Source organism: the organism of the source record quoted next, unplaced genomic scaffold (assembly GCF_019419815.1).
Source record: "Pyrus x bretschneideri cultivar Hongxiangsu unplaced genomic scaffold, Pyrus_bretschneideri_v1 Contig24, whole genome shotgun sequence".
Lineage (NCBI taxonomy): Eukaryota > Viridiplantae > Streptophyta > Magnoliopsida > Rosales > Rosaceae > Pyrus > Pyrus x bretschneideri.
Genome location: NW_025999546.1, coordinates 4,705,929 through 4,963,721, shown reverse-complemented (window position 1 = coordinate 4,963,721; position 257,793 = coordinate 4,705,929). Strand labels below are relative to the sequence as shown.

General features: G+C 36.3%; 27 protein-coding genes and 2 long non-coding RNA genes across 66 annotated transcripts; 15 read left to right on the top strand and 14 right to left on the bottom strand.

The window, feature by feature from the left end:
• Positions 1 to 1,390: 1,390 nt before the first annotated feature.
• On the top strand, positions 1,391 to 5,514 carry LOC103957598 (agamous-like MADS-box protein AGL15). Its single transcript, XM_009369780.3, has 8 exons — positions 1,391 to 1,888; positions 3,165 to 3,240; positions 3,560 to 3,630; positions 3,715 to 3,814; positions 3,947 to 3,988; positions 4,497 to 4,538; positions 4,649 to 4,824; positions 5,107 to 5,514. Exons 1-8 carry the CDS (start codon positions 1,707 to 1,709, stop codon positions 5,189 to 5,191), a joined length of 774 nt encoding a protein of 257 aa, XP_009368055.1. The 5' UTR covers positions 1,391 to 1,706; the 3' UTR covers positions 5,192 to 5,514.
• Positions 5,515 to 6,040: 526 nt separating this feature from the next.
• Positions 6,041 to 6,958, bottom strand: LOC103957671 (protein BPS1, chloroplastic-like). Its single transcript, XM_009369864.2, has one exon. It carries the CDS (start codon positions 6,956 to 6,958, stop codon positions 6,041 to 6,043), a length of 918 nt encoding a protein of 305 aa, XP_009368139.2.
• Positions 6,959 to 11,498: 4,540 nt separating this feature from the next.
• LOC103957673 (protein BPS1, chloroplastic-like) lies at positions 11,499 to 12,461 on the bottom strand. The gene has a single exon (XM_009369865.2). The coding sequence runs from the start codon at positions 12,459 to 12,461 to the stop codon at positions 11,499 to 11,501; it is 963 nt and encodes a 320-aa protein (XP_009368140.2).
• Positions 12,462 to 16,231: 3,770 nt separating this feature from the next.
• LOC125478376 lies at positions 16,232 to 17,514 on the bottom strand. The gene is made up of 2 exons (XM_048586530.1): positions 16,581 to 17,514; positions 16,232 to 16,269 (listed from the first exon to the last, which is right to left on the bottom strand). Exons 1-2 carry the CDS (start codon positions 17,512 to 17,514, stop codon positions 16,232 to 16,234), a joined length of 972 nt encoding a protein of 323 aa, XP_048442487.1.
• A 1,910-nt stretch (positions 17,515 to 19,424) lies between these two features.
• Positions 19,425 to 23,040, bottom strand: LOC103957599 (probable hexosyltransferase MUCI70). The gene is made up of 6 exons (XM_009369781.3): positions 22,494 to 23,040; positions 21,851 to 22,068; positions 21,436 to 21,612; positions 21,205 to 21,360; positions 20,527 to 20,803; positions 19,425 to 19,913 (listed from the first exon to the last, which is right to left on the bottom strand). The coding sequence occupies exons 1-6, from the start codon at positions 22,870 to 22,872 to the stop codon at positions 19,681 to 19,683; spliced, it is 1,440 nt and encodes a 479-aa protein (XP_009368056.2). The 5' UTR covers positions 22,873 to 23,040; the 3' UTR covers positions 19,425 to 19,680.
• Positions 23,041 to 24,094: 1,054 nt separating this feature from the next.
• LOC103957674 (transcription termination factor MTEF18, mitochondrial) lies at positions 24,095 to 26,086 on the top strand. Of its 2 annotated transcripts, none has more exons than XM_048585968.1 (2): positions 24,095 to 25,476; positions 25,702 to 26,086. In XM_048585968.1, exon 1 carries the CDS (start codon positions 24,104 to 24,106, stop codon positions 25,376 to 25,378), a length of 1,275 nt encoding a protein of 424 aa, XP_048441925.1. In that variant the 5' UTR covers positions 24,095 to 24,103; the 3' UTR covers positions 25,379 to 25,476; positions 25,702 to 26,086. The 2 variants fall into 2 exon arrangements, with proteins under 2 accessions (XP_048441925.1, XP_018505459.2); XM_018649943.2 differs by lacking the exon at positions 25,702 to 26,086 and adding an exon at positions 25,566 to 25,701.
• Positions 26,087 to 42,847: 16,761 nt separating this feature from the next.
• Positions 42,848 to 47,465, top strand: LOC103957600 (serine carboxypeptidase-like 40). Its single transcript, XM_009369782.3, has 7 exons — positions 42,848 to 43,479; positions 44,715 to 44,822; positions 44,897 to 45,171; positions 46,238 to 46,501; positions 46,594 to 46,802; positions 46,946 to 47,051; positions 47,161 to 47,465. Exons 1-7 carry the CDS (start codon positions 43,092 to 43,094, stop codon positions 47,317 to 47,319), a joined length of 1,509 nt encoding a protein of 502 aa, XP_009368057.2. The 5' UTR covers positions 42,848 to 43,091; the 3' UTR covers positions 47,320 to 47,465.
• Positions 47,466 to 49,784: 2,319 nt separating this feature from the next.
• Positions 49,785 to 55,754, top strand: LOC103957611 (F-box/WD-40 repeat-containing protein At3g52030). Of its 2 annotated transcripts, none has more exons than XM_048586216.1 (9): positions 49,785 to 50,040; positions 50,131 to 50,337; positions 50,937 to 50,991; positions 51,969 to 52,067; positions 52,573 to 52,676; positions 53,106 to 53,195; positions 53,448 to 53,587; positions 54,133 to 54,217; positions 55,272 to 55,754. In XM_048586216.1, the coding sequence occupies exons 1-9, from the start codon at positions 49,898 to 49,900 to the stop codon at positions 55,627 to 55,629; spliced, it is 1,281 nt and encodes a 426-aa protein (XP_048442173.1). In that variant the 5' UTR covers positions 49,785 to 49,897; the 3' UTR covers positions 55,630 to 55,754. The 2 variants fall into 2 exon arrangements, with proteins under 2 accessions (XP_048442173.1, XP_009368066.2); XM_009369791.3 differs by having other exon boundaries at positions 49,787 to 50,054.
• Positions 55,755 to 56,264: 510 nt separating this feature from the next.
• Positions 56,265 to 67,483, top strand: LOC103957610 (N-terminal acetyltransferase A complex catalytic subunit NAA10). Of its 4 annotated transcripts, none has more exons than XR_007259073.1 (2): positions 56,265 to 57,027; positions 67,401 to 67,483. XR_007259073.1 is itself a non-coding variant. In XM_009369790.3 (2 exons), exon 1 carries the CDS (start codon positions 56,350 to 56,352, stop codon positions 56,956 to 56,958), a length of 609 nt encoding a protein of 202 aa, XP_009368065.2. In that variant the 5' UTR covers positions 56,265 to 56,349; the 3' UTR covers positions 56,959 to 56,967; positions 58,420 to 58,689. The 4 variants fall into 4 exon arrangements, 3 of the variants coding, with proteins under 3 accessions (XP_009368065.2, XP_009368064.2, XP_009368063.2); XM_009369790.3 differs by lacking the exon at positions 67,401 to 67,483 and adding an exon at positions 58,420 to 58,689 and having other exon boundaries at positions 56,265 to 56,967; XM_009369789.3 differs by lacking the exon at positions 67,401 to 67,483 and adding an exon at positions 58,255 to 58,689 and having other exon boundaries at positions 56,265 to 56,967.
• LOC103957609 lies at positions 64,353 to 67,655 on the top strand. 11 transcript variants are annotated; one of them, XM_048586229.1, is made up of 8 exons: positions 64,353 to 64,703; positions 64,799 to 64,906; positions 65,611 to 65,756; positions 66,306 to 66,410; positions 66,572 to 66,776; positions 66,863 to 66,922; positions 67,249 to 67,361; positions 67,481 to 67,655. In XM_048586229.1, exons 5-8 carry the CDS (start codon positions 66,663 to 66,665, stop codon positions 67,635 to 67,637), a joined length of 444 nt encoding a protein of 147 aa, XP_048442186.1. In that variant the 5' UTR covers positions 64,353 to 64,703; positions 64,799 to 64,906; positions 65,611 to 65,756; positions 66,306 to 66,410; positions 66,572 to 66,662; the 3' UTR covers positions 67,638 to 67,655. The 11 variants fall into 11 exon arrangements, with proteins under 11 accessions (XP_048442186.1, XP_048442185.1, XP_048442182.1 ...); XM_048586228.1 differs by having other exon boundaries at positions 64,354 to 64,703; positions 66,301 to 66,410; XM_048586222.1 differs by having other exon boundaries at positions 64,367 to 64,703; positions 65,555 to 66,410.
• LOC103957677 (disease resistance protein RGA2-like) lies at positions 67,598 to 166,907 on the bottom strand. 3 transcript variants are annotated; one of them, XM_048586214.1, is made up of 4 exons: positions 166,547 to 166,907; positions 163,008 to 164,853; positions 138,082 to 139,014; positions 67,598 to 67,827 (listed from the first exon to the last, which is right to left on the bottom strand). In XM_048586214.1, the coding sequence occupies exons 1-3, from the start codon at positions 166,838 to 166,840 to the stop codon at positions 138,083 to 138,085; spliced, it is 3,072 nt and encodes a 1,023-aa protein (XP_048442171.1). In that variant the 5' UTR covers positions 166,841 to 166,907; the 3' UTR covers positions 67,598 to 67,827; position 138,082. The 3 variants fall into 3 exon arrangements, 2 of the variants coding, with proteins under 2 accessions (XP_048442171.1, XP_048442170.1); XM_048586213.1 differs by having other exon boundaries at positions 138,082 to 139,000; positions 162,994 to 164,853; positions 166,547 to 166,906; XR_007259072.1 differs by lacking the exons at positions 138,082 to 139,014; positions 163,008 to 164,853; positions 166,547 to 166,907 and adding an exon at positions 68,056 to 68,917.
• On the bottom strand, positions 68,918 to 72,353 carry LOC103957608 (disease resistance protein RGA2; the record flags this gene model as incomplete). Its single annotated transcript, XM_048586529.1, has 2 exons — positions 71,938 to 72,353; positions 68,918 to 71,629 (listed from the first exon to the last, which is right to left on the bottom strand). Coding segments are annotated over exons 1-2 (3,015 nt in total), but the record flags the coding sequence as incomplete, so codon positions are not given.
• On the top strand, positions 84,055 to 86,162 carry LOC125478244. Its single transcript, XR_007259080.1, has 2 exons — positions 84,055 to 85,088; positions 85,922 to 86,162. It is a non-coding gene; the product is annotated as an uncharacterized LOC125478244 (long non-coding RNA).
• Positions 88,121 to 126,414, top strand: LOC125468295 (protein HIGH CHLOROPHYLL FLUORESCENCE PHENOTYPE 173, chloroplastic-like). Of its 14 annotated transcripts, none has more exons than XR_007259077.1 (4): positions 88,121 to 88,313; positions 88,860 to 88,915; positions 89,014 to 89,066; positions 89,156 to 89,593. XR_007259077.1 is itself a non-coding variant. In XM_048586237.1 (4 exons), the coding sequence occupies exons 1-4, from the start codon at positions 88,230 to 88,232 to the stop codon at positions 126,112 to 126,114; spliced, it is 321 nt and encodes a 106-aa protein (XP_048442194.1). In that variant the 5' UTR covers positions 88,129 to 88,229; the 3' UTR covers positions 126,115 to 126,414. The 14 variants fall into 14 exon arrangements, 8 of the variants coding, with proteins under 8 accessions (XP_048442200.1, XP_048442194.1, XP_048442197.1 ...); XR_007259075.1 differs by having other exon boundaries at positions 88,987 to 89,066; XM_048586237.1 differs by lacking the exons at positions 88,860 to 88,915; positions 89,014 to 89,066; positions 89,156 to 89,593 and adding exons at positions 110,210 to 110,314; positions 110,925 to 111,016; positions 126,075 to 126,414 and having other exon boundaries at positions 88,129 to 88,313.
• LOC103957607 (putative disease resistance protein RGA4) lies at positions 89,864 to 95,591 on the bottom strand. Its single transcript, XM_048586212.1, has 3 exons — positions 95,129 to 95,591; positions 90,591 to 93,387; positions 89,864 to 90,460 (listed from the first exon to the last, which is right to left on the bottom strand). The coding sequence occupies exons 1-2, from the start codon at positions 95,429 to 95,431 to the stop codon at positions 90,598 to 90,600; spliced, it is 3,093 nt and encodes a 1,030-aa protein (XP_048442169.1). The 5' UTR covers positions 95,432 to 95,591; the 3' UTR covers positions 89,864 to 90,460; positions 90,591 to 90,597.
• On the top strand, positions 103,695 to 162,671 carry LOC125468218. 5 transcript variants are annotated; one of them, XM_048586234.1, is made up of 6 exons: positions 103,695 to 103,919; positions 159,912 to 160,056; positions 160,607 to 160,711; positions 160,873 to 161,107; positions 161,508 to 161,647; positions 162,436 to 162,671. In XM_048586234.1, the coding sequence occupies exons 4-6, from the start codon at positions 160,964 to 160,966 to the stop codon at positions 162,575 to 162,577; spliced, it is 426 nt and encodes a 141-aa protein (XP_048442191.1). In that variant the 5' UTR covers positions 103,695 to 103,919; positions 159,912 to 160,056; positions 160,607 to 160,711; positions 160,873 to 160,963; the 3' UTR covers positions 162,578 to 162,671. The 5 variants fall into 5 exon arrangements, with proteins under 5 accessions (XP_048442191.1, XP_048442189.1, XP_048442190.1 ...); XM_048586232.1 differs by having other exon boundaries at positions 160,602 to 160,711; XM_048586233.1 differs by lacking the exon at positions 103,695 to 103,919 and adding an exon at positions 159,195 to 159,588 and having other exon boundaries at positions 159,909 to 160,056; positions 160,602 to 160,711.
• On the bottom strand, positions 111,410 to 115,477 carry LOC108867966 (putative disease resistance protein RGA1). The gene is made up of 3 exons (XM_048586215.1): positions 114,934 to 115,477; positions 111,863 to 114,628; positions 111,410 to 111,631 (listed from the first exon to the last, which is right to left on the bottom strand). Exons 1-2 carry the CDS (start codon positions 115,234 to 115,236, stop codon positions 111,980 to 111,982), a joined length of 2,952 nt encoding a protein of 983 aa, XP_048442172.1. The 5' UTR covers positions 115,237 to 115,477; the 3' UTR covers positions 111,410 to 111,631; positions 111,863 to 111,979.
• On the bottom strand, positions 126,915 to 131,698 carry LOC125478375 (disease resistance protein RGA2-like). The gene is made up of 3 exons (XM_048586528.1): positions 131,388 to 131,698; positions 127,073 to 129,731; positions 126,915 to 127,000 (listed from the first exon to the last, which is right to left on the bottom strand). The coding sequence occupies exons 1-3, from the start codon at positions 131,688 to 131,690 to the stop codon at positions 126,915 to 126,917; spliced, it is 3,048 nt and encodes a 1,015-aa protein (XP_048442485.1). The 5' UTR covers positions 131,691 to 131,698.
• Positions 136,670 to 138,012, top strand: LOC125478243. Its single transcript, XM_048586230.1, has 4 exons — positions 136,670 to 136,801; positions 136,873 to 136,932; positions 137,260 to 137,399; positions 137,519 to 138,012. The coding sequence occupies exons 1-4, from the start codon at positions 136,724 to 136,726 to the stop codon at positions 137,673 to 137,675; spliced, it is 435 nt and encodes a 144-aa protein (XP_048442187.1). The 5' UTR covers positions 136,670 to 136,723; the 3' UTR covers positions 137,676 to 138,012.
• Positions 140,288 to 141,715, bottom strand: LOC125478242 (disease resistance protein RGA2-like). The gene is made up of 2 exons (XM_048586217.1): positions 141,165 to 141,715; positions 140,288 to 140,859 (listed from the first exon to the last, which is right to left on the bottom strand). Exons 1-2 carry the CDS (start codon positions 141,465 to 141,467, stop codon positions 140,308 to 140,310), a joined length of 855 nt encoding a protein of 284 aa, XP_048442174.1. The 5' UTR covers positions 141,468 to 141,715; the 3' UTR covers positions 140,288 to 140,307.
• Positions 166,908 to 177,687: 10,780 nt separating the features above from the next.
• On the bottom strand, positions 177,688 to 181,409 carry LOC103957613 (protein PNS1). The gene is made up of 5 exons (XM_009369792.3): positions 181,240 to 181,409; positions 180,700 to 181,116; positions 179,068 to 179,982; positions 178,575 to 178,808; positions 177,688 to 178,424 (listed from the first exon to the last, which is right to left on the bottom strand). Exons 1-5 carry the CDS (start codon positions 181,255 to 181,257, stop codon positions 178,248 to 178,250), a joined length of 1,761 nt encoding a protein of 586 aa, XP_009368067.2. The 5' UTR covers positions 181,258 to 181,409; the 3' UTR covers positions 177,688 to 178,247.
• A 5,916-nt stretch (positions 181,410 to 187,325) lies between these two features.
• On the bottom strand, positions 187,326 to 189,549 carry LOC103957614. The gene is made up of 2 exons (XM_009369793.3): positions 189,341 to 189,549; positions 187,326 to 187,705 (listed from the first exon to the last, which is right to left on the bottom strand). Exons 1-2 carry the CDS (start codon positions 189,482 to 189,484, stop codon positions 187,580 to 187,582), a joined length of 270 nt encoding a protein of 89 aa, XP_009368068.2. The 5' UTR covers positions 189,485 to 189,549; the 3' UTR covers positions 187,326 to 187,579.
• A 4,648-nt stretch (positions 189,550 to 194,197) lies between these two features.
• LOC103957616 (glyoxylase I 4) lies at positions 194,198 to 195,792 on the top strand. Its single transcript, XM_009369794.3, has 2 exons — positions 194,198 to 195,005; positions 195,349 to 195,792. The coding sequence occupies exons 1-2, from the start codon at positions 194,637 to 194,639 to the stop codon at positions 195,622 to 195,624; spliced, it is 645 nt and encodes a 214-aa protein (XP_009368069.2). The 5' UTR covers positions 194,198 to 194,636; the 3' UTR covers positions 195,625 to 195,792.
• A 1,033-nt stretch (positions 195,793 to 196,825) lies between these two features.
• Positions 196,826 to 207,593, top strand: LOC103957619 (protein transport protein SEC31 homolog B). Its single transcript, XM_009369799.3, has 22 exons — positions 196,826 to 197,372; positions 198,120 to 198,174; positions 198,299 to 198,421; positions 199,021 to 199,117; positions 199,202 to 199,238; positions 199,341 to 199,446; positions 199,514 to 199,571; positions 200,584 to 200,681; positions 200,867 to 200,986; positions 201,132 to 201,174; positions 202,056 to 202,156; positions 202,233 to 202,360; positions 202,466 to 203,024; positions 203,181 to 203,273; positions 203,516 to 203,701; positions 203,813 to 204,026; positions 204,262 to 204,368; positions 204,481 to 204,654; positions 205,110 to 205,235; positions 205,332 to 205,599; positions 206,679 to 206,917; positions 207,037 to 207,593. The coding sequence occupies exons 1-22, from the start codon at positions 197,053 to 197,055 to the stop codon at positions 207,127 to 207,129; spliced, it is 3,345 nt and encodes a 1,114-aa protein (XP_009368074.2). The 5' UTR covers positions 196,826 to 197,052; the 3' UTR covers positions 207,130 to 207,593.
• A 3,525-nt stretch (positions 207,594 to 211,118) lies between these two features.
• On the bottom strand, positions 211,119 to 212,973 carry LOC103957618 (serine/threonine-protein kinase-like protein At3g51990). The gene has a single exon (XM_009369798.3). The coding sequence runs from the start codon at positions 212,794 to 212,796 to the stop codon at positions 211,294 to 211,296; it is 1,503 nt and encodes a 500-aa protein (XP_009368073.2). The 5' UTR covers positions 212,797 to 212,973; the 3' UTR covers positions 211,119 to 211,293.
• Positions 212,974 to 214,394: 1,421 nt separating this feature from the next.
• PPH (pheophytinase, chloroplastic) lies at positions 214,395 to 217,300 on the bottom strand. 2 transcript variants are annotated; one of them, XM_009369796.3, is made up of 6 exons: positions 217,082 to 217,300; positions 216,177 to 216,964; positions 215,684 to 215,910; positions 215,396 to 215,587; positions 215,137 to 215,293; positions 214,395 to 214,710 (listed from the first exon to the last, which is right to left on the bottom strand). In XM_009369796.3, exons 1-6 carry the CDS (start codon positions 217,104 to 217,106, stop codon positions 214,480 to 214,482), a joined length of 1,620 nt encoding a protein of 539 aa, XP_009368071.2. In that variant the 5' UTR covers positions 217,107 to 217,300; the 3' UTR covers positions 214,395 to 214,479. The 2 variants fall into 2 exon arrangements, with proteins under 2 accessions (XP_009368071.2, XP_009368070.2); XM_009369795.3 differs by having other exon boundaries at positions 216,177 to 216,945; positions 217,082 to 217,298.
• Positions 217,301 to 220,823: 3,523 nt separating this feature from the next.
• LOC103957621 (putative disease resistance RPP13-like protein 1) lies at positions 220,824 to 226,947 on the top strand. 3 transcript variants are annotated; one of them, XM_009369803.3, is made up of 4 exons: positions 220,824 to 221,108; positions 221,192 to 221,260; positions 222,124 to 226,508; positions 226,648 to 226,947. In XM_009369803.3, exon 3 carries the CDS (start codon positions 222,141 to 222,143, stop codon positions 225,774 to 225,776), a length of 3,636 nt encoding a protein of 1,211 aa, XP_009368078.2. In that variant the 5' UTR covers positions 220,824 to 221,108; positions 221,192 to 221,260; positions 222,124 to 222,140; the 3' UTR covers positions 225,777 to 226,508; positions 226,648 to 226,947. The 3 variants fall into 3 exon arrangements, with proteins under 3 accessions (XP_009368078.2, XP_009368075.2, XP_009368077.2); XM_009369800.3 differs by having other exon boundaries at positions 226,645 to 226,947; XM_009369802.3 differs by lacking the exon at positions 221,192 to 221,260 and having other exon boundaries at positions 226,645 to 226,947.
• Positions 226,948 to 233,502: 6,555 nt separating this feature from the next.
• LOC103957622 (basic leucine zipper 19-like) lies at positions 233,503 to 235,219 on the top strand. Its single transcript, XM_048586436.1, has 2 exons — positions 233,503 to 233,924; positions 234,015 to 235,219. The coding sequence occupies exon 2, from the start codon at positions 234,076 to 234,078 to the stop codon at positions 234,814 to 234,816; it is 741 nt and encodes a 246-aa protein (XP_048442393.1). The 5' UTR covers positions 233,503 to 233,924; positions 234,015 to 234,075; the 3' UTR covers positions 234,817 to 235,219.
• Positions 235,220 to 250,457: 15,238 nt separating this feature from the next.
• LOC125478198 lies at positions 250,458 to 254,043 on the top strand. The gene is made up of 2 exons (XR_007258945.1): positions 250,458 to 251,147; positions 251,237 to 254,043. It is a non-coding gene; the product is annotated as an uncharacterized LOC125478198 (long non-coding RNA).
• Positions 254,044 to 257,793: the final 3,750 nt, after the last annotated feature.

The window sequence follows — 257,793 nt, the reverse complement described above, 5'->3', positions numbered from 1 at the left end:
AGAAGCACTTATAAAACATTCAAGTTCTTCCTAAAAGAGCACTTGGTAGGGCTTTTTGAAGAAGCATTTGACAAATGTTTCTCCGGGTATAAACACTTTTAACACTTTCTGACAAACATAGTTAGAAACGTTTTTAACCGTCGGAAAACACTATCCTTTTTCTAGAAGCAATGCTAAACACACTCTACCTTAACCGTTATAAAGTTCATCTTAAGAGCATTTGCCCAATTACCCTCATACCAAAAGTTTTGTGTTTGATTCCTCTTTTAGAATTGCTTGATAATCCCCATCACAACTAATAAACCTAGGCTGAATAATCATTTCACCTCAACCAAACTTGTACACAAATATATTTTGTAGCAAAAAAATCATTTAATTCAGGGAAAATATCTTTTGCAAGCCAAATGAGTAATGAGACCCTTCCCAATTTAACAATTACAGCAAAGAAGAGAAGTGCTTTTACAAACAAACTAGGCAACTCCCAATTCTCTAAAAGTGGAAGTAATTCAAAAGTGCTTTTTCAAACAAACTAGCCAATTCCCATATGCTCCAAATTTGGAAGTGGCTTTACTAAATGTAACACTCGGATAGTTGCAATATGTAACCAAAAACTTCTTAATGTGGCAAATAGAGATTCCCAAAGTGGGCTCCACAATACAAATGTGGCAAATTGGATAGCAAAGGCATTAGAGGGCATACACTCTCCCTCCCAAAACAGAAAAAAGCACACAAAACAAAATGCCCCTCTCTCTCTTATTTTGGTAGAGGATTTACTATTTCTAGCACTAAATATTAAACTACCATGTTTATAGCACACAGATAGATAATACGATAATTTACACCAAATTATTAAAATTATAGTGAGAGAGGAGTTTGGACTGAAAACATAGTGTTAAAAAAATTAACTGCATCTGTCACGGCAGTTCACAACTTACATAATGAAGTTTTGAAAGGAAAGGGATCCTCGGATCCCTTCCACCTAAGTCAGCTAAGCAAAAAATCCAGATCCTTAAAATTTGATTTAACGGTTAAAATTATTATAACTTTTAATAGGACTTTCTGTTTATAACCGTTTGATCAAATTTCAAAGATTCAGATTTTTTGTTCATTTTGCTCAGGTGGAAGGGATCCGGAAACAATCTATTTCCGTTTTGAAACGGCCAAGTGGGACCCCTAAGCAAGACCGACTAAACAGTTTCCAACTCGAAATACAATAAATAATAGGTAAAAAATGGTTAGGAAGTAAAAGTGGGACCCAGAATGCCAAATGTGGGAAAACAGAGTCATGCAACCACTCTCTAAATAGTAAACAGAGCCATGCAAACTTGCCGTTTCCAAGCTTTCGCCATTTGGGGTATAAACGCTTTCTTTCTATTTCTCTCTCACACCAACACACGCCCCTTTATCTTCTCCCCAATCTAATTTTGGCAACGCCCCCTTCCCCCTTCAGCCCCACCCTCTCTCCCCCAAAGAACCAAACCCTCAGAACAACGCCTCCTAGAGAGAGAGAAAGAGAGAGAGAGAGAGAGAAAGAGGGGTAGAGCGGAACGGCGCACAACTCTTTTGGACTTTTAGTTTTAGAGAGAAAATTTTAAATGGTATTCAAGTTTTTCTGCTAAAGTTGGTGGCTTTTCTGGGTTTTTGAGCATTTGGGTTTTTTTAATATATTTTTTGTTGGAGGGGTTATTGAGAGTTTGAGAGAAATAATGGGAAGGGGGAAGATTGAGATCAAGAGGATTGAGAATGCAAATAGCAGACAAGTCACATTCTCAAAGAGACGTTCTGGGTTGCTCAAAAAAGCTCAGGAATTGGCTATTCTCTGTGATGCTGAGGTTGCTGTCATTATCTTCTCCAATACTGGAAAGCTTTTTGAATTTTCCAGTGCTGGGTATGTTTCTGAATTTTTACTTTTTACTTTTTAAATTCTGGGTACAAATTTTCAATTTTTTTTCATCTTCTTCTGAATTTTTTAGGTTCATGCATGTGTTTCTGATCATGTTTCTCTGATGGGTTTTACTCTTTTTGGATAAAGATTTTGTCTTTGAATATGAATTTATCTGGGGTTTTGGTTTTTCCATTTTTACTGTTGATTTGTTTTTCTTTCTTAAAATAGGGACTAGTGGATGATCCTGTTCCCCTTTTCCCTTTTTCTTATTTGGGTTTGTGTGAATGTCTGGGATGGTCATTTTACTTATGAAGTTGGGTTTTCTTTTCTTATATATTCTTCCTTACCCTGTTGCCTATAATCTTATAATTGTTGATTTGGGGCGATTTCTCCTTTGAATTGATCTTCTTATGAGCAAATTTTGAAGTGGTTGTGCAAATATTTGAATATAACTTGGTTAACATTGAGTTTACAAGTATTTTTTTGAGACTTTGAGTGAAGTCTGCTCCAACTTTTATATTGTTTGATCAATTGAATCTGCAATGGACCTTGGTAAGCTACTAGTACTGGTGATGATTCTGAACTATCAGAAAGGCTGATTTCAGCTAATAACTCTGGATAATTTAGTGCTAAATCCGATAGCAGAATCGAAACCACTTTCACTTCCTCTTGAACTTCTCAAAGTTGAAACTGCCATGTTTGGTTGTTGCTCCTTTGTGCATCTTCCAAAGTTAGGCAGTGGTTTATTTTTGGGATTTGAATATCCAGATGCTCTTTTCTCTTGTCCAAGCGAGCTACATTGTGCTAAAATGGGGTAAAAGTTTACTTTTAAAACTATTGCCTGGTTGAAATACCTGATGCAATGCTATTGTGAGAAACCCTTTAATTTTCCTCTAAAGATGCCCTACACTCTATGTTGAAGGTGTTTCCTTCCTCTATCAGGCCAATCGATCTGAAACGCTTCACTGGCAATAAGCCAGCATTCAATAACTCTTTAATTTAAACGTGAATTAAGGAATGAACCGACGTATTTGACTGATTATTTGTAATATGGGTGTTGGTTCGGATTTCCACGGAGCCATGTTTGTATTTCTGCTATATTTTTGTTTCCTGGAAATTTTGGGCAAACTCATTGTGGATGGTTGCATCTATCTTGTGTACCTTGTGAAACAATTTAGAAATGTTGCTGCAAATGAAGCGATAAAGAAAGTTGAAATTAACTGTGCTCTTCATGTATAAAAAGAACACGGCTGATGTTTATTTGTTCTTCTTTTTGTAGTATGATGCGAACTCTTTCAAGATACAACAAGTGTTTAGATTCTTCAGAAGATGCACCAGAAGAAGGCAAGGCAGAGGTATTGTTCTCACAAGTTTATGCACTTGCCACTAGTTGATCTTTTGCGTTGTAGCACTTGAAATTTTAACATGGACAAATTTTTTTTATCTGTTGTCCTATTTTGGTTCTTCCTGCGTTAGTTTGTATGTCCTCCAGTTGCATGTCAGTCTCTTATTCGTACGTTTGACAAAGTGAAAAATACTTTTGTGCCAATTTTTCCTATGTTCAAAATTTTTTTGTTTCTCCTATGTAAACTATGCTAACCTCCTTTGGAGCAAGAACCTCACATAACATTTTCACGAAGAATTGCAGCAACCATTGTTTTTTCGTGTTTGTAGATTCAGAAGCAAGACTGCAAGGAGCTGGATAATCTAAAGGATGAATATGCAAAGCTACAAAAGAAACAATTGTATGTATTTACTCAATTATTAGATCTAATAGCTTTATATTTTTGGAGTACTGCGTGTAAGATTATTATTTTCTGATTGTGTAGAAGGCTGTTGGGTAAGGAGTTGACTGATTTGAGCTTGAAAGAATTGCAGCAACTAGAACAGCAATTGAATGAAGGATTACTGACAGTGAAGGAGAGGAAGGTACAAATTATATTTTTCCCTTGTTTCGTTTTTTTTCTTTGAGGTACTCAGCAGGGATGTCAGATTATTGCAGATTAACATCTACTCATATCTGCAATCTGTAAGGCCTAAATACACGTTCTAATATTTCAGGAGCAACTACTGACGGAGCAACTAGAGCAATCAAGAGTACAGGTATGTGGAAGTACCAAAGTAGCACCGAGTCTTACTTGAAGTTTGAGATGTAAGCAGTAGCAGTAGCATTGAGTAGTAAGTTGAAGTATCAATTTTCTAAAGAACTAATATTCATTCCTGCAAAACATATCTGATACAGAATTTCAGTTTCAGTTTACCCAATATATTATTGTTCTAAATAAGCTAATTTTTCTTTGAATTTTGATCTAAGTATACAAACAATGATTTAAAGCAAAAGACAAATAGAAAGAGGGATAAAAATGAGACAAAACACAACGTTCTGCTAATTGAAAAGGTGACAGGAGAAGAAGAAAGTGACTAATCTTGACTGGAAAGTTTTCCATTTATCAATACTTATGTTGTGGTTTAGAAGTTTGGCTTCTTGGTAAAAGTTGCACTATGACCTTGAATCTTCATCCGTACGGATTGCAAATACTAGTTGATTCAATTAGTGTCATAAAAAGGGACAATTCTGGTTTTAACTTGTCATCTATTTTGTTTCCTCCAGGAACAACGTGCTGTACTTGAGAATGAAACGTTACGCAGACAGGCAAGTTACATTCATCTTGCTATATGTAAATTTTATCAGTTTCACGTTACCCGGCCTTTGAGTGATATCCTCTTACACAGTGTCTACTTTGGCATATCATTTCTATGTAGGTTGAGGAGCTTCGATGTTTGTTTCCACAAACTGACCGTGCAGTACAATCTTATTTGGAATATTATCCTGTGGAGAAAACTAAATCCCTTGTAAACCATGGTGTCACAAGTAGTCCTGATTTGGTCAGTAATTTTGCATTTGAGAACGGCGATTCTGACACCACCTTGCAGCTAGGGTACTCTTCATTCCTTAATATTCGTGCTTGATATTTCTTTCAAAGAGCAGAAGAGTCTATGATTAAAAGTCATAGGCTCAAGTTACATTCTAAACTAATAGGCTCAAACAAATATTGGGGACGGTTCGTTAGGATGAGCCAACCAAAATTTACCCTAGCCCTGTTAAGCAAAATATTAATTTAGTTCCTCGTACAGTGTTTCGTTTTACAAAATGATTTGTAAGAAGTCTCTCAAGTGAAAATAACATTGTTCTTTTACTCCATCGGTTTTAATTTTACCAGGCTGCCAAGTGATGCTTGTGGGAAGAGGAAAGCTCCAGAAAGAGAAGCCAACTCCAATGACTCAGGGAGCCAATTAGGTCTGTAATTGTTTATGAGGATCTCTTTTCTGTAGGATCAACAGATGCTAGAGAGAAGTTGATACAGTCGAGAGTGTAGTGTAGCAACCCTTCCTTGAAAGGTCAGTAACTTGTAAAAGAGTGTAGAATCGTTAGGACCCCCAAATCATCGATGTGGTGTCATAGAAGATCCTTTCTTGGGAAGGTTTGGCTGATGAAGAGGAAACTGTCCTAGTTAGTTTTTACTAGTTTGTTTTGTATCTTCTTTCAGGTCGGAGAAAAGAAACAAAGGAAAATGTTAACTGTTTTCGAAATTGCAAGTTTTAGCTCCTCTTTCATAGTCGGATCAAGACGTTTAGAGCACCTAGAGTACTTGTTGAAGTTTCTTAATCTCAGGCTCTCGGCCATTATTTGAAATTGAAAGGTTCAAGTTATGGACCCATGTTATGGAGAATACCAAGCCCTTTATTTCCATAAACAATGGCCTGTGTTTATGTGAAGTTGGAACTGACTGATGTTGAAGAATCGGCGGATGAGTTGTGGTTAAGGGTGAAATACCTCTTGAACTTGGAGCGAGCCGATTCTCCTCGAAATGTACCAAAAATTGAGATGACTCATAAATTTGGTCTACCTAGCATTGCTCGTAGTTTTAATTATTGCTCCGTGCTTACAAAATCTCTCTTATCGTCTCACAAAATTTTGGGCTAAACTTCATGTTCCGGGTTATATATTATTGAAAAGGAAATAAACATACTGGTTGGATCATTTGAAATCTGAATTTTTACTTCATTTTTACTATATACAAACTCTGATTTACAAGCTAAAATCAATAAAAACACAACATTGTTCTGTACAAAGTGAATTATACAATTGGTCTTCTATTTCTTTTGCTGTGGAAGGCCATTGAGCAATTGATTTCTCCCGGCCAAAACCTTGTCGAAGACGGAATCCACCTCCTTTCCCAAACCGTCCACAAACTTCTCAAAAACTTCTAATTTTCTTCTCAATTTCTCAGCTTCTGCTCCACAGTTTTTTCCAATTCCGATTGCCGCTGCAAGGCCAGTCACGGCATCATTAAGCTCCTTCACCTCCTTCAATCCACCATTTCTCTTCATTATTTCACTCACTCTCGAATTCAACCCCGAAAGCAACGAGTCAACAAACCTTTCACCAGAATTCCTCACCTCCGAGTATGGCTTGGGATTCCCAACTAATCCAGACATCAAAATCCCACCTAGCCAGAATACGATTCCCTGCATAACCTCCAAAGCTTGATGAACCACTGTTTCCTTGCTAATCAAGCAGCTTCCTTTCGCAACCTCTTCATTTCCTTGGCATCTGATTCCGTTGCTCAAACCCTTTGGTTGGAATTGGATTGCCTTCAGATGCTCCAAAGCCGAAGAAGGCGACGATTTCTCCACCAGGCTCAATCCATGAGCCAGCGAAACCCTAGCCTTCCCAAGATTAGACAGAGAAGAACTGGCAGAATTGCAAAGGTCCAACAAACTCAAACTGTATTTGAGGTACTCATCCACAGAAGCAGCTTCCCATCTGCTCATTGGAAAATCTGCTTCCACAACCAGCTTTGCAAAAGCACTTTGGACGATGGGTAGGAGCTCAAAGCACTGTTGAATCCATGGAAATGATGGAATCTCTGACCCTGCAGATTTTGTTGAACTGAGAGGCAACAACTTTTTCAAGGAGTTTGAAACATGGGTTTGGAAGGCATCCAGAGATGCCGATAAGGCGGGTTCCGACGGGTGGTGGTGGTTGTGGGGGTGGTGGTGATTCTCCATCTTGGAGTAGATTTGGTTAAACTTTTGCACCAAGAGAACCATTGCAAATTAATTAGGGTTTTGGTATGGAAATTTGGTTTGTGCTGTGTTATATAAGTTGTGGGGTTTGGGTTGAAAAAGTCCACATGGCGTGTTCGTTTTGGCTGAACACATGGACACAGAAAAGATTTGAAATCAGGTGCGTGCCATTAGGTCAATTACCAATTGAAAATTATAAAAAACCGAGGGACATTGGCGGCGGTCAAATGTTCTTATCTTGTTCGTTTGTACTAATCCTTGAAAGACACGATTTGGAGCAATGCAATTGGATCCACTTGTTGTTGCCTTCAAATGCAAGCTAACATATAGGAAGGATCGATGATGGAGATTGTCTATTATTTGTCTTGCAAAGTTGAGCATCTAAGTAAGTAATGTTCTTCAATCCCGAGCATGTTTCATATTAGTGATGTTACTCAGTTTAATACGTGAATAACACATATTAAATTATATATAAGCATATAATGTTGGAACGAAGTGATTGTTGCATTTCTCTTTTCACAACATGTGTTCTAATTTATTTCTAGTCTTAAGTTTTGAGAATTCAAGAAAATTAAAAGACAGAAACAAAAAACTAATGCAGGAGGAGAAAACGATAATGAAAGCTACTACTATTACTTGAGAGTAGGAACGATATCACATTAAGATGTTAGTATCCAACTCAAAACCAACTGTATCATGATATGCGATGTACCGGCTTGTGTTCAAGGTATACGAAAAAACTCTCCAGATGCAGCACATTGGTTTATATAGTCGGTAGCTTAAACCGTAACATTACTTGTATTGTTTCACGGCTTTACTATAATAAGATTACTTTCTCAATGTTTTTGCTTTGTTTGTAAAGGTCCTCTCTATTGCTTGCCATCAATTTTTTATTGCCAATTAACCGGTGACTATGAATGTTCATATCAAGCAAAAGTTTTAAACGTATGTGACAATTTACTCGTTTGCATGCTATTATTTACTTTTTTTTTTCTTTTTTGTTTAAAGTATGTTTTTAAATTTTGTTATTTAAAAAGTTAAAGAAATTAACAAAAAAAAAAAAATGGCCCACTACGAGTTTTGTTTTGGTTTATGTCACCGCAGTACTGCAAAACTTCCTTTTGTTAAGGACGATTGACTTAGACAAAACAAGAAAATTGACATTCATTTCTTCCTTTAAAATACTTTCAATACAATGAATATCATATTCAAGTCAATCCTCTCCAACAAACGAGTCCCAAGTGTTTTTTTTTTTGGAAGTTTACGTTTGGCTTAATCAGTGTTTAAATTTTTTTTATATATTGTTGATATTTTCATGATAAATCCAAAAAATCAAAGAAAGACATGAACATTGGGGGTGAAGTCTAAACTTCAGCTCATATCGAAGAAACTCTTAAGTTTATGACCTTTATGCTAAAATCGACAGATATTTTCGATATTTCTTACACATAATAATAGAAAATCTCTTATATTTCGTCCAAACTAATGTTTGACGATCTCTCAAACTTCATTTAAATTTCTATTATTTCAAACAAAAGCAAATATCGATATTCGATATATCTGTCAATATTTTTATAAATTTACATGTCGATATTTTCACCGATACAGATCTTTTAAACACTGAGCTCAATTGGATTGGTACTAATAGAAAATGTGGGAAACCGTCAAACTCAGAAACATGAGTCCTGGGAGAAGTAAAGGGTCATCAGAACTCCCAGATGTAGGGAAAGAAGGAGAGGAAAGACAAATTTTGTTCCATACAAAGTAAATACTAAATTCTAAGTCAACATACTGTGTGGAAACGTGCATTTACCACTTAAATAGCGTGTAAACGTGCTTCTTCCAGTTTTTTAATTGCAATTTGCTTCCTGTAGTTTACAGAAAAGTTAAATTATTTAAATTAAAAGTTCCCATTGTCCGATACACAAAAGAAAAGAAACAAAAAAAATATATAAAGCTTTTCAGTCAACGACATAACTTCTTAATTTGGTATTTCATTATGAAAATCAATTCATGTGGTCACTGTAAATTATTTTGGTTCTTCCGTGAAAAATTTATTCATGTTCTTGTTAAATTATCACATGAACGACCATGTAATAAACTTTTTAGGACTTTGTGAACCAACCCAGCTACATAACGAGGATATTGACAGATTTTCCACGGAATAAACAAAATCATTTACTCAAGGCCACTTCTATCAGTTTTCATTGTTAAAGACCAAAGTGAAGGGTTATGACGTTTTCATGAAACGTTTTGACTAAAAAACTGGAATACAGGAAACTGTTGCAGTCATATTTAGAATAGAAATGTGATTGTATAAATCCTAATATATCTAGGGGTATCTTGTAATATTTCCTTTAGTAGATATTATCTTATTAGAGTAGGATGTGGCTTTCTTCTACAAAATTCAAAGGCTTTTATTTGTTTTCTGTCAATCATGTACGCTTAAAATAAAGTAAAAGACATTTGAAACGCCCACGAAGCATGAAACATTCCCCACTATGCATGAACCCCTATATTTATATTTTCCTTCTGATATATATATATATATATTGTATATGATTTATATATTTGTCATTATATATATATCCGTTTCATGCATTACGCAATTATTATTTTGCTATGTGGAATTTGAGAGTCAAAGCATATAAATAAATTAGAAGCAATTTAGGATTTTTTGAACCCTAGAGATGTCAAGAAAAAATAAAATTGGGAAATATGCAGCATGGCTGGGGCTCACCACTGCGTTGCCGCTGGCACCACCGCCGACAACCACAGTTGGCCTGCATCCCAACCGCGTGGAGCACGCTGTCAAAAAGACGTCGTTGTGACGTCTAGACTATGGTATCAGCCTTTTGGGCTTTGTTGCGCCTACACAAACACCAGGCTCAGCCTGGTAAGGGTTACCATGGGCTTGCAGCCCCTCCAAGCCCAAAACTAGCAACTTTTGAGTTGTTGAGCTTTGTCCTAAGTCCCTGGCCCAAACCTGCAACAAGCTTGTAGCTTGCTAGGTTCACCCCGTGCACCAAGCTCGTCTGCAACAAGCCCGTATCGCTTGTTGGGTTTGCCTAAGTCTTGCTCGACTTGCCTGCAGCTTATGCTGTTGGGCTTGACTTGACCCAACCCAAAACCCCGGGAGCTAGCCTCGGCTGGGCCTTATGCACCAACCTGCAAACTAGCTTTAAGCTAGGCTTGCCTCGGGCCTTGTTTTGGCCTAAACCAGTAGCTTTTGTTGTTGGGCTCACCCATACCACATGGCCCTAAGCCCTACAGCCTTTCCATGGCCCAATGGCCTGCAGCTGTGCTACAGGGCTCGTACCCACATCGCAGCTAGCCTACTTTATGCTGGGCCGCGTTATCTTTTTCGACCCAATGCTAATTTTTGGCATTCCCACGTTATAAATCATACCCAACTTTGGTTTACAATAATTAATTCTAATTTAATTATCACTTGGTTTATCGCCAACCGAAGCTAATATGATCCGTTTGTCATTATTTTGCTTCCACGATTGACCCCGTTTGGTCCAATCTATTGAATTAATTAAAAGTGGCCAGCAATCCATTAATCTAATAATTAATCCGAAATTATTGACCTGAAAATCACTTTTGGACATTAACAATTCAATAATTTATTTTTATACTTTGAACCGTTGACATCTTTTTGTTGTCCCAAAACTCTCACACTTGAGTTCCCGAAGAAACTCAAATCCAATACACTTAAATCAGCATATTGCATTATTTGTTCTTGCTGGAACCTCTCCTTTATGAACTAAGCGTTCATAAAACTAAATTGAACCTGTAGTTTCATATTTAGTGCCTTTGAAACCTGAAGTTTCATTCAAAACTTACCACATGAAACCTGTAGCTTTCATGCTTAAATTAAACCAATACATATCTATAGAACCCAAATGTTCTATGATGTATGTCTATGGCTTTCCATATGACTAACCACGTTTTTGTACCCGCTGTTTTAGGGACATGTCGAACTTGAACAAGCTTGGTTTCACCGCTCTAAAAGTATCCAAGATGTGAAGCTCCATCTCATTGCAAAGGGTATTAAAGCCACCATTGAGGAACCTATCGACGATGAACCCGTCGATGAAGATGAGAAGCTATGATCATCATCCGAAGACACATCTATGATGCACTGCAGACCGAGTACCTCGTTAAGGAGGATCCACGCACCCTTTGGCTTGCTCTGGCCAATTGTTTCGATAACTAGAAAGACATTTACTTGCTTGAAGCAAGATATGGCTAGCAGCATTTACGCTTCCAAGTCTTTAAGTCCATGAATGAATACAACTCTGAAGTTTGTAGAATCCGATCACTGTTTAAGTTCTATAAAGTGAACTTAAAAGACGAGGATCTACATTTTCGAAAATGAAATAAACATTGGTTTGATCATTTGAAATGTGAATTTTTACTTCATTTTTTTCTATATACATACAAACTCTGATTTTCAAACTAAAATCAATAAATATACAACAATGTTCTGTACACAGTGAATTATACAATTGATCTTCTATTTCTTTTGCTGTGGAAGGCCATTGAGCAATTGATTTCTCCCAGCCAAAACCTTGTCGAAGACGGAATCCACCTCCTTTCCCAAACCGTCCACAGACTTCTCAAACACCTCTATTTTTCTTCTCAATTCCTCGGCTTCTGCTCCGCTGTTCTTTCCAATTTCGATTGCTGCTGCAAGGCCCGTCACTGCATCGTTAAGCTCCTTCACCTCCTTCAATCCACCATTTCTCTCCATTATTTCACTCACTCTTGAATTCAACCCCGAAAGCAATGAGTCAACAAACCTTCCACCAGAATTCTTCACCTCCAAGTATGACTTGCGATTCCCAGCTAATCCAGACATCAAAATCCCACCTAGCCAGAATACCATTCCCTGCATAACCCCCAAAGCTTGTTGAATCACTGTTTCCTTGCCAATCAAGCAACTTCCTTTCCCAACTTCTTCATTTCCTTGAAATCTGATTCCCTTGCTCAAACCCTTTGGTAGGAATTGGATTGCCTTCAGATGCTCCAAAGCCGAAGAAGGCGACGATTTCTCCACCAGGTTCAAACCATGAGCCAGCGAAACCCTAGCCTTCCCAAGATTAGACAGAGAAGAACTGACAGAATTGCAAAGCTCCAACAAACTCAAACTGTATTTGAGATATTCATCCACAGAAGCAGCTTCCCATCTGCTCATGGGAAAATCTACTTCCACAACCAGCTTTGCAAAAGCACTTTGGACGATGGGTAGGAGCTCAAAGCACTGTTGAATCCATGGAAATGATGGAATCTCTGACCCTGCAGATTCTAATGAACTCAGAGGCAACAACTTTTTCAAGGAGTTTGAAACATGGGTTTGGAAGGCATCCAGAGATGCCGATAAGGCGGATTCTGACAGTTGGTGGTGGTTGTGGTGGTGGTGGTGGTGATTCTCCAGTTTGGAGTAGATTTGGTTAAACTTTTGCACCAAGAGAACCATTGCAAAGTAATGAGGGTTTTCGTTTGGAAATTTGGTTTGTGCCTTGTGGTTGAGTTTTTGGAAAATGTGGGTTTGTGTGTTATATAAGCTGTGGGGTTTGCGTTGAAAAAGTCCACATGGCGTGTTCGTTTTGGCCGAACAGATGGACACAGAAAAGAGTTGAAACCAGGTGCGTACCATTAGGCCAATTACCAATTGAAAATTATAAAAACTGAGGAGGGACATTGGCGGCGGTCAAATGTTCTTATCTTGTTTGTTTGTACTAATCCTTGAAAGACACAATTTGGAGCAATGCAATTGGATCCACTTGTTGTTGCCTTCAAATCCAAGCTAACATATAGGAAGGATCGAGTGGAGATTGTCTATTATTTGTTTTGCAAAGTTAGCATCTGATTAAGTGATATGCTCTTTAATTCTGAACATGTTCTTATAAGTGATGTTACTTACTTTGGTACATGAATAACACATATTAAATGACTTTTTTTTTTGGTAAAACATATTAAATGACCTAAAAGTACATATTGTTGGACAAAACATGCGTATTTTAATTTATTTCTAGTCTTAAATTTTGAGAATTTAAGGAAATTAAAAGACCAAAACAATAGAACTTGTAGAAGAAAACGATAATGAAAGCTACTACTATTAGTTGAGAGTAAGAATGATTTCACAATAGGATGTTAGCGTCCAACTCAAAACCATCTCTATCATAACACGTGGTATACCGACTTGTGTTTTATGTACGCGAATGCAGCACATTGGTTCCCTTGTATATGTTTTTATTGGTCGCAGTTGCTGCAGTAGCGCATTGTTTGTTAGTCGGTAGCTTAAACCATAATGTTACTTGAATTGTTTCACGGCTTTACTATAAGAATATTACTTTATCAATGTTTTTGCTTTGTTTGTACAGCTCTTCTCTGTTGGTTGCCATCAGTTTTTTAAGAAAGTTTTAACGAAAAACTGGCAGTACTGTTCACTTTAACGAAAAACCATCATGTTACACTAAAAAGTCAAACATGATACTATTGACTTAACCCTTTATTTTGTCATTATCGTTAAAACTCAAAGTTTTCAAGCATTTTTCATTAGTTTTCCTATTTTTTAATGCCAATTAACAGGCAAACTATGAATGTCCATATAATCTAAAGGTTTTAAACACGTGTGACAATTTACTCTTTTGCACGTTTTATTTATTTACTTCTTGTTTAAATTATGTTTTTATATTTTGTTATTTAAAAAGTTAAATAAATAAACAAAAACACTGCCCACTACGAGCTTTGTTTTGGTTTATGTCATCGTAGTAGTACTACAAGGCCTCCCTTGTTAAATGATTGGCTTGGACAAAACAAGAAAACTGACATTTATTTATTCTTTCAAAATTTATTTAATACAGTGAATATCATATTCAAGTCAATCTTCTCTAATAAACAAGTCCTGAGTGTATTTTTTTTTTTTTGAAAGTTCACATTTGGCCCAAACAGTGTTTGAAATCAACAGATATTGTCGATATTTCTTACACACATGTTAAATAACGGAAAAACATGTATATTTTGTCTAAACCAGTGTTTGACAATCCCTAAAATTTCATTTCAAATTTCCATAATTTTTATCAAAAGTAATCGATATTCATAAGAATCACGGAATGGGATTGTAATACTTGTATATTGAACAACTAGGTTTACAGCTTTTATACAACCATACGGGTAAAGGAAAACCTAAACTATAGCCTACAAGTAAGGCTTGTCCAGAAACTAAATAGGAAAGGAAATAACCACAATATCAATTTACAATATTGACTAAATAATAGAGATATTTTCCTTAACACTCCCCCTCAAGTTGGAGTGTATGTTAATAACACCCAACTTGCCAAGGAGAACTTCGAACTGTGTTGAACTCAACGGCTTAGTGAAAATATCAGCTGGTTGATCGTTGGTCCGTATGTAAGCCGTGCGTACCATTCCTTCTTGAATCTTTTCTCGTACTAGATGACAATCGATTTCTATGTGCTTCGTTCTTTCATGAAAAACAGGATTTGAAGCAATGTGTAATGCTGCTTGATTGTCACAAAACAACTTCACTGGCTGCGAATGGTTCACTCCTAGGTCCTTCAAAATATTCTTCAGCCATACAATTTCACAACATGTGGTGGCCATGGAACGGTATTCGGCCTCTGCACTCGAACGAGATACTGTCGTTTGTTTCTTAGTCTTCCAAGAAATAGGTGCGTGACCAAGCAAAATGCAGAACCCTGTTATCGACCTTCTGGTATCTCGACATCTAGCCCAATCAGCATCACAAAATGCTTGTAATTGCAATGAGCCTGTGGAAGGAAGAAAAATCCCTTGTCCAGGTGCTTGTTTAATGTACTTGAGGACCTTGTGTGCAGCATCAAGATGTGGTTGCCGAGGTTTCTCCATGAACTGACTTAGCATGTGAACAGCATAAGCCAAGTCAGGCCTTGTTATGGTCAAGTATATTAACCTGCCCACAAGTCGTCTATACGATGAAGGGTCATTCAGCTCCTTTCCTTCCATTTGTGTGAGTGACAAATTTTGGTGGGGCGTGTGCTACGGCGTGGTGGAGTGGGTAGAACAGGTTGAGTTGGGGAGGGGGAATAGAGAATGGTGGTGTCGGGGGATGGTGCAGGTGGGGGTGTAACAGGTGGGGAATGAGGAGAAGGAGGTGGGGAGGGTGAGGGCTCGGAGGATGGTTCAGTGGGTGTGTGGGAGGTGGATGGCTCAGTGGGTGTATATGTGGAGGGTAGTATGGGTCGTGGGACAGGAAAGGGATCGACAGCAATGGGTAATAAGGGATGTGGGGGTAGAGTGGACTGTGGTTGAGCAGCGGAAGTGGTAGAATGATAAGGGAAATGATTTTCAAAAAAAAGCACATCCCGAGAGACAAAAATTTTGTTAAGATGGGGGTCGAAAAGTCGATAACCCTTTTGGCCATATGGGTACCCAAGAAAGACACAACGACGGGAACGAGGATCAAATTTGGAAGGTTTATAGGCGTGAGTAGAGGCAAAGCACAAACAGCCAAACACACGTAAGTGCGAGTAACTGGGGGCTGTTTGAAACAACATTTCATAGGGTGTTTTCCCGTGGAGAAGGGGTGTGGGAGTGCGGTTAATGAGATAGGCAGCAGTGAGTATGGCGTCCCCCCAAAAACGTTGTGGCATGTTGGCTTGGAAGAGTAAAGCTCGGGCAATATTTAATAAATGGCGATGCTTACGTTCAGCAACACCATTTTGTTGTGGTGTGTGAACGCAGCTGGTTTGATGGACAATACCTTTCAGAGCATAAAAACTAGCAAGCTTAAACTCGGGGCCATTATCACTACGAATGATTTTGACTTTAGCATTAAATTGGGTTTCGACCAAATGAACAAATTGCACAAGAAGCTGCTGTGTATCAGATTTATATTTCATTAGGTAAATCCAGGTGCTCCTAGTGTAATCATCAACGATAGTTAAAAAATATTTTGCACTAGAAATAGAAGGAACGTGATAACCCCCCCAGATGTCAACATGCAGCAATTCAAAACAAAATTTAGTGGATATGGAACTCAGGGAAAATGGTGCTCTTGTTTGCTTGGCTAAGGGACAAATGTCACACTTATTTGAATCACAAAAACTTGGTTTAAAAGGAAATAACATAGAGGCAGTTTTGGATGGATGTCCGAGGCGTTGGTGCCAAAGATGTGGGTTGGTTGTGCTAATGGTGTTGCATGTTCCTTTCTTGGATGGGTCGAGATAGTAGAGGCCCTCCCGTTCAATTCCCGTCCCAATCATCTTCCCCGAGCGTAGGTCCTGTATGACACAAAACTGTTTGAGGAAGATGGTAATATAAAGGGAATCATATGCAAGTTTGCTAATGGATATCAGATTTAAGGTAAAGAATGGAACACACAGAACATTGTCAAGCACAAGTGTGGGAGAGAAGACCACTTGTCCAATGTGAGTGACCGTGGCAAGAGAGCCATTTGGAAGTTGGACAGTGTGATTTGTAACTGGCCTTGATGATGTGAGATAATGAGGGCTGCAAACAACGTGGTCCGTTGCACCACTATCCAAGATCCAAACATTTTTAATGCCATTATGCATGAGAGAAAATGCTTTACCTGAAAGTTCTTCATTAGTTGAAGAGTTACCCACGTGATTGGCAAATGAGGAACGGTTTTTGTTCAACATGGCAAGGATCTGCTTACAATCGTCTTGAGAAAAAGGAAAGCTTGGCATCCCATCTTCCTTGTCATGCACGGCAACTTGATTGCCCTTGAAAGGTGTCGAGCGGCTTTGTTCAGTCTCAGCGGCCGCTTTACGTTTGCGGCAATATTCGAAGGTATGACCCTTCCATCCACAGAAAGTGCATTTGAGATGGGCACGGCAATTTTTGGTGCTGTGGTTTGTCTTGCTACATCTACCACAGCGAGGACCACCATTCTCAGTTTCAAGCTCGCGGCCACCGGTCTTTACAGCAAATGCTGCTGCGTCAGGTTGAGAGGTATTTTTTCCACTTGAGACTTCCGCCTGCTTCTCATGGCGAAGAACAAGAGAGTAGGCTCTGTTCACTGTGGGTAAAGGCTCAAGAAGGAGGATATTGCTGCGGACAGTGGAAAAGGAATCACTTAAGCCCATGAGGAATTTCATTGTTTTCTGAGTCTCAACATATGAGATGATTTCCTTCTTTGTATCGCAGCTACATGCAGGGATAGAACACAACACATCGCGCTCATCCCATAAGCCTTTTAGTTTGGTAAAATATGAACTTACCGTCATGTTGCCTTGTACACAATCATGGATCTCGTTTTCTACATGAAACAATTGAACGATGTTTGCATGAGAAAACCGTTCTTGTAAATCAAGCCACATCTGCCTTGCATCCTTGCAGTTGATGACACTACTTGAGATTTCTTTTGACATGGATCCTAAGAGCCATGTTTTAACCAGATTATTGCATCGATTCCATTGCTGCAATTCTTCATGTTCATCTTCACTCGGCTTCTTGACAGTTCCATCAACAAGCCCTAGTTTGTTCTTGACCGTTAAGGCCATGGTCATGGATTGGATCCATGTATTGTAATTGTCTTCCACCAATGACTGCGGCACAAGTACTGCACCGGGTTGATCTGAATGATGGAGATAAAGTGGATGATTAGGACTCTCCCACTTTAGATGTGAAGTCATGCTCGAGAAAGTTGACTTCGACTTCGTGTCTGTGTTATCGCCCATGGCTAGGGTTTGCTAGGGTTGTTTATGTGTTTACTGTTTACTTTCCCAGATATCAATCACTCTGGTACCATCATAAGAATCACGGAATGGGATTGTAATACTTGTATATTGAACAACTAGGTTTACAGCTTTTATACAACCATACGGGTAAAGGAAAACCTAAACTATAGCCTACAAGTAAGGCTTGTCCAGAAACTAAATAGGAAAGGAAATAACCACAATATCAATTTACAATATTGACTAAATAATAGAGATATTTTCCTTAACAGATATCGATATTTGATATATCCATCGATATTTTCATAAATTTGCATGTTAATATTCTACCGATACTGCTATTTTAAACAATGGCTCAATTCGATTGGTACTAATAGTAAATGTGGGAAACAGTCAAACTCGTAAACAGAGTTATGAGAGGAGTAGAGGACCCTCAGAACTCCCAAACGTAGGGAAGGAAGGAAGAATCTGGAAGGAAGGAAAGGAAGGACAAATTTTGTTCCATAGAAAGAAAACACGTACAGGCTACAAGCTACGGCTGTACTGAAACTAAATACAAGAATCCCAAGTCAACGCACGTTTTTGTTTTCCGTGATGCACCTACTTGCACCCACTGCACACAAAACTGCGTGCGTGGAAACGCGCATTTACCACTTTTTTTTTTGGAAACAACGTGCATTTACCACTTTTTTTTTTTGGAAACAACGTGCATTTACCACTTAATTAGCGTGTAAACCGTAAACGTGCTTCTTTCAGTTTTTTAGGTTGCAATTTTGCTAACTGTATTTTATAGAAAAGTCAATTGCCTAAACTAAAAGAAAAGAAAAGAAAATATAAGGCTTTTTAACTAAAATGATTTTTGAAATTAAGATAACTCCTCATTTTGATTTTTTACAATGAAAATCTATATAAGTCGTCAATGAGTTTGTCTACCATAACCGTAAATAAATTTGGTTCTTCTATGAAAACTAGATCAATATCATCACTAAACGGTCATGTGAATGATTACGTGACCACCCTTTTATCGATATTCTTGTCAAACCAACTCATTTACTTAATAAGGATATTGACAGATTTTTCACATAAAGAACAAAGTGATTTACAGTGGATAAAGTTAATGACGCTTTTTATCGATTTTCATTGGTAGCGACCAAAGAGAATAGTTATGACAATTTTAGAGAACATTTTGGCTAAAATGATTTTTGAAATTAGGATAACTCCTGATTTTGATTTCTGACAATGAAAATTGACACAAGTTTTTGATGAGTTTGTCCACCATAAATTAATTTGGTTCTTCTGTGAAAACTATATCAATATCATTACTAAATTGTCACATGAAGGACTACGTGACCACCCATTTATGAGTATTCTTGTCAAACCAAACCCTCTACTTAATGAGGATATTAACAGATTTTTCACATAAAGAACAAAGTGAATTACAATGGATAAACTTAAGAACGCTTTTTATTGATTTTCATTGTTAGCAACCAAAGAGAATAGTTGTGACAATTTTAGAGAATATTTTGGCTATAAAGCCAAAATATTAAAGCATATTTTCATACTTAATTGGGAAACAAAAGTGAATTACCTGACGCTTTATAAAGATCAAGGAAAACTCTACCAGCAGCAGCACAAGACCACTCTTGCACTCCTGACAAAGCCTTCTCGGAGTTTATGAACGGGAATGTGCGGATCCTCAAATCATGTCCGTTCATCGTACATGGTATGGTCAGAAATAATTTTAAATACTTTTATTTAAAATTAAATATAAATAATACCTGACGAAAACAGGCTGCACGATGTACTACAACAAGTCTTGCACAGCAAATTCTAAAGCAAAAATCATTTTCTTTTCTCTTCCTGTAAAATGTTTATGAACAGAAATTAGAAAATGGAAGGAATCTACTACTGCCTAAGAACACACCAGACGAGCACCCCAGCGCGCCCCTGTTCAATAATTGAGAAATCGAAGCACTATCTGTTACCAAAGAGTCAACTTCTAAGGGGCTTAGCCTTGCGTATGTGACCCATACTATTAACAAGATCTTTCCGGGTACATACAGGGAATATATTTATCTTCTTGAGCACTTTCAACCGCCATAATACATATGGGAAACTAAGCTGATCGCGAGAAGTGAACCGAACCACCTCGTTGAACCAGAGGCACATAAACATATTAGTCAATGGTGTATGCTCCCTCACGATAACAGATGCTTCAGATAAAGCTGCACAGGTTAACGACGCAATGGTTCAGTATAGGAACAAAATGCAAGACAATGAGATCACCAGCTTTGTAGTTTTGGAGTTTTTCATATAGTATGGTTATTTCTTAATTCTCAAGTATCTAAATAAGCTTGGTAGCAGCAGACATGCGAGGAAGAGCTCATAACCCACTTTAAACACAAATTGGGAAAATATGAATCTGAAGTAGACTGATGAGGAGCGGACTGGCCTGCTGGAATCAGTGTATGAGTATATGATGCGCAGAGGAGCAAGTGAAAATATGCAGAATTGAGGCAATCAACAGATTGTTTCAAATTACGAACAGACTGATAAGAAAACATGAATAAACAGATTGATTTTATATTTCGACTATTCTTCTCAATGTCAAAATTTTAAGATATTTACATTCGGTAAAACCCAGGAGTAAGTCACCTTATATACAGAATTAAGGAAAGCAATAAGGCATGCAGTAGGCTTAACTGCTCCTACTTCAAAAAGATGTACTCAACAAAGAAGCAATGGAATTCAAGAATTGCTACAATCATGAAGCATCATAAATAGCAATATTTCATAAGAGAGATCAAGCCAGAACAAGTGAAAGAAAAAGAAGCATACCCTTCTTTCCGTTGAACCTCTTGTCATCTGGCAAGCCATCATGGCGGTATTGAGTCAATTGCACCTCAACTTCTTCTGGTTTGGCCTTGTTTTTTTTCACAACAGCCTTCGCTTCATCATAAACACTACTGCGAGCTCCATGTTCTGAGATTGCAAGTACAGAATTTGAACGCCAAAGTAGGGCTTCGAGCACACCTAAAGGGTCCCTCCTAAATTGGGACTTTGAATCTACCCAAATGGAATACTTTGCATGAGGAAAAAGACGATGGGGCAACATCTAACACCAGAAAAAATATACGAAGTCTCAGATAAATATCCACATACACCTATACATGATATTTGGCTAGCACTTGTAACAGAACTTTTTGGATATTTGACATTTAGCTTAAACCTATTATATCATGAAGAACAGATCCAGCGTCCCTTGATTAATATTGTTCTGCTTAAATTATTGTCCTTTACTTGACTTATTAATGTAATTACAGAAAATAGGTTCCATGTTGCAATAGCTTCATGTATCATGAAAACAAAAATGTTTGCAAAAATTAAAAAGTAAAGAAAATGACAGATGACAAGAGATAGCAACATGATCAGGATAAATTTTTTAAATTGAACTTAAACAAACTAAATGAAAATAGAGAAAAGATAATAATTTAACCTAACTCTGAAAGTTGTTACCTTTGGGATCTTTCCGTTTAACCTTTGGTCCGAAAAGGGAAGATCTTTAACAACCACAATGCGCCATTTCCCAATAAATCCATTCCCATCAATTCTATGTTCAGCCGCTTCCTGTGTACTTAGAGTAATTTCATCCCAAAAAGCGACATAGCAAACCTGCATCCATTCAGTACTCATAAGAATTTATAACTTTGAAGCGAATTAGTAATATTTGACTGAAAAGACAAAAACCTTTCGAAGTGTTGCCTCTGACATTCCAATAGGCTGATAAAGATCATCTCCACCACCAAATGCACATGTGGACACTACAACCTTGCAACTATCCATGTACCCCTTGTCTTCATTTGAGATTTTAAACCCTCCATTTTCACTGTAGAAACCACAGTTCATAGTAACAGTTTCATTTACCTGTGAGCAACAAATTTCTAACAATATGAACACCGCCTCACAGTACAAATTATTATTATTATTTCTGTTTAAAATCGGGCAAAAAGTAAAGACCTCAATGTGCTTCACAATAAAAATAACATCTACATCAAAACCTAAAGAAATTAGATGCATCTTAAAATTTGACCTTTAACATGACAAAGACCAGATAGAATACTAAACCAGTTCAAAGTTTCAAAACAAAGATGCAGCTTATAACCTTAAACGATTTCGCTCTCTGATCCAGAGTTTGACTTCCGGTAAATGAATTAAATCTTGGGGCCTGTGTGTGCTCCTGAGAAAGACTGTTGTTCCCTCCTGAAAACGGAGTGTCATTCTCTGATATGTATACCACTTTCTTAACAGGAGTATTGGAATCTTCGCGAATAGGAATTTCCAGATGCTCAAGTTCTTCAGGAGATAGGATGTCCAAACAACCTAACATTACCGCAAATTTTCGTCACATTTCAAAATGCTTCAATACTCCAATCCTAAATAAAATAAAATTTTCCAAATACAGTAAAATGCACAACCCAATTATCAGTAACACTAAAGAAACAACAAAGCAAGCTCGGCAATCACTCCGAATCGTTAACTAATGCGGGTGCCAAGTAATGCATGATAATCGGCATTCGGGCAGTCCCATTAATCTAACAGGCACAATTCTAGCTTACACTCATTGAAATTTACAACGTCATTAGAAAAGTAAGTAACTTACAACACTATGCAGATTGCAGAATCGTTTCCTTATACTCTTTAGAAAGAAAAATTAAAGATTTTGAACTCGTTCTTAACACAATTTCGATTACCCATTGTACAATTGCATCCGAAACGTATGGCAATTAAGCAAGAGTTGAACTTACGTTGTCTAACGCCTCCAACAACCCGAGTCGTATGATCGAGCCGATTCAAATTCCCCTCCAATTTCTTCTCCAAACTCGAGTTCTTCACCGTTTCCGCGCCAACCAAACTCGGCTTTTCCGGCGCACTGAGTTCCGATTTCACCACCAAACTCGGCTTCCTACCAATCCTCGAAATCTCGTATAAGAGCAACCCAAGGGCCGGGAGAAAAATGAGAAGTGCCCAGTACCTGACGAGCTTTCTAGCGACTCGGTAGAGGAACTCGTTCTTGAGTCGGTGGCCGAGTTTCTTGCGCTTTCTTCGAACTCGAACTCGCATCCGGCCGAGTTCGTCCGCTTCGTCGTCGGAGACTGAGATTGATATGCTGTTGTTGCTGAACATTGACGACGACGGCTTCGACCGCGGAAATTGAAATCAGTGACTTGGAAGTGGATTTGGGTAAATTACGGGCTTTGAGATCAAATTTTGCGAAGTATGAGCTCCTTTTTCCTGCTGTGAAGTTTCTCAGCGTAGGACGGTATGAGCCGGAATCGATTTCTTACAGTAATTTTTTTGGTAATTGCCACGATATAACTATTTTGTTTTCAATTTTTATTTTCTTTAATTTAAATTGAAATTTTGTTTGATAAGTATTTAGGAAAAAGAATTCTCTCCAGATCCTTTCACCAAATTCATCAAGATCATAAATTTGGATCCTTAAAATTTGATTCAACGGCTATAAATAATGGTTTACTTTAAAAGTTATAATAATTTTAACTGTTGAATCAAATTTCGAAGGCCAGAATTTGTGGCTTTGGTGGATTTGGTAGATTTAGGTTTATAGCCTCTGTAATTTATTTTTTTTATAAGAAAGTTCTTCTGATTTGGTCTCTAAATTAGAATTTGATTTAGGAAATCCCCTCCAGATCCATTATGTGGGGTCTTATGGATCCTCACATCTCAACCGTTTATCGTGTATCGTACGTTTAGTTTTGATCAGGTATTATTTATGTTTAATTTAAAATAATAAAAGTCAAATGATTCAAAGGTGATGAACATTTGATGTTTAATAGGGCTTAAAATTTGGGAGTTTTAACGAAAAGCCTACAGTACTGTTCACTTTAACGAAAAACCACATTTTTACGTTAAAAAGTTAATTCTGGTACTATTTATTTTACCATTTATTTTGTCTTTATCGTTAAAACTCAAAGTTTTCTAGCTATTTTCATTAGTTTTTCTTTAAAATTTCTTTAAGGGCTATCAGAGCTTGATCTCTAACAAAATAGGATCACTAAGAGCTCGTTTGGACGTACTTTTAAAATAAGTGAAAGTATTTTAGTAAAAATATTTTTGGAACTCATCTATAGTAAAAATGCAAATGAATTATGAAAAATCACTTAAATACTTCCTGGAATAAGCACATAACTGATGCTTCTTACAAAAAACACTTGAAGTGCTTTTACAACAGAAAAATATTTTCTCTAAAAATACTTTTAGTCATTCTAAAAGTATATCAACGAGTCATAATAATTTCTCATAGTGGGTGATTTTCGACTTTGATGTGAATTAAACGACACGTGTGTTTGTTAATTTTTCCTGAGGTTAATTTGTGGGTTTTTATTCACCCCTACTTATGGGTTCTAGAGACCTGAGAGCCACTCCAAGGGTTCTGGGGTTTGCCGTGAGAAATCGTTCGTCGCCGGCAGCATCTAACATGGTTCTACTCTGCAGCTCAAAGACCCCCAGGTTATACTCTTTAATATTTTCCTCTCCATTTGCTTCCAGAAACAAGAGATTAGTGATTGAAAATGTAAAACCCTCACTTTCTTCTCTTCAAAACCAGTTGCTTTACAGACCCATCACCTCAAAAATCCCAGAAAACCTACACAATTTCACCGTCGGTTACCTCATAAGGTCATGTGGGTTGTCCCCAGAAGCTGCAATTTCAGCGTCCAAAATGCTCGAATTGCAAAACCCAGAAAGGGCAGACTCTGTTTTGGCCCTTCTGAGAGACCACGGCTTCTCCGAAATCCAGATCTCAAAGCTCGTCAGGTCGTACCCGAGAGTTCTGTTGGCGTATCCGGAGAGAACCCTTTTGCCCAAGATCAAGTTTTTCAGCTCCCTCGGAGTTTCCAAGGAGGAGCTTGCCAAAACTCTGGCTTCTACTCCACATCTTTTATCCGTAAGCTTGGCGAACCGAATTGTACCCACTTATGAGTTCCTTAGGAGTCTGATTTCGGAGAAGAATGTTGTTTCGGTTTTCAAGTTTCGATCTCGAATTTTCTTGGAAGGTCACTGCAAGAATGTGGCTCCAAATATTGGGCTGTTGAGAGAATTGGGTGTTTCCCAATCATGCATTTCTCTGATGCTAGCTCAATGCACCCAAACTTTAATGCAAAAGCCTGAAAATTTTGGTAAAGTTGTGGATGAGGTGAGGGATAAGGGACTTGATCTTGAAAAAGCGACTTTTATGTTTGCGCTACGCTCATTGTCTAGTAAGAATAGTAAGTTGATATGGGATCGAAGTCGGGAAGTTTACAGGAGTTGGGGTTGGTCTGAGGATGATATTCTCTTTGCTTTCAGGAAAAACCCGCAGTGTATGAATCTATCTGAGAAAAAAATAACGCTAGCAATGGATTTTTTTGTCAACAAGATGGGATGGTCATCGGGACTACTCGCAAAGTGCCCAGCGGTTTTGTGCCTAAGTTTGGAGAATAGAATCATCCCAAGGTGTTCAGTTGTTAAGGTTTTGTTATTGAAAGGATTGATAAATGAAAATTTTAGCTTGAGTTATGTGTTATTGCAAGTGGAGAAGCTGTTCTTGGAGAGATTTGTGACCAGATACCTAGACCAAGTACCTCAACTGTTGAGTTTGTATCAAGGGAAAGTTGAAATTGAAGATTTGTGATGTCCATAATGTTAAACTGGATGACATTCTAACAGTTTTAGCCATTTGATTCTGCAACATTCACTTGTAGCAGCTAGCTTTCAGAGCTATATTGTAAGGTACGTCGTGTCCTGTATCTTACAAGCTTTTTTCTTAAGTGAGGTTTTGTTAATAAAGTCTGCTTTAATCATGTATACGTTCACATTAGGAAACCAGTTCATATGAGTTGGGGTTGCCCTGCTCTCCATGGTCATGGTGCCACCAATCTTTGCAGACTTGTAGTACAAGGTTCTTGACTTGGCTTGGTCTGCAAAATATGCTTACATCAATTTGGTTCATTGCAGGTGTCATTGGATCAATCTCAACATCCACGAGGCTATCACGAGTGGGAGTATTTGCCAGGAGTAAGTTGCAGGTGTCGTTGGATCAATCTCAACAGCTGAAAAAGAAAAGTCCCCTTACGTTACAACCAGAGTGGGGGGGGAGAGAGAGAGAGAGAGAGAGAGAGTGAGAGGGCAACTTGGAGGATATCAGCTAGGTCTATTTTGCGCATAATCTTTGGAGAGAGACCTGCACATTGTCTGGTTTGCTTGCTTTCTTTCCCTTTTTGTTTTTTCCCTTCGTATTCGAAGTGTACAAATAGAAACCGAAATAGACTCTCATTTTTCAGACTTGAGTTGGTTTTCTTGTACTTGTGGAGCTGAAATTTCATTCTTGGGTTTTCTTCTATTACTTGTCAATTAGCGAAACCCTAAAACCTGCTGCACAATGACATAGGTTTGATGGACAAGGAAGCCAAAACTGTACTTGGTTTTTATTTCTTTTCCCAGAAAAACTGATGCTCGAGGAGGACTTTAATTAATTTAGGGGTTTGATCCAGGACATTGGGTTGTTGAATGGGTAGTTAAAAAGATAGCAACTTGTCATCGGAAATATATATTTCTTTACTAATCAATTTAGCATGTTATATCATCCTTGAGATCGTTTCAATTTAATATGTTTTCTCTCAAATTTTATAAAAATCACAAATTGTGTTCTTAAGTGAGGTTTTGTTTATAGTTGACTGAAAGCCTGCTTGAAGTATGCATACCTTTTTTCTCATTAGAAAACCAGTTCATAGGAGTTGGGGTTGCCCTGCTCTCCGTGGTCGCGGTGCCGTCAATCTTTGCTGACTTGTGGTACATGGTTCTTGTGTAACGACCTGTCCCTGAATTATAGTATTTTAAATCCTTAGAGTGGGAGAATGACGAAAATACCCTTACTGAGTATATGTTGACTTTTGTTGACTTAGTCGTTGGGCACATGGTATATTTATTTAGTATAAAGCGGAACGAGATTTGTACTTCAAATGAAGTTTTTTGGGAACTCTGATTCGTTAGATGGGTTTTAGTGGGACCCACAAGGAATTGCCGGTGGACGAAGAGAACACTGCACCGTTGATTGGTGGGAGCGCCAGTGGACGAAGTGCGTGAATCCGTTTTGGATGGGAAGAAAATTTTAAACCTAGGAAAGGATTCGAATTCGTGCATGCAAAGCTCGAATTTTGGCAGAATGGAAAATGGTGTTGTGGCCCGTGGTTTTTAGCGAGAAGAATGGTGGCGGTGGTTTAGAATAAGCAAGTGTCACCGTCACACTTTCGATTGAGAAGTTTGACCGAGCTCTTGTGTCCGCTGCTCACCTCAAGAGCGAATCGTTGCTCATTCAGTTGAAGGTGTGCGAAACCAAGCACTTGGGTTCGGTGCGGAGCTTTGCCCCGCCTCCTTCTTTGGTTCTGATTCATGTCCTACTTCTCCGGCTTTGGAACTTTGTTCTTGCTGGTTACCGGGCAGTGGTTATAGCAATTGAGGTTTGGCTTCTCCGTTTGGTTTGTAGGTTTATTGGTGATAATTTTCAGTTTTGTTTTGGTTTTTATGATGCTGTTGTTATGTGATTTAGCATTGTTATTTATTTGGGACTTGTGAAGGTCTGTGTATGACCCCGATATAGGGGTGAATAATTGTTATTTTGTGGTGTGAATCTGGCGGTGTGGATTGTCGGCCGTTTATGGTTTTCAAGCAACTGCGGCGGGTGATCTCTCACCTAGGCTTGTAGAGTTTTCTCTGTGAGCCGCCTTTGGGCCTCCACTGTTTGAATCCTTGTGGAGGATTTGTATTTGGGTTGAAACCGTTTCATGTTTATTTCCTTTGTGTACTATTTGTAATTTGCTATAGGGAAGAATCTTGACTCATGCTTTGTTTGCATAAGTGACGTTTTTTTTTTTCTGTATGCTGATCTTTGATGTAATTTGTCTGTTTGAACTTTATTTTATAGAATTTCTCTACTTCTGACCAAAAAAAGAAAGTGTCACCGTCACACTTAACACAAATCAGCACCCTCAGTCAACAGGTGATTGAAGAAAAAAATTGTAAATTCACTGTGCTAAACAGAAAAAAGCCGAACTTGGGCAGAAAAAGAATTTTGTCAAATCACTATTATAAACAGTGTTTTTCAATTTCGTTTTAGTATAGAGTAATCTCAACTTCTCGTATTCGTGTCAGTTGCATGTATTTTTATTTTGACTACTTATCGCCCTACTTAAGTATCGGTTGACCAACATGGAAAATGATCATCTCCGGACCCATTTTTTGGGATTTTAAGGATTCTGACATCCTAATCATTCATCGTAAATCGTGCGGTCAGTTTTCGTCAGATACTATTTGTGTTTAATTTTAAATAATAAAAATCAAATGATTTCTGACTGTACGATACACGATAAATGATTAAGATGTGGAGATTCTCGGATGAGATCCAATTCCGACCAACATAAAACCTTGTTCAAGTATTTACGGATAAAGAAACGAGCCATAATAATGAACTACGTATTGAAGCATAAAATAAGTACAAGGCTATTCTTGAAATTTCATATACAACTTTAACCAATTTTGTACACAACGGTTAATGTTTATTTTTTATCGAAAAATTGTGTTGCGAAAAATATTAAAATATATGAGATTTCTATGTCCTTAGATGCTACATTCTTAAAAAAAATTGCACTTACCACAAAAGTTGGCACGCCCAAGCTACTATGTGCTACATTAAAAGAATCACAACTATCAAATTATTGGAGGAAAGTTAGTAGGTGAAATTTTTTTATGCTAATTGTATCAAATTCTTCCTTTTGCAAAATTACTTTTTATTTTTACATATAACCGATGACTGTCGAAGCAGTGTTTGGATTGGGGTGGAGTTGTATGTTGAACCATGTTTTAGTGTGTGTCCTTAAAAATAAAAAAAGTTGGCTATAATTTTTTTAGCAAAAGATAGTGTCATGAAAATATTTTTAGTTAAACTCTCTTAATTTATTTAGCAAATGGCTCAACTCAACAACAATTAACCCGTGAAATCTCGACAATGTGTAGTGTGCTCAACTCAACAACAATATAAGGCAAAAAGTATGTTGAAAAAGAAGAAGCAAAAAGGAAAAATAATATAAGGTACAAGAAAAAGAACACAAAAGACTTGAACTTCTTTCACTGTGAGGTTGAAGGAGATTTAGTAAAGAGTTGGTGAAATTTCCCTTCCTGCAACATGCATTCTCATCCTATTTGAAAAACACATATTTTTATTTTTGCCTCTTTTCCTTCTTTGTTATTTCGGTTTGGATATGTCAACCGAAGAACTATGGATGCTTCAATTAGAAAATGCGATTATGAGACAGATGCTCAAGGCAAAAGAGGTAAAGTAAGACCTAAGAACATTTGGAAAGAGACTCTAAGAAAATACATCGAGTACCTAGATCTAATGGAATACTTAGCGCAAAACCGAGTACAATGGTGTTTTAGGAATCACATGGCTGGTCTTACTTAGTAGAATAATGCTTTGTTGTTTGCTTGATTGTTTCCTTCAATGTTTTTTCAATAATTATCCATTAATTAATTTCCGTTTCTGTTTTTTGGTTACGGAAACCCTATATATAATTACCTTTTTTGGTTTTTGGATAAGTAAGCCCTAAAAATAATTTCCTTTTTTTGCTTGTTGGTGCATGCACAAATAAAGAAAAAGAATTAAAGATATTATTGCCCCCATATACCCAAGAACAATCATAGGGCAAACCTACAAGGGAAGGAATTCTGGACATATGCAACCTGTGCTATAAATACCTCTGTAGCCCTGACTCATATATCATACCAATCCTCTTCTCTATATTATCTTGGCTATAGGTATTGTCTTATTCCTAATACCCTAAGCCGTCATGGATTTCAGCATAGTCACCTCCAAGAACTCGTCCAAACAAACCCGAACCAATAATCTGTCCAAACAACGATTGCGGCGCAAACTAATGAGCCTGTCCAGAGACGTACGGGAGTTTAAGGAGGGAACCGGGAAAGAAGTCACATTTTATGTAGAGACTAAGGACAAAAAGCTGTTTTGTGTCACGGGGCAATACCGTGTCGAAGACATGCTAGCCCAGCATGCCGCTAAGGTGGAGGTTTCGGACGACCAGGAGTCATCAGAGAGCAAAACCCTAGGCCAAGTGGTGGACCATGACAAGTGTGGTCCGCAGTGGATTAAGCCGATTAAGACCATGGGAGAGGAGGAGCTTAAGCTGTACAAGATAAGCTTGTTGGAAGTGAAGAAAGGTATGGAGAAGGCTACCGAACAGAAGTCCACAGCTACTGGTGGTAGCAGTGGTTTGACTTCTGTTCGTGATGGCAGTGCTACTGCCACTGTCTCCCGTGAGCGTCGATGTGGATTAGGATAACGTCGCATGAGGCCTGGTTGTGAGTGAGGCAGAAGTTCAATAGATGTGTATGCTTTGGTAGCTATGGCTACTCCACAGTGTTTTTGTTTCTTTAAATTTGTTGCTTTCAAGAGAGGAGGGAGAGGGATATGTTTGGTTGATTTTGGTTTGGGGGTTTGTTAAGAGTTGTTTCTTGTTTTCCAGTTCGACCAAAAAAATAATAATGTTGAATTTTGTTTTTCATTTTCGAGAAGATTGGTTGCCCTGCTTGTGTTCTAATTAGAATAACTTGTATGTTATAGTAATATATAGATGTTGAATGTTTTGCTCTTTTTTATCAGTATTCCAATTGAAAATTCTTCAATAATCTTCTTGAAGTAAATATAATTAAAATTTTGGGTGATGTAAACTAGTATACAAAAGTAAAATCAGTGTTCTAGTTAATCACATTTTATAGTGTTACCTGAACGAATTTTGTAAATCGTCGTGTACAGAAATTCAAAAGATAGTCGGGGTAGGTTGGATAAGAAATGAAGTAGGTGAAATTATCATCAAAACCTTGAATTATCACATTAAGGGCATTTTGGGATTTCACATATATACACAACGTTCAACGAAAATGAGTTTTCTTACAAATAAAAGAAATTGGCATAGATATGGAAATTCCACGTTTGAGATTTTACGCTTCTTAAAAAACGCAAATACTGTCTTTTAGTGCTATAGTCAGTAGTATCATTTTTCACTTGTAAGTGAGAGGTCTTAAATCTGATTCTTGCCAAAGGCGAATTTGAACCACATTATTGCTAACTCATTGTGAGACTAAGCCCACCTACTCCCGTATAGATAATATCGTTTGTTTAAAAAAATGCACATACCAAAAAAAGTTGACGCGTGAAAATGATGAGATACCACTTTAACTGAATGTCCTAATTGAGAAAAACTACAAATTAAATTGGCGGTGCGTGCACCAACAGCTGGCAATATGTAGTATCATGCATGTCATGTGAAAATTAACTTAATTCACATGACCTATTAAGTGACACAACCTGGTTTGGAATGTCCACCTGGGCACCCCAATCGAGTTGTGTTGGCTGACACCTAGAAGGTGATGAAGCCAGCACAACTTGATTCGTATGCCTACATGGACATTCTGAATTCAGATGTGTCATTAAGCTAGCATATGGAAAATTCAAATACGAACATGACCCGCAAAAATATGTAATCATTTTAAAATAGATGTTTTCTTGATCATTCGGTGACAAAGAAATACATGATCACTAACATTAGATTTAAAATCAAAGATAGAAAAAATAAATAGATGCATTTTAATTAATGTTTTAATCTCAATCTTTAATACCAAAACTATTGGTGAGTGACAATGAACTCTAAAGATCAAGAGAAGGTGAATCTCATTTTAAATACTTGGTACATGCTCATCTTTATAGACTTAACAATGTTTCATTCACCAAAATGAAAGTGTTATTGTCATCATTTTGAAAAGGAGAATTGTGTAGAATTTAGAAGTACGACATGCTCTAAGCGTTTGTGACTCGCCATATGATGGCGGACTTCATCAATGGGAGCATTTTGAGTCATGCGTTTGCAATTGATGTAAACATTTCCATTCAAACTTAATGAAACTTTCTAAAATTCGGCAAAAAAAACGTTGCGATAAGTGTCTTAGACGGTGATGACCAAGAGTACGTAACTAATTAACATCCGTAACGAATTAAATTCTAAAGCGAATTTTGTTCATGCAAAATTCTAAAATAGTGAAATTAAAATGAATCTGGATGCAAGTGGATTTAACTTAGAGTCGGCCGGTATAACATGCATATGTAAGCCAAGTACTCGAAAATTACATTCACTTCTCAAACACTGCTCGATCAATGTGATTAGTAACTAGCTAAGTAGTAAGAACACGTCGTAGAAAGGATGTTGTCCGTATGTAAAATTACGACAGTGTGTAATGTCCATTTGGGAAGGGTAGGACTATCTGCCAAAAAATGTGTCACTAGAAAAAGAGTAATGTTATGCAGATTAATTTTTAAGACCATATTTACAAACTATACGATATGTCGTTAATATGAAATAAACATTTTAATTCATAATTAAATAATAATTCAATCATTAACAACCACGTCTTATTGTTTACAATTTATGATTTAAATAAATGGTCTCCCTAGCATTACCCTTATAAAAATTATGTTGAGAAAAAAGGTAAAATAGTAGGTAAAAGAAGAAGAAAAAAAACAGAAAAGACGGCTTGAGTTACAAGTTAATGTAAACTAGAATAAAATACCTAATTACCACCAATAAGGAATTAATTTCTAATATAAGGTTTGTTAATGCAACATGCATATTCTTATCTTATTTAAAACACATAGATTTTTGTTTTTATTTTTGCCTATTTTCGTTTTTTGTTTTTTTAGTATGTAGCCCTAATTTCCCCCTTTTTTTTTTGCGTAAATAACCCTATATATAATTTCCTTTTCAGCTTTTTGGTGCATGCACAAATATAGAAAAACAATACGAGACATTATGACCCCCATGTACCCAAGAACAATCATAAGGCAACATACAAGTTCTGGACATATGGAGCCTCTGCTACAATTACATTCTCTAGGCTTGGCTCATATATCATACTAGCTAGCCCTCCTCTATTCTCTTGGGTAGGTATTGTCTTATTCCTAATACCCTAACCCGCCATGGATTTCAACAGGGTCACTGCGAAGAACTCGCCCAGCCAAACCCAACTGACCAACCCAAACGTAACCAACCAACGGTTGCGCCGTAAGCCAATCAGTCTGTCCAGAGACGTCCGGGAGTCCAAGGAAACGACCACGGGAGTAGCCACCGTCTTTGTAGCTACCGAGGACAAGAAGCTCTATTGTGTCACAGGGCAAGATCGCGTCCGCTCCGTTCCTAGGGTGGACGTTGACCACCAAATAGGTGAGTCGTCAGAGACCGAAATTGAGAACATGGGATCGTTGGTAAAATCAGGATCAATCTCTAACGTTGTTAGACTATTGATTTACTATGAGTGTCAAGGGAGACATAGTCCACCAAAGGGAAGACGAGAATCCATTTCACGTTGGATGATCTGCCTAGAAGAATGAATTCTCCTTTTTAAATTAACTTTATCTTTTCAAGAGTTGTGAGACTTCTCTGAATGATCTTATCCTTTCATGATAAGACAAATCACTTATTGAAAGGTATAACCCTTATGATAAGTCATACCTCTTAATACAATCTTTGCTTAAGTGTATATCAATACAACAATCTTATGGTGCACCTCTACACATCAAATACACACATAGTAAAGCCAATATCATCATGATCATATTCCAACATTTCTCACTTGATCTTGATGATGTAAAATCCCATTGGCAAACGATCCTTTTGGTTCTCCTATTAAAATTCACATAGAACATCCATATAGACTTTTTTCAAATTATAAGCGGTAAAAATCAGTTTACATAAGTCAAATTTCATATAAAATAGGACATCCTCTTTTTATAAGACTTTTTGAATCACCAGCATAACAATCTTTTTCATCCTCATGTTCTTACAGACTAGACATGGATTGGGCTGTGATGTGCGTCCAAATGCTGAAGGGCGGCTGTTAGCTAGATGGAGACGTACACTAATATTTAGTGCTCGACCAAATTGCAAGTTAGGCCAAGATCCATAAAAACCAAGACATATTACATAATTTAAAACGTATAATGTAATGGAAAATAAATTTTGTATGCAATAAGCAATATCTTGTTCGTAAACTTTTTTTTTTCTATCGGCGTCGGTCACGGTTGAACAACCAAAGAAGTATTTTTCATTCCAGAATAGTTTTGAAATTTATAATTAATCAATTGGCAACAATATTAAGGGTTCGTTCAGAAGTGTTTTCAAAATGACTAAAAATATTTTTAGCAAAAATGTTTTTAGGTAATAAAAGCACTTGAAGTGCTTTCACTTGTATTTTTTAGTAAGAATTGGTTCTGAAAATATTTTCTCCAGAAAGGCTTTTAGCCATTATAATACCCCTCATATGTTTTCTTCTTATCTGTTTTGTTTTGTTTTCTAGATACAAATTGATCAATCAGTTCTTAATAATCATCACATCAAAGCGTTATGGACGAGCATAAGCGTCCAAGGGAAAAGTCAAAAGTATGATGCTTTCAATGAAGGAATCCCTAACCACACCCATCCTATACAATGTAAACCATATATCAGTTATTCACTATGATTGAGGAGGGGATGATAATACATTTTTTAGCTTTCTTTCTCATCTTGTAGTTTAGTTTTAGTGATTAGAACCGTCTACTCTATAGATCACCATTTAAAGATTAATTTTGTTAAAAAAAAAAAAAACCAAATTAGAAAGGATGACCTAGAAAATAGAGTAGACGATTTATTGGATAACCATTTAGCCTATAAACAGGTTTAGATTAGTTAATTTTTCAAGAGATGAACTTTAAAGGTGACCTAAAAGGTATCGGTTCAGAACATCGTGAAATATTACAAAATGAGAAGAATAATTGAAAAGACATATCAAAATGGTCTAAATGAGCATATTGCTAGCATTCTTCCAAAACAAAAAAAGGTTCCACATGCACATACTAGCACCTTGGCGCCTTAGGCCATCTTCAATGGAGAGGGCTAAAGGTCCAAATGCCAAAAAAGACCTGATTTGCCCAAAAATTCATCTCCAATTGATGACTGGCTATAATTCTATAGAGCCCACCAGGCCATTATTTGGCCAAAGGGGCATCAGGCTGGCCAAATGTAGCTCTCTCTTAGCGCTTTTTTTTTTAGCCCAGCTCATCAGTTGCAATAATTAATTCAAATTCAACAGTTAGATTTGAAAACATTCAAAGGTAGTATAATTAAATTAAATTATAAATTTAAAACTAATAAATTATTGAGGTGACTATATTTGGCCCCTTCGGTTGACAATGATATATAAGTATGACCTGAAATTGTTCGTTAAAAAATAATTTTTTTTTAAATAACTATAATTCTGAACATAACTATTTTTAACTCTTTTAATTGAACATGACCTTAGTTTTAATGATTGCATCACAGTCCAAAACCAGTTATCCTCTCACCTTTTGTTTTCATTCAATCTTTTGTTCTTTCTACTTCAAGAAAAGGAAAATAGATTGTATCATAAAAAATAAAAAATAAAACTAAAGAAAATGACTTCAAAACTTTGAGTTTTAATAATAATGATAAAATAAATGGTAAAATGAATAGTACCATAATTGATTTTTTAGCATAAAAATATGATTTTTCGTTAAAATGAACAATCCCGAAAACTTTTCGTTAAAATTATATAAAAAAAAATTGAAACATGACACACACACCCATCTTTTTTTCATCAGTTTCAGGTTTCAAGGGATCATAAGACACTCATATTAATTTATTGGTATTTGGAGCAAGGTCTAATTGTCTGTTATATTTATAGGACTGATGGCGTAGTTATTATTCTTACACTTTGAATGAAAAAGCTCTCTGCTGCTGAAGTTTCAGTGGCTGTTGAACAATTATTGTGCGATCCGATCTCTGCAGATATGATCTCTCCGTGTGTCATTCATTCATTCATGGGAACTTGCAGAAGTTTACGATTGCATCTCTAGTCAAGTCAGAATAACATGACATAATGATATCTCAATCGAGTCAATTTAATAATAATATTATTATTATTATATTAAATTTATTAATTGCATAGAAATTAGAAGTTGAGCATTTTGATAGAAATGTGTGTTTACTTAAATGAAAAGTTATAACTTTTGACTCTTCATGAATAGTCATATGTTTTTTAAAGAAGTATCTCACATTCTATAAATAGAGAAGCCCCCTATAATCACAAAATAACTTTTCATTGTTTTACATAATCAAACCTATAGTGCACTAAATAATAGAGAGTCTCATTGAGTCCATATGAGAAAATTTTCAACACAATAGTAATTCATGGAGCCTTGTGATTTGGAGTGCTACTATTACAAGGACGTGATCGTTGTATCTTGGGAGACATATGCCAATCAACCATGAGCATCATAGTGGGGCATAAACTTGCCTTAAAGACAAAGTGTCCAACGTTTGCCTCAACCATATTTTCTAGGTTTTTCTAATCCATTATGTCTTGTTCATTTAGCATTAGTTACTTATGTGCATGCATTACTTTGATATATAATTGCATGAATTATTTCTTGATTTTTCATATGATTTAATATAGCAATTAGACCTTATTTTTCCAAAATCTCAGGCCCTGGGGATTTTAGGGATCTCAGTGATCATTCATCATATATTATGCGTTCAGTTTTCGTTAGGTGTTATTTATCTTTAATTTTAATTTTTAAATTTTGAAATGATTTATGGCCGTAAGATCTACGATAAACGGTCATGATCGCGAGATCCTTAAGATCCCCAGAAAAAATGATTTGGTCCATGCATTGCACATAATTCAGCCTTCGACAAATAGGTAGCATAAACTTGTCATCTAACCTTTTCATTAAAAATAGTTAGAAAATAAGACATGTGAGCAAAAATAGAAACTCCCTTTCCCTTTTTTAATCATTGAATCCTAAATTATATATGCAGCCCTTTTAACAAGAGGGTGTCCCCTTTTTTTTTTTTTTTTTTGAAAAATGGGGATCCCTCTTGTTAAAGGATTCATATATATATACACCTCTCAATTTCTAGCCGTCGAATCGAATTAATTGAAGAAGATCAATTGACAAAATTTAATAAGAGTGTGCGAAAGGTAAAAAGGAGTGTGTGAGTAGCATTACCCTAAAAAACTTATGAAGAAAATAAAAATGGTTACACAATTTAATATTAAAAAAAAAATTGTTTAAAAGCATATTCAAATGAGATGTCAAAAGGTCCACATCAACAATAACAGTAAAAATAACACAAATATTTTCCAACTGAGATGTCAATTCATATGCAACATAACATGAATTAGCAGCAAGGCGGGTTGCTGTCAAATTTGACAGCAGCTTCAAATAATTTTTAATGAATTGTTAAATGCTTTTCATTAACTTTAATTTTGTTGGTTTAAACATTTATTATAAGTGATTGTTGGTTCACCGTCCTTTTTATTTGTTTAAAGCATTTATTATATAGGATTAAGTACCTAAAACCCCCAACCTTTTAATGTCATTTCAAATTGGTTTAAACATTTTTAGACATTCTAAATAAGTACCCAACCAATTGAAAATGTCACATTCGTTAAGCACTAGTTAAAAATTTGTTAAACTAACTAGGGCATACTTTGCCTCTAAAATCAATAGAAGGTTATGGAAAGCATATCATCCACCAACAAACGGTTACCACTAGCCCTATCATGCCATCACCTCCAAACCCAACACAAAACTACTAACTCACCTTACAACTCTAGTTGCCAACATCAAGTAGAAGGTCATGCAGGTTTCTGAAATGGTATAAACTGTCATGATCCGCCCACCACCATCTTCACTACCCACAAAGAAGATCTGGAAGCTTGACGAGCTGACAATTGACGTATGAGGAAATCACATGAGTAGAAACAAACTCCTTGAAATCTTATCTGAATTCTTAACCCTTTTCTTTGATAGGAGATTGCCCTCCTAATATAATTTCAATTTGGGTCCCGTTTCGATTCATTGAGTTTCATATTACATAATTTATGTTTAAAATTCAAATTCTGAGACAACTAATATTAATGTTGACCATGATATACCCAATTAATGGATTTTCAACATAATCTATGTTTACTTTTAACATTTTTTTTTCTGTCTCTCTAAAACCTTTTCTCCCCTCTACCTTCAAGAAAAAAGAAACCCTCCTAGCCACCGCTCCTTGCTTTGGCTTGGGGTCGACGGCAACCCAACTCCCGCCTCTTTCTAGCCATCCTTCCCTCTTTCTCGTCCTTCTCCACCTTCTGCATCTTCATTTCCCCCCCCTCCTTCCCACCTTTTTCTAACCCTTTTTCCCATCCATCTACACCCTCCACATCTTCCCTCTTCCCCCTTCTTTTCCTCATCATTCCTCTATCCTTCCACTCAAAAAGTTTTTAATTTCTAAACTTTTTCTCTTTTGGTCTTTGTTTTGGCTTCCCTTGAGCTTTGTTCTTTGAACTTTGTCTCAATTCCCATGAACTGGTCTCATATCTGGACCTTCATGGCCCTCTCCTGCTCCGATGCTACTTTACATCGTGCGTCCTCAACCACCGACCTCTGCTACTCGGCCTGTTAGGTGGCTATTTATCTTTAATTTGAAATTTGAAATTTTGAAATGATTTTTGACCGCAAGATGTACGATGAATGGTCACGATCACGAGATCCTTAAGATCCCCAAAAAAAAGATTTGGTCCATGCATATTGCACATAATTCAGCCTTTGACAAATAGGTAGCATAAACTTGTCATCTAACCTTCTCATTAAAAATAGTTAGAAAATAAGACATGTGAGCAAAAATAGAAACTCCCTTTTTTAATCATTGAATCCTAAATTATATATATATATATATGTATATGCATCCCCTTGAACAAGAGGGATCCCCGTTTTTATAAAAAAAATGGGAATACCCTCTTGACCGTTAGATTTGGCTTTAATGGAATTCTATGGTTGAGATTAAATCACATGCCATAGAATCTCAACCACATAATTTCATTAAAGCCAAATCTAACAGTCAAGAGGGTGTCCCTATTTTTTTTTTTTTAATGGGGATCCCTCTTGTTTAAGGATTCCTATATATATGTGTGTGTGTGTGTGTGTGTGTGTAAGGGGTGTTCAAATTAGGGCAAAAACAAAGATCGACTCATTAAACGGTGCTATTCATACACTTAATTTTACTTGTTACATATACCTTTCAATTTCTAGCCATCGAATAGAATTAATTGGGAAGATCAATGGACAAAATTTAATAAGGGTGTGTGAAAAGTAAAAAGGAGTGTGTGAGTAGCACTACCCTAAAAAACTTATGATGAAAATAAAAATGGTTACACAATTTAATATTAAAAAAAAAGATTGTTTAAAAGCATCTCCAAATGAGATGTCAAAAGGTCCAGATCAACAATAACAGTAAAAATAACACAAATATTTTCCAACCGATATGTAAATTCCTATGCAGCATGACATGAATTAGCAGCAAGGCGGGTTACTATCAAATTTGACAACAGCTTCAAATAAATTTTAATGAACTGTTAAATGCTTTTTATTAACTTTAATTGTAAGATCCCACATCACCCAGGGTTGAGAATCCTGTAAGCCTTATATGTATATTCCCATGTCTATCTAGCAAGAGGCCTTTTGGGAGCTCACTGGCTTCGAGTTCCATAGGAACTCTGATGTTAAGCGAGTTAGTGCGAGAGCAATTCTAGGATAGGTGACCCACCGGGAAGTTCTCGTGTGAGTTCCCATAAACAAAATTGTGAGGGTGTGGTCGGGGCCCAAAGTGAATAATATCGTGTTATGGCGGAGTCGAGCCTGGGATGTGGTGGGTGCCCGGGCTGTGATGTGACAATTTGGTATCAGAGCCAATCCTTGGCCGGAAGTGTGCCAACAAGGATGTCGGGCTCCTAAGGGGGGTGGATTGTTAGATCCCACATTGCCCAGGGGAGTGGATCATCCATGCCTTATATGTACATGCCCACCTTCATATAGCACGAGGCCTTTTGCCAACATCAAGAAGAAGGTCATGTAGGTTTCTGAAATGGTATGAACTGTCATGATCCGCCCACCACCATCTTCACTGCCTACAAAGAAGAACTGGAAGCTTGATGAGCTGACAATTGACGTATGAGGAAATCACATGAGTAGAAACAAGCTCCTTGAAATCTTATCTGAATTCTTAACCCTCTTCTTTGATAGGAGATTGCCCTCATAATATAATTTCAATTTGGGTTCATTTTTTATTCAATTTAATACTTGTTTGTTCATTGGGTTTCATATTACATAATTTATGTTTAAAATTCAAATTTTGAGACAACTAATATTAATATTGACCATGATATACCCAATTAATGGGTTTTCAACATAATCTATGTTTACTTTTAACACTTTTTTTCTCTCTCTCTCTCTCTCTCTCTCTCTCTCTCTCTCTCTCTAAAACCTTCTCCCCTAGACTTTCAAGAAAAAAGAAACCATCATAGCTGCCGCTCCTTACTCTGGCTTAGGGTCGGCGGTAGCCCAACTCTCACCTTTTTCTAGCCATCCTTCCCTCTTTCTCGTCCTTCTCCACCCTTAGCATCTTCCTTTTTCCCCCATCCTTCCCACCTTTTTTCTAGCACTCTTTCCCTTTTTCCCATCCATCTACACCCTCCACATCTTCCCTCTTCCCCCTTCATTTCCTCATCCTTCCCCCATCATTCCACTCAAAAAGTTTTTAATTTCTAAACTTTTTCTCTTTTGGTCTTTGTTTTGGCTTCCCTTAAGCTTTGTTCTTTGAACTTTGTCTCAATTCCCATGAGCTGGTCTTAGATTTGGACCTTCATGGCCCTCTCCTGCTCCGGTGCGACTTTAAATTGCGGGTCCTTAACCATTGGCCTCTACTACTCGGCCTGTGTGCTTCTCATCGGGTGTTGGGTGGGCTATTACAGTGTTTTTAATACTATCTGGTAGGATTATGGGAGTGCGCACTGCACGGTTGGCTCGCTTACCTCATTTTTTGTTGATCTAGTTGTTTCGTTGGTTCATTCTCTTAGTGGTGGTGGTGGCCTTGTGATACGATGGAGGCGTATCTGGTAGTTGCTGGTTTACATTCCAGTCTTAGGGTTTTTTTTTTTGTTATTGTTCAACTGGCCACTTTTGGGCTTATCTACTATATTTTCTTTTTTTGTTGTTGGGCTTGTATTTAGGTTGTAGGTTGCCTTTGGGCTCTCTTTTCCTTGTACTTGTCTTTTTATTTAATGGAAGTAATTTGACTAAAAAAAGAACATAATCTATGTTTGAAAAATTAACTAAGCTTAGCGGATATGACATTTTTAATAGGTTGGGTACTTGTTTTGAATGTTTAAAAGGGTTGAGATCATTTTGGAATGACACTAAAAAGTTGAGGGTTTTAGGTACTTGATCCTATAATTTAACATTTATGTTTAAAATTTGATATATCAAGTAGAGAGAAAAACTTTTTTTTTTTTTTTAACAAAAGGTAGAAAAGAGAGAAAAACTTTAAAATATGTCAAAGTGCGACATAGACTGTTAAATTTAAAATTGAATATCTCCTTTAGAGGTGGTCTAACACTTTAAAAAAGCCGCATGTACAACTCCAAATGCAAGACTGATGATATATTTTTAGAGTGATAATAGTAATTTCTAAACGTATAGCAATTATAGGTGTTGCAATTGGTGGAATGGAATTAATACCAGATGGAGAAGAAAGAAAGGGGACAAGATGCAACAGGAGAATGGGGAGAAGAAAAAATGGAGCGAGTGAGAAAGGGAGATTATTGAATTAGTATTAATAAGGAGAGAGAGAGATAACAAATCTTAAATAAGGATTTTGTTTTCAATGCATAATTATTTAGATAAAAAGCCATATAAAGAGCGGATCTGTGAAACCATGTTTTTCACACAAATTTTGACATAATTTTTTAACCCTTAGATTCAAACATGTTGGATGGTTTAAATTAATCTGACGATAATTACAACGTAGCCCATACAAAAACAGTCCCGAACCAAGCTCTTAGTGTCATTCTTAAAATTGCCAACAACTGTAAGAATATGTGTTATATTGTATCTTCGACAAAAAATTTACATATTATAGATTCTAATATAAAAGGGAATATTTTTGTTCACCATCCTATTTATTACCGTTAGATGAATTTAAGTTTCGAACTTTATATAGTGGATATACACAAATCTCAAAATTTAGACTCATAAAATAATAATAAGTTGGATACATAGTTAGCATTACCAATACTTGAAGATAGTGAGCAAAAATACACTTGTAGTATTAATGTTAGCATACGGTATTCATTACAATAATTTAATATGCGCAAAAAAAAAATGATAATGATGTATGAAAGTTAAAGGTTGTGTGCGTCCTACTAATTGAGTGCAAGTAATAAAATATGCATCTTTATCCATTATCTTAGGTGTAGCAGCTTCCTCGTGGAAACGGGAATGAGCGAAGAAAGATAGCTAAAAAGATGGGAGAGCAAGTGGTGCATTTCAAGTCCCACGCAAATTATAAGAATTAACTTCTTGGGGTCATCATCTTGGAATGGACAATTTTTTTTTTTTAGGTGGGCAGCTAATCATGACCAAGAACACTAATAATATAAAGTTTTCAAGGAAGTGAGTGGTTTGTAGGAGAGCAATTTCAACGGTACGAGCACACGATTATCACATAGTAGTTTAGTAGTTGGGGATGAATTTCAAACTCGTATCCCACACAACACGTTTTGAATTCGACTCCTAACGCTGGTGAGTGGTGGCAAGAGGAAGACTGAGATGCCTCTAGAAGTCTTTTGACCCCCGAAAAAATGGATTGCCTTGGTAAAACCACCCGTTGATCTTCCTTTGAAAAAAATAGTATGAATATACTATTATTGCGGCTTCATGTGATATAATGATACAACGTTAGTTGGAGATAAACTTACACTTATCCTTGTATTATTACCACAGAATGTATACTTTTTGTCTTGTAAGGCATTCTCAGTTTGTTGAGTCAAGTTTTTAATAAGCGACTATTAAGTCCGAGAATCTTGCTGAAGGTGGATTTTCCTTAGAAGTCGGCCCTTCACACACTTTTTTTTTCGTCAGGTTGGATTATTTCATTTATATAATTAACTGCATGTGTTCTTAAATGACCCCAATCACTCCCAAAACACTACTCACATGGCATAACATGATTGGTGACTAACTTTTGTCTTATAAAAATGAGTGAGCTCTCATAACCTTTCCTGGGAATATCATCGGAATTACCCAAACATTGAAAACAATCATTCTTTCTTTGGATCCAAAACCCAGAAGCCCTTTCATTCATTCTTTCTCTCTAAAAAGACACCAAAAATATACTAATACCATGAATACAATCAAAATGCAAATAATTAGGCCTTGTTTGGCAATTTTATCTCTTCTCATTCTTTCTTGCTTCGCAACTCAAATCCATGGAAGCAAGCAATCGCAAGCACTCTCACAGCTCCACAGGTCCAAATTGAAGAACGTCGCCCGCATCGACAAGAGCCCCTTCGTGGCGATTCTTCACGCAAACGCAACCAAAACTCATCCTCAGGAAGGATTGAAGGTGAAGGATAGGATCGTTAAATTGCCTGGACAACCCAACGTGAAGTTCTCTCAGTATGGCGGGTACGTTACGGTGGATAAAAAAGCCGGCCGTGCAATGTTTTACTATTTAGTTGAAGCTGAGCAAGCTAAGGATTCTTCACCTCTTCTTCTGTGGCTCAATGGAGGTAAATTACTATCCTACCTGCAAATTGTAATGTCAATACCACCTGTTCAACTGATGATGTTATAATTTGTCATTTGCTGCGAAAGTTATGGGTGGTTAATTGTGATCTCTTTGTCTAGGTATACATTTTTTTTCCTTTATTTTAATTATTGGTGATTGATAGAAGTGGAAATATATGAAGTATTCCACTAAAATCCCAACTAAATAGCTGGCTTAAGCTTAGCCAAAATAGCTAGAGCAATGTGCTCATTTTTCTGCAGTCAAATTCTAATTTCTAATCTCCTTTCTTAAAATTTTGATAAATTAATGTAAAATATCACTTGTTTAAAAAAAAATTCCAAAAAATGCTTCTTGTGTGGTACTAGCTACTCCAACCTATCTTTTCTTTCTGTATTTTCCCACTCTCTTTGTAGTGTTCCCACACCTTTGCATGATGGTTCCTAGTTTTTCTTCGGCCTGATATGATTATTAAAAGAATAATAATTTATAGCTAATCATGTCCCTCAATTATTGATGCCCTAAACAATAATTTTCATCACCCAAAAGGTTAATTGTAATCAATTGCTTGTCTTGTAAATTTACATCAATTAATATTTTTTCAATGATTTAGGCCTAACACCACATATTGTATTGCGATAGTCGCACCAAACACACACATGACTCTTTGTTAATCTTGACGTATGTGAAGCTTAATGAAAATTCCCCAGAAGGCTAATCCTGGCACCCCTCTTTAATTTTCGGAAGGGCTGGCCCCTTGTGGAGGATATCTCGGCGCTTATGCTGAATCTAATATGTCTCTCAGTTGGAAAATATACATAATATAAAATGGACGTTGAAAATGTTTGTGATTTGTATGTTGATCAATTATTTATCAGATAAGTACAAATAATTTAGTTGTCCGCATGACACATGATCATTTATTTACACAATTCGGTTACATCTTCTCCTTTCTACCAATATTTTGGCATAAGACTGTTGCGATACACTGGTTTATGGAGTGTACTGGTATTTAAACGGTTAGATTGCAATGGTAACAATTCAATCATACAAATTTAGTCATCCAATGCACCGATGCATCTCATACACCAGTATATATAGAATTATCTTAGAACATCATTCTAGTTTAGTCTTACTAACTTCCACTTGCATCCTGAGTAAATTGGATCCAGTGACATAAATTACTAACTACTACTTTGATGACATTTATAAGGTTGCCATTGCTTAATATTTTCACAGGACCTGGTTGTTCTTCTCTTGCCTATGGAGCAATGCTCGAGCTTGGACCGTTCCGAATCCACAGCGATGGAAAAACACTTTACAGAAACAGATTTTCATGGAATCATGGTATATATTTAAAACACAATTACCAGACCTTAATTTATAAATCTTCAAAGTTTAATCTCTCTTTTTTTCTTCAGCTGCTAATGTGTTGTTTCTTGAGTCTCCTGCTGGGGTGGGATTTTCATACTCAAATAGAACATCTGATTACGATGCGAGCGGGGATAGAAACACAGCAGCAGATAATTATGTATTTTTGGTGAATTGGTTGGAGAGGTTTCCTGAATACAAGGGCAGGGAGTTTTATATCTCTGGGGAAAGTTATGCAGGGCATTATGTACCTCAACTTGCACATACCATTCTATACCATAATAAGAGGGCTAACAAGACCATTATCAACCTCAAGGGCATAATAGTATGTTCCTCTCTCTCTCTCTCTCTCAAATTGGGAAGTCCCAACTCTATGACAAACAATTTTTTTTCGTTTTATATATAAGCGATATTGGAGGAGGGGGATTTCAATATGGAACTGTGATTGTAAGGAAGATTGCTCTTAATCAACTCAGCGAGTCCCTTACAAATCAATGGCAAATAATTAAGTTCTAGACTAATTGGGAAGCACAAATCTATAGCAAATAATTAGAATTTAGATTCCATGAGGTTCTATGTTCTTGGATTCTTGGTAGTTGGTGAGTTGTAAAAAGGTCATAGGAAAAATGCTTGCATTGGAGGTGATTGGTCGCTCCTGGCAAGGGTTGGCCAACTCCCACATTTGGTGGTATCATCATATAATCCCTTTTGCTCTTGGTTTTCCATAATTCTTGGTCTGGTCATCATTTTTGCTTTTTTAAGACTGATGTTGCACATTGCCTAATTTTAGTGGGTGGGTGCGAAATCTGCTTATTATATGCTTGACTATCACTTAATGAATTGGGTAAAAAAGGAAAAAAAACTGAGAATTTATTGTTTGAGAAAGTATTTCTGCTCTTCTTTATCATTACACATTCATGTTTATTTTTAATATTTTGCATTGGGGAAAAAAAATAAATAGATGTGTGCAACATAAAAGGGTTGCGAAAATCTTTCTCCTTTTTTTATATATGCGGCGCACTATACTGCCCACTTGTTGTAATAGATGCGAGATTTATTGTTTATGATACCATACATTTTATGTGAGACAACCAACCGGCACATAATGTTACTGATTCATTTATGTTATAGCACATGTATTTATTTACTTATTAGTACTATATCCTAGGTCCATCAAATATATATTTATTACCATATTGCATATTTGTATTACAATATGTATTTGGTAACACCACTCGACGGTGTGATCGTTAACATCCAAATTTTTTGTCTCGATGACATGTTAAAAGCATTGATGATAATGAAGCATATAAAGTTTATTAAAATTTTAGCAAATTGCAAATGCCCTATCTCTCTTCTTTACTCAAAGCTTTCCTTGTTACATGATGTAGATTGGGAATGCAGTGATCAATGATGAAACTGATACAAGGGGAATGTACGACTATCTTGCGAGCCATGCTATCATTTCAGATAAAACTGCAAACGTTATTAACAACTACTGTAATTTTGCACCTAATGTCAAGACTGATCAGCGTAAGGAGTGCAGTGACGCCACAGATGATGCTGCTAAAGATACCTATTACGTTGACATTTATAACATCTATGCCCCTTCATGTTTGTCTACCAACCTCACTGCAAAACCCAAAAGGACTTCGGTAAGTTAAAACAAAACCCTAAAAATTTCCCGCATATATGTAACACTGCTTATTGCAAAACATAATCTTGCGCTAATACATTCGTCGTGCAGATATTTAAATTTGATCCGTGCAGTGAGGACTATGTGTATGCTTATTTGAATCGGCCTGACGTTCAACAAGCTCTCCATGCCAATGTCACCAAACTCTCACACGATTGGGAACCATGTAGTGATGTTATCACATGGGGCGATAGTGCATCAACCGTACTACCTCTTTTACATGAGTTCCTGGAGAATGGACTTCGAGTGTGGATTTTCAGGTCAAGTTTCAGTCTTTTTCTTGTTCGTATGTTATATATTCTTATAAATGCTATGCAATTTCAATACTTGAGGAAAAGAAGGCCTTGCAGTTTCAGTGTTAGGGTTACAAACGATCTTATTTTTATGAAAATATTGAGTGCAGTGGCGACATTGATGGGAGGGTACCGGTCACTTCAACAAAGTATTCTCTTGACAAGATGAATCTTCCAGTAAAGACTGAGTGGCACGCTTGGTTCCTTAGTGGAGAGGTATTATATACAACATTTTTTATTTTTTTCTACTGTTGTTTGTTTCAGTAATCGAATTTTCAGAAGACCTTCAAAAGTCTTGATATGTTCTATATGTGTCGTTGAACAGGTTGCTGGGTACACACAAGAGTTCAAGGGAGGCCTAACATTTGCTACAGTGAGACAGGCAGGGCATCAAGTTCCAAGCTATCAGCCTGCAAGAGGACTTTCACTCATCAAGCACTTCCTTGATGGCACACCTCTTCCTGATACCAAAAGATATAACTAGCTAGCTAATTTCTTCAAATCTTTCTACCTATTCGACTGGCACTACCTTGTTATTAATTTTTTTGGTCCACACAAGGTTAATTAATTGATTTGTCAAACTTCAAGTTGTAATTTATTGTTATTGAAATTAATAAAATTTCACCGAAAATTTTCTTGTCCTTTTGCTAGACTAATATGACATATGACTTCTTAGATTAACATTTACTTGATATACAAGGAACAATAACTAAGGAGAAGAATCTGGAATTAAGGCCGCTATTCTAACACCTCAGGATTACATACCTTGATTTATTTCTAGGATTATATAACAAGTTGCATGAGTGGAGTGCAACCTAATACAATCAGTTAGGAATTCTACGAGAGGAGAAACTATATGAAAAAGATTATCTATAAAATCAATCATATAATTATATTTATAGCACAAGGGAAGGTATTTAACAAGGTGATCACGAATGATTATTTTTGAATATAGAAATTTGAGAGAGAAATTCTTAATTTTTGAATAAATAATATGATAAGATGAAAGCTATGAATTCCACTTGAATGTTATAAGCATTAGAAAGTCAGAATTGACGGGTCCACAATAAAAGCAATAATCCAAACTAATCCAGCTCATTCAATGTTACATAGCGGGGAAGAACTTTTCGAAAAGTACAATTAAATAAGTTAGCCAATATAGAAACCATAATAAACCTAATTTGTAGGAAACTCTAGAGCCACTTCCAGACTATTCTTTAACTATTTGTCCAACAAGAAAACAATCATAGGCCCAAACCAAAACCAAAAAGAAATTATTTAGAGGTTTTTAGCTAAAATGGTCCATGAGATTTGCAAAACTCTTCACTTTGGCCTTTGAAATTGGAATTAATAAAATTAATCCCTGAGTTTGTCCACCATTAATCATTTTGGTCATTCCATAAAAAATCTTCGTTAAATAAGAATAAAATGACCAAAATACCCTTAATTTTTGTCAAATCATTTTGGGCCATAGTTTATTAAATTGTGGGTGTCTTTGTCATTTTGATCCTTATTTAACATAATTTTGCACAGAATGACCAAAATGATTAATGGTAGATAATCTCAGGGACCACTTTTATTGATTTTAAATCTCAGGGACCACAGTGATATATTATGCAAATCTCATGGATCGTTTTGGCTAAAAAACCTTATTTAAAATACCAAACTTTCTTCAAAGCTCTTAAAACCTGGATTTTGTTTATTCTCCTGAATACGGAATGGGATCACTGCATCCCCACTACCACCATCACCATCACCACTACCACCACCACCACCACTATTCGCCCACCACCTCCACCATTTCCAACTCGATCACTCCCACTACCTCCTAATCACCATCCAACCACCACTCTTATCCAACATTGATACCACAACACCCTCCGCTACTATTGTTGCGGTTACCAGATAATCATAGATCACCATTGTTGCTGCCGCCACCACCACCATTCTCAGCTAACATCACCATCTACACCGCCACCGCCACCACTCCAACCACCATTGCCTCCTGCCACCTTGCTATTGCACCACACACATCCAACAACCATCGCTGTTGCTATTTAGTACTACGGTTTAATACTATTCCCTCTACACTTCCAAGGGAAAGGTCTTAGGTTTGAATCTCATGAATGACAAGTTCGATACCAATTTATTTTCCACTCCTTGCTACAAATACATCGTTGTATAAAAATAAATATTGTTACCATCTCAATTAGGAGTTTTGAGGAATTTTAGTGTATTAACAAATTCATAATTTTATAGTGCTTAATTGATTTCTAAAGATTATGTAAAAATTATTGAATTTAAGAAGAAAAAATCCCTTAAAATGTTTCTAAATATATGGACGTTGTATTCATGAAGTTTAGTTGAGTTCTATAGACTCCATGTGAACTTTAGATGAATTCAATAGAAATCTTGAAAAAAAGAATGAATTTGTAAAGTTTAAAAAACACGGATAAATCTTTCTAAATCCATTTAAATTCTTCATTTTTTAAAGTGCTTTAAAATAAAATCTTAATTGAATATACAATGAAATTTTATAAATTATTTTTAAATTAAAAACTAGCATATAGGCACACACAAAGTGTGTAAGGAAATTTTTTATTTTTGTTTTTGAAATAGAAGGAGAGAAGAAGACAGTGATAGAGAATGTGAGAGCGGGAAGTTTTTTTTTTTTTTTTTTTTTTAAATTAGAGATATGTTAGGATTACATGTAGGTGAGACTTTGAAAAAAAAAAAGCCAAAATTTGGTTGTGTGAAATTACAATTATACCTTATATTTCTTATTCACGTTCTGTTTTAATTACATGGTTAAATTGGTAATTTTATAATATTTTAATTGACAATGAATGTTTTATTAATTAGTAGAAATAAATACGATCACATTTCTATAAAATTTTACAAACTTTTTAAAATTTTAATTGAAGATTCGTGAAGTTTCATAATTTATTTAATTCTTGATTGAATTGGCATGATTTATTGAACTAGAAAAAACTCCTAATCGAAGACACCCTGTGTATAACGTTGCTAAACTCAATTTACCGACGGATTACGAGCAAAGATGGATGTCTCTTTCACCGGCGACAAGAAGAGGCGGAGCTGCAGCTCAAGAGCAAGATCTCCGACCACAATCCAGTCCCTCCAACACGAAATCCTTTGCACCATCTTCTCTTTCCTCGACTTCTTCGACCTCGCAAGTTGTTCCGCCGTATGCAAAACCTGGTACTCGATTTCAACTACCCTTCTTTCGGAATTTTGTAGGTAAATTTGAACTGGGTTTTTGTTACTTTTAATGCAGGAGCACGGTGATCAACAAGTCTAAGTTGCTCCGAGTGTTTTGCCGCAAGCAATGGCAGATGCGTCTTGCGGGTTCTAGCAATGGGTCTAGTGATGGTCCTGAGAAACCTTGGGAGGTTTTTTTGGAGGAGATGGCTGTGGAGCGTCATAAAGTGGCGTTACACAAAGGTCGAATTCGAGTCGATCACTTGAGGGGTCACTCTGTTGGGTATTGTCTTTATCCTTCTTAATGTTCAATTCACCTTTCTTCGTATACTTTTTGGTGTGATGTAACTTTTGTGAATCATAATATGAAGTTTTTGAATGTCTGCGTGTCTTTGCATTGTACAAGAAGCAGCCTATATAATGCATTGAAAGTTTTGATTGTGTCAATTGAGGGCTGAATCGCAGGCGTGAAACATTCTATAGAATTAATTAATTTAATCTAGAGTTTGCGTATAGATGAATTTGGAGAGGCCGTTGCTTGAGAAGGCATTTATTCAAGAAACCAGTTGTCTCGTTAACCAAGAGGGGCAAATGAATAGTTGAATACGAACGTTAATGCTTGTTAAACCTCACGAGATACTTCACGCCTCACATTTCAATTTTAATTACATTTAAGATTATACTTTCTGACTGTAGAATTATATGTACGGTATTATTAAATACTGAAGCTGGGGTGCCAAACAAATTCTGGTTTAGCTGGCTGTGTGTGTAAGTAGGCTCATAGCTTGATGAGGGAAGGGATCTGTGTTAGTTCTTATCTTATGCCTAGGCATACTGCTTTCTGCGGGGATGATATCATTTCCTAACCTTGCTTTGTCTTAGGGTTGGACAGTGTCGAAAAAAGATGGGGTTGCTTCTCACTGGCAGCGGTGATAAGGTAGTTTCCCTTGTAAACAACTTACAAAACTAGCATCTTTATGTATCATAAAATATATTGAATTTTTTTGACCGAAGGTCACGGGTTTGAGTCATGAAAACAGCCTTTTTGTAAGGCAAGGGTAAGGCTTTGTACGATAAACGTTCCCCCTGACCCTCGCAAAGTGGGGAGCCTTGTTGGCTTGTGGTCGCTCCTTTTTTTAACTGTTAATTATCTAAAAGCACAAATATTCCCGAGTCCTGAATCTCTTGATGTACTTCCAAACTGGGGTGGGGAGCTTGAATATTGTCCTTGAATCATATGTTCCTAGATCACGATTCCTCCCTATATTTTGCCCATTGTGATGTTTCAACTCTATACTATAATGTGACGACGTCTTGAGGCAAGAACTTAGTACCATACATGTTATTATTAGATTTTGGATATGCTTCAGAAGTATGGATGTGTTCTATAGGATGTAAATGTAATTTAAACGTATTCGTATCTGGCCTCCAAATGTGTCATTTGTACAAGCACCGCCCACTTGGCTTGCAAATCTGCTTGGAGGATCGTATTAACAATTGTCAAATTCAAACTAAATGATATTGGCTGTGGAATAAGTTTTATATTTGACGGAAATTGTATTTTTGAATGAATGGTCCATCTTTTCAGTTCTCATCAGCTCAACTTGCATGCATTTTGCCATTTCCCACATTATACCATCCTTCACCTATTTCCACCTAAGCCAAGGCATCGAGTGCTTTGTTAGCATTTGCACTTGGCCCTGTCGTATCTTTTAACTAAGTATACCACTCTTTGTGTCCACAACCTTGGACTTTCTTTGTTCAACAGGCCTTGTTCCGCAGGGCCTACCCTTTCTTCTCCTGATAGCTTGTAGTAATAAACTCGAGAACTTATTCAATTGTTGTTAATTACGTGGTCATAAGGTTTTCTCTTCAGTATAGTTCTTCTGACTTTTGACATGGCAATGATGCTAGGTTATGCGTCTTTGGTCATTGGAAAGCTATAAATGTGTGGGAGAATATCCCATTCCAGACAAGGTTCCTTTGGTTGACTTTGATTTTGATGAAAGCAAGGTAATTCAAACTTATTACTTTTTCATTCAAACGAGACTCAACTTAAATGCTATCATGTTACAGACCACATATTGATCTGAAGCTTAATCTGGATATATCATTGACTTACCGTTCAGATTGTGAAGCAAGACTGTGACTTCTGTTGTTTTCTGGACATCTTGATAAAGGATTGCAATGCCATGCACGCATCTTAGTTTAACAGATCAACCTAGGAGTGAAAATGTAGCATTAACATCAATTTATATGACAGAGCATACAAGGGCTTTTGAAATATGCTATTGAGCTTATTGCATTCTTCAAGCTTACTTGGAAATGTAAATAACATGAATGCTGTTCAACTCCTTTCATCCAGTTTAGAGACTGGTATGGATGATTCGTTGTGATAATATTGTTGGATCTTTAACCTTGAGTGTGAGTAGCTACCTTATTTAATAGTCCTTAGTCAAAGCATGTTGCTTTCAATAATTAACGGAATTTCAGACATGACTGACTTAGTTTTCTGTAGATTGTAGGTTTGGTTGGCACTCGTATATGCATATGGAGGAGGAATGCGATGAGAAGCATATTTCCCTCGCGTGAGGGCACCTTTCCGAAGGGTTTATGCATGCGGTATGCAGAGAAAATACTCTCATTATTTTTAGTTTTATTTTGTAAGTGCTAGAATGCACTACTTCATGAGCAGCAATATACATGGTAAAGACCAATAACATAAAATTGGAGATTTATTATTTGATTTCCTTCACCAATTGGTTGGGCGGGGGATTGTCTGAATATTTTACATTTTGAGCTTCTATCAATGGTTGTTCTGAAAGTTTCTTGTTTTGATTGATTATATCTTATTTATTTGTTTACTAATATTGCCGTTACTATTGCTTTTGGACTTTAAAAAACTCCTTTGTTGCTGAAGGCCCTTCAATTTTTTTTTTTTTTTTTTTTTTTTACGGTTGTCTTTACTTGATCATTTCTGTTTTGGAATAGAATGCTAGATATGTATGGAGGTTTACTTTTGGTGGATTTCACATTCTGTTCTGATTGTAGTTACTGCGATCCTGAGGCTGTGGTTGGATGCGAGGATGGGACAGCTCGTGTGTTTGACATGTATAGTAAACAATGTTCTCAAATCATTAGGTATGTACTACAAAGAATGTAGCTTCTAGATTGGTGTTTGTATTTGTTTTCATTTTTCTTCTGAAGAATACAGTGAATTTATACAGCTTAAGTAGATACCTTTTGACTTGTAGACGTAAAACGAAAAATAGGAAGTATGAGTTAGAATTTAGAATAATTTCCCCTCTGGCATAGAATGTTCAGTATTTGCTGTAATATGAATTTATATGCTGCTCAATGGTTTATGGATTTTCTTTTGATTCCTGATTGCAGAACGCATGCGGGGCCAGTAACATGCTTATGTTTGAGTGATGATCAGTTGATACTTAGTGGTTCATCTCTTGGTGGTATCACAATATCTGGACTTTCATCTGGCGAGCGGGTTGCGAAATTAAGTTCAAATGATTCCTCAGGTTACACGTTATGCGTGCTCTACCATTGTTATGAGGGACACCTACATTCCAGTTATAACTTCTGATACATAAAACTAAAATAAATCCGAAAGCTCATCAGGACACTAATTACATTCTTTTTTCCATCCTCCGCCACTCAGTCTAGCATATCTGATTCATTGTGTGCTGGACAACTCATTCCATCGAACATATCGACAGAGATACACTATACTTTGTTCATATAATTTTGAGTACCTCATCAAACTGCCAATGGGATCATGTAGAAGTCATAATTGCACTGTCTCATATTTATTTGTTGTGTCTTATAACTGCTGGGTGTACTCTTACTACTTATGCCCTTTTGTCCTTGTTGAATGAAATATATTCATGTGAAAGCAAATTGATAAGGATTTTGATTGCAGTTGTTTGGAAGTGTTGGCGCTTAACAGTACATCAATATTCTAAATAACATATTTATGGGTTTTGAGCAATCCTCTATCTTGGAGTGATAAGGACATTATGTTCATGACAGAGATCATAAATCTAGTATCAATTTTTCAATGCAGGCATAAAGACTTTGTGTTTCAACCCGGGCTCTCACTTAGTATTTGCTGGATCGGCTGCTGGATATGCAATGTGTTGGGACGTTAGGTATGAAATATGACTTAAAATGCTCTTTTAAGAATTTTAATTTGCCTGGATGTGCACTTTAGCTTGATGATAGTCTATGTTATAACCGTTTCTATTTTTTACCTTGTTACAATTCGAATACAAGGTTTGGATTAATTCAAATGTTCTGTAGATGATATCATTGGTAGATAGAAAGCTTGTATGCAACTAGTCAGTTACTTATCCTTTCTACAGAATGAGAGTTGCTTCAAGATGAAAACTTCAATAAAAGCGAGTATGAAAAAGTGTGTAGACCCCCAATTTTTTGCCCTCCGTCGTTCACCCAAATGTCCATGGTTATGAGACATTAGCCCTCCTCTCTAAAAGACAAGGGATTTTAATCGAAGATAGTGTCTGACGGCCCTTAGTGTGTTTTCATATGGAAGTGTCAATTTAACGACATATTCTGAGGTGATTTCTGTTAAAATGCCCATTTAACTGTACATTAATTATCATTAAAAGAAAACCCACAACTTTTAACCAAAAGAAAAAATCTTTAAACGTAACGAATTAAGGCAAAAAACTCGAGAAGCTAACCAGCCATGGATAGGGCAGCTGACAATGATATCAACAAGGCAAAATCCAAACACGTGAACGAATATCACATATACTTGTTCCAATTCTAGAAAATTTGTTTCTTAGAAGTTATATAATCTCGATTCTTTTGGTGCTGAATTTTGACCGTTTCTCTGAAACTAAGGGCTGAACACTAGTGTTGCTGAAATATTAAGCCTTAAGGTTTTGAGTGGTTTATCAATTCTCATTTCGGGGTCTACTCTTTATACTTTTGTGTGACTTGTATTTCTCTGGACAGATGCTAAAACTTTATATGGTTGTTTTGTCACCAACGGATTTCAGCATAAAAAATCTGTAGTTTTTATATGGTGGTTTTGTTATCGTAAAATTTGTATGCAAAACTTACCCTTTACGTCCTAGTTTTCTCTGTCTTCCGCCCTTTTATTTTACTGTCTCGATAGTAACAGTTGACGTAATACAGTAGTATGTTAATGTTCTTCTGTTATATTGTACGATTCAGGACAATGAAATGTTTATGGGAGACACGAGTGAGTCCAAATAGGGTATACACGTTGCAGCACATGAGAAATGATGCATCGACATTGGCGGTTGGCGGAATAGACGGCGTGCTGCGTCTTCTGAACCAGAACACAGGTGAAGTAATTTCAAGATGCGTCGTGGATGGATATTTATCATCAAGTTCTCGAAACACGATCGGGACTACCCAAAGAATGAGAGGAACAAGGCTTTCGGAAGATACCCCCGTTGAGAGCATTCTTAGTACCAGACGGCCTCCCATTACGTGCTTGACGGTTGGGATGAGGAAGGTTATCACCACGCACTACGATAAGTACATCAGAATCTGGAAATTTGAGTAAGACGACCACTCTTTTTTTTGCTTTGACATTATTCATGATAATGTGTATGTATAAAGTTTATTTATGGTTCGTGTACAAACTACAACAAATTCTTGATCTTGAAATACAAACCTGTTTTCCGTTGAGTCCTCCGAGAAAATAGTAGGTCGATTTTACTAACGGTTCCAGAATTGAACCGATTGACAAGAAACGTAGAATCGAACTGGAACTTGTCAGATGGAAGAATTTGATCTTGGAGGGTCGGTATTCATGTTTCTAGTTTTATTATTTCGCCAGTTTCCCTAATTCTGGCCAATTTCCCACGTGGACTATTATAAATGGTCAATTCCCGCATTACATCTAATTATCTGTCCATAAAACTCTCGTCAGTTACAAAATATTATTTGTTGTTATTTTCTCTTTCTTTAAACCAGACAGTTTTAATGAAAAGTTAGATCAATTACGGAGAAAGATGATGCTACATGGAAATAAAAGAACGAGAAAAATAAAAGTTCAGGAGGGAAATCGTTGAAATGTTTTATTTTGTATTTAATTTATTCGAAAGGTATGGACTTTAAGCCCATGTTTAAATTCATCAAGCCCATAACTCAACCCAAACCCAATCTCATTAAAAATCCCACTACACCCCCGTATTTCTTTTGACCTCACTCCCTTCTCTTCTTCCCCAGTCAAAATTCCCACACTAAAACCCTAACCCTAGAAACTCCAGGAGCTCCAAAAATGGTGTGCATACGCAAGGCCACAATCGACGACCTCCTGGCGATGCAAGCTTGCAACCTTTTCTGCCTCCCTGAGAATTACCAGATGAAGTACTACCTCTATCACATCCTCTCATGGCCGCAGCTCCTCTACGTCGCTGAAGACTACAACGGTCGCATCGTCGGCTACGTCCTGGCCAAGATGGAGGAGGAGAGTAACGAGTGCCACGGCCACATCACCTCCCTCGCCGTTCTCCGCACCCACCGCAAACTCGGGCTCGCCACCAAGCTCATGAGCGCCGCCCAGAACGCCATGGAACAGGTGTTTGCGGCGGAGTACGTGTCGCTTCATGTGAGGAAGAGCAATCGAGCAGCGTTCAATTTGTACACTGAGACTTTGGGATATAAGATTCATGATGTGGAGGCGAAGTACTATGCCGATGGGGAAGATGCGTATGATATGAGGAAGGAGCTCAAGGGGAAGAAGGTGCATGGACATAGTCATGGGCATGTGCATGGGCATCACCACCATCATCACCATCATGAAGGTGGGTGTTGCTCAGGGGAGGCGGCGAAACCAGATAAGGCAGAGGCGAAAAAGGTCGAGAGAGGGAATGCCAAGGCGGTATGAGAGTGAGAGGTAAATTGAGTTATTTGGGGAAAGTGCATTTTCTGTTGTTTTACTTTATCTATGGTTTTTGTGCTCCCAATAATGATTATACATTGATTAGGAATTTATGTTTTTGATTTGAGTTTGTTCCGTTTGATGATCTGTAGTGCTAAATCTTTCTTCATCACTAGTAATGAATCCTATTAGTAGCAGAACTTGCGAATAAGTTTGGAATAGAGTAGGAAAAATGGCTAGATTAGTAGTTGTTTTGCTTGGTTAAGTTGACAAACCCACACGCCCACAATGCACTAAACCCGCATCTCGCCCTTTAGCCTTGCCCGTTTGAGGGTACAGGTACTATTCTGCCCATGCTGGATTAAGAATTACCCTTTTCAGTAGTGTGTATACATGCATACATACAAGACTGGCGCTTTGGTATTGAAAGTGAAGCACATTAGCTTTTTCAAGAGTGAGATTGTATCTGAAGTTAGGCCTAGTTTGGTACTGAGGTGATTCTGAAAAAAACTGGTATCAAAAAAAGCTGGTAGCTGTTTTTGTGTTTGGTAAACATTCAGCTTCAGCTTTTTTTTCACAGTTTTTGGTGAAAAAAAGCCAAAAACAAGAAGCTGCAAAACCCAGCTTTGAAAAACCGGTTTTTTGTTCACATCTGTTTTACATAAAAGTTTACCAAACACTATAATACTGCTTTTTTTTTTCAAAAGCACTTTTACAAAAGAGTTTACCAAACACTCAGCTGCTTTATTTCATAGTTGCTTATTCTCACAGCACAGTAAAAGCAGCTTTTTTTCAAAGCACAGCAATACCAAACCAGCCCTTAATCCTGCTTTCTCTAGTTTTTCAGAAATTGGGGAGGAATAAAGTGTTTTCTATTTTGGGCAATTGTTCTCTGTTACAAGTTTCTCTCGTTCATCCTCCTAATCATTTTGTTTGGTTAATGCTTGGAGTTTTAAGTTGTTTTGAACTTGAGTTTCTCTTGAGAAATGTTTTGAATCGGGGCGGTCTGTATGTTCACTAGTTAATCACCCAAGCATGTTGGCATGATGGTGAATTTTTTTGGAATTTGTGAGGTGTCGAATGACTAAACAGGTCCAGTAAAGTATATATTTAAGAAATGACCAAATATAGAATCCAGTATTGATAGAAAATCACTAAGAATCCAGTAATGCAGTGGTCATAGAGATTGAATAGAAAATAGGATGTTTTCCAACTGACATTCTGAAATAAGCACCCAATTAAAGTTCCTAGTCCGTCGCTTGCATCAGGTAGGGTTCCGATGAAGTTTTCGTGGCCGTGCAGGATCAAGTTTTATTTCTGGAAATAGAGAAGAGTGCAGAAAACTTATTATGTTCTACTCTATCCTTTGTCATCACAAAATTTGCAACCTAAAATAGGAGCTTTTTTCGAACTGGCCTTCCGAAATGAGCAGCAAATAAGAAGTTTCTATTCAATTTCTTGCACCAGTTGGGTTTCTGAAGGAGTTTTTGTAGCCATGGTGAAATGTCAAGTTCCGCCTTGGCACTGATGCAAACTTGGGTTAACTTCACAAGGCTTTCTACACTCCCACTCACACTCCAGTTCAACATGATCGACGTAAACATGTTGAAGTTGATCGACATTTTAATTTATTTGAGTTCTGTAAAGTCTGAGCATCAACTCACGGATGTACTTATTTTTGTCCAATTAAATTTATCATAGCTCACTTGAAAAAGATGGGCATTGATTTGTGCACCACTTAGCTGAGGTTACTTAGGGCTTATTTGGAATCTTAATTGCATCTGATTTTTTGTTTAAATAAATGAAAATGTGGCTAAATTAATTAATATGCATTAGTTTCAAAACAATAAATTGGATCAAAAGTAATACCAAACATCCCCTTATGAATGATTATGTTTGAGTGAGAGATTTCCAAGTCTCAAGAGATTGATGCCAAATTAGTCAAAAATGGATTGCAAAATGTGAGATTGGAGAGATTAGACCATTACAAAAGCATGTAAGGGGGATTTGGATGCGGTGTAAGTATTCAGTTTTCCAACATATTGTTAGTAAAACTTAATGTATAAGTAAATACATCTTAATTGATTGGTAAGGAAAAATCTTGATTAAATCATGATCATAGGATCGTCATCAATCGTCAATATAAAATGTAGTTAACGGTACAATGTCACACGGTTTGAGCTAACTTTAATTTAACAAAAAATCACAAAGCAACTTTATTTTATGAAAATGTCATAAATTTTAATGAAAATGACAAAAACTAAAAAAAAACAAGCTTGAATAAAGGGCCCACAAGCTGGAAGTTAATCCAGCGTGCAAACAATTTTTATTTTTTCAATCCATGCCACGGAGGGAACGCCACTTCCATCAGCCAAACCGTTAAAATTTTGAATTTCAAACTATTTGCTTAATTTGTCAAAATGACACATTTGCAAAAGAAACCGAGAATTGATTCGCAAAACAAGCAGAGAATTTCTCAAAACAAAACCGTAAAATAATTCAACTATAATTTTTTGGTGCACGTTACGTCGCCATTCTACCAACTTAGGTGAACAAAATACCAATGCAGATACCAGAAAGTTTCAAGGCTGATACAAGATTTGTATGTACCATTGCCTTTTGAATAGGCCGCCCTCTTGCATCTTCCCTTGTGTCAATTGTAGAAGTCATGATTTCTGTATATATTGCATACAACAGCAAGTTAAAACATATGAGTAACAATTACCATAAAATGTTTAGTATTTGCTGTAATATGAAATACTTTTTATTCGTTAATTCTCTTTTGATCGGTTCAATTAAATGTCTATAAGGACGGAAATCACTTTCATTGTATAATATATGTTTAGAAACTACAAACGTCATGTCGTATAAGAATTAGGTTGGTTGTGCTGCTTTGTGTTTTCAATCTCTTGTTTGGCCCCTAGTGATACTTTTCAATCTTTTGACGTTGTATCAATTCTGTCATTCCTTTAAAAACGAATAAATCTTTTTAGGGGTGGGTTCAAAAAACCGAAAACCAAAACAAATGGGACCAAACACCGAACCAAAATTGAAAAACCAAAAACAAAAAAAACCGAACCGAAAAAGAAAAAACCGAACCGAACCTTATTGATTCGGTTTCGGTTTTGGGGGTTCGGAAAAACCGAATCCCTTTACACTTTACGAATGTATGCCCATGATGTTTCTTTTGTGAAACTTTGTTGTCAAGTTTGAAATTAGGCCTAGGGCTTTTTCAAGGAGCATATGCTTGGTTCAATTAGAGATGAAATTTCATTGGTTATGGAGGAAAGTTTTGAAAGAATTTATCTATTTGTTTACTTTTTGAATGGGTACGGTGATCATTTTTCTTTGCAATTGAGGTTGTTGATAAAATATAATTGGTTTATATGATCTTGTATATGTACAACTACCTTCTCACTTTCCCACTTTTCCTATTTTATTATTATTATTATTATTATTTGAACAATCAATATTGACACACCCCGACCCAGGAAGTCCACTTGGACCCTGAATCGAGCTGTGCTGGCCGACACCTGGAAGGTGACGAAGCCATAAAATGTGATAGTGTATAAAAAGTGAATGAATTTGATTCCAAAAGTGTATAAATACCAGAGTGCGCTACGAGTGGGAGCGAACCCATTTTCACGCGCGATGTCAGAGCATAAGTAAAGTACAGTAATGTGAGTAAGAATCATACCCTCAAAAATATCCATCAATACTAAGATTCGCCACAGATTCTTGTCGATATAAACTCAGCAGCTAAAACCTGGAGGGCACCAAACAGAAGGTATGAGTAAGCAATAAAACCAAGCTTCCCAAGTTACTACCTCTCTGAAAGTAATGCCCCTAAATGTAAAACCCGTATCGTTTTCCATAAAATAGTACAACATATATACATATATCCAAACCATACTAGGAAATGACCAAAACCACGGTTTGCCGTCAAATCCACCATACATTAATAAGTAGGCCAAATGAACTAAATCAAATACAAAGGGATATATCAGTCAGAGTCAGCTAAAATGACATGTACAACTTATCTGTATCTCATCAATCATGACTAGCATATAAGTCGGAATCACCTATAGTGACCTGTACGACTTATCCATATCTCATCAATCCTGGCTAGCATGTAAGTCGGAGTCACCTATAGTGACCTATACGACTTATCCATATCTCGTCAATCCTGGCTAGCATCTAAGTCGGAGTCACCTATAGTGACCTATACGACTTATCCATATCTCATCAATCCTGGTTAGCATGTAAGTCGGAGTCACCTATAGTGACCTATACGACTTATCCATATCTCATCAATCCTGGCTAGCCAATAGCTCAATAAGTATACCTGCACACGAGTCGGAACCACCTAAAGTGGTCTGTACGACAGGACTGGGTGTAAATAAATACGCTCAAGTGCTACGATCACGTGAAGACTGGGCGAATAATCGCGGGTCACCTACGAGTCGGAACCACCTAAGGTGGTCTGTACGACAGGACTGTGCACCTACCTTGGATCCAAGGTGAGCATAAGGTGCGGGAGGTGAACATCACGTGAAGGACTGTGCCCTGGCCACGGGCGGGAGCACTAACACCGAGGTGCAGGTTTATGAGCTCTCAATGCATCTCAATATAACATGTGCAACTCATGACAACCAGTACGACCGTATCGAAGTTGCCTAACTCATAACTGTAGTCATGCTATAACGCAATCGATTCAACTAGTACCATAAACTCACCTGAACTTACCTGGGTGTCCTGAGTTCACATTTGCACTTGAAAGCATTCCCAATAATTATATGCAAGTAATATACATTTAGATATATCATGATGCAATCTACTACAAAACCATGCCGTAGCATTTTCAATTATAAACAATATAGGATGAAGTGTACAATCAATAACGCCCTACTCCCAAACTACTTGTTTTCAAGGATAATTATTCATGACGACCCAATCAAATCTAATTTAACTAACTAATTCACAACAACTAAAACTTGTCTTTACCAATTTCCTTCGCATTACTCAATTTCCCAAGCAAGGCTTTTGTCTCAAATATTTTATGGCTGCATCTAACGTCTCGTTAGACTGCCTACGTACCCTAAATAGGGATCAAGCCATTCGTAGTTCATATAGGTACTTTAAGCATTCACAATAATTATATAAAGGTAATATACCTAATCAATTTAAAAGTGTCGATTGAACTCTCAATAATATGCACAATAAAAAGGAAAAGATCCACTCACCTGGAGTTCACGCTATGATTCTCTAGCGCACGCATCGAGGCGTCCTGAATGATTGGTCCCTGTGACCAATTATCAAATCACATCTCAGAACTCTTATCCGTAGAATATGTAATTCACATAAAACACAACCTCAACGACATTCTAAAATAGCTTGAGACCCATTGACCCGGAAGATCCGCACATCAGATTTCCAATCCGCAACTTCCAACGATCCACAATATGTTTCTAGAATAACATATTAAAATTTCATTACGATCCAACGGACAGATCTCCGCCAATTGCCTAAAACAAGTGGCCGTGAACATTTATTTTACTAACTTACAAATCCAATTCAGGAAGATCCGTAAGTCGGATTCCCGATCCGTAAATTCCTATGATCTTTAAATATTACGTATTATAATGTATCCAATTTTGGTGACGATCCAACGGTCGGATCATCGATTCACATTTTATCAAGTAACGTATTGTAACGAATTTAGGTTCCAACGATCAACCTACGTCATTCAAATGACAAAACTGAATTCAAGACATTTGACATAGCCTAAAAATAGCATTGGCGGCCCACTGGCCACGCGCCGCCGCACGCGCCGCCGCGGGTGGCGGTCGGCCGCCCCGACTCGCCGGAAAATCCAACTAATTCCAAAAATTATCAAACTTCACAGAAATGAAGATCTCAGTGAGTGGAGCAACTTTCATACCTGCCACGAAGTCCAAAAGTGGACGGAAGATGGTCAATTTTGCCCACGAAGCCGGCGGGTGCCTAAAACTTCCCGACGTCGATTCGTCGTCTACGGTGGTCCAACGGGGTCAAGGTTGGTTGGGTTTTGCTCCTGGGATGATGGGCTACAAAGCCCAAGTGGTGGCATCGGCCATCGCTTTGCCGATTTGCCGGAAAATGGAGAAGAGTGGCCGGAGCACCATTGATTTTCGTCAACTTTCGTGGCCTCAAACCTCTACATCCCGTGGTCAATCAAGGTGGTTCTTGGGTGGGTTTTGTAGAGGGGAATGAGAGCTTCAAAATGGTGGTGGTGGCATCGAAAAACTCCACCGGAGTTGGCCGGAATCGGCCTTGGAATATGGTCTCGCGGTGGTGCAGGTATGGGTGCACGGGAAGCCTTTTTCCCTTTTTTTTTTTTTTTTTTTTTTTTTTTTTTTTTCTTTTCCTTTCTTTTCTTCTTTCTTTCTGATTGGGCTTCCATTAATTTAAATAAACACTCACCTTGAATAACCAATTTCGAACGTCCGTAACTATACCGTTATAATCCGGACTCGCAAACGGCTTTCGCCTATATGTTCGTACCAATGAGTACTACGAGGATATGCTAAAAGAATAAGTCCCACATCTTTCAAGTCGATGGTCAACGGAAGTCAAAGTCCTTGCCTGTAGGGCAATTTCGTAAATTCACGCTTTTAAAATAAAATAAAAACGTAAAATTTGGAACGGGTTGTCACAAATATTATCATTTTTTTTAATAATCGATATTATATACACTAAGACCAACTCCAATGGTGGGCTAAAAGCTAAATTACCTCCCAAAATTTCCCCCCAAACCCACTCCAACCCAAGAGGAAAATTTGGGCTAAATGCTAAATGCTAAACCAATGCCAAATTCCCCCCAAAATTTAGCCCAGAAATCGGAGTGGACTCCACCCAATATTTATCGGAATTTAATTTTTTTTTAGATTAAAATGTTCATAAAATTAATTTACGATAGTCTACATATTTATTATTTTTTTTAAATTTAATTTAACAAAACCAATAGCCTAAGTTCATTCTTTAATAATTCTGGGCTAAAATTTTATGGTAGAACGGTTGGAGCAGAAAAACTATTTCTGGGCAAAAAGCTAAATTTTTCAGGCTAAAATATTTAATTTTTAGTTCAACCATTGGAGATGGTCTAAGGGGAATTAGTGGAATTAGTCTCACAATGAACTAGTAATAATGTGGTTCAACTTCGCCTTTGGCGAGAATCAAACCTAACACTTATCACTTACAAGTAAAGAGAAATATCACTAAATCGTAGTACCAAGTGACCTCATTTTCTTATTATTAATCTACCAATGCAAATTTTTTTTTTTTAAATTTCATATTAAAAAATATCAAATTGTATAAAATAAATAAAAAAAAAATAAAGCTGAACCGAACAAAACCAAATAAAAAAAACCAAACCCAAAAATCTTTAAGAAAATTAAACCGAACTGAACGGACCGAAGTTTTGGTTCAGTTTCGATTTTGGCAAAATGCCGAAACCGAACCACCCTAAATCTTTCGGGGATGCTTTCTCCGCTTCGACTACGCATCGCCTTCTGCTTCTTCACCGCTTCTTTCCCCACCCCTCCACGCCTAATCTGCTAAACGACGACCTTCTCGACGACATCCTCTTGCACCTACCCGCCTTATCATTCGCATCAGCGGCGTGCGTTAGCAAATCCTGGAACCCAATCTGCAGCCGAATCCTTGCTCGCCCGAAGCTCGCCTCTGCCCTCTCTCTCCACCCCTCTCCTAAGGTTTGGTTTAAAGTCTAGACCCCTGTTTGGTTTCCGAGAAAATTACAAGCTCAAATTTTCTCACACATTCTCAATTTTTGTGTTGGAATTGATAGGTTGCGGTGAAGGAGGTTATCGAGAAGGTTCTGACTGGGCCGATACGGCCTCATTTCGTTGTGGCTAATATTGGAAAAGGGTTTGGATTGTATGACATTTCCAAGTTTGTATGTGTTCTTGCTCATAAAAACCCCTTCATCTTAATTAGTATATCTGAGCACGGTGAGATTTTTGTATAATATTTTTTTTTAAGGGTTTGTGGGTTTTAGACATTTTTCTGTGAAAGCATTAATTTTTGTATGATTTTTTATTGTGGGTTTCGATAATTTGGTTATTAATTTGGGTATTTGAGCTGCTGGATGCTCGGAGCGGGAACCTTTTCTGCCCATTCCTCTAAGGCAGTCCGCCCTAGCCATATTCCAGTCGGGATCTTTTTCTGATGGAGTTTGTGATGTTTTGCGAATAGGGTTGAAATCCATTGGCTTGAACACAATGGCATCATCAACAGTATCCAGTAATTCCCGGGGATCAAAGTCTAATAGCAATAGGTGCACTAATTATCAAACCCTAATTTTAACTGTTAGGATCATTACGGATTTGGGTATTTTTATAAAATAAAAAAATAAAAAAAATTGCGTTGCTTCTACGTGCTGTATATTGGCTGATGTTCGGAGTATTTTTTGTATTGTTGACCACGTCGGCTTGGTTTTGTTTGCTACGATTGGTGAGGCTTATGTGACTGTTGATGGGTTTGGTTAACAGGGTTTTCATTCCTTTTCAGATTTGTTTCAACACACACTACTTGAAATTTGCAGGATGCTATGGTGATAGTTTCTATGATCTAATCAAATGAACTATTTAATGTCAGTAGTTTGAGGGCTCCGACTGCAACACACAGCAGCAGCGATGGGGGAGGAGAAGTGGCACCAGGTGATGTAGAACCTATTCGGTGATCAATCTGAAGAGGAAGAGGAAGAGGTGGATTCCGAGCATGAGTCCAATCCGCAGCCCAGTTTTGTATGATCCTCTAATTTCAAGTTTCCTTTCTATTCTGATTCCAAAAGCATGTTTGGGAATGAGTAGGCTTTCAATTTGTTCTGTAATCTTAGCCGAAGGAAGATATAGGTTGTGCTTTTGTTAATGGCGGTGGATGATTTGGATGAAAGGATGTATCTTGGGGATTTTTTTTTGCTTGCAGTTGTTTAGGCCTGGACTGAAGAAGTTTTGTGGAATGAGATTCTTATGAGTAGTCAATTTTAGTGGGATTGTTGTTTCAATCTGGATAATGAATGATGTCGTTTTCCTATTCGGTCTGTCCTTTGATGGTGTAGCAGATCTGGAATTTTGTGAAATGCTCTTTCTGATTAGAAATATAGAATTGGTTTTAAATTATTTTCTTAACTGTTTGGTTCTGATGTGCTTTACCGATAAATCAAGGGTTTGCAAGATATTTTTTTGTTGTTCTCTTTAAATGGTGGGTGTTATCATTTTCTCTCTTTTTTCATATCTGTCTTGCCATTGACTGGGGATGTGGGTGATACTGCTACCCTGTACGCCGCAGTACAGGGCTGTAACAAGATTATCTATTGTGCTACTGCACTTTCTACTATCAGCGGAGACCTCTACAGGGTTGATCAAAGAGGGGTCTTCAATCTTACTAAAGCATTTCAGGTGTGATCCTTATTGCCATAGCCTTGAAATACTCTTTTTTGACATTTAGTAATCTGTTTAGGTTTTGATGTCGTTTAAGTTCATGGGTTGGTTCAATGTTGGATTTAAATTTTACCGTTCGAGAGTTGCTTATGTGAAGCTTTTGACTGTTTGCATTGCAGGACTACAACAACAAAATGGCGCAATTACGAGCTGGAAAGAGTAGCAAGAGCAAACTTACAATTGTAAAGTTCAAGACTGCGGAGTCAGTGGATGGATGGGAAGTTTGTCATGGGACTTACTTTCAGGATGTGGTTGCTTCTATGTATGATGGAGGAACGGATGCCAAGTTCAAATGCATTTTCACCGGAGATGCTATTTCCTCCTGTAAGGGAAAGACTAAAGCGGGGTTTTGAGGTTCTAAATGGAAACCAACTATAATTCCTTTTACTCTATTTCTTGCTGCATTGTAGGATATGTTTTCACCAGGGGAGGGTATGTTGAACTGTCAGAAAAGTTTTCACCAGAGGAAGGTATGTTGCACAGCTTCCCAAAATGAAATTCATGGTATTTTTCTTATTATTAATTACAAGATTTGGGTAAATAAAATTCATGGTATCCTTCTTATTATTAATTACTTAGAATTTGAACACAAAATGAATTCATTTGATAGAAAATCATTGGCAACAGAAATTACCTGATGAATTTGCCGTGCAGCTGCAACATTCTATCAACATTTCGTGAATTTGAGAAGCAGCTGTGCAAGTTCAGTTGCGTTCTGTTTACTTAATTTTCTGTGTTTTTTCTTTTGCTGTTTGGATTTAGGAGCTAAAACATTTTTCTTTTGCAATATTTTTAGGTGGATGAGTGGAAAGCTGAGATGAGTGGAAAGAAGCTAATGCACTCATGGAACAACTTAAGCTCAACCCTCAGCTTCAGACGTTTCAAGCGTGGCTTTGGGATTCTGCAACTGTGAGTATACACTCTTTCCCGGGTTTAAGGACTATCAAGGTGCTTAGGGTTTGAGTTCGGTGTTTGAATTAAATAACTTTGGGTTAAACCATTCTCTAATATCAGTAGGTTTGTTTTAGGTATCTTATGGTTTTAGAATTGCCTGTGTACAAAGGATTATTATGGCAACGAGACCATGTCGCTCTGGGAAGCTCTTTTGATGGTCGCTGTTGTTGGAGTTATATTAAAAAGAAATATTTAAAGAGGGCTGGAACCCAGTCAAAGCTGGGGGGCTAGGCCCTCACGCCCATATTATATTACTGAAGAAAAAACATTACAACAGGGGGGACATAGTACCTAAACCCCGATGATCAAAAAAAAAAAAAAAAAAAAAAAAAAAAAAAACTTAAACAACCACTCCAAGCGGTCAACGTGGCCATCACATATTGAATCCAAAAGGTTGACGCCTCATTCGCTGCATATAAGACTATAATTGAAAAGAAGGGAATTAGAGAGAGATTTAAAAAAAAATTGAAGTTAAAAAGTATGGACGACGGAAACTTTGATCCACATGGTAATGACATTTGAAAAGAAAAAGTAAAATGCTGGTGATGATGAATGAAGAATAAAATTAAGAAATGAGATTGGCATTTGAATATTTCGTAGTTTGTATTGAATTAGGCTAGTGTGAATTGAAACATGTTAGAAAACGCACCTTAATAAATGTCAATGTGTGGGATGTGAGCAATCTTAGGCCAGTCCTCTCCACATTTGGATACAGAGGCATGGAAGTTAGATTAGGACACCCATCAATAGACAATATAGAAAGACGAGGAAAAGAAGGCAACAACAGATTTTCCGTTGATGAAGAAGAAGAAGCACTGTTATGAGTATGCGCCCTCCACCATCCCTTCAGAACAGGGCAATCTTCGATGCTGAGGTACTCCAGGGAGGGAAAGAATGAGATCCTCATCATCTCATCACTCATACTATTACTGCTCTCATTCTCTGATATGTACTCCAACTTCTCCAACGCAGTCAATGTAAGAGCCCCTTAAGGGAAGGCAAATGATCCCTTCTGGCAGTGATGACAAATTAGAGCAATTACTAATTTGAAGATGCTGCAGTGACGTGAGATTGTTTATTTCTTCTGGCAGTGATGCCAAATCCTCAATTCCCTCTAGTTTGAGATATGTTAATTTGGAGAGATGAGGCGAAGAAGAAGAGGCAGAAACATCAACACCAACATCATGTGTAATATCAGATGCTCCTCTAACAAACAAGGAATCAACCACCTTCCAGCTGCTCCACCCAAGTTCTATTATCTCCACATTTGGATACAGTGGCATGGAACTTAGATTAGGACAATTATAGATCTGCAATGTAGAAAGACGAGTAAAAGAAGGCAACGACAGATTTTCTGTTGATGAAGAAGAAGAAGCACTGTTATGAGTGTGGGCCCTCCACCATCCCTTCAGAACAGGGCAATCTGCTATATAAAGGTGCTCCAGGGAGGGAAAGGATGAGATCCTCATCATCTCATCACTCATACTATTACTGCTCTCATTCTCTGATATGTACTCCAACTTCTCTAACGCAGTCAAATTAAGAGACCTTAAGGGAAGGCAAATGATCCCTTCTGGCAGTGATGACAAATTAGAGCAATTAGTAATTCCAAGCCCCTGAAGTGATGTGAGATTGCTTATTTCTTCTGGAAGTGATGCCAAATCCTCAATTTCATCGAGTGACAGATGTGTTAATTTGGAGAGATGAGGGGAAGAAGAAGAGGCAGAAACATCAACACCAACATCATGTGTAATATCAGATGCTCCTCTAACAAACAAGGAATCAACAAGCTTCCAGCTGCTCCTTCTGAGATGTATGCTCTCCACATTTGGATACAGAGCCATGGAAGTTAGATTAGGACACTCATCAATAGACAATGTAGAAAGACGAGGAAAAGAAGGCAACGACAGATGTTCCGTTGATGAAGAAGAATCGTCACTGTTATGAGTGTGGGCCCTCCACCATCCCTTCAGAACAGGGCAACATTCTATGGAGAGCTCTTCCAGGGAGGGAAAGAATGAGATCCTCATCATCTCATCACTCATACTTTTACTGCTCTCATTCTCTGATATGTACTCCAACTTGTCGAACGCAACCAATGTAAGAGACTTAAGGGAAGGCAAATGATCCAAGGGCGGAAGACGTTGGCATCTCTCACACCAATACAATGCGAGATTAACAATATTTGTGAGAGAAGAAAACCAACTCGCAAACCTCACACCTCTATAGCCATACACGGACAACTGCTTTAGATTAGAATGGGGTTGCAATACTTCCATTGACTTTATAATATCCTCCTCATCAACTCCCCTTACATCTTCTTCATATTTCCACCTTAAAGTCAGAGAATGGAGATGCTGTTTGTCCTTGAGAGGTGTACCAACATTTGATTCTGACACCACATGCCTCAACTTATCAATTTCTAAATGTCCCCTTAATTCGTTAAGGGTCCCCAGCTCAGCAAGACCAGCACTACCGCCCCTCCCCAAACAATTGCTTTCGCTCAAAACAAATCTATTCAATGTACGAACACCATTCAATTCACCAATTCCACGTGGCATTCCACTCAATCGCCAGCAGTCTTCCAATATGAGATGCCTTAAGTTGATCATTTTTTTAATGTCTCTAGGCAATTCCACAAGCTCCCGACAATGAGAGAGATCTAGTGTTTCCAAATTCCAAAGTCCAACTATCCAATCTGGAAGTCTCTCCATGGGATTCCAACTAAGATCAAGATATCTCAAATGTTTCATTTTTTTAAGACATTTAGGTACTCTTTTAATTCTCATTTCATTGAGACTCAACATACGCAATAACTTAAAATTTGAAACAATTGTAGCATAAAATGCATTACGTGAGGAACTTTGGTGGTCACTCCAACTTTGTTGCCAAAGAAAAAGAAAAGTTCGTATCTTTTTTGCTTTTAGCAAGGATGTTGGCACTTCCCATTTCGACAAATCACTATCAAAATTGAAAGATACATGACGAAGCTTTTCATGAAAATTCTTTTGGTTCAAATCAACTACGACACTTCCGACCCCCGACACTAAGATTGCAAGTTCATTCATGAGATCGTGCATTTTACAACTTACTATCTTACCAAACTCATTTATTTTTTCTTCTTGAAAAAATGATCTCTGCAACAACTCCCTATAATATTCATAGGCAACATCCTCCAAACACTCATTTTCATCGGATGACTCAATGAACCCTTGCGCCACCCAAAATCTAATCAATCTCTGTACAGAGATCTCATAATCAGGTGGGAACAAACTACAATAAGCAAAACAATGCTTCAAATGTGATGGGAGCACATCATAACTCAATTTAAGTGTTGGTAAAATATCATTTTCTTCTTGATTTATTTTTGAAAGTTTCTTTTCTTTGAAATTCAACCAATATGTTTCGTCATCTTTGGCAAACGACATCCCACCTATCGTCTTTATAGCGAGTGGAACTCCCTGACATTTTCTAGTAACTTCCTTCCCAATTGCCTTAATTGTTGAATTCTCTGGCTCCTTTCCATCTTGATAAGCCATTGTCTTAAATAAAGACCAACTTTGCTCCTCATTCAAACCCTTTAAGGTGTATGGTTTAGCGAAGTCTGGTATCGTCGCAACTTTTTTACTACGAGTGGTTATTAGTATTCTGCTACCTTCTCCACCACCCATTAACAAGTTCTCCAAGTCAAGCCACTTCTTTTTATCCTCATTCCACACGTCATCCAACACAAGTAGGTACTTCTTCCCATCTACTTTTTTCCTAAGATCATTTTGCAACTGCTCTATCCCATTATGCTCGGATTGAAGGATTTTCTTAACAACTATATCCAACTCAAATACATTAGAGACACATGTCCATATTTTCAACTCAAAATGCTTTTGAATCATCTCCTCGTTGAATATGAGTTTGGCAAGTGCAGTTTTGCCCAATCCTCCAATTCCAACTATGGAAATGGTTGACACATTCTTAGTTGAGATGGAATCCAACAAAAGTTGGATAATTGCCGTTTTATCTTTTTCTCTCCCTATAATATTTTCCTTACGGACAAATGAGTGATTGACCCTCTCTCTGTTTACAAATGGTGTATCTTCATGATTTACTTCGAAGTGAAAGGTTTTATGATTTTCAACCGCACTGAGCTTTTTGTTAATATTTTTTATCTTATGACCCATCTTCAGCCCAAAAACAAGTTGATTTGAGCTAGAAAAAAAAAGGCCCACCTGTAAGAATTTGAATAGACATAATCATTAATATGAAAGAACTGTATTAATTAAGTTAATAGAGTTTTGTAACGTTAAGTTATATGAAACATTCCAAATAATAATAACGTAGAGAACTTATTGCAGTTAATTAAGTTATTGAGAGACTTATTGTATTCCTAATAGGTGGATATCTATAGGCTAATGTGACTATGAAAAGGTTCTATGAGATGCAACCTCACCAAACCTCTTGTTAATATCTTTTATCTTATGTCCCATCTTTTACCACAAAAACAAGTTGATTTGAGCTATAGACAGAAGAGGCGTACCTTTTTTAACAGCTTTGTATTTTCAGGCACCATTGTTCTCCGTTGATTTTTAGTATTAAACTCATCCAACACGTCATCGGCTTCATAAACTGCGTCTTCTACGCTTTGGAGCCATAGTTTGACTTCATCGTTGGCTTGCTTTTGCTCAGCGTCAAGAAGAATAGCTTGGAATCTGGCCACTGTCTCTTTGAGCTTCTGGAACTCGTCTTGGACACCCCAAATCAATCCAATCTCTCGGAAAGCTAGGGAGCCTAGCCTCTCAATGATCCCTCCTGCAACGTTGAAGAGAACTCCTTCCGCCATTTTTTAGATTCAGGACAAGAAAAAACACAAGTGAAATGAAGTAGAAACTTGTAAGTGAGAAAATGGTTTTGCGTAGCGAAAGATAGCTCCTTTATATGCAGCCACTCGCATATAATTCCATGCTTAAAATGAAAACGAGACCGGTCAATATGTTACAGCTGGTCTTCATAATTGTCTTCTACTTTAGTCTAGTGGCTTAATAAAGTATTGAATGATTACAATCAGACAAATTAGGAAACACAATCAATCATTCTACTTTAGTAAAGTATTAGCTAGTGCTCTTCATCAGTAAGAAGAAGCAGAATTCTCTTACCTCCTCTTCTTATCCCTTTTTAATCTCTTATTTTACATTCTTTTATTTTGTCTTTTTTTCTTATTCTAAAAAATTAATATAAAATGTTGATGTGGTTTAACCGTGAACGTTCAAATATAAGAGAAAGAAAGGGAAGAAAAAAAAAAAAAAAAGAGGGAAAGAATCCTCTCTCCAGTAAAAAACGCCAATTACAACAAATCACGGGACCCACACGCTACTCTATTCTTGCCATTTGTGCATTTGTACACCCAGCGCTGGCTGGTTCTACACCCAGCACTTCCAACTAGAAGCAATCATTTCAATTTTATTGGTATCTTCACTACTAATTTGTTCACGGATGCTCACATTTATTTTGTAATTAATAACAAATAATTATACATTGTATTTTGTTTATGTTTGAGCCGTTGTGAAAATTTGATCTACTCCAATTTCTGACGCTTTCTTTCAGTTGAGAGAAAAAGGACATCTGTTTATGTTTCCAATTTCTTACGCTTTCTTTTAACTTTTTTTTTTTTTTTCAGCTGAGAAAATTAGAGGGGATGATGACATATGATAGTGTTCATTTATGTTGATAATATAATCTACACTAGCAGCTGACAAGAATTAATGGATTAATTTAAATTGGTTTCCTGAATTTACTCTAAAAGTAAAAGGAATGTTGAGATTGGTTTCTAGAATTTCAGTTTATTTATTAGATGCTATGAAATTAGCCTGAGGGCCAATATCCAAATGGAAGCAAGTACTAAAGGGCTCTTCATTTTTAAGTGAGAGATTTTAGGTTCGAGTCTCGCCAAATGAGAATTTGAATCAAATTATTGTTAATTTATTGTGAGGCTAAGCTCACTCATCTCTACTTTAGTGTAGATAATTTCGTTTTTTTTAAATAAAAAAAAAATTCTCATGCCCCCTAAGTATTGAAATTCTTGATTTTCATGAGTATAATTACTGATTTTTAGTGGACTTCGTCTATTTTTTTCATTCCTAAAAACTTATTAAACGATTAAACTATAGAATCAATTTAGAAAGAATCCAATTCCCTTTTTTTCATTCCCAGTCCACTTTAATAAACATATAAATATACCCTTCCGAAGAAATCTCAAATTTATATTTTGATTCTCCAATTAATTAAACAAAATTATAACATTTTCAAAAGTTCTGAATGGTATTCATATTGTATCCCTTTTCCACAATATAAGGCCAAAACCCCTCAATTATGGGGACAAAGGAAGTCATAAATTGGGGTCCATTTGGGAATGAGGAAATTTCAAAGCTCAATCCAATATTGATTACAATCAGACAATGAGGATCGGAGGGGATCCTCATCCGTACTTTTTCAACCCGTTTGCAATTTTATTGGTATCTTCAGTTTTAAATTTACCCATCGATCCTCACAAATTATATTATTAAATTTAGTACACTATGAAATTTCTTTGATTAAATCCTGATCATTCTCTCGTCGCATAATAAACAAATGTTCTCTCTCCCGCTCCTTGGGCCCACACGCAACTATATATTGCATTGTGTTTATGTTTGAGCAGCTGAGAAAATTAGATCGACTCCAATTTCTAATTTCAAAACGATGGTTGAGATAAAAAAAATAATGCTAATACTACCCTTTTGCCAAGTGTCTTCATCTTATAAGACGTAAGATGAGAGGTTAAGATTACTTTGATGTAAGCTTAAATATTGTCAAAACTATGTAACCGTTAAAAGAGTTCTAGTGAAGCAACATTATACATATACTAAAACCCAACACAAAAACCATTGTTCATTAACAGTGAAAGGTCTGTATTATAGATTTGTTTTTCATATCAAATCTTAAATTATCGGTGTTAATAAAATTGATTTTGTTTTGCAGATTAGAATTTTTAAGCGACAAAATCAACCTGCAAATTCAGTTCAGGTATGAATGCTTCCGCTTATTTAGATTGTTGAATTGATCTTTAACTTTACTAGATTTTATTTTTCAATGTTGTTTGCTACATTATCGTGTTACTTTATTATTAATAATACTAATTTGGTTTTGTAGATTAAGATTTTTAAGCGAGAATCAAGTTCAAAATTCAATTGAGGTATGAATCCTTTTGCTTATTTGGGCTGTTGAATTGGTCCTTGCTTGTACTGCATTTTTTTTATACTGTTGTTTGGTGCATTCTGGTATTGATTTCATTGTAATTTGATGGATTTTAAGTGGTTTTTTGGATTGTGAGAAGGATCTGGTGGGTTTTCAAGATAATCAGATGAGTTTGGGATTTTTACCGTTTCTCTCTGCATGCTTCTAGCTGCTGTGTGTGTGTGTGTATTATTCAATTGTTTGCATTTATTTTTTCCTTTCGTTTTTACGCAATTTTTTTACTTTTTCTCCATGCGTTGCTTCATGTATGTTTCTCAATTGTTTGAATTTACTCTTTACTATCAGTTTTTACTGAATTTATTGACTTTTTGTGCATGAGTTAATCTATTTGTTATATGTCATGGTTAAAGGTTTGGTTTCTTTCTTTTTTTCTTTTTATCAATCCTCTCTCTATACGATTTAAGTTGAATTACCATGGGATGTACAACAAAGGAGGCTAAAAGGCAGTCTGGCCCCAGGAAAAGGCCATAAACAAAGCAAGGAAAAAGACCAGTGGTTAAAAAGGCTAAGTAGTCCGAAAGAGATTTATAACAAGACATAAAGCGCAACTTTTGTCCAAATCCTAGACATCCCACTAACTCAGAAAAATACAGAATGACAGCTAGCTACACCTTTGCTTCATTTTCCACGTTGGTGGGTTACCTGAGCCCCTCAAATAATTAACAAATTATTACCTTGAACCTCTCAATAATTAACAAATAAACCAGCATGCTTTCACAGTGCATCTACACTATTTGGTTCCAGGAAGTGATGAAACTGAAAGTTAAACAATGTTTTTACATCAGCTCCTACTACATCGTTAACTTTTAGCCCAAGTCTTAATTAAGTTTTTTTTTTTTTTTTCGGTTAAGTTTTGTCTGCATAAAAACAAAGTCACTGGCTCCCACTATATGATTAACTTTTGACACCTACAATTATTTTGAATTAATAGCACATAATAAAGCTACTTTAATTTTCTTCTTTGGGATTACTTTAATGATGCAGGCATACTTGGTATTTTCTTCTCTGGGATTTCTTTAATTATGCAGGCATCCTTGGTTGCATTGCCTTAAAAATGCATGCAATCTCGGACACACCGAGACATAACAAAGTTGCTCACTTTGATGAGCAATTTTCCCTAAAAAAAATTGAGTGCATCACAGTCACAGATCATGGCCATAAATTATAAAAATAGTTACGAAAAACTACAAAAGCAAGTGCCCCTTAGTTTACGTCTAAGATGTGTACAAAAGTTTAAAAGTGTGAACAAAAATATAAAATTATGTGGAAAAGTCTAAAAGTATGTAAAAAAAAGAGAGTATAAAGGTGTATATAAAAGTTTAAATGTATGTAAAAGTCTAAGTTGTGTAAAAGTAAAGGCTTTTGAACATCTATGTTTTAGAATTAGATGCTTCCTTTTAGCCTTTTGTAGATTAAACATTTATGCTTTTTAAGTTTTTGATTAAGCTTTTGAAACATTTGATTAAGATACTCAAACTTAAACTACTTCAGATTAATTGAAATTAATTTACATTTAAATATCTGATATATATTTTAAATAATTTCAACTATATTTAAGTCTAAAACTTTAAACTTTTCGAATCTAAATGTACACCCATGCCAAATGGAAACGTGCCAACATTAAATGAAAACGTACCAACGTCAAATGAAAATGTACCAACCCCGAATTAAAACGTACCCGATTATAAACTATATTAAAATGAATGTTCATCTATTTGGAATGTTTAAAAATATGTTTGATTCATACACAATGCGCTAGATAGTCTTATTTTTTGGTAGATGAGTCTCTGGAACAACTTTTAGTTGATCGGAGATAAATCCTTATTATTGTAGATAATGCTAAATAATAACGATAAATCATATAATTTTGAATTAATAAAAAGGCTATTGTTTGTTGATTAATGACTTTTCTATATAAAAAAAATTAATTAAAGTAATTCCTCATTATTAGGACAAAAAGTAATAAAACTTATGTTTTGAAAACAAACGTATCAAAAATTCAAATGTACAAAAAACTAAATGTACCAAAAATTCAAATGTACCAATAAGCCAAATGGACCAAAAATTCAAATGTACCATTATAATCAAACGTACCGATATAACCAAACGCACCTAACAACGAGTTTTGTTACATTCTATTTAATTTAGGGGTGTGATATCCACACACCCTATTTTACTTCTCACACACCTTTTGAATTTTCGGTCGTCGGATCGGATGAATTGAAGAAGATCAACAGACAGAAATTATCAAGGATGTGTGAGAAATAAAATGAGGTGTGTGGATAGCACACCCCTTAATTTACTAAAATAAATATTTTAATAAAAAAATAAAAAAATCTTAAATCATCATAATAAGAGAGGCATAAAAATAGGAGAAAAAAAGGGAATGCTAACGTGAATAGACTTCTAATTAAATAAAATTAAAGTACCAAAATTGTAGGGAAAATGTTTAATCAAATTTGCAAAATGAATAGATGTTTAGTCTATAACATTTAAAAATAAGGTGCCTATATCAAAACGTCCAAATTGGAAAATATAATCATTCAACTTTAGTCTAGTAAAGTATTAGCTAGTGTTCTAGTAAAGCTAGTGTTGTGTGGACCCGTAAGAAAATGCAATTACAACAATCACGGATTTGTTTGTGTCTTCCACTAATGACGGGATTTGATTTCCAGCACACGTTCTCTCTCCCATTTGCTGGACCCACACGCTACTATATACCCCGTCATTTGGGCATTTGTACACCCTGCACGTTTCTACACCCAACACTTCCAAATAGAAGCAATTAGTCCAATTTTAATGGTATCTTCACTACTAATTTATTCATCGATCCTCACATTTATTGCGTAAATAACTAATAATTATATATTGTATTGTTGTTTATTTTTGAGCAGCTGAGAAGATTAATCTACCCCAACTTCTAAAGCTTTCTTTTAGCTGAGTAAATTAGATCTACTCTAATTTCCAGTTTCAAAATGAGGACAAAAAATAAATAATAATAATGCTACTCTTTTGCCAAGTGTCTTCTTCTCATAAGGTGTAAGATAAAAGACTAAGATTGCTTTGATGTAAGCTTGAATACTGCCAAAACTATGTAACTATTAGAAGACTACCAATGAAACAACATTGTACACTAAAAATAAAGAGATGATGAGATATCGTAATGTTCATTTATGTTGATAATATAATCTACATTAGGAGTTGCCAAGAATTAATGAATGAATTTAAATTGGTTTCCAGAATCTACACTAAAAGTAGAAGGGATGATGAGATATTAGTAGTATTATTATTATTATAGATTGGTTTCTAGAATTTTAGATGCTACGAAATTAGCCTGAGGGCCATCATCCAAATGGAAGCAAGTACTATGAAGGCTCTCCATTTTTAATGTCCTTCTCAGAGGACAGAGGCTAAAAATAAAAGTTTTAGGACAAATTTCAAAAAACTCTAATAATCTTACACAATTCGAATACTTTTTTTCTCCATCTCGCAACTTTCTCTTGGAGTCAAAATCTCATGCCCTTTTAAGTATTGGAATTCTTGATTTTCATGAGTATAATTACTGATTTTGAGTGGACTTCGCCTATGTTTTTCATTCTTTAAAAATTATTAAATGATCAAACTGCATAATCAATTTAGAAAGAATCCAATTCCCCTTTTTTTTCCACTCCCATTCCACTTTAGTAAACATATAAATATACCATTCCGAAGAAATCTCAAATTTAAATTTTGGTTCTACAATTAATTAAACAAAATTATAACTGACTTTTTCATAAGTTTTGAACGGTTATAATCAGACAATGAGGAATGAGAAAATTTAAGGCTAAAACCATTTATTATGAGGACAAAGAAAGTCATAAATTGGGGTCCATTTGGAATGAGGAGATTTCAAACCTCTGTCCAATATTGATTACAATCAGACAATGAGGATCCGAGGGGAACCTCATCCGTACATTTTAAACCCATTTACAATTTTACTTTATGCATCGATCTTCACAAATTATATTATTAAATTTAGTATGCTATGAAATTTCTTTGATTGAATCCCAATCATTCTACTTTAGTCTAGTGGCATAATAAACTAAAACATAATTATTCTACTTTAGTCTACGGGATTTGATTTTCAACAAATGATCTCTCTCCCACTCCCTGGGCCCACACGTTACTATATATTATAAGAAAAACTAATGACAAGAATTTCAAAACTTTAAATTTTAATCAAAAGTTATTTAATAATTTTGTTTAATGATTAAGATAAAGCCCAACAATAAATCAGTTCAATTTAAATAGCCCAAATATTGAGTTTTCAACTTTACCCATGACTGCAAACTTTTATTTGTTTAATATATTTATTTTGTCTCCTTCCCACATTTCTTCCTGACATTCGAAACCTTTCATTTTTTTCTTTTTAATTTCACATCGCAGCTCCATCTTTGTCCCCATGCAAAATCCACAGATTAGATCCCCAAACTTCATTTTGAGCCATCACTATCTCGGTGGTGAGGCAATACGGAGTGATCAATATTGACTGTTGAGCCAACGGAAGTCGATATTCAGAGGACATTAGAGTTGGAGAAGGTTGTGCTGTCGAATTTTAATCCAGTCGAATCTAGGGCTCGTGGACATCTTCCACCACAAAATTCAAAAACCCGAGGAATTCGTTGACAAACACCTCAAACCAGACCTCGTTTGTGCTATTGCACAATGGCACCATTTCATAGACCCTCTCCCAACTACTTTATTGAAGCCATTTTCTGTGGTTTTCTTTGCCGACATTACCAAGCTCCAATTGCAGCAAATTGAATTGCTCATCAAATTAAATTGTATTATGTTTCCATTTTTTTTTTTTTTTTATATTTTTATTTTTGTGGAGTGATTCTTGTTTTGTAGAGACAAGGTGTTCGAGCAACACAAATTTTTGTATCCTTTTCTATTTTCCCTCTTTCGTTATGACTAATTAAATTTTACCCGCATGTGATTTTTTTTTTTTTATTCGACAATTGGGAAATGCAATCCCATTTGGTGATGTTTGGTTGTTGAAGGTGTTTTCTTGACTTTTATTTAAATTAAAGCTCGGATTTGTGGAAGAACATATAGAATTTGGAGAAAATAGTGTGACTAGTCTTAGGACTTTGGTTAATCTTGGCTTTGAAGTTCGTGTAAGAGTATAACTTGAATTCATTAAATCATTCAATGTTCTTGTTTTATGACCATGGTTGAAGAAGATGGGGTATATGGACCTGAAAGTTGTAGACTATGTAGTCCATTGATCTTGAAAAATTGTGGTTGTACACCCATGGATGTATTTCGTATGAATCAATTCTACTTCTATTGATAAGACTAAACATAATCTTGCTTTTTGTGACGACTCGTCCCTAATTTTCACTATAATTTCCTTTTCGTTTGTGTAATTTGACATTTTTACCCTTTTGGGGAAAAGTGTAATATGACATGGATGTTGTTTTCGACTGTTGTTTCTTTTCTTGGTTTCGTACTTAAATTGTACTCGTCGCTATGAACGCGTGTTAGACTTGAATCAGATCTGTAACGAAAAAATTACGCCCCATTAAAGTACGTTAACCATGAGTATTTTTGTACACGCACATACGAATTTACAGTGTCTAAAACACTGTAAGCAATCTGATTTGTACATTAAAGGTAGTACAAACTTTGAAGGTCAAACAATCCCACAAAAAGGGGATCCGTGTTCCCTCTCCCTCACGCAAACAACCAATCACTTGCCACAAATCACTCTCCATAATTCCTTTTCCCGGTTTCTCTCCTCACTACCCAATTAGATTCTTCTCTCCTCGCGTAGCATACCGTAATTTAAAAAATGCAGGCATGTGCATGAAGGCTAGTGAATCATAAACCAAACACAATAGTTTGGGATGTAGTTGAACGAGCGTGGGTGCTTGGTGAATCAAGAAACTTCATGGATCTAGGATACCCAACAGTCAACACACATACAATATAAGTTAGGAATGAAGACTGTTGTATCAGTTGGCTATACCAAAAGATTTTTTGGCATCCGGAGGATTATTCTTCCATAGAAATTTCAAAAGATGATAAAGTTGAACTAATCAAATTTCAACAAGTTTGAAAAATCAACTATTTATGATATGAAGATCCTGATTGATGTGTTTATGTTGATTTGAAGAATGGTCTTGAAGTTATGGAATGAGACAATGATTTAAAATTAACAAAAAAAAAAAATGTAATAATCAGAAATGGGTTGTCTAAATGGCGGGGTACTCATTGACACATGACCTAAAATAGAGGAAAAATCATACAATTTACTTTTTAAGCCTTTAAGGAACAAGAGTGGCAGGTTCCAAGTTGGAAATAATGCAATTTTCATCTTAAGAGGTTGTAATGCCGGTTATAAAAAAGGTCTTTCGTATGCGGATAATAATGTGATTAAAAAATGCAAGCGCGTGCATGAAGCCTAGTAAATCATAAACCAAACACAATAGTTTGGGATGTAGTTGGACGAGCGTGGGTGCTTGGTGAATCAAGAAACTTCATGGATCTAGGATACCCAATAGTCAACACGCATACAATATAAGTTAGAAATGAAGGCTGTTGTATCAGTTGGCTATACCAAAAGATTTTTTGGCATCCGGAAGATTATTCTTCCATAGAAATTTCAAAAGATGATAAAGTTGAACTAATCAAATTTCAACAAGTTTGAAAAATCAACTATTTATATATATGAGGATCCTGATTGATGTGTTATGTTGATTTGAAGAATGGTCTTGAAGTTATGGAATGAGACAATCATTTAAAATTAACAAAAAAAAAAAAAAGGTAATAATCAGAAATGGGTTGTCTAAATGGTGGGGTACTCATTGACACATGACCTAAAATAGAGGAAAAATCATACAATTTACTTTTTAAGTCTTGAAGGAACAAGAGTGGCAGGTTCCAAGTTGGAAATAATGCAATTTTCATCTTAAGAGGTTGTAATGCCGGTTATAAAAAAGGTCTTTCGTATGCGGATAATAATGTGATTAAAAAATGCAGGCGCGTGCATGAAGCCTAGTAAATCATAAACCAAACACAATAGTTTGGGGATGTAGTTGGACGAGCGTGGGTGCTTGGTGAATCAAGAAACTTCATGGATCTAGGATACCCAACAGTCAACACGCATACAATATAAGTTAGGAATGAAGATTGTCGTATCAGTTGGCTATACCAAAAGATTTTTTGGCATCTGGAGGATTATTCTTCCATAGAAATTTCAAAAGATGATAAAGTTGAACTAATCAAATATCAACAAGTTTGAAAAATCAACTATTTATATATATGAGGATCCTGATTGATGTGTTATGTTGATTTGAAGAACGGTCTTGAAGTTATGGAATGAGACAATCATTTAAAATTAACAAAAAAAAAAAAAAAGGTAATAATCAGAAATGGGTTGTCTAAATGGTGGGGTACTCATTGACACATGACCTAAAATAGAGGAAAAATCATACAATTTACTTTTTAAGTCTTGAAGGAACAAGAGTGGCAGGTTCCAAGTTGGAAATAATGCAATTTTCATCTTAAGAGGTTGTAATGCCGGTTATAAAAAAGGTCTTTCGTATGCGGATAATAATGTGATTAAAAAATGCAGGCGCGTGCATGAAGCCTAGTAAATCATAAACCAAACACAATAGTTTGGGGATGTAGTTGGACGAGCGTGGGTGCTTGGTGAATCAAGAAACTTCATGGATCTAGGATGCCCAACAGTCAACACGCATACAATATAAGTTAGGAATGAAGATTGTCGTATCAGTTGGCTATACCAAAAGATTTTTTGGCATCTGGAGGATTATTCTTCCATAGAAATTTCAAAAGATGATAAAGTTGAACTAATCAAATATCAACAAGTTTGAAAAATCAACTATTTATATATATGAGGATCCTGATTGATGTGTTATGTTGATTTGAAGAACGGTCTTGAAGTTATGGAATGAGACAATCATTTAAAATTAACAAAAAAAAAAAAAAGGTAATAATCAGAAATGGGTTGTCTAAATGGTGGGGTACTCATTGACACATGACCTAAAATAGAGGAAAAATCATATAGTTTACTTTTTAAGTCTTTAAGGAACAAGAGTGGTAGGTTCCAAGTTGGAAATAATGCAATTTTCATCTTAAGAGGTTGTAATGCCGGTTATAAAAAAAGGTCTTTCATACGCGGATAATAGTGTTATTAAAAAATGCAGGCGCGTGCATGAAGGCTAGTGAATCATAAACCAAACACAATAGTTTGGGATGTAGTTGGACGAGCGTGGGTGCTTGGTGAATCAAGAAACTTCATGGATCTAGGATACGCAACAGTCAACACGCATACAATGTAAGTTAGGAATGAAGACTGTCGTATCAGTTGGCTATACCAAAAGATTTTTTGGCATCTGGAGGATTATTCTTCCATAGAAATTTCAAAAGATGATAAAGTTGAACTAATCAAATTTCAACAAGTTTGAAAAATCAACTATTTATATATATATGAGGATCCTGATTGATGTGTTATGTTGATTTGAAGAACGGTCTTGAAGTTATGGAATGAGACAATCATTTAAAATTAAAAAAAAAATGTAATAATCAGAAATGGGTTGTCTAAATGGTGGGGTACTCATTGACACATGACCTAAAATAGAGGAAAAATCATACAGTTTACTGTTTAAGTCTTTAAGGAACAAGAGTAGTAGGTTCCAAGTTGGAAATATTGCAATTTTCATCTTAAGAGGCTGTAATGCCGATTATAAAAAAGGTCTTTCATACGCAGATAATAGTGTGATTAAAATATGCAGGCGCGTGCATGAAGGCTAGTGAATCATAAACCAAACACAATAGTTTGGGATGTAGTTGGACAAGCGTGGGTGCTTGGTGAATCAAGAAACTTCATGGATCTAGGATACCCAACAGTCAACGCGCATACAATATAAGTTAGGAATGAAGACTGTCGTATCAGTTGGCTATACCAAAAGATTTTTTGGCATCCGGAGGATTATTCTTCTATAGAAATTTCAAAAGATGATAAAGTTGAACTAATCAAATTTCAACAAGTTTGAAAAATCAACTATTTATATATATGAGGATCCTGATTGATGTGTCATGTTGATTTGAATAACAGTCTTGAAGTTATGAAATGAGACAATCATTTAAAATTAACAAAAAAAAAAAATGTAATAATCAGAAAATGGGTTGTCTAAATGGTGGGGTACTCATTGACACATGACCTAAAATAGAGGAAAAATCATATAGTTTACTTTTTAAGTCTTTAAGGAACAAGAGTGGTAGGTTCCAAGTTGGAAATAATGCAATTTTCATCTGAAGAGGCTGTAATGCCGGTTATAAAAAAGGTCTTTCATACGCGGATAATAGTGTGATTAAAAAATGCAGGCGCGTGCATGAAGGCTAGTGAATCATAAACCAAACACAATAGTTTGGGATGTAGTTGGACGAGCGTGGGTGCTTGGTGGATCAAGAAACTTCATGGATCTAGGATACGCAACAGTCAACACGCATACAATATAAGTTAGGAATGAAGACTGTCGTATCAGTTGGCTATACCAAAAGATTTTTTGGCATCTGGAGGATTATTTTTCCATAGAAATTTCAAAAGATGATAAAGTTGAACTAATCAAATTTCAACAAGTTTGAAAAATCAACTATTTATATATATGAGGATCCTGATTGATGTGTTATGTTGATTTGAAGAACGGTCTTGAAGTTATGGAATGAGACAATTATTTAAAATTAACAAAAAAAAATGTATTAATCAGAACTGGGTTGTCTAAATGGTGGGGTACTCATTGACACATGACCTAAAATAGAGGAAAAATCATACAGTTTACTTTTTAAGTCTTTACGGAACAAGAGTAGTAGGTTCCAAGTTGGAAATATTGCAATTTTCATCTTAAGAGGCTGTAATGCCGGTTATAAAAAAGGTCTTTCATACGCGGATAATAGTGTGATTAAAAAATGCAGGCGCGTGCATGAAGGCTAGTGAATCATAAACCAAACACAATAGTTTGGGATGTAGTTGGACGAGCGTGGGTGCTTGGTGGATCAAGAAACTTCATGGATCTAGGATACGCAACAGTCAACACGCATACAATATAAGTTAGGAATGAAGACTGTCGTATCAGTTGGCTATACCAAATTCTTAATTCCAAAACGGTAAAATTACTAGTATATCCCGATTGACACGTATGAGTTACATAGCGTTCGGTTCTTGAGCTGTCGTTATCTCCTTTGGACAGCACTCCCGAATTCTTAATTCCACCTCTCTCGATGAAAACACTACGACCAGAAAACCTCATCAAGTTGACCGAAAAGAAAAAATGTCTCTCCTCTCAACCTGTTATTCCATCTCTCTCGCAGCGGAAGTGATATTCGTTCAAGGTAATTCCAGTGCTGAAAGACAAATTTTTCAAATTTCTGGGTTTTTTTTTGCTTCTCCTCTGTTAAACTCATCCGGAAGTTATTTGTTCAAAGACCAAGTTTTGTTCTTCAATTAAAGATTTTTGGGTTTCTTTTTGCTTCATTTCTGTTAAATTACTCATCTTGAAGTTAATTTTGTTCAAAAACTGAAGTATTCTTCTTCAATTAATCTTACAAGAAAGCATATGAGAAGGTGGCACACTAGATGTTCGATGAAAGGTGTCAATATTTCAATTTCTAAGTTCTGTGTATATAATTTGTGGCGAAGCAGAACGAGTAAAGCCAGCAGCTGTGATTTGTAAAGTGGAAGATTGGATGTGTTGATGTGTGGCATGCTCTAATTAGGTACATTTTTGTGTAGTAAGAAAGCCATAGAGAGAGAGAGAGAGAGAGAGAGTCGCGTTTTTGTTTTTGTTTTTGTTTTTTTCGGGATTGGGTTAATGTTTCAGTCGTAAACTTGATTAAGCAATGAAAGTTGAGCACATACAAGTGACACATGTACTTGGGAATTTGTAAGTTACATGCAAAGCTCATGGAAAGTAAGCTTTTTGTAATGTGTCTACTCAACAACGATTGTCTTCGAACACTGTTGTCACATTTTGGGGGAGAAATTTCACAGTAAGGTGTTAATGTCTGACCTAAGATTATATTGAAATTTCGAAGTAAAACGTTTATTTCATTGTTTCTTTTTTTATATGGGAAAACATTTAATTGAAATTTTTCATGGTGCTTTGTTTTGTAAAAGATTCAGGTTGGCATCGTTTTTCAAGTTTTGTCTATGCTTTTGTTTGTAGGATCAAGTTGCAAAAGAACATGGCAGAGAACAAACATTGTCAATTTGTTTGTTGAAGTATTACGGTGGTGACGGAAAATTCACAATCGCAACTCAGTAACCAAAGCAAAATGAGGATCTTGTCTCACGGTTTACAACAGTTCAATTTTATCACTGTATCTTTGATCCCTGCAAAAACTATTGGCATGTAAACTCAACCTTCTGGATCACAAATCACAATTCATAGTCTTGTTTATTAGCAAGTTCAGTACACGAATTTCTTCATTTATCGTACAATTCAAAAGCTTAAGATCTTTGACTACTCAGCTTTATGCCTTTCGTGCCTGAAGAGACGATATATCAATGACAATATCCAGTGCCAAAAGATGATAAATCAATGACAACAGCCAGTGCCAAAGATCTGCTCTGGCTTTGCCTCGCCTAAATAGCGCTTTGACATTGTTTTCATCCTTTGCCAGCACCCGCGAGCATTCATTCATCCAATTACAGTTAACACAGTTGCACTGACAATTTAAGGGTATTCATGAAGAGGTAAATATCTGCCAACTCCAAGCGAAACAGAAAAATCAAATAATAGACGTTAGTTGCCTTGACAATGTATGGGTGTTCATGAAAAAGGTAAATATCAGCCGACTCCATACGACGCAGAAAAATCAAATATTAGACGTCAGCTGCATAAACAATTTGAAGTTAACAGCCATATAGTTTGAACTGCAGTATGAAGCATGGTTAGTAACATACCAAAGAGATCGTACAAGTACCATAGGACCTGTTGTATTCCTAATAGATGGAATAAACCCACATCTCGCTCCTTAGCATTGCCCTTACGAAGGAACAGGTGCTATTCTGCCAAAGGGTGACTTTCATGCTGGATTAAGAATTACTCTTTTCAGTAGTGTGTATGCATCATGCATACAAGAGTAGCATTTTGGTATTGAAAATGAAGAACCGTAGCTTTTTGAAGTGTGAGATTGTATCTCAAGTTAAATTGTTTGATGATTAGCTATCCCGCCTTCTCTGGCTTTTCAGAACTGGGGAGAATAAGAAGTGTTTTTCAGTTTTTGGAATTTTTCTTTGTCACATGTTTTCTCTTTCATCCTCCTAATCAGTGTGTTTGGTTAATGCTTGGAGTGTTATGTTGTTTTGAACATGAGTTTCTCTTCAGAAATGTTTGGCATATAGTGATCGAGGCGCTAATGTATTTGCTTTCATTTCTTTTCCTTGTTTCTACTTTATCTTTTGTCATCACAAAATTTGCAATCTAAAAAAGGTTTTTCGAACTGGCCTTCCGAAATGAGCAGCAAATAATAAGTTTATTCAATTTCTTGCACCAGTTCGGTTTCTGTAAGAGTTTTTGTAGCCATGGTAAAATGTCAAGTTCGGCCTTGGCACTGAAGCAAACTTGGGTTAACTTCACTAGGCTTTCTACAATCCCACTCACACTCCCGTTCAACATGATCAACGTAAACATGTTGAAGTTGATCAACATTTTAATTTATTTGACTTTTGTAAAGTCTAAGCATCAACTGGCAAACGTTCTTACTACAGTGTATCCATTTGAGTTTATCGTAGCTCATTAGAAAAAGATGGGCACTGATTTGTGCACCACTCAGCTGAGGTTACTTAGGGCCTACTTGGGATCTTCATTGCATCTAATTTTTTGTTTAAATAAATAATAAATGTAGCTAAATTACTTAATGCACATTAGTTTCAAAACAAAAAAATTGGATAAAAATATAATACCAAACATCCCCTTACATAAGAGTTAGTTTGAGCAAGATGTTTCTATGTCTCAAGAGATTGACACCAAATTAGTAAGAGATGGATTGCAAAATGTGGGATTGGAGAGATTAGACCATTACAAAAGCATGTAAGAGGGATTTGGATGTGTTGTAAGTATTCAGTTTTCCAACATATTGTTAGCAAAACTTAGTGTATAAGTAAATACATCTTAATTGCTTGGTAAGGAAAAGTCTAGATTAAATCATGATTATAGGATCGTCATCAATTGTCAATATTAAATATATGTTAACGGTACAATGTCAAACGGTTTGAACTAATTTTAATATAACCAAAAATCACATAACTTTATTCAAATGAAAAGGACATGAAAATTAATAAAAGAACAAAAGCTTAAGAGAATACAAGCTTAAATAAACGGCCCACAAACTGGAAGAAAGTCTGGCGTGTAAAACAATTTTTGTTTTTTCAATTCATGCCACTGACGGAACGCCACTTCCATCAGCCCAAACTCTTAAAATTTTGAATTTCAAACTATTTGCTTACTTTGTCAAAATGACACATCGGTGATGTTGAACTTATTCGGTGATCTATCTGAAGAGGAAGAGGACGAGGTCGATTCCGAGCACGAGTCCAATCCGCAGCCCAGTTTTGTATGATCCTCTAATTTCAAGTTTCCTTTCTATTCTGATTCCAAAAGCATGTTTGGGAATGAGTAGGGTTTCAATTTGTTCTGTAATCTTAGCCGAAGGAAGATATAGGTTGTGCTTTTGTTAATGGCGGTGGATGATTTGGATGAAAGTACGTATCTTGGGGATTTTTTTTTGCTTGCAGTTGTTTAGGCCTGGACTGAAGAAGTTTTGTGGAATGAGATTCTTATGAGTAGTCAATTTTAGTGGGATTGTTGTTTCAATCTGGATAAAGAATGATGTCGTTTTCCTATTCGGTCTGTCCTTTGATGGTGTAGCAGATCTGGAATTTTGTGAAATGCTCTTTCTGATTAGAAATATAGAATTGGTTTTAAATTATTTTCTTAACTGTTTGGTTCTGATGTGCTTTACCGATAAATCAAGGGTTTGCAAGATATTGCTACCCTGTACGCTGTTTCCTCCTGTAAGAGAAAGACTAAAGTGGGGTTTTGAGGTTCTAGATGGAAACCAACTATTATTCCTTTTACTCTATTTCTTGCTGCATTGTAGGATATGTTTTCACCAGAGGAGGGTATGTTGCACAGCTTCCCAAAATGAAATTCATGGTATTTTTCTTATTATTAATTAGAATTTGAACACAAAATGAATTCATTTGATAGAAAATCATTGGCAACAGAAATTACCTGATGAATTTGCCGCGCAGCTGCAACATTCTAGCAACATTTCGTGAATTTGAGAAGCAGCTGTGCAAGTTCAGTTGCGTTCTGTTTACTTAATTTTCTGTGTTTTTTCTTTTGCTGTTTGGATTTAGGAGCTAAAACATTTTTCTTTTGCAATATTTTTAGGTGGATGGTGCGATCTGGGCTGCTGAAAATGCCACATTGAAAGCTGAGATGAGTGGAAAGAAGCTAATGCACTCATGGAACAACTTAAGCTCAACCCTCAGCTTCAGACGTTTCAGGCGTGGCTTTGGGATTCTGCAACTGTGAGTATACACTCTTTCCCGGGTTTAAGGACTATCAAGGTGCTTAGGGTTTGCGTTCGGTGTTTGAATTAAATAACTTTGGGTTAAACCATTCTGTAATATCAGTAGGTTTGTTTTAGGTATCTTATGGTTTTAGAATTGCCTGTGTACAAAGGATTATTATGGCAACGAGATCATGTCGGTCTGGGAAGCTCTTTTGATGGTCGCTGTTGTTGGAGTAATATTAAAAAGAAATATTTAAAGAGGGCTGGAACCCAGTCAAAGCTGGGGGGCTAGGCCTTCACGCCCATATTATATTACTGAAGAAAAAACATTACAACAGGGAGGACATAGTACCTAAACCCCGATGATCAAAAAAAAAAAAAAAAAAAACACATAAACAACCACTCCAAGTTAACGTGGCCATCACGTATTGAATCCAAAAGGTTTGACGCCCCATCCGCTGCATATAAGACTATAATTGAAAAGAAGGAAATTAAAGAGAGATTAAAAAAAAAAATTGAAGTTAAAAAGTATGGACGACGGAAACTTTGATCCACATGGTAATGTCATTTGAAAAGAAAAAGTAAAATGCTGGTGATGATGAATGAAGAATAAAATTAAGAAATGAGATTGGCATTTGAATATTTCGTAGTTTATATTGAATTAGGCTAGTGTGAATTGAAACAAGTTAGAAAACGCACCTTAATAAATGTCAATGTGTGGGATGTGAGCAATCGTAGGCCCGTCCTCACCTATTTCTTTCTTGCATCTTTCTCTTAACATGGGGCACCCAGAAATTTGCAATGTATTTAAACAGGGGAGTCCACGAATCCCTTCTGGCAGTGAAGTTAGATTAGGACAATTAATGATATACAATGTAGAAAGACGAGTAAAAGAAGGCAACGACAGATTTTCCGTTGATGAAGAAGAAGAAGAAGCACTGTTATGAAAAAACATACAACGAGGGGACATAGTACTTAAAACCCTGACAATCAAAAGTAAAATCATATACAACCACTTTAAGCAATCAACATGACCCTTACATATTGAATCAAAAAGGTTGACACTGCATACAAGACTAGATAATTGAAAAGAAGGAAATTAAAGAGAAATTTTAAAAAAAAAATTGAATTTAGTGGTTAATGAATGCATACCGAAATCATTGATCCACATGTTATGCCATCTGGAAAGAAAAATAAAATGCTGGTGAAGATGTATGAAGAATAAAAATAAGAAACAAGGTTGGCGTTTTAATATTTCATAGCTTATACTGAATTAGGCAAGTGTAAATTTAAAGAAGTTAGAAAACGCACCTTAAGATTAAACAATTTCAATGGATTGGATGTGAGCAATCTTAAACCAGTCTTCACCTGTTTCTTTCTTGCATCTTTCGCTTAACATGGGGCACCACCGAATTTCCAATCTATTTAAACAGGGGAGTCCACGAATCCCTTCTGGCAGTGATGACAAATTAGAGCAATTACTAATTGCAAGCTCCTGAAGTGATGTGAGATTGTTTATTTCTTCTGGCAGTGATGCCAAATCCTCAATTCCATTGAGTGTCAGATGTGTTAATTTGGAGAGATGAGGGGAAGAAGAAGAGGCAGAAACGTCAACACCAACATCATGTGTAATATCAGATGCTCCTCTAACAAACAAGGAATCAACAACCTTCCAGCTGCTCCTCGTAAGTTTTATTCTCTCCACATTGGGATACAGAGGCATGGAAGTTAGATTAGGACACTCATAAATAGACAAGGTAGAAAGACGAGGAAAAGAAGGCAACGACAGATTTTCCGTTAATGAAGAAGAAGCAGCACTGTTATGAGTGTGGGCCCTCCACCATCCCTTCAGAACAGGGCAATATACTATCTTGAGTGTCTCCAGGGAGGGAAAGAATGAGATCCTCATCATCTCATCACTCATACTATTACTGCTCTCATTCTCTGATATGTACTCCAACTTCTCCAACCCAACCATTGTAAGAGACTTAAGGGAAGGCAAATGATGCAAGGGTGGAAGATGTTGGCATCTCTCACACCAATACAATCTGAGATTAACAATATTTATGAGAGAAGAAAACCAACTCGCAAACCTCACACCACCATAAAACGACACTTCCAACTGTTTTAGATTAGAATGGGGTTGCAATACTTCCATTGACTTTATAATATCCTCCTCATCAACCGCGCTTATATCTTCTCGAAGTATCCACCACAATTGCAACGAACAAAGATGCTGTTTGTCCTTGAGAGGTGTACCAACATTTGATTCTGACACCACATGCCTCAAATTGTCAATGAGTAACTCTCCCCTTAATTCCCTAAGGGTCCCCAGCTCAGCAAGACCAGCACTACCGCCCCTCCCCAAACAATTGCTTTCGCTCAAAACAAATCTATTCAATGTACGAACACCATTCAATTCACCAATTCCATGTGGCATTCCACTCAATCCATCACAGCCTTCCAAGATGAGATGCCTCAAGTTGATCATTTTTTTAATGTCTCTAGGCAATTCCACAAGCCACCCACATTCTGTGAGATCTAGTGTTTCCAAATTCGACAGTCCAACTATCCAATCTGGAAGTCTCTTGATGCTTGGATTACAACTAAGATTAAGATATCTCAAATGTTTCATTTTTTTAAGACAATTAGGTAATGTTGTAATTCCTAATTCATTGAGACTCAACATCCGTAATAACTTAAAATTTGAAACAATTGTAGCACAAAATGAATCACATAATGACCCTTCTCCTTTTCCGTAAGGCTTTTGGCAAGTAAAAAGAAAAGTTCGTATCTTGTTTGCTTTTAGCAAGGATGTTGGCACTTCCCATTGCGACAAATCAATATCAAAATTGAAAGATACGTGATGAAGCTTTTCATGAAAATTCTTTTGGTTCATATCAACTATGACGCTTCTGACCCCCGACACTGAGATTGCAAGTTCATTCATGAGATCGTGCATTTTACAACTTACTATCATACCAAACTCATTTGTTTTTTCTTCTTGAAAAAATGATCTCTGCAACAACTCCCTATAATATTCATACGCAACATCCTCCAAACACTCGTTTTCGTCAGATGACTTAATGAACCCTTGCGCCACCCAAAATCTAATCAATCTCTGTACAGAGATCTCATAATCAGGTGGGAACAAACTACAATAAGCAAAACAATGCTTCAAATGTGATGGGAGCACATCATAACTCAATCTAAGTGTTGGTAAAATATCATTTTGTTCTTGATTTAATTTTGAAAGTGTCTTTTCTTTGAAATTCAACCAATTTGTTTTGTCATCTTTGGCGAACAACATCCCACCTATCGTCCTTATAGCGAGTGGAACTCCTTGACATTTTCTTGCAACCTCCTCCCCAACTGCCTTAATTGTTGGATTCTCTGGCTCCTTTCCATCTTTATAAGCTATTTTCTTAAATAAAGACCAACTTTGCTCTTCATTCAAACCCTTTAAGGTGTATGGTTTAGCTGTGTCTGATATCGTCGCGACGGTTTTACTACGAGTGGTTATTAGTATTCTACTACCTTCTCCACCGCCCACTAACAAGTTCTTCAAGCTAAGCCACTTCTCTCGATCCTCATTCCACACGTCATCCAACACAAGTAGGTACTTCTTCCCATCTACTTTTTTTCTAAGATCATTTTGCAACTGCTCAATCTCATCATGATTTTTGGATTGAAGGATTTTCTTAACAACTATATCCAACTCAAATACATTAGAGACACATGTCCATATTTTCAATTCAAAATGCTTTTGAATCACCTCCTCGTTGAATATGAGTTGGGCAAGTGCAGTTTTTCCCAATCCTCCAATTCCAACTATGGAAATGGTTGACACATTCTCAGTTGAGATGGAATCCAACAAAAGTTGGATAATTGCCATTTTATCTTTATCTCTCCCCATAATATTTTCCTTACGAACAAATGAGTGAGTGACCCTCTCTCTCTTTACAAATTGTGTATCTTCACGATTTACTTCTAAGTGAAAGGTTCTACGATTTGCAACCTCACTCAGCCTCTTGTTAATATCTTTTATCTTATGACTCATCTTTAACCCAAAAGCAAGTTGATTTGAGCTAGAAAAAAAAAGGTGCACCTGTAAGAATTTGAATGAACATAATCATCAATGTGAAAGAACTGTATTAATTAAGTTAATAGAGTTTTGTAATGTTAAGTTATATGAAACATTCAAAATAATAATGTAGAGAACTTATTGCAGTTAATTGAGTTATTGAGAGACCTATTGTATTCCTAATAGGTGGATATCTATAGGCTAATGTGACTATGAAAAGGTTCTATGAGATGTAACCTCACCGAACCTCTTGTTAATATCATCTTACGACCCATCTTTTAGCCAAAAAAAAAAGTTGATTTGAGCTAGAGAAAAAAGAGACGTGCCTTTTTTGATACTAGGTAGATTATGGATACGGGTGTTTGGGGGAAGTGCAAGAAAGAGAGGTTGAGGTTTTACCGACAGATTGGGTGGATAGGTGGAGTAAAAAGGTGGCTTTTTTTTTTCTTTGAAAATTTCATTTTTCAATATTTTGTGAAGTTGACAATGTTTTTTTTTTTTTGGTTGAATATTTATTAGACGTTATTTTAGGAATAAAGTGAGTGGACCAATAATATTTTTATTTTTTTACTTTTTAAGGTGTGAGAGATTATAATATGGGTAGAAAAATAGAACAATAAAGAGGATCTAGCAGCAATTTAAACAATTGCAACTGTACCTATTACATTAATACGGAAGATGTAATTGTAGTAACTTGCTAAAAGAAAATACCCATACAATTGCCATATACAATGATGGTACAATTCCTACATCCTCCCAAAAGAAAATTGTTTAAATGTGTGTACCCCTAATCTTTTTATAAAAAAAAAAAAAAATGCACCCGTATAATTAGATGAGTACAAGTATACGTATTTATAAATTTCAAAAGAACGTATCCATCAAGATAAAAAATAAAAAAAATAAAAATAAAAATAAAAGTATCCATAAGCGTTATAGCAAATATAATGGACCCATGATTATGACAAAACATGGATTAAATTTAGTCAAACGAAAAATGAGATGAAGCTATTGGAACGTATAAATTTATATTTGAATTTCAAATTAAAAGGATGTTAGGAATATCTAGCTGCAATAAAATCCCTTAAATTATGTAAATAACCAATTATTCTAAACATAAATGACATAAAAGGAAATTAAATAATGATTGAAAATCTGACGTGAAATTTGATTAATTTTAAGAATTTGATATGGACAGAAGTGAAAGGACTTCAAACAAAAATTTAAAACCAATAATGTTTCAATCAAGAAATATTGGTGATTAGGGATCATACCTAATTATTCCTATTTTTTGTCTTATGACCCATCCTTAACCCAAAAATAAGTTGATTTGAGCTAGAAAAGAAAAGGCGCACATGTAAGAATTTAAGTAGAAATAACTTAATAGAGTATTGAGCTCATCTAGAACTTGAGCCATTTCTTGTATTCCTATTTCTTAATAAGTTAATAGAACTTGAGCCATTTCTTGTATTCCTGTTTCAATCAAGTCATCATGTTGATAGAATTGTATAAATAACTTAATAGAGTATTGGAATGTTAAGTTATATGAAACATTCAAAACAATAAAGTAGAGTACTTATGGCAGTTAATTATGAGTTACTGAGAGACCTGCTATATTCCTAATAAGTGGATATCAATAAGCTTATGTTATTATAAGAAGGTTCTATGAGATGCAACCTTACGAAATCTTTCATTAATATCTTTTTATCTAATGACCCATCTTTCGCTTAAAAGCAAGTTGATTTGAGCAAGAGAAGAAGAGGCGTACCTCCTTTGATAGCTTAGTATTGCCACGCATCACTTGTCGTCGCTGAACTTGAGTATTAAGCTCATCTAGAACGTCATCGGCTTCATAAACAGCATCTTCTACGCTTTGGAGCCACAGTTTGACTTCATTGTTGGCTTGCTTTTCCTCAGCATCAACAAGAACAGCTTGGAATCCTTCAACTGTCTTCTTGAGCTTCTTGAGCTCATCTTGAATACCCCAAATCAATCCAATTTGTTGGAGAGCAAGGGAGCCTAACCTCCCAATGATCCGTTCTGCAATGTTGATGAGAACTCTTTCCGCCATTTCTTGTATTCAGAACAAGAAAAAACCCAAGTAAAGTGAAGTGAAGTGAAGTGAAGTAAAAACTTGTAAGTGAGAATATGGTTTTGCCTGGTGAAAGATGACTCCTCCCGCTAGTCTTTGATCTCTATATGCCCTTCTCTAATCCAGCCACTCACATCAGTCCATGTATAAAATAAGACTGGTCAATATATTAAACCCATTTGCAATTTATAGCCGTTGGTTTGGTTCCCTCTCCTTTTCTTTCCCTCTACTTTTGTGTTCCCACGCCACCACGTGGCCACCCCTCAAATCCGGATCTCCCCACATGTTATCTTTCCCACTCTTCGGACCCACACTCTACTATATTAATCTACCGGCCATTTGAGCATTTGTACACCCGGCTATGCACGTTTACACCCAGCACTTCCAAACACTCACACATGATTCCATGTAAAAAATAAAAACAAAGACTGGTCAATATGTTACTGCTGATCTTAGTAATTCAAATTTTATTTTTAATGCCAGCTGGGTCTTTCACGTTTCTTAACCTTTCGGCAGGCCGCTGCACCTTCCTTAATTTTGGGCTGACCACTGGATTTTTTTGTTTTTTTAGCAGACCGCTGCACCTTTCTTTTTTATTTTAGGCAGACCCCTGAAATCCGGATCTCCCCACATGTTATCTTTCACACTCTATTATATTAATCTACCGGCCATTTGAGCATTTGTACACCCGGCTATGCACGTTTACGCCCAGCACTTCCAAACACTCACACATGATTCCATGTAAAAAATAAAAACAAAGACTGGTCAATATGTTACTGCTGATCTTAGTAATTCAAATTTTATTTTTAATGCCAGCTGGGTCCTTCACGTTTCTTGACCTTTCGGCAGGCCGCTGCACCTTCCTTATTTTTGGGCTGACCGCTGGATTTTTTTGTTTTTTTGAGCAGACCGCTGCACGTTTTTACTATTTCGTCAAGTGTCATCGGCTTATAAGGGGTAAGATTATAAGACGAAAGATTGAGATTGCTTTGATGGAAGTTTGAAGATTGCCAAAACTATGTAAACGTTAGAAGACTAGCAATGAAGCAACATTATACACTAAAAGTAAAAGGGATAATGAGACATCATAATGTCCTTTTATGATGATGCTATAATCTACACAGAGAGTTGCTAAGAATTAATGGATGGAAAATTTTATTTGGTTTCATTTAATCTTTTTTTACACTCAATTTATTATTTAAACCTCTAAATATTTTTTAATTAAGAACTAATATCTTTTTAAACCTAAATTTATTACCTAAACTATCATCTCCAACCCAATTCAAAATGTAAAATTATCTTTGCACCCATTTAAAAAAAAAAATCTCAAATTGAATAGTTTTGTTTTCAAAGAGACTTGAATGTCAAAAAGCATTATGGGTCCCTCCTCCCACCGTAAATTGAGTTATTTGGGGAAATTACATTTTCTGTTGTTTTACTTTATCTTCGGTGTTTATGCTTAAGTGTTTGTACTGTAATTGGAAAATGCATTTGAGGATTCGGAACTTTCATAGTTTTCAGCTTAAAGTCGATGACTGAATACTTACTCTGCTTTGAGTGGTTTACGTTGCAATTTTAAGTTTATTTTTCTGTTCATTTTATTTTTTGTCCAATTATTTTTCTGTTCATTGGCCTGGCTGTTTTGTTCATAATTTGGTTGAAGAATGCAGTGTTGAATCAAAATAATGATTATACATTGATAGAGATTTATGTTTTTGATTTGAGTTTGTTCCGATTGATGACGTGTACCACATGCTGTTAACATGAGACTGGAATAGAATAGAAAAAATGGTTAAAGTAACAAACCCACACTCCCACAAAGCACTAAACTCATATCTCGCTCTTTAGCCTTGCCCTTACGAGGGAACAGGCGCTATTCTGCCCAAAGGTGACATTCATGCTGGATTAAGAATTACTCTTTTGCATACATGCATACATACAAGAGTAACCCTAGGGTATTGAAAATGAAGAACAGTAGCTTTTTGTAGTGTGAGATTGTATCTGAAGTTAAATTGTTCGATGATTAGGTATCCGCATTCTCTGGCTTTTCAGAACTGGGGAGGAATATAAAGTGTTTTCTATTTCAGGCAATTGTTCTTTGTTACCAGTTTCTCTCTGTCATCCGCCTAATCATTTTGTTCGGTTAATGCTTGGAGTTTTAAGTTGTTTTGAACATGCGTTTCTCTTGAGAAATGTTTTAAATCGGGGCTGTCTTTATGTTCATTGGTTAATCACCCGAGCATGAACAGGTCCAGTAAAGTATAGATTTAAGAAATGACCATATATAGAACCTAGTTTTTGACTAAGAGCGCCGAAGATTTTTTTATCTATGCACAGAAGAAAACACACTAATATGTTGTAATGCAGTGGTCATAGAGATTCAATAGAAAGTAGGATGTTATCCAACTGACATTCAGAAATGAGCACCCAATTGGAGTTGCTAGTCCGTCACTTGCACCAGGTAGGGTTCCAGTGAAGTTTTCGTGGCCGTGACTGTATCAAGTTCTATTTCTGGAAATAGAAAGAGTGCAGAAAAACTTATTATGTGCCACTTTTATCTTTTGTCATCACAAAATTTGCAATCTAAAATAGGAGGTTTTTCGAACTGGCCTTCCGAAATGAGCAGCAAATAAAGAAGTTTATTTCTTGCACCAGTTGGGCTTCTGTAGGAATTTTTGAAAACAAGCTTGAATAAAGGGCCCACAAGCTGAAAATAAGTTCAACGGGCAAAACATGTTGGGAATCTTAATGAAACACTTTCGGTACTGTTGACTTTTAACGTTAAAGACATTTTTACCTTGAAAAGTTACTTCTGGTACTATTCACTTACAAATTTATTTTATCCTCTTGATTAAAAACTAAAGTTGTTTAGGACTTTTCGTTAGTTTTCCCAAACATATTTTTTTGTTTTCAATCCATGCAACTGACGGAACGCTACCTTCCATTAGCACAAACCGTTAAAATTTTGAATTTCAAACTATTTGCTTAATTTGTCAAAATGACACATTTGCAAAAGAAACCGAGAATTGATTCGCAGAACAAGCAGAGAATTTCTCAAAGCAAAACCGTAAAATAGTTCAACTATAATTTTTGGTGCACATTACGTCCCCATTCTGCCAACTTAGGTTACCATTGCCTTTTGAATTGGCCGCCCTCTTGCATCTTCCCTCGTGTCAATTGTAGAAGTCATGATTTCTGTATGTATTGCATACTTAAAACATATATGAGTAACAATTACCATAAAATGTTTAGTATTTGCTGTGACATGAAATACTTTTTATTCGTTAATTCTTTTTTGATCAGTTCAATTAAATGTCTATGAGAAGGACGGAAATTACTTTCCTCATATCTATACCAAGGAATAACTTGAAGCATATCAAAGTTAATAAGTTTTAAGAGGGGTGAAAAAAACTTAGCAAAGAAAGAACGTATTGAATGATCAATAATAAGAATTTGGTCACCTTATTTGATCAATGCCAATGATCCTGAAGTAAGCGTTAAGTGCATTAAAATTTGTATAGCACAGAGCTTGAGAAGCACACATCTGTGAATGATAAGAATAATGCTGGAATTTTTTTTTTCTACTAAATGGAATAGCGATAATTTAATTTAGTAATTAAAAAAATTTTGTAGTAAAAAAATTTAAGAGCGTAGAGAAAGCGTATAAAATTTATTGAAATACAATGTGAATTTGGAGTACTTACAAAAAATGTAATGACTGACAAAAGTATAAACATAATTAGAATTTCGGAAAGGAAATTATCAAACAGTAAATTTTTTAAAAGCTTTTGGATTAGTTTTTGAGTCACATTTGACAATTGATAAAAATGACAGCCTACAAAACTCAAAAATGGCTATTTTTTAACATACAGGGTTAATGAAAACTCAAAAATAAATAACAGAGAATGTTAAGTCATACAATATTAAGATAGTTTCTTTCTGTATTGTATGTACGTTGTAGTATTAGATGACTTAACTTTTGCTATGTGACGTCCTTGAACGACCAAGAAATAAAACTAATACAGATGCAAGTACAATTAGATGCTTTAAATAAATTACTTGTCTAGTCAATCTAAACCGTTCACATTTTCATTAAACAACCCGGAGTTGGTACTTCAAAAATATTAATTTAGCTACAAAGAAAACTACCTGAAGATTCCTGACTTGAAAAGGGCATCCAGCAGGGATAAAAACAGTTGCTCCAAATGTTGTTTAAAGGACCCTGGCTCAATTCTTGATAAAACAGGAAGAAAAACAAAAGAATAAAGTTCAGAATTTTCAAAACCTGAATGCTGAAAATCTAAAGATCATCAAATATTCAAGATCACAGTCACATGCACAACAAAAAGTAAAACGATGTACACTATCCTTAAGCCAAAGTAAACAGTTAGAAATGCAGGTCACGGTGTGTAAAGTAATTTTCGGAAAACGGGATTTACAAACGTCGCTCAAGCCAAAGTCAATTTGACTTCAATTGTAAAAGCCAAATTCAAAGAACAGAGGTTTCCATTTAAGAAACATGCAACTTCATCAATTATTCAGCTAGTATTGAATAATGGATTCACCATATTTATAACTGACGAAATGCAATCAACCATCAAAATTGTATTCATTAAATAGTTAACCCTATATATTTTGCTAATGAATATTCAAAGTATTTTCCATGAGAGCTAAACAGAGGTTAATGGTCCAGCTCAGCAGATCAGTTTAGAGATTGTTAATGTTTGTTAGTCTGTTAAGTATGTGCCATGAGAGCTAAGCAAGGTGATTAGTTGTTGTATAAATTGTTAACTATCTTTCTGTTGAATAGTTAATTCATTCATACAATTACAGAGCAACTATTATATCACTCTCTCTAAAATTCCTTTTCTCTTTTATTTACTCTGCATTTCTCAAATATTTCAACATAGTTTGGGAAGCTCAAGTGTACCGGTTGATACTCCACGGCCGAGAAGGGAGGCCAAATTTGGTAAGTCTAGATTCTTACCTTCTCTGGGTCTGGTACTCCGCATCAATTATCATGAGAGAGAGAGAGGGAGAAAGCGGGTATTCGATGAGAGCGTTTGAGTACTGTATATTGGTACAAAACCAATTAGATACTTGGAATTAGATAAACATCTTACAATCGTGCAAGCTGGAACTTGAACAAATCCAAAATAAAATGAAAATAATCATATGAATGCCATAGTTTCTCAAATGGCATAGTCCACCTGCTTATAAACATTTCCAAGTAAATTCATACCTCAATAAAAAGAGAACAGAATAAGCCATACTTTATACAATATCATGAATTAACTCAGAAAAATTTCTTTAACCCAGATTTTTAAAATTAAAATAAAAAAAATTTGAACAACGAAAAGAGAACCCAAGAACTAAACCCTAACAAAAAATGTCAGAGAACTCACCAGGAAACCCAAGCTTTTTGGGTTTAAAATTTCTTCAATAAAACCCAAAATTTCCCTTAATGGAATTCCAAAAAGCATTCTCCATCAGCATCAGGCATAACCCCACTTACATGCGTCCCTTGCGAAAACTTCCCATTTGAAGTTGTTTCCAATTGATTGTCCACCGTAAAATGTTTTAAATCATCACTGGCATGCTGCAAACAGAACGGGAGTGAACTTGGATTTTCCAAAAAATTCACCAAATCAAACCACAAAAAATTAATCGAAGTAAACAAAGTGCACAATTTGTCGAAAGCAATAGATCCAACATTCATACAAATGAAATTCGATCATGAATTGAATAAAAAAAGTGAGAGAGAGAGGAACCTCAAGCACCTGGAACCCTACAAATAAAAGCGGCAAAAAACGATGACCATTGCTTCCTCAAAATAAAATAAAAAACCAAATCATATACCCACACTAAAAATCCAAACACAAAAACAAAACCCCAAAAATTAATTATTATTATTATTATTATTATTATAAAATAGATCTGCAAACGAAATAAGACCCAAAAAAATTTAAACTTTTGTTCAAGAAAATTTTTTTGAGGAAAAACATAAATTATATACCTTAATCAGAAAGGGCTTGCAGGCTTCTATACAAAACCCTAAAATTCGATCAGCAACGTTTCTTGAAATAAAAAACGTTAATTCTGATTTTTTGTTTAAATAAATGAAAAATGTGGCTAAATTAATTAATATGCATTAGTTTCAAAACAATAAATTGGATCAAAAGTAATACCAAACATCCCCTTATGTATGATTATGTTTGAGTGAGAGATTTCCAAGTCTCAAAAGATTAACGCCAAATTAGTAAAAGATGGATTGCAAAATGTGAGATTGGAGAGATTAGACCATTACAAAAGCATGTAAGAGGGATTTGGATGCGGTGTAAGTATTCAATTTTCCAACATATTGTTAGCAAAACTTAATGTATAAGTAAATACATCTTAATTGATTGGTAAGGAAAAATCTGGATTAAATCATGATCATAGGATCGTCATCAATCGTCAATATAAAATGTAGTTAACGGTACAATATCACACGGTTTGAGCTAACTTTAATTTAACAAAAAATCACAAAGCAACTTTATTTTATGAAAATGACATGAATTTTAAGAAAATGACAAAAACTAAAAGAAAACAAGCTTAAATAAAGGGCCCACAAGCTGGAAGTTAATCCAGCGTGCAAACAATTTTTATTTTTTCAATCCATGCCACTGAGGGAACGCCACTTCCACCAGCCAAACCGTTAAAATTTTGAATTTCAAACCATTTGCTTAATTTGTCAAAATGACACATTTGCAAAAGAAACCGAGAATTGATTCGCAAAACAAGCAGAGAATTTCTCAAAGCAAAACCATAAAATAATTCAACTATAATTTTTTGGTGCACATTACGTCCCCATTCTGCCAACTTGGGTTAACAAAATACCAATGCAGATGCCAGAAAGTTTCAAGGCTGATACAAGATTTGTATGTACCATTGCCTTTTGAATAGGCCGCCCTCTTGCATCTTCCCTTGTGTCAATTGTAGAAGTCATGATTTCTGTATATATTGCATACAACAGCAAGTTAAAACATATAAGTAACAATTACCATAAAATGTTTAGTATTTTTTGTAATATGAAATACTTTTTCTTCGTTAATTTTCCTTTGATCGGTTCAATTAAATGTCTATAAGAAGGACGGAAATCACTTTCATTGTATAATATATGTTTAGAAACTACAAACGTCATGTCGTATAAGAATTAGGTTGGTTGTGCTGCTTTGTGTTTTCAATCTCTTGTTTGGCCCCTAGTGATACTTTTGAGTCTTTTGACGTTGTATCAATTCTGTCATGCCTTTAAAAACGAATAAATCTTTTTAGGGGTAGGTTCAAAAAACCGAAAACCAAAACAAATGGGACCAAACACCGAACCAAAATTGAAAAACTAAAAACAAAAAAAACCGAACCGAAAAAGAAAAAACCGAACTGAACCTTATTGATTCGGTTTCGGTTTTTGGGGTTCGAAAAAACCAAATCCCTTTACATTTTACGAATGTATGCCCATGATGTTTCTTTTGTGAAACTTTGTTGTCAAGCTTGAAATTAGGCCTAGGGCTTTTTCAAGGAGCATATGCTTGGTTCAATTAGAGATGATATTTCATTGGTCATGGAGGAAAGTTTTGAAAGAATTTATCTATTTGTTTGCTTTTTGAATGGGTATGGTGATCATTTTTCTTTGCAATTGAGGATGTTGATAAAATATAATTAGTTTATATGATCTTGTATATATACAACTACCTTCTCACTTTCCCACTTTTCCTATTTTATTATTATTATTATTATTATTATTATTATTATTATTATTATTATTTGAACAATCAATATTATCATTTTTTTTTAATAATCGATATTATATACACTAAGGGGAATTAGTAGAATTAGTCTCACAATGAACTAGTAATAATATGATTTAATTTTTCCTTTGACGAGAATTAAACCTAACACTTATCACTTACAAGTAAAGAGAAATATTACTAAATCGTAATACCAAGTGACCTCACTTTCTTATTATTAATCTACCAATGCAAATATCTTTTTTAAATTTCATATTAAAAAAATCAAATTTTATAAGATAAATAAAAAAGAATTGAAACTGAACCGAACAAAACCAAATAAAAAAAAAAAAACCAAACCCAAAAATCCGAAAGAAAATTAAACCGAACTGAACGGACCGAAGTTGTTTTGGTTCAGTTTCGATTTTGGCAAAATACCGAAACCGAACCAACCTAAATCTTTCGGGGATGCTTTCTCCGCTTCGACTACGCATCGCCTTCTGCTTCTTCACCGCTTCTTTCCCTCCCCCTCCACGCCTAATCTGCTAAACGACGACCTTCTCGACGACATCATCTCGCACCTACCCGCCTTATCATTCGCATCAATGGCGTGCGTTAGCAAATCCTGGAACCCAATCTGCAGCCGAATCCTTGCTCGCCCGAAGCTCGCCTCTGACCTCTCTCTCCACCCCTCTCCTAAGGTATGTGTTCTTGCTCATAAAAACCTCTTAATCTTAATTAGTATATCTGGGCACGGTGAGATTTTTGTATAATATTTTTTTTTTAGGGTTTGTGGGTTTCGATTATTTGGTTACTAATTTGGGTATTTGAGCTGCTGGATGCTCGGAGCGGGAACCTTTTCTGCCCATTCCTCTAAGGCAGTCCGCCCTAGCCATCTTCCAGTCGGGATCTTTTTCTGATGGAGTTTGTGATGTTTTGCGAATAGGGTTGAAATCCATTGGCTTGAACACAATGGCATCATCAACAACAGTATCCAGTAATTCCCGGGTATCAAAGTCTAATAGCAATAGGTGCACTAATTATCAAACCCTAATTTTAACTGTTAGGATCATTACGGATTTGGGTATTTTTATAAAATAAAAAAATTAAAAAAATTGCGTTGCTTCTACGTGCTGTATATTGGCTGGAGTATTTTTTGTATTGTTGACCACGTCGGATTGGTTTTGTTTGCTACGATTGGTGAGGCTTATGTTACTGTTGATGGGTTTGGTTAACAGGGTTTTCATTCCTTTTCAGATTTGTTTCAACACACACTTCTTGAAATTTGCAGGATGCTATGGTGATAGTTTCTATGATCTAATCAAATGAACTATTTAATGTCAGTAGTTTGAGTGTTAGACAAATAAGGAATATGGTTGGAGTCCTTGTGTAATTGTATATAATATTATTCACTAGCCGTCCTACAGCCGTCCTACCTTGTCCTACCTTGTCCTACCTATACACTAGCCGTCCTACAGCCGTCCTACCTACACACTTGTATCATGTATATATATCCTTGTAATCTTGTAGAGAAAGATAATGAGAAAAAAAAAAAGCATTCTCTTCCATTTGCATTCTCTTCCATTTTTTTCCACATTCACGTATCAATAACAAATATATTTTTTAGCCTACATACCTTTTTCTACATGGTATACAGAGCAGGTTTATAACCCTAGCCCTAATTTTTTTTTTCGGCAGCTTTCTCTGCCGTTCCCATGGCTGACTCTTCTTCTTCCGATGGTGTTTTTTCCCTTCATCATTTCGACCACCCGAATCTTGTCCTTGTATCCAAGAAGTTGAATGGTGATAACTACACATCCTGGGCCCGTGGCATGCAGCTTTCCTTGAGTGCCAAGAATAAACTTGGTTTCATCACTGGCGATATCCAAGAACCTTCTTCCTCCGACGACCCTGATGCTCACGCGGCTTGGCGTCGTTGTAATGACATGATTCTCTCTTGGCTTCTACATTCCTTGGAACCTGACCTTCAAGAATCTGTGCTTTTTTCCACCTCTGTCCAAGCTGTATGGGATGATCTTCGCGAACGCTTCTCTCAGAGTAATGCTCCACGCATCTTCCAACTCAACCGGGAACTTGCTACAATTTCTCAAGGTTCTTCTTCTATCTCCACCTATTTTACTCGCCTGAAAGCTCTCTGGGATGAGCTTGCTTCTTATAATGATGGCTGCATGTGCTCTTGCAACGCCAAGCATTACCGTCAACAACTCATGCAATTTTTAATGGGCCTCAACGAATCCTTTTCTGCTGTTCGTGACCAGATTCTTTTAATGAATCCCCTCCCCACTGTTCGTCAGGCCTGTTCCTCGGTGTCTCAAGCTGAAAAACAACGCTCCCTGGGCGTCCTCCGCTCTGTCGATCAACCTGCTGCCATGGTTGTTCGTGGCCCGTCCCGTCCCTCCTCTGCTCGTCCTCCCCTCCACTGCACCTACTGCAATTTTGATTATCATACCCGAGACACCTGCCATAAACTTCATGGCTATCCCGTTGGCCATCCCCTCCATGGCCAACCGTGGAGACCACCGCGCCGTGCCACTGCTTCCAGTTCTTCCCGCAGCCATGCACCTTCCAGTCCTCCCCGGCAGCCACGGTTTTCTGCTTCCCGGCCCCATAATTTCACCCAGGCCCATCACGTGCAAGGCACCCAGGCCCCCGCCTCCTCTTCTACTCCAGCAACCCACCAAGTGCACGGGGTCCAGCCCACTTTGCATGACTTGCAGCTTGCCATGCCTGACCTCTCTGCCGAGCAGCACTCCCATGTTCTAGCTGCTCTACGTGACACCACCACCCCTTCTCAGGCCAATGCCGTGCTCACTACTGATTTTGCCCAATGTTTGTTACCTGTCACCTCTCGTCATGGTCAATGGATTCTTGACAGTGGTGCTACGGATCATATTACTTCTTCCGCCTCATGTTTGGTTAATCGTTCTCCTTCACATTTGCCGCCTGTTTCTTTGCCTAGTGGTGCTTCCGCTCCCATTACTTTTACCGGCACTTTTCCTTTAAATTCATCAGTTACTTTGAAGGATGTTTTATGTGTCCCTAATTTCCGAGTGGACCTTTTATCGGTTGGTAAACTTACAGATGGATTATCGTGTTCCATAACCTTCTTTCCTTCTTGGTGTGTTTTGCAGGACTTGGTTTCAAAGGTGATGATTGGTGTGGGTAAGCGACGTGGCGATCTGTATTACCTTGTGGCCCTTACCTCTTCTCTCCCCACCCGTCAACCTCTCTGCAACATCATTACCATCCCGTCCTCCCTCTGGCATAAGCGTCTTGGTCACCCCTCCTCCACTCGTTTGCAAGCTTTAGCATCTAGCTCTCTTAATTGTCCTTTTGATTTTAGTCATATTTGTGATGTTTGTCCGTTGGCAAAACAAACTCGTCAACCTTTTCTTTTGAGTTCAATTTCATCAACTTTCCCTTTTACTTTAATTCATTGTGATATTTGGGGCCCGAATCGTCAATCTTCTCTTTCTGGTGCTCATTATTTCTTAACCATTGTGGATGATTTTTCTCGCTTTACGTGGGTCTTCCTCATGAAACATAAATCCGACACTCAACAATTAATTAAGGATTTTTTTGCTTATGTCACTACCCAATTCCGCACTACCATCTAATGCATTCGTACTGACAATGGTGGTGAATTTTTATCTCTTCGTAGTTTTTTCTCTGATCATGGGGTGCTTTTACAAACTTCTTGTGTTTATACCCCCCAACAAAATGGCGTTGTTGAAAGAAAACATCGTCATCTTCTTGAAACCGCTCGCGCCCTTCGTTTTCAATCCCATCTTCCTATCAAGTTTTGGGGGGAATGTGTTCTTACCGCTACTTATCTCATCAATCGTCTCCCTACCCATCTTCTCCATCATAAATCCCCATTTGAGGTTCTCTTTTCGCAAACCCCATCTTATGACCACTTCCGCGTCTTTGGTTGTCTGGCATATGCCACCTCTGTCACTCCCACCACCAAATTTTCCCCTCGGGCTCATCGTTGCATTTTTCTCGGTTATCCTCATGGACAAAAGCCTATACCCTTTACGATCTCGACAATCACCGCATTTTCACTAGTCGAGACGTCATCTTTCACGAAACTACTTTCCCTTATGCCGTTTCTCACCCTCTTATCCCATCCTCTTCGACTACCCTACCCATCCCACCCCCTCTGAACTTTACATATAACCCACCCCTTCCTGCCCCGACGCCTCACCCTCCTCCACCTTCCTCCCCTTCTACGCCTCCCACAGATTCCCTTGCTGCCCCATTACCCGTTCCTCCCCATGCCCCTTTACCCACGGACATCCCTACCCCCCCACTACCTACCAATCCTCCCCTTCCCCGCACCTCTTCCCGTGCCCATAAACCTCCATCCTATTTAAAAGACTACGTTTGCTCGCAGGTGATTCTGCCATCCCACCCATCTTCGACTTCGCAACCCGGTTCTACACAAGGTACGCGATATCCACTTTGTAATTTTCTCTCTTATCACTGTTACTCTCCCAGGCATTTTTCTTACATTAACTCTGTCAGTCGGACTGTGGAGCCTTCCTCCTTTGCCGAGGCTGCCACTGACCCCAATTGGCAACGTGCTATGACTGAGGAGCTTCAAGCTTTACATGCTAATGGTACTTGGACTTTAACTTCCTTGCCCCCTGGCAAAATTCCCATTGGTTGTAAGTGGGTGTACAAACTCAAGCACAATTCCGACGGCTCTATTGACCGCTACAAAGCTTGTTTGGTTGCTAAAGGCTTCACTCAGGCTGAAGGTATTGATTATCATGACACTTTTTCTCCTACTGCTAAGATGATTACGGTGCGTTGTCTTCTTGCTCTTGCTGCTAGTCAGTCTTGGTCTCTTCATCAGCTTGATGTTAATAATGCTTTCTTACATGGTGACTTACATGAAGAAATCTATATGTCTCCTCCTCCTGGTCTTCGGCGACAGAGGGAGAATCTTGTGTGTCGCCTTCACAAGTCACTTTATGGTCTTAAGCAGGCTTCTCGCCAATGGTTTGCCAAATTCACTAGTGCCATCATTTCTGCCGGTTTTCAACAATCCAAAGCTGACTATTCATTGTTCACTAAAAAGTCTGGTATTTCTTTCACAGCTTTGCTCATTTATGTGGATGATATTGTGATTACAGGCAATGATGCTAGTGCCATTAATTCTCTAAAGTCATTTCTCCGTGATCATTTTCGGATAAAAGACCTTGGTGATTTAAAATATTTTTTGGGTATTGAGGTTTCTCGTTCCAAACAAGGGATTTATATTTCTCAACGCAAGTATGCATTAGAGATTCTCAAGGACTATGGTTTTTTGGGAGCACGACCCATTGCTTTTCCTATGGATGACACAAAATTATCTGATAAAGGAGAAGTTCTCAAGGATCCTGAAAAGTATCGACGATTAGTAGGTCGGTTAATATATCTCACTATCACTCGGCCGGATATCACCTATTATGTGCATGTTCTAAGCCGTTTTATGCACGAGCCAAGGATATCTCATATGGATGCTGCGCTTCGTATTGTTAATTATTTGAAGGCTACTCCAGGTCCAGGTTTATTATTTCGTTCTGACAACCAGACCAAGTTAACTGCGTTTTGTGATTCTGATTGGGCAGGTTGCCCTATCACTCGCCGTTCGTGTATTCTTGGGCGGTTCTTTGATTTCTTGGCGGATGAAACGACAGAAAACCGTTTCGCTCTCTTCAGCAGAGGCGGAATATAGGGCCATGGCAGGTGCTTGTTGCGAGATAGTTTGGCTTCGTTTTTTGTTGAAGGATTTGAACATTCCTTTGGATGGTCCTTCCATTTTATTTTGTGATAATCAAGCAGCATTACATATAGCTGCCAATCCTGTTTTTCATGAACGAACTCGTCACATTGAGATGGATTGTCACTTTATACGAGATAAGATTGTAGATGGCACAATAGAGACCAAGCATGTGGGTACGGCACAACAGTTGGCAGACTTGTTTACCAAACCTCTTGGGAAAGAAAAGTTTTCGGGTATGTTACGCAAGTTGGGAGTTCTTGACATCCACTCTCCAACTTGAGGGGGAGTGTTAGACAAATAAGGAATATGGTTGGAGTCCTTGTGTAATTATATATAATATTATTCACTAGCCGTCCTACAGCCATCAAACCGTCCTACCTTGTCCTACCTACACACTAGGACGGCTACCTTGTCCTACCTACACACTTGTATCATGTATATATATCCTTGTAATCTTGTAGAGAAAGATAATGAGAAAAAAAAAAGCATTCTCTTCCATTTGCATTCTCTTCCATTTTTTTCCACATTCACGTATCAATAACAAATATATTTTTTAGCCTACATACCTTTTTCAACAAGGGCTCCGACTGCAACACACAGCAGCAGCGATGGGGGAGGAGAAGCGGCACCAGGTGATGTAGAACCTATTCGGTGATCAATCTGAAGAGGAAGAGGAAGAGGTCGATTCCGAGCATGAGTCCAATCCGCAGCCCAGTTTTGTATGATCCTCTAATTTCAAGTTTTCTTTCTATTCTGATTCCAAAAGCATGTTTGGGAATGAGTAGGGTTTCAATTTGTTTTGTAATCTTAGCCGAAGGAAGATATAGGTTGTGCTTTTGTTAATGGCGGTGGATGATTTGGATGAAAGTATGTATCTTGGGGATTTTTTTTTTGCTTGCAGTTGTTTAGGCCTGGACTGAAGAAGTTTTGTGGAATGAGATTCTTATGAGTAGTCAATTTTAGTGGGATTGTTGTTTCAATCTGGATAATGAATGATGTCGTTTTCCTATTCGGTCTGTCCTTTGATGGTGTAGCAGATCTGGAATTTTGTGAAATGCTCTTTCTGATTAGAAATATAGAATTGGTTTTAAATTATTTTCTTAACTGTTTAGTTCTGATGTGCTTTACCAATAAATCAAGGGTTTGGCATTGACTGGGGATGTGGGTGATACTGCTACCCTGTGCGCCGCAGTACAGGGCTGTAACAAGATTATCTATTGTGCTACTGCACTTTCTACTATCAGCGGAGACCTCTACAGGGTTGATCAAAGAGGGGTCTTCAATCTTACTAAAGCATTTCAGGTGTGATCCTTGTTGCCATATCCTTGAAATACTCCTTTTTGACATATAGTAATCTGTTTCAGTTTTGATGTCTTTTGAGTTCATGGGTTGGTTCAATGTTGGATTAGAATTTTACCCTTCGAGAGTTGCTTATGTGAAGCTTTTGACGGTTTGCATTGCAGGACTATAACAACAAAATGGTGCAATTATGAGCAGGAAAGAGTAGCAAGAGCAAACTTACAACTGTAAAGTTCAAGACTCCGGAGTCAGTGGATGGATGGGAAGTTCGTCGGGGGGCTTACTTTCAGGATTTGGTTGCTTCTAAGTATGATGGAGGAATGGATGCCAAGTTCGAATGCACTTTCACCGGAGATGCTGTTTCCTCCTGTAAGAGAAAGACTAAAGTGGGGTTTTGAGGTTCTAGATGGAAACCAACTATTATTCCCTTTACTCTATTTCTTGCTGCATTGTAGGATATGTTTTCACCAGAGGAGGGTATGTTGCACAGCTTCCCAAAATGAAATTCATGGTATTTTTCTTATTATTAATTACAAGATTTGGATAAAGAAAATTCATGGTAGCCTTCTTATTATTAATTAGAATTTGAACACAAAATGAATTCATTTGATAGAAAATCATTGGCAACAGAAATTACCTGATGAATTTGCCGCGCAGCTGCAACATTCTAGCAACATTTCGTGAATTTGAGAAGCAGCTGTGCAAATTCAGTTGCGTTCTGTTTACTTAATTTTCTGTGTTTTTTCTTTTGCTGTTTGGATTTAGGAGCTAAAACATTTTTCTTTTGCAATATTTTTAGGTGGATGATGCGATCTGGGCTGCTGAAAATGCCACATTGAAAGCCGAGATGAGTGGAAAGAAGCTAATGCACTCATGGAACAACTTAAGCTCAACCCTCAGCTTCAGACGTTTCAAGCGTGGCTTTGGGATTCTGCAACTGTGAGTATACACTCTTTCCCGGGTTTAAGGACTATCAAGGTGCTTAGGGTTTGCGTTCGGTGTTTGAATTAAATAACTTTGGGTTAAACCATTCTGTAATATCAGTAGGTTTGTTTTAGGTATCTTATGGTTTTAGAATTGCCTGTGTACAAAGAAATATTTAAAGAGGGCTGGAACCCAGTCAAAGCTGGGGGGCTAGGCCCTCACGCCCATATTATATTACTGAAGAAAAAACATTACAACAGGGGGGACATAGTACTTAAACCCCGATGATCAAAAAAAAAAAAAAAAAAAAAAAACATAAACAACCACTCCAAGCAGTCAACGTGGCCATCACATATTGAATCCAAAAGGTTGACGCCCCATTCGCTGCATGTAAGACTATAATTGAAAAGAAGGAAATTAGAGAGAGATTAAAAAACAAAAAATTGAAGTTAAAAAGTATGGACGACGGAAACTTTGATCCACATGGTAATGTCATTTGAAAAGAAAAAGTAAAATGCTGGTGATGATGAATGAAGAAGAAAATTAAGAAATGAGATTGGCATTTGAATATTTCGTAGTTTATATTAAATTAGGCTAGTGTGAATTGAAACAAGTTAGAAAACGCACCTTAATTAATGTCAATGTGTGGGATGTAAGCAATCTTAGGTCAGTCCTCACCTTTTTCTTTCTTGCATCTTTCGTTTAACATGGGGCAATTCTGAATTTTCAATCTATTTAGGGCAATCATCTCAGTGATGCCAAATTAGGGCAATCATCAATTGCAAGCTTCTGAAGTGATGTGAGATTGCTTATTTCTTCTGGCAAATCCTCAATTCCACGGAGTGTCAGATGTGTTAATTTGGAGAGATGAGGGGAAGAAGAAGAGGCGGAAACATCAACACCAACATCATGTGTAATATCAGATGCTCCTCTAACAAACAGGGAATCAACAAACTTCCAGCTGCTCTTCTCAAGATGTATTTTCTCCACATTTGGATACAGAGGCATGGAAGTTAGATTAGGACAATTAATGATATACAATGTAGAAAGACGAGGAAAAGAAGGCAACGACAGATTTTCCGTTGATGAAGAAGAAGAAGCACTGTTATGAGTGTGGGGCCTCCACCATCTCATCAGAACAGGGCAATGTCGTATGTCGAGTTCCTTCAGGGAGGGAAAGAATGAGATCCTCATCATCTCATCACTCATACTATTACTGCTCGCTTTCTCTGATATGTACTCCAACTTCTGCAACCCAACCATTGTAAGAGACTTAAGGGAAGGCAAATGATCCAAGGGTGGAAGATGTTGGCATCTCTTACATCCACAAAATCGGAGATTAACAATATTTATGAGAGAAGAAAACCAACTCGCAAATCTCACACCAATATAGAAACACACTGTCAACTGCTTTAGATTAGACTGCGGTTGCAATACTTCCATTGACTTTATAATATCCTCCTCATCAACTCCCCTTATATCTTCTTGCTGTTTCCACCTCAAATCCAACGAACAAAGATGCTGTTTGTCCTTGAGAGGTGTACCAACATTTGATTCTGACACCACATGCCTCAATTTCCTTATCTCTAAGCGACCCCTTAATTCCTTAAGGGTCCCCAGCTCAACAAGACCAGCACTACCGCCCCTCCCCAAACAATTGCTTTCGCTCAAAACAAATCTATTCAATGTACGAACACCATTCAATTCACCAATTCCACGTGGCATTCCACTCAATCCATAACAGCCTTCCAAGATGAGATGCCTTAAGTTGATCATTTTTTTAATGTCTCTAGGCAATTCCACAAGATCCCTACAGTATGAGAGATCTACTGTTTCCAAATTCGAAAGTTCAACTATCCAATCTGGAAGTCTCTTCATGTAACTATTACAACTAACATCAAGATATCTCAAATGTTTCATTTTTCTAAGACAATTAGGTAATATTGTAATTCCTAATTTATTGAGACTCAACATCCGTAATGACTTAAAATTTGAAACAATTGTAGCACAAAATGAATCACATAATGACCCATCTCTATCACTTAACTCCTTTTGGCAAAGAAAAAGAAAAGTTCGTATCTTTTTTGCTTTTGGCAACGAAGTTAGCACTTCCTTTTCCGACGGATCAATTTGAAAATTGAAAGATACATGACGAAGCTTTTCATGAAAATTCTTTTTGTATGGTTCAAATACAATGCTTCCAACCCCTGACACAAAGATTGCAAGTTCATTCATGAGATCGTGCATTTTACAACTTACTATCATACCAAACTCATTTGTTTTTTCTTCTTGAAAAAATGATCTCTGCAACAACTCCCTATAATATTCATAGGCAACATCCTCCAAACACTCATTTTCGTCGGATGACTCAATGAACCCTTGCGCCACCCAAAATCTAATCAATCTCTGTACAGAGATCTCATAATCAGGTGGGAACAAACTACAATAAGCAAAACAATGCTTCAAATGTGATGGGAGCACATCATAACTCAATTTAAGTATTGGTAAAATATCATTTTGTTCTTGATTTATTTTTGAAAGTGTCTTTTCTTTGAAATTCAACCAATCAATTTCGTCATCTTTGGTGAACAACATCCCACCTATCGTCCTTATAGCGAGTGGCACTCCCTGACATTTTCTTGCAACCTCCTCCCCAACTGCCTTAATTGTTGGATTCTCTGGCTCCTTTCCATCTTTATAAGCCATTTTCTTAAATAAAGACCAACTTTGCTCTTCATTCAAACCCTTTAAGGTGTATGATTTAGCTGAATCTGATATCGTTGCAACGGTTTTACTACGAGTGGTTATTAGTATTCTACTACCTTCTCCACCACCCATTAACAAGTTCTTCAAGCTAAGCCACTTCCTTTGATCCTTATTCCACACGCCATCCAACACAAGTAGGTACTTCTTCCCATCTACTTTATCCCTAAGATCATTTTGCAACTGCTCAATCTCGTCATGATTTTTGGATTGAAGGATTTTCTTAACAACTATATCCAACTCAAATGCAGCAGAGACACATGTCCATATTTTCAACTCAAAATGCTTTTGAATCACCTCCTCGTTGAATATGAGTTGGGCAAGTGCAGTTTTTCCCAATCCTCCAATTCCAACTATGGAAATGGTTGACACATTCTCAGTTGAGATGGAATCCAACAAAAGTTGGATAATTGCCATTTTATCTTTATCTCTCCCTATAATATTTTCCTTACGAACAAATGAGTGAGTGACCCTCTCTCTCTTTACAAATCGTGTATCTTCACGATTTACTTCTAAGTGAAAGATTCTACGATTTGCAACCTCACTCAGCCTTTTGTTAATATCTTTTATCTTATGACCCATCTTCAGCCCAAAAACAAGTTGATTTAAGTTAGAAAAAAAAAGGTCCACCTGTAAGAATTTGAATAGACATAATCATTAATATGAAAGAACTGTATTAATTAAGTTAATAGAATTTTGTAACGTTAAGTTATATGAAACATTCAAAATAATAACATAGAGAACTTACTACAGTTAATTGAGTTATTGAGAGACCTATTGTATTCCTAATAGGCGGATATCTATAGGCTAATGTGACTATGAAAAGGTTCTATGAGATGCAACCTCACCAAACCTCTTGTTAATATCTTTTATCTTATGTCCCATCTTTTAGCTCAAAAACAAGTTGATTTGAGCTAGAGAAAGAAGAGGCGTACCTTTTTTGACAGCTTTGTATTTTCAGGCACCATTTTTCTCTGTTGATTTTTAGTATTAAACTCATCCAACACGTCATCGGCTTCATAAACTGCGTCTTCTACGCTTTGGAGCCACAGTTTGACTTCATTGTTGGCTTGCTTTTGCTCAGCGTCAAGAAGAACAGCTTGGAATCTGGCCACTGTCTCTTTGAGCTTCTGGAACTCGTCTTGGACACCCCAAATCGATCCAATCTCTTGGAAAGCTAGGGAGCCTAGCCTCTCAATGATCCCTCCTGCAACGTTGAAGAGAACTCCTTCCGCCATTTCTTAGATTCAGGACAAGAAAAAACACAAGTGAAATGAAGTAGAAACTTGTAAGTGAGAAAATGGTTTTGCATAGCGAAAGATGGCTCCTCCCGCTTGTCTTTATATGCAGCCACTCACATATAATTCCATGCTTAAAATGAAAACGAGACCGGTCAATATGTTAGTGCTGGTCTTCATAATTGTCTTCTACTTTAGTCTAGTGGCTTAATAAAGTATTGAATGATTACAATCAGACAAATTAGAAAACACAATCAATCAATCTACCTTTTTTTTTTTTGTGGAGAGCATCAATCATTCTACTTTAGTAAAGTATTAGCTAGTGCTCTTCATCAGTAAGAAGAAACAGTATTCTTTCACATCCTCTTCTCATCCTTTTTTAATTTCTTATCTTACTTTCTTTTATTTTATTTTTTTTTTTGCTATAAAAAAATTAATGTAAGATATTGATGTAACTTAACCGTTACCATTCAAATATAAGAAAAAGAAAGGGAAGAAAAAAAAAAGAGAGGAGAAAATCCTATCCCTAATAAAAAACGCCAATTACAACAAATCATGGGACCCACATGCTACTCCTAGGATCCTCTCCTAATCTAAGGATGAGGAACCTCATGACCAAGGAATGTGGGCCGTTAGATGAAAATCCAACGGCTACAAACAGGAGGTCCTTTTAAAGTTATAATAATTATAACCGTTAGATTTTCATCTAACGGCCCACATCCCTTGATCATGAGGATCTTCATCCTTAGATTAGAAGAGAATCCTGATCCCATTCCCACTATTTGCGCATTTGTACACCCAGCGCTGGCCGGTTCTACACCCATCACTTCCAACTAGAAGCAATCATCTCAATTTTATTGGTATCTTCACTGCTAATTTGTTCGCCGATGCTCACATTTATTTTGTTTATGTTTGAGCCGTTGTGAAAATTTGATCTACTCAAATTTCTTGCGCTTTCTTTTAACTTTTTTTTTTTTTTCAGCTGAGAAAATTAGAGGGGATGATGACATATCATAGTGTTCATTTATGTTGATAATATACTCTACACTAGGAGCTGACAAGAATTAATGGATTAATTTAAATTGGTTTCCTGAATTTACTCTAAAAGTAAAAGGAATGTTGAGATATTATTATTATAGATTGGTTTCTAGAATTTCAGTTTATTTATCAGATGCTATGAAATTAGCCTGAGGGCCAATATCCAAATGGAAGCAAGTACTAAAAGACTTTTCATTTTTAAGTGAGAGATTTTAGGTTTGAGTCTCGCCAAATAAGAATTTGAATCACATTATTACTAATTTATTGTGAGGCTAAGCCCACCCATCTCTACTTTAGTGTAAATAATTTCATTTTTTTTTTAAATCTCATGCCCCCTAAGTATTGAAACTCTTGATTTTCATGAGTATAATTACTGATTTTTAGTGGAGTTCGCCTATTTTTTTCATTCCTAAAAACTTATTAAACAATTAAACCATAGAATCAATTTAGAAAGAATCCAATTCCCTTTTTTTTTCACTCCCATTCCACTTTAATAAACATATAAATATACTCTTCCGAAGAAATCTCAAATTTAAATTTTGATTCTCCAATTAATTAAACAAAATTATAACATTTTCACAAGTTTTGAATGGTATTCATATTGTATCTCTTTTCCACAATATAAGGCTAAATCCCTCAATTATGGGGACGAAGTCATAAATTGGGGTCCATTTAGGAATGAGGAAATTTCAAAGCTCAATCCAATATTGATTACAATCAGACAATGAGGATCGGAGGGGATCCTCATCCGTACTTTTTAAACCCATTTGCAATTTTATTGGTATCTTCAGTTTTAAATTTACCCATCAATCCTCACAAATTATATTATTAAATTTAGTACACTATGAAATTTCTTTGATTGAATTCCAATCATTCTGGAGTCTCATAATAAACTAAAATGTAATCATTCTACCTTAATCTACAGGATTTGATTTCCAACAAATGTCCTCTCTCCCCCTTCCTGGGCCCACACGCAACTATATATTGCATTGTGTTTGTGTTTGAGCAACTGAGAAAATTAGATCTACTCCAATTTACAGTTTCAAAACGATGGTTGAGATAAAAAACCATTGTTCATTAACAGTGAAAGGTCTGTATTATAGATTTGTTTTTAATAAAATTGATTTGGTTTTGCATATCAGAATTTTTAAGCAACAAAATCAACCTGCAAATTTAGTTTAGGTATGAATGATTCCGCTTATTTAGATTGTTGAATTGATCTTTACCTTTACTAGATTTTATTTTTCAATGTTGTTTGCTACATTATCGTGTTACTTTATTATTAATAATACTAATTTGGTTTTGTAGATTAAGATTTTTAAGCGAGAATCAAGTTCAAAATTCAATTGAGGTATGAATTTGTTTGGATCCAAAATTACACCATCGGTCCGAGTAATCAAGATCGTTGAATAAGTAGATTTTAGATCGTTTGATGATAAAGTGGTTGAAATGATTTTTAGTTATTATTAAGAAGTAATATTTTGATTTTAATCATAATATTAGCTCTTAATATTAACTAGGATAGTTAAAACCTAATTTTTGATATATCCAAATGGTTGTTTTGGAAAAAATGAACTGATCCGTCTTCAAAGGATTGCGCTGAGACATTCGAATTGGCTCATTATATCAGACTCTAAGTACATGCAGTCTCTTACGTGGCTAATTATGACCAAAACCTAAGTCCTATTTCTGATATAAAAGTAGGTGGTGCGGTACAAATGGACTTGGAATTCATGGATGAGATCGGTGCACCTGGTCTTATCTAGGATTTGGTGAAGGAGTCATGCATGCATGTGGTCTTCGGCAGAAGGTTTTGATTATGGATAAAGGTTATGATAATGATGGATAAGGGTTATTAGTCAAAGCAAGATTGCAACAGGTTGCAAGATGACAGCAAATTTTGATAAGATGTGAGCAATAAAGACTTAGAGTCACAGTACAATTAGGATTGGTTTTCGCGACTTAGGCTTGCATATCTCTATACATACCAAGCGGCAGACAACTAAAAGAAGACCTTCAATTCAACGTACAATTGCTTTACGCAAAACCCGTCAAACATCTTGAGATTTTTATTTTCTTTTTCTCGCCGACACATATTTAGTTTGGATAAACAGCACTGTGAAGGCAACCGGCGAACATCTTCAATTTGGATAAACAAAACTGTTGCCGTAGAATCAGCCGACCGAGGAGCACCTTCAGTTTGGATAAACAACACTGTGTCAAGGTCGACTGGTTATCTATCCAAGTCTCGGTTGAGAAGGGGTTCCGAATCCTTATTGGCAAAGGTCATCTTATTAGCCTTCTTGGCGAAGTAAGATGTTATGAGTTACGACATTTGGCGCATTGAACGCGCGAGTGATTTTATGATTGGATACTCACAAGTCAGTTTCAGAGTTCGGCATTTTGACGGCCGAACCACATTCACTATCAAGACATACATCACCTTTGAATACTTGTGTCCGTACAGTCTGGTGTTGATTCGATGTGCTTATACTCTCACGAATATAATCACTGTGACCGAATCCGACGCCGACGATCTGTGAACTTCGCAGAACTAGCAGCCTTGTCTTCAGGCTCGAGAATCCAAAGGCCGAGATTTGTTCCTTCCTCGGCCACAGTGGCAAAATAAAGAAGTCAGCAGCGCGCTCAACGCAACATCAACAAATTTTACTCCTCGACCAAGCTCGGCCGACGAGTTGGCACGCCCCGCATCCAACCGAAGGACGTAGTTAGCTTATTAGTTACTCGGTCTACGCGCCACGTAGGTTTTGTAATTTTTAGAATCAACAGAATCTTTTTGCTTATTTGGGCTGTTGAATTCATCCTTGCTTTTACTGCATTTTTTTTATACTGTTGTTTGGTGCATTCTAGTATTGATTTCATTGTAATTTTATGGATTTTCAGTGGTTATTTGGATTTTGGATTGTGAGAAGGATTTGGTTGGTTTTCAAGATAATCAAATAAGTTCGGGATTTTTACCGTTTCTCTCTGCATGCTTCTAGCTGTTGTGTGTGTGTGTGTGTGTACTATTCAATTGTTTGCATTCATTTTTTCCTTTCGTTTTTACTCAATTTTTTTACTTTTTCTCCATGTGTTGCTTCAGGTATGTTTCTCAATTGTTTGAATTTTTGCCTTCAGTTTTTACTCAATTTATTGACTTTTTGTGCATGAGATAATCTATTTGTTATATATCATGGTTAAAGGTTTGGTTTCTTTCTTTTTTCTTTTTATCAATCCTCTCTCTATACGATTTAAGTTGAATTACCATGGGATGTACAACAAAGGAGGCTAAAAGGCAGTCTGGCCCCAGGAAAAGGCCATAAACAAAGCAAGGAAAAAGACCAGTGGTTAAAAAGGCTAAGGGCTGGTTTGGTATTGCTGTACTTTGAAAAAAAACTGATTCTGCTGTGCTGTGATAATAAGCGGCTGTGAAATAAAGCAGCAGAGTGTTTGGTAAACTTTTTGTAAAAGCGCTTTTGAAAAAAAAAACAGTATTATAATGTTTGGTAAACTTTTATGTAAAACAGATGTGAAAAAAAACCGATTTTTCAAAGCTGAGTTTTGCAACTTCTTGTTTTTGGCTTTTTTTCACCCAAAAATGTGAAAAAAAAACTGAAGCTGAATATTTACCAAACACAAAAATAGCTCCTAACTTTTTTTGATACCAGCTTTTTTCAGAATCACCTCAGTACCAAATCAGTTTAAGTAGTCCGAAAGAGATTTATAACAAGATATAAAGCGCAACTTTTGTCCAAAATCCTAGACATCCCACTAACCCATAAAAATACAAAATGACAGCTAGCTACTCCAACGTGATCAACAACTTTGCTTCATTTTCCACGTCGGTGGTTACCCTGAACCTCTCAATAATTAACAAATAAACTAGCATGCTTTCACAGTGCATCAGCTCCCACTATATCGTTAACTTTTAGCCCTCAAGTCTTAATTAAGTTTTTTTTTTTTGTTAAGTATTTTCTTCTCTGGGATTACTTTAATTATGCAGGCATCCTTGGCTGCATTGCCTTAAAAATGCATGCAATCTCGGACACACGCACTAGCGGAGCCAATGCGGGGGCATTGGCATCCTTGGCCCCAATAACCTTGTCAAGATGTCCCTTAGAAAATTTTATGAACCCATATAGCTGCAGTGCTACTTTGTTAAGTTATCCCAATAACCTTTTACTTCTAAACTTATCCTTAAGAAAATAAAAAATAATTTTTAATTAATACTTTTTTAATTTAACAAAGCTACTGCGTTGAAAAGAATTAGTAGCCTTGCACAAAAGTTGATGGAGACAAAGAAGGATAGACAGAATCCCTTGGTGTACTTGTTTGTGAAATTAGCATTGATTTTACCTGTTGCAATTGCTTTAGTTGAAAGAGCTTTTCGGTGATAAAAATTGTGGAGAATCCACATCGTAATAGGATGGCTAGATCAATAGTTAAATGATAGTTTGGTTGTGTGCATTAAGAAAGATGTATTTGATTCTATTGATAATGGTGTTGTGAGATGACGTTTCCAAAATATGAGAACACATCAATCAATCTATTTGGCTAGCACCAAAGGAAAGGTAATGACTTGTATCCATCCTCTACGAATGCGACAGTACAATCAACCAAATAGGTCAAATTAGTGTTCGATAGGACATGATACAACGAGACCTGCAATTCGGGTGAGTTACCACACAAGACAATAGGTTCGAAATGCCAAATGCTTACGAGATTTTATATAAAAAAAAAAATTAAGGAAACTTTAATGAAAAACTTTCGATATTGTTCAATTTAACGAAAAATCACATTTTTACACTAAAAAATCAATCTTGGTACTATTCACTTTACCCTTTATTTTGTCTTTATCGTTAAAACTCAAAGTTTTCAAGCCATTTTCATTAGTTTTCCTAAAAATTAATCTTACAAAAGTAAAACTTCAAAACACTCCAACTAAACTACCACCTGGTCCAATCCCCTTGCATTAGAATTTCTCCTTGTCTAGGGTATATATTCTCTTTCTTTTTTTCTTTTTTTTTCTTTAAAAAAGAGGACAACTGGTGGCAAGCCACTATTATTCACCCCTTTTGGGGGCCGGAAAGACTCACAGAAGTATTTCAGTTTTTCCTGACCACAAATCTGACTTCCACACCAACAACGGGTTTCAAACCCCAGTGGGCATGCATCCAATCTTCAATTATAGACATCAAATGGCCTTATTCCATTCGTAACTACTTCTAACGAGCAAGTTAGTAGTATACCCCGGCGGAATGTTGGGACAAAGAGCAATAACTGTGCTTATCCTTCTAGTAAAGAAACTAAACCTTACCTAAGAAAGCGATTCACCCACTACTGCTACTATTAGTATCAAAGAAGATCTATTAATACGCACGGCTACCTATATAACAAGTTGCTTATGACCTCTGTCTCACGACTTCAAATAGAACTTGTAGGTTCATGCCCTGACCTAAACTGAACTACTACTGGCATAGCTGCCTAACTGCTAATAACTTAGCACCCGCCCTGCCAATATAGTAGAAAGATGACCTCCAGTTTTTAATTCTAAAAAAGGAAAACAGCACCTCAACTTTTTGAGATTAATGAAAATGTGGAGGAAGTAACTTTTTTACAGCACCTGGAGAATGCATACCTAAACCATGAGTTGATGATTCAGTAATAAATAACGAATTACGAAGTTTAGGATTGTTGATGTTGAGCGGACCCCGCCTATATTGTCATTCCTAAAAAATTATTAAACTATTAAATCACAAAATCAATTGAGAAAGAATTCAATTCCCCCTTTCCCACTCCCATTCCACTTTAGTAAGCATACTATTAATCTATGAGCATTTTTGTCCGTCTCAAATTTAAATTCTGGTTCTCCAATTAATAAAACAAAATTATGATCGATTTTTTTCACAAGTTCCGAATGGTTTAACGTATTTTATATATTTTCCACAATCTAAGGTTAAAAGCCTAAAACCCTCAATTATGAGAGCTGAGATCATCTTCAGATCTCTGTGCCCAAAGCAGCCGAATTCAAAAATTCAGACCACTCATTTTATATCATGCGGCTCCTATTAGCCCATCCTACTAGCTTAACTCACGGAAAAGAAGTATTTGAACAATCTGAATCTCTCTCTCTTGAACGGCCCAAACTTCCGGGTCTGGTTATTTCGGACACAAAAATCTATAGAGAATTTCTGGGGACAAGAAAAGTCATACATTAGGGTCCATTTGGAATGAGGAAATTTCAAACCTCGATCCAATATTTTTATGATTTCATATAATATGGCATGCTTATTTATACATAATAGGAACAAGAATCATTTCGATTCTTCAATTTCACACATTTACTAAAACAGGACATGCTGTATTTATAGAGAATAAGAATTAAAACATTTCAATGAGCTCACTACTAGTTTTATAGGTTTTCTTAATTAACTCAATAATATAGTAAAAATTCAAATCATTATGTTTTGAGCACTCCATCCACATGGACCCTTAAATTATACCTATAAACTGGGTTTAAAATCATTGTTCACTAACAGTGAAATGACTGTTTTGCACCTATTTTACTGTTCCTGTAATAGGATTATCTCTCTTCATATTACCTTCATCTTCTCTTCACTCATCTTACATTTTTCTTTTTTTTTCATATAAAAAATTAAATAAAAATGTTGACATAATTTAATCGTAATCGTCTAATAATATAAGAAAGAAAAAAAAAAAGATGAGAATGAAAGTGAATTTTACTCTTACAAATTTTCATCCGACACAGTAAAATTACTAGTATATCCCAATTGACACGTATGAGTTACATAGCGTTCGGTTCTTGAGCTGTCGTTATCTCCTTTGGACAGCACTCCCGAATTCTTTATTCCACCTCTCTCGATGAAAACGCTATGACCAGAAAACCGCATCAAGTTGACCGAAAAGAAATAAGGTCTCTCCTCTCAACCTGTTATTCCATCTCCCTCGCAGCGGAAGTGATATTCGTTCAAGGTAATTCCAGTTCTGAAAGACAAATTTTTCAAATTTCTGGGTTTTTTTTTGCTTCTCCTCTGTTAAACTCATCCGGAAGTTATTTGTTCAAAGACCAAGTTTTGTTGTTCAATTAAAGATTTTTGGGTTTCTTTTTGCTCCAGTTCTGTTAAATTACTCATCTTGAAGTTAATTTTGTTCAAAAACTGAAGTATTCTTCTTCAATTAATCTTACAAGAAAGCATATGAGAAGGTGGCACACTAGATGTTTGATGAAAAGTTTCAATTTCTAAGTGCTGTGTATATAATTTGTGGCGAAGCAGAACGAGTAAAGCCAGCAGCTGTGATTTGTAAATTGGAAGATCGGATGTGTTGATGTGTGGCATGCTCTAATTAGGTACATTTTTGTGTTGTAAGAAAGGCGTAGAGAGAGAGAGAGAGAGAGAGAGAGTCGCGTTTTTGTTTTTGTTTTTGTTTTTTTCGGGATTGGGTTAATGTTTCAGTCGTAAACTTGATTAAGCAATGAAAGTTGAGGACATACAAGTGACACATGTACTTGGGAATTTGTAAGTTACATGCAAAGCTCATGGAAAGTAAGCTTTTTGTAATGTGTCTAATGACATGGTCAAAGAGTTCAATTTTATCTTGTCTCACGGTTTAGAACAGTTCAATTTTATCACTGTATCTTTGATCCCGGCAAAAACTATTGGCACGTAAACTGAACCTTCTGGGTCACAAATCACAATTCATAGTCTTGTTTATTAGCAAGTTAAGTACACGAATTTCCTCATTTATCGTACAATTCAAGAGCTTAAGATCTTTGCTACTCAGCTTTATGCCTTTCGTGCCTGAAGAGACGATAAATCAATGACAATATCCAGTGCCAAAAGACGATAAATCAATGACAACAGCCAGTGCCAAAGATCTGCTCTGGCTTTGCCTCGCCTAAATAGCGCTTTGACATTGTTTTCATCCTCTGCCAGTACCTGCGAGCATTCATTCATCCAATTACAGTTAACACAGTTGCATTGACAATTTAAGGGTATTCATGAAGAGGTAAATATCTGCCAACTCCAAGCGAAACAGAAAAATCAAATGATAAACGTTAGTTGCCTTGACAATGTATGGGTGTTCATGAAAAAGGTAAATATCAGCCGACTCCATACGACGCAGAAAAATCAAATATTAGACGTTAGCTGCATAAACAATTTTAAGTTAACAGCCATATAGTTTGAACTGCAGTATGAAGCATGGTTAGTAACATACCAAAGAGATCGTACAAGTACCATAGGACCTGTTGTATTCCTAATAGATGGAATAAACCCACATCTCGCTCCTTAGCATTGCCCTTACGAAGGAACAGGTGCTATTCTGCCAGGGGGTGACTTTCATGCTGGATTAAGAATTACTCTTTTCAGTAGTGTGTATGCATCATGCATACAAGAGTAGCATTTTGGTATTGAAAATGAAGAACCGTAGCTTTTTGAAGTGTGAGATTGTATCTGAAGTTAAATTGTTTGATGATTAGCTATCCCGCCTTCTCTGGCTTTTCAGAACTGGGGAGAATAAGAAGTGTTTTTCAGTTTTTGGAATTTTTCTTTGTCACAGGTTTTCTCTTTCATCCTCCTAATCAGTGTGTTTGGTTAATGCTTGGAGTGTTAAGTTGTTTTGAACATGAGTTTCTCTTCAGAAATGTTTGGCATATAGTGATCGAGGCGCTAATGTATTTGCTATCATTTCTTTTCCTTGTTTCTACTTTATCTTTTGTCATCACAAAATTTGCAATCTAAAAAAGGAGGTTTTTCGAACTGGCCTTCCGAAATGAGCAGCAAATAATAAGTTTTTATTCAATTTCTTGCACCAGTTGGGTTTCTGTAGAATTTTGTGAAATGCTCTTTCTGTCTTGCCATTGACTGGGGATGTGGGTGATACTGCTACCCTGTACGCCGCAGTACAGGGCTGTAACAAGATTATCTATTGTGCTACTGCACTTTCTACTATCAGCGGAGACCTCTACAGGGTTGATCAAAGAGGGGTCTTCAATCTTACTAAAGCATTTCAGGTGTGATCCTTGTTGCCATATCCTTGAAATACTCCTTTTTGACATATAGTAATCTGTTTCAGTTTTGATGTCTTTTGAGTTCATGGGTTGGTTCAATGTTGGATTAGAATTTTACCCTTCGAGAGTTGCTTATGTGAAGCTTTTGACTGTTTGCATTGCAGGACTACAACAACAAAATGGCGCAATTATGAGCTGGAAAGAGTAGCAAGAGCAAACTTACAACTGTAAAGTTCAAGACTTCGGAGTCAGTGGATGGATGGGAAGTTTGTCATGGGACTTCCTTTCAGGATGCGGTTGCTTCTAAGTATGATGGAGGAATGGATGCCAAGTTCGAATGCACTTTCACCGGGGATGCTGTTTCCTCCCGTAAGAGAAAGACTAAAGTGGGGTTTTGAGGTTCTAGATGGAAACCAACTATTATTCCTTTTACTCTATTTCTTGCTGCATTGTAGGATATGTTTTGACCAGATGAGGGTATTTTTCTTTTTATTAGTTACAAGATTTGGATAAATAAAATTCATGGTATCCTTCTTATTATTAATTACTTAGAATTTGAACACAAAATGAATTCATTGGATAGAAAATCATTGGCAACAGAAATTACCTGATGAATTTGCCGCGCAGCTTCAACATTCTAGCAACATTTTGTGAAATTGAGAAGCAGCTGTGCAAGTTCAGTTGCGTTCTGTTTACTTAATTTTCTGTGTTTTTTCTTTTGCTGTTTGGATTTAGGAGCTAAAACATTTTTCTTTAGCAATATTTTTAGGTGGATGATGCGATCTGGGCTGCTGAAAATGCCACATTGAAAGCTGAGATGAGTGGAAAGAAGCTAATGCACCCATGGAACAACTTTAGCTCAACCCTCAGCTTCAGACGTTTCAAGCGTGGCTTTGGGATTCTGCAACTGTGAGTATACACTCTTTCCCGGGTTTAAGGACTATCAAGGTGCTTAGGGTTTGCGTTCGGTGTTTGAATTAAATAACTTTGGGTTAAACCATTCTGTAATATCAGTAGGTTTGTTTTAGGTATCTTATGGTTTTAGAATTGCCTGTGTACAAAGGATTATTATGGCAACGAGATCATGTCGCTCTGGGAAGCTCTTTTGATGGTCGATGTTGTTGGAGTTATATTAAAAAGAAATATTTAAAGAGGGCTGGAACCCAATCAAATCTGGGGGGCTAGGCCCTCACGCCCATATTATATTACTGAAGAAAAAACATTACAACAGGGGAGACATAGTACCTAAACCCCGATGACCAAAAAAAAATAAAAATAAAAAACGTAAACAACCACTCCAAGCAGTCAACATGGCCATCACATATTGAATCCAAAAGGTTGACGCCCCCCCATTCGCTGCATATAAGACTATAATTGAAAAGAAGGAAATTAAAGAGAGATTAAAAAAAAAAATTTGAAGTTAAAAAGTATGGACGACGGAAACTTTGATCCACATGGTAATGTCATTTGAAAAGAAAAAGTAAAATGCTGGTGATGATGAATGAAGAATAAAATTAAGAAATGAGATTGGCATTTGAATATTTCGTAGGTTATATTAAATTAGGCTAGTGTGAATTGAAACAAGTTAGAAAACGCACCTTAATTAATGTCAATGTGTGGGATGTGAGCATCTTTCGCTTAACATGGGGCAATTCTGAATTTTCAATGTATATAAACTGGGGAGTCCACGAATCCCTTCTGGCAGTGATGCCAAATTAGAGCAATGTCTAATTTCAAGTCGCTGGAGGGACGTGAGATTGCTTATTTCTTCTGGCAGTGATGTCAAATTAGAGCATTCTGCAATTACAAGCTCCTGCAGTGACGTGAGATTGCTTATTTCTTCTGGCAGTGATGCCAAATCCTCAATTGCATGGAGTGACAGATGTGTTAATTTGGAGAGATGAGGGGAAGAAGAAGAGGCAGAAACATCAACATCAACACCGACATCATGTGTAATATCAGATGCTCCTCTAACAAACAAGGAATCAAAAACCTTCCAGCTGGTACTCGTAAGTTTTATTCTCTCCACATTTGGATACAGAGGCATGGAAGTTAGATTAGGACACTCATCAATAGACAATGTAGAAAGACGAGGAAAAGAAGGCAACGACAGATTTTCCGTTGATGAAGAAGCACTGTTGTGAGTGTGGGCCCTCCACCATCCCTTCAGAACAGGGCAATTGTATAACTTGAGTGTCTCCAGGGAGGGAAAGAATGAGATCCTCATCATCTCATCACTCATACTATTACTGCTCTCTTTCTCTGATATGTACTCCAACTTCTCCAAATTCCGAAGATGAAGAGACTTAAGGGAAGCGAAATGATCCAAGGGTGGAAGATGTTGGCATCTCTCACACCAATACAATGCGAGATTAACAATATTTATGAGAGAAGAAAACCAACTCGCAAACCTCACACCACCATAATGCTCCACGGACAACTGCTTTAGATTAGAATGGGGTTGCAATACTTCCATTGACTTTATAATATCCTCCTCATCAACTGCGCTTACATCTTCTCCGTATTTCCAGCCTAAATCCAACGAACAAAGATGTTGTTTGTCCTTGAGAGGTGTACCAACATTTGATTCTGACACCACATGCCTCAAATTCAATATGAGTAACTGTCCCCTTAATTCCTTAAGGGTCCCCAGCTCAGCAAGACCAGCACTACCGCCCCTCCCCAAACAATTGCTTTCGCTCAAAACAAATCTATTCAATGTACGAACACCATTCAATTCACCAATTCCACGTGGCATTCCACTCAATCCATAACAGCCTTCCAAGATGAGATGCCTTAAGTTGATCATTTTTTTAATGTCTCTAGGCAATTCCACAAGATCCCTACAGTATGAGAGATCTAGTGTTTCCAAATTCGAAAGTCCAACTATCCAATCTGGAAGTCTTTTGATGCCATAATTACAACTTAGATCAAGATATCTCAAATGTTTCATTTTTCTAAGACAATTAGGTAATGTTGTAATTCCTAATTTATTGAGACTCAACATTCGTAATGACTTAAAATTTGAAACAATTGTAGTATAAAATGAATCACATAATGACCCTTCTCTTTTTCCGTAATGCTTTTGGCAAGGAAAAAGAAAAGTTCGTATCTTGTTCGCTTTTAGCAAGGATGTTGGCACTTCCCATTCCAACAAATCAATATCAAAATTGAAAGATACGTGATGAAGCTTTTCATGAAAATTCTTTTGGTTCATATCAACTACGACGCTTCCAACCCCCGACACTAAGATTGCAAGTTCATTCATGAGATCGTGCATTTTACAACTTACTATCATACCAAACTCATTTGTTTTTTCTTCTTGAAAAAATGATCTCTGCAACAACTCCCTATAATATTCATACGCAACATCCTCTAAGCACTCGTTTTCATCGGATGACTTAATGAACCCTTGCGCCACCCATAATCTAATCAATCTCTGTACAGAGATCTCATAATCAGGTGGGAACAAACTACAATAAGCAAAACAATGCTTCAAATGTGATGGGAGCACATCATAACTCAATTTAAGTGTTGGTAAAATATCATTTTGTTCTTGATTTATTTTTGAAAGTGTCTTTTCTTTGAAATTCAACCAATTTGTTTCGTCATCTTTGGCGAACAACATCCCACCTATCGTCCTTATAGCGAGTGGAACTCCTTTACATTTTCTTGCAACCTCCTCCCCAACTGCCTTAATTGTTGGATTCTCTGGTTCCTTTCCATCTTTATAAGCTATTTTCTTAAATAAAGACCAACTTTGCTCTTCATTCAAACCCTTTAAGGTGTATGGTTTAGCTGTGTCTAATATCGTCGCAACGGTTTTACTACGAGTGGTTATTAGTATTCTACTACCTTCTCCACCACCCACTAACAAGTTCTTCAAGCTAAGCCACTTCTCTCGATCCTCATTCCACACGTCATCCAACACAAGTAGGTACTTCTTCCCATCTACTTTTTTTCTAAGATCATTTTGCAACTGCTCAATCTCATCATGATTTTTGGATTGAAGGATTTTCTTAACAACTATATCCAACTCAAATACATTAGAGACACATGTCCATATTTTCAACTCAAAATGCTTTTGAATCACCTCCTCGTTGAATATGAGTTGGGTAAGTGCAGTTTTTCCCAATCCTCCAATTCCAACTATGGAAATGGTTGACACATTCTCAGTTGAGATGGAATCCAACAAAAGTTGGATAATTGCCATTTTATCTTTATCTCTCCCCATAATATTTTCCTTACGAACAAATGAGTGAGTGACCCTCTCTCTCTTTACAAATCGTGTATCTTCACGATTTACTTCTAAGTGAAAGGTTCTACGATTTGCAACCTCACTCAGCCTCTTGTTAATATCTTTTATCTTATGACTCGTCTTCAGCCCAAAAGCAAGTTGATTTGAGCTAGAAAAAAAAAGGTGCACCTGTAAGAATTTGAATGGACATAATCATCAATGTGAAAGAACTGTATTAATTAAGTTAATAGAGTTTGTAACGTTAAGTTATATGAAACATTCAAAATAATAATGTAGAGAACTTATTGAAGTTAATTGAGTTATTGAGAGACCTATTGTATTCCTAATAGGTGGATATCTATAGACTAATGTGACTATGAAAAGTTTCTATGAGATGCAATCTCACCAAACCTCTTGTTAATATCATCTTACGACCCATCTTTTAGCCCAAAAGCAAATTGATTTGAGCTAGAGAAAGAAGAGACGTACCTTTTTTGATAATAGGTAGATTATGGATATGGGTGTTTGGGGGAAGTGCAAGAAAGAGAGGTTGAGGTTTTACCGACCGGACGTGATAGCGCGAGAGATTGGGTGGATAGCTGGAGTAAAAAGGTCGCTTTTTTTTTTCTTTGAAATTTTCATTTTTCAATATTTTGTGAAGTTGACAATGTTTTTTTTTTTTTTTTTTTTTTCTGGTTGAATATTTATTAGACGTTATTTTAGGAATAAAGTGAGTGGACAAATAATATTTTTATTTTTTTACTTTTTAAGTTGTGAGAGATTATAATATGGGTAGAAAAATAGAACAATAGAGGATCTAGCAGCAATTTAAACAATTGCAACTGTACCTATTACATTAATACGGAAGATGTAATTGTAGTAACTTGCTAAAAGAAAATACCCATACAATTGCCATATACAATGATGGTACAATTCCTACATCCTCCCAAAAGAAAATTGTTTAAATGTGTGTACCCCTAATATTTTTATTAAAAAAAAAATGCACCCGTATAATTAGATGAGTACAAATATACGTATTTATAAATTTCAAAAGAATGTATTCATCTAGATAAAAAATAAAAATAAATAAAAATAAAAATAAAAGTATCCATAAGCGTTATAGCAAATATAATGGACCCATGATTATGACAAAACATGGATTAAATTCAGTCAAACGAAAAATGAGATGAAGCTATTGGAACGTATAAATTTATATTTAAATTTCAAATTAAAAGGATGTTAGGAATGTGTAGCTGCAATACAATCCCTTAAATTATGTAAATAATCAATTATTCTAAACATAAATGACATAAAAGGAAATTAAATAATGATTGAAAATCTGACGTGAAATTTGATTAATTTTAAGAATTTGATATGGACAGATGTGAAAGGTCTTCAAACAAAAATTTAAAACCAATAATGTTTCAATCAAGAAATATTGGTGACTAGAGATCAGACCTAATTATTCCTATTTTTTTGTCTTATGACCCATCTTTAACCCAAAAACAAATTGATTTGAGCTAGAAAGGAAAAGGCGCACATGTAAGAATTTGAGCAGACACAGTTATCACGTTGATAGAATCGTATAAATAACTTAATAGAGTTTTGGAATGTTAAGTTATATGAAACATTGAAAACAATAATGTAGAGGACTTATGGCAGTTAATTATGAGTTACTGAGAGACCTGCTATATTCCTAATAAGTGGACATCAATAAGCTTATGTTATTATAAGAAGGTTCTATGAGATGCAACCTTACGAAATCTTTCATTAATATCTTTTTATCTAATGACCTATCTTTCGCTTAAAAGCAAGTTGATTTGAGCAAGAGAAGAAATGGCGTACCTCCTTTGACAGCTTAGTATTGCCACGCATCACTTGTCGTCGCTGAACTTGAGTATTAAGCTCATCTAGAACGTCATCGGCTTCATAAACAGCATCTTCTACGCTTTGGAGCCACAGTTTGACTTCATTGTTGGCTTGCTTTTCCTCAGCATCAACAAGAACAGCTTGGAATCCTTCAACTGTCTTCTTGAGCTTCTTGAGCTCATCTTGAATACCCCAAATCAATCCAATCTCTTGGAGAGCAAGGGAGCCTAACCTCCCAATGATCCGTTCTGCAATGTTGATGAGAACTCTTTCCGCCATTTCTTGTATTCAGAACAAGAAAAAACCCAAGTGAAGTGAAGTGAAGTGAAGTAAAAACTTGAAAGTGAGAATATGGTTTTGCCTAGTGAAAGATGACTCCTCCTGCTAGTCTTTGATCTCTATATGCCCTTCTCTAATCCAGCCACTCACATCAGTCCATGTATAAAATAAGACCGGTCAATATATTAAACCCATTTGCAATTTATAGCCGTTGGGTTCCGTCTCCTTTTCTTTCCCTCTACTTTTGTGTTCCCACGCCACCACGTGGCCACCCCTCAAATCCGGATCTCCCCACATGTTATCTTTCCCCCTCTTCGGGCCCACACTTTACTATATTAATCTACCGGCCATTTGAGCATTTGTACACCCGGCTATGCACGTTTACACCCAGCACTTCCAAACACTCACACATGATTCCATATAAAAAATAAAAACAAAGACTGGTCAATATGTTACTGCTGATCTTAGTAATTCAAATTTTATTTTTAATGCCAGCTGGGTCCTTCACGTTTCTTAACCTTTCGGCAGGCCGCTGCACCTTCCTTATTTTTGGGTTGACCGCTGGATTTTTTTGTTTTTTTGAGCAGACCGCTGCACGTTTTTACTATTTTGTCAAGTGTTATCGTCTTATAAGGTGTAAGATGAAAGATTGAGATTGCTTTGATGGAAGTTTGAAGATTGCCAGAACTATGTAAACGTTAGAAGACTAGCAATGAAGCAACATTATACACTAAAAGTAAAAGGGATAATGAGCCATCATAATGTCCTTTTATGATGATGCTATAATCTACACAGAGAGCTGCTAAGAATTAATGGATGGAAAATTTTATTTGGTTTCATTTAATCTTTTTTTACACTCAATTTATTATTTAAACCTCTAAATATTTTTTAATTAAGAACTAATATCTTTTTAAAGCTAAATTTATTACCTAAACTATCATCTCCAACCCAATTCAAAATGTAAAATTATCTTTGCACCCATTTAAAAAAAAAAAAAAATCTCAAATTGAATAGTTTTGTTTTCAAAGAGACTTGAATGTCAAAAAGCATTATGGGTCCCTCCGCCCACCGTAAATCGAGTTATTTGGGGAAAGTACATTTTTTGTTGTTTTACTTTATCTTCAGTGTTTATGCTTAAGCATTTGTACTGCAATTGGAAAATGCATTTGAGGATTCGGAACTTTCATAGTTTTCGGCTTAAAGTCAATGTCTGAATACTTACTCTGCTTTGAGTGGTTTACGTTGTAATTTTAAGTTTATTTTTCTGTTCATTTTATTTTTTGTCCAAGTATTTTTCTGTTCATTGGCCTGGCTGTTTTGTTCATAATTTGGTTGAAGAATGCAGTGTTGAATCACAATAATGATTATACATTGATAGAGATTTATGTTTTTGATTTGAGTTTGTTCCGATTGATGACGTGTACCAGATGCTGTTAACATGAGACTGGAATAGAACAGAAAAAATGGTTAAAGTAACAAACCCACACTCCCACAAAGCACTAAACTCATATCTCGCTCTTTAGCCTTGCCCTTATGAGGGAACAGGCGCTATTCTGCCCAAAGGTGACATTCATGCTGGATTAAGAATTACTCTTTTGCATACGTGCATACATACAAAAGTGACCCTAGGGTATTGAAAATGAAGAACAGTAGCTTTTTGTAGTGTGAGATTGTATCTGAAGTTCAATTGTTCGATGATTAGCTATCCGTATTCTCTGGCTTTTCGAAACTGGGGCGGAATATAAAGTGTTTTCTATTTCGGGCAATTGTTCTTTGTTACCAGTTTCTCTCTGTCATCCGCCTAATCATTTTGTTCGGTTAATGCTTGGAGTTTTAAGTTGTTTTAAACATGCGTTTCTCTTGAGAAATGTTTTAAATCGGGGCTGTCTTTATGTTCATTGGTTAATCACCCGAGCATGAACAGGTCCAGTAAAGTATAGATTTAAGAAATGACCATACATAGAACCTAGTTTTGACTAAGAGCGCCGAAGATTTTTTATCTATGCACAGAAGAAAACACTCTGATATGTTGTAATGCAGTGGGCAAAGAGATTGAATAGAAAATAGGATGTTTTCCAACTGACATTCAGAAATGAGCACCCAATTGAAGTTCCTAGTCCGTCACCTGCACCAGGTAGGGTTCCAATGAAGTTTTCGTGGCCGTGACTGTATCAAGTTCGATTTCTGGAAATAGAGAAAGAGTGCAGAAAAACTTATTATGTGCCACTTTTATCTTTTGTCATCACAAAATTTGCAATCTAAAATAGGAGGTTTTTCGAACTGGCCTTCCGAAATGAGCAGCAAATAAAGAAGTTTCTATTCAATTTCTTGCACCAGTTGGGCTTCTGTAGGAGTTTTTGAAAACAAGCTTGAATAAAGGGCCCACAAGCTGAAAGTAAGTTCAACGCGCAAAACATTTTGGGAATCTTAATGAAACACTTTCGGTACTGTTGATTTTTAACGTTAAGGACATTTTTACCTTGAAAAGTTACTCCTGGTACTATTTACTTACAAATTTATTTTATCCTCTTTATTAAAAACTAAAGTTGTTTAGGACTTTTCGTTAGTTTCCTAAACATATTTTTTGTTTTCGATCCATGCAACTGACGGAACGCTACCTTCCATCAGCACAAACCGTTAAAATTTTGAATTTCAAACTATTTGCTTAATTCGTCGAAATGACACATTTGCAAAAGAAACCGAGAATTGATTCGCAGAACAAGCAGAGAATTTCTCAAAGCAAAACCGTAAAATAGTTCAACTATAATTTTTGGTGCACATTACGTCCCCATTCTGCCAACTTAGGTTACCATTGCCTTTTGAATTGGCCGCCCTCTTGCATCTTCCCTCGTGTCAATTGTAGAAGTCATGATTTCTGTATATATTGCATACAACAGCAAGTTAAAACATATAGGAGTAACAATTACCATAAAATGTTTAGTATTTGCTGTGACATGAAATACTTTTTATTCGTTAATTCTTTTTCGATCAGTTCAATTAAATGTTTATAAGAAGGACGGAAATTACTTTCCTCATATCTATACCAAGGAATAACTTGAAGCATATCAAAGTTAATAAGTTTTAAGAGGGGTGAAAAAAACTTAGCAAAGAAAGAAGGTATTGAATGATCAATAATAAGAATTTGGTCACCTTATTTGATCAATGCCAATGATCCTAAAGTAAGCATTAAGTGCATTAAAATTTGTATGAGCTTGAGAAGCACACATCTGTGAATGATAAGAATAATGCTGGAATTTTTTTTTTTCTACTAAATGGAATACCGATAATTTAATTTAGTAATTAAAAATAGTTTAACACATTGTAGTAAAAAAATTTAAGAGCGTAGACAAAGCGTTTAAAATTTATTGAAATACAATGTGAATTTGGAGTACTTACAAAAAAAAATGTAATGACTGACAAAAGTATAAACATAATTAGAATTTCGGAAAGGAAATTATCAAACAGTAAATTTTTTAAAAGCTTTTGGATTAGTTTTTGAGTCACATTTGACAATTGATAAAAATGACAGCCTACAAAACTCAAAAATAGCTATTTTTTAACATACAGGATTAATGAAAACTCAAAAATAAATAACAGAGAATGTTAAGTCATCCAATATTAAGATAACTTCTTTCTGTATTGTATGTACGTTGTAGTATTAGATGACTTAACTTTTGCTATGTGACGTCCTTGAACGACCAAGAAATAAAACTAATACAGATGCAAGTACAATTAGATGCTTTAAATAAATTACTTGTCTAATCAATCTAAACCGTTCACATTTTCATTAAACAACCCGGAGTTGGTACTTCAAAAATATTAATTTAGCTACAAAGAAAACTACCTGAAGATTCCTGACTTGAAAAGGGCATCCAGCAGGGATAAAAACAGCTTGCTCCAAATGTTGTTTAAGGACCCTGGCTCAATTCTTGATAAAACAGGAAGAAAAACAAAAGAATAAAGTTCAGAATTTTCAAAACCTGAATGCTGAAAATCTAAAGAATATCAAATATTCAAGATCACAGTCACATGCACAACAAAAAGTAAAATGATGTACACTATAAGTATAGACCAGTAAACAGTTAGAAATGCAGGTCACGGTATGTTAAAGTAATTTTCAGAAAACGGGATTTACAAATGTCGCTCAAGCCAGAGTCAATTTGACTTCAATTGTAAAAGCCAAATTCAAAGAACAGAGGTTTCCATTTAAGAAACATGCAACTTCATCAATTTGAACAGAATTCAAGATAAGTGGCCAAAGCATTATGATTATTCAGCTAGTATTGAATAATGGATTCACCATATTTATAACCGACGAAATGCAATCAACCACCAAAATTGTATTCATTAAATAGTTAACCCTATATATTTTGCTAATGAATATTCAAAGTATTTGCCATGAGAGCTAAACAGAGGTTAATGGTCCAGCTCAGCAGATCAGTTTAGAGATTGTTAATGTTTGTTAGTCTGTTAAGTATGTGCCATGAGAGCTAAGCAAGGTGATTAGTTGTTGTATAGATTGTTAACTATCTCTCTGTTGAATAGTTAATTCATTCATACAATTACAGGGCAACTATTATATCACTCTCTCTAAAATTCTTTTTCTCTTTTGTTTACTCTGCATTTCTCAAATATTTCAACATAGTTTGGGAAGCTCAAGTGTACCGGTTGATACTCCACGGCCGAGAAGGGAGGCCAAGTTTGGGAAGTCTAGATTCTTACCTTCTCTGGGTCTGGTACTCCGCATCAATTATCATGAGAGAGAGAGAGAGGGAGAAAGCGGGTATTCGTTGAGAGCGTTTGAGTACTGTATATTGGTACAAAACCAATTAGATACTTGGAATTAGATAAACATCTTACAATCGTGCAAACTGGAACTTGAACAAATCCAAAATAAAATGAAAATAATCATATGAATACCATAGTTTCTCAAATGGCATAGTCCACCTGCATATAAACATTTCCAAGTAAATTCATACCTCAATAAAAAGAGAACAGATGTTGTTGCTGCTTCTAGGGGACTTACTTTCAGGATGTTGTTGCTTCTATGTCTGATGGAGGAACGGATGCCAAGTTCAAATGCATTTTCACCGGAGATGCTATTTCCTCCTGTAAGAGAAAGACTAAAGTGGGGTTTTGAGGTTCTAAATGGAAACTAACTCTATTTCTTGCTGCATTGTAGGATATGTTTTCACCAGGGGAGGGTATGTTGAACTGTCAGAAAAGTTTTCACCAGAGGAAGGTATGTTGCACAGCTTCCCAAAATGAAATTCATGGTATTTTTCTTATTATTAATTACAAGATTTGGGTAAATAAAATTCATGGTATCCTTCTCATTATTAATTACTTAGAATTTGAACACAAAATGAATTCATTTGATAGAAAATCATTGGCAACAGAAGTTACCTGATGAATTTGCCGCGCAGCTGCAACATTCTAGCAAACATTTCGTGAATTTGAGAAGCAGCTGTGCAAGTTCAGTTGCGTTCTGTTTACTTAATTTTCTGTGTTTTTTCTCTTGCTGTTTGGATTTAGGAGCTAAAACATTTTTCTTTCGCAATATTTTTAGGTGGATGATGCGATCTGGGCTGCTGAAAATGCCACATTGAAAGCTGAGATGAGTGGAAAGAAGCTAATGCACTCATGGAACAACTTAAGCTCAACCCTCAGCTTCAGACGTTTCAAGCGTGGCTTTGGGATTCTGCAACTGTGAGTATACACTCTTTCCCGGGTTAAAGGACTATCAAGGTGCTTAGGGTTAGAGTTCGGTGTTTGAATTAAATAACTTTGGGTTAAACCATTCTGTAATATCAGTAGGTTTGTTTTAGGTATCTTATGGTTTTAGAATTGCCTGTGTACAAAGGATTATTATGGCAACGAGATCATGTCGCTCTGGGAAGCTCTTTTGATGGTCGCTGTTGTTGGAGTTATATTAAAAAGAAATATTTAAAGAGGGCTGGAACCCAGTCAAAGCTGGGGGGCTAGGCCCTCACGCCCATATTATATTACTGAAAAAAAAACATTACATGGGGGGGGGGGACATAGTACCTAAACCCCGATGATCAAAAAAAAAAAAAAAACATATAACAACCACTCCAAGCAGTCAATGTGGCCATCACATACTGAATCCAAAAGGTTGACGCCCCATTCGCTGCATATAAGACTATAATTGAAAAGAAGGAAATTAAAGAGAGATTAAAAAAAAAATTGAAGTTAAAAAGTATGGACGACGGAAACTTTGATCCACATGGTAATGTCATTTGAAAAGAAAAAGTAAAATGCTGGTGATGATGAATGAAGAATAAAATTAAGAAATGAGATTGGCATTTGAATATTTCGTAGTTTATATTGGATTAGGCTAGTGTGAATTGAAACAAGTTAGAAAACGCACCTTAATTAATGTCAATGTGTGGGATGTGAGCAATCTTAGGCCAGTCCTCATCTTTTTCTTTCTTGCATCTTTTGCTTAACATGGGGCACCCAGAAATTTTCAGTCTATTTAAACAAGGGAGTCCGCGAATCCCTTCTGGCAGTGATGCCAAATTAGAGCAATGTCTAATTTCAAGTCGCTGGAGTGACGTGAGATTGCTTATTTCTTCTGGCAGTGATGCCAAATCCTCAATTCCACCGAGAGTCAGATGTGTTAATTTGGAGAGATGAGGGGAAGAAGAAGAGGCAGAAACATCAACACCAACATCATGTGGAATATCAGATGCTTCTCTAACAAACAAGGAATCAACAACCTTCCAGCTGCTCCTGTAGAGTTCTATTTCAACCACATTTGGATACAGAGGCATGGAAGTTAGATTAGGACACTCATCAATAGACAATTTAGAAAGACGAGGAAAAGACGGCAACGACAGATTTTCCGTTGATGAAGAAGCACTGTTATGAGTGTGGGGCCTCCACCATCCCTTCAGAACAGGGCAATCTTCTATGGAGAGCTTTTCCAGGGAGGGAAAGAATGAGATCCTCATCATCTCATCACTCATACTGTTACTGCTCTCATTCTCTGATATGTACTCCAACTTCTTCAACTCTCTGAGTTCAAGAAACTTAAGGGAAGGGAAATGATCCAAGGGTGGAAGATGTTGGCATCTCTCACACCAATACAATGCGAGATTAACAATATTTGTGAGAGAAGAAAACCAACTCGCAAACCTCACACCTTTATAGCCATACACGGACAACTGCTTTAGATTAGAATGGGGTTGCAATACTTCCATTGACTTTATAATATCCTCCCCATCAACTGCGCTTACATCTTCCTCTTTCCAGCGTAAACCCAACGAACAAAGATGCTGTTTGTCCTTGAGAGGTGTACCTACATTTGATTCTGACACCACATCTTTCTCGTGCCTCAAATTCTTTATGAGTAATTCTCCCCTTAATTCGTTAAGGGTCCCCAGCTCAGCAAGACCAGCACTACCGCCCCTCCCCAAACAATTGCTTTCGCTCAAAACAAATCTATTCAATGTACGAACACCATTCAATTCACCTATTCCACGTGGCATTCCACTCAATCCATAACAGCCTTCCAAGATGAGATGCCTTAAGTTGATCATTTTTTTAAGGTCTCTAGGCAATTGCACAAGACTTTCACACCAACTGAGATCTAGTGTTTCCAAATTCGAAAGTCCAACTATCCAATCTGGAAGTCTCTTCATGGGATTCCCACTAAGCTCAAGATATCTCAAATGTTTCATTTTTTTAAGACATTTATATACTCTTTTAATTCCCAATTCATTAAGACTCAATATACGCAATGACTTAAAATTTGAAACAATTGTAGCACAAAATGACCCATCTCTATCTCTCAACTCCTTTTGGCAAAGAAAAAGAAAAGTTCGTATCTTTTTTGCTTTTGGCAACGAAGTTGGCACTTCCCTTTCCAGCGGATCAATTTGACAATTGAAAGATACATGACGAAGCTTTTCATGAAAATTTTTTTGGTTTGGTTCAACTACGGCGCTTCCAACCCCCGACACTAAGATTGCAAGTTCATTCATGAGATCGTGCATTTTACAACTTCTTATTATACCAAACTTATCTTTTTCTTCTTCTTGAAAAAACGATCTCCACAACAACTCCTTGTAATATTCATATGCAACATCCTCCAAACCCTTGTTTTCATCAGTTGACTTAATGAACCCTTGCGCCACCCAAAGTCTAATCAATCTCTGTATAGAGATCTCATAATCAGGTGGGAACAAACTACAATAAGCAAAACAATGCTTCAAATGTGATGGGAGCACATCATAACTCAATTTAAGTGTTGGTAAAATATCTTTTTTTGTTCTTGATTTATTTTTGAAAGTGTCTTTTCTTTGAAATTCAACCAATCAGTTTCGTCATCTTTGGTGAACAACATCCCACCTATCGTCCTTATAGCGAGTGGCACTCCCTGGCATTTTCTTGCAACCTCTTCCCCAACTGCCTTAATTGTTGAATTCTCTGGCTCCTTTCCATCTTTATAAGCCATTTTCTTAAATAAAGACCAACTTTGCTCTTCATTCAAACCCTTTAAGGTGTATGATTCAGCTGCGTCTGATATCGTTGCAACGATTTTACTACGAGTGGTTATTAGTATTCTACTACCTTCTCCACCACCCATTAACTAGTTCTTCAAGCTAAGCCACTTCTCTCGATCCTCATTCCACACGTCATCCAACACAAGTAGGTACTTCTTCCCATCTACTTTTTCCCTCAGATCATTTTGCAACTGCTCAATCTCGTCATGATTTTTGGATTGAAGGATTTTCTTAACTACGATATCCAACTCAAATACATTAGAGACACATGTCCATATTTTCAACTCAAAATGCTTTTGAATCACCTCCTCGTTGAATATGAGTTGGGCAAGTGCAGTTTTTCCCAATCCTCCAATTCCAACTATGGAAATGGTTGACACATTCTCAGTTGAGATGGAATCCAACAAAAGTTGGATAATTGCCATTTTATCTTTATCTCTCCCTATAATATTTTCCTTACGGACAAATGAGTGAGTGACCCTCTCTCTCTTTACAAATCGTGTATCTTCACGATTTACTTCTAAGTGAAAGGTTCTACGATTTGCAACCTCACTCAGCCTTTTGTTAATATCTTTTATCTTATGACCCATCTTTAGCCCAAAAACAAGTTGATTTGAGCTAGAAAAAAAAAGGCCTACCTGTAAGAATTTGAATAGACATAATCATTAATATGAAAGAACTATATTAATTAAGTTAATAGAGTTTTGTAACGTTAAGTTATATGAAACATTCAAAATAATAACGCAGAGAACTTATTGCAGTTAATTGAGTTATTGAGAGACTTATTGTATTCCTAATAGGTGGATATCTATAGGCTAATGTGACTATGAAAAGGTTCTATGAGATGCAACCTCACCAAACCTCTTGTTAATATCTTTTATCTTATGTCCTATCTTTTAGCCCAAAAGCAAGTTGATTTGAGCTAAAGAAAAAAGAGGCGTACCTTTTTTAATAGCTTTGTATTTTCAGGCATCATTTTTCTCCGTTGATTTTTAGTATTAAACTCATCCAACACGTCATCGGCTTCATAAACTGCGTCTTCTACACTTTGGAGCCACAGTTTGACTTCATTGTTGGCTTGCTTTTGCTCAGCGTCAAGAAGAACAGCTTGGAATCTGGCCACTGTCTCTTTGAGCTTCTGGAACTCGTCTTGGACACCCCAAATCAATCCAATCTCTTGGAAAACTAGGGAGCCTAGCCTCTCAATGATCCCTCCTGCAACGTTGAAGAGAACTCCTTCCGCCATTTCTTAGATTCAGGACAAGAAAAATGGTTTTGCGTAGCAAAAGATGGCTCCTCCCGCTAGTCTTTATATGCAGCTACTCACATATAATTCCATGCATAAAATGAAAACGAGACCGGTCTATATGTTACTGCTGGTCTTCATAATTGTCTTCTACTTTAGTCTAGTGGCTTAATAAAGTATTGAATGATTACAATCAGACAAATTAGAAAACACAATCAATCAATCTACTTTTTTTTTTGTGGAGAGTATCAATCATTCTACTTTAGTAAAGTATTAACTAGTGCTCTTCATCGGTAAGAAGAAACAGAACTCTCTCACATCCTCTTCTCATCCCTTTTTAATTTCTTATCTTACATTCTTTTATTTTATCTTTTTTTCTTGCTATAAAAAAATTAATGTAAGATGTTGATGTAGCTTAACTGTTACCGTTCAAATATAAGAAAAAGAAAGGGAAGAAAAAAAAAAGAGGGGAGAAAATCCTATCCCTAACAAAAAACGCCAATTACAACAAATCACGGGACCCACATGCTACCCCCAAGATCCTCTCCTAATCTAAGGATGAAGATCCTCATGACCAAGGAATGTGGGCCGTTGGATGAAAATCTAACGGCTACAAACAGGAAGTCCCTTTAAAGTTATAATAATTATAACCGTTGAATTTTCATCCAACGGTCCACATCCCTTGATCATGAGGATCTTCATCCTTAGATTAGGAGAGAATCCTGATCCCATTCCCACTATTTGCGCATTTGTACACCTAGCGCTGACCGGTTCTACACCCATCACTTCCAACTAGAAGCAATCATTCCAATTTTATTGGTATCTTCACTGCTAATTTGTTCGCCGATGCTCACATTTGTTTTGTAATTAATAAAATATAATTATACATCGTATTTTGTTTATGTTTGAGCCGCTGTGAAAATTTGATCTACTCAAATTTCTTACGCTTTCTTTTAATTTTTTTTTTTCAGCTGAGAAAATTGGAGGGGATGATGACATATCATAGTGTTCATTTATGTTGATAATATACTCTACACTAGGAGCTGACAAGAATTAATGGATTAATTTAAATTGGTTTCCTGAATTTACTCTAAAAGTAAAAGGAATGTTGAGATATTATTATTATAGATTGGTTTCTAGAATTTCAGTTTATTTATTAGATGCTATGAAATTAGCCTGAGGGTCAATATATAAATGGAAGCAAGTACTAAAAAGCTCTTCATTTTTAAGAAAGAGATTTTAGGTTTGAGTCTCGCCAAATAAGAATTTGAATCACATTATTACTAATTTATTGTGAGGCTAAGCCCACCCATCTCTACTTTAGTGTAGATAATTTCATTTTTTTTTTTTAAATCTCATGCCCCCTAAGTATTGAAACTCTTGATTTTCATGAGTATAATTACTGATATTTAGTGGACTTCGCCTATTTTTTTCATTCCTAAAAACTTATTAAACAATTAAACCATAGAATCAATTTAGAAAGAATCCAATTCCCTTTTTTTCACTCCCATTCCACCTTAATAAACATATAAATATACCCTTCCGAAGAAATCTCAAATTTAAATTTTGATTCTCCAATTAATTAAACAAAATTATAACATTTTCACAAGTTTTGAATGGTATTCATATTGTATCCCTTTTCCACAATATAAGGCTAAACCCCTCAATTATGGGGACAAGGGAAGTCATAAATTGGGGTCCATTTGGGAATGAGGAAATTTCAAAGCTCAATCCAATATTGATTACAATCAGACAATGAGGATCGGAGGGGATCCTCATCCGTACTTTTTAAACCCATTTGCAATTTTATTGGTATCTTCAGTTTTAAATTTACCCATCAATCCTCACAAATTATATTATTAAATTTAGTACACTATGAAATTTCTTTGATTGAATTCCAATCATTCTGGAGTCTCATAATAAACTAAAATGTAATCATTCTACCTTAATCTACAGGATTTGATTTCCAACAAATGTCCTCTCTCCCCCTTCCTGGGCCCACACGCAACTATATATTGCATTGTGTTTGTGTTTGAGCAACTGAGAAAATTAGATCTACTCCAATTTCTAGTTTCAAAACGATGGTTGAGATAAAAAAATAATGATAATACTACCCTTTTGCCAAGTGTCTTCATCTTATAAGACGTAAGATGAGAGGCAAAGATTACTTTGATGTAAGCTTAAATATTGTCAAAACTATGTAATTGTTAAAAGAGTTCTAGTGAAGCAACATTATACATATACTAAAACCCAACACAAAAACCATTGTTCATTAACAGTGAAAGGTCTGTATTATAGATTTGTTTTTAATAAAATTGATTTGGTTTTGCATATCAGAATTTTTAAGCGACAAAATCAACCTACAAATCTAGTTCAGGTATGAATGCTTCCGTTTATTTAGATTGTTGAATTGATCTTTACCTTTACTAGATTTTATTTTTCAATGTTGTTTGCTACATTATTGTGTTATTTTATTATTAATAATACTAATTTGGTTTTGTAGATTAAGATTTTTAAGCGAGAATCAAGTTCAAAATTCAATTGAGGTATGAATCTGTTTGGGCCCAAAATTACACCATCGGTCCGAGCAATCGAGACCGTTGAATAAGCATATTTTAGACCGTTGAATGATAAAGTGGTTGAAATGATTTTTAGTTATTATTGAGAAGTAATATTTTGATTTTAATCATAATATTATCTCTTAATATTAACTAGGATAGTTAAAACCTAATTTTTGATATATCCAGATGGTTGTTTTGGAAAAAATGAACTGATCCGTCTTCAAAGGATTGCGCTGAGACATTCGATTGGCTCATTATATCAGACTCTAAGTGCATGCAGTCTATTACATGGCTAATTATGACCAAAACCTAAGTCCTATTTCTGATATACAAGTAGGTGGTGCGGTACAAATGAACTTGGAATTCATGGATGAGATTGGTGCACGTGGTCTTATCTAGGATTTGGTGAAGGAGTCATGCATGCATGTGGTCTTCGGCAGAAGGTTTTGATTATAGATAAAGGTTATGATAATGATGAATAAAGGTTATTAGTCAAAGCAAGATTGCATCAGGTTGCAAGATGACAACAAATTTTGATAAGACGTGAGTAATAAAGACTTAGAGTCACAATACAATTAGGATTGGTTTTCGCGACTTAGGCTTGCATATCTCTATAAATACCAAGCTGCAGACAACTAAAAGGAGACCTCCAATTCAACATACAATTATCCTACGCAAAACCCGTCAAACATCTTGAGATTTTTATTTTCTTTTTCTCGCCGACACATCTTCAGTTTGGATAAACAGCACTATGAAGGCAACCAGCGAACATCATCAACCGATCGAGGAGCACCTTCAGTTTGGATAAACAGCACTACATCAAGGCCGACTGGTTACCTATCCAAGTCTCAGTCGAGAAGGGTTTCCGAATCTTTATTGGCAAAAGTCATCTCATTAGCCTTCTCGGCGAAGTAAGATGTTACGAGTTATGACATTTGGCGCATTGAACGCCGAGTGATTTTATGATTGGATACTCACAAGTGAGTTTCAGAGTTCGGCATTTTGACGGTCGAATCACATTCACCATCAAGACATACATCACCTTTGAATACTTATGTCCGTACAATCTGGTGTCGATTCGACGTGCTTATACTCTCACGAATATAATCATTGTAACCAAATCTGGCGCCGCCGACGATTTGTGAACTTCACAGAACTAGCAGCCTTGTCTTCAGGCTCGAGAATCCAAAGGCCGAGATTTGTTCCTTCCTCGGCCGCAGTCGCAAGATAAAGAAGTCAGCAGCGTGCTCAATGCAACATCAACAAATTTTACTCCTCGGCCGACGAGTTGGCACGCCCTGCATCCAACCGAAGGATGTAGTTAGCTTATTAGTTACTCGGCCTGCGCGCCACGTAGATTTTGTAATTTTTAGAATCAACAGAATCTTTTGGCTTATTTGGGCTGTTGAATTCATCCTTGCTTTTACTGCATTTTTTTTATACTGTTGTTTGGTGCATTCTAGTATTGATTTCATTGTAATTTTATGGATTTTAAGTGGTTATTTGGATTTTGGATTGTGAGAAGGATCTGGTGGGTTTTCAAGATAATCAAATAAGTTCGGGATTTTTACCATTTCTCTCTGCATGCTTCTAGCTGTTGTGTGTGTGTGTGTGTACTATTCAATTGTTTGCATTTATTTTTTTCCTTTCGTTTTTACTCAATTTTTTTACTTTTTCTCCATGTGTTGCTTCATGTATGTTTCTCAATTGTTTGAATTTACTCTTTGCCTTCAGTTTTTACTGAATTTATTGACTTTTTGTGCATGAGATAATTTATTTGTTATATGTCATGGTTAAAGGTTTGGGTTCTTTCTTTTTTCTTTTTATCAATCCTCTCTCTATACGATTTAAGTTGAATTACCATGGGATGTACAACAAAGGAGGCTAAAAGGCAGTCTGGCCCCAGGAAAAGGCCATAAACAAAGCAAGGAAGAAGACCACTGGTTAAAAAGGCTAAGTAGTCCGAAAGAGATTTATAACAACACATAAAGCGTAACTTTTGTCCAAATCCTAGACATCCCACTAACCCAGAAAAATACAAAATGACAGCTAGCTACTCCAACGTGATCAACACCTTTGCTTCATTTGCCACGTTGGTGGGTTACCCTGAACCCCTCAAATAGTTAACAAATCATCCAAACGTGTTTCACGTTGATGAATTATCCTGAACCTCTCAATAATTAACAAATAAACTAGCATGCTTTCACAGTGCATCAGCTCCCACTATATCGTTAACTTTTAGCCCTCAAGTCTTAATTAAGGTTTTTTTTTTTTGTTAAGTATTTTCTTCTCTGGGATTACTTTAATTATGCAGGCATCCTTGGCTGCATTGCCTTAAAAATGCATGCAATCTCGGACACACGCACTAGCGGAGCCAATGCGGGGGCATTGGCATCCCTTGGCCCCAATAACCTTGTCAAGTTATCCCTTAGAAAATTTTATGAACCCATATAGCTGCAATGCTACTTTGTTAAGTTATCCCAATAACCTTTTACTTCTAAACTTATCCTTAAGAAAATAAAAAATAATTTTTAATTAATACTTTTTTAATTTAACAAAATTACTGCATTGAAAAGAATTAGTAGTCTTGCACAAAAGTTGACGGAGACAAAGAAGGATAGACAGAATCCCTTGGTGTGCTTGTTTGTGAAATTAGCATTGATTTTACCTGTTGCAATTGCTTTAGTTGAAAGAGTTTTTCGGTGATGAAAATTGTGGAGAATCCACATCGTAATAGGATGGGTAGATCAATAGTTGAATGATAGTTTAGTTGTGTACATTAAGAAAGATGTATTTGATTCTATTGATAATGATGTTGTGAGATGACGTTTCCAAAATATGAGAACACATCGTGGACAATTATAAATAAAAGTATTATCGATTTTTTAAAACTACTTTTTGACTCTATCGCTTTAAATTCCTGACTCCGTCAATACTGACATGTAACAAAGTTGCTCACTTTGATGAGCAATTTTCCCTAGAAAAAATTGAGTGCATCACAGTTACAGATCATGGCCCATAAATTATAAAAATAGTTACGAAAAACTACAAAAGCAAGTGCCCCTTAGTTTACGTCCAAGATGTGTATAGAAGTTTAAAAGTGTGAACAAAAATATAAAATTATGTGGCAAAGTTTAAAGATGTGTAAAAAAAGAGTATAAAGGTGTATGTAAAAGTCTAAATATGTGTGTACAAGTTTAAAGTTGTGTGAAAGTAAAGACTTTTGGACATCTATGTTTTATTAAATGATCAAACTGTATAATCAATTTAGAAAGAATCCAATTCCTTTTTTTCCACTCCCATTCCACTTTAGTAAACACATAAATATACTATTCCGAATAAATCTCAAATTAAAATTTTCGTTCTCCAATCAATTAAACAAAATTATAACTAACATTTTCACAAGTTCTGAACGGTTGCAATCAGACAATGAGGAATGAGGAAATTTAAGGCTAAAACCCTTTATTATGGAGACAAAAAAAATCATAAATTGGGGTCGATTTGGAATGAGGAAATTTCAAACCTCAATCCAATATTCATTTCAATCAGACAATGAGGATCCAAGGGGATCCTCATCCGTACTTTATAAACCCATTTGCAATTTTTACTTTATTGATCGATCCTCACAAATTATATTATTAAATTTATTGCATTGTATCCCAATCATTCCACTTTAGTCTAGTGGCATTATCTATTCTAAAACTAGGGAGCAATTGACTGTTCATTGGGCTACAGTCAATTGTTTGCCCCTCGATTTCACGCTATTTACAACAAAAACCATCAGATCTGGGCTGGGTTGGGAAGGTAATTCCCAAAAGTTAGAGGGTAATTGTGTCCGTAGGATTGAGCCGAATTTCACTTTATTTACAAAATTGCCACCGCCTTTTCTTTCCCTCTTTATCTCTCCCTACTCTCTCGATAACCATCCATCAAATCCCCCGTTCTTCCCTTTTCTCACTCTGTAACCCTAGGCACCGTTTCTCTCTCATTTCTCTCAAATTCGAGAGACTTCTCTCTCCATTTCTCTCAACCTAGCCCTAGCGCTGCTCACCCCATTCCTCTTCATCATCTCAGTTAAATCCGTCGAACAATCATCGATGCACCTCCACACGAACCCATATCGAATTTTCCTCCTGCCCACGATGTGTGGGAGCGGCCTGTCTTCAAATCGTGGTGAAACAAATTTTATCGAACTCAGGTAGATTTTATAATAGTTGTATTTGAGTTTTTATTTTCGATTTTTGTTACTTTGGACCAAACCCTAACCGTTCGGGGAGAGAGACGGAAAATGGACGGGTTAAAATTTACAGTGACGGAAAAAATTTATGAGTTTTAACAAAATTTTAAATATTCTTATACATTTTATTGAGGGATATGAGGATCTGATCGATTTCTCTCCGCAGTGGGATTGAAAATCGGGACTTTGTGGTTCTCTCTCTCTCTCTCTCTCTCTCCTATGTGTATGAATTAAGTTCTGCAGTGCGTGTGCAGGTGGGTGCGTTCACTAACTAAGCTTTCAAGGGGAGCCCATCAAGGTTTGCCTGCTGGGGGAATATGGAGACTACGAGTGTATGATTTGGTTATCTTTTATTTTTTATTTAAATTTATCCATATATAATGTGTGTAAATTTATACTAAACAATTGTGATAAGCCAGCATGCCATACGACTTTGAAAGCATTGATTTTTTGTTTAGTTTGGATTTTTGCATTGTGAACAACTATTTCTTAATTTCAAATTTTTTAATTTGTTCAGGCACGAGTACCGCGCGTATTTCGACAAGGTCTTCAAGCTTTACACAAAGCCATGGATCGCAAGACACTCCTCCCTCTGTTCTCTCACGCATCTTCAGCTCTCTCTCTTTCACTCTTGAGGTACCTGCCGCTGTTGCCGATCTGCAGGTAAAGCTTCAATTTCCATATAAAGGTTCCATTTTTCTTTATTTCTGGAATTTGGGTTTTAATTTCAGTAATTTATTTTTATTAAATTTGGTTGTGTGGTTAATAATTTTTTTTCTTAATTTTACTAATATTTTGAGTTTTTTTTTCTTTACAAATTTCGATTAATTTGCATGCAGTTGAATTATTTTAAAATTCCTTGTATATTTATTATTTGTTTCCAATAGCAGGTAATCAGGTAGTATATTTTATGAAAACTCTGATTAATTTTTACATATTCTTCTTTTCTGGTGTGAAGGTTAGGGATAAGCTCGCACCCAAACTCGAGAGTGACCCAACCTGTTTGCTCTGTTTTTGGATTTCGTTTTTAAATTTGATATTTATTTATTTTTAAATTTCTCTTCTAGGAGTTATGGAGGAGTTGGGGAGGAAGAACAGAGTCTTCAGCAACTGAGCTTCAAAGCTACGTCGCTTTTGCCCTCTTAATTTTCATTGAGGAAGACGATGGTCAGTTGGTACTATGTTTTCGAAAAATGATTTTTGAAGAAGTTTTTGGAAAGTTTTGAGATTTTTTAGCTTATGAATTCATATATTTTTAGGAATCAAATGGACCTAAGATTGGTATTTGAAATCCTCAAAATCTTCAGGGCTGTAGAAAAAGATGAGGACATTGAGATTGAGATAGCTGACGTTCTTTATGGTCTTAGACTCTTAGGAAGCAAACCCAAATTGAAAAACTTCGAAGTTTGAAACTAAAGAAAGAAATGGTATTGGTGATGGTTTTATGTTTTTTTTTTTTTTTTTTTTTTTTTTTTTTTTTTTTTTTAATTTTTGATACAAGGGATGTTCTGCTTTAAACTAATCTAATCTGCGGTTGCAAGTAGGGTGTTTGAACTCGGGTGCATAGGGATGCGTATCCGCTGTAGCCAATATGACTACGCCTACGTTTGAGTCTAATGATTTTTATCTTTGTCTGTTTGCGTTTGCAGAGTCGAGAAGAAGGTGGAGGCTGAAAGTCAATGGACTCCCACAAGGAGAAAGTTGAAAATCCATTCGTAGGTTTTTTGGCGTGATTTTATCTGAAAGTTCTGGTTGCCTTGAAGGATGGTAAGCCTCTTCACTCTCCTCTTTTTTTCTCTCTAAACTCTTTTTGTGGAATATATTTTGTTTGATTGCAGAGTTTTTGGTTCTTAAAAATCTCCAATTTTTTTTATTTGGTTTCCTCTTGATTATTGTTGCCTAAAACTCTATCAAGGGTTTGCTTTTTTGATTGTGACCTTAAACAGTCGAAGAAGGTTTATTTAATGGCTGAAGAAATTGACGATTGTTTGGTCATCAAATATTTCTCCTCTTTTGTTTGTTTGATTTCTTTCTAATATTCAAATAATTATTGTTGTGTAATCCTGATAGCACTGTTGCTGCAGCTCGAATAGATATGTACCAAAGCATGGGAGATGCTCTTGCGCAGCAGTAAGGTGGCTTTGCAGCTCACAACACCGTATGTTCATATTTTATTCTTGCGTTAGAGCATGCATATATTATCAGTTGGTAGATGTCATAGATCAACCCCTATATTCTAATGTGAAGTAAAAAAAGAAGAAAAAACTCTACTCTAATCAGATGTCTACTGAAAAGAAAACAAATCACATTACAGACCAATACCTTTTTGCAGTCTTCTTGACAACAACAACTTATCCGGGTATCTTCCGCCATAGTTCTCAGAGTTGCCAAGCTTATTAATACTGTATGTTTTCTTACTTCGGAACATAAATTTGTGCCTTAATTATGTTTTCATCCTTTCCTTTCTTGAATTTTCGTACTGTTGGAAACAATTCTCTAGACTTTCCCTTTTCTACAACATAATTTGAGGGATGCAATCCCGTATCAAGTTTCTTAGCCCTATAATCTTATTTGTTTTGCAGTCAAGTTGACAACAACTTTGGTGGGACTACAATTCCAGATTTGTATAGCAACATGTCTAAACTGTTCAAGTTGTAAGTGCTGCTTCTGATTCTGTCTTTTAGTAAGTCTAAAGGTAAAATTGTGTGATCTAAGGACTACAATTTCTATTTATTCATACATCAGATTTAAAGCTCCAACTACGGAGGTGTAAATCCAAAAGATTTGTGATTAATCATAGCAACAACAGAGGGAATCATAGTTTTTGTTGGGAAACTCATTTTTCCAACCACTGTGCAGGGAACATCTCCCGTTTCTATCTGATGTTATATCACATTAGGTGATGGTGCTGGTTGTTTGGAACGACAATTGAGAAGTAGCTCTTAATATTTAACACAATGAATCATGTCAAGACTGAATATCTTTGTGTTTTTGTTGTTTCTTTCAGGAGTTTGACGAACTTACAATGGCCTATTCCTGATTTCAGTAGGATTCCAAACCTCAGTTATCCACAGGTTCGAATTTAATTGTGTAAAAAATGGAGAGATTGATCACCGTCACTCATAGCTGCGTTTCAGGAAACAAGCTCATCTCTTGCCAATTTTGTGTACCCACTTTTTATTCATGATGGTTACTTCTCGCTTGCAACCCAATTTGCTGCTATAAAGTTTTGCGTTTTACATTCTGTTCATGCTTAAACCTCTTCCAACTTTGCAATTCTGTGTAAATCTTGCAGGTCAAGATGGGACACCTATCTGGGCAATGTTGGGATGTCTAGGCTTGGGTGGAGACGTGGACTTATGGAAGTGTTGAAGTAGCTTAGCTCTATCTCAATAGCTCTCATCTGTTCTGTTTAAGCTCATTGGTGCCAACTCTGAGGTTTTTCAAAACTCTCCGTTTTCGAAATCTGAAGCTTAGAATCCCATTCAACCACAAGGAACTAGAATAATTGAAAAAAAAAAAAAATGTTTTGGCGTCCAAAAAGAAGCATGTGCAATCCTCTAATTTTATTAATATAAACCAAGTGATGCAAATCCAGTAAAGATGTAAATAAGAGCTATTAGTGGAAAAAATAGTTGTATAATTCCAGGCCTTGAAGAAGGCTACAAAGTATATGAGAATAACGTATCTATATAGTGTTTATGTTTGTTCATTTCTCCCTTATGGTTTTTTATGCCTGTTAACGCTTGAACAATGTTGCAGGTCAATCAAGCAGATAAGATTCAGAAAGAAAACTCCACATCTGTTGCCAGCAATGCTCATGGGGAACCAAAGCCTACAAATCTGAAGCCTTTTAGGTTTAGAACTGATGTATGTGAAACCTGTTGTGACCAATTTCTTTAATAAATATTAATAGCGTTGATGCTTAATATGATATGTTTTGGGTCTTTTTTTTTAGGAAAGAGGGATGTTTAAGGAAGCAACTTAGGAGAAAAAAGTGCATGCACCACTGAAGGAGATCGCATTAGTCAGGACTCCAGGGGCAAAGTCAACAAGCAAACATCAGAATGTGATACACGTATACTTGGGAGCTGCAAGTGCTTTGTGTGTGGTTTGAATCTGAACAATTACATCGTGTATCACCATCAAATAGGCAAATTTGTTGTGTGATGGTATATTTACGCATGACTGAAATGGATTATCTAATTTTATGCAATTTATAATTTTGGGTTTCTCTAATTTTCTGCTTTTTTGTGATTTATTTGATGAAAGTTTCAATCTTCAGGTACATTTTTCATATATGTACTCATCAAATGTCACGATTACTGTTCCTCTGGTTTTTTGGGCTACAAATTAAATTTTGGGGTTGTTTAAATTTCTTTAATGTGGTTCAAGATTAATTGATTTGATGTTCTAAGTTCTTTGTAGGCAAAACATTGGACCAGTTGGTCATATTTAGAAGAGCAAACGGGGATGGAGTTCTTGGTGTTGCATGAAGTTGATGTGCATGAGATGGACGTCCATCCTGTCTCCAATGGAAGAAAATCGATGTCACCATCTTCAGCTTTCCTCATGCAGGCCATTACTCTAGGCTAAGTGAAAAGTACTCGGTCCTTACTGAGTAAGTCACTAATTATTCATTTCAATTAAATGCTGATTAGGATATTATGTGTAAATAGGATTGTAAATATGTTGTACATATAATTTTCAATCCCGCAGCAACGCGCGGGCATCATTGCTAGTAATAAACTAAAACATAAACTTTCGACTTTGGAGGATTGATTTCCAACAAATGTTCTCTCCCACTCCCTGGGCCCACACACTACTGTATATTGTATTGTTGTTTATGTTTGAGCAACTGTGAAAATTAGGAATAAGAATTGTCTGCCCTTCCACTTTCGGTGTCTTTCTGTGCCTTTTTGTTTGTGTGATCATAGTTAAACCACGTCAATATTTTATATTAATATTTATTTTTGTCTTATTATATCTATAAAAAAATATAAAATACTGACGTGACTTAATCGTGATCACACAAAACAGGAGGCACAGAAGGTCATCGGAGACAATCCTTGTCTGAAAATTAGATCTACTCCAATTTCTAGTTTTGGGTTGAGAAAAAAAACAAATAATGATAATACTACTATTTTGCCAAGTGTCTTCATCTCATAAGATGTAAGATGAATTGCTAATATTACTTTGATGTAAGTTTGAATAATGCCAAAACTATATAATCGTTAAAAGAGTACTAGTGAAACAACATTTTACACTAAAAGGAAAGGAGATGATGAGATATCATAGTGTCTATTTATGCTGATAATATAATCTACACTAAAAGATGCCAAGAATTAATAAATGAATTTAAATTGATTTTTAGAATCTACACTACAAGTAAAAGGGATGCATGATATTATTATTATTATTATTTTAGATTGGTTTCTAGAATTTCAATTTATTTATAAGATGTTATGAGATTAGCGTGAGGACCAGCATCCAAATGGCAAGCAAGCACTCTGAAGAACTCTCCAATTTAATGTCCTTTTTAGAGGACATAGGCAAAAATAAAAGTTTTTGGGTAAATTTCAGAACTCTCTAGTAATCTCATACAATTCGAATACTTTATCTCTCTCCATCTTGCAACTTTTTCATGGAGTCAAAATCTCATGCCCCCTCGGTATTGGAATTCATGATTTTTCATGAGTGTGATTGTTGATTTTGAGCGGACCCCGCCTATATTTTCATTCCTAAAAAATTATTAAACTATTAAATCACAAAATCAATGGAGAAAGAATTCAATTCCCCCTTTTCCACTCCCATTCCACTTTATTAAGCATACCATTAATCAATGAACATTTTTGTCTGTCTCAAATTTAAATTCTGGTTCTCCAATTAATAAAACAAAATTATGATCGATATTTTTCACAAGTTATGAATGGTTTAACATATTCTATATATTTTCCACAATCTAAGGTTAAAAGCCTAAAACCCTCAATTATGAGAGCTTAGATCATCTTCAGATCTCTGTGCTCAAAGCAGTCGAATTCAAAAATTTAGACCACTCATTTTATATCACGCGGCCCTATTAGCCCATCCCACTAGCTTAACTCACGGAAAAGAAGTCTTTGAACAGTCTGAATCTCTCTCTCTTGAACGGCCCAAATTCCCGGGTCTGATTATTTCGGACACAAAAATCTTAAGAGGATTTATGGAGACAAGAACAGTCATACATTGGGGTCCATTTAGAATGAGGAAATTTCAAACCTCGATCCAATATTTTTATGATTTCATATAATATGGCATGCTTATTTATATAATAGGAACAAGAATCATTTCGATTCTTCAGTTTCATGAATTTACTAAAATAGGACATGCTGTATTTATAGAGAATAAGAATTAAAACATTTCGATGAGCTCACTACTAGTTTTATAGGTTTTCTTAATTAACTCAATAATATAGTAAAAATTCAAATCATTATGTTTTGAGCACTCCATCCACATGGACCCTTATTATATTACCATCATCTTCTCTTCACTCCTCTTACATTTTTCTTTTTGTCTTTTTGTCTATATAAAAAATTAAATAAAAATGTTGACGATATGAGGCTGGGTGGGCATCGGATTAGCAGGTATATAATTGTCGGGATGCCCCAAAATATTAGGAGCATAAAAAATCCAAATGGAAGACGAGAGAAAGAAAGAGAGATTAGAATGGAAGATAATTTTACTCTTTCAAATTTTCATCCAACACGGTAAAATTACTAGTATATCCCAATTGACACGTATGAGTTACATAGCGTTCGGTTCTTGAGCTGTCGTTATCTCCTTTGGACAGCACTCCCGAATTCTTAATTCCACCTCTCTCGATGAAAACACTACGACCAGAAAACCTCATCAAGTTGACCGAAAAGAAAAAAGGCCTCTCCTCTCAACCTGTTATTCCATCTCTCTCGCAGCGGGAGTGATATTCGTTCAAGGTAATTCCAGTTCTGAAAGACAAATTTTTCAAATTTCTGGGTTTTTTTTTGCTTCTACTCTGTTAAACTCATCCGGAAGTTATTTGTTCAAAGACCAAGTTTTGTTGTTTAGTTAAAGATTTTTGGGTTTCTTTTTTATAGGAGCATTTTTATGCGACTTAATTGGCTTGTTCTCATGCATTTATGTTGTTTTTCCTTAGTTAGTTTAGTGTTTAAAGTCATTTTCGTGCAATTTCAGGTTTTAGTGTCAAAGTATGCAAAAAGAAGCAATTTGGAGCATTCTAGAGCATTTTTGGGCCAAGATTGGATAGTGCAAGCATGGAGGCATGAGGATGGACGAATTTGAAGGCTTGAATTCAGTTAGGGAGCTGCAAGGGGGCCTAAAAACCTTATTTCTAGAAGGCTTTATCTATTCACACATGGTGCCTAATTTCTGTATTGGAAGAACAAGCCGTCCTAGCTTGTCACTAGCCGTCCTAGCTTGTCTCCTAGCCGTCCTACCTTGTCTCCTAGCCATCCTAGCTTGTCACAAGCCGTCCTAGCTTGTCTCCTAGCCGTCCTACCTTGTCTCCTAGCCATCCTAGCTTGTCACAAGCCGTCCTACCTTGTCTCCTAGCCGTCCTACCTTGTCTCCTAGCCATCCTACCTTGTCACAAGTCGTCCTAGCTTGTCACAAGCCGTCCTAGCTTGTCTCCTAGCAGTCCTAGCTTGTCTCCTAGCCGTCCTACCTTGTCTCCTAGCCGTCCTACCTTGTCACAAGCTCATATCTGATTACCCTAGGGTTTTAAGTGCTTATATATACTCATATGAACCCCTAGATCAGATCATTCCCATTCATACACAATTCACACACCAATTCCAGCCTTCCCCCATCTTCACGCAGCCACCAAGACCATTCCACACCATCCTACACCTTCCACACCTTCCTACACCACCCCACAACCAATCTGCCGCAGAAGGAGAAGGGGATCGAGGAGCTTCGTCGCGCACCAATTCACGTGGATTCGTTGGGCGTTCTAGGTGTAATCAATCCTTTGTGCTTTATGTTTACATTCATTTGTAATTCTCTTTTTGTGAACATGAGAGGCTAAATCCCCCTAGTTAGCTAGGGGGTGATTCGAAACCATGGTTATACTTGCAATATGAATTGATTACTTTTGGTTGGAATTTCATGAATGTTGGATTCAATTCATTTAACTGTTTGATTGATAACTTGTTTGTGTATGTTTATTGAGAGTGCACGCTTAATGTTCATGCATGAATTTGACGCTAGAGTATAAGTGAGTTTCACCTAATAGTTATGAACTTATATTCACAAGTAGTGGAGGTTGCTTATAAACAATCGCGTTAATTGAATTCCTGGCAAGAGTATCATGCTTTTCATAGTTACAAATGCCTTGTCGATGCTTATAATTTCCAAAGAACGTAATGATTCTAACTTGTATCTTTATCATGCTGTTCATATAGAGAACTTGTTAGGAATAATTTGTTTGCGATGCATATTCATCCAATTCAATGATTCTAGGGAATTTTGAAGGTTAATTTAAGCGGACCTAATTAACTTGGAGTGTCGAATTCCATAATTTATCGAAAGACCAACTGAAAATCATTTTGTATGCAAGTGTAACATGTGTGGAGAAGAACCTTCTAGCTAGCATTCATTCCATATTTCATCACATTCATATTTAAATTCTGCCTTTAAATTACAATTTGTGCATTTATTTTATTTTCGTCAAAATCTCAATCCCCCTTTACTTTAGTGTCCAATTTAGTTAGAAAGTGTCTTAGTTTGTGTTTATAAGTGTTTTGTATTATTTGAGTCTTTTGATTTGTTTTTGTGTTTTATTGTTTAGTTTTGCATTCTTTGAGTCTAGTTTAGTGTTTCAAACTTTATTTTACGTTTTTGAGTTAGTTTCCAAGTGATTTTGCAATCCCTCCTAATCTCCGGTTAAGAACGATCCCTACTTATTCATATACTACAATTGTCACAAGAGGGTTTTAATTTGTGTGCTTACTTAGTTCGCATCACTTTTTGCTTCATTTCTGTTAAATTACTCATCTTGAAGTTAATTTTGTTCAAAAACTGAAGTATTCTTCTTCAATTAATCTTACAAGAAAGCATATGAGAAGGTGGCACACTAGATGTTCGATGAAAAGTGTCAATATTTCAATTTCTAATTTCTGCGTATATAATTTGTGGCGAAGCAGAACGAGTAAAGCCAGTAGCTGTGATTTATGAAGTGGAGGATTGGATGTGTTGATGTGTGGCATGCTCTAATTAGGTACATTTTTGTGTAGTAAGAAAGCCAGAGAGAGAGAGAGAGAGAGAGAGAGAGAGAGAGAGAGAGAGAGAGAGAGAGAGAGAGAGAGAGAGAGAGAGAGAGAGAGAGAGAGAGTCGCGTTTTTGTTTTTGTTTTTTTCGGGATTGGTTTAATGTTTCAGTCGTAAACTTGATTAAGCAATGAAAGTTGAGGACATACAAGTGACACATGTACTTGGGAATTTGTAAGTTACATGCAAAGCTCATGGAAAGTAAGCTTTTTGTAATGTGTCTAATGACATGGTCAAAGAGTTGTCCACCTAATGTCTACTCAACAACGATTGTCTTCGAACACTGTTGTCACATTTTGGGGGAGAAATTTCAAAGTAAGGTGTTAATGTCTGACCTAAGATTATATTGAAATTTCGAAGTAAAACGTTTATTTCATTGTTTCTTTTTTTATATGGGAAAACATTTACTATTGAAATTTTTCATGGTGCTTTGTTTTGTAAAAGATTCAGGTTGGCATCGTTTTTCAAGTTTTGTCTATGCGTTTGTTTGTAGGATCAAGTTACAAACATTGTCAATTTGTTTGTTGAAGTATTGCAGGTATCTGCACGACTCCAGCCAAAGATAAACTAAAGAACCAAGAAGCACTTCAAAGAAACAAAGTCACTTGTTTTGGCACACCATCTAAAAAATTATGGTGGTGACGGAAAATTCACAATCGGAACTCGGTAAACAAAGCAAAATGAGGATCTTGTCTCACGGTTTAGAACAGTTCAATTTTATCACTGTATCTTTGATCCCGGCAAAAACTGTGGCATGTAAACTGAACCTTCTGGGTCACAAATCACAATTCGTAGTCTTGTTTATTAGGAAGTTCAGTACACGAATTTCCTCATTTATCGTACAATTCAAAAGCTTCAGATCTTTGACTACTCAGCTTTATGCCTTTCGTGCCTGAAGAGACGATACATCAATGACAATATCCAGTGCCAAAAGACGATAAATCAATGACAACAGCCAGTGCCAAAGATCTACTCTGGCTTTGCCTCGCCTAAATAGCGCCTTGACATTGTTTTCATCCTCTGCCAGCACCCGCGAGCATTCATTCATCCAATTACAGTTAACACAGTTGCATTGACAATTTAAGGGTATTGGGGGTTCGGAAAAACCGAATCCCTTTACACTTTATAAATGTATGCCCACGATGTTTCTTTTGTAAAACTTTGTTGTCAAGTTTGAAATTAGGCCTAGGGCTTTTTCAAGGAGCATATGCTTGGTTCAATTAGAGATGATATTTCATTGGTTATGGAGGAAAGTTTTGAAAGAGCTTATCTATTTGTTTGTCTTTTAAATGGGTACGGTGATCATTTTTGTTTGCAATTGAGGTTGTTAATAGAATATGATTGGTTTATATGATATTGTATATGTAAACTACCTTCTCACTTTACCACTTTTCCTATTTTATTATTATTATTATTATTTGAACAATCGATATTATCATTTTTTAATAATCGATATTATATACACTAAGGAAAATTAGTGGACTAGTCTCGCAATGGACTAGCAATAATGTTGTTCAACTTCGCATTTAACGAAAATCAAACCTAACATTTATCATTTATAAGTGAAAAAAAATATCAAACCTAACATTTATCATTTATAAGTGAAAAAAAATATTACATCGTATGACATTTCCAAGTTTGGATGTGTTCTTGCTCATAAAAACCCCTTAATCTTAATTAGTATATCTGAGCACGGTGAGATTTTTGTATAATATTTTTTTTTTAGGGTTTGTGGGTTTTAGACATTTTTCTGTGAAAGCATTAATTTTTGTATGATTTTTTATTGTGGGTTTCGATTATTTGGTTATTAATTTGGGTATTTGAGCTGCTGGATGCTCGGAGCGGGAATCTTTTCTGCCCATTCCTCTAAGGCAGTCCGCCCTAGCCATATTCCATTCGGGATCTTTTTCTGATGGAGTTTGTGATGTTTTGCGAATAGGGTTGAAATCCATTGGCTTGAACACAATGGCATCATCAACAGTATCCAGTAATTCCCGGGGATCAAAGTCTAATAGCAATAGGTGCACTAATTATCAAACCCTAATTTTAACTGTTAGGATCATTACGGATTTGGGTATTTTTATAAAATAAAAAAATTTAAAAAATTGCGTTGCTTCTACGTGCTGTATATTGGCTGATGTTCGGAGTATTTTTTGTATTGTTGACCACGTCGGCTTGGTTTTGTTTGCTACGATTGGTGAGGCTTATGTTACTGTTGATGGGTTTGGTTAACAGGGTTTTCATTCCTTTTCAGATTTGTTTCAACACACACTACTTGAAATTTGCAGGATGCTATGGTGATAGTTTTTATGATCTAATCAAATGAACTATTTAATGTCAGTAGTTTGAGGGCTCCGACTGCAACACACAGCAGCAGCGATGGGGAGGAGAAGCGGCACCAGGTGATGTAGAACCTATTCGGTGATCAATCTGAAGAGGAAGAGGAAGAGGTCGATTCCGAACACGAGTCCAATCCGCAGCCCAGTTTTGTACGATCCTCTAATTTCAAGTTTCCTTTCTATTCTGATTCCAAAAGCATGTTTGGGAATGAGTAGGGTTTCAATTTGTTCTGTAATCTTAGCCGAAAGAAGCTATAGGTTGTGCTTTTGTTAATGGCGGTGGATGATTTGGATGAAAGTATGTATCTTGGGGATTTTTTTTTTGCTTGCAGTTGTTTAGGCCTGGACTGAAGAAGTATTGTGGAATGAGATTCTTATGAGTAGTCAATTTTAGTGGGATTGTTGTTTCAATCTGGATAAAGAATGATGTCGTTTTCCTATTCGGTCTGTCCTTTGATGGTGTAGCAGATCTGGAATTTTGTGAAATGCTCTTTCTGATTAGAAATATAGAATTGGTTTTAAATCATTTTCTTAACTGTTTGGTTCTGATGTGCTTTACCGATAAATCAAGGGTTTGCAAGATATTTTTTTGTTGTTCTCTTTAAATGGTGGGTGTTATCATTTTCTCTCTTTTTTCATATCTGTCTTGCCATTGACTGGGGATGTGGGTGATACTGCTACCCTGTACGCCGCAGTACAGGGCTGTAACAAGATTATCTATTGTGCTACTGCACTTTCTACTATCAGCGGAGACCTCTACAGGGTTGATCAAAGAGGGGTCTTCAATCTTACTAAAGCATTTCAGGTGTGATCCTTATTGCCATAGCCTTGAAATACTCTTTTTTGACATTTAGTAATCTGTTTTGGTTTTGATGTCGTTTAAGTTCATGGGTTGGTTCAATGTTGGATTTAAATTTTACCGTTCGAGAGTTGCTTATGTGAAGCTTTTGACTGTTTGCATTGCAGGACTACAACAACAAAATGGCGCAATTACGAGCTGGAAAGAGTAGCAAGAGCAAACTTACAATTGTAAAGTTCAAGACTTCGGAGTCAGTGGATGGATGGGAAGTTTGTCATGGGACTTCCTTTCAGGATGCGGTTGCTTCTAAGTATGATGGAGGAATGGATGCCAAGTTCGAATGCACTTTCACCGGAGATGCTGTTTCCTCCTGCAAGAGAAAGACTAAAGTGGGGTTTTGAGGTTCTAGATGGAAACCAACTATTATTCCTTTTACTCTATTTCTTGCTGCATTGTAGGATATGTTTTCACCAGAGGAGGGTATGTTGCACAGCTTCCCAAAATGAAATTCATGGTATTTTTCTTATTATTAATTACAAGATTTGGATAAAGAAAATTCATGGTATCCTTCTTATTATTAATTAGAATTTGAACACAAAATGAATTCATTTGATAGAAAATCATTGGCAACAGAAATTACCTGATGAATTTGCCGCGCAGCTGCAACATTCTAGCAACATTTCGTGAATTTGAGAAGCAGCTGTGCAAGTTCAGTTGCGTTCTGTTTACTTAATTTTCTGTGTTTTTTCTTTTGCTGTTTGGATTTAGGAGCTAAAACATTTTTCTTTTGCAATATTTTTAGGTGGATGATGCGATCTGGGCTGCTGAAAATGCCACATTGAAAGCGGAGATGAGTGGAAAGAAGCTAATGCACTCATGGAACAACTTAAGCTCAACCCTCAGCTTCAGACGTTTCAAGCGTGGCTTTGGGATTCTGCAACTGTGAGTATACACTCTTTCCCGGGTTTAAGGACTATCAAGGTGCTTAGGGTTTGCGTTCGGTGTTTGAATTAAATAACTTTGGGTTAAACCATTCTGTAATATCAGTAGGTTTGTTTTAGGTATCTTATGGTTTTAGAATTGCTTGTACAAAGGATTATTATGGCGACGAGATCATGTCGCTCTGGGAAGCTCTTTTGATGGTCGCTGTTGTTGGAGTTATATTAAAAAGAAATATTTAAAGAGGGCTGGAACCCAGTCAAAGCTAGGGGGCTAGGCCCTCACGCCCATATTATATTACTGAAGAAAAAACATTACAACAGGGGGGACATAGTACCTGAACCCCGATGATTAAAAAAAAAAAAAAAAAAAAAAAACATAAACAACCACTCCAAGCAGTCAACATGGCCATCACATATTGAATCCAAAAGGTTGAGGCCCCATTCGCTGCATATAAGACTATAATTGAAAAGAAGGAAATTAAAGAGAGATTAAAAAAAAAAATTGAAGTTAAAAAGCATGGACGACGGAAACTTTGATCCACATGGTAACGTCATTTGAAAAGATATAGTAAAATGCTGGTGATGATGAATGAAGAATAAAATTAAGAAATGAGATTGGCATTTGAATATTTCGTAGTTTATATTGAATTAGGCTAGTGTGAATTGAAACAAGTTAGAAAACGCACCTTAATCAATGTCAATGTGTGGGATGTGAGCAATCTTAGGCCAGTCCTCACCTGTTTTTTTCTTGTATCTTTCGCTTAACATGGGGCATTGCCGAATATCCAGTGTATTTAAACAGGGGAGTCCACGAATCCCTTCTGGCAGTGAAGTTAGATTAAGACAATTCCTGATCTCCAATGTAGAAAGACGAGGAAAAGAAGGCAACGACAGATTTTCCGTTGATGAAGAAGAAGAAGCACTGTTATGAGTGTGGGCCCTCCACCATCCCTTCAGAACAGGGCAATTGTATAACTTGAGTGTCTCCAGGGAGGGAAAGAATGGGATCCTCATCATCTCATCACTCATACTATTACTGCTCTCATTCTCTGATATGTACTCCAACTTCTCCAAATTCCAAAGATGAAGAGACTTAAGGGAAGGCAAATGATCCAAGGGTGGAAGATGTTGGCATCTCTTACATCCACCCAATCGGAGATTAACAATATTTATGAGAGAAGAAAACCAACTCGCAAACCTCACACCATTATAGTCATACACGGACAACTGCTTTAGATTAGAATGGGGTTGCAATACTTCCATTGACTTTATAATATCCTCCTCATCAACTCCCCTTACATCTTCTCCATATTTCCACCTTAATTGCAACTCATCAAGGTGTTTGTCCTTGAGAGGTGTACCAACATTTGATTCTGACACCACATGCCTCAACTTATCAATTTCTAAATGTCCCCTTAATTCCTTAAGGGTCCCCAGCTCAGCAAGACCAGCACTACCGCCCCTCCCCAAACAATTGCTTTCGCTCAAAACAAATCTATTCAATGTACGAACACCATTCAATTCACCAATTCCACGTGGCATTCCAGTCACTTTCCAATAGCCTTCCAAGATGAGATGCCTTAAGTTGATCATTTTTTTAATGTCTCTAGGCAATTCCACAAGCCTATCACACCCACTGAGATCTAGTGTTTCCAAATTCGAAAGTCCAACTATCCAATCTGGAAGTCTCTCCATGGGATTCCCACTAAGATCAAGATATCTCAAATATTTCATTTTTTTAAGACATTTAGGTACTCTTTTAATTTGCAATTTATTGAGACTCAACATACGCAATGACTTAAAATTTGAAACAATTTTAGCACAAAATGAATCACATAATGACCCACCTCTTTTTCCATAAGGCTTTTGCCAAGTAAAAAGAAAAGTTCGTATCTTGTTTGCTTTTAGCAAGGATGTTGGCACTTCCCATTGCGACAAATCAATATCAAAATTGAAAGATACGTGATGAAGCTTTTCATGAAAATTCTCTTGGTTCATATTAACTACGACGCTTCTGACCCTCGACACTAAGATTGCAAGTTCATTCATGAGATCGTGCATTTTACATCTTACTATCATACCAAACTCATTTGTTTTTTCTTCTTGAAAAAACGATCTCTGCAACAACTCCTTGTAATATTCATATGCAACATCCTCCAAACCCTTGTTTTCATCAGTTGACTTAATGAACCCTTGCGCCACCCAAAGTCTAATCAATCTCTGTATAGAGATCTTATAATCAGGTGGGAACAAGCTACAATAAGCAAAACAATGCTTCAAATGTGATGGGAGCACATCATAACTCAATTTAAGTGTTGGAAAAATATCATTTTCTTCTTGACTTATTTTTGAAAGTTCCTTTTCTTTGAAATTCAACCAATCAGTTTCGTCATCTTTGGTGAACAACATCCCACCTATCGTCCTTATAGCGAGTGGCACTCCTTGACATTTTCTTGCAACCTCCTCCCCAACTGCCTTAATTGTTGAATTCTCTGGCTGCTTTCCATCTTTATAAGCCATTTTCTTAAATAAAGACCAACTTTGCTCTTCATTCAAACCCCTTAAGGTGTATGATTTAGCTGCGTCTGATATTGTCGCAACGGTTTTACTACGAGTGGTTATTAGTATTCTACTACCTTCTCCACCACCCATTAACAAGTTCTTCAAGCTAAGCCACTTCTCTCGATCCTCATTCCACACGTCATCCAACACAAGTAGGTACTTCTTCCCATCTACTTTTTTTCTAAGATCATTTTGCAACTGCTCAATCTCATCATGATTTTTGGATTGAAGGATTTTCTTAACAAGTATATCCAACTCGAATACGTTAGAGACACATGTCCATATTTTCAACTCAAAATGATTTTGAATCACCTCATCGTTGAATATGAGTTGGACAAGTGCAGTTTTCCCCAATCCTCCAAATCCAAATATGGAAATGGTTGACACATTCTCAGTTGAGATGGGATCCAACAAAAGTTGGATAATTGCCTTTTTATCTTCATCTCTCCCTATAATATTTTCCTTGGGGACAAATGAGTGAGTGGCCCTCTCTCTCATTACAAATCGTGTATCTTCACGATTTACTTCTAAGTGAAGGGGTCTACGATTTGCAACCTCACTCAGCCTTTTGTTAATATCTTTTATCTTATGACCCATCTTCAGCCCAAAAACAAGTTGATTTGAGTTAGAAAAAAAAAGGCCCACCTGTAAGAATTTGAATAAACATAATCATTAATATGATAGAACTGTATTAATTAAGTTCTTCTTGGCACATTTATATATTATTTTGGTACGTTTATATTTATTTAAAAAAACGTATTTGGTATGTTACTTTATATATCTTCTTGGCACGTATTTGGTACGTTTAAATATATTATTTGAACGTACCAGCCTCAAGCCTCAGAAAATAGAGAATACGTCTAATTATCTCACATGATATCAATATAAAATAGTGAAAACAACCACTAATTGAAATGGATAAGTCCATTCAAAATTCAAAAATGAGGATCATAGAATTCTAACGTGGGAGAAGAAATCATACGACTCAAACATGGGAGAAGAAACTGGCTTCCTAAAAAAAAAGGCCACGTACATAAATATATCAACCTAAAGGGATATATATGGAATTTAATAATTAACATTCTAAAGTAAAAAAATACAATAATTACATGTAATCTAAATAAATATAAAAATACGGACATGACTATTGTTTAGGCGTCATAATCAAATTTCAAAATAGAACCAATGTTTAATCTAAAGAGTATTATAAAAGTACAAGAGTTTCTAATTTTCCCAAAAAAATATGACAATAAAGAGAGTCTAGCAGCATTCAAAACAATTGCAATTGTACCTATTACATATATACGGAAGGTATAATTGTAGTTTTTTTTTTTTTTTTTGGACTAAGGAAGGTATAATTGTAGTTACTTGTTAAAAGAAAGTACCCATACAATTGCCATATATAATTATTAATTATGGTCCAATTCCTACATCCTCCCAAAAGTAAATTGTTTTCATATGTGTACACCCCAAAGTTTTTTTTTTTATAAAAAAAAATGTACCCTTATAGTTAGATACAAATTTCAAAACAATGTACCCATTTAGATTTAAAAAAAAAAAAAAAAAAAAAAGGAGGGCATCCATAAGCGTTCTAGCAAATATAATGGACCCATGATTATTAATAAAAGATTGTTAATTCAGTCAAACGAAAAATGAGATGAAACTATTGGGACGTATAAAAATTCATATTTTAATTTCAAATTAAAGGCATGTTAGGGATATCTAGCTGCAATAAAATCCCTTAAATGATGTAAATGATCAATTATCCTAAACGGAAATGACATAAAAGGAAATGAATAAATGAGTTTTTTAAATAAAAAGAAAAGGAAAATCTGACATGGAATTTGATTAATTTTAAGAATTTGACATGGACATAAGTCAAAGGCCTTCAAACAAAAATTTAAAACTAAAAATGTTTCATCAATAAACATTAGTGACTTGGGATCAGACTTAATTATCCCCATTTTTTATTTTATAACCCATTTTTAACCCAGTAACAAGTTCATTTGAGCTAGAAAAAAAAGGCGTAAATATAAGAATTTAGGTAGACATATCATTAGGTCGATAGAATTGTATTAATTAAGTTAATAGAATTTTGTAATGCTAAGTTATATTAAACATTCAAAACAATAATGTTGGGGATTTATGACAATTCATTATGAGTTATTGAGAGACCTATTGTATTCCTGATAAGTAGATATCAATAGGCTTATGTGATTATAGAAAGGTTCTACGAAATGCATCCTCACCAAGCTTCTTGTTAGTATCTTTTATCTTATGATTCATCTTTAGCCCAAAAGCAAGTTGATTTGAGTAAGTTAGAGAAGAAGATGCGTACCTTTTTTGACACCTTTGTATTTATTTGTCTTTGTTGAGCTTTAGTATTAAACTCATCCAGCACGTCATCGGCTTCATAGACTACATCTTCTACGCTTTGGAGCCACAATTTGACTTCATTGTTGGCTTGCTTTTGCTCAGCGTCAAGAAGAACAGCTTGGAATGCTACAACTGTCTCCTTAAGCTTCTGGAACTCATCTTGGACACCCCAGATCAATCCAATCTGTTGGAAAGCAAGGGAGCCTAGCCTTCCGATGATCCCTTCTGCAATGTTGAAGAGAACTCCTTCCGCCATTTCTTGTATTCAGTACAAGCAAAGACACAAGTGAAGCGAATTAAGGTAGAAACTTGTAACTGGGAAAATGGTTTTGCATAGTACAAGATGGCTCGTCCTTGCTCATCTTTGTATGCCCACTCATCCAGCCACTCATACGTCATTCCATGAATAAATTAAAAACAAAGACTTGTGACCAATTCACTAATGCCGGCCTGGTCCCTAACGTTTAGTTGTATTTTTTAAACCCATCTGCAATTTCATCAGTTCGTGAAACACTATTATAAATGGACCAAAACCAAATACACGCCACCTCCAATATACATTGAATTAATTGCACTTTCATCCAAGTACCCATACACCACTCCATACATAAAATAAAAACAAAGACTTGTCACAATATCACTAATGCCGGCTTGGTTCTTAACGTTATGTTATATTTTCAAAATCCATTTGTAATTTTATCGGTCCATGAAACATTAATATAAATTGATCAAATTAAAATACACACCACCACCAATATATCATGAATTAATTGAGCTTTCATCCATCAACTCACGCATCATTTCATAAATAAAATAAACATATTAATAAAGATGAGATGCTGGAATAACAATAAACAACACAACGAACACGTATGATTGAAAGTTTACTTTTTAAACACACTTGCAATTTCATCAGTCTCCAACATGACCAATACTAGTTTATTCATCCACCCTAATGTAAATATAGATTTTATATAGCTAGACGAGAAATGCTAAAAGGATTCTCTTAAAAATGACACACTCATAACTTTATATCATCTCATATTTTTTGCATAATACTATATAATGTTGACGCAATTTTATCGGGCTCCAATACCAAATTTATTCATCCATCCTTTTTATATAAAGGCATAAAGCAAATGCACTACTGCAATACTATACTTTTTTTTTAACAAACGATATTATATATATTAGGGGAAAAAGAGTGGGTTTAGCCTAACAATAGACTAGTAATAATGTGATTCATATTCGCCTACGGTAAAAATCAAACTTAAAACTTTTCATTTACAAGTAAAATAAATATCAGTAAAAGTAGTACAAGTGACAATATACCACTTTATATATAAGCTGAAAGTAACTGCATTCAAAATTGAATGAGAAAAAGCCAATTGCATGGTGGTGGGTCAAACCAACGACATTAGAAATTGAAAATATGAAGATAAAAACGTCAAAATTCTCATCTCATCAAACCAAATCGCAGCCGTTGGTTCCCTTTCCAATTTCTTTCTCACTACTTTTGTATTCCCACGCAGCGTGGCCACCCCATAAATCTAGGAGTGTTATAAAAAAAAGTCAAAGTTTGAGAGATAACCTTTTAATGGTAGGTGCAAGGTATATGTAAAATGTCACACTAAAAATATAGTACAGGCAGATAACAAATAAAAGGCAGAGGAATATATGATGTTACAGATATTTTTCTCTAGTTTTCTTTCTTCTTATATTTTCTGTTACATGCGGAGTGCTCTATTTATAGAGCAACTCCAAACTGATGCAGTTAATGCATCTTGAAATTTATAACGCGTCTTCTGACAATACAATTCATTTTCCACTTTCACTTTGCATAGGCATTGAAAACTTCTGCCCATGCTGAAGAATTCTACTAATGAAACTGTGGGCATTCATTGCCCATGAGACTTTTCAACACTCCCCCTTGGATGCTCACATATCAACATAAGTTGCCTCGTTAAAACCTTGCTTGAAAAAACCCAGTGGGAAAAAACCATAGCGAAGGAAAAAGAGTACAACTTTTCCTGGATCGTTGATATAGTGTCAAGTATGCTTATGTTGCCTCGTTAAAACTTTGATAGGAAAAACCCAGTGGGAAAAATCCTAATCGAAGGAAAAAGAGTACAACAAGCATGTATCAGGGATGCTCCCCCTGATATGTATCTCCCCCTGATTCCGCATTCTCCAAATTTAGCTGTTTGGTAAGTCGACGTAATCCGATGCCTTGCACTAACTTCTGAAATGTGCACTTTGGTAAAGATTTGGTGAACAAGTCTGCCAGATTTTCATTTGAACGGATTTGTCTGACTTCAATAACTTTAGCCTTCTGAAGCTCATGTGCACTAAAAAACTTTGGAGATATGTGTTTAGTCTTATCGCCCTTGATGAATCCTTCCTTCATTTGGGCAACACAGGCTGCATTATCTTCATGGATGACAGTTGGGTTGTCTGTCTTCGAAGCTAGACCGCATGAATTCCGAATATGATGGATCATTGATCTTAACTAAGAACATTCACGACTTGCTTCATGTAAAGCAAGTATTTCTGAATGATTTGAAGATGTAGCAACTAATGTTTGCTTGGTTGAGCGCCATGAGATTGCTGTATCTCCATTTTTAAATACATATCCAGTTTATGAGCAGGCTTTATGCGGATCAGAGAGGAAACCAGCATCTGCATATCCAACAAGGACCTGGTCATCAGTTGAGTTCTTTTAGTAGAAGAAACCCATGTCTGTTATCCCACGAAGGTATCGCAATACATCTTTGATACCCTTCCAATGGCGAATTGTTGGAGCAGAGCTATACCTTGCTAACAAATTAACTGAAAATGCTATATCTGGTCTAGTACATTGTGCTAAATACAACAAAGCACCTACTGCACTTAGATATGGTACTTCTGGACCAAGGACCAGCTCATCATCTTCTTTTGGACGAAATGGATTTTTCTTAATGTCCAAAGAACGAACGACCATTGGCGTGCTTAGTGGATAAGTTTTGTCCATACCAAATCGCTTCAGAATTTTTTCAATGTAAGCTAATTAGTGGACCAAAATTCCACTGGCACAATGCTCGATCTGCAGACCGAGACAATATTTTGTTTTTCCAAGGTCTTTCATTTCAAATTCTCTTTTCAGATATTCAGCAGTTTTATTGAGCTCTTCAGGAGTCCCAACTAGATTCATATCATCAACATATACTGCTATTATAGCGAATCCAGAATTGGATTTCTTAATGAACACACAAGGGCAAATAACATTGTTGATATACCCTTCTTTAACCAAATACTCACTGAGACGATTATACCACATTCGTCAAGATTGCTTCAGACCATACAATGATCGCTTTAATTTGATCGAGAGCATACCTCGTGGTTTATTACTTGTTTCAGGCAACTTAAGTCCTTCTGGGACTTTCATATAGATGTTAGTATCTAATTCTCCATATAGATACGCAGTGATGACATCCATAAGTCGCATGTCAAGTCTTTCTGAAACCATTAAACTTATTAAGTAACGGAACGTAATTGCGTCCATTACAGGAGAGTATGTCTCCCCATAATCAATTCCAGGTCTTTGAGAAAAACCTTGTGCAACGAGTCGTGCTTTGTATCTTGCAATCTCGTTTTTCTCATTGCGTTTCCTTGTGAATACTCATTTGTAACCCACGAGGTTTGGACTACTGGTCCAAAAACATTCTGCTTTTCCAAAGAATTTAATTCTGCCTAGATTGCATCTTTCTACTTAGGCAAATCCTGTCTCTGTTTGCATTCATCAACAGAGCGGGGCTCAATATCATCACTTAAGATGATTTCAGTGGCTACTGCAAATGCAAACATATCATCGATGATTATTTCATTCCGATCCCACAATTCATTTGTACATGCATAATTTATGGGGATTTCTTTACTTTCATGTACTTCTGTCTCTTCAGGGACAGATGTCTCATCAAGGACATTTTCTTTTTTTGGAAGTCCAGAATTATGAATTGTGGATGTATCATTCATTTTCTCTTTCTGAATGACTTCATTTGGATTCAGTTGTGCCCTCGACTTTCTCTTTCGAGGGGCTGAATCTTTTGAACCTGGGGGTCTACCACGCTTCAGGCGTGCACCAGATGAATCATTCGCTGCCACTTTATTTTGTCCAACAGGGACATCAATTCTTGCAGGTGCATTTGCAGCTGGTATATGTGATTTTGTCACTTTCATAGCATCATTAAATGCATCTGGCATCTGATTGGCAATGCTTTGAAGATGAACGATCCTTCTCACTTCATTTTCACATTGAATGCTGCGAGGATCAAAATGAGACAAGGTGGGAACAACCCATGTCAGCTCTTTCCGTTCTTCTGGAACGATCTTTTCTCCCCCTAACGACGGGAAAATTGTCTCATCAAAGTGACAATCAGCAAAACGAGCTGTAAACATATCACCTGTCAAGGGTTCCAAATATCTAATGATAGATGGTGAATCAAAACCCACGTAAATTCCCAGTCTACGCTGAGGTCCCATTTTAGTGCGTTGCGGCGGTGCAATAGGCACATAAACAGCACAACCAAAAACTCGTAAATGGGAAATGTTTGGCTGATGTCCAAACACGAGTTGTACTGAAGAGTATTGATGGTTGCCTATAGGTCTCAATCGAACCAATGATGCAGCCTGTAAGATGGCATGTCCCCATGCAGAGACTGGCAATTTGGTTTTCATAAGCAGAGTGCGAGCTATTAACTGAAGCCGCTTGATCAATGCTTCTGCTAAACCATTTTGAGTATGGACATGAGGAACATGGTGTTCAACATCAATGCCCAATGTCATGCAATAATCATCAAAGGTTTGAGACGTAAATTCACCAGCAATATCAAGTCGGATTGACTTAATGAGATAATTTGGGAACTGTGCTTGTAACTTAAGCAAGAAGTCTCGCAAATGCTACGTTCCGAGTAGACAAGAGACAAACATGTGATCATCGGGTAGATGCATCAACCAAAACCATACAATATCGAAATGGTCCACATGATGGTTGAATAGGCCCACAAATATCCCCTTGAATTCTTTGCAGAAATGATGGGGATTCAGCATCAACCTTTAGTTGAGATGGTCTAATTACTAACTTCCCTTGAGAACAAGCTTTGCAAGGGTTATCATTTGAGGCAGCAATGTGTCTGCTCACTAATGGATGTCCATTAGAGTTGGTAATGATCCTACGCATCATGGTAAATCTTGGATGACCCAGACGGTCATGCCAAAACATGTAAACCTTTGAATCAATGAACTTCTGGTTCATGACAGTATGTGATTCAATTGTCCTTATGTATGTATAATACAATCCACTCGACATACCACGTAACTTCTCCAATATACGCTTCTGGGTATCATTGGAGGTAATGCATAGATACTCCACATTTTCTGCACTTTTTGTTTCAATGTGGTATCCATTTAAACGTATGTCTTTGAAACTCAACAAATTTCGAGTAGATCGAGTAGCATACAATGCATTCTGTATGGACAATATTGTTCCATTTGGTAACATAATCTGGGCTTGCCCTGAACCTTGAATTACATCTGAAGGTCCTGATATTATTGTTACCCCTACTCTTGTAAGTCTTAAGCTTGAGAAATACTTTCGATCACGAAGTATTGTATGTGTGGTTGCACTGTCTGCAAGACAAATATCTCCACCATTTCTCATGTTCTGAGAATAACCACAATTTTTATCCATGCTCTCTGAGTAAGAGAATCAGAGTCAAAAGCAAGTTATAACAAGAAATTTACATGCCACTTTTATTGAATCTGAAATACTACAAGTTCAGCATAATAAAAGTACATTAATGATTCAATCGGACCGGTATACTTCATTTCCTCTTTCCACAATAAAGTCTGGAACATCTAGATGAGTTGTGTTCAACTGCCTTGATAAGTCAAACACTGGATCAGGTATATCCATTGGTCTAGCCTGGTCAAGAAAGTTGGTCTCGACACCCTTCTCCTTGAGGGAGGCTTGATACAGATCCACTAGATGTTTTGGGGTACGACAAGTACGCGCCCAATGTCCATTGCCACCACACCTATGGCAGGCTCCTTCAGAGTTTCTAGGAGCATTGTTCATATGAGCTTTGCCTTTGTGGCAATTCGCATTTTTGAAGCTCGGGCCTGAATTATGCCTCGGAACCTGATTGTGAAACTGAACTCCACGGTTCTTGCCTTTCTTATTCCATCGACCTCGCTTGTGGCCACGTCCTCGTTTATGATTATCACCACCAGAGGATGTGGCGTTCACTTCGAGGGAAGCAGCATTCACTTCTGGGAATGGTGCAGATCCAGTAGGTCGGGAATGATGGTTTTTCATCAGGAGCTCATCATTCTGTTCAGCTACTAAGAGCACAGATATCAGCTGGTTGTACTCAGTGTAGCCTCGCGCTCTATACTGCTGCTGCAGGAGCACGTTGGAGGCATGAAATGTGCTGAGAATCTTTGCCAGCATATGTTCCTCAGTAATAATATCCCCACAGAGCTTCATCTGAAAGGTAATTCTGAACAATGCAGAATTGTATTCTGCCACTGACTTGAAGTCTTGGATCCTTAGATGAGTCCACTCATAGTGGGCCATTGGAAGAATCACCGTTGTCTGGTGATTGTATCTGTTTCTCAAGGCATTCCAGAGAGCTAACAGATCTTCAACCGTTAAGTACTCGTTCTTTAGTGCCTCATCAAGATGGTGGCGAATGAAAATCATGGCCTTTGCCCGATCTTGAGAGGATGAGTTGCTCTCTTCCCTGATGGTATCTCCAAGATTCCCTGCTTCCAGATGGATTTTGGTATCCAGTACCCAGGTCAGGTAATTCTTCCCGGTAATATCCAGGGCAGCAAATTCAAACTTCGCCAAGTTCGCCATTTTCTTTTCTGAAAGAAAATGAAATGTGTAAGAACTTGCAATAATATGTATTCCTGGAGGAATATGATGTTAGAACTTCTGGTTCTTACAAATTTTTCTTTTTGATCTTCAGGCCAAAATGATAAACACTCGAAACTTCTGGCTCGAGATTTTCAGGGTGAATGAGAAGGGCGATCGTACCGCACCATTCTCATTGAAATAATGTAATATAGAATGGGCGATTATTCCGCACCACTCAAGTAACAGGAAAATTAAATATGCAGAGCAGTGTGGACGATTATACCGTACCATCTAAAATTGCAATGAAATTAAACAGCAGGTAAATTTATATATGCAGGGTAGGGTGGACGATTATACTGCTCCACCTAAAATTTGCAGTAAAATTAAATTTGCAGTCCAAGATAGGCGATGATACCGCACTGTCTTGGATCACAGTAAGAATAAATTTGCAGTTCAAGATGGGCGATTGTACCGCACCATCTTGGATTGCAGTGAAATTAACATAAATAAATATTGGGTTAGTAATCAATCTCTACACCAATCAAGTAATCAAATATGTATGTAACCGTTAGTTGGAGAACTAAGAGCAGGCATGGAGCAAATAGTTCGTCGCAAGGGTATAATGCGCAGTTGAGGCAGAGGAAGAAGATGAACAGTAAAAACCTTAAAGGAAACATTTTTCTTTCTTTCGGTCGTTCGTTCGGCGAAGAGAGATGAGAGAATAATTATATTTAGAGACTCGTGCTGATAACGTGTTATAAAAAAAGGTCAAAGTTTGAGAGATAACCTTTTAATGGTAGGTGCAAGGTAGATGTAAAATGCCACACTAAAAATATAGCACAGGCAGATAACAAATAAAAGGCAGAGGAATAGATGATGTTACTGATATTTTTCTCTAGTTTTTTTTCTTCTTATATTTTCTGTTACATGCGGAGTGCTCTATTTATAGAGCAACTCCAAACTGATGCAGTTAATGCATCTTGAAATTTATAACGCGTCCTTTGACAATACAATTCATTTTCCACTTTCACTTTGCATGGGCATTGAAAACTTCTGCCCATGCTAAAGAATTCTACTAATGAAACTGTGGGCATTCATTGCCCATGAGACTTTTCAACAAGGAGGATTTTTTTTGTCGTACATTTGTGCGTTTAATTTTTTTTAGATATTATTTGCGTTCTTTTATGTTTATGGATTTGGAGAGCTGCCAAGAATTAATTGATGAATTTAAATTGGTTCCAAAATCAACACTAAAAGTAAAAAAGGATGCTGAGATATTATTATTATTATTATTATTACTACAATAGAATAGTTTCTACAATTTCAGTTTTTTATTTTAAAATGAGATGTTATGAAATTAGCCTGAGGGCCAGCATCCAAATGGAATCCGGTACTCTGAAGGGCTCTCCATTTTTAATGTCCTTTTAAGAAGACATTAACATAGGTGTTCACACGTTATTGCGGGTTTCAAAAGCGCATAAAACATGCATAAAGTATTATGTATAACCATATTAGGCATGTATGAATAAAGGTTGAATTTGTAAATTTTGAAGAATATCTTTATATACAAAAAAAGAAAATGTACCCTCTTATAAATTCTGAAAATATACTAAAAGAAGAAGAAAAAAATATGAAGGCAAAATTGCATTTAGTGCCTAGTAATTTTCATAAAATGTCTATTCACATTTGCTCACAACTTGAGTGATGTCTAAAACAAATGATAGATGAGGTTATAGGTTATCACATTCACATTTCCTCACAACTTTAGTGTTATAATTCAGCATAAAACAAATTGACTGCGCAAGTAAAAATAAAAAATAAAATAAAAAACTGTTCTAACGAATCACAAATGTTAATCAGATTCTTCACAGCAAAAACATTTAGTTTACTCTAACAATCAGTAACCAATTCTCCTAAACCCTAAATCAATACTAAGCACGATTGGGACCATGGTCTTATGTCATATAATTAATTTCCTTTCAGTTGATAATTCATAGGTAATTTAGGAGACACGTACATATTTTACACAGTGGAAATCATTGTAAATGCATAATAAAAGCATCTTCAATGAAGATGTCAAAAATGGATGTCAAATGTTAATTTGATAGCTGACGTGGGAATGTTGGATTTTTTTTTTCCTCCAACCATATATATTTTTCTTAGAAATGATATCTCATAGCTTTATTTAAGACAGAATAGGGAGTAAGGCTGAAATGGCTATAGGCTTCTATTTGTAGGACCCATTTTTTAAAATAAATTTTCAAGATCTATAATTGGTACATTGATGAGACTCACATAATAAAATAATTAACAAATTTGACATATGAAAATTCATATGTCAATCCACATAGGATTGACATATCAGTTGGAGTTTGCTTCTACCTTCAAATTTGATTACATGACATTTCACTTAGGATTTGTCATCTCCTTGCTAAGATGTTTTAAGTGTAAAAGATTAAAAAAAGTCAAATGCGTTTAGGTATTTTTTTTCCTTTGAGATACAAATAATTAAGATTAGCAGAAGAATGAAAATGTCCTTAATGGACTGCAATTCAGATACAATTTGATTTGAAGCACCCAAACAATTCAAAAAACGCTTGAAAGATGAAATTCAGATATAATCTGCAACTCATTCACATGAGTCACAGTATTTCGGGACTGGATTTTGGGTTTTGGGCTGAAATTTGAGAGTTTTGGGCTTTGTTCTAAAATTTGGGCTTTTGAACTAAATTTTTGTCACCCAATTTCATATCGATTGAAATTTAGGCTTTTTACCTCATACCAATTGAAATACCAATTCATTCATACCATCTAAAGTTCCAAAGTTCCAAACTAGGGGTGGGCAAACAGGTCCTGGACTCTCGGGTCAGGGCGGGTACATGCGGTTCGGGGCAGGTACGGGGTGGATCCAAAAATTCGAAACACAAAATGGGGTGGGGCGGGACGGGACGGGTCCAAAAATAAGAAGGAACGGGCCCCCGGCCCGACCCGTTTGTAGTATGCAATAATGGATTGGAATTGGATTAGAGCGATGCTATAGCCCACTAGCCCTTGACTTACAAGGTCACCCACCATATTGGACCAGATTTGGGAGGCCCTCAAGAAGGTCTCTATAACCAATACGTGTCAAAGCATGCGTCGAGTTCTCGCCAACAGTCACCCAGACCTCAAAGACTTTCAGCTCTCCAGCTTTTTTATCCCATCATCTGATTTCAAAGACTTAATTATATGGTTTAATTAAATCCAACTCTCCAACTTTTTTATCCCCTCATCTGATCTCAAAGACTTTCATCAATCTCCCATTTTCCATTCATTCACACTTAAGCATGCGTCGAGTTCTCGACAACAGTCACCCAGACCATCACCGCCTCACGACCACCACAATTGCGTCGCCCTCGAGCTCTTGCTGAAGTCGCTGGACCGTCAGATCTCTGCCGTTGACCACCCAATATCGTCCGACTCCGCTGATTTTGCGGCATTGTTGACTCAATCTACTACATCATTGCCACGATCCAGAACTAGGATAGACTCTCATGGCCGCCGACTAGTCCGTCGGCGTTGCGCATGTGGGATAGACTCCCTAACTCGTCTTCTCCTCTCTCTTTGACTTTTCTTTTCTGGGTTTTTTATGGTTATGATTTTGTGTTGGTTGGGTTTTTTTTATGGTTCTGATTTTTCTCCTTCTCCTCTCTCCCAGATGACTAAGGAAGACGACTTGAACGGTCTAAGCTGCATCTGGGTTGTCGCAGAGGAAACGGGTTCGACGACTGAGGAAGACGACTTGAACGACGTCGTCCCCTTCTATGTTGATGAAAAAAAATGTAATAGGAACCGTGGACCGCCCCAAATCGGCCCGTTTCAAACGGGCTGGGTTAAGTCCAGTTCTAAAACTCTAAAGCTCTCTACCCGGCCCGTGCCTAGCCCTATTCCAAACTACTTAATTTCATACTTCTATTTCTAATATAGTCTACTATAAATTCAACACTTATGCAACTAAAATAAATAAATATATATATATGTCGGTTCGTTTTGGGATTCCTAAACCATTGAATATGTAATCCCGATTCCAGTACCTAAAGGTTCGAGATCAATTCAGTATAAAGTCCCGAAAATTTTGGTATTATTGATTTGAGAATTTTTCGGTATTGGATTGGGATTTTTTTTTTTTTTTTTTTTTTTGTTTGGTTTCGAATTTTAGGTAAAAATTCCAGTGAAAAAATAAAATAAAATAAAAAATGCGACTTTTCAGCATACGGTATATGCCAAAAGGACAGATTATACAAATAGGACAGCCCCACGAGATATTTTTCTTTTAGCCCTTTGTTCAATGGAGTCTCAACGCGTTGGCTCCCCATGTTCCTTCCAATAATGGTTCAACTCTTTCATTCAACCTTGATCATCACCACCACCATATCACTCTTGCAGAGTTGTAGTAGTTGCAGGAAATTTTAGCTTGAGCTCATTTGGCCGATTCTTCAAGTCCGAGTCTCCGAGGAGAGTATCCGGAAAATGTATGAGCCAGTTATACATAGTGTTCCCCTATTCATATGTACGGGAGGCCTCATTCGTACATGATAGACCTCGCGTACATGTTTCGAGAGGAAGGTTATACACATGTAAAACCTCGTCCGAACAATATCCGATGCCCTTGTAACATCGTACCGTTGGAGAAAAAAGGGCTCCAATCATGGTTTTGGGGGTGGCCGGAGTTCACTTCTACAATGAGTGAGGGGACTCGAGGAGTTAATGGCAGTGTGATTATGCTTTACCTTGCAAACCGGCTGGGGACTCGAGGTGTGGGAACGACTACATCTCGACCAGATTTCATCAAAGCGAGGCGATCCTTGATTGTGTTGTCAAACAATCTGTTGTCTGGATTCTCTGCATAGCAAACAAAGTAACTACCTACACAAGCATGTGGTAGTGCCATGGCTATCCTCGTCTGGAAAAAGCATATTAATAGAAATTGGTTAGGTTAAGGTGTTAATTAGGTATTTAAATAACTAATAAGCAACAAAGATTAAAGAATTAACAAGTTGATCACATCGTTCATATGCATAAAATGAATAATAGAGAAAGAAAAGTGACCAACCATAAGGTATCCAATGAAGAATGTAAGGAGGGAAATGGTGGCTGTGAAACTTTGGTGCACTCTAGCGGTCCAAGCCGCCACAACTATGACACAGATAGAGCCGCTGCAGACGCCGGTTAGGAAGCAGATTGAGCTGGTAATGTCAGAATCAACAATTGGTTCCATTTCTTGCCGTTCAAAGAGCTCCCAGGTGTCTTGTGATGCCCTCACAAAACCTTTCCCATATACTGCTATCTGCAGCAATTGGCCATATTGTGTTACTGAAATATTGATCAGCTGGCAAAACTAGTGTACTTTGCTAGGCAAAATAAGGACTCGTTTGGAAGTATTTTCAAAATGGCTGAAAACGTTTTTGGTAATGGTTTTTGGTACCAATCCTTAGCAAAAATGGAAGTGAATTTTGGAAAAGCAATTGAAGTGCTTTCTGCAAGAAGCACTTGGCTGGTATGCAAACGGAATCACAAAGTCACTTGACAATGGCTTATAAACGTACCTGTATGAAGGCCCAGCCGTTGCCATATCTGAAGATGCACTCCATGACTTTGAGACAGCAATGTGCACAAGAAAACATGAACTCATCTTCTCCCTTGAGTAAATTTAAAGCCCGAGCAACAATTCTCAGTGCTTCAATTGCAGGTACAAAGAGTGAACCCAAACAAGCACTTCCAAGATTTTTACTCAAGGCTCTCTGGAAGCAAAATTGAGTATTAGATTGCATTCCTCTGAGATAATAAAGAGAAATTACCCTACTGACGGTCATATTTGCAACGTTCCTCATTACTTCAGCTGTCCAAGCTAAGCTCAAGACCAATAAAATTATGATCAGTGGAGGAAAGTAGAAATTCAAGGCTCCAATCACAGCTAGAATCCACAGGGACATCCACAGAAATCCGACCCCAAGCATCCAATAAGTGGGTTGATTCAAATCGGGGAACTTTGATACGGGTTCGAGCGATTTGATCATTATCTTGCTACAAAATCCTATCCGCTGTGTGATCCAACAAGCGTATAAGCCATTGCCTATCGCAAATGCAATAAAGCAGAATGCAACGCCATCAGTGGGAGCCTTTTGGAAGCAAATTAGCAAAATTCCAGCAGACAGAGACATGACAAAAGTGGTCCATAGTATGAAATGAATAAAAAACTTAGGCCATAGCCTGACTGCCTTTTGCCATGCAAATGCAAGAACAATGCTTAAAAGAGATGCAGCTTCGACTTGTGGTAGAAAAAACTTCAACACTCGTTTCTCGGCTCTTTTAACCTTGTTGTCTGATGCTTCTATCAGCCCTTGAACTCCCCTGAACAGAAGGAAACCGACTAGCCCAATGGCTGCAACCATGTGCAGAAGAAACAGAAACAGAGATATCTTGTTGGTGTATTTTCTTGAATTCAGTGTTGTAAAAGATGGCTGTCAAAAAATTGAGACAAAACCCATTAAAATATCAGATTGATAACTCAAAATTCTCCCCAAAAAAATCATGCTCTACCAGATAAATGGCTGCCAAACTGATTAAAAATATTTGGGACCACAAGTTCTGCAATTAATCTTTTTATGTCACTAAATGGGATCGGCTGCATGAACCCTAAAACGCCACAATGCTCGGTTTTGTGCCAAGTCTCAATCTCATTAAACAAGTCCCAGAAAAATGGCTTTTATCATTTCCTTACCAAACTCATCAAAGATATTTAGGATAAAAATAACACATATCGCAAAATTTCAAGATTAAAAATGAGATATCTTTGTTTAATCTTTCTTAAACATCACTTAATTGACAAAGTCTTATACCACGAAATGGGTCAGCTATATGAACCTAGAACATTACTGCACTCGGTTTTGCTTCAAGTCTCAATCTCAATAAACAAGTCCCAGAAAAATGATATGTATCATTTCCTTTCCACACTAACCAAGGATATTTAGGGAACATATATATAAATCTCAAATTTTCAAGAATAAAAATGAGATATCTTTGTTTAATCTTTCTTAAGCATCACTTAATTAACTTGAAAATCACTCAAATTGCTTTAAAATTACAACTGAAGAAAGTTGGTATCCTAAGTTGTTTAAGAACTTTAATTTTGTTTTAATGAGGAAGATTAATTAAAAAAAAAAAAAAGGAAAACTTACTTGTGGGTTTGGTGTCGAACGAGGCTGAGAATGCTGGGGAGTGTTGGTGTGAGAGGATAACTGAGGAGGGGAAGGAGTAGCAGTAGCACCACCATGACCACCACCACCGCTTCTGATATTAGAGAACCGAGACGGCGGCGGCGGCGGAGTTGCAGCTCTGGTTTTGCTATTTATTACAATTCTCAAAGGGTTTGTTGGATTCAGCCTCTGCAGCATTGACACATGAACATCTCCTTCTCTCTCGTCCTGATTAATATTATTATTTCCACGATTAATATTAATATTAATATTTCTCTCAGCTGCCACCGCCTGTTCTTCAAAACCCACCTCCCCTTTCTCAACATCTCTCACATCCTCCTCCTCCTTCCTCCCATAGTCCTCTCTCTCCTCAAGCTCCTTTCTTTCTCTCTCCTCCACCTACATGCCACAGCAAAGTTCGGACCTTTTGGCATTAATTGAAATGTACACAGAGCTAATAATAAACAAAAAAAATAAATAAATAAACAGCAGAAAAGAAATGAGAAAGATAGGTTGCTTTACAGGCTCTGCGGCACCCATGCCGGCGGTATGACGTGACACCGGTGTCAGCGGCGGTGTTGTTGTCTGGAATGTTTCGTGGTTTGTAAGTAGTTGTGTATTTATCTCTCCGAAATCTATCTATCTATCCATGGTTGTGGTGGTGCTGTTACTGGTGCCGGTGGATGCTGACTCTTCGCTCCTAGTTTTCACAAACGTAAATACTTACCTCAGAGGATCTGACTGTGTGGGACCCGTCCAGTCGTAGCATAGATATGGCTAACGTGCTCCAGTGGCGCGTGTGTGACTTTGACCAATGAGAGAGGGCCTGGTGGGTTCATGTCAGATTGAGGTTGAAGCACGTTTAAAATAGAGTTTTTTCTGCGGTTGGTGTCTGGGAGTGATTGTGAAATAAAAGCAGCCTCTACTGGTAAACGATCAATGTTTTCATTAACGTTTGAAATATGTGCTTTTTTTAAAAGTGCTTATGGAAAACTGGTAACTTCTATGTGAAAGATGGTGACAAACACGGAAATTTCTTCAATACTATTTATCAATCAATGAATCATATGGGAAGAAATTACAAACATTAATAACGAAATATTTCTAACAAAAAATATGAAAATTTTAAATAGTTATAAAAAATTAAATTTAATAATAAAACACTTGTAACATTAAATGTTATGCAGCATTAACCTTATAAACTTTTTTAGTTGCAAAAACAATTTTGAGCCGTACAGACACAATTGTTTCAAATTGCATATATACTTATAAATGAAATCAACATTAACTTATTCTGAAATATAAAACTATTTATTGACCTAAATTAAATTTAGGGGTGTGATATTCACACACCTCATTTTACTTTTCACACACCCTTCTAATTTTCTGTCGTTGGATCAGATGAATCGAAGAAAATCAACGGATAACAATTAACAAGGGGTGTGTAAGAAGTAAAAGCACACCCCCTAAATTTAATGATAAACTCACATTTTTGTTCCCCTTACATGGCCATGATAGGATTAAAAGCACACCACAAAGTAGCACACAAATGTCCCATTAATTTTCCTTATTAACAATAAGATTTGTCAATTGTAGCATATGAAAATAAGGGTCTTTCCTGCAGAAGATTGTTTTATCTAACTACTTAAAATGTCACAAAAACTGGGTTGTTGTCCCTACTGACCAGCCACCGAAAAATAATTATTAGACCGACTTACACTTATCTAAAGTCTACGAAATTTTATATGCAAATACTAGACACACAGAGCTACACTCACACAAATTTTTGGGATTTTTCGAGTTGATTTGCTATTTAAATTAAATCGAACAAAAACAGGACAAAAACAGATTTTTAAGTAGTTCACAAATTAAGAAAAAACGAGTTAGGAGAATTGCTATCCACCACCAAATAATCATGCAAACATGTTATGTTTCATTCAAATTCCTTTCATTTTTGGATGAAGATGCTCAAGTTGGCTCAATGTGTAGAACTCAACCTATTACTCTTTCTTATGTAGTATGTTAAGAGAATGACGTTTTCAACTTAACTTAGTCTCTAACATGCAATCTCGAATGGTGTGTTCATAGATTTAATAAGTAGAAATCATTAAGAACGAAAAGAGTTTGAGTCATCACAAGGCATCGTAAGTACTAGCGTTGTCTTACTAATCCTAGAAATTGGTTCACATGTTAATCACAATTAACCAGTACTACTCTAGAACATATGTAGGTCCTCATTTGACAAGGCCAGACACACACATATTCATAGCATTAGAATCCTAGATATTCTTACTAAGTATGCATCCGTAGAAAACACATAAAGAATTCATCAATGAGACAAGTAGTGAACCAATTTTCATCCATTCATAAAAGTAATTCAAACGAAATGTCATAACAAACTTGCAATCATATTTGGGGCTTCAAAACAGCCCCTAACTACTAAAAATTAGTTACACATAATTCTCAAATTAAACCAAAAGAAAGACATGAGTTTGAAAAGATAAAACCGAAAGAAGAGAATGACAAGATTTCCTCCTTCCTTTCCTTCCTTCCCCAACGCAGCAGCCTTGCCTTTTTTCCTTGCTTTCCTTCCTTTTTTCTATCTTTTTTTCCACTTTTTTTTCCCTCTTTGCTGCTGCAACCTGTAGCCCTTTTCTTCTTTTCTGCTGCCACAGTTTTTTCTCCATAACTCACCCCACTAACAGCCATTTAGTGATGACAATAAGTGAGAGGAAATGCTAAAACAATTGTAACTCTTTGGGCAGCCTTTATGCCCTTTACTCTCACTTAATTTTCCATTTCCTCTGATATTTGAATAGGTGTTAGCTGACTTGTTCTTGGCTGCATCAGTTTTGGCTGTTAGTTTTATGAGATTTATTGCTTTCAATGTTTTCTTGTCAGTTACAAACTGCTCAGCCTCTTGGGAACCTTTCAAAGTTAAAATGGTCATAACTTTTTCTAGAAAAATGATATTAACAATCCGCGAAATGCTCCAACAAATAGACATCTGTAGTTTTCCAAGCATATAAGGCTAATTGTCTAATTCATTCTAAGTTGTCCGCAACTTGCTTTCAAAGTCAGCTGACGTGCACATGCAATTTTGACGAATTTGTTACTTAAAATTCCACTTGTGCTATTTTTCTTTTCTTTACTTGACAAATCCTACAAAACACAAAAAACAAAGTAAATAGCTAAAAAATATAAGGAACTAACTAAGAAAAGACAAGTGAATTTGATATAAAATATATATAGATATGAGCTTATCAGGCCACTACAAGCCCAAGTTTAATATTGTTCTTTATTTTCGTTTAATTTATTCAATTTGTTGGCTAAAAATAAAAATTAGTATTTGAGACAGTAGAGAGGGTGTGTGAAGATATGCTGTTTATTTTCAAACAACCCTCAATGCATAGAGAAACTTTCTTGAAACACCACCAATAATATAGATAAGTGTCATCAGTTGTATGAGAAAATTCATTCTCATCTTCAAATGAGTTGTCAAATTTTAAACATAAAATTCAAATTCTGCAGATTATGTGGTACTTTGACATTTTTAAAGTTGTATTCTTCACTCGATATATCAAATTAAATTATTATTTTATTATATTATTTTATTTTCAAAATTTCTGATTTATGTTTTAGAAGTTACATTTATATATAGCTCATAATAAAAATTCTTAAGAAGATATGTGTGCTGAAGCTACAAATACGAAGAAGCTACAGGATGCGTGTTGCCCTCTTGTCAATCAAATACGAAGAAGCTGCAATGTGTGTTGAAGCTGCAATTCGATACATCTGCAAACTCATTGGCCATTTAAATTAATATAAATTCAGTCTAAATAAAAGCAGACATGAAACTTCATAAACACATTAATTAATCAATAAAATACATTAAATAATTAATTAAAAAAATTTGAAGCTGCTGTCAATTTTGTCAACAAGGGTGACATATGTCAATCCATGTTATGCTACATCAGATTTAGATTTTCGGTTAGAAAATATTGTTGCTATCTTGTTTGACGGTTAGTGCTAAGTTGAACATTTTGACATCTTTTTTGAAAATAGTTGAAGGATTTAGACTAACGGAAGTTTGAATTTTGTGGTTGCGGAATTATTGGATGGATGAGATGAAATTATAAAAATGAGTAATGGTGGCATGAGAAGCAAAGCATTGACTTTTGTGTTAGAAAAGGAGAAAGAGACGTATGCAAAAAGGGAACAAAAACCTACCTTATCGTATGCTTGTGTTTTTGTTACATGAAATTTCATGAATTGCTTACGTTTACCAATTGGGAACAAACAAGCAAACAAAGTATACATTTAGTCCTCAAATTAAATTAGGTCATCATGATTTATGACCATTACCAATAAAGTTGTGTTCAACATTTAGGAAAAAAATGAAACCGCTGAAGTGGTGTTCGCTCATTGGTGGCTCAAGTGTGTTAACACGAGGTTTATTTATATTTCGGTCAAATTGGATTAATTATGATTAAACTCTTATAGTGAAAGACGGTTAGGAATTTTAACTCAAAAATGTAATTTCTATTAAAAGTCTGTTAGAAATAAGGGTAGTATTGTATTTTTTGGCCCCAACTAGCATAAAAAACAAATAAAAATAAAAAATATTTAATTTTACAAAAATAGAAAGAAAAAAATTACCAATTCAAAGCTCACAACCGCCATAACCTCCTCATTCACGCCCAAATTCCCCATATCCCAAAATTCTCAATCTTCTTATCGCTTTGATTAGTGATTTCTTAATAGCAATATGAGTAGTTCAAGGAGTGAGGATCCTCGCCGGATCCTCTTTGTGAGAATCCCAAGGATTCTCCAATCACATCTGTTTATCGTACATCATGCGGTTAGTGTTCATTAAGTACTATTTATATTCAATTTTAAATAAAAGAATTTACAATAATTTTTTACCACACGATGTACGATGAACGGATGTGATTTGAGGATTTCCGGAATCCTCACTCTAGTTCAAGCGATGGTTTATTGGTCCTTAATCTTAAAAAAAATGTGGTTAGCTCGCCGATTCATATCTAAAAGCAACGAGACACACAAGAACAAAGAGAGGAGAGGAAAATGTTGAGAAAAGCGACAACAACGATGAATGGTCGGACCCATCACCAAAGTTCATGTTGTTGATCAATGAAGATGTTGGGGTGTAGATTGTATAGTTTTTCAGCAATAGCCATACTATTATAACGGTAATATTTGGGAGATTAAATTTAAAGACAAAATTTTGAAAATTAAATAACTAAAAATTGATAATTGATTTATTACCTGATAAATATATTCATTTATATTGATGACACATTTTTTAATTTAGAACTTTTGTCTTTATATTTAATCATTTTAAGAGTATTCCCCGTATAATAATTTAAGACGAAATACTTAAAAGGTGAACTCTTTAATATATTTCATCTTATTAGTCAAGACTCAAAAATATTATTGTTCTTTACTGCGCGCATCACTTATTTTTCGATGCAAGTCGAGTAAAATCTCCAAAGTTCTACATACCACCCTGTTGGCCTGCAGCAAAAGTTGAAGTTGAAAAGTAAAACTTGAAAACAGTCAAGGCGAAACTAGAGATCTATTTGGACAAGAAACTCCACATGGATGTGACAGACCATCTGGCGGGCCCCCTCTTCGGTGAGAAGGTGTAAACGTGTTGAGGTTAGTGGGCCTGGGCCTTCAGATGGATGACTCAGATACACCTCAACGTCTGTATTGAAGGACAGAAAATGACAAGTATTACACAGTAGAGATAGACAGCACCACTTTTTTTTTTAATTATTATTTAATATACGATATTGTCTACACTGAATGAAAGGAATATGCCTAATTTCATAATGTGCTAGCAATAATATGATTCAAATTCGCCTTTAGCGAGAATCGAACCTAAAATTTCTCACTTGCTAGTGAAGAAGAATACCACTAGATCGTAGTACTAACTTTTAAGTAGCAGGGAGCACCAATATTAGAATAAACATTTTTTTACTTATAAGTAAAAGATTTCAGATTCAATTTACATGAATAACAATGACATATTATATTTTTGTGATGTTTAATATCTAGTTTGTGACTAGCCCGTTGTGTGGTCTAGGCCAAATATCCCTCCATTAGAGTAGAACATCGTTGTATTGAAAGAAAAAAAAATCAAAAAGTGAAAGATTCATGGTTTGACTCAAATTAATGACGATTTCAATAAATTATAATCTTTTTGTTAAATTTGATAGACAAATATGACCAACTCTTTTTGTGGCTAGGGTATAAGACCCCGTTTGATTTCACAATAATATAGCTTTAGCCCAATCCTCCTCTTCCTAAAATCCTAGGGTATAAGACCCCGTTTGATTTCACAATAATATAGCTTTAGCCCAATCCTCCTCCTCCTAGAGTCCTAGGGTATAAGACCCGTTTGATTTCACCATAATATAGTAGCGACATTAGTAGTGCTATGATGAAATCATACTAAACGGACCTTAATAGTATGCAAAAGAAAAAACAGAAAAAGCCAATCCAATTTATCCCAATTTATCGTAGTCGATAAGTTAACATGTTGACTACCAATTATCAACCCAATGGGTTGATTTGTCACATTCTCAAATGTTTCACGGCATTATATTAGATGAATCAATATGTTGTACTGGAAATGACACAAACAAGTCACAATTACCATCCCAAAACTTTGAAGCCTAATCAAATGATACAAACTACATAACGGGTTGGAGCGGGACACGAAATCTAACACGACCACAACATAAACACCACAAAATTTTCAACCACAGTTTGTTTCAAGTGTTTCCTGACAACCTATCACTCTCCGCATCCAAAGTTCCGCAAGCTTTGGAAACTAATATCGCTTTGTAGTGTTACCGGATTCTTGAGGTGTTTTGACAATACTTAATTGACCGCCTTCCTTGTTTGCAGCGGTGGCCGCCTTCATCTCATTGCAGTGGTTTATGAACTTTGTCATCTCCTAAATCCATCAGATAAGAAAGCAAGAAGTAAGAACTTAGAAGCAAGAAGAGATGTAAAGAAAAGTGCTAGTTTTCATAAAGGAGATACCAATCGACATCCGTATAAAGAAATAATGGACCCACGGCATAATATGAAATGAATCGGGAGTGAAAGTTGCACACAAAATGATAGGGTTCCGCATCCTATATATTCAAAAACAGATAAATGCCGAAGGAATCCAGGAGCACATCAAACACGTTACAACGAGATAAATATTCAGATTAGTGAATTTGAATGTATTTTTAGGGAGGGATTGACTCAACAATATATCTGGTTACTAGCACCTACTTCAAAGGGTTTCTGTACTAATAGGGATATAGCACGGTGACTAGAACCCCCAACTTCCCACACTACAGTCCTCTCGTCTCTACAAACCTCATATGACATCAACAAATTTCCGGTACTCGGTAATTATGACAATAGATGGACGACAGAAAATATAATCCACAATTTACTAACTTAAGAAAATATGTTATGCATTGGCACAAATGCCAAAATAGCACCACGGTTCCTAGGAAATAAATAGACTAGCTACACTCAATATCATTTAAGATTTGGGGGAACAATGTCAGCTTATTAACATTTGACGTAGCAAGCAACATACTACTGTAGTTGAAAAAATGGAAACAAACAGAACGCCTGTTGCTATTTACTTCCGACGCACGGCTGGAAATCCATAGTAGAAGTTGTAGCATACAGTTGTTTTTTCAAGTTATTCCATACACTGGTGAAACATAAACTTCACCCCTCCCCTCCCCTCCCCTCCCCTCACACTTTTTCTTTTGTCTTTCGCTCTATAAATAAGTCAACACAAGATGTTGATATTGCTTAATCATGACCGTTCAAATAGAAGGGGAGGGGAGGGAAGGGGAGGGAAATTTAGAGGGGATATAATCCTACTCCCAATAAAAGAGGTAAGAAAGGAAATGAATCACAACAGAGTTTGGGCCTGTTTACGATTCCTTATATGGAAAGCACTTCTGCTAGAAGCGCTTTCTACAAGCCCAAAGCACTAATATTTTTTCCGCCAAACGCAATCAAAAGTGTTTTTGGCTGTCCTAAAGCACTTTCGGGCCTCTAGAAGCAATCCCAAACAAAATCCTACGGAAACATCAGTGCAAGAGGATTTGATTTTTCCTGATAAATGAACCCAAAGAAAGACATAACCTGCTATCCTCAGAGAAAAAACTGCACTTTAGAGCAATGCCTTAATCAAATGTGCCCCAAACAAATACTCTCAAATCAATCTATTTAACTCCATTATTACTAATTCTAACTAATAATGAAGAATCACTAAATGAGACTGAAATTAATCAAACAACAAATGAAATAAAACGTGTAGCGGAAAGCAATAATGCAGATTCGATCCCTACCGGTCTCCCTCCCGCTTACCATTTAAGAATTTAACCCACTAACGCTAACGTTTGTAAAAAATAAAATGAAATAAAACAAAACTGTCAATTTTCAATTTTCCATGGTTACATACAATTAGGGTTCACCGGAAGCAGCACAAAAATTGATAATTCTGGGCTAAAATTAATCACCAATCAAATCAAATAAAACAAAATCATGAGAGAGAAGGGAAAAAACATACCCGATCGGAATCCATCTCACCGGTGACCTTCGACGGCTTGATTACTCGCTTGCCTTTGCGAATTTGAGTCATTTTTCCATGGCGGTTGGGAGGAATCGTTTTCCTCTTCTGCTGCCCTTTGAACAGCTTCCCTTTCTGCGTCATCTCTCTCTTCCTATTTCTCACTTCTCTCTCTTCAGCGCCTCTGCTGCTTTTTTCCTTTTCTAGTCGGACTCTACTAGGGTTTTGTTCGGGAATAAGATCCTTTCCAAAATCCTTGGGATCCGAAAGATTAATTAATAATCTCCGTTTATTATACATTATATCGTTATAAATTATTTTAAATTTTTTATTAAAAATTAATATAAATAAAATTTAACGAAAATTGATCGTACGATGTATAATATACGAACACGATTAATTGATTTTCTAATTTCCATAAAGAAGATTCGGACAGTTTCCTCATCCTTTGTTCAGGGCTTTTGGTTTGCGTAATTCTCCGTGCACCCAATGACATGCTTCAAAAACCTAACATTCCAAATAAATCTCAGATTCCCAGATTTACCCCTGTGATTGAATAATCTAAATTACATTTTCCATCGTCTATATTAATGCTATTTTCAATTTTATCCTCTCAATTTTTGTTTTATGATATAACGAAATATTTTTATCTACGGGTGGGAAAATCTATTGGTATAGAACTCGTTGCCACATTATTCATACTTAAAACGTCTTAAGGTGAAGAGAAATAATAAATCGTAATACTAAATGATCATTTTATCCTCCTAATGAGTGGTTACCTTATAGTCAAACAATTATTAATCTAATTTTTGGATTGCAAATTTTCATTCCTATTGATAAGTGTATCTTAATATTACCGTTCAATGATATTCTTCTTCCTTTGTAAAATGGAAGTTTTAGGTTCAATTCCATCCCAAACCACCCATATAAATCCTACACGTACACCTCCCTCCTCCCTCCCCTTCCCCATCACCCAATCACTATAAATAGTTAAGAACACTTGGGAGTCGAAAAAAAGTATCACGGTTCCTTTCGACTTGGTCGTCGCACTGTGTATAAATGAATGGGAACAGTGTGTGTTTATTATTATTTTTAACTGCACCTCGACTGATATTACAAACCTTCAATTTGCGCTGCATCAGATGTTAGAATTAAGTCAATGTGAACCTGGAAGAACTGCTCATTCTTCTAGTGTTTCTATAGTTTGATTGCATTGTGTATGTGTATGGATAGGGATATGACAGGAACATATTTTAATCTTACTCATTCAGGTGATAATTACTATATTTTTAGCTTAACTTGTACCTCCGATGCTTATATTGCCAGATTATGAATCTAGACCATCTATCTGGTTTATTTTTAGGATCTAGCAACGTTTGTCTGGTATTACAAGTCTAGCAAGAGCATTACTCTTTATATATATTCAGCAGAAAATAAAGAAGCAATCAAATGATCTCCCTATTTCTAGCAATGTCTTCGACTTTCTTTTATGTCCTTTTTCCTTATGTTGGTTCAGATTATTTCCAAATACACCAACTTGAGCCGAATGCAGACAACATATAGTCTATGAGGGAGACGCATCACCTTCCTTTGGAGCAATTCAACTAATTAAGATAAATGATTATGCTTGCCGTGTTGGCTCCGCTATATATGTACGCCGAGAAAGTGCCCCTTTTGGATTATGTGACTAGGAAGCTCACTGACTTCACAACTCACTACTCATTCATATTTGTTTACACAAGGTAACTTTAGAGTTTCGGTGATCAATTATCGTATTGGATAATATATCTAGATTTTGAGACTTTTGAGTACTTTGAGTGCACGCAAGTTTTCGAGCGTGGTTGTATCTATAGAGACTTCCATCCTTTACAATATATAGGTGTGCACTTGGAACTGAAAACTGAAATCAAAACATGGATCAAGCCAAGTCGCACCAGACGGTTCGATTTTTACTATTTTGAAACAGTTTTGGTTTGAAACCTAACTGCAAGATACAAAAAGTGTTTGGTTGAAACCTAAATGCCTTATCCAGCATGTTCACAAGCACTACTATGTTTTACTATTTACGCGATGAACAAAAGTTGGTCGTGCAAAGTGTATTTGCGTCACACGAACTTCTGCGCGCAGAATCCATCTCACAAAGAACGTGAAGAAAGACTTTGCGCGACGAAAAACATCATTGGTCGCAAGAACACAGAGCAACGGTTTAACCTTCATCGCACAAAATTTTTAGGAACAAATGCGTTCGTCACACAAAATACCATGATACAAACGTGGGACGACTAATATTCATCATGCAAGTACATCTTGTTTGCGCAACAAAACAATTTTTTTCGTCGTGCTAGTACGTCTTGTGCGATGAAATTTTGTTCGTTGTGCAAAATATCATCGTGCAAGCTGTTTTTTCTACTAGTGAAGCTCAAAACCTCCTAAATCTTCAAAGAATAAGTATCCAAGATGAAAGGGGTCAAAAAATGGTTGAACAATTCAAAGTTTCAAAGTAGAGACTTGAAACACCAAATTTTTTCTGTTGAATTGCATAAAACCATAAACAAAGTAGTTCTCAGTCGTTAAATAACTGGTCATTTTGGATTTACCCGTTATCGCCCATTAATTGAGGGTATTTCTATGATTTCAATAAAGACAAAACCTAATGTGTCACTCCTCACTAAGTTCCCCTTCAACTATGAGACAAAGTCACAAAGCTATCCCTCGGCTGCCTCGTCTACACCCATTTTTCTTCCTTAAGGGACTAGAGTTTTGTTTGCAATTCTCTCTTTCTGTATCCCTCTTCCCTCAATCTTTATGGTCATATGTTGTTTTCAGAAATTGGGAAGTAATTTCTTTCTGGAGTTATATGGTTTTGCTTCCGATTGAATCTGCTTTGTAATCATCCTCGAAAACAAGATATGGGTTGTCCGTATTTTTTTCTCCTCCCTTTGGTAGGTTGGTGCTTATTTTTCATATTCTTATACGTTCAATTTTTAAATTATGTAGTTATAGATGTTGTTTCTCTTTTTTGAAGTGTTAACTTGAAGTTAATTTCAAAGATTAAGACGACATATAGCTTGAAGATGATTATGCTTCTACTTATTTAGATTATTGGGTTTTGTCCATTTTTGCATAGCTTGCGGTGGTATAGAAATTAATGTGATGGTAAAATCGTTTATTGGAATATGATTGTTGCTGGTTATGCGCAAAACGAGTAGTTGTTTTGTTTCTGTATAGTGATTGTTGTTGATTATGAGTGAATCAAGGAAGCATAGAGATTGTTGTTGTGCAGAATCACAGAACTATAAAGAAAGTTGAAGTTCCACTATAAAACTAAGTGGCAATATAAAGAGTAACACAAATTACTTATAAGCTTATACAATGTCCATTTTTTCATCAACGTAAGATTCATTTTCAACAGAATCATCGATTATACAAAACATGTAATCTTGTACAAAGTTTCTTACCTTTATTTAAACTCTCTCTTTTAGGGATACTTATATTTTCAAAGGCGGCCTTGAATACAACAACCCCAGCCGCTCTCTCCATTTTCTCTCTCGCATAGAGTAAGTCACAAACTAGTTCTCAACATCGTTGACTCCTTCCTTGGGTTGGGGCCGGCTGGCAACCTCTTCCCCCTATTATCTTTTTCTTTTCTTTTATTCATGCTTGTGTATTTGTAGTTTTCCCCGCATTCATCCCCATTTTATAGCATTCTTTGCTATATTTCAGTGTTTATTACAGTCTTTCATGTCTTGACAAACCCAACCCCCATCCTACAACCCTTACTCCGTAACCCAAAACATTCATCATCTTCCATCTTGTTCATTTCCTCCTTCTTCCCACTTGACATCCCTCTCACAACCACTTCCCATATCTCAGCCTTCAGTTCACATCTTTGTACCTGACCAGGATGTCGAAAATCGGGGGCCAAGCATGTTGCGACTTTGCCCAAAGTGAGGATGTTTTACATGCCGCCTTAGCCCCATCCCCTTCCCTTTTGTTTTGGTTTTGGTTCTACCTGCAGGGGCTTGTTTTGGTGGCTCAGATTTGTTGGCTCTTCTCCGATATGGCAGTTTTGGGTTGGGGGATTTTCCTTACTACTAGTTATTTTGTGGTGCGACTACTTCATCGAATTCCACGCGGAGTGGATTTTCTTCGTGCAATTACCTTTGTGGTCGTTGGCGAGGTAATGGCATCGACAGCGGTCGGTCTTTGCTGCCTGCGGCTCTGGGTTTTTGTCATGTCTATTTTTTTGTTGAATGGGCTTTGGCTCTCCCCACTTTATTGGGCTAGTTTGTTGTATTTGTATCGAGCCATTCTCATTCAATGAATTTGCTTGTCCGTTGTCCAAAAAGAGATTTTCAGAGGCGCATCACACTTTCGATCAATTTACCATAAAAAACCCTGCCGCGAGCTCGGTAAGATTTCTTCCTAGTTGATAAGCTTATTTCACCGTTCGTACTTCGTACTCCATATTGTGGCAGCAATACTTCCAAATTCTTATCAGAAATAAACAACACTTACGAAAATGAGAGAAAGAAAATCTGCAAATACAGACTTGTCTGAAAAAAAATACGTGAAATGCTGGCATTTCAGAAGCTTATCCAGGGAAGTTTATGGATTCAATATAGGGTTAGGATCAGCCACCCATTTTTCAACACACATTTTATAACACAACTCACTTTATAAATTATTTTTAATGATCCATACAGTTTAAAATGAGGATCCTCTTCGGATCCACTTTGTAAGAATCCTGTGAACTTTCAAATTATGTCCGTTTATTGTATATTATGCGTTACAAATTATTTTAAATATTTTACTTAAAATTAAACCTGAATAGTACCTGATGAAAACTGACAGTATGATATATGATGAATGAACACGATTCAAAGATTTGTAAGATTCTCACAAAAAGGAAGGGAGGATCCTCATTCAATATTTTAATATATAGCCACCCCCTCAATGCACGGATATCCACAAGAGTCGACAGGGCTTTGTGCGACATACTCAAAAGCCAGCCGTCTCCTACAGACAAGGCACACGTAATTCCCTTCCCATGCAGCTTACGCTACGTGTCAATATTGGTCCATCCTCTATACAAATACACGGATTTCTCTCGTGGAAGCTTACGTTACATGTCATATATTGGTCCATCCTCTATACAAATACACAGATTTCTCTCCTCCAATTCAGAAAATAGATAACACCGCTAAACCTAAACCCTAAACACCGGCCGGTAGCTAGCTATAAAGCCAAAAAAAAAAAAAAAAAAAAGAGAGAGAGAGAGGAAAAATTAAGATAAATGCCACAGATGGAGAGGAAGCTGGAAACACCCAGTGAGATAAAGAATGATCAGGAAAGCAAAACCGACCATGAGGAACAACAGAAACACAGCAAGGAAAAAGATGAGCAGAAGGAGGAAGACGACTCACTTCCTCTAATGGCGTTGAACCACGTATCGAGGCTGTGCAGAAATGTGGAGCAGTCCGTGGATTTCTACACCAAAGTGTTGGGGTTTGTCAAGATTGAGAGGCCACCAGCTTTTGATTTTGATGGGGCTTGGTTGTTTAATTATGGAATTGGGATTCATTTGGTGCAGTCTGAGGATGAGGAGAGGCTTCCACCTAATCAAGATCACTTGGATCCCATGGACAACCATATCTCTTTCCAGGTTCCAAAATAAACTAATTCAAGTTATTCAGTTTTTCTTATTGGAAAAATTAATTTCTACATGTACAGGTCGATTTTTTAATTTTTTTTAAACACAACCTTAAATTTACTATTAAGCGTAGGGAGTATGGTCAAACCACACAATCAGCCAGTCATAGTAATTTGGTTTGAATTTTTTGTTGACACAAGTCGAATCTAAGATATTTTACTTGTGAATGGAAATGCCACCATATTGTTGTACTAACTGATGTACTTGACGATTTGTTGAGCTTTTTATTTGAGAAGACAAATTTAGATGAATTTAGTTTGGAGTACTTTCGTCAATTAGTTTGAATTACTTGCAGTGTGATGACATGGAAGCCATAGAGCGGAAGTTGAAGGACCTGGATATATACTACATAAAAAGAGCAGTAGAGGATGGCGAAAACGGAACCACAATCGACCAACTCTTCTTCAACGATCCAGATGGATTCATGGTTGAGATGTGCAACTGTGAGAATCTCAAGCTTGTTCCTGCAGGTTCCTTGGGCAGAATAAAGCTCCCAGTTGATAGGCATACTCCGCCTGTTGAACTGAACCAAAACGACAGTGGCAGAGGCAATGACAACGATACTAAATAATTAAGTTGTTGATGCTTCTTTTAAATTATCAACATATGCATGCTAATGTTAACTGTTAAGGGTAGCTTGGTTAGTTGGCAATTTTCATGGAGATTTTTTTTCTTCTTTTGGGCTGGTTTGTTTGAATGTGTTTCTAAAAGCAGTTATGAACAAGCCATATATTTCTTTTATGCGTGTATTTTTATTCATTTGTTTTGACAATTCTCTTTTTTTAGTAGAATACAATAGCTTTCAAATATAATGTATTATACAAATTTCGAAAAATTCAACGGTATAAACTTTGAAAGATGATATATTGTAAGATATGTTTCTTGTCATCAAATTTCATTCATGAGATGATGCTCAACCTAAAAGTCGGTTCTTCTTCTTATCTTGTAAAAAGAGGTATGGCAATATAATGTAGAGTTAAAAATACACCATTGAATTTGAGTTTGATATTGATATTTCTTAAGCTGTGAATCTGTTTGATCATGATCATCTTAACTAGCTTTTTTTGAACCCAAAAGAAGTGGATAATCATGATGCACCACTAGTTATCCTTCTTTTTAGAGAAAAAAAAACACCATTAAGCAAAATAGTGTATACATACACTTCACATTTGTTAAAAGTGATATACGTGACAGGCACGATGCTCAGCACATTTGTTAAAAGTGATATACGTGACAGGCACGATGCATTAAGCAAAATAGTCAATTTCATTTTATTTTTGTCTAATCATCCGTTGGTAAAAAGATTAGCAAAGATTTCTAAATTTTTTATTCTTCTTAACTTATAAGATGTTTTATGTTCGAATCTTTGTATATATCCTTACAATCTAAAGACATCGGAGTACAAATGACCTGAAATTGTTGAGGTCAATCCACTCAAATAAAAAGCGCCAATAGTTTTGGGCCGGCTATTGTTCATCACCCGCAAAATATAGGCCCAAAATCACCCTTGGTCCTGAAAAAGAGCACAAAATAGGAGAATGCCCAGCATTACACTTGTCATCATCTAGGTGGACGTGCTTACAAAATCCAGAGTCATTCCTCCAAAATCATCCTCTACATCCACACGTTCCTCCCAAATCATTCCCCTACAAAACGCAGCAGATCACAACGTACAACCATCCACAGCGCAAACACCGAAACACCCACAGTGCACCCGACCGCAGAGGATCAAGTATCCCGAACCCGCAACAACACTCGCTGGCCATCGCGTAACGCCAACGATTGCCAAATATCAAAGACGGAGAGAGGAGAGAGAGAGAGAGGCCTCAACTCAGAAGCCAAGTGCACACACAGAGATCACATTCAAAACCAAACCCTAAAAATTCGAAAAATTCGCAGACGGAGATACAAAATTGCCCCAATTCTTCTCTCAGATCCGTTCCCCCAATTCTTCCGATTCCAATAAAGATTGAGTTGGGGTTCGCTCAGTTTTCGAGCCATGGCGTGCGTAAAGGGGGTGAATCGATCGGCCTGCGTGGCGCTTGCTCCGGACGCGCCGTACATGGCGGCAGGGACGATGGCCGGAGCAGTGGATCTGTCGTTCAGCTCCTCCGCCAACATTGAGATCTTCAAGCTTGATTTACAGTCAGAAGATCGTGACCTACCGGTAGTGGGCGAGTCGACGAGCTCTGAGAGATTCAACAGGTTGTCGTGGGCCAAGCCCACTGGATCGGGGTCTCAAGAATTCGGCCTTGGGCTCATCGCTGGTGGACTCGTTGATGGCACTATTGATATCTGGAACCCACAGACTCTGATCCGGTAATTGGATTTGAAGTTGCCGTTTGCTTTTCGTTTCGATTGGGATTGAATTGAATCGAAATGAATTGAGTTTTGCTTGTAAAGTTCGGATTATCTGTGTGGATTTGGAATTTGGGTTTTCGTTTGGGTGTTGGAACAATGTGGGAAAGTGGAAAGTTTTGCTAATTCTGTAGTTTCTTGGTGCTTGACTTTGATCTGAGTGAGTGGTTTTTTTGGGGTGAAGGGAAATGGGGTTAAAGGTAGCTGATATTGCGGTTTATTTTTGTAGTGTGAGTGATTAGATCTTATCTTAAGCTGTGATTAAATGCCCAGTTCCTTTTTTTTTATTTTCATTTTTTGGGAGTGAAATGATATGTTGGAATTTTCTTGGTTGCTGGAAGTCTGAATATGTCGCTAATGTGAATTGGGATTTTCATGAATTCTATTGTGAAGATGAAATCTTGGGCGTATTCTCTGACAGAACGCGTTTGAACATTTGCAGTTCATTATGTTATTTTATGGTTTAGGTTCCTTGGTAATGTGTATGTTTACTTGAAAATTTTGCATTTGGCTTATATTTTCAGTGTATTTGTTAGTAGTGCCATAATCTGAGCCTCCTGCTGGATTTAGTTAGATTTGATCTTTCCCTTACAAAATTATGCGTGGAACTACATGCCCTCTGGTTTTGTGGAATTATTTTTGTATTTCAGAAAGCATTTTTTGGTGTGCTTTGGAAGGGCCTTATTTTTTATTCTTTCATATCCTTAGTCCCGAGGCAGGTGTAAGTGCTTCAGTTGGACATCTCACAAGACATAAAGGCCCTGTAAGTATTCTTCATTTTCAGATGCATGTCTTTTTGGTGATTCTTACAATGCTAGGACATCTGATCACTACGTAGGGTATTTTTTTTCAAACTCTAAACCTTTATTCTTGTTATTTTATTCCAGGTTCGTGGTCTTGAATTTAATGCAATTGCACCCAATTTGCTTGCATCGGGGGCTGATGATGGTGAAATTTGTATATGGGACTTGACCAATCCTGCAGAACCATCTCACTTTCCACCTCTCAAGGTTTGTGCTAATTAGTTGTCAGTTTTCTGAAGTATTGCAAACTCTTTCTCTGTAGTCGGTATTATATTCTTTATCCTCAATTTTTGGTGTGGTTCTATTTGGCCACACAGATTTTTAGTTTATTCTGGCCTTAGAGCCTTTGATTTGGTTGTCATACTTCACCTTACAGTCTACCTGAAATGCACTTGTAGAGTACAATAGTTAGACATCATTAAAGATGTTTACAGTTTTGTTACCCAAGGGTAGCAAAAGAAATAGGACTACTAGTTTTTACAGTATGCATCACAATGAATGAGAAGCAAGTTGGATTTAGTAATCAATTGTAGATGTAGTAATCAATATACAATCATGATAAACATAAGGAGGTGGACAATTGGAAAGGATGAGAGGTCCCTTTCTTCAAATTATTCTCATTACCTGTGGACGCCTATGTTGATTTTGACCGTATTCCTTATTTTACAAGAGAAAGTCTATAATTAGATCGCTTTCTGTCTCTGTCTTTGCATGAAATGATTTTTCTCTCTTGATTTGTTATAGTCATGAATATATTAAAAGCAATCTGGACATCATCTGATCCAAAGTGTGATGTCTTTATGCAGGGTAGTGGTTCTGCTGCCCAGGGTGAGGTTTCATTTTTATCTTGGAATAGCAAGGTCCAACATATATTAGCATCCACTTCATTAAATGGGACAACTGGTGAGAAATATACCTTTTCTCTTTCGGTACTTGTTGTATAGTAGTTTTATTTATTGTTAGAATTTAATATTTTGAATTTTTCAGTGATATGGGACCTGAAAAAGCAAAAGCCAGTGATAAGGTGATTTGATTATATTCAACTGTGAATCTATTATATTAAAATCTCAACGATTATTGGGATTGGTCATTTCCATTACCTAACTTGACATTGCTTGACCGGCAGTTTTACAGATTCAGTTAGAAGACGGTGCTCTGTTTTGCAGTGGAATCCTGATATTGCCACTCAGCTAGTTGTTGCTTCAGATGAAGATGGTTCACCATCTCTGAGGGTAATGATATTGAAGTAATATTCTATTTGTTTAGTGGTCAAACATTTTAACATTTATGTTCATGCAGCTGTGGGATATGCGTAATATAATGTCACCAGTTAAAGAGTTTGTCGGGCACACAAAAGGTAACAACAACAACAACAACAACAAAGCCTTTTCCCACTAAGTGGGGTCGGCTGTATGAATCCTAGAACGCCTGTTAATGATTCTTTGCTTCCTTTCTTTTTGTTTGGGAGCAGTTTTTGCTTTGGGTTTCATAAAGCTGTTTTTATTCTAGTGCTAATTTCCATTATAATGGAGTGGGGTAGCAGAACTATGGGGTAGAGTAAGATACTGGGCATCAGTTTCGAATGAGTTCATGGATTATTCTCTTTCTCATATAGTGTGGGATATGTTAGCAGCCGTGAAATGATTTTGGTTGAGGTTCTGTTACTCATAAATAGATCTACTTGAGAGGTCTTAGCTAGTTTTGCTAGATGGTGGATTTCTTATCCACTATTTTGTAATTCATGTTATTGTTTTAATAAATTGTTATCATTTCTTCTCCAAAAAAAAAAAAAAAATTACTGGGCATGGGAACAGGTCAGAGGAGCTGTTAAAATATCCTTCTCTACAACATGATATGCTATGAGATTTTTGTATAGCCCTTCCCAATGTGGTTTGAAATCAAATTGCATTCAAATATGAAGTGGATAATAAGTCTTATGAACCTGGAAGGATTTATGAAATTAAGGGCATGCCACATATTGTTCATTAGAGCCTCAAACTGCTAGTCTACTTGGGTTTTCTTTTACTTTAGTAAACAAGATCCATTCACGGTCACTAATTGTGAAAGAGGGGGTGCGAGAGAGCGCCAAGATTTTCAATGGCCACTCGGATATCATGCCTTATGTGCATGATTGTACTTGATTAGTGGCTTTTTTAGGTTAAGGCTTTGAGGCTTTCTTAAATAGTACACAAGTTTCCCCATTATGTTTCTATTTCTGCTTTTAGGAATTGTTGTGTCAACTCGTGATCCATGTGTTTGAACTTGCATTCAATTATTTTTGGAACTTGAAAGTGCTGTTACTGATATTATTTTGATCAGAAGTTATTCGGATATGCTTACAACTCTGTTACATACCCATCTTATCCCAGGTGTAATTGCAATGTCTTGGTGCCCGAATGACAGCTCTTATCTGCTTACATGTGCCAAGGATAATCGAACTATTTGCTGGGACACAGTTTCTGCAGAGGTATGGTTTTTACCCGCTCTTCAAGGAGGCCAATATTTTTGTTCTGCACCTTTCCTACACTTTAATCTCTTCTGTACTTTTGGTTTCAGTGAGGTGCACTATCCTCTTCTGTATTTTTGGTTTCAGTTGAAGTGCACTATCATTTGTCTGACTGTAGGGTTGTTTTTTCTTATATATTGGTTTAGATTGTATGTGAATTGCCGGCAGGCACCAATTGGAATTTTGATGTGCATTGGTATCCAAAAGTACCTGGAGTGATTTCGGCATCTTCATTTGATGGAAAAATTGGAATTTACAATATTGAGGTATAGTGAGGTTCTTATCATATTGGAATTTACTGTTATTTTATGAACTGCATAAATATATGTGCGCGCGCTTGTGTCTATGTTACTTCATGAACTTACCATGTTCTAAATCTCTTCTATTCTTCTATTTTTATTTTTCTCACAGGGTTGCAGCAGATATGGAGTTGGGGAAAGTGCTTTTGGTGCAGGTAATGCACAATTAATTAGCCATTGCATGGTAACTTATTTAAAAAAAAAAATTAAGGGCCCTTTTGGTGTCTTATTTAAAAAACTTGAAAAAACTATGATCCTTCTTTAAAAACAAAAGTTTTCAAATACTAGATTTTGTTAATTAAAAAAAGGTCGTTTGGTATGGAACTTGAAACCTTTTGTTTGTAAATCTTTAGCTTAAAAACCTATTTTAAATCTTAAATATTGAGAGAAAAAAAGCAACCGGGTCTGACAGGCAAATAGAGTGAAACTGACCACAGTTCACAGAAAAGAAGGAAAAAAGGAGAAAGAAGGGGAAAATAATAAAAAGATTATTTCGATGAAAGAGGTGGAACAAGAAAATGGAAAAAGCAATAGAAACCCTGACTGCAAGAGTATGAAACTTTGTTTGCAGATCCAATGATAATCAAAGAGCAGAAAGAGATGGAGAAGGGACTGAGAGGAGAGAGGATTCGAGAGGGAGAGTGGCTGGATTGAAAACTCTAGAGCCTAACTTTTTGAGTTTTTAAAAAGTGGGCATTTTTTAGTTAGTTTGTTGTCAAGATTTAACAGTTTTTGAAAATGGGTAACAAGATTTATGAGCTTGGGACTCAAAAAGTGTTTTTGAGTGTAAAATTTTGGATACCAAACTTTCCTAATCATTGCATTTACAATTTTAAATTTTCTCTTTGGGTTGGCTGAACTCTGTTAACAACAGCACTTCATTGGCTATTTTTTTTTCTTGTTTCTTTTTCTACAAAGATTATCTCTTACAGCAAGCAATAAAGTTTGGCAGGATTTAGGTTGGAATAGGTTTAATTTGTACAGAACAGTAGATCTGGGGTGTTACAAATTTTCATTTGTTATTCTTTCTTTTCAGGACCTCTGAGAGCTCCGAAATGGTATAAGCGCCCAGTTGGAGCATCTTTTGGCTTTGGAGGCAAGATTGTGTCCTTTCAGCATGGTTCTGCTGGTTCAGAGGTACGCTTTATTGGCATGCTCCCTGTATCTTCTGCTCTGATGCATTTTAGAGTTCATTTTCCTCCCTTGTGTGCAGGTTTATATACACAGCTTGGTGACTGAACACAGTTTGGTGAATCGCTCCTCTGAATTTGAAGCTGCTATACAAAATGGGGAAAGGCCTTTACTTCGAGCCTTATGTGAGAAGAAATCGCAGGAGGCTGAGTATGCCACTTACTAGAAATAACTTTTTTTATGAGCTTCGAGAGAGTTAATATCTCTTGAAAATTAATTCTCTTCTGCTTCTGTTTGCATGATTCTGTTCGGCAGATCTGAGGATGACCAGGAAACATGGGGCTTATTAAGGGTTATGTTTGAAGATGATGGGACTGCAAGGACGAAGTTGATCACTCATCTTGGTTTCAGTATGCCCGAGGAAACAAAAGAAGATGTTCCAGAAGATCCATCACAGGAAGTCAATGCACTTGGGCTTGAGGATACAATAACTGATGAAGTGGGTCTTGGGAATGATAAGGAAGCCACCATCTTTCCATCTGATAATGGAGAGGATTTCTTTAATAATCTTCCTAGTCCAAAAGCTGAAACTCCTGTGTCAACCTCTGGTGGCAAATTGTCTGAGGGGGATGCAGTTCCTGTTACAGAAAAAATGGAACAAGAGCCTGATGGACAGGAGGAGAGTGCTGATCCATCGTTTGATGAATCTGTTCAACATGCTTTAGTTGTAGGAGATTATAAGGGTGCTGTTGCAAAATGCATTTCAGTAAATAAAATGGCTGATGCTTTAGTTATTGCTCATGCTGGTGGTGCTTCGTTGTGGGAGAGCACGCGGGATCAGTATCTTAAGATGAGCCATTCGCCTTACCTTAAGGTATTTACAATCCACTTTCTTAAGAGGCTTCGAAACACTTTCTGTTTCATATTTTGATAATATATGAATGTAGATGTAAAGATGTGAAAGATTGATTATACTGTGTCTTTAAGTTGTGTCATAATTGTGTTTAACATGGCTAATTCCTACAATCAGATTGTTTCTGCAATGGTGAGCAATGATCTCTTGAGTCTTGTCAACAACAGACCCCTAAAATTCTGGAAAGAAACACTTGCTCTTCTGTGTAGTGTAAGTTTCCCAGCTCCTCAAAATGTTAATGCCATGATACATTGTGTCATTGTTTACATTTTTTGACAAGTAATGCGTTGTAAATGAAGTGTTTTTGGTTACTTGACTCATTAGTGTTTCTGCCTTACCCTAAACTGCGCTCTTAATAGCTGTATCATAAGAGCAAATCATGAGCAAGTCAACTTTGAAATTTGTATAATTACTAATTGATTTATGTTTTTCAATGTGTCATGAATGGACAGTTTGCATCCAGAGATGAGTGGACCGTGCTTTGTGATACACTTGCTTCCAAACTTGTAGCTGCTGGTAATACTCTGGCGGCAACTATTTGTTATATATGTGCGGGGAATATTGATAAAACCGTAGAGATTTGGTCAAGAAGTCTGACAACTGAGCATGAGGGGAGATCCTATGTTGACCTTCTCCAGGTAAATTTTCATTTAGACCAGGCCAGTCATGTTCTTCTTGGCCATGAGGTTAAATATGCTTTTTTTTTTTCAGAGAGAACGAGGTTAAATATGTTATGTTATTTGGTTTAGGAATTAATGGAAAAGACAATTGTCCTTGCCTTGGCATCTGGGCAGAAGCGGTTTAGTGCATCCTTGTGCAAACTTGTTGAGAAATATGCTGAAATTTTAGCTAGTCAAGGCCTTCTAACAACAGCATTGGAGTACCTAAAACTCTTAGGTTCGGATGAGTTGTCACCTGAGCTTGTTATCTTAAGAGATCGTATTTCTCTTTCAACTGAACCTGGTATGTGCTTCTTGAAAAGTTACTGAAGTAACGTTTTAATATATGCATTTTTGTATGCTGGAGATTTCGATCAATGGCAATTAATCTGATCAAAGTGATTACTGAGTGGTCAATATTTTAATTAGTTCAATACACAAAATTCGATGGTTACAGCTCTTAAAATTACAAAAGCTTCTTTCTTGTTACCTACATTATTTATTTTCTTCCCATGTTATTTGTTGTGGTATTGCACCAGAGAAAGTTACCAAGAATGAAACATTTGGAAACCAACCTGCAACAAGTGGGCCTGTATACACGGCTGACCAATCTAGTTTTGTCGGGTCCTCTTCTCCATATTATCAGGTGTTCATGAAGTTTGTCGTTGCCATTTGTTTTTTTTTTTTTCCTGTTGTTTGTTGCCAAATCTGTTCTCTTGATGTGGATTGACTTTTATTTTCTCTCTTTAAATGGTTAGGAAACAGTGCCATCACATTTACAATCAGGTGTTCCTGTAAGTCCTTATGGTGAGAGCTACCAAGAACCTGTGAATCCTTCGTATGGAAGAGGAGGATATGTCCCTCCTGCCTCGTATCAGCCTGCATCCCAGCCCCATATGTTTCTTCCTAACCAACCACCTCAGGTTCCACAGGTAATTTGTTGTTTATTAGGCTCCTTAGTAAAGAGTAATTAGTTTGTTTACTTTCTGAACATGCTATAGCATACTAATACTATGGAAAAATATTCTTGGAATCAGTGCACTGAAATTCCTTTCTTTGAAGTAGAGCCAATGTGTATACTTGCTGGTTAAGGGTTACAACAACAACAACAAAGCCTTTTCCCACCAAGTGGGGGGCTATGGTTAAGGGTTATTAGGATTTTTTCTTTTGGTAAATTGCAGGATGCTACAAAATTATAAAATTGTTCGTTAGTCTTTGAAAATGTGCGTGTTATTTAATGATTATCTGAAATTTAGCTGTTAATGGCACTTGGCTGTGAAATCCTAGTTGTAATGAACTTTTTGTTATTAAGAAGTTACTGGTCACTTCTCACATTTTTCAATGTTCAAGCGTCTGGTTCATTGGACTTTTCATGGTGTACTTGTAGGAGAAATTTTCTGCACCTCCTGTTTCCTCTCAGCCTGCAGTAAGGCCTTTCATTCCTTCAACTCCTCCTGTGCTGAAAAATGTGGATCAATATCAGCAGCCAACATTGGGTTCTCAGTTGTATCCTGTCCGTATATCTTCGTTTGATGTCAAATTAAATATCAGAAACCATGACCATGATTGTTTTTCTAACGTTTTTTTTTTTTTTTGGTTGGTATTTCAGACTTTCCAACCTATGCAACCAGGGCCTGGTTCAACTGCTCCTCTTCAATCACATGTCCCACCAGTTCCTGTAAATCAACCACATGTTGTAGCTGCTTCTGTTCCTCCAAGAGGATTTATGCCCGTTACTAATCCAGGAGTTGTTCAGGGGCCTCATGTGGGTTCACTGCAGCCACCTAGTCCTACTCACCAAGCTCCAGCCCGAACCCCTGTGGCAGCAGCAGCTCCACCACCCACCATACAGACAGTTGATACATCCAATGTTCCTGGTAATTTGAGATTTCCTTCTATCTTGTGGAAATTTGCTAACTTCTCTCCTGAATTGCCTTGCTCTTTATATCTGTTTAACTTTTCCGATTTTGAAATATGAAGCTAGCTTCATGTCGTAATTGTCTCCTTGTCATAGCTCCCTCAATTTCAAACTTAAAATCAGAGGAATTTAGATAGAATTGGTGGACTATCAAAGATATAAATGCAATTAAACAGTAATACGCTGGTAGGATTGTCAATATTTTGATTTGCAGTATTTGTTAAATAATAAGATGCAGATTCAAACTTTAAGTTATTGAGGTCTCGAAGATATCATCAGTTCTCATGATTGGAAATTTGAAAAACTGAAAAAAAGGACATGAGAATTTTGGACCACTGTGATCACTGCAAGAAAGAGTGGTTATGGACAAATTGCATTGATATTCATTTGGACGATGAAGACAACAAGTATTATGATTGGAGGTAATTAGGAGATACTTGACAAAAGTATGACTAGGAACGAAAATATTGTCCAACTTCAGATTGGTAAAGGAAGAGGTTTTGTACAGTTGACTCCAATTATAGATGAGAGAAGCCTCCGTTTTTGTTATAGTTCCTGAACACCATGTAATAGAGGGTCCAAAATTGAGTTCTACCTAGGTTCTATGTTTGTTAGGTATTATAGTGTAGGCTGTTTCCCTACTTTAACATTAAAATCGACCTGACCTGAATGATGGACTCTCTACATTATTTGAGCTGTCCTCTTGTCTGGCATGCAATTGTTGGCCCAAAGAAGTAGAGGGAATGAAATATTTGTGGAGACCGCAGTTAGTTGAGTTTTTGTATTGCAGTTAGTATCATGGAATGGCCGAATCTTGAACTGGGATATATGGTCTACGAGACATTTTGACATCTAGACGTTAGTGTTACTTGTGTATTTAAACAAGTACAACAGTTGGGAGACTGCTAATTCTATTTCCTTGTGTGCGTGTGGTCTGTAAAATATTCTCCTTCATCTGTGGTTCCCTATTTATCACATAGAATTTCCAACCTGTGGTTGTGTGACAATCTTTGCTTTTTTGTGTATAATGTGGTACAGCCCATCAAAAATTGGTAATCGCAACATTAACAAGACTTTTCAACGAGACATCAGAGGCGTTGGGAGGTGCACGTGCAAATCCCGGTAAGAAGCGTGAAATAGAAGACAATTCAAGGAAGATAGGTGCGTTGTTTGCCAAACTCAACAGTGGGGACATATCTAGAAATGCTGCTGATAAGCTTGTTCAGCTTTGCCAGGCATTGGATAATGGTGATTTTGGTACTGCCCTGCAAATCCAGGTACATTTTCTCAAAACTTCAAACTTACGGTTTTTTATTTTTTAATTTTTATTTTTGCACTGCATTGCATAAATGGATGAGCTTTAATAGGGGCTCCTTTGGTTTCTGCTTTATATCAGGTGCTTCTTACCACTAGTGAATGGGATGAGTGCAACTTTTGGCTTGCAACTCTAAAGAGGATGATCAAGACAAGGCAAAATGTGAGACTATAAGCCTGTTATCACGCAAGTTTCGGATTGTTTGGTTCCCAGAAATCTTTCATGGCCTAATCTGCAAGAGTGCGGGACGGTTTGTTTTCATGCATTCAAGAAGTGCATATCTAGATTTTGGCTTCGGGATTTGATTAGCTTTCGATTAATTCTACCTTGGAAGGCAAATAGTGGGTTTGAACGCAAATAGTGAAGATAGTCTCTCTGCACATTAAAAGACTTCTTGGTGACTCTTTCGGTTTTACTTTTGTAGTGCTTAGAAATAGCATTGATTTTTTTTGTTTTTTTTCACTTTCGACATTTTACATAAATTCATAGAACGTTTACTCAGCTGCTTTGAGCTTTTCCTAGTGATCTGGGTACCATTTTGTCATAGGCATGAAATTGTACCACCTTTGTGTTTTTCTTATATGAACACAATTAGAATTCCGGCTTCAATTTTGGTGAAAATGACTGGTTGTGTATCATTTATGTGTTACTGTTTTAGCAATCTGAGATTTCGGTATGGTTTGGGCACATGAATTTGAAGGGGCCTCTTATTATTCATGTCAGTGTAAGTGCACTTGGTCTCTTAAGAGATTTCCGCTGTGTAACGGTCGTATATGAAATTCTCTTTTTGGTTGCATATCGGATTGTTAGATGTTGAATGTATTAAGTAAATGCTATTTTCGAGTTTACTACGAGGAGGAAGATAAGTTGTAATTGTGCATTCTGCAAATTTGTATGGATATGTATGGTACATTGGTATTAGACATTGTCGATGTGATATTCACATTTCCATACCAAACTGGCAGGACCAGATGTGATATTCACCTCCAAGAACAAAAAACTAAGTTGGAGGACTAAATTGTAAATGGCTTAAGTTCAGGTGCACCTACAAGTTAGTCCTCGAACTTATCCACCACTTACAATTTAGTCCCCAAATCATCCACCACATCGAATTAATCAAGTTTTGTTTTCATTTGTCCCCTTTTGGTGATGATTCTTGGTTGAAATTGAGAATAAAATCTATATTTTCAACGTGATATTTACTTTGACATTACTTGGGTGTTAATAAACGCATATGATATGTCAAGAATTATATTTACATTTGCTGTCATTATTGGCAGATTATATTTCTTGGTATCTTGTGGACTCCACTTGTGTTTTCTTTTTCAAATAATTAAACACATTAGCAATTTGTAATCGAAACCCACCTCCTTACTTTTATTTCGATCATGGATTATTACACTAGTGACTACAGCATGAACCTAGTTCTTTATAAACAAATGGCTTGCCATCGAAACTCTTTTTTACTTTCTACACACATCTCTCAATTTTCAGCCGCCGAATCAAAAGAATTGAAGAATATCAAAGAACAGAAATTGACAAAAAGATGTGTGAAAAATAAAAATTGATGTGTGAATAGCATCACCGAACATTGAATTTGAGCCAAAAAATAAAACCGCGCCACACGCTAGGCTACAGTGATATAAGGCCTATCGAGTTTCAGAATTTCAAAAAAGTAGAGGCCAAGAAGTCGCTGTAAAGCCTTGACAAAGGGATACCTAATATGCTTGTTTCTGCTTGCTGCCAAACAGCTAAAAACACAATTCTTCTTCTAGGTTACCTTTTCAGTTTGAAACCATGTTTGGAGAGCGGGCTAGGAGTGCTCTGGAATCTTTTGATATCTTTCAAAATTCAGTTTGTCTGGTACTTGATTGTTTTATCCAGTCCAAAGGGAAACAAACAGTAGATATAGCCACAGCTACAAGCCTACAGCGTAAAGAGAATGTTTGGCTGCTGCTACAAATCCATGCGAGTGCTGTTAAGCTTGGTGTTTGTGCACCTGTCCACTCCTTTTCCTGGACCCGCAGAGCACTAGTGTTCCCGGAAAATGCGTCATAAAACAAGGTTCTCACAACAAAATGAAAAGCTTCTTTTAACCATTTCTTCTTTATTACTAGCGATATTTTTTATTTTATTTTATGTTATACACAGGAAAAGGGAGTGTTCAAACTCAAAATGTTGTAAAGTAAAGAAGAAGAATAACAACCATAATAATTAATGTAAAAAGCGTTCTTCGGTTGCTACATAATATAGTAAACTAATATGATTCGCATATGTAGTATATCTAGTATTATTCACAAATCATACAATATACGTTTGATTTATTTACATGAGGCCTATCTATGAAGAGTCAATAATCATTTGATTTATTAGCATTTATGGCATGTTTACCACACGAGATTAGAGTGGGAAGAAACAAAATCGCACTCTTCGCAACGCATTCGAGCATTTATCAGCATTTAGGGCATCAGAAGAGTCCACCTAATACCAATAATGGAATTTCTACATCTTTTAGAATTGGATTACTCAGACAAGGAAGTTAAATTCTTACTCTATCCGTATTTCAACTCCTCAATAATTTAATTTTTCGATGATTACGTATAAGTAAATCAGCTATTTAGTACACGAGGCCGGTATCAATAAAGGGGTAGAAATTAGGAAATTAAACAGTAAAAGTAAAGAGGCTTTTCAGATTAAATTAACTGACAAGACTAGCCATTTTCATGATGGGTAAAGAAAGCAACAGTGTGATACTGTAAGAGAGTCAAACAAGAATTCAAAGTGATATGATCTAAGTCGAGCCTTTCGATATATTCTTGGTTGAAAAAAATTCTGCCTTGTCGACCTAATGTCAAACCCATCTAGAAGCAACAAATTGCCTACCATGTTACATGTACACGGTATCATCATCGAGTGCTTGCGATTTCTCATTTAATCGAAGTACGAGTCAATAAAGCATGATTAATCTATACCTTTAAAGAGAAGAATTAAATCGTGGATCTAACAGCTACTTCTGCGTTTTTTACGCAACATGAATTTGTATTGTGGAAAAATCCAACTTAAATCGTGTTTTCAAATGAGTATTTACTTCAGGTCAAAGATTAAAAAAAAATTGGAAGATTAAAGAAACTCAGACAAAAATAGTTATTTAAGGCTCGTTTGAAAGGATTTTAAAATGATTTGAGTTTCACAAACACTTGAAGTGCTTCGAGCAAGAAAGCACCAATTATGTGCTTCTTTCATGAAACACTTCAAATGTTTTTTCTAGGGTTCACTTGCAGTTTATTAAAGATTGGTTTTAAAAACATTCTCATCTCAAACCACTTTCAGCGGTTTTAAAAGTACTTTCAAACGAGGACTTCGATTGATGATGGTTAGTGATGAGTAAAAATGTTTATAATTTAATTAGTTTGAGATTGCAATGATGCGGGGAAACAATCAATACAATAAAGATGAGCAAAAGGGCACGTTTCTGCCAAAATAACATAAAGCTTTTCATCATGATGCACCATATACTTTCATGGCTTCTGTTGCAAGAATACGTACTAAAATATGGAAAAAATTGAGAGTAATTTTCGAAGCATGGGAAATTTTGGTCAAAGTAAAAATAAAAATAAAACTTGTAGATTGGTACCGTCCTACAATTTCGTGTGGATTAGAAGAAAAAAGTTTTCTTCATGACTTGTTCATCTTCAACTTTCTAACTTGAACAAAAATTTAGCTTCCTCAAAAGTATCCATTGCTTCCTTTGACACGCATTGAATCTAGTGAATTATCGAATATGTGGACACCAACCAAAGCCTAACAAAAAACAAAGTCGCGTAGACATCTATGAGGCTCACAACTAAACACAAATCTCGTGGGATGCACACACACTAGAACCAAAAACAGATTGCGTGTTCTTCCGTTCATCTGAATATAAACAAGACATAACAAATTTTGAAGGCATATACAGCGCAATGAGCCACAGTTCTTCAAAACATTGCTCTTGACTCGGCAAATCCTAAGGATCCCTGAAATTTGAACAATGCGGTAACAAAGATGCAGAACTACAAAGATCAAAAGCGGAATCACTTGGCATTTGACATATGTGAACTTTCAGACTACAAAAGTCTTCATATCATTCGTCGACATTAAACAACTTAAAAGACAAAAAACAAAAATGATCAAACAACTTACAAATGGGGAGATCAATTAACAACACATTAACAAATTAATGAATCGCAAGACGTGAGAAAGCAAAACCAAGAACAAATAAGAGAGCAACAAATCTGCATCAATGTAAAATTTGCAAGCAAGAAAGCTTACATGCCTTTGTTCTATTCACATAAATCAAATTTATGCAGCAAGCTGTATACCAGCAGCTGCACGAGAATTGCCGCTCACATGAGGCATTGCATCATCTCTTCTTGAACATGTAAATGACTTTTTCCCAAAAGAATGATTTTGCATCAAATCAGGGACTCCTTTCCCATTACCAGGAGTTGATTGATTACTCCTACCAATATATCTTGCACTACCAAATCTAGAAACCAGATTCGCCGATTTTGAACTGGAGTCATCTCCATCTGCGTTACCGTGGAACTCTGACTCCCCATCAGTACCTGCCATGAGCTCCATCAGATTGCTGCTAAACCCCAAATCCGAATAAACTCGACGCGAATTCCTCAACGCTTGCCTAGTCAATTTAGCTTCTAGGGCTTCCAAATTCTCTTCTCCAACACCCTCTAGCTTCGAAATCAAATGTGCGTTCCTTGACTCAACCGGGCGCCCCATGGTCTCTACCATTGTACATGGATTATTAAAACCATTCCACGAATGCAGGGGAACCAGTTTACTCAACCCAGAAAGCCAAACCACGACCTCCTTCATCGATGGCCTACGCTCCCTACAAGATCTCACACACTTGGCTGCAATGACAGCTAATTGCTTCCTCACAACAGGGTCCTTAGGAGGTACAATTCGCGGATCATAAACCGTTATCAGCTTCCCTCGCTTTATAAGCGGGATAGCCCAATCAACAATCGAAGGCGGAGAATGCCCAACATCAATAGCCTTCCTACCACTTATAATCTCCAACAACAAAATCCCAAAACTAAAAACATCAGTTTTAGTACTCAAATTGTCAGGGGTCACATAGCAAGGGTCCAAGTACCCCATCGTCCCCGCCGGCGGGGTGGACCGGAGCCTATACTCGTCGAACTGGCAGTATCTCAGAGCCAATCCAAAATCCCCCAACCGGGCATTGTAACTACGATCAATCAAAACATTAGCAGACTTAATATCTCTATGAATTACAGGTGGGTTCGATGAATGTAAAATGTCAATTGCCTTGGCAGTTTGCAAAGCTAATCTAATCCTACGACCCCAATTCGGAGGCCGATTTGTACTCGAATGTAAAACATCGTACAGCGTACCGTTGCTCATGAACTCCACCACCAAAAGCCTTTCTTTCGAATCATTCGAAAACCCCAAAAGATTGACCAGCCTCGGACTCTGAATCTTGGACAAGATCTCGAGCTCGTTGTCGACCTCGTTGGCGGTCTCCGGCCCAGAAGACGAGGTGGGTCGGAGTCTCTGGCTGTGAGCTCTCGAGGGTCTTTTGACTGCAACAAGACGGCCGCGGAGCACAGCTTTGTAGACGTAGCCATGGCTGCCTTTGCCTAAAAGCTTCTGGTCGGAGAAGCCATTGGTGGCGGCGACGAGATCACTGTAGTCGAAGTGTTGGATCTTGATGGGGTTTTCCGGGGTGGCGGTGGCGGTGGCGGTGGTTTTGGACGATGATGTTTGGGAATTGGCGACGGAGATGGCTGATTGAGCTCTGCAGGAAAGGTACCCCATAAATGTAAAATCGAGATTTCGACTCTGTGTTTTGGTTTTCTGGATGGATTGAATTGGAGAGACGAGAGTTTGGTGTGATGAAATGTACGTGACTTCGATTATATGAAATTTCCAGCACCCAAGTTGGTTGAAAATTGGGTTTTGCTGGCGTCGTGTTCTGCAACTGTTTGTGCGGTGTCGTTATTGTATATAGGCATATTATATTGACCCAAATAAAAGTTGGTTGAAATTTGAGTTTTGTTCATGCCCTAGGCAAATTACTATTTATTAAGGGAATAATTGTCTTTGTTCAATTGATAGAGAGATTTTACAGTGTGACCGGAACATGAGATGGTACATCATATGTTACTATACAAATGGTGGGATATATGTTAAAATGTTAAAAACTAAAATTTTACACCACTTATATAAATATGTATCATTTATGTTTCAGTCACAATAAAAAATTTCTCCAATTGATGGGTCAATTCTTGCCAAAATAGGGTGGAGTTACTCTCGAGCAAGTCTACTCTTACTCAATTGCTACCATATCCACCCCAGTCAAAAAAGTTAGGCAGTTCATGGGCTCAGAATTGCCTGATCAGCCCAGCTGGCGATTTTAGCCAAACTCTTTGCCCGAGTTTGATCTGATGCCAACATGACTTCGGTCATGTGCAAAAAAATTCTACGTCAAACGCGTGCAATACAATGTTCGTGGGTGGCCCGTCATGAGATAAAAAAGCATCGTGAGGCCTACGTTTAGGCTGTCTAAAACGTGGTAGAATCTGGGTTGTTAGATTTCCAACGGTCCTCATTACTTCAGCTATTTTTTTGTTTAAACCACAAAAAAGAAAAAGAAAAGGAAAGTGACCATTTGTCCACATGGCACAATCTAGTACACTTCCTTGAAAATTAAATGAATCTAACAATCCATATTAACTTGGTTAAAAAAAAAATTGAGAAAAAGTACAAGACAAGAATTTTAATGTAATTTGGGATAATGATACGTGATGTGACAAAATTGATATATATTTTTAAAAATAATGTTAAAATTTAATTTGGTTCGAAAATAATATTAAAATGAAAGGAAAAAAAAACAGAAAATAGAAAAAAAATTATAAATATTGCCTATAAATATCCAAAAGGCTACAAACAAAAAAAGACGAGAGAGATAGCAAATGGAGGGAGAGATGATCAATTTCTGGAAGGTATGGCTCAAAGTCTACCTGTGTCTATGCCACTGCTAATCTGCTATGCCACTGCTGTGGCACTGCCAAGTTAGTCTCCAAAGGGTGCAAAAGCGCGGTGAAATGTTATGACCCGATTCTTAGAGCAATTTAAGAGCTCTTGAGCACCATTTCTTTACAAGAGAAATGCTCTCCAACGCAAATGATTGTCCGCATGAGTTGCACATAACCGATCCCCATCATATTGGCAGTATAATGATAGTACAATTAATGACGATACAGTATCCACATAAAGATACGTTGTCAACACACTATCAATACGGGTTGCAGCCCATACCCACAACCCGCGTGCACTGGAGAGAATTTTTGTTCTTTACAAATCAGTTTTAAGAAGCTATGAAAGGTCGTTGGATGGAGTGAGTAGATTGGAAGAGACGAGTAAAACATATGACAACTTTATATACGTGGAATATGTATATTAACAAAAGAATATATTTGCCAGATTTCTATATCAACATTATCTTCGTTGCAGGTTCATGAATCTGATATAAGAACTTATCATGTCCCAAAGTGAGAACCTGGATGCGAAGAACCGCACGTTTACTGACTTTTTCGATCCATCTCTGAGAAATTCCAAGTCCTTGGCAAGGTTGTTCGGCATACCTTCAGGGGCATCAAGCAAAGGTAACGCAACTGAACCCTCAGTCTCTAGGTTTTTTATCCACCCGCGTAACAAGTAATTCACAACCTACAGGACAATGACAATTAGTCTTCTAAGAACACAAAACAAGAAAGGAAATCATCAAACAGGAAATCGAAAAATCCAATCGAAAGCGCTCCAACGAAAAGCTGATAGTGAATATGGTTTATGTACATTTTTCTTCGCAGAAAAATCCAACCAATCGACTTTTTCTGAATCTCTCAGAACTTCGATGAATGAAATATCTACTTATCTAACAAGAGTTACTCTTGCTGAGCAAGAAACTTATTAACAAAATCACAAATAATAAACAAGATTTACTTTCCTATTTTACTGATCTAAATACACAAACTTTTAATGTATATCCAAATTAAAACATATATAACAGCGATAATATATGCCAACTAAACCTGCAATAGCAAGTATTCAATGCACGAAATAGGATATTTCGGTGCTAATTAGTTAACTGCTTACCTCCGGAACTTCATCATGAGGGCAGTGACCAGCGGGACTGATCTCGTAATATGGAGCTTCAGGCACCTGTTGCTTCACCTGAAGGCCCCAAATAGGTTTCACCCATGGATCTTCTTTTCCATACATAAGACAAATTGGTATGTTGTTCATTTGACATCTACGGAAAAAAAATGTACTGGTGATTTCCTTGCACCAGAAAAACGAAAGCACATACAAAATTGTCTTCATGCATATAAGTTATAACCCTTGTATTGTCTACCTGGCCAAAGCCTCCTTAAAGGATAATTTTCCTTGAGGAGCAAGCATAATCGAGGCCAATGATGCAGCAGCGGCTGGATGCTCTGACGTCTCAAGTATACGGGAAAATACTTTTTCAACGTTTGTTGAATGATCTGCATAAACTTGTTTGAGTACCTCCGCAATACTCTGAGGATCACTTATTTTTTGCCAACTGAAACCAATGAAGCAAATTAAAACAGTTTTATGTACTTTACAACCTAAATCATAAAACATATCCTAAAAAATTATGCCAGCTATAAAAACTTACAGTATTTGTGTGAGCTTTCTCACACTGGCAGGTAAAGGAAATGATCCTACCGATGGGAATATTTTTGCTAGTCTTGGAGATCTTACAGGATTAGGTAAAAATCCCCAGAAAGGAGTAGCATTCAGCAAGGTAACACCTTTCACCAAATGAGGGTTACATGCGGCAAAATACAAAGCAACAAATCCTCCAAGCGAGTTCCCCACAATATAGACAGGTTCACCGATAACCTGCAAAGAAAAATGGTTGCGTTTACATTGCTCATGAGTAACAGTCCAGGAAGTGATGAAGAAAGCTATTTCTCATATAGAAAAAACTAAAATTAGATGTTATTTCGCCGCAAAAGAGTAGAAGTCATACAAACTCAAGCAAAGGAGCCATGTAAGATGCTCAAATTAGCATAAACAACAATGGAAAGAGAAGAAACGAAATAACCTAGTTATCAAAAATGCTTCCGAAACTTTAACAAACAGAGGTTCCATGAGCTATAGTGTACCTCTTCTATGAAGTAACGAACTTGATCCTGCCATAAGTCAATAGAGTAGACAAGCTCGCTTGCCCATGGTTCGGGTTTTTCTCCAAAACCCCACGCTAAATCTTGCCCGTCTGACATACCTTCTTCGTTAATACGAGGGGCAGGGTCTTCAAAAGGCAATGACCTACCCTGGCCGAGGAAATCAATTGCCCATACTCTAAAATCACGCCCCAAATCTTTCAGTTGCTTCTCATAGTGAAAAGAACCAACCCCAAAACCAGGAAGAAACAGCACCGGAGGGGATCCCAAGTTATCGCATCCGGCTTTCTCATAATGTACATTGAATTTGGGCTTCCATTCCCAAAAACAACTACTTATTGGAGCACCAAATTCGCCTTTGGATTCGTCCGGTAGACCAGGAATCGAAACCTTAGTAACGGATTCCCCCGTTTCTGAAACATTTGCATCCGCATCCGCGCCAATTACATAGCCATCCGAGCTTCCACTTGATAAAATCGGACCAACATGCTTGAAGTTTTCTCTTGTGCTCAATGGCCTAAAACCTCCCCGGTATCTGAGTTGCTTCAAGAAAGACCGATCTAAACTGTAACACCTCAAAAGCTCGCTTCTGGGATCAAATTGAACACCACAAACTCCTTTTTTACTAACATCTGGGAGCCCGAATCGACGTAAATTTGAGCTTTTCTCTACTAATTTTCCCCTTAAATTTACAGCATCACAGCATGGTGCAGAACTGTATGAGAGTATTTCCATATCCACAAAATATATTCTACAAACATGAACCAAATCTGACATGAACAGAATTTCTGATCAATTTATCAATCATTAACTGAAATTAACACCTAAAAACAGTATAAGATAAATAACTTAATAGAAATTCTCCTTCTTTTTCTCAGTTGGGTTACCTTTGAATTCAGCAGAGAAGTGCATAACAGTTGCGATGGTTTTCGTGGAATGCTCAGTCAGTCTTCTCCAAGTATTTAGGAGATTCTGCCAAAATCTAGAGAGAGAGAGAGGGAGTTGCTTAAACGCTTCTTCTTCCTTCCGAAGACAAGGAAAAAGAAACCAACTTTTAAAATTTTGTGTTGAATAATTGTCCGTTAAACAACAAAACCCCACACCCTTCTACCGACCAAACACAAAGGGAAGTTTAGTACCTTGTGATGAAATTACTTGCACATTTGTTTTATAACCTTCTCCCAAACACGAAGCGTTCAACCAGTTAGTAACTTAAAGTGAAGCTAATCATGTATTTGTGCTTGTTCCATAACATTTTTCCATGTTTCAAATAAAAAAATGTTTCAATATCTAATTGTGAAAATATAATTGACAAACCAAGTGTTGTCGAAAACACAATGAAATGTTCACGACAATAATCGAATAGCTCAATGATTTATGATTAAGACTATTTTTCTTAAGTGATTTTGAATGAAGATCTAAAACAAAGAACGGTCAAATTATGGAAAGAAATATTATAGACTGCTCACAAACGCATAATTAACTTTATATTAAATTGTTAACTGATTAACGTTTGAGCGCTTTTATCTTCTTAGTAAACTGGTTAGCGGTTCAACAAAGAAAAACGAGATTGGATTTTACAAAAATGGTTTGGGTAGAAAAAAGTAGAAAGAAAAGAATAAGAAAGAGTAAATTGTAGCAATGGTCACTTAACTTTAACTTAATTGGAGTAATGATCCTTCAACTAAAAATCTATTGCCATTGGTCCCTCAACTCATCAAAATGTGCAGCTATGATCCCTCAACTAAAATCCCATTACAATTGGTTCCTCAAGTTTAATCCAACTGGAAAAATAGTCCCTCAACTTTAACCCAATTCGAGTAATGGTCCCTCAACTTTAACCCAATTCAAGCAATGGTCTCTCAACTTTAACCCAATTGTAGCAATGATCTTTCCAACATAACTCGTTTCAACAAAATTCTGATGAAGTTGACGAAAATGATCATAGCTGCATGTTTTGGTGAGTTGAGGGATCTCGACCTTAGTTTTAGCAATAGTCCTTCCAACATAACTCATTTTGACGAAGTTGATGAAAGTGACCACAGCTACACATTTTGATGAGTTGAGGGACCAATGATAATGAATTTTTAGTTGAAGAACTATTGCTCAAATTTGATTAAAGTTGAGAGATCATTACTACAATTTACTCAATTAAAAAAAAAAAACTATGAAAAAGACAAGTGTAGAGAAGACAGTAACATCAATATCATTGGTTCAACCAGATTCTTCAAAAGCTATGTTCCTCTGCAACTGAAATAGATTCCAATACCCACAATCGGATTCCAAGTGCCAATCAATCACGTTTCAGTGGGTCCAATCGCTTTGCACAATCCAAGGGCAATATATCATAGGCTGCCGGTTCGGGTACAGTGCTAGCACGTATTGTGGGTCGCAGCAGAGTGCGCCTATGCGAGCTATTTCTTTACGCAAATGGATGTATTATTTCCACTTCTTTGCATTGCTTGACACGTTTAACGCACCGCTAAGTTTGAAAAAGACCGATTTGTTGATTTCTCACTCGAATCGAACTTGTGAGGTGTGATAATTTCCTTCTAAATTAATTTTAGTCCATTACCTCTAGATTTTCATAATTAGTCAAAATCATTCATGCAATTAGATTTTTTCATTTTTATATGATATTTTATTCATTTCGGTCTTATGATATTCATGTAAGAAAATTATAAGCACAAAAACGTCATTTTATACGTAAATTAACCATTATTTACATTCATTCACTTTGACTAGCTCAACTCAACTTATCACAATTGACACATCCCGACCTAAATTAGGACGTGACTGGCACGGACCGAGATGTGACAACAGCAACCTCCTTTGATGCAACACATGACACATGATATCTCCTGATTTCTTGGGATTGTTTTCTGTTTCATCAATATTTCCTATATCATTAAAACATTCCTTTTATGTATTCATTGTATCATAATTATACTTCTAAATCAAGCAGTGTAGTCTATATAATTCAATGATAATTCACCTTCTGGATTATCGAGGGATTGAGCCAGTTTAGCTTCTCTTACCTTTGCTATATTTTCTGCAATTGCTGCTGTGCATTATCTTTTAACACAAGCTAACGAAGACACAAACGTAAACCCTAGAAAAACAATATTCTCGAATCCACCAGAACTAGGAGAAAACCAAAAGGTTTATTTGATTAATTCTTGAATCCACATCACAATAAAAGCCAAAAGGCTCCAATAGAGACTTAAACTCAGCCCTGGAAAGTTCATGGGTATTTGAGGAAGTGAAATGACATAAATCAAATGGAAAATCAGAAGTTTGATTTTATTACAAACATTAAACATTGTTTCAGAGGCTGAAAGTCATTATTTTTTGCGTTAAACATGATGAGGTCATGGTAACCATGAGCCTTCTTCTTCTTGCAATTCTCTTTAAAACAACGTATTATATGCCTAATTTTGATTCCAGAATATTTCTTATTGCATTTTCTCTAGTCATCGATTGAATCCAATATTTCCCAACTTTATTCCTTCTTTTCTAAAATTTGAAACATTTTATTTCTCTTTCTTTCTTTATTGGAATTGACTTATATCTTGTTCTACATTAGACTCCTCTACTTGAAAGAAACTCAACCTCGAATTTGTCTTTAAATTGACTCTGACACTAGAAATCACGAAGCTAGATAAGCACATATAATCTTTAACATGAGGAGCTAAAACTTCTTCAAACATGGATGGTATAACCATGTATTCGATTCCATAAATAACATTTGAATATGTAGTTGACTCATCTTGTTGTCCGGGTTCACATGCTTGGTAGTTCATCGTGTTTGATAATGGCTTATCTTCAATCGCGACATTACTTTGTATTGGGGACTCGATTCATGTGCTTGGTAGTTTATCGTGTTTGATAATGGCTAGGTACATCCAATAGCAAGGTTTAATGTCTAGTCGGATGACCATTATAATAGTTAGACATAAAATATTGTATATGGATTTCAACGTATTTGGGCATGAAAACCATTCACAATGCAGGTACAAGGTCACATGGCTAAATCAGAGGTATTGATAACTCAGAAGTATTCATAGTTAATGTCTAGTTATTTATATAACAATCATTCAACTATAATAGACTGTTCGAATAAAGTATGATCGTAAGTTAGCAAGGCAACACTAAACTATAATAATGTTTTCCTATTTTGGACTAGAAGTCTAATTAAACAAACATTCTATAAGAAAAGAGAGAGAGCTTACGTAAGCTTGGAGAATTGCTTACTTGAACATGTATACTTGCTCTTTAATTAATATAATATAGATTACAAAAATATGGAAGGTTACAGAGATGAAAGTTTACGAAGTACGGAAGAAAGCTTTGAATACTAGCTTAGTGTGAGGATTGAGGAGTTCATGTTTTTATCGTATGTTTTATGTGAATGAAGGAAAGCCTTCGTTTATACAGATACGAGACTGCAAGATTGCAAATAACTTTTCAAATAGTTACAAGAGTACAATTATTTGCAGAGAATTTTTTTTTTAAAGAAAAATTAATGAAAAAAATTAAAAAACTTTAAATTTTAACCAAAAAGAACAAAAATATGTTATAAATAAATAGTATAGCATTTCGTTAAAACTTTATTTTTTTTTCCATGATTGTCACTTTTTCTTCTTGAAGTATTCAGACTGTTTCTGCATGACGCGATGAGTTTTTAATTAATTTTTCCCGAAAATTTTGAAAAATGAAAAGCTGACCTGGTGAGTTAGGGAGAGGAGAGACTCATTCTTCTTCTTCGTGAAGACCATAAGCAGGAAAGAGACGAAGTCTCTGTTCTCCTCTCCTCCTCCAAGATCTTATTTTCTTTGTAATTCTCAAAATACAAGCCCAAATTTGATGCCGTTTTCAACCACGAGATCCACGAAACGAGCTCTACATATCAAGGTACTCATTTTTATTAGTCCGGTTTCGAAATATTCCCGATTCAGAATTTTAATGTAATTGAGATTAAATTTTGTAACTTGAAGTGTTGATTGAGTTGCTTATGAGCTCGGGAAGCTAATTTGACAAATTGGGGACTCGATTGATACTTTTGGGTAAGTTTCAAATCCGTTATGTACAATTCCAATGAGGAATTGTTCTTATAGTTGGAGATTTTTACCAATTGAGTTAAAAATTCGAAATTAATTTTTAGTTAGTTACTTGATAGTGGATTTGGAATTTATGTAATGGGTAGTTTTTTGCATGAAGAACAAGTAAAAAATCTGGAAAAAAAAATGTCCCTCCTGCTGCTGCTGTACTGTTTTCTGCAGTGCAGAGAGGCATTTTGTAAATTTGAATGTGCTTTTTCGGCAGTTTGATGATTTTCTAAAAATAGAGGGGTCCAACTGTAGTTATTGGGCAACATGCTTGCTATACAGCAAGAGACCATGAACATGCTTACTCGAGGGTACTTGGGAAATTGGGAATACAATGTTACGGCGATTGAGCGTTGTATTTTTGGGATCGTCGAGGCATGTGAATCATTCACATGCCAGGCTTTTGGGGCGTGACGACGAGCATTGCTCTCTTCTCTGTTATTTACTTTGCCACATCCTTGGTTATTCTAATGTTGTCCAAATAGCTCAAGAAAGTTTACCCCAGTAATGAATACACCACCACTTGTCTTCAACCAACATTTTTCTTCTGAAATATTGAAGTGCAATAATTTTTTCTCCTTTCTGGCAGATAAATCAAGTACATATTATGCCTTTTTTCAAAATAAAAAATGAAAATCTCGGGCTTGGTTGACGAAATTGTCGGAATTAAAGGTTAAATTGCTAGTTAGGTTAAACAATATATTGCATATACTACAATTCTACAAAGCAACAAGTTGGCAGCTTTCTTTCTCTATACATAAATGTCTTTCTATATCTCATTTGACTTACTCCCCTTCCCTCTTTCTCTCTCATTTCCTCAGAAACATAAACTGCAACCATGCCTTTGAGAAGAGCCTTTGAATCTGCTTCTGTAAGCCTGCTGCTTAACAAGTTGGCCAATCAAGATGTAATTGATTTTTTCCTCAAGTGGAAACTGGATGGCTCGCTCTTAACAAAGCTCAAGACAAACCTGCACATAATTCGTGCAGTTCTCAATCATGCTGAGGAGAAGCAAGTCAAAGACTTAGATGTCAAAGCTTGGATTGAAGAAGTCAGGGTTGCGGCCTATGATGCTGAGGACATTGTGGATGAGCTTGCTAACGATTCACTTGAATCGCAATACAATAATAAGGCATTGAACTACGTCTGTGACTCTTTGAATGCAAATGAAACAGTCAAGGAAAGCCTGGACTTTAAGATGAAAGACGTTGGTAATGCTCTGAATCCATTTAAGGAACGTGTAGAGCCAAAGCTGAAAAAGATCATAGAAAGATTAGATGAAATTGCAAAGCAAAAAGATATTCTTCGTTTGAGAGAAGATGCTGGAGGGATGTCGTCTGGGATTGATAGATTGCCGACAACTCCAATGGTTAATGAATCTCATGTTTATGGCAGAGAGTTTGATAAGGAGGAAATAGTCAAGTTGCTGGATTTGGGCAAGGAAAATGATGATGGGATATCCATAGTTCCAATTGTAGGCATGGGAGGCATGGGAAAGACAACACTAGCTCAAATTGTGTATAATGATGAGGTCGTGGGTCGGCATTTTAACTTGAAAGCTTGGACCTGTGTGTCTGATGTATTTGATGTCTGCAGGATAATAAAAACACTTGTTGAGTCGGTGACCAAGAGTACTTCAAGCACAAGCAATCTGGAATTACTTCAAGAAAATCTCAAAAGATTGTTGGACAAGAAGAAATTTTTGGTCGTTTTGGATGATGTCTGGAATGATAATTATCAAAGTTGGGATGAATTAAGAATACCTTTCATGGTTGGCGCTCCCGGGAGTAGAATTATAATAACAACACGCTCTAAAAAAGTTGCATCAACTGTGGGCACTGTTGTACCTTACAATTTGAAGGCATTGTCGGAAAATGATTGCCAGTCATTATTTGAACAAATTGTGTTTGATAACAGAAGTTTAGATGCCTGTGGAAACTTCAAAGTGATTGGCAAGAAAATCGTAGAGAAGTGTAAAGGGTTGCCTTTGGCTGTGAAGGCGCTTGGGGGTCTTCTGCGCGCTGAACCTGAAATGGATGAGAATTTCTGGAATGATATCTTGAAAAGCAAGATGTGGGAACTTCCAGACAACAACATTCTACCAGCTCTAAGGTTAAGCTACCATCACCTCCCAGGGAATTTGAAGCGATGCTTTGCTTATTGCTCAATGTTTCCTAAGGACTATGAATATGAGATAGAGATGTTAGTCATGCTATGGATGGCCGAGGGTTTTGTGGAGCCAGATGGAAATAAAAGAATTGAAGATGTAGCGGGAAGATATGTTTTGGAATTACTATCAAGGTCCTTCATCCAACATTACCTCAATGACGCGAAACGATTTGTGATGCATGACCTCATCCATGATCTAGCGCAATCTGTTTCTGGAAAAACATTTTTCAGGTTGGAGGAAAATGCAGAGACTAATAGTGAGCTGCCCACAAAAACTCGTCACTTGTCATACATTCGCAAACCTGAAGATGTTTTTCAGAAATTTGAGCCATTCAGCAAAGTTGAGTGTTTGCGAACATTTCTACCATTACATCCGATGCATGGGTTCAGTCTCAGCAGCATAACCGACAAGGTTCCTCGTGATATGATGCCAAAAATGAGATTCTTGCGGGTGTTGTCCTTTAGTGGTTATCTCATAGCTAAGTTGCCAGATTCAATTGGCAATTTGAAAAGTCTTCGTTACCTTAGTCTGTCTCATTGTGAATTAGAAGAGCTACCTGAGTCAACAAGCAGCCTATACAATCTGCAGACGTTGATATTATTCAGATGTTTATCCCTTACCACACTGCCTACAGATATGGGAAACCTTAAGAATTTACGGCATCTCAACCTTATTGGAACTAACCTGAAAAGTATGCCTCTGGGAATGGGAAGATTGACTAACCTTCAAATGCTGTCAGATTTTGTTGTGGGGAAAGCCACTGGATCAGGGATAGCTGCGTTCAAGGATTTGTCACATCTTCGAGGTTCCCTTTCCATTTCTGGTTTGCATGTGGTGGGCAGCGTTCGAGATGCAATTCAGGCCAAATTGGAGGCAAAAAATTATCTTGATGAGCTAGTTCTGGATTGGAGCAGCAATGGTAATAGTTCACGAGCTGAAAAAATTGAGACGGATGTACTCGATGCATTACAGCCTCATGAAAACCTGAAGAAACTCACCATCAAGTACTATGGTGGTACCGAATTTCCAAGTTGGATGAGTGATCCTGTGTTCAGTAACATGGTATATCTGCATCTTTACGGTTGCACAAAGTGCACATCCTTACCATCCCTTGGCCAACTACCTTCTCTTAAAGACCTTGTAATTGAAGGAATGGATGGAATAAATCATGTTGGACTTGAATTTTTTGGGGATGGTGATGATTCTCGAATTCCATTTCCGGCGTTGGAGACTTTGAGATTTAAGAACATGAAAGAGTGGGAGGAATGGTCATCTATAGAAGATGGAAGGCTCGATGGATTTCCTGGCCTTTGTGAGCTTTCCATATTCAGATGTCCGAAGTTAAGAAAGTTCTCCCATGGATTTTCCTCCCTGAAAAAGTTGCGCATCAAGAACTGTGCAGCTTTAACTACTTTTTCTCGTCTTTCTGAACTTGGAAACTTGGAACCTGCAGAATTCCCAAGCCTTCAACAGCTTGTTCTCGTAGATTGTGGTGAGCTTGATGAACTTCCTGTTACTATCCCTTCATTGGAATATCTAGAGATAGATGGTTGTAAAAATTTGGCTGCACTTCCAAGGCTAATGGGCCTTTTTACATTGTCCGTGTTAGATTCTAGTGTTGAACTACTTGGATGCATGATGGAACTAAGCTCACTAACCTCTCTGCACTTGAATAATGTTTCACATGTCAAGTCTCTGCCTGAGGGCTTGGTGCAACATATCGCAAAACTTGAAGAGTTGAGTTTTGATAGCTTTCTCGAACTTGAATTCTTGTCAAATAAGAGATTGGGACTGGCAGGCCTTGCATCCCTTGGACGCTTGACCATCTCCAATTGTCCTAATTTCATTGCCTTACCAGATGAAGCGAATAAGCTCCCACCTGTGCTTAAATATTTGAGTTTGAAACATTCTCCAAGCCTGGTGAAGTTTCCACATGAGCTCTACAAACTGAAGTGTCTTACAGAGTTGAGAATTGAATGGTGTCCAAAGCTCGAATCATTTCCACATACAGGGTTGCCATCCATGCTTAAGCGTCTTGTAATCAGTGATTGTGGTGGTTTTAAGATCCTTCAGAAGGAGGTGATGAGCAACAACAATAGCCTTGAGTACTTGGAGATACGTAAATGTTCTTCTTTGACATCATTTCTTGAGGAAGGAAACTTGCCTCCCACCCTCAAACACGTAAAAGTTTGCTATTGCAAAAGTCTGCAATCATTGCCGGAGGGTTTGATGTGCAAAGACAACATGATGCTTCAGTTTTTGGAGATAGACAACTGCCCCTCTCATGTCATTCCCAAGCGGTGAGCTACCCACAACACTTGAGCGCCTTGAGATCAGCGATTGCTCTAAACTCCGGACCTTGCCATCCAGCCTTCTCAACCTCCTGAATCTGGAAATCTTGCAAGTAACTGGATGCCCCTTTCTTGAGAGTTTTCCGAAAGGCGGGTTGCCAACAAACATAAAATCAGTTATAATTTCTGAATGCGAGGAGCTCAAGTCCCTACCGGAGTTCATTTACAAACTTAAACGTTTGCAAAAACTTGAGATATCTGGTTGCTCTAATCTCATCTCCTTGCCAAAGCAAGGTCTGCCCACCAGCTTAAGATTACTTACAGTTACTGATTGTGAAAAGCTCAATCCCGTAGATGAATGGAGGCTTCACAAACTCCACTCTCTTCATGATCTCACTGTCGGTGGATTTCCTGGCCTCGTGTCCTTCTCAAGCGAGTTCCTTCTTCCCCGCACTATAACATCCCTCATCATCCAAAGACTCCCAGATCTTGGATCCATATCGGAGGTGCTCGAAAATCTCTCATCGCTTCACAAATTGGTCATCAGGGAGTGTGATAAGCTCCAATATTTGCCAACGAAGGGGCTGCCAGCAACGCTTTGTCACCTATCAATTCATCGCTGCCCTCTTCTGCTGCATCGGTGTGAACGAGACAAAGGAGAGGATTGGTCCAAGATTGAAAACATCCCCTATGTGCATATGAGTTAATGGCATGAAGATAATGAGAAACAGAGGAGTTTTCTCAGGTATGCTTCTCATTTCCCTACAAATTTACGTTCATATTTTAGCACTATTTGCACATCTTTTGTTTTGAATCAAAACCCTTTATTCTCCATGAAGTTACAAGTTCATCTAACCACGCCGCTTTGTAAAAAATTGCAGCAGCACTACGACTGACAAAGGATGAGCAGCTTACATTCGCTGCCCGTAGTTGTGACCTTGTTACAGCCAAGATGTAAATACAAAGCATCTTCTTGCTCAAAGCACCTCCCGTCTCACATTCATTGAATTCAGGTCAAGTACTGTTTGTTATTTGGCTCCAATTTTTTTAAATACGAACTCTACTTAGACTCATTAAATGTGAGAAGTCGTTCTTCTTTACTGTCGATCACTATTTGACAGACTTGTAAAAATCCTCACTACGACTACAAAAAGAAAAACTTCTACACTCGTTTCAAAACATAATTTTCCTACTAGAAGGGAAGACTCATTTGTCATCACAGAATTTGTTATGGTAATCAGGAGTATCTGATACTCCGGAGTGGAATTAACATGGGTGTTGGCGATGAAATCAGTATTCTCATTTGCATTGAAATCAGTGTTTTAAAAAACGCATCATGAGGCACACCTAGGTGGCTTTGGAGGTGGGGCGGCGGTCAAATCACTTCTGCATAGTGTGAGTAGGTGAAAACTCGCCTAGATGTGGTTGGGGCGCTCCTTAGGGCGTTCTGAGGCGGCCGAAATCCTTGCACTCTTTTATTTTTTCAGTTGCAGCAGCAGCGTCTTCACGAAGAAGTATTTTTTTTTCAAAGGACTTGGCCCAAAAAATCTTTTAGGCCAAGTCCTTTTTTCATAACCCACAACAGTCCCCCTATTTTTTGGTAACCATAGCAGTTCCCTTTTTTTTGTGAACCCACAGCAGTCCCTAATTATTTAGATCCCGTAAGGCAAAGCCTTGTTAAACCAAGTCTGACTCTAGTTCTGATTGTATATTATGTTTTCGGTTCTTCCACACATATTGCTTATGTATTCTTCCTAAGAATATTAATGATCAGTGCCTGGCTCGTTATTGAGTTGAGATTAGAAACTTTGTACTATTATCTTTCACGCTCAAGTCTCAAGACTTTTGCCTAGGTGTGGTTGTCCATGAAACACTTCGGCTACGCCTTGACCTTTTAAAACATTGATTGAAATTGACATCGGTAATTAGCATCAATTTTCTTTATGGAAAACTCATATGATGTGGTTTGATACCATCATGAATTTGACGACTCCAACAACAATATAGGAGAACTGTATATTACTCAATTTCCTGAAAAGCGTCTGCGGCTGCCCAACAAGCTTACTTATCTGTTCATCTCCAATCTGCCGAGTCTTTGGACCATCCGAGGCAAGGAGTTGGCACACCTCTGCTCTCTTGAAACTCTGGAAATATCGGAATGCCATAATCCAGTCTTAAAATTCAGTTTGAATCTCCCGACTTGGACTCGACGACTCTACTCTTACTCTCGGCTAGGGATGGTCAAATACACATTGGTTATGGGTATCGCGGTTATTCGCTCATTTAAATTTGACGGTTACGGTTATAGATTACCGTTTAGATAAATAAACGGTTATGAGTATAACCGTTTACCCGTAAAATTTAAATGGACGATTATGGGTATTACATGCGGTTATAAACGGATACCCATTTAACCGTTTATTTTAATATATGTAAAACTAAAAAAAAAAAAAAAAAAAAAAAAAAAAAGAAAGGTTTCTAACTAGGTTTAGTATCCTGAGATACATTTGGTTATAAAGAGCCATATAATATATATATATATATATATATATATATATATATTGCTTAAGGCACACAATCTCAACCACATAATTTCATTAAAATTAAATCCAACAGTGGGGAGCGTGTCCTCATTTTTTTTGAAAAAATGGGGATCCCTCCCCTTAAGCAATCTCTATATATATATATATATATACCTATATATATTATCAGAGTTGTTAGAGATTAAAGTGAAACGGGAGCCATATATTATTATGTTTATTTTCTTCACTAGTATCAGATAAGATAAATGAATGTAGAGAGAGACAAATGAGGAAAACATGATTATTACTTTCTGCTTTTCATCTTTTTGTACTACCCATACGATACAAGCATACGTCACTTTTAATGCATGTAAAAGGCTTACACACCAAAACAATAAAAACCAAACTTCTACTATTTAAGAAATATAATTTTGAATTGTATTCTTCCACTTTCCACCCTTAGCCATATGTGGTTGTTTTTTTTATGTGGACATTCACACCAATTTCACAACGGAAATCATTACTTGAGTATTTATAGTCTCAACAACTACTAATGCTAGTGAGAAACAATTCAAGAATTAATTACAAAAAACAAAAAGGCACAACTTTGTATTACATGTAGGCCAAGTAACACCATTATTTTTCTTAAAAAAGGCACAAGGTACGGAGAAATATCATCACAGTAATTCCCAAGCCTATCTTTTCTCTTTATGCAATTGCACCCCTCTCTCTCCTTCAGTTAAACTTAGGCCACAACGCATTGTTAAACACGCTCCTAAAACTAAGTTAAGGAACTGAATGCTTGTTTACTACAAAGCCGTTCACAATATTCATCAAGCAATCCAAATAATCTATAAAATATGGTTTCAATTTCGATATTTTTTCAGCAATGATTGCATGAAACATTCACCATGAAGCATAAACTCTAATTTTACGTTTTTTTTTTTTTTTCAAATTATAGATTCAGCGTAAATTTATTGTTCTTATAATTGTGCTGAATTGAATATGCGTGAATAAGAGAAAAAAAATGGGATTTTTCAAACCCTACACGCATGGGAGCCGTAACCTGAAGCTGCGCTGCCCAAGCCACAAAGTCGTTCCTGCTCCAAAACTCTAAGGTCCAAAAAAAAGCCGTTTTTCATCACCTTTCTTATGAACCTGAGCTACCTGCAGTCGACCCGCAACCCAATTGGGCATATGCACCAAACCGTCCCACTTGTTTTTTTTTTTTTTTTCTTTTGGCCCTTGTTTTATTTTTGGCTCGCATGAAATAACAAGCCCATGGGTTAGGCCTTGTTTTTCATTTTTCCTTCTTAGCCCAATAATTGGGTATATAATTTGTTAACCTATTTATTTCTCATTTGTTGCCCAGCAACCCAACAACCACTCTTTTGGGCCTGCAAGCCACGACAGCCCCATATTTTGGGTCGTCACTCATTCTTTTCACACATAGATCCCGAAGCTATTCCCGTATACTACATATGTATATTGTGTTTGTTTGCAGGTATCATGAACCTAGAATTCGTACTTAAACTTGAACTTGAAGTTTTGAAAATAAGTGCCATAAAAATTCGAAATTTCATAAAACAATACACCCGTAAAAATTCGGAGTTCTTGTAGGTGATTTGTTAGGATTACATGTAGATGATGCTTTTAAAAACAACTGTAAAATTTAGTTTGTGCAAATTACTTTATTGTTCATAATTTTATTTTGTGATAGAAGACAAAAATGTTTTTCCACCCTCGTATAGTTGACAAAAAGAGTTTCATTAATATGTGGTTTAAATTAACTTCTTCCTTACAAATCTGTTATGTGTAAATAAACTAACTTGAAATAGGTCCAATTTTATGGAAAAAGATCATCTCCGGATCCCTTCCACTAAATCCACCCAATCAATCAATCCAGGACCTTGAAATTTGATCCAATGGCTACAAACAGGGGGCCTCTTTAAAAGTTATAATAACTTTAGCCGTTGGACTAAATTTCAAGTGTCCGAATTAGGTGATTTGATGGATTTGGTGGAAGAGATCTGGAAAGGATCAATTTCCCAATTTTATGGCCTAACAATTAGATTAGTCCAATTTTTAGTTATTTTTTTATTTAGGTCCATGAATAGGACTCCATGTGTCAGCACTTTTTGTTGTTAGGTTAATATTTTGCATTGTGATTACTATTTTACTCTACTACAGCTATTCAATGGAAAAAGGAAAAAAAAAAAATGATACGATCGGTACTTTGCTAGCTATTCTCTTTAAGAGAAATCGCTAAAAATATAGCGACTTATTCAAATAAAAGTCGCTATCTTTTTACCGATCCCTACCTTTTCAATTTTTTATTTTTAGTTTTTATTTTGTTAATGTTTCTTTTATTTCTCTTACCATAACAACAAGCTATCATATTCATGTTTTTCAAAATACATTTTTTTCCTTGCAAAGTATATTATAATTCATATTTAAAACCTAAATTTAAAGATATTTTTGTCACATCCCCGTCCGGACGGGACCACTTCCCGGACCTGACTCTACTGTAGCACGATATTGTCCTCTTTGGGCCCCGATCACGCCTTCACGGTTTTGTTTCTGGGAACTCACATGAGAACTTCCTAATGGGTCACCCATCCTGTGAATGTTCTCGCGTGCTACTCGCTTAACTTTGGAGTTTTCATGGAACCCGAAGCCAGTGAGCTCCCAAAAAGTCTTGTGCTAAGTAGGGATGAGAATATACATTTAAGGATCACTCCCTTGGGCGATATGGAATGTTACAATCCTACATCCTTAGGGGCCCGACATCCTCGTTGGCACACACGTGACCAGGGTTAGGCTCTGATAACAAATTATCATATCCCGGCCCGGGCGAGATCACTTCCTAGGACCGACTCCACCGTAGCACGATATTGTCCGCTTTGGACTTACCATTCTCTCACGGTTTTGTTTTTGGGAACTCACGAGCAACTTCCCAGTAGGTCACCCATCATGGGAGTGCTCTCGTGCGCTACTCGCTTAACTTCAGAGTTCCCATGGAACCCGAAGCAAGTGAGCTCCCAAAAGGTCTCGTGCTAGTTAGGGATGAGAATATACATATAAAGATCACTCATCTGGACGATGTGGGATGTCACATTTTTCTATTTTCTCGCTTTAAGAATCAATAAAAAATAGTTTCAGGACCTAATAATCGGTAGGATCACATCTAAAGGTTTTGCAATATTTTCCTTAACTCCAGCGCAAGATATTTCTTAAAGCTAAAAATTTCAAATTTTTTTTTTACAAAAAACTGTGTGCTATAAGCCAAAGTTAGAATCATTCTATTCGCACCACATATTTCCTAAAATTAATTTAGGACATTTCCAAACTTTTGGACACCTATAAATCTCTTGGGAGGCCTCGCTATTAGTTATATTATTTTTTTTATTTTTCTTTTTTTCAACTCAGGTACCCTATTAGTTGGCATAAACCCAGATTTCAGCTAATTTTTTACAATCTAAACTACCTATCATATAAGTACTTTTACAGTCTAAACTACATGTCATATAAGTACTTGTACAAGCTAAACTACCTATCATATTATAATAATAGTCGGCGTAAACTTAGATCTCAATTGATCTTTTATAATCTAAACTACCTATTATATAAGTACTTTTACAGTTTGAACTACCTGCCATATAAGTATTTGTACAAGCTAAACTACATATCGTATTGTAACTAACTAGCATGGTGGAATAAGTAATTCTATATGATTCTAACAGTAAGATGTAGTCTTCCATCTTGGTAATGTTAAAATCCTCCGAAGCTAACACAATCAATGTCAAAAGCCTCTTGGGCAATTACTTATATAAGACAACCAATGTATAATGTTCGCGAATCATGTAACAAATACCAGCAAAAATGAAGCTTACTGTTGTTAACGACTCAACGAAAACATGTAAAATAACTTGTAGTTCTCATAGCTTCATGCGAATTCAAATTCAAATTTAGATAATAATCTACAGGAATCGCGAGGAAAATTCAAAACATGAGTCATGTTTTATCCGACTTATGTTTTGATGAAACGATGAGATTTGATGAATAACTTTTTTTTCATTTTAATACAACAATATATTTTACACTAAAAAAGATGAGAGTTTTTTATGAAATGATGAGATTTGATGTGTAACTTAAAGTTTCATGTTAATTCTGGAAGAGTCATGATAAAACATTCAATGACAGTCAGTGCAATTTTGTTTTCAAATTATGGACACTTTAATTGCTCTACTTATTAGACCCTACGTATGATTGTGCAATACATTAGACCCATATCAAAACATGCGGATCAGGATCCTCTCTTGAGCAAAGGGTGAGGATTTTCCTGATCAAGTCCATCGGGCCGTTGAAATTTTATCCAACGGCTACAAACAGAGGGTCCCTCTAAAAGTTATAATAATTGTAACAGTTGGATAAAATTTCAACAGCCCGATGAGCTTGGTCAGGAGGATCCTCAATCTCAGCTGCAGATCTCGTCTGAGCCTTGGAACCTTTGGACCATCCTACCAACCCAAAATTCTTCTACTCCAAAAAATACGACGACCGTTTCGTCACATTTCCTTTCATTTTAGGGAACTTTAACGAAAAGCTTCCGGTACTGTTCACTTTAATGAAAAACCATATTTTTACACTAAAAAGTCAATTTTGGTACTATTTATTTACAACATTTTTTTGTCATTTTCGTTAAAACTCAAAATTTTCAAGCCTTTTTTATTAATTTTCCTTTCATTTTATGACCTCAAATTCAAAAGTCGACAACAAAAAGAATTTCATTTACAAGTTCCACAAATAAAGGAAATCTATATCAGTTGCCAAACAACTTTCAGTTTTCTTTTTATTTGTAAATCAAAAACTGTTACCAAAGAAGTTTAAAACAGGCCATTTTATGGCCACAAAGTATGAGAAGAAACCCAATTTAAAGGAAGAAACTGAAAGGGAAATGCTGTTTTAACCTAAATAAAGATAGGTGTGTGAGAAGTTAAAATGAGAGTGAAAAATAGCTCCCGAGCTGAAAAAAAAAACGTAATAGACACTGTGACACTGGCACAAATGAAAATATAAAATGTCATGTGTATTATCTGAAGACCGGGAATAAAACTGCACCAGTTAGTACTGTAGAGTGTTTGACATTTTATCCTCCAACAAAAGTGCTGGAGTGTTTGACTTCTAAACAATCATGTTCACAGAATCTGAGGCAAAAATCAGGTAACAAGTCATACTGCTTTCACAAAGAATTCCACAGTTTTCTGCCTCTGTTCATATATTCTGCAACAAAAATCTGCTTTTTATATTCTGTTCTGTTCCATCATATATTATTGCCCCACTTGAAGTTGTTCTCCTCACCACCTGTGGAATCGAATTTATCAATTACTTTCTACTTCTGAGTTCAGCTCATGGTTGATTTCATGCTTATATGTTCAAATAAGTTAACTGAATATTTTTCAGAGGGATCAGCTGCTTGTATATATTCTTGAATTGTATTTGATTTGGATGCAGCTAAAAGGAGACTCCGCCGAAATTTTCATAAGTTCCCTTCGCTAATGAAATTTATCTTCAAAGTTCATCTCACTTCAATTTTGAATTCCGGATCCGTACCTGCAGTCAAAGCCTCATACTTTTGTGTAAGAACTAAGTTTGGTTTAATTGTGCTTCAAGTTATTATAATTTGTATACCAATAAAATGGGAATTGGCCCAATTCTGTATTTTGCAGATACATATTTCTTGTGTTGTTTAGCTTGAAGTAGTTCTTATTTCAAGTAATCAAAGAAAACATGGATGATGGGGAGTTGGTTGCTTCAGACCACGCTTTGCTTCCAAATCCCAATTGCTCTAGCAATTTTCCAGGTTCAACTTCTGTAGATACATTTTTTGATGAAATTCTGAACACGCAGACATGCACTCACACTCACACTTGCAACCCTCCTGGCCCTGATGCTGCACATACACATACTTGCTACCACACACACACCCAAGTTCTTTCGTCCGAAGATGATGATGATGATGATGGCAAGAATAAAGAGCGTTCCATCCCGAAACCACAAAGAAGAAGGCCTCTGGGCAATAGAGAAGCCGTTCGAAAGTACAGGGACAAAAAGAAGGCGCACACAGCTTATTTAGAAGAGGAAATCAGGAAATTGCAGGTGTTGAACCAGCAACTTGTTGGGAAAATACAGGCACAGGCAACTCTTGAAGCTGAGTTTTTAAGGCTGAAAGGCCTTGTGCTGGAACTTAGAGGAAAGATTGATAATGAGTTGGGTGGTTTCCCCTTCCAAAAACAATGTAACAGTAATACTTATTTCAAGGAAAGTCAGTGTAATCTGCAGTCTAGTGCTGGGGCAATGGGACTTCATTGTCAAACCGATTTACCATGCTCCTGTCCACCTGTTGGGTCATCCGTCCAGGTTAGTATCGGTGCAAGGGAAAAAGCGATGGTGCCATCAGGAGGAAATCGTCAGCCTGCAGTAATTGATTGCCGAGCAAATGCAAATAAGGAGTCGACGCAAGCTGAGTAATTTACCGAAGCAACTATAGCATGTAAGTTCATCCTTGTATACCAGAGTAAATATCCGTAAACTACATATGACGATAAAAGCATGTTTGCTTATTAAGTATAGAATACAAGGATGGCCCGTATAGATGTGATTCTCATTCCTAACATACCATCCTTCGTTATCTAAAAGATTAGGAATGAAAATACAGTGGGTGTCATGTTGTAAATATGTGTTTGATTCCCAATTTCAACAAGATATCATTAGCAAGGGACTCGTAACACGGGTTTTATCCTATGCCAGAACAATTTCCCGAAAATGTAAGTAAATGTGTCCTATCATATTTTAGGATGTAATACATTGTGTAGAAGACGTGTAAGTTTATGTTCATAATATTTGTTGTTTTGGTATTTCTGAATAACTCAAATCATGGCTTCTCTTTTTTTCTTGATGCATCCTTATAAAATTTTTGTGGATGGAGTTTAATTAGAAATGAGAAGTCCTTTCTCAGACCGTGTATTGGGACTTGATTGTTGTTCTGCCACCAACCTATATGATGTTCGACAACAAGATGAAGATGCTAAGTTTCTTTTCCTAGTTTCCTTTCTCTATCAACTTTTCCCGACTGCGTTTTCATCGTTTCAGTCTCTTGTCGTCTGAATATTTCATTTTGCTTCCCTGGAATTGTTAAACCTTTGAGCTATGAGTAGACCTCTTCTTAGACAGCCAGGTTTTCACAAATAAAGGGCGTTGAGGGCGCACACTATTACAATGCGTAGCGTATAAAGCCCATTTTCATTGATTTAATCCAAAAAAGAAAGTTGTTATCAAAATTGATCTTATGGTGCCCATTTCGTATAAATATTCTCTTGCAATTAAGACATAGTTTTAATAAAATCAATCATTTAATAGATGTTTGTTACATGATATCTTTGGTTACATGAAAGACTCTCTTTTTTGTTAAGGTTAATTACAACCCTATTATATATAGTATTGATTTGCTCAGTTAATATTCCTTTTTTTAATATAAATGATATTTCACACTAATCTACCGTAAGAAAAAATATGAAGTTTGAATTCGAAATACAGTGGATTGAACAAGAAAACCATAACCATCAAGGCTATCTACCATTTGTTGAGTTGATATTTTTGTTAGTCAACCTTTACACATGATTCTTCCTCTGTTTACTATTTTGTTCCTAGCCGATTTTTTTAATTGACTTCAATTATATGTGAGGAGAAGGTTTGAGGAATTTCAAAGAACGGGGTGGATCAAAAAGGCTAAATTGTGAAGTTCACTCTGTCTTTGGGACTTGGTTGTAATATAACTGAGTACTGAGTACAATTACCCAGATATAAAATAATGACATCTAACAATTATATTTGGCCATCAATAAGCCACTCAGTATTACAATCTGGTTGTATTCATTTTCATTTGTAAGTGAGAGGTCTTACGTTCGAATCTCGTGTATGACGAACTCGATACCAAATTAGGTTGCCTATTGTGTGATACCAAATTAGGTTGCCTATTTTACGACTTAGCCAAAGTCCTTTCGAATCTCGTGTATGGCGAATTTGATACCAAATTAGGTTGCATATTGTGTGACTTAGCCAAACTCCCCATTCCCTTAGTGTAAAATATATCTTTGTACTAAAAACAAACAATTATATATGGCCATCAATACGTGATTGTATTAAATACTTAACCTAATGTACCCTAGTCAGTCCCGAGACTTTCAATAGTTTCTAATTTGGCTAATTGTTTTCAAGTAGTTGTCTAGGGATTCTAATTCGAGGACATTATCTTAAGTACATTATGGTTAATGAGAATTGTTATTAACACTCCAAAAATTTCATTCTACACTTCTCACAAGTGTATGTTTCTTTCTAATTATAGAAAATTTGAAGTGCTAAATAAGATTTTTGGAGTGCTAATGACAATTCCTTAGTTAATAAATAAGATCATTTTACACTACTTTATAGGCAGTTAGTGAAATGCCCAAACTATCAAAACCAGTGTGGCTTCAATTGTTAACAATATAAAACTTAAGGTACTAAATGAAAAATATTGAAGGTTTTTTTATTCGATAAAAACATTGAAGGAGTATATGGAAATTAACATAAATTAACAACATCTACTCAAAATGTGTCTCCATAGATAAAATTCTCAGATTACAGAGTGACCCTCTACAACATGAGCATACCACAATATCAACCTTAATGGGCTAAGCAGATCAGCGAAATGAAGACGTCGAAAGCCCACAACAATAATCAGGCCCCAAGACATCACTTGCCAAGAACTCTATCAACACATGGCTCACAAGCAAGACACCACTCCTCTCCCGAGGGGAGTGGGCAACTACCATATCTCAGTTCTATCCGTAGGGCACCCAAACAACCAGTGCAAGGCTCCTTATAGTGTCCATATGGTCTCTCTTCCCTACACAACTCCATCTTAAAGGCTACCTACTACATGTATAGTTCAGGATAAAGTAAAAGACCTTTGGATGTCTCCTAGGCATCCACCAAAGAAAATATTTCTCCACGGGCAGAGGACACCGCATCCACACGTCGGCTAGCATAGCATACATTGTTGAACTTCTGCTATATAAATAGTCACTCACTAAATCTGGTAATTGAGAACTCTATGAACTTTTCAGTTTTGCCTAAACCTCTTGTTGTCTTAAGCATCGAAGACTCTTTAGCAAACATAGCACCGGTGTTAATTAGTTGATTTTTGGTGTTCTCTTTTTCTTTTCTTTTTTTCTTTCTTTTTTTACTTTTTTTTATTTTATTTTATATTTTCTGGTCAATTCGCTTGGACAAAAATTTTCAACCACACGGTCCTTTTGAAAGTGACCACAAACCTCAGTGTGTAATTACCCCTTTGTGCATGGCCTCTCTTCCCGTGAAGCCAAATCAGCTCTGCAACTGCTCAACAGTAGTGCAGAAAATTAACAGCTGTGTTTGTGGACGTGCATCGACCGTTCGATCACTTGCATACAACAGGTATTCAAATTTTTCTTGTCAAATAATGATGGAGAGAAAGGGACATCTTTAACAAGGGCCCATTTTTGTCAGATTTCCACTTTGATTGGAGAGGGAAAGATGCAAGGACTCCACTCTTTATCAGAGTGTCGATCCCACTTATCTTTAACACACAAAATTAGGGTTCAACATTTTATCTGATTGAATAGTACATTGTGAATGCTTTCTACATTATGTATTGATTAATTATTAACTACATGAAAACTTAAAAGGAGGGACTTTTTCTTTAGAGAATTCAGATCATACCAATTTAATTGTATTTTTCAAGAATAAACACTTAGTTTAAGGAAAAGTATAGTAAGTTCAACAAAATATTTAGGGTCGATAGAAGCTTTATTGCATGACAGGCTATTACTAAATGAGATTATTTTCTCGAACGCAAGCTAATTTCTTTTAAGATTTTAAAAAATTTGTTGGGTTCTTGGGTTGACTTTTAGGATGCGTTTGTTTGGGCACGTTAACCCTTACTGAACTGGATTGGACTAGACCATACGTTAGTATAGTCCCGTGTTTGTTACTTACAGGGACTAAGTTTAATGGAATAAAGCGGGACTCGAGTGGACTATCTCCTTCCCTAGGAGGGCTTAGCAAGGCCCCCTGAATTCCATGGGATTGCTAAGACATCAACATCGCCTAAACCCACCAACCCAAAACCACAGAGAACCTAGAATCCATAATCAAGTCAACTCGTTTCGAATCGTGGAGAATCAAGAATCACCAACTCTTCATCTGCTCGTTTCGAATAGTGAAGAACCCAAAACCCAGAACCCAGAATCACCAACTCTTCGTCCGTTCATTTCGAATTGTAGAGAACCCAGAATATCTAACTCTTCGTCTTCTTGTTTTGAATCTCAAAGAACCCAGGATCAAGTTGTGCACTATCTCCTCTCTGCTCTCTCTACTCTCGCCGTCGTCCGTTCACCTTCGAGCTCACCTGGGTCCTCGCTAGTAAACAAAGTTTCATTAAGTTAGTCCAGCTTAATCTAGTCCAAGCCAGTCTAGCTTAGTTTTTGAAGTTAATTCAGTTTGAGATAGTCCGGTATAACAAACGCACCTTTATGGTTTTAGTAAGCGTGTCAAGGTCTGAGGTTTATTATTTTAGAGCTTAGGAATTTAGAATGTCCTGAGGAAGAGCTTAGGACGTAGTGATTTCTTTTGTTTTTTTAATGTATTATGTTTATTTATTTATTTTTTTTTTGGTGAACAAGTATTATGTTACGTATGCATGTTACCATTCGAATGTAATGACTTAATATGGTTTTGATGGTTGAGTTGGATATTTCTGTCTTAACAAACAAATTAGTTCAACTAGTATTAAACTAAAAAAATATAGCATTTAATTTAGATTTGATATTTAAACTAAACTCAAAAGTATTCGTGTAACCTCAATCATCAATGCAATTTGATGAAAATAACGTATATCTTTTAAAAACAACTACCAAATAGGAAAACATTTTATCATATAATTTTAAACAAAAAAGTTGATGAACATAATGTTTCCGGTATTTTGCATGTAGTCTAATATCGTAGTGAGTTGAGTTTTTACCCATACATTCCGGATTCGAAACTCAACTTTTTCCTAAATTATTATAATGTTGAACCCTCTCCCCTAATAATAGTATTTTTTTTTTAGTACATCGATATTTTTTCACTAAAGGGAGAAGGAGTTCGGCTAAACCACACAATGAGCAGCCTAATTTGATATCAAATTTGCCATCCACGATATTCGAACTTAAGACCTCTCACTTTCAACCATCAGATCGTAATACTAATTCGCAATAATAGTACTAAATTTAAAATAAAGTAAAAAATAATATTCCGGTGAACATTATGTGATCATATTGAGACGATAACCCTAAAATGATCTAATCATTTCCGTTTTGCTTTTTTTTTTTTAAAGAGATGATTCTTAAAAGTAAATCTTGCTAAAATGATATTACACAATATTGTAGGGTTGCCCCCATCATTGTGGCCCACTCTTAGGAGGAGCCTTTCATTTAGGTATCGTTTGGTATGTGGGACGGGACGGAACAGAGTAGAACAAGGCGTTCCGTCCCACGTTTGGTGCACCTAAAACGGGTGGAACGAGCTGTTCCACGGGATGAGTTTTGGGTGAATTTTCGTTCCACCTCACCCCCTGGAACAACTCGTTCCACATTCGTGGAACACAAAATTATAACCTCTCCGTCTCCTTCTCCCTCCTTGTTTCCATCCGAGAACATCTTTGCTCCTGCTCCATTCCGTTCCGTCCTGTCCCGTCCCGTCCCGTCTGCATACCAAACGATACCTTACCGCACCAAATCTAAAGCCCCATTTCAGCGTCGCAGGACTCGTTCCTTTGGTTGAGATCGCGGCAACTTCCTTTTTTAATGATTTCTCTACTTTTTCCTGTTCTTTCTAGTTATGTCTTTGTATTGCTCTTCCGACGTCCCTAGTTATCCGTTTGAGAAGTCACATCTTTATTTCTCAGTTTTTTTTTTTTTTTTGTAATTTTTTTAGCGATCTTTGCCGTTTCCCCGCGTTTTAGATTTGTTGACTCTTTTCCGTGTAGCAGTTTTTGCGGTGAAATTTGGTTTGGAATTTTTCTTTATTGCGGGTTGAATTACTTTTTTTTTTTTTTTTTTTTTTTTTTTTGCGGGTTGAATTACTTTGCACTGCGATACTTTCTTCAACGTAGAGTTGGTTTTCTTAGGACGGCTACCATTTTGACCGATGGCGAGATGATAGCGGCAGCACATGTCGGCTTTTGCGGGTTAAGGATTAGGAATCCTTTTTTATTTTCTGTCTTTTTGCTGAATAGGCTTTGGCCATCGCCACTTTATTGAATTAGTTTGATGTAATTGTATTGGGCATTTCTTATTCATTGAGTTTTCATGTTTTTGACAAAAAAAAAAAGAAAAAGAAAAAAAAAGACGAGCCTTTCATTCTCATTACTTAGTTAATAGGCAAAGCCGCAAAGGTGCTTTTCTTGTTTTACTTGGTTTTCACTTTTCACTTTTTTGATAATTAAAATCTTATTTAATAATTGCACTTAATTTTCAATAAAAAATATAAAATAAAGGATTATCAAACAATTTATATAAAAATTAGTATAAAGTAAAGTACCACCTAGTCACTCGGGTACATCCACGAAAGTGCTACATCTCACTATCTTCCTAGATCTCGTTGATCTGCGAAGGACCCATATGAATCATTCATGCAACTATTTGCTCCATAATATCATACATAATATTGTAGCTTAGCGATAACAACTATTTGCCTCATAAACCTGGAGTGAGACATTTCATGGACAACGGAAGGGGACATTAACATTGTCCCATTTCTCTTGCTTTCTAACTTTGTCCCCTTTCTGTAATTTAACTTCATCTTCCGACCTTTCCTTTTCATTTTATTTTTTTCCATTAACATTTCAATTACCATTTCTTAGATGTTCTAATATCACGATATACTAAGAGGTGGATGAAATAAATTAATTTCAAACTCATCATCTATGAGATTCAAATCTAAAACATCTCACTTACAAACAAGTTAATTATAGATTATGAATTCGGGGTTAAAAAGGTTAATTTACCTTTTTATTTTCATCCTTTTAGTATATCATTTAAGGAAAATACGGATTCAAAACTTTACATTTTAATAAAAAATCATCTAATTAATTTATTTAATGATAAGGATAAAAAGAAAAAAAAAACAAAAAATATAAACATGTGTTCCCAGCGCGCATTAAGTTTCATAAATAATGTAGTACCGTTGAGTTTCATAAACAATGTAGTACCGTTAAATTTTATAAACAATGTAGTAAGTTTCATAAACAGTGTAGTAAATTTCATAAACAGTGTAGTACAGTTAAGTTTCATAAACAATGTAGTACTATTAATTTGATAAACAATGTAGTAAGTTTCATAAAAAGTGTAGTACCGTTAAGTTTCATAAACAGTGTAGCAAGTTTCATAAACAGTACGTGTGATGATGCGCGGGCCTCGCACATCAGTGTTTGTTTTTTTTTTTAATATTAAAATTATGTATTTTTCATTAAAAAAAAATTTGTCATTTTTAAGAAAGTTTAAGGGTTTTTCATTAAAATTTAAGTCTTTTTAATTAAATAAAATTATAACATGGTTTTTGGTTAAAATAAATTTTGTCCAAACCCAAGTTTCCTATTATTTGTTCATTTATTTTGAAACTTTTACCACTCCAAACAGACCAAAACCAAAAACAAAAGCTTGTGGTAACACAACAAGGGGACCATTATCCATATATGCATAATATTATAAATGTTACAAGTAGTACTACTTTGATTGATTTTATTTTCCTTGTTGAAATTACTATTTTATTCTTTAATATTGTTAAAATTTATGGCACAAAATGCATTAAGATATTTGATTAAGCTAGTGTTGCTCGATCAATGCTCAATGCTCAATGAATAATCATTCAATCCAACCCGAAATGACAATTTTTTTTTTTTTTTTTGAGAAATGCTAAGAAACTCCTTCGAAGTGGGATCCTTTGTAAAGAATTTATTAATGTGCTGGAAACACAGCCTTGTATACCATACTAAGTGTTATAATATAAGTGGTTGAATTTTTTTTTCTAAGTATCCAATCACTTGTATTATGACACTTGATGTTCCTCGGTACATTGACAAATCTGTCCACACCATACACTATTTGCCACCTTACAGTTTAATGTTAATTCTCGTACCAATATTACAAAATATTATGTCAAAAACATGAGGTGATGAGAAGTCTATAAAGACTTCCATCTACAACTTACGTATCGCTAGAAAGAATTGGCAACAAAAAGAGCGCCACTTATCAGAAAAAGCATAAATAATTATTTCATCCTACATCAAAACAGAACATAAAAGAAAGGATATTTTTTTATCACAAATGATCATTGAAATTGATTATACCATCAAGATGATCCTTGAAATTGAAAATTGATTAATATAGTCCCTGAAAATGGATGTTACAAATCAATCTAATCATTACATCACAATTCTGTAAAAAATTATGTTATGTGCTTATGGGCATATAATTAGGTCTCACAATCTAATTAAATATGTGAATTTAAAATATTTAAATAATAAAAAATGATTTTTATATTGTAAAATAAAAACTTAGAAAAAAAAAATGATAAAGTGGGCGACGACTTGGAACTCGTTGTTGTGGCTACTGATGTGGGTGACGGAGATATGGCTGTTGGCGCAACCACTGTCGGCTCAACTGGGGGTGGGGACTGGGCGACACTTGGCAGAGCTGTGTAGGGAAGAGTACCCGAGGGCGAGGATGTATTGTGGGTGATGGTGGAGCTAGCGGTGCTGATTGGGGCGGATATGCAAGAGGTGATTGGGAGTGCTTTTGCATTAAGATTTTGAGTAATGGGGCTTTGCCTCTCTGGTCTCGAGTCGTCATAAAAGCTTTGGATTTTGGAATCTACCCTTTGTGTTTTTGGATTGTTTTAATCTTTGAATTTTTCTGGGTTCAGATGTCAAATTTTACCTTTTTTTCGAAAAATGAAAAATTTTGGTTGCACAACGACGCTGAAATCACGGTGACGATGTTGATGAAGGTGATGACCGGAAACTCGTTGTTGAGAAAAATGGAGATGGAGGGTTTGCAAAGCGGCTAGTGTGTTTGGCTACGGTGGGAGTGGAAGAAGCTGAGCAGATAAAGTACATAGTTTTTAAGTTATTTTTCTTTTTTCTTTTTTTAAGTTTTTAATTATAACAAATATGTTTTTAATTTTTAAATATTTTAAATCCACATAGACAATATTTAATTAGTTTATGGGACTCAGTTATGTGCCACATCAGCACGTAACAAAATTTTTAATTGTATTGTGACAGAAGAACCACATTGATTTGCAACACTCATTTTTAAATACTACATTGATTGATTTTCAATTTTAATGATTATTTTGATAGTATAGGCCAATTTCATAAATCATTTGTGATAAAAACATAAAGGGGTTTCAACCCAAAAAGAAAAATACTCCTCATAGGCCCAACAAATAGAGGCCCAATAATGGCTACTAGAGAAAACATAAAAGACTAGGGGGTGGATGACCTGTCGCAGGTTTACAGCTGCCCGGAAAGCAAAGGCGACCAACAACCCACACCACCAATTTAGCACCACAAAAACAAGGGTAGGTATGGTTTTGGGCTAAAATCAAAACCGAAATTTACTTGTCTTCGATTTTATAGTGTGAACCGAAATGAAACTAAACGATTTGGTTTTGGTTCGGTTTTGTTCGCACAGTTTTGTTTGGTTTGGGCTTAACAAATATTCGACATTCAAACCTTGAAAATTTCAACTAACGATGATAAATAAGGTGGTATACATTACCAAACTTGATAGTAGTGAGAAAAATTCACCCAATTTTTTTTCTGGATCAAGCCCATTTATATGCAAAGTTATATCTTTTTCTTCTTTTTTCACAGTACAGTTTTCAAATCGAATACTCTTGCGCATGTGTTGCCATGATGATTAGGTTTTCTTTTTCAATTCACCATGTTTCTAGTTCAAACATGTCCCTTCTTTTTAAAGTAATTTAGAGTTAAAAAGTGTCTTTTATTCGATAAATCTAATAGTCTTGTGATGAAAATCAGCAATTTTAGTTGAAACAAACACATAAAATATTTCTTACTTTTTATGGTTTTACAAAGGCGAATATTTTTAACCTAATAAACAATCATCACGGGTGGCTCAATAGTTGAGAATGAATTACAAATACGTATTCCATACAGCATGTCCTGAGTTCGATGGTGGTCAGAAAATGTTAAAATGCTTCTATGAATCTTCCAACCCCTAAAAAAAAGTAGACTATCGTGGCGAAGCCAGTTCCCTTTTGAGTGAGGAAAAAAAAACTTAATAAATTGAACAATTTGAAGCGCATAAAAATCCAATAGTGCATCCACCGTTCTAGTTTTTAAGCGTAGTAAACAAATGAGTAAACTCGGAATTCAAGGGGTGGAAGAATTTGAGATAGCTTGTGAAAGCCTCCTTTGCATTGCAGTCTAAAAATTCGAATCATGCTTTTTGCTTCTAAATCTTCAGCCAAATATCATTCTAACAAAAATTCAGTCAATCTATTTTTTATTTTCTTTTCTGAACAAAGCTTGAATTACAGCGATGATCCTTTACGAATCTTTACAGACATACAATAACAATACATATACCTTGTAATGGAATGAAAAAAATTATGAAAACCAAATATACACTTATGATTATACTGATGTCCAAATTCAGTGACCAACTGATTGTCATGTTTGCTTTGCGGAAAATATGCATGAATTATGTTTTTGAAAATTAGTTCTCTGAGTTGAATGATGTCTTCAATAGTTGACTTTATTCTCTAAGGAAGTTGCGCCTTGTCGCCGATGATGTCGTTGTTCTAAAAATCTCATCTAGCGCCACCTAGGTCTTTCCTAGACACTAGATGGTTGGCCACTATACCGATTAACCCTTAGGCATTTGAAAATAAGAAAGGACGCCTAGACCTGCTTAGGTGTTTGCCTAGATCGCCTATGCGTCCGCCTAGACCATCCAGACCCACCTAAACACCTGTCTAGTTGCGACTTTTACTTAGACTGAAAATAAATAACTTTCATTTCACACTTTATTTATTTTTCAATAAATTTCAAGAGACTTATTGAATATTTAGATGACCACACATTATATGTTTTTTTCCCATGTTTTCATTATGTTTTAATACTTTATATCCATATGTCATTCTATTTTGCAATTTATGTATCTTAGTGAAATTATGTATTTTTTTTAAATATAAGCAGACACTTATTTATATGACATATAATAAATTTACTTAAATCCGCCTAGCCGCATAGGTGCTAGACCCCAACCTCTCGCCCGCCTAGCGCCTAACATCTTTTAGAATTTTGGATGATGTTGATGAGAAGAGACTTTTCAATGTGTACAGAGCACGGGTACATACGCACATGTTATTATAGAAGTAGCGGGACACTTAAAAATGAAAAATAAATAAATAAACCTTCCCTCTGCTCATATAATAACTTATGGCATACCTTTCTGTATTCTGAACACATTGAAAAATCTCTTTTCGATTTGAGAACCCGTGAATCTCCTTCTACCTGAACACGAGTGTCAATGCCCATAAACTTAAGGCCTTGTTTAAGGCATGTAGCACCTGCTTACAAAATTGACGTATATATAGCATAAGAGAACTGCTCCTGCAGCTTTTGAATGTTTATAACATTAGGATATACGTATAAATGTTGAATATATCCCTAACTAGTTTGCAGCAAATTCGATCACATTTCGTTTCTTAGTTATTGTCCAACTGTCATGCGGAGCCAGGATTTTGGCTTAGGAGAGGTCAAAAGTCTCACCTTAAAACGCTATTTTGATTTAAGAAAAATAAATATATGCCGTGTTCTAATTACCGACCACCAACATTTGAGTTTAGTATAATGTCATTCTTGTCATCATCTTTCTCAACTCAACTCGATACCTAGTATCATAACTCAGATTCAAAATAAAATAAGAAAAAAGAAAAGAAAAGTAAAAGTAATTGTATCAAGAGACTTCAAAGAAAAAAATAAAAAAATCAAGCAAAAATAAAAAATAAAAACCAACTCTCTCATGGCCCTTGCCTAATTCCTGTCTTTCCCTCTTCTGATCACCTAACAGTCTCTCAAAATTCGTCACTGGTTAACTGCATAAGGGCCACTAGTCTCAAATGGAACTCAATAATGAAAATAAGAACAAGGTTCTGGTTGAGACTCTAAATCCTTGATAAGTCTTTGGAAATTAGAGGAATAACTCTAATTTTTTCTGTGTGAAAAAAATAGTACAATAGTCTCGGGACCATTTTGATATCTTCATGGTTCCGCCCATGTAAACCTTGTCCTTTTTTTTTTCCCTCATCAAGTAGCACATGTGCATCACATTCTCATATCCTTATATAAATATAAATATAAACATATATATATATATATATATATATAGTCTCAATACATATATTAAAGTTCCTCTCTTTAATCTGATGGGGACTTTGTATACGCAAACAGACAAAGTATAATCTAAACCTGTATGAAGGGGACCACTCAAGTCTCTACTATATAGTATATACAGCCGCAGCGTCGCATCGCAAATGAAATCACGTAGCTTTCTCCCATTTTTTTGTCTAAATAAAATAAGCTCTTTCTACATTATTTAATCATACTTGAGCTCCTTCAAGTTATTTTGTATAGTTTTCAAATAAAATTTTATGCATTTGCGTTGTGTTTGTGCTTAAATTTGGCACAATTTCACTTATTTGTGTCTAAGGCTAAATTATGGCTTTTTGTGAGGTTATTTTGAAATTAAGCTAAACTTGCATCAAGTGACATATATATAATTGACTTACAGATATCAAATGACATTCATTATTATATGTTATATGCTTATAGATATTTTTCATGCAAGTGCAGCAAAAGTAGATTTGCTTCTACAATGTGGTTTGTCCTCAGTATATCTGAACCCAAGGCAAAAAAATAAAAAAAAAATAAAAAGACACTCAGATAATCAAACAAATCTCTCTCTAGAAAACCAACAGCTGCACCATTTTCATTTCAAAGCTTTATTCTACTAGCAAGCAGGTTTAAAAACCTTTTATATCAAAAGATCCTTTCAATATTGCAAGCTCTTTCATTTCTTTTAATTAAAGTCAAATATGGTTCAGCTGAGGGTACTAGGCAAGGTCATAGATCACTGACAAATAACTAACAACATTTTACAACCTCACAACTTAAAGTTTCTTACTTCGGTTTTGATGTCGTATCTATTTAGATCTTTCTATGAGCTCAACCATCTGACTGATGACTAACGATATTTGACAAGCTCGCAACTGAAGTATTAGGTTTCAATTATGTTTTCTCGATTTGGTTTTGACGTGGTGTGCATTTGGATCTTTGTCTCAACCATCTACTTCATGAGGATACTGGCTAGAGCAAAGGCCATAGATCACCGACCGATGACTAACTACATTTTACACCCTCGCAACTTAAAGTATCGGTTTCAATTATGTTTTCTCGCTCCAGTTTTATTGACGTGGATGTATTTGAATCTTTGAATGAGCTCAACCATCTTCTTCATGAGGGTACTAGCAAGAACAAAGGCCATAAATCACCGACTGATCACTAACTGCATTTTACAATCTCGCAACTCGAAGTTTCGGGTTTCAATTATGTTTTCTCGCTTCGATTTTGACGTCAAATGCATTTGGATCTTTGTATGAGCTCAACCATCTGCTTCACGAGGGTATTAGAGCAAACGCCATAGATCACCGACTGATGATCGATGAGGTGGAGATGGAGAGTGCAAAGCTGACCTCTTCCTCTCCCACCGTTGCCATCACTCTTTTGGTAGTTACTTTTTTTTTTTTTTTTTTTTTTTGGGGGATGCTCATGGAAACAAACCGCATGGGTTTTGGCCCCAGCCAGAAATGAAAGAAAAGCGCGAGAGAAATAAGGCATGTGGTTTTGGAACCCTCAAAAAAGGAACTTTATTGGGAACCAAATTTGGCAAATAGTGAAAGCTGACGATGGTTCACGTGAGAACTGAGGAGCGTTCGTGAACTATTCTCATTACCCTTTAAAGCCTTGGAAATGTGCGTGTATGTCATGCCCAATTGGTGGGAGACAAATAGTAACCGTGCGATTAAGGACGTGTTTGGCTACTTTGGAAATGTGATATGTGGATTGGTTAAAGATAAAAGGCGGTATCTTCATTTGTACTATAAAACCATGTTTTCAATTAAATTTCCATTAACATTTTCCTAAATTTTTGTAAGAGAATATTTCCTAAATTACTCATCTCTTTTTTGCAGAAAATCGATGCCCCACTTACTAATCGGGAGGCTACCAACTGATACAACATTATGTATGTATAATTAATGGTATTCGTAATTTAGGAGGTTAGGTGTGGAAATTAAAGTGTTTAGAAAAATGGATAAATACATAAGCAGGAGTTGGCGATCATAATTTAGTAAAATATTTAAACTGAATTATGCCCCAAGACACCAATTAAGTTCATTAATAACAGGCTGATTGTGAAGTCCAAAGATAATGTTTTCAAGTCGTTTGTTAATTACTTGTATTTTAAGGTCTGTGAGCTTATTCATGATGAGTTGAATTATTCCGAACAATTTTGAATGAAGCAGTATGTATTTCTTAATTCTGTTAGAATGTGGCTTTTAGTGTGACAAAGACACCCCAGAAGTTTGTATATGGGAATATTATTATCTCAACGCTTTAGAATAATTTATTTTAGTTACTTTGTTTCTTTGTGTATACAATAATCTTCAAATTATATGGTTGTCACTTGTTAATGGTTGGAAAATGACTCGTTAAGTGTTATTTTCGCTCTCCGATTGATTGATTTTGATCTTCCTTGGCCTTTTCGTACGTAACGGTCTATTTGTTTGGATAACATTTGAGAAATGACTTTTTACGCCTCTCACATATATCACGAGGGAAATGTTGTTGCGGACCATTTTTGCTAACATGGGTTTGTCTTCTCCAACTTTGGTATGACATGGTTCCCCTCTGCCGGCTGCTCATGCTGCTTTGTTTTTAGATTATGTTGGCTTGCTTGGCTTCCGCTTCTCAAATTAATGTGTATCTTGGCATATAGATTTATCTCACTCTTTTTTGTTCCCTAACCTTGTGGAATTGTTCGAATTGTTTTGCAAGTTTGGACCTTTAGGTTTGGCTTTAGATGAGGTTAGGTTTCTTGTCCCCTCCCCCTCCCCTTTCTTTTTCTTGTATCTTTTTTGTTTTATCTTTTAGAGGGATAACGTTTATGTTCCCTTTCTTTTTCATGATTTTTACGAAGAGTAAAGTTTTTGGTCCCCTTAATTAGGTGTAACTTTTTTTTTTTTTGGATTATCAATAAAATCTCTCTCATACCGTTGAAGTTTAAAAAAAATCAGTTTTCCGATTTACATTTTCTGAGTTAATATACCAGTCAGCGAAATTTCCATCATAATTTGGTGTGTGGCAATACACGGAGCAATGGAAAGTAAATATGTTTTTTTTTTCCTTATTTAGTAAAAAAGTCCAAAAATTCAACGACTTATTGTTTGCATATTCGAATAAACATATGTATAAGGTAGACATAGCTTCACATACATGCAAACTTTTCACATAATCAATAAAACACATTTATTTTCCGGCCTTTTTATATAAGATAGTACTAATAACCATGCTCCTCTAAAGGCATCTCCAACTCTGCTCCAAAACCTTAGTTCGATCTTCGATGCATAAATTTCCTCCAACCCTACTCTTAAACGCAATTCCAAAAATGTTAATTTTTTTTGGATTATCAATTATTCTATTTCATATATGGAGTAGACACCATCAGACTCCATAATTTGGATTATGTAATTTTTTTCTTATAATGCCTATACTAATCATTTTTGCCATATTACTTTTTTTGTTTTTTTTTAATTTCCTTTCATATCTCTCTCACATTATAACTATTATCATATCACAAATTTGATTTTAATTTTTTTTATCAAAAATTTTATACCATTACAAATATTTCATTGAGATCTTTAGTTCAAGTCTAATCTTGACTTTATAATACAAATTTTGAACTTTAATAGTTAAGTATATGAAGTTAGTATAAGATAAATTTCAAGATGAGTCATGTGTATAGTAAATTTACATTTAAGTATATATTTTTTCTTTTGTTGGAAAAGTGTTTTAAGTATATAATTTTTTTTTTTGTTGGAAAAGTGTGACGATCTTTTTATAATTTGTTGTATTTTTCTCCTTGAAGCTGTAAAATGACGAAAATGCTCATTTTAGGCTAAGTGAAATCCTACATAGATATTTGAGCTCACTTCATATTTTATCTCCTTTCTTATCATCTTGTAGTACTCGTTATTATGAACGCTCGATCGGAACATGATTTGAGCTAAACAGAAGGTGGGTCTGTTTCAGAGAATATCTGTTTTCTGTTTTAGAAATATCTCATTGTCTTTTATGTGAGATATTTCTATTTAAAGAAATATCACAATTTGGGAAATCTTCCCACCTTCACATCTCTCTCCACCATCTCATCTTTCTCTCTCTCATCTCGGCCTCCCTCTTCTCGCCGCAACTCAAATAAACGACGTCATCTCAGACAGATTGACGCTCAAAACTCCACATTTTCACTCACCTGGTCACGTCGAACCCAGCCATGGGTTTGGATTCGTGATAATCTGAACCCAACTGTACAAGCAAAGGCTTCGCCCAGGCCAAACTTCCCGACGAGCTTTTCATCGTTTTCCCAGCAAAGGTAAGCTTATAATCCTCTTAAATCGTTGCACCTCATTTAGTAGATTAGATCTTGTGATTAGTTGTCGAAATGGTGAGTTGTGGACACAGATCGCAGAGGAGGAAACCTACTGCAGTTCTAGTAAGTTTTGTAGAGAAACGACATGGGTTTTCTGACTTGATCTCGTCAAGTTTAGACAAGATCGTGACCACCAAACAACTCTCCAATGTCCCTAGGCTCAGTTTCGTGCAACCCGTTGCAGTTACGAGATTTCCAAATTCGGGCCGAAACTTTCCTAGCCTATTTAAAGGCTTGCCATTTTTTGGCCAAACCATGGTAATGCTTGGATTCTACACCCTCAAATTGGCCTAGGTTGTGAATTTCGTAGTCATTGGTTGAATACTTCAAGCTCATCGCGTGTCTGGAAAAATTTCGGCAAATTTCCTAGTTTCCGGCGACACAGGCAGCTGACGAAACGCAGTTGACCAGCTCACCAGAGAAGATGAAGAAATATATATTCTGTCAATTGGGCGAAGTCAGGCAACCATTACTTTTTCCATTAACCTTAAATGAATATTCCTTCCGGTCTTGGTATGCAAGCGCGTGATCATGCATAGCTGAAGCGTGGCGGTTCCCGGCGGCATGTGGCGGCACGTGAGCCCTGTTTTTAACACTTTCAACTCCACTTTGAGCAAGCAAAAGACATAATTTTTCAAGTCTTTCCTTAGTATTTACAAACTTTGGGTAATTTAACTATGAGCATGTAATAATTTCCCATATAAGAAAAACTTAGCCCGAAGAGTTTAGAGGCCAAGGAAAGTAAGGCGGCTACGACCTGATTACATATTAGTGAGTGGACTTTGTTTTCAAGCATATATATATATATATATATATATATATATTTTGTAGTTTCCATAACTGCTTGGATAATGTGTTTTTACGTCATATCATGCTTTTACTTATGATTATAAGTATTATTTGAGGGTGTTGATGTGTATGAAATTATTTTGGCATGATCACACGTATATTTTTATTTGCTTATCATGCATGCTTATATCGGTGTCTATAGTACGCGTTCGAGCTAGGATCGGCTAAAGTGTATGTTCACATTGCACAATTATACTCACTATGGATCTATTGCAGGTGTTAGCATGTATTGGTTTGCATTAGGCAATTAAGACTCATATGTGATGCGTTTAGCACCAGCTTCATGTGTATGTAGTATTTGAGCGTAAACACCCAACTTGTTCCATGTAGTTACTTTCTGAATGGACTTATGTCTATACTATTGTGATGAGCATACTATTTTATATAGTTGAGATGTTGCAGTTTACTGTACATTTGAATATTTGTATTTACCCAGTAAATGTGAGAATTTAATTTCTTGTATTTGTGAGAATATTCATCCTAGTCGGGATGAGAATATTCTTCTATAATTACCCTCTTATCTATGCTCTGACATTACATTTATGTAATATGGATACATCCCGCACTGCACATTCTCGTAAATTAGTTTTAGGTTTCGATTTTAATTTATTCACACTTTTACCCAAAAATTATCATAATATGATTTCGTCACCTTCCAAATATTGGCCAGCAAGCCTCGGGTTTAAGTATCCACCTAAATATCCGATAGGGATGTGTCAAAAAGTATAGAGTATTAAGAAATATTTTATTTTAGAGTTTCAAATATAGAGTATGGTTGAGGTAGGAAACTTTTAGAGTTGGAATATTATGGGGATATACCATTTTAAAATCAAATTTTAGAGTTTGAAGTAAGAGTAGAATTGGAGATGTTATAATGAACCCAACATTGAGAAAGAATAAAGGAGCTTCTAATGGCTTATAGCACTAATTACTACTGTTTTAATAATATTATAAATAAAAACTTTATTTTTGTTGGTTCATGGTCATTGCAAATCATTTTTTTAGTAAAATAATATTCCACACTAAGAAAAAGTGAAGAGTTTAAACTTAGAATCTGATCGAAAAGAAAATTCTTAATTACAAAGTCAATCTACCACTTCTGGTCAATGTGGCTCTTTACGAGTTCCAATTACATTTCATGCATCATAAATATTGGAATTATTGATATTTCTTGTTGCGGCCTAAAGTAATAAGGCACTAAGAACAGCTCCAGCGGAAGCTCCTGCTCGAGGGACCAGCTCCGGAACAGGGCTGGATTGCCCGAGGGAAGAAGCCCAGCGTTGGCCGGCGAAGGAGCCTGAGCAAGCTCAAGCGCTAGGCTGGTCGATTTGTGCCGGCCCGAGCGACCGAAGGCAATCTGACGTGGGCTGACATTAGGACAACGTCTCCACGCTTTTTGAGGGCCACGGAGGTTGCTGCTGCTGTTCGGGGCAGCCGGGCGCTGGTGAGCCTGAGATCGCTTCAAGGCGGCCATGAGAGCATTAGAGATGGGGGTCTCCATGCCTGGACTCATGTTTTGGGCAGTGGGTAACTGCTTCAGAGCCACACTGAAGCAGAGCTCCAAAGCTCGGCACTGCAAAGGGTGGGAGGAATTGGGGTGAGATTTGATGCATGCTTGGCGGAGGAAGCCGGTGGGGGAGGACAAAAGGGTTCCGTCGACCCGCTTCGGCAGAGACAAAGGCAGCAGCAGCAAATGAAATCAACGACGGAGATGCAATGGTTAAGACAAGTTTTGTGAAAAAATCCTATTATTTTATTGCCTATTGCCAGGGCTATTCAAGTGCAACGGTGGAGATGCAAAATGTAGTTATTGTTCATTAAGGGCAGTTACTATTCACTAGGTGGATTAAATAGTGAATAGCCTGGGGAAAAGGCTCCCATGCTGGAGTTGCTCTAACAAGTGGCAAACAATATCGTATTGCATATATGTCAATTTACTTGTACCATGTTATATTGTGCGTGTTAATTAAGACTAGATTTCCTTGCATAATTCTCAAAAGCAAAAGTTTCAATGCATGTACATTTCCAAACGTATTTTGTCGCCTAGAACACCTAAGGTAACATCCCTCCATCATATCATTTTTTTAATAGACAATATTATCTATAATAAGAAGGAGGGGATGAATTTAATCTCACAATGTACTAGTAATAATGTGGTTTAAATTCACCTTTGATGAAAATTGAACCAAAGATCTCTCACTCACAAGTGAAGAGGAATACTACTAGACCGTAATACTAACCGACATTCCTCCTAACCTAATGGAATGTGCACAAGCATGATCCTTGTAGGGTTTGGGTTCAAAGGTTGGTATCTGCAATTTGATGTTCTTCATGGTCCCTCCATCATACATGTTGAGCCATATCTGTACAATTAAACAGAAAAAACTGAACTACATTTCAATTAATAACTAAAGAGTTAAGATTAATTTCAGTGAATCTTCGTAGAGATAATTTTCAATAATGGACCCCAATGAGTAATTAGCACGTATTAAGTTACTAATTAGTTTTTCTGTTGAATGTTACTAATTAGTTAGCGCTTGAATGTTATTGTATGTTTTAAATTTTACACTTTTGCTATTTCGTTAGCATAAGAGCTTATTGATCAATCTTCCCTTATTTTGAAAGAAAGTACACGTATTTAAACTTTATAGTAACAATGTTATTTGTTTTTAGGAATAATTAAAAATGTTACGATATAATTAAAACAAGCAGAGTATTATTCAAGTATCTTAAAAATAAATGAAACAATCCTGCAAGATTCTTTTAGAAAAGTTGGAAGAGATGTCAAATCGAAATTTCTCTTCTATTGATCAAAAGAACTGTTACGAATCATGTACGAACCACAAATAACGCTATCTTTTAGGTTAAGATTAGAGTAGTAATTCTTAACACACTCTTTTTATTTTGTGCACATTCTATTTTGATTTTGATCATAATTTTACTTTAATTGTTTAATGTAACTGTTACGAAACTATATATGTGTGTAAAGTGAGAAAGAGTGAAAATTAATTCCCTAATATTATTCTCAAACCATTTTTTTTGCAGTGAAAGAAATATGTAATGGTGCAATAATCTTTACATTTATGTGGTAATTATTTTAAAAAAATCAAAGCCCAACTAATCCCGTATCTATTAACTATCTATCATGTCATGCACAGGAAGCTATGATGTGAATTGATATGAACACAATTCTTTAAATAACTTTTTGGATATCACGATTCAAGAATCCGAACATCGTGTATTACCATTACATAATAGGAGGAAACCATCCTTTTCGGATCAAAATCCTCTCCTGAGTTTAGGAGGATGAGTTTTCTGAGTAAACTTATCTTTCAACGGTTATAATTATTATAACTTTTAGAATGATTCATTATTTGTAGTTGTTGGATCAAATTTCAACGGTCTGATGAGTTTGCTCAAGAGGCTCAGTCTCCTAAGCTTTGGAGAGGATCTTGCTTTTCATATGATACTGTTTTAATGGCATTTTAATTTATTTTTCCAATTCCCACCAAGGACAAACCTAGCAAAAAAAAAATTTTTAAAAATGACATTAAAATTAATCATTTACTACTTCAATTTTGAAAACTCTAGCTCTAAAGAGCAAGTCCTAGAGCAAGTTAAGGATGGAACATATATATTTGTACAATTAAATCCTTAGAAATTAATAGTATTGGGATTAAGTAAATTTATTAATTTAACGAACAATTTCTATCATTGATTTGTGATTTTCCGCACGTATCATATGGATATCACATTTTCTTCTCTCTCTCAGTCTGTGTCTTTCCCTCGTCTCTCTCTCTCGACTCTCTATCCCCATCTCTATCTCTGTCAATCGAGGACGCTCTCACCTACCACCTCAACACTACGAGGTACCTCCCACCCACCACCTCACCACCATCTTCGTCAATCGAGGTCTCCATTGATCCTAGGTTTGCTTTGGGTTTGATTTGAGGTTTTTTTTTTTTTTTTTTTTTTTTTTTTTGTTCTTTCTCTGATTTAGGTTTTTCTGCATTTTGGTTTTAGTAGGAATTTGTAGAGTGAGGAAATAGAACATAAACTCAAGCATTACTCAACGCTGCCTTTAGACAATTCTCCACATCAGGTTTTTCAGGTTGCACAAGGACATGGACCCATGGAAACATTAGAACAAACTGGCCGGGTTAGGTCTAATTCCATTTTTGAAAATATAACAACCAACTGCATTTCATTTCCAAACAGATCCGATCCAATTCTTTCAAATTTGGATCTGACCTTGCTCATGCCCACCCCTAATTTTTTATTTAAAAAATATATTCATGACCCAATGGCCAATCATACAATAGATTAGAGAAACAAAGTGAAATTTTTCGACCAAAAAAAGAAACAAAGTGGATTTATTCCCACGCGCTTGTTATAAGCTTCAAGATGTCACGCGCGGAATTGACTAGCAAAGAATGTTGTGATTACATAGCTCAAAACATGCAATTGTTTTGTTTTCATTTTGGTTCAATGGTTTGATTAATGTTTCAATTAATTACGAAATTAAAGAAGCCAAGATCGTGGAGCATAAAGTACTCCATGTAAGAGGATTATCATCATTTTTGGTATTGGTAATGAATGCATGTTAGGAATCTCTTGTTCGATTGTCTAATAATTTTTTTCGGTTACATCATCGTAAAATTGAACTCTAAACTTATTTTAATTCTTAAATATCACTTACCCTTCCTCACCAGTAATCATTTGCTTAAATAGTTTACTTATTTACTATGTCATCAAACTACAAGTCTCATACTAATCACATGAATAATTGTGTTAATAATTTGAAAAATTGATTGAAATGGTCAATTTGTAAATCTCAATTGTTGGACGGGTCAAAATCAAATACATACAACATATCAATCAACCATTGACGATACATGAATCGAGTATTGAAAAGTAATTGTTTCACAAATTAGCATGTATAAGTGATTGTTACGGCTAGTAAACCAAACAAATCTATTTGATAATTTGACGACATAATTTGTCAATTTTGTTTGTTACAAATGAGAGTTTTGAACTCTGAATACCTAGCTGACTCATAACCATCACCATATCCTCGATACTGTACTAATCCTGTTTTCTAAATTTTCTGAAATGTATGGTACAAACTGAGAATCTCTCACATGTGAATAAAAATAGGGTACATAGTGCATACCACATAACATGAAAATTTGCTTGAAAGTAGAATTATGAGATTGGCCATACACGCCATGTGGAAGCTCTCCATGGTTCCCTCTCTCTCTCTCTCTCTCTAATGAAAAGCTATACTTTTCAAGTCCCAAGTACTTTTGTTACTCACCACCAAGAGGCAACAATTTTGTACTCCCTCCTGTATCTTTCTTTGTGCATATAACTGAGTAATGAACATAAAAAGGTGGGGGAGAAAAGTGATTGGGGCTCATTGCCTCTTAAAATTATAATGTGATATGAGTTGGGTGCTTGGAGAGTGAGAAAAGGAGAGGAGATAGGGGAAGGATTTAGTCATCATTTATTTGTTTGTGGGGGCATCTTATTCAAAAAAAGCAAGGGCATGAACCATGCTTCCCGATCATATACAAATCCCCATACCATTTGTAGTTATCACTCAACATAAAAAAAAAAAAAAAAAATCTCAAAAAAAATAAACCACCCATCCTCCCTTTTTGTATATTTTTTGTTAATGTTGGCATGCTTGACCTCTTTTTCTTTTCTTGATAAATTTTTTAAGTGGTTTTAACTGTGA

What these genes read in the sequence shown, in the direction of transcription:
- LOC103957673 (XM_009369865.2), bottom strand. Translation starts at nt 12,461, where the DNA reads ATGGTTCTCTTGGTGCAAAAGTTTAACCAAATCTACTCCAAACTGGAG.
- LOC125468295 (XM_048586236.1), top strand. Translation starts at nt 88,230, where the DNA reads ATGTTGAACTTATTCGGTGATCTATCTGAAGAGGAAGAGGACGAGGTC. An exon ending in CCAATCCGCAGCCCAGTTTT is followed by an intron (nt 88,314 to 110,209) that starts GTATGATCCTCT and finishes GCCGCAGTACAG; the next exon opens with GGCTGTAACAAGATTATCTA. An exon ending in ATCTTACTAAAGCATTTCAG is followed by an intron (nt 110,315 to 111,110) that starts GTGTGATCCTTG and finishes CAATATTTTTAG; the next exon opens with GTGGATGATGCGATCTGGGC.
- LOC103957599 (XM_009369781.3), bottom strand. Translation starts at nt 22,872, where the DNA reads ATGTTCAGCAACAACAGCATATCAATCTCAGTCTCCGACGACGAAGCG. An exon ending in TGTTGGAGGCGTTAGACAAC is followed by an intron (nt 22,069 to 22,493) that starts GTAAGTTCAACT and finishes CGGTAATGTTAG; the next exon opens with GTTGTTTGGACATCCTATCT. An exon ending in AGAGAGCGAAATCGTTTAAG is followed by an intron (nt 21,613 to 21,850) that starts GTTATAAGCTGC and finishes TGTTGCTCACAG; the next exon opens with GTAAATGAAACTGTTACTAT.
- LOC125468218 (XM_048586234.1), top strand. Translation starts at nt 160,964, where the DNA reads ATGGATGGGAAGTTTGTCATGGGACTTCCTTTCAGGATGCGGTTGCTT. An exon ending in GACTAAAGTGGGGTTTTGAG is followed by an intron (nt 161,108 to 161,507) that starts GTTCTAGATGGA and finishes CAATATTTTTAG; the next exon opens with GTGGATGATGCGATCTGGGC. An exon ending in GGCTTTGGGATTCTGCAACT is followed by an intron (nt 161,648 to 162,435) that starts GTGAGTATACAC and finishes CCGAATATCCAG; the next exon opens with TGTATTTAAACAGGGGAGTC.
- LOC103957621 (XM_009369802.3), top strand. Translation starts at nt 222,141, where the DNA reads ATGCCTTTGAGAAGAGCCTTTGAATCTGCTTCTGTAAGCCTGCTGCTT.
- LOC103957618 (XM_009369798.3), bottom strand. Translation starts at nt 212,796, where the DNA reads ATGGGGTACCTTTCCTGCAGAGCTCAATCAGCCATCTCCGTCGCCAAT.
- LOC103957619 (XM_009369799.3), top strand. Translation starts at nt 197,053, where the DNA reads ATGGCGTGCGTAAAGGGGGTGAATCGATCGGCCTGCGTGGCGCTTGCT. An exon ending in AACCCACAGACTCTGATCCG is followed by an intron (nt 197,373 to 198,119) that starts GTAATTGGATTT and finishes TCATATCCTTAG; the next exon opens with TCCCGAGGCAGGTGTAAGTG. An exon ending in TTCTCTTTCAACTGAACCTG is followed by an intron (nt 204,027 to 204,261) that starts GTATGTGCTTCT and finishes GTATTGCACCAG; the next exon opens with AGAAAGTTACCAAGAATGAA.
- LOC103957610 (XM_009369790.3), top strand. Translation starts at nt 56,350, where the DNA reads ATGGTGTGCATACGCAAGGCCACAATCGACGACCTCCTGGCGATGCAA.
- LOC103957609 (XM_048586229.1), top strand. Translation starts at nt 66,663, where the DNA reads ATGGATGGGAAGTTTGTCATGGGACTTACTTTCAGGATGTGGTTGCTT. An exon ending in CGGAGATGCTATTTCCTCCT is followed by an intron (nt 66,777 to 66,862) that starts GTAAGGGAAAGA and finishes GCTGCATTGTAG; the next exon opens with GATATGTTTTCACCAGGGGA. An exon ending in AAAGTTTTCACCAGAGGAAG is followed by an intron (nt 66,923 to 67,248) that starts GTATGTTGCACA and finishes CAATATTTTTAG; the next exon opens with GTGGATGAGTGGAAAGCTGA.
- LOC103957607 (XM_048586212.1), bottom strand. Translation starts at nt 95,431, where the DNA reads ATGGCGGAAAGAGTTCTCATCAACATTGCAGAACGGATCATTGGGAGG. An exon ending in ATACTAAGCTATCAAAGGAG is followed by an intron (nt 93,388 to 95,128) that starts GTACGCCTCTTC and finishes AAATTCTTACAG; the next exon opens with GTGCACCTTTTTTTTTCTAG.
- LOC103957674 (XM_048585968.1), top strand. Translation starts at nt 24,104, where the DNA reads ATGGGTTCTAGAGACCTGAGAGCCACTCCAAGGGTTCTGGGGTTTGCC.
- LOC125478243 (XM_048586230.1), top strand. Translation starts at nt 136,724, where the DNA reads ATGTTGTTGCTTCTATGTCTGATGGAGGAACGGATGCCAAGTTCAAAT. An exon ending in CGGAGATGCTATTTCCTCCT is followed by an intron (nt 136,802 to 136,872) that starts GTAAGAGAAAGA and finishes GCTGCATTGTAG; the next exon opens with GATATGTTTTCACCAGGGGA. An exon ending in GGCTTTGGGATTCTGCAACT is followed by an intron (nt 137,400 to 137,518) that starts GTGAGTATACAC and finishes GGTTTGTTTTAG; the next exon opens with GTATCTTATGGTTTTAGAAT.
- LOC125478376 (XM_048586530.1), bottom strand. Translation starts at nt 17,514, where the DNA reads ATGGCCTTAACGGTCAAGAACAAACTAGGGCTTGTTGATGGAACTGTC. An exon ending in AACTAATGAAGAACTTTCAG is followed by an intron (nt 16,270 to 16,580) that starts GTAAAGCATTTT and finishes TGTGTCATACAG; the next exon opens with GACCTACGCTCGGGGAAGAT.
- LOC103957613 (XM_009369792.3), bottom strand. An exon ending in GTTCGACACCAAACCCACAA is followed by an intron (nt 179,983 to 180,699) that starts GTAAGTTTTCCT and finishes ATTTTTTGACAG; the next exon opens with CCATCTTTTACAACACTGAA. An exon ending in ACGGCTGGGCCTTCATACAG is followed by an intron (nt 178,809 to 179,067) that starts GTACGTTTATAA and finishes CAATTGCTGCAG; the next exon opens with ATAGCAGTATATGGGAAAGG.
- LOC125478375 (XM_048586528.1), bottom strand. Translation starts at nt 131,690, where the DNA reads ATGGCGGAAAGAGTTCTCATCAACATTGCAGAACGGATCATTGGGAGG. An exon ending in ATACTAAGCTGTCAAAGGAG is followed by an intron (nt 129,732 to 131,387) that starts GTACGCCATTTC and finishes AAATTCTTACAG; the next exon opens with GTGCACCTTTTTTTTTCTAG. An exon ending in TTTGACATCACTGCCAGAAG is followed by an intron (nt 127,001 to 127,072) that starts AAATAAGCAATC and finishes CACTGCCAGAAG; the next exon opens with GGATTCGTGGACTCCCCAGT.
- LOC103957671 (XM_009369864.2), bottom strand. Translation starts at nt 6,958, where the DNA reads ATGGAGAATCACCACCACCCCCACAACCACCACCACCCGTCGGAACCC.
- LOC125478242 (XM_048586217.1), bottom strand. Translation starts at nt 141,467, where the DNA reads ATGGCGGAAGGAGTTCTCTTCAACGTTGCAGGAGGGATCATTGAGAGG. An exon ending in ATACAAAGCTATTAAAAAAG is followed by an intron (nt 140,860 to 141,164) that starts GTACGCCTCTTT and finishes AAATTCTTACAG; the next exon opens with GTAGGCCTTTTTTTTTCTAG.
- LOC108867966 (XM_048586215.1), bottom strand. Translation starts at nt 115,236, where the DNA reads ATGGCGGAAGGAGTTCTCTTCAACGTTGCAGGAGGGATCATTGAGAGG. An exon ending in ATACAAAGCTGTCAAAAAAG is followed by an intron (nt 114,629 to 114,933) that starts GTACGCCTCTTC and finishes AAATTCTTACAG; the next exon opens with GTGGACCTTTTTTTTTCTAA.
- LOC103957598 (XM_009369780.3), top strand. Translation starts at nt 1,707, where the DNA reads ATGGGAAGGGGGAAGATTGAGATCAAGAGGATTGAGAATGCAAATAGC. An exon ending in AAGCTACAAAAGAAACAATT is followed by an intron (nt 3,631 to 3,714) that starts GTATGTATTTAC and finishes CTGATTGTGTAG; the next exon opens with AAGGCTGTTGGGTAAGGAGT. An exon ending in TAGAGCAATCAAGAGTACAG is followed by an intron (nt 3,989 to 4,496) that starts GTATGTGGAAGT and finishes TGTTTCCTCCAG; the next exon opens with GAACAACGTGCTGTACTTGA.
- LOC103957600 (XM_009369782.3), top strand. Translation starts at nt 43,092, where the DNA reads ATGAATACAATCAAAATGCAAATAATTAGGCCTTGTTTGGCAATTTTA. An exon ending in TCTTCTGTGGCTCAATGGAG is followed by an intron (nt 43,480 to 44,714) that starts GTAAATTACTAT and finishes ATATTTTCACAG; the next exon opens with GACCTGGTTGTTCTTCTCTT. An exon ending in CAGATTTTCATGGAATCATG is followed by an intron (nt 44,823 to 44,896) that starts GTATATATTTAA and finishes TTTTTTCTTCAG; the next exon opens with CTGCTAATGTGTTGTTTCTT.
- LOC103957614 (XM_009369793.3), bottom strand. Translation starts at nt 189,484, where the DNA reads ATGACGCAGAAAGGGAAGCTGTTCAAAGGGCAGCAGAAGAGGAAAACG. An exon ending in GTGAGATGGATTCCGATCGG is followed by an intron (nt 187,706 to 189,340) that starts GTATGTTTTTTC and finishes TGATGGATTTAG; the next exon opens with GAGATGACAAAGTTCATAAA.
- LOC103957616 (XM_009369794.3), top strand. Translation starts at nt 194,637, where the DNA reads ATGCCACAGATGGAGAGGAAGCTGGAAACACCCAGTGAGATAAAGAAT. An exon ending in ACAACCATATCTCTTTCCAG is followed by an intron (nt 195,006 to 195,348) that starts GTTCCAAAATAA and finishes AATTACTTGCAG; the next exon opens with TGTGATGACATGGAAGCCAT.
- PPH (XM_009369796.3), bottom strand. Translation starts at nt 217,106, where the DNA reads ATGCACTTCTCTGCTGAATTCAAAG. An exon ending in TTTAAGGAGGCTTTGGCCAG is followed by an intron (nt 215,294 to 215,395) that starts GTAGACAATACA and finishes TTTTTTCCGTAG; the next exon opens with ATGTCAAATGAACAACATAC. An exon ending in CTCATGATGAAGTTCCGGAG is followed by an intron (nt 214,711 to 215,136) that starts GTAAGCAGTTAA and finishes ATTGTCCTGTAG; the next exon opens with GTTGTGAATTACTTGTTACG.
- LOC103957677 (XM_048586214.1), bottom strand. Translation starts at nt 166,840, where the DNA reads ATGGCGGAAGGAGTTCTCTTCAACATTGCAGAAGGGATCATCGGAAGG. An exon ending in ATACAAAGGTGTCAAAAAAG is followed by an intron (nt 164,854 to 166,546) that starts GTACGCATCTTC and finishes AAATTCTTACAG; the next exon opens with GTGGGCCTTTTTTTTTCTAA. An exon ending in GGTGTCAGAATCAAATGTTG is followed by an intron (nt 139,015 to 163,007) that starts GTACACCTCTCA and finishes AATCAAATGTAG; the next exon opens with GTACACCTCTCAAGGACAAA.
- LOC103957622 (XM_048586436.1), top strand. Translation starts at nt 234,076, where the DNA reads ATGGATGATGGGGAGTTGGTTGCTTCAGACCACGCTTTGCTTCCAAAT.
- LOC103957611 (XM_009369791.3), top strand. Translation starts at nt 49,894, where the DNA reads ATGGATGTCTCTTTCACCGGCGACAAGAAGAGGCGGAGCTGCAGCTCA. An exon ending in TTGAGGGGTCACTCTGTTGG is followed by an intron (nt 50,338 to 50,936) that starts GTATTGTCTTTA and finishes GCTTTGTCTTAG; the next exon opens with GGTTGGACAGTGTCGAAAAA. An exon ending in TTGATTTTGATGAAAGCAAG is followed by an intron (nt 52,068 to 52,572) that starts GTAATTCAAACT and finishes AGTTTTCTGTAG; the next exon opens with ATTGTAGGTTTGGTTGGCAC.